The following is a 264,078-nucleotide window of genomic DNA, read 5'->3' on the forward strand; positions in this document are numbered from 1 at the left end:
TCTTACCAATCATGCTGCTCCTCACGTACAATACGTCAACCCCTTCTATCTGTCTGCTCCCATCCTTCATCAAGAGTTTTTCATAGCCTGGTAGTTCTCTGTTCCTTTGTTTGCCCCAAATCTGAACTCTGTGTCATCATTGTATCCCTAATTCCTAGCACAATGCCTGGCACATAATAGGAACCCAATAAGCATAAAGGAAGGGAAGGAAGGAAGGAAGGAAGGAAGGAAGGAAGGAAGGAAGGAAGGGAGGGAGGGAGGGAGGGAGGGAGGGAGGGGAGAGGAGGGGAGGGGAGAAGGGGAAGGGGAGGGGGAGGGAAGGGAAGGGAAGGGAAGGGAGGAGAATGGGAGAGAGGGAGGGAAGCAGGTACTTCCAGGCAGTCTTTGTTTTATTAACTGCTACTTGTATGTCTTTAATGTGACTTTTCTACCACTCTCCATGAATGTAGGCTGCTTAAAGAGATCTTAGTTTGGTCTAGGAGCCAGGCTATGAAGGGATGGAAAGTATTGTAAGAAATTTTTGTTCTTGTCCTTAGAAGGCCTAGAACTATCTCAGGATCAAGGAAGAGTCAAGATGTGGTAAGTTATTTGCAAAAAGGACCACCATAATTCCCATTCTTTGTGTTATCTTCTCAGGTGTCTTTGGGCTTGGACATGTAACTTGCTTCGGCCAATGGGACACTAGCAAATGTGACACAAGCAGAGACTTGAGAAGTTTACATATTTTGGCTTGATTTTTCTAGCTGATCTTGGGAACCCTGGACCACCATGTGAAAAAGCTAAACTTTGGGCTAGCCTATTGGAGGTTTAGAGACCAAATGGAATAGAGATAAGCTTCTCAACCAACGCCTCCTAAATCAATCATCCAGCCAAGCACCAGACATATTAGTGCCATTACCTGAGGTCATCTGGACCCCAGCCAAGCTGCCACTTGACTGAGCTCAGACCAGAAAAACCACCCACAGCTGGCAGAAAATTATATGAAATAATATACGTTTATGTTTCAAGCGACTAAGTTTTGAAGTGTTTTTTTATGCAGCAAAAGCTAACTGTACACAAGAATTTTCTGGAAAAAATGGCATGAGAAAGAATAATTTTAGATTAACCTTACATCTTGACAAAAATGCAAAAACATAAACATACATAAACATAAGCAAACTGAATCCAAAAATACACACATGCATACACACACACACACACACACACACACGGCATCATGAACAACTTGGGTTATCTTACAAATACATTATTTGAGACCAGCCTGGACAACATGGCTAAACCCCCTTTTTACAAAAAGTATAAAAATTGGCCAGGTGTGGCGGTGCATGCATACAGTCCCAGCTACTCAGGAGGCTGAGGCAGGAGGAAGAATACAGATTTGTCACATAAATCATTCTATTAACAGCAAAACGGGAAAATGTTTCTAATTCTCTTAATAGATACAGAAAAATTATTCAATGAAATTCAAAAGCAATTTCTAATACAACTATTAGCAAATAGGAACAGAAGTAAACTTTAATGTTATAATGATTATCTTCCCAAAAACTCACATCCAATATCAGAGTTAATGGTAAAACTCAGAACTTTCCCTTTGAGTAATAAGATTAGGATGTTTGTTATCACTGCTTCTATTCAATAGTATTCTGGAAGTCCTAGTCAGAGCAATAAGACCAAAAAAAGATATAAAAAATTTGACAGAAAGAAAACTTGTCATTCACAGACAATATGATTACATAATATAGAAAAATCCAAGAGCATCTAAAATCATTAAAAGTTTAAAAGATGTAAATGTGTTGGCAGGATACAAAACCAGCATATAGAAATCACTGGGATCTTCTTCAACAACAACAGTAACTAATTAGAAAAAAAAAGATGTTTTGAATATTAATTATCACAAAGCCCGGTCTACCCCACCAACCTTCCCGTGTGATCCGGATGGACTAGCTGCATATTTCTAAGTTCTATGAAGGCGAATATGATATCTGTGTTGTTCACCACTGTGACTCTAATGCCTGGCACATAGAGGATGTGCCAACAACATAGAGGATGTGCCTCTTTGTTGGCACATAGAGGACCAGCAAAGCTGATAGGGTGACCACTGTCCTGGATTTCCCTGGATGGAGGGCTTCCCAGGACATGGAAATTTCAGTGCTAAAACCAGGACAGTCCTGAGCAAACTGGGACAGTTGGTCACCCTACCTGTCAATAAAATCCAAATGGAAGGGAAAATCTGAGTGTCTGTGGTTAACCAAGGAATAAGTTGTTGCTTTCGGGGTTAACAAAGAAAGAAAGTGAACGAATTTTGGGTTAATGGGTTATTAACCAAATCAGACTAAAGTGAATGAGTGGGGTATGAAACAGTGCCTCCCTATAATAAAACTTGTATAGTGATATTTTGGAATCTATGACACCATTAAAACCACCAAGATCATGTAGAGCTTATAAATATGATTCTTCCTACACCATTCTAACACAATCTAACAGCATTCCAAAGTGAGAAGCCATAAAAGAATTGTCTTCATTAAATTGCAAGTAACTGCAGAATCTTTTCTCCCAAAAGAACCTGAAAAAAATCAAAAGGCTCTGCTACTCTGAAAATAACAGTGAAAGAGTATTTGTCTGATCAAACAACTACTCTGATGAGAAAGATAAGTAATTAATTTCCATTACATTTAATACCTGAAAATTATTTTTTCTAAAACACCTTCAAGAACAGTACAGATTTTCTATTTCAAATTAATATTCATTACATTCAAAGTGCAGAGAAGGGAAACAGTGACATAGACTATTCAATAAATAAATAATATTGCTATGGTTTGAATGTATGTGTCCCACCAAAATTTATATATTGGAACTTAAACCCCAAGATGATGATATGAAGAGGTGGCGCTATGGGAGGTGATTAGGCCGTCAGAGACTAATCCCACCCTTGTTAATGGGACTAATGCCCTAACAAAAGAGGCCTCAGAGAGCTTCCTTGCCCTTCTGTCCCTTCTGCTATCTGAGGACACAGCAACAAAGCACCATCTTGGAAGCAGAGAATGAGCCTTCACCACCAATTGAACCTATCAATGCCTTATCCTGGACTTCCCAGCCTCCAGAATTGTGGAAAATAAATATTTTTTAAGACAGGGTCTCACTATGTTGCCCAGGCTGATCTCAAACTCCTGGGCTCAAGTAACACTCCCACCTTGGCCTCCCAAAGTGCCAGGATTACTAGTGGGTGCCACTGTGCCTAGCCTGCAAAATAAAATTCTGTTGCCTACAAAGTACCCTGTCTAAAGTATTTTGTTATAGCATCAGGAACAGACTAAGACAATATCACCAGAAAATTGTCCTGTCATTTTCCATGACTTACCTATTCACAAATAAACACAAATTTCTTCAGCATCTGTGATACTGTGAAACATGTATTTGGTTTTCATCCGTGTTTCCTGACATACAGCTCCTAAAAACACTCTGGAGTGGTAAGAGTGTCTTTTGTATGCTGATGATATGACTGGTGATTGGGGCCCCTAGACAGCTTCAGGATGGAGACTAGTCATTAGAAAGATCAAGGCAGTATTACAGTGCTGGGACTTTCATCCTCAACCCCCAAACTCCAGGGAGAAGAGAGGGGATGAAGGTTAAGTCGATCATCAATGGCCAGTGATTTAATCAACCATGACTATGTTATGAAGCTTCCATAAAAACCCAAAAGAACAGGCTGAACACATGGAGGTTCCTGAGGGCAGCTCACCTGGAGAGCGCATGGAAACTCCAAATGCATTCGCATATACTTTGCCCTATGCATCTTTTCCATCTGGCTGTTCACCTATATCCTCTGTAGTATCTTTTATAATAAATGGTAAACATAAGTAAAGTGTTTCCCTGAGTTTTCGTGAGCCACTCTAGCAAATTAATTGAACCCAAGGAGGTGCTCATGGGAACTCCAACTTAGAGAGCTGGTCAGTCAGAAGCATAGGCCACAACTGTGGCTTGAAATTGGCATCTAAAGTAGGGGGCAGTCTCGTGGGACTGAGTCCTCAACTTGTGGGATCTGAGTCTATCTCCACGTCGTACATAGTGTCAGAATTGAATCGAATTGTAGGACACCCAGCTGATGTCTGCTGCAGAATTGCTTCATGTGTAGGGGAAAATCCCCACACATCTGGTCACACAAGTGTTCTGTCTTGAGTATTACATATATAACTATGTAACAGAGTAGGAAAAACAGTTCGGTTTTTCCTGTCACTGATTGCTTTGTGTATAGAGAAACAGTCCCACACCCATTTTGGTGTCAGAAGTGGCGAGTGGTTTATGAGTAGAAAAAGCACATTAGTTTTTCCTGTATCTTTACAGCATCCCCACGGGACTTATAAATTCCAGCTGAAATCTTTATTTCATATGTGGCTTCTGTCTCATTCTTCCTCTATGTTAGACACGTCTTGATGACTCTACCTTTATAATACTTTTATAATTCTTTTCTTCTGCCTATGTTGATTCTATGTCTGATATAATGGGAATGGAAATAGAAAGCAGATAAATTTAGGGTACTTTGGATGGATTAGCCAAGCAGTGACCGAAAAAGAAAAAAATAACACACACTAAGTCTCCACAATGTGCTACTAAACAAGTTGTCTTGTTTAATCTTTAAAGTAACTCTGAGAGGTAGGCATTAATGTCTCTGTTTACTTACGAGAAAACTGAGGTGCAGTAAGTTTGAACATATTGAGCAAGTTCATTCAGCTACTGAGCGGCAGAGTTCAGACTCAACTTCAGTCTACCTCCAGAGGATGTGCTCTCCTGTTATATCTCATTCCAGTGAATACTCCAAGTTGGTTTGGGTAGACTATGATAAATAAATGATGTGGACCCAGATCATTGAAAACTGAATGTTTCTGGCTTTAACAAATATACTGTATAAGAAAATTAACTTGTGTGAATGTGTAATCAATTTTAGATTTTATGTCAGACATGGTTTTTAACTTCAAATTTTTATTAACCTCAGATAACGTCATATATAATACAAATTTTGCCTGTCCCCTTCAAAAGAATAAAACTCACCACTTTGTAGATAAACCTGTTCTCTTATTGCAGCTTCAATGTATATTAGTAGCTTCAGTTTGGATTTTATCTTATTTCAAAACTTTATCTAACTTAGGTTATCTCATTTTGCATCAAATTATGTGACAGATGATGCAATGCATGAAATACAAAGCCACAACTGCTTAATGTTTCTTACATAAAAAAAAAAAAAAAAAAAACTTTTGGCCAGGCATGCTGGCTCATGCCTGTACTCCTAGCACTTTGGGAGCCGAGGCAGTTGGATCACCTGAGGTTAGGAGTTCGAGACCAGCCTGGCCAACATGGCAAAACCCTGTCTCTACTAAAAATACGAAAAGTAGCCAGGCATGGTGGTATGCGCCTGTAATCCTAGCTACTTGGGAGGCTGAGGCAGGAGAATCGCTTGAACATGGGAGGCAGAAGGTGCAGTGAGCCGAGATCATACCACTGCACTCCAGCCTGGGCAACAGAGTGAGACTCTGTCTCAAAACAAACAAACAAAACACTTTTAGCTGGGCGCAGTGGCTCACACCTGTAATCTCAGCACTTTGGTAGGCTAAGGCGGGTGGATCACCAGAGGTCAGGAGTTCAAGACCAGCCTGGCCAACATGGTGAAACCCTGTCTCTATTAAAAATACAAAAATTAGCTGGGCATGGTGGTGCATTGGTGCATGCCTGTAATCCCAGCTACTCGGGAGGCTGAGGTGGGAGAATTGCTTGAACCCAGGAGGCGGAGTTTGCAGTGAGCTGAGATGGCACAACTGCACTCCAGCCTGGGTGACACAGCGAGACTCCATCTCAAACAACAACAACAACAACTTTGCCTCAAATGCTTGACTTTATTAAAATTTACTTTACCCTGTTCAAGTGATATTGGTAACACCATATTATTTGTTAGATTACTTAATAATACTAATTTTATTTATTTAAAATTATTTTTAGACTATGAAATAAATTTATGTAATTATAACAAATCAAAAAATGTAATTGGTATAAAGAAAAATTTAATAGAACAGATGAGGTTAGAGAAATAGGCAGGTGTCAGTTTATATAGGGTCCTATAGGTCAGATTTAAATGCTTGGATTTATATTCATTGGGAAGCCAATGGAAGATTTTAAGCAGGAGAATAACATCCTCTGGTTTATGTTTTAAGAAAAGCACCCTGGCTGCTTTATGAAGGGTGGATTATAAAGGAGAGGGCAACAGTGTTATCCATGAGGCCAGTTGAGAGATGTGGTGGAACAATATCTTGGGGAAAGACAGTGGTGACTGGGAGTGGTAACGAACGGTGAAAATAAAGAGAAGGGTCATTTTTAATATCTTATTGGTGGATTGGATTAGGGGGTTGGCTGGCTAGAGAACAGAGTCAGAGGTATCTCCCGGGTTTGAGGACTGAGCAATGGATGGCAGCATTTCCTGAAATAGAGAATAAGGGAAAAACCAAATGCTCCCCTGTTGCAAAAGTTTCTCTCTGTCTCTTTCTTTCTCTTTCTCTGTGTGTGTGTGTGTGTTGGAGATGGTGTGCCTTCTAGAATGTTATCCTACTCCACTGCTCTTGTACCTTTTGTAGTTTTTGGATTGCAGTAGACAGATGCTCTGGTGGCCCCCATGATCCTAACTTCCTGGTGCTCATGCCTTGTGGATCCTCTCCCTTGAGTAGGGATGGGACCTGTGACTTGCTTCTGACAAATGGAGCAAGCTGCCATGTTGTGAGCTGGCCTACAAAGAGGGCCAAGTGGCACACAACTGAGGACAGCCTCTGGTTAGTAGCCAGTAAGAAACTGAGGCCCTTAGTGCAATAGCCTGCCAGGAACTGAATGTGGTCAACAACCACATGAGCTTGGAAGCAGATCCCTCCCCAGTCAAGCCTCAGGTCAGACAGCAGCCCCAGCCAACACCTTGATTGCATCCTTTTACTACTCTGAAGCAGCTAAGCTACCCCTGAACTCCTGATCCACAGGAACTGTGAGATAATCAACGTGCATTGTTTTAAGCCATACATTTTTGATAATAGCGCTAAGCAGCAATAGATAACTAATATACCAATTTTCTTAAAATACCTTCTTAAAAGAAATTATAGTTATAATACGATTCAGGTTTCTCACATATATAAATTCTTATTCCTGTTTTGAAAAGGTTGCTTTTTATAAATGTATAATATTTATAAAAGTGTAAGTCTATATACTGTCTCCAATTATGAATGCATAAAATTGTTGTGTATATCTGTCAATATAACACTTATGGAATTATAAGTTCTAAGGAAACTTGGATAGGTGAAGCAACTTGCTCAAGTTCCTACAGCTAGTGACAAATCCAGGAACGAAACTTACCACACTGAGATGTGGTTTTAGCATTCAAGTGACATATAACCATGGAGAAAGTCTTGACAATCTTCCATTTCTTAAAGTGTATACTATCAAAACCTTTCAAGAACTCCTAAAAGGCAACAATTTTCTCACCTAGAAAGTATACTGCCATATGTAAATGTTAGCATGATAAAACTCATCAGAGCTGAATCAAGTGGCTTTTATTTGTATTTGACTCCTTTATTCACTCTAAATTATTTAATGATAAATGAAAAAATGTTTCTTGGCTTTTCTATTTCATTCAGGTTCTTACTACATATATATGCAGCCATAGTAGATGCCAAGAAAGAAGGAAAATAGCTGCTGGACTCACAAAGCTGCTAGTTTGAAGTGGCACACATAGATTTTTCTTTGCTAAACAAAAAGCAGTCTTAAAATGTTTCCTTTGGTCGGGATAAGAAAGCATTCATGATAATGTCTGCATGGTGCCTGGCATGGAGTAAATGTATGTTATTGTTATTATTGTGCAGCAATGAAAAGGGAGGTGCACAGGGACAGTGTGTACCAAACTTTAAGCAAGTGATGAAGCAAACCACATCACCCTATTACTTTGTAATTCCCAAAATTTTACTTTCATCAGTTTGTCATCCTATTAGATAAAGGCCCTGATAAAAAGAAGAGAATGTTCAGCAGCATGCTGAGAATAACTGGAATGATTCATCAAAGTGAACAATTGCCCAACCGTCGCTAGATGAGAAAAGTGGCAGAAAGTTGCACCAACATGAACAAATACTCTTGGACTTATGCTAAAAAGCCCCAGAAATGTTAACAGATAAAACTGCAGTGTTGAGCAGACAAAACCTGTATCTCTTCTATGCTTTTTGGTAGACATTTATTGAGCACTTACTGTGGATCAGACACTACACTAGACACTGCGAATGTAAAAACGAGTAAGACACAGCCTTTGACTTCAATAAAAATAAATTATAATGGAATTCTACAGTAGAGAAATATATGAGGGCACACAAAGGAATAAAAGATTAACTCTACCAATGGGAGTTAGAGAAAGCTTCTTAGAGAAGGAGATGTCTCAGTTGAGTTTTATGGGATGAATCGGAAAATTATCAGAAAAAAAATAAGGAACAACCAAGTGCAAAAGCACGACAGATTCTTCCCAATTTGAAAACTTACCACAGTAATTAATACAGTGTGGTATAGGCATAAGGATAAACATAATAGATCAATGGAATAAAATTGAGAGTCCAGAAATAAACCCTCACATTTAGAGAATTGATTTTTTACAAGAGTGCCAAGACAATTCAATGGGAGAAAGAACAATCTTCCAACAAATGGTTCTGGGACAACCAGATGGCCACATGAAAAAAGAATGAATTGGACCCCTGCTTAACACCATATACAAAAATCAACTCAAAATGGACCAAAGACCTAAAACGTAAGAGTTAAAACTTTACAACTCTTGGATGAAAATATGGGGGTAAATCTTTGTGATTGTAGATTATGCAACACTTTCTTAGATATGAAACTGAAAGCACAATTGACCAAAAATATTTTTAAAAATTGTATTTCACCAAAATTAAAAACTGTTGTCCTTTCTCAGACACACCATTAGGCAAGTGAAAAGACAGCCTACAGAATGGGAGAAAATATTTGCAAATCATATATTTAATAACAGGCTTGTATCCAGAATATACTAACAAAAACTCTTACAACTCAATAGTTAAAAGATAATTAACAAATTAAATATGGTCAAAAAATCAGGATAGACATTTCTCCAAAGAAGATATATAAATGGTCAATAAGCACTTGAAAAGATGCTCAACATCGTTAGCCATAAGGGAATGTAAAACAAAACCACAATGAGACACCACTTCTTGCCCACTAGCATAACTCTAATAAAAAAGACAGACAATGACAAGTGTTGACAAGAATGTGGAGAAATTAGAACCCTAATACATGACTGTGAAAACGTAAAATGGTGCAATCACTTTGGAATAACAATTTGGCAGTTCCTCAAGGTTAAACATAAGAGTTACCATATGACCTAGCAATTCCACTCCTAGGTATAAGTGTACACCCAAGAGAAAACATATGTCTACACAAAAACATGTATGTAAATATTCATAACACTATTATTAATAATAACCAAAAGTGGAAACAATCCAAATGTCCACCAATTAATGAATGCATAAATATGTGATATAGCAATACAGATAAATATTATTTAGCAATAAAAAGCAATGAAGTACTGATATATGTGACAACATGGAAAAACCTTTGAAAACATGCTAAGCAAAAGAAGCCAGTCACAAAAGATCATTCGTTGTATGATTCCATTTTAAATGTCCAGAAAAGGCAAATCCATGGAGACAGAAAGTAGATTGGTGATTGCCAGGACTGGAGGGTATGGAGGGAGAAAAATGGGGGTGACTAATAATAGGTGTGGGGTTTCTTTCTGGGGTTTAAAAATATTCTAAAAAAGAGACTGTGATCTTTGTGGCACAACCTGTGAGTATAGTATAAACTACTGAACTGAACACTGCATTTTTAATTTTTTTTTTTTAGAGACAAGGTCTCACTCTGTCACCCAGGTTGGAGTACAGTACACATCATAGTTCACTACAGCCTCAAACTCCTGGGCTCAAGTGCTCATCCCAACTCAGCCTCCCTAGTAGCTAGGACTACAGGTGCGTGCCACCATGCTTGGCTAATGTTTTTTGCTGTTGTTATTGTTTTATAGAGACAGGGTTTTGCTATGTTGCCCAAGCTGGTCTTGAACTCCTCAAGTGATCCTCTCACCTCAGCTTCCCAAAGTGCTGGGATTACAAGCATAAGCCACCAGACCTGGCCTGAACTGAACAATTTAATTGGGGGAATTGTATAGTATGTGAATTATATCTCAAAGCTGTTAGAAAAAAAAAGGCACAATAGATGTGGGGTTACTGACTGTGCAAATGGCCCCAATTCTTCACTCCCTCTGTATCCATGCCCTTTGCCATGTGACTTTCTACTTTCTCTCATGGGGTGGGTTAGGCTATTCTTGCATTGCATAAAGAAATACCTGAGACTGAGTAATTTATAAGAAAAGAGGTTTAATTGGCTCATGGTTCTGTGCTGTACAAGCATGTTGTTGACATTTGTTTGGCTTCTGGGGAGGCCTCAGGGAGATTTTACTCATGGCAAAAGGTGAAGCGGGAGCAGGTATGTCACACGGCCAGAGCGAGCGAGCGAGTGAGAGAGAGAGAGAGAGAGAGTTGGGGGAGGTGCCACACACTTTTAAACAATCAGATCTCATGAGAACTCACTTATCACCAAGGGGAAGGCGCTAAGCCATTCATGAGGGATACACCCCCATGATCGAAACACCTCCCCACCTTCATCACTAGGGATTACATTTCAACATGAGATGTGGTGGAGACACAGATATCCAAACTATATCATGGAGTAATTTCCCTATTCACTGAATCTAGGTTGATGTTGTAGCTTTGTCCAGTAGAGTGCAGGGAAATGACTTGCTGTCACTTCCAGGCCTGGGACTTAAGAACTCTTGCATGTTTCCATTTGGCCTTTGCTCCTCTGCCATTGCCATGAGAACATCCCTGGATTAGTCTGATAGAGAATGAGAGACAGGACACAAAGAAGTTTTTTTTCAATTATCCCATCTAAGGTCATCCTAGATCAGCCAAGAGCCACCCAGTTCCCAAGCATGTGAATGAGCCCAGTGGTGACCAGAAAAACCACCCAGTCAAACCCTAATTGTCAAATGCTAAACTTACAGACTAATTACATGTTTGTTGTTTCAAGCCAGTGTGTTTTGGGATTGAAGTATTTGTATGAAAATAGGTAACTGACACAGTAGGATAACACAGCATTCACTGTCATCTCAGGAACTTGAAGGAAGAGAATAGAGAGGACAGGTAATGAAATTTAGCACTTCCTAGACCTCAAGTACTTTACAGAGAAGGGACTTGGAAAGTTAAATATTGTGTGTGCATGCATAAAAATATAAAAATGTGAGTCAAAAGTTATACAAGGTGACTGGAAATTCCACGGTGACATTTAAAAATATATAGCATATTCTATTTACTGCCTAGCAGTGATTACGCTAAAAAAAAAAAAAAGCGTAATTGTTTTTTGTTGTTTTTTTTTTGAGACGGAGTCTTGCTCTGTCGCCAGGCTAGAGTCAGTGGCAGGATCTCGGCTTACTGCAACCTCTGCCTCCCAGGTTCAAGCTATTCTCCTGCCTCAGCCTCCCAAGTAGCTGGGACTACAGGCACACACCACAACACCTGGCTAAATTTTTGTATTTTTAGTAGAGACAGGGTTTCACCATGTTGGCCAGGATGGTCTCAATCTCCTGACCTTGTGATCCACCCACCTTGGCCTCCCAAAGTGCTGGGATTACAGGCGTGCGCCACCGCACCTGGCCAATTTTTTAAATATACAACTTTACCCAAGCAAATCACATCTGCGAAAAATATGTAACTTCAATTTATTCGCGAGAAAATGTCAGTAGTGGGACAGTCTACTAAAAACCTGACCAGTACTCTCAAAAGTGTCAAGTTCCTGAAAGACAAAAAAGATTGAGGAACTTTCCAAGATTGGAGAAAATAAGAGAGATACAATTAAATGAAGTGTGGAATCGTTGGATTTTGGAATAGAAAAGGGACATTAGTGGAATAATTGGAAAATTTTGAATAAGATCTGTAGATTAATTAATAGTAAAAGTATTAAATCAGTGTTCATTTTCTGGTTTCAATAACACTACTACGAATAAATAAGTTGTCAACATTTGGAGAAGCTGGGCTCAGGGTTATACAAGAATCATGTACACTGTTCTGCAATGTTTTTGGAAATCTAAATTTTTTTTTAAAGTTAGGCTACATTTATAATTTTTTAAAAAGGGGGAAAGAGTATATAGAAAAATGTTTATAGCAGCTATTTTCCACAAATAATTTGTTGACATGCCAGACATTATTTTTGTACTAGGGGTACAGCGATCAATGAGACAGAAAAATCTCTGCTCTTACGCAAGGCTCTCTTCTTCATAAGGTAAACAGAATATGTGTAAGATCATTTGAGCTAGTGTTAAATACTGTGTAGAAAGTAAATCAGGGTAAGGGAGTAGGAACAGACTGTATGGGTCACTTTAGCTGACGTGGTCAGGACATCTCTCTTTGAGGGGCTGTTAATTGAACGAGACCTGAATGACCTAAGGAACTGACTTTGTATGGAAAGGACATTTTGGGCAGGTTAAAAGCAAAGGCCCTGGGGCAGAAGCAAGTATGAAATGTGTTAAGAAGAGGAAGGCCAGCCTAGTCAAAAGTGGAATGTTACTAGCTTTCCAAATCAGACTGGAGGAGTATCCATCTTCCAGAACAGGTAGCTAGTATCAGGAGTTTGCATTTTATGTACAAAAGGAAGTGATCGGGTGGTTTTAAGAGGGTGGGACATGATGTGACTGGGATTTTTTTAAATGTCATTTCATTTTTTGTGGGAAATGACCTGCAAGAGGAGGAAGGCAGCAGAAGTGAGGCCTGTTGGGAGGCCATTGCAGGAGTCTAAAGAAGGAGAGTTGGTGGCTTGACTAGGGCAGTCAGTGAAGTGGCAGAGCAGCGACTGGCCCTGGATGTATTTTGTGGGAGGTAGAGCTGAGTAAATTTTACAGATGGACTGAATGTGCTGGTACAAGGAAATAAAGGAATCTAGGATAATTCCTTGTTTTCTTGTCCAACTTGGGTAGATTTTGGTGCCAATTACCAGGGAGGAGTGATGGAGGAACAGTTTTCTGGGGGAAAAATCAAGAATTCTGTTCTGGATATATTAAATTTGAGACTTTTTAAAGACCATTATTTTATGTTTTTGCAATGATTGAGTGATAAATATATGTAAATGTATTTTTTAGGAGCTTTACATTTTGGGGAAAAAATGAAGTAGGTTTTGGGAACATTCAAAAATGTTAGGCAAACTGAGTGCTTAAATTATTTAAATAAAGACGGGGTATATCTCACCTGGAAAAGTGAATGAGAGAAGACTAATATATAGGACAAAAGGCTCCATCCTAAAAAGAAGCAGTTTTAAAATGCACAAGTGATGTATTAAATTTGTTCCTGGGTGTGAACAATGATGAGCATCCATAAGTGAACTTTTTACAACTGTCATCACCCACATAAATACAACATTTTTCAAAAGAAAAATAAAATCATCCAACTGTCCTTCAAGTTTAGAAAAGAGAACTCTGCTCAAATGTGCATGTAGGAAGAGATATAATGGTATGACAACTTCTCTTTCTTTTTCTTTAAAGGAACAGTGCGCAGGGAATCTGGAAACTATAGGAGGGTAATTATTGAGAGATTATGGTATTGCGGTCAAGGGTGTGGACCGTGGAGCCCAGTGATCTATGCTCTACTCTTATCTCCACCACTTGCTGGTTGTATAACTTTGTTCAAGTTCTGTAACCTCTCTGTGCCTCAGTTATATCATCCGTAAACCGAGATAATAATATGTGGTAGACCCTGCAATGCACCCCACACCCCCTCCTCCCAGATTCTACTTCTCAGTGGCTGGGAATATTACCAGAAGATGGCCCTTAACTGTCAGTCCTTTTTGGGGATTTTCTTGGCTGAAGAAATTCTCTCCCTCGAGGCCACACCTCCTTCCAGGGACAGCCATATCCAATGACTGATCAACATGGGGTATAAAGGCTTGGCCCCATAACTCCAATTCAGGGAAGCTAGAAGGGCCTTCCCAGCTCCAGAGTTCCAGATGGAGTTGGCTGAGGCTTCCATTGGGCCTGCATTCCAGCTCAACTGCTCACTTTGCTCAATACTGCTTTCTTCTCCTTCTTTCCCCAGGTGTTGATCCCAAGACCACTCCCTAGTAAACATCTTGTAATCTGATCTCCCTCTTGGAGTCTGCTTCCCAGGGAGCCTGACCTGCAACATAAGAGTACCTTCCTTATAGGGTGATCCTTAGGAATCAATAAGTCACCATACATAAAGCATGTGAAAGGGTGCTTGCACATAGTAAGTGGAATGTGACAGCTATTATTATTGAAGCAATCCTCTTATGAAGCTATCAACTCCTGCAATTGTCTTTATTTCTCCCTCAGTCATAAAAGGCTTGTTATAGTGGTTTGAGTTAATTTTCCATATGTTGCAAATAAATTTAACTGGCTTTAGGTGATGAGAAACAGAAGAAGAAAACAGGTTTCTGACCTATTTGTTGCTATTGGAATCCCCACATTCTTGTCAGAGAGGCTGTCTCTGTGTTTGCAACCTGACTATAAGCATCTTCTCTGTTTGCATATTGGGTTTTTATTTTAATTGAGAAAAGATAGGTGTGAATTATTGTATTTTCATTAGGCTTGGATTACATACATGTCCTGATAAAGGCACCTGCATGACAAGAATCTGCATTTGTAGGGTCTTCTCCTGAGATGAGAAGAAACCAGTATCTTCAGCTTAGTTTATTCTGTTCAGACAGAAAGAGTTCTGATAACCAGAGGGCTGGATCTAAGCTCATTTTGTCACTGCATTTTTTTTTTTTTTTGGTCTGGTTCATAAGCACTTGATCCTTGTGGACCAAAATAGAGATTGAACTTTTCCCATAAAACTGAAGCTCTAAAAAAACAAAAAAGAAAAGCCAGAGAGCTCCCATACTCAAAAGCAAGGAATACAAGACCACATAAAGCTAAATTTAAAAAATAAATGTTAACTCAAAAGTCAGATTATACATTAGATTATGCCACATTAAAACATCAGGAGAAAGAAGAATTGACAAATGCAAACTGGCTGAAAAGTAGAGGCTATGGTTGTTAAGGAAGATGTCATTGTTTGTCTTACAATTCTCCAAAGAGCAGTAGCTGTGTAAGTTAGTTTAAACCATGTATACAATATATACAGCACGTGATTATATTCTTTTTCTAACAGGAAAGCCAAAAATTCTGTGATCCCATTTCCCCATATTTGTCTATTATTATTCCCTAATACAAAGCCTTCATACAGCACAGTTTTGGAAGTAATCACCAAAGAGGTGACCCTCCCTGTCCTGTTTAGTGGGAGTTATGTGCTGTTTGCCTCTTACCCACTCTTGATCATTTGAAGGCCTTTGGCTCACATGAGACTCCAAGCTACTATCCCTGACAATCAGGATACATATCCTCACTTCAGTGGGCATCTCGTTTCTCAGCCACAAGTTGAATAAATTGGGAGTGGCTGGCATAAAGCTCAAGTTTATCATTAATGTCCACCCATTTCACTTTCTTGGCATCATCGCCAGCTTCCAGAGGAAGATGGTCCATTATTTCATCATGGTAGTTCACAGCCTCTGTCTTTATCCAGCAGTTATCTGTGTTCCGAGAATCATCCACGTAGCCTTTATAGACCACAAAATGTTCCTGGCTGAGGAGTTTGTGCAATTGTCTCTCCAACTCCTGCATTTCTTTCCTAGATTTCTGTAAAGAGTTCATGGCTTCCTCGTCAAATTATCTCTTCAATGTAGCGCTAATTTTCTCTCCTGGATCCACCATCCCCCCTGGGATTGCCTATTCTCCATGGTCCTTCCTTTAGATGGCTACAAATTGCAGGATATTTTTCCCAGAAATAGGGGGGGTAATTTCGTTTCCCCGGCTATCTCTTTTCCATCTAGTTAAGTTGGGATCTACAGCATGACTGGGGCCCCAACACCCCAAAGGCCCTTGGCCAACCAGTCCTGTCCGAGATGCAGGATTTCTAAGTCTACCCTTCTCAATTTCATACAAGCCATGCTGGTTCCTTCTCTCCACATGCCCATCCTTTTCGTTAAACTTAGGAGAGAAGTTCCTTTCACCCACTTGAGGATCTGCCCACAGGGGCCCAGGCAAGATAGAGCTGGCAGTGTACTCCACGGGCGTTACTCTCGCCACTCGGCCAGCCAGCTCACTTTCTCTTGGGGAACCAGGCTTCGCTCCACCTTGGAGCCAGGGTACAGAGGTGTCCGGGCCTTCTCGTGGAGCTTCTCAGCAGTGCGCTTCGAAACTGACATGATGAAATTTAGAGAAAACCCATGTGAGGAAAACGGGCTCCAGCTGGCCGGGATGTTGGGGCAGCTGCCGGGCCTGCCTGTCACAGAGACAAGGTCATGAAGGGAGACATGGTCGCTAAAGCCTTGGACAGGCGGCGTCCAGCCATGCAAGCAAGACCTAGCGGCCCGAGGGGATTTCGGTCGCTCTCTGCGTGGGGGCGCAGTCTCCACCGCAGATCAGCACCCGCCCGCGGGGAGGTGGCCACGTTTCTCTCCTGAACACCGGTTGATGGCCCGCCTTCCTAAAAGGCCGTGTGGCGTCTCCAATGGCTACAACGGGGCGTGCCCATGGCTCGTGCGTGGGGGTAACAGTGCCGCGGGGTGGCCAGGGGCGTACCACGACCGGGCCGCGCACTCTAGCTGCCGCCCTGGCGTTTTGGTTGTAAATTGAGAGATTTCGACCTCTGGAAAAGCTCCCAAATGTAAAGTGCTGGGGTTGAGGACATCTTCCTAACAACAATAAAATTAGCAAAGGACAACCACCAAAGTGCCATTAGCCCACTAGCCATTTACCAGTAAATTTAGTTCACTAGGTTTAGGATGCTGTCTGTTAGGGAGAGGGCAGAATGAACTTGGGTTTAGGAGTGGACAAAACTCCCTGTTTGGGATGCTTAGAAGCCGAGTGGGGGGTGGCCTCAAAAAAGAAGGGGGACTCACCTGGTATACTGAGCGTGGTGCTGATGAGAACTCCATGAGAGGGTGTGATGAGCGGAGTATGCGTTCAAAACCTGGGTCTATCATTTACTACCTGAATGGTTTTGGCAAGTTGCTTAATCTCTCTTTTCAAAGGAGTATTTGCTACAGAATGCCAAGTGCTGTGCCAAGCACAAAAGAGTGAACTGAAGGCTGGATCAGGGGCCCTTTGCTTTTAAAAGGATTCTGCTTGGACAGGCAGCACATTTTTATTTATATATATATACACACATATATATACATATACACATATATACATACACATATATATACATATATATGTGTGTGTATATATATAGAGAGAGAGAGAGAGAGAGAGAATTAGCACTGAAAGGGCAATGCCAGGTATCAGGTAAAAGTTAAACACAGGTTAAAAACCCAGCTCCAATTCCTCCACGTGCCACTTTCTTGGGGGAAGTTACATAAGCTCTCTTCAGGTTCCTCATGTGTAAAATGAAAATATTAATAACTACCTCATAGGGCTGTGGTGACAATTAAGTAGGATGTTATAACATGTGTTAGCTCGACGTCTGGTCCACAGCATAAACTCAATAAATATTAGTTGTCATCACTGTAATTATCGTTAACTTTTTTGATTCTGCACCTTGAAAACTGTAGCTTAGAACAGGACAGCTGAGATGATTATGGGAACTGAGCAGCTCACATATGAGGTCAGAGTTAAACAGCTTATGGTTAGAGAAAATCAGGATGAGAAATAACAGAAATTCAGGCTGAGAAATAACAGCATCTGTCCTGAAATGATAAATAATGAGAAGAGGCACGGTCTTAGTCATTACTCAGAAGGAAACAAGCCCTAGGGAAAGGTATCTGATCATTTGAAACAGTCCCATTAGAAAGATGTTCAATGAGTAAATGATTTTATGGTCAAATATGTTTGGGGAATTCTACATATTTTATCACCCTGTCCCCTTAGAAATTCAGGGTTCACATTAGTGTTCTAAAGATCCTGAAAATTTCTATAAACACAAATCAACATTAAATTGTTTAATTTTGTTTCATCTGGTATTTCCATTCTCTGGTTAGAAACATTTGACCAGAGAATGCTTCTTTTTTGTAATAACTGGTAACATATTAGGAACATACTTCCTCAAGTTTAGAAAGGTTTCAAAATGTATATGTGTGATTGAGGGTAGGTCCCTAACCATTTGAAGTTATTACCATCATCATAACTACGGAAGGCAGCTACAGAATACATACCCAATGCCCTCATTAAACTCCAAACAAGACGAGGCAGGTTTCTAGAAGGCTTGAAACACAGAAATAGCTGGGGCTATGGGGAACAAAATGGTAGAAAAGGACTGAGAACAGAGAAATATGAGACATAGTCATCCTTAACCATCATTGTCATCAACATTGTTGAGGGTTGGCTGTGTGCAAAGCACTGTACAAAGTACCACTGGAAAAGAAAGATGATCCTTAAGGGACACAGTCCCAGCTCTATAATTCTTGTCTTTCTATGCCTCAGTTTTTTAAATCATGGAATTCTATTCCTCCAGGTCTCCTGAAAATGTATTAAGAAAACCACTGATAGAAAAACTTAAAACATTTGGGGAAAAGACACTGTGAATTCCTCATTATTTCCAGGTATCCTACTTCAACTCATAAGAAACAAATGGAGCAGATGTCTTCGGTCTGGTTCTGGCTTCCTCCCATCATAGGCTTTGTAGCTTGCATCTGACCCTTGGCTTCTTTGGGTCTTGGTTCCTCACTAGAAAAGGAACCTGTTGGCCTCTGTTACCTATAAAATTCCTTCAAGACTTAGCATTTTATGATTCTAGGATCTATGAAAATCTCATTATTAGAAGGGCAAGTTCAATTTTTGCTATGAATCCAAAAGACTAGATGTTCAAATATAAACAGCTAGATGCTCGGGGGAAAACACACCGTTGAGGAAAGGAAAGGAACAGGGAGGGTATGGTGTGCCACATACAAGGCAGAAATATAATAATTCATGGGTACCTGGAAAGGAACTTCAAAACCAGTAATAAGGCGTTTTATTCTATTTTTAGCATCGTCAGCAGGCAGAAGATGGTTAGATAAGACCATTTGATGATTGTGGTACAAAAGATACCCTAGGGGCAAGAAATAAAATAACTACAGTAGAAACCAAAAGAATTATTTGCTGGGAAGCCACTGGGGAGATTCCCTTTCTTAAATTGTCTTCTGAGGCAGAAATGTCTGCGGTAGAACAAGCAGAGCTACACACAGAGAATTTTCTGGTTCTATCCATGAGAAAGCCCTAAAGGAACTGTAAGGGGCAATCAGAGAATAAATCTTTGGCCTGTCACTATGAACTATGCCTGAGTCAGAGATTGCCTGTGTCATTCCCATTTTATAATATTAAGGATATTATGAAAGGCAAAGTGGATATGGGGAGGACCAGGGTGATTACAAGGTCCAGGCAGTGCAAGAACCCCTAACCATCCTTCCTACCTCTCTTTGGGAAGTACAAACAAGTGGTACCCAGCACATTTAATTACCAAGAATTATCCATCTCTTCCAAAAGTGATGCTAAGGCTCAACGTCAGAAACAAATCTTGAAGGAAAGCAGAAAAATGGTTTTCTCCTCTCTTTAAAGTGGTAATAATGATAATAAATAACAAATTAACTACTATATACTAAGTTATTTCCATGTAACAGACTGGTGTACAGGTTTGTCCAGGTAAGAATGCCCAGTTTTGAATCCTGGTTTAGCCACTTCTTAGCTAGTTGACCTTAAGCAAGTTTTTAAACTTCTCTGGGCCTCAGTTTTCTCATCTAGAAATAATAGTGGTATCCATGTTATAGGGTTGATGTGACATAATTCATTTGAACAGCTTAGACTAATGTTTGGTCAATAGTAAGACCTCAACAAATAGTTATTGCAACTATTACTATTAAGTACTTTACATTTGTTATCCCATTTAATTTTCAAACAACCCTTTGAGTTAGGCACATATACTAACAATATCAACAGTTAACAGACTAAGGACATTGCAGTTCATAGAATTAAATGTGCCCAAGATCACATAGCTAGTTATTACTATATATTTCAGAACCAGAAAGGCTTGACAATATAAACTCATATTTTATTGATAGCCTGAATGCATGTTGAATTTGATTTTATATGGCAAAATGGCACCATTTTACTATACCTGTAAAATTTTTGACTTAACATTAAGTTGGTTCTTCTGCGGGGTTCACTCTATAATAGGAACAATTTGGAGACAGTGAAACCATTAGCAACCTATTGTAATAACAGTTGTAAAGAGAAAATGCCCTGATTCATGGGGCAATTCAGACAAAAAAGACAAGCAAGAGAGACATCCCAAAGTGGAAGTAGAGGCCTAAAGAGAAGGAGTCATCAAAGATCACCCATTTTAATCCTAAAGAGCCCAATGGATGGTGGTGATTGGCATAAATAGGGAAGTCAGGAGGGGAGCTGACAGTGGAAAATTCACTTTTAGCTGTGTTTTAAGGACACATGATAAGAGGATGGAGCATGGGATGAGTGCTGAGGGAACTGGAGATTCTGCCACTAACATTTTTGTTCCTCAATTTCCTCTTTCAAAAATGACAAGTTGATGTAGAATTAATCCTTTGGATTCCTTCCAACTTCCTAGAGGAAGCATGTAAATGAATTAGAGGAAGTAGAAGGTAGATTTCAGGAATTCAAGAGGCAGTGAGTGATCAAGGTATTGGATCATTAGTCTGGCCTTGAAGTGAAAGAGAGAAGTGGGACAATTACTTACTTTTTAAGATTAAGACAAATGGTGCCTTTTAAGAAATTACTTAGGCAGGATTAATTAATACACCCATATGTAGAATACAGGCTGTCGACAATTAACCTAAGAAATCTAAAGTAAAATGTGTAACAATGAAAGTCAAGTCGGCTTTATTTATAGGAGAGATAAGCTTCAGTTTGTGTGGTGTGATATGAAGGTGTTGGGAAAGTCCAGCTGCCCCAAAAATGTCTTCCTGATCTTCTTAAAATACTGCCTGGCTTTACACCATTAAAATAAACCTCTTTAAATGTACTTCATAATATAAAATGCACATTTATTTCACATTCAGCTGTTACCATGCTTTCCGGTGCATTAGGGTAGCAGGATGACAACTAGCTACAGTGAACTGAGGAGACAAAGATTTGAAGGGGGAGGAGGAAGGGATTCCTTTGGTATTTGGTGCAGCATTACTCGTCAGTCAGTTCAACAACATGTGCCTGCCTATTATACTCCAGATATTGAGCTAGGTTCTAGACATTAAAAGGCAAGTAAGTTGTGGTTCATTGCCTCAAGATGCTTATGGTCAAGAGAGAGTGGACTACATAAAGGTCATGGGGCTGGAGGAGTTTTGAAAAGTGGGACCAGTGACTAGGTAAAAAGGAAGAGGGACAAAGAAATTTGTTCTCTTCCATCACAACTTTGTTGAAGAATTAGATACCACAAACAATGCTTTTTCTTGGTCCCAGTGAATCCCCCTAAGGAACTACTAAAATTTAAGCTGGTAGAGTTGACACCCTGTAGGCTGAAGAATAACAGATAATTTGAATATCTTTAATTCAATATTTTGGCCCTTTGAAATTTAAATTAGTAAAAATTTTACTATATCAGAACTTGTAACCTAAACAGTTGACTATAAAATATAGGTTTACTGATAATTTTTCCTGCTGCCTTCCTCCCCTGGAACTTCACAGTATGCTAAGATTGCTGAGGACTGGTGGGGGGAACCAGGGCTAGCAGAAGCAGGAAGCAGGAAATGTAGAGAAATTGGAGCTAGAAAGATAACTGAGCACTTCTTTAAACAGCAGACTAGAGGAGCACCATATCGTCACAGATGGTGTTAAACAAGCATCATAAGACATAGCTTCAAATAATGCAGGGAACATACAATTAGGGCCACAAAAACTTGGGGTACCAGTTCTATTTCTGGTATTTACTAGCTGGATAGCCACGGGAAGTCATAATTTTTTTTTGCCTATATTTAATGAGTACTGTCTATATGCCAGGCACCTATAACATGTCTATAATTAACTGAAAGTTCATGGCTCCCCTCAAATTCGTATGTTGAAATCCTACCCCTCAGTGTGATGGTATTGGGAGATGGGGTCTTTGGGAAGTAATTAAGTCATGAGAGTGGAGTCCTCATTAATGGGATGACTGCCCTTATAAAAGGAACCCCAGAATGCTCCGAGGCTCAGTGTCTTTTCACTATGTAAGGATACCATGAGAAGTCAGCACTCCAGAGGAGGAAGAAAGGCCCTCAGCCAACCCCTGACTGTGCTGGCACTCTGATGTCATACTTCCAGCCTCCAGAACTGTGAGAAATGAATGTTTGCTGTTTAAGCCACCCAGTTTACGGTAGTTTGTTATGGCAGTCTGAACTGGGCAAGAGTGTTTTACATATGACGATATTTCATTCTCATGAGAACCCACTGAAGTAGATTCTATCGTTTTTCTCTATTTTATAGATGAGGAAATTTAACCACAGATAATTCAAGGTCAGATAAATTAAAATTTGTTAAAGTAGGGATTTGAATACAGGTAGTCAAACTCTAATGCCCATGTTTAATCATTATGATATTCCAGGTATTAAGTCTTTTAGGCTTCAGTTCCCCCACTTAAAACTGGACACGTTGCACCAAACAATGCTGAAAATTCTTTCTGGCTTTAAACACTATGATTCTAATTATATAAATCATACCTATATTTAATGTGCTCATGGTTAATCTGTGTTTCTGAATAGTCTCAGAGAACTGAGAGTTGAAGACAAGTTTCTGAAATATGGCTTCATTTCTTAGTTATCCCTTGTTTCAGTCAAGGTGAACCACATAATTTACTGTTCCACCAAGAATACCCTTCCTCCATTTCCATCTGTTGAAAATCTATCCATCCTTCAAGTGCCAGCTGAAATTCCACCTCCTCTAAATAGCCATGCTCAGTCTTTGGGGATTTAAAGTACGGATGTATTAGACTGTTGGGGGTTGGGATTTGGGCGAAGTATCTGTGCTAATGAAAGGAAAAGATGTAGGATAAGAAGAAAGGTTGCAGGGAACCATGTACAGGAAAGGTAAGAGAACTGTCAGCAGTGTTGTTGGTGACGGGCACAAAGCCTTCCTTGTGACAGGCAATAGCAAAGTCACCAGATTATATTAAATGTTGCCCAGCTAGTAGGAGTGAGATGAAGATTAAATGAGATAACGCGTGTAAAATATCTACTACACTGTCTGGAAGGGCAGCAACATGATAGTTCCTAATCTCTTCCTTCCATAGGCAACTGGTCATCTCCTTCATGCTGAAGAAAGCTGCCATCCTGCCCAGGGAGGAGTAGGACAAGAAGAGGGGAGAAGAGACTCTGGGGAGGAAAAGAAGTCTGGAGGAGACATATGGGAACACAAAGAAAAAACGAGAGCCAGAGTACACAAGACGAGAGAGAAAAAAGAAATGTAAGGGAGTGGCAGTGAAGAAGAGGATAGAAGGGTAATGGAAGCAAAAGGGCAAAGAGGGACAAGTAAGAAGGAGAGAATTCTAGGACTCGGGAAGAGAAAGTTCCTGCTGCACTGCGGAATCCGGCCTAAAGGAAGAGGCAACCAGGTGCAGCACCCAAGCCCAGGTGCCAGTCATTTGCCGCTGGGCTCTCAGACCCATTCTCCTTTTGCGGCTCTCACATATTCTGTAGGGATTCTGAGCCCTGCCCTCTGTCATCTTGTCCACTGGCTTCTCCTGCTTTCCACCACTGGGTGGCCTTGGAGGGTGGGAGGAAGGGAGAAGCAAGGGGGACTCTCATCCCCTACTTTGGAAGATGTCTGCCGCAGTAGATGCACTAACTTTGTGCCTCCAACTCCTATTGGACAAGCCCTCCAGGGTTCTGGCTGTCTCCTCTCTTTGCCCCTCCAGCCTCAGGGCAGAAGGCACGTCCAGCAGTTGCTAATCTCAGGATTGCCTCACCTTACCCTAGTTGAACGTCCAGTTCTTTCAACACTTGTAACTAATTTGCTGCATTAAATTATTGCTATCGAATCACTTGGGAAAGAAAACTTTACTTTCACTGGATTCACTTGCAGAGTTCAAAGACACTTTTCCTAATGGGACTGCAAGCAGTGCATCGGAGAAAAAAATCTAGCAGTCCCAGGAGTCAAAAAGGGTCAGGGTCTACTTCAGTGTTCGATCAGACAGCGACAAACCCACACTACCTAACAGGGCCGGAAGGCTCTTAGCCTAGGAATTAGCTATAAAATGACTGGGTTCATGTCTACTTTTTCATGATTTACTCTATTCTCTTTGATCACCGCCAGCCTTGGCTTAAGAAACATCTCTGTAGAATTCAATTTTATTCCTCAAGGGTTACTTAAGTGCCCATTATGAGTATGGAGGGCACATAGGTGTGGTGGGGAGGAGATACAGAGACGCAGGAAAAATGGAGGGCATGCTCAGTTTTTGGAAGTGTTTGCTTCCTGCAAGATGAGGTTTGTGGACCTATCAGGAGAGCCTCTTGATAAAGACTCTGAACTTTTCCAGTCCCACCAGAGCTGCAGACACTCGGAGGCAATATTAGTCTTACAGCTTTCATTTCTCCCATCACTAGAGCTCTGTTAAAAGCAGACTCCTCTTTAAGGAATCCACAGATCAGAGAGGGTACAGCAAAGGCACACAACTGACCCCCAAGTCAGAATGATGCCAGCCACAAGGGGGGATTCTGCTCGGGGGAGCAGGAAGACTGCACAGACATGGTAGGAGACGGCTACAGGAGCTGAGTCCAAGAAAGTTTGACAGGTGGAGGCGGCTAAGGGGTTTTCTGGCAGAGAACAGAGCAGGACCAAAATAAAGTGTCAAAGGACAGACACATTTCAGGTGTTGTCTGTAAACGGAGGCTTTGGGGTGAGGGTAGGGAAGTGGACGGGAGACTGAAAAATGGAGGCCCACCTATTGAGGACTCTGAGAATGAGGCATTAAGGCTCGAAGCCATGGTGAGTCATTGGAGGATCTTCAGCATAAGGGCGGCAAGGTCACTTCTGGTGGGGTGGCGGGGGGTGGGGGTGGGGGTGGGGGGACTTTGCGATTAGAAGTAAAGAAGCTGGAGGCAGGAAAAGAAACTGCGAGCTCTGGGGTGGGGGGCAGCTTATACGGGAAGCCTGGACTTGACCATCGCCAGGGAGGCATACTGACATTCGAGCTGCCTTCCATCTCTTCAAGGGCACGCTTCCTCCGTCTGTGGGGGGAGAAGGTGCCCCCTCAGAGGCTGTACGATTCGAAGTCTCCAGCCTGAGAAGTTTCGAATTTCTCCTTGCCAAGGTCGGGCCACTACAGGTGGGCGACTGCGAGCCCCGAGCGAACGCTTGGCTTCACGCCCGCCCGGGGCAGCCGCCGCGGCTCGTCCCCTCCAGGCCTGGGCACCGCCGTGGGCCGTGCCCGGCAGGACGCTCCGGGAGCTGCGCGGCGGCGGCTCGAGGAGGCCTGGCGGGCGGCGGCGAGAGGCTGTGCCCCAGTTTGTGTCCAATCAGGGAGTGCGGGCTGTGCCCCGAGCCGGGCAGCAATGCGTAAACAAACCCACGGTAACTCCTCCGCCCCCTCGGCGCGCTCGCCCCGCGCCCGCCGCCGCCAGCGCCGCCGCCGCCGCCGCGGGCTCTGCTCTCCTCGCGCCCGCCCGCCGGGCCGGCCCAGCCCCCGCCCCGCGCCGCTCGCACCCCCGCTGCCCCGCCCCGCCCCCGCCGGCGCGGGCTCCCTCACCTACCGCCCCACGCGCGCGCGCTCGCGCACCACGCGCCCCGCGCGGCCCGCCCGGATCGTGGCCTCTCGAGAGCAAGGTAAGGGCGATGCGCGGGGATCCAGGCGGCTTCCCCGCCCGACGCGGCCCAGGGAAGTTTCTGGCGTGGCTGTTTTCCGCGGGGCCGGGGGGAGGCCCCGGGAGCCAGGCGAGCCCAGCGGGCGGGAGGGGGCCGCCTGGCGCCCCGGGGTCACAAGTTGCCTAACCTGACCTCGGTGCGGGCCGGTGGGCGGCGCGGCCGGGCTGGCGGCGCGCGGAAAGGGGCTGGAGGCACGGCGGGGCCGGGCGGCGGGCGGGCAAGGGGAGGGCCCCGAGGAACTTTCTCTTCCCCAGAGGGGCGCCTTCCAGTCCTGGCCGCGGCCCCGCCGCGGGAGCAGCGGCTCCCTGGCTGCAGGGAGACCATGAAATGTGTTTGAAGAGGCTGACGCAGTTTGTGACGCTCGCGGCTTCCTGATGGGGACCGGCAGCAGCGGCGCCTCCGCCGAGGAGGGACGACCCGAGTCGGCGCTCGGGCCCTTCCCCCGCCGGCAGCCGCGCGCCCCGGCGCCTAGTTTGGGGGACGCTGGCTCGGGGCGCGAGCATCTGCTCCCGGCTGCGCGCGTCGCTTCCGTTTTGATTAGCTCAGGTTATTATATAAGATGTCACGGAGAGGAAAGGGGCGAACGAGAGGCGCGTTGGGGAGGGCGCGGTGGCCTTCCGCGAGTGGCAGGGAGGGGCAGGAGGCAGGACCCGGCGGGACCCACCTGTACGCCCTCCGCGCCCCCTGCGGGCGCTGCCCGCGCGCGTGCCAGGGTGGTGGGGTGGGGGGGCACGGACGGACGTGCCCGCTGCTCCCCTCCCCTCCCCGCCAACACTCGGGCAGCGGCCGAAACGTGCTATTTTTTCGCTGCCACCTCTTCTGGGTCTACAGGTTTCTGGTCCCAGGCGTTTGTACTTTGAAACATTTGTTTAATATTAAGGAAGCTGCGTGTGCGGCCGTCATAGTACACCCGGAACGTGTGGCCGTGAGCTCCAGGGCGGTGAATGAATCATCGCCCCGCGGACCGGGCCCCGATGATTCATGCGGGGTACACACACGCGCGCGTACTCGCTATGTACCTCTGACCCAGGCAGAGCGGCCCTTCTGCAGTGATGACGCCCGGAGGGGCGGGGAAGACAGTGCAAAAGGACAGCGGGGTCCCCCCCTTCCACAATAACTTGTCGGGGGGTCAGGGACGCCCGGAGGGGCGGGGGAGACTTAGTGCAAAAGGGCAGTGGGGTCTCCTCTTCCACACTAACTTTTGGGGGGTCAGGGTCCACACATTCCCCAAGGCTTGTTTCGCGTTCTTGAAAGAGTTACAAAATTCCACCTGGCTACATTAATCTGTTGAGGAGCGCTGGTTCGCGGCAGGGCTGGGTCCTGTCTCATTTGGTGTCAAGTGAGGAAGGTATCAGACTCTGAAGGAATCCACCTAGTAATTGCGTCTACCTAAGTAGCTCTGAAGTAATTAGAGAAATTTTAAAAGTGGATCTTAAAAGAAGACTCCTTAAGACTAGTTTTTTGAGGGTTTTTAAAAAGCCAGATCCTAAAAGGAACATCGGTTGCCATTCATGAATACAGAATTTTTCCCGCTGTGATCACTCTCAAAGATTAACTGGACTCATTCCCACCTCACATTAGTAAGACTGAATAAAGTTTTCTCATCATTTAAGACTCACCTCAAACGGCATCTACTCAGCCAGGCCTTCTTGATTGCCTTCATTATTTCCTGTCCCCTCCCCCCAGGAGCCACCCCATAGTACTATTTTATTTTCTTCATTGCGCTTAATCGCTATCTGATCTTACTTTGTTTAGGAGTTCTTTAAGTCTGATCTCTTCTTACTGGAATGTAAGCTCCACTATGCTAGGGATTTGGGCTGTTTTGTTCGCTGCTATAACCCTAGCACCTAGAACAGTGCCTGGCATATATGAAACACTTAATATTTGTTGAATCGTGAATGAATAAACTCTTTTCCAGATTTCTTGGTAGGACTGTTTTGGCAGTTGAAATTCAGTGCTTTTTTTTGTGGGAAAGTCACCAAGTTGGTGCAGTTCTAATTTTCTTCTTTTTCCTCCTGGTTTTCTTTTGATTGATTTTCTCCTCTGTGATGTTAACCTACAGCACAAGAAGGGTTTAAGCATCATATCCTAAGACACTTAGTATGAAAAAAGATAAAGCATGTGGAGCTCTGTCAAAAGAAAGTATGTTACTATGTAACTTCTGGATGATTGAAAATATTATCTGTGCTAGTTGAAGAAAAAGTGTAGGATATTGAAATGGAATCAGCAAAGTCAAATCCCACAGTCCTATGTTTTCACTCATTTGGAATACTAATATTTCCATATCTTTCCTCCGCACTGCCTGGAAAACAGCCTGAAGTTTAGCTGCAGTTTGGGAAGGTTCATAATAGATACCACTTAATATGAAGGTTTTTTGTTTGAGACAGGGTCTCACTCTGTTGCCCAAGCTGGAGTGCAGTGGCGCAATCATAGCCTCAACCTCCCAGGCTCAAGTGATCCAATATGAAGTATTAATTTAATCAAGTGAAAACAGGATTTATGCTGCAGAGGCCTTAACTCTGATTTGTTGTTGTTCATGTCGGTAATGCCACAGAAGAGTAGATAAAAGGAGTTATTTAAAATTATATTTTAAGCATCTTAAATGGATTCTAAAGAATTACAGCTATAAGTCAGTGATATAATGTAAAAAGGATTTGTATGTCATGTTTAATAATATCCCTTTAGAGGATAAACTTTGATAAAGTTTATATTATAAATAAACTTTGGAGCCATGTTAATTAGTCCCAGTCTCGTAGCAATATTTTCAGAACTCAGTACTTCTGAAGTTAGTGCTGAAGAAGAATGGGCTTCTAGCAGTTCCCTTTCCATAATAGTAGCTGTGATCACTTGCAGAAGCATAATCTCAAGAGTAAGCTCAGAGACGATAGAATTTTAAAGCTAAAAGAGACCTTGAAATTACTTGGCACAGTTCATTTCCTTTCAATCAATCCCTTTGCTAAAGAAACTAAGGCATAGTGAGATGACTTGCCTAAGGTACAGGGCAAGAGTCAGAACCAAGAGTCCTGACTCTCATAAAGAGCTTAAGTGGTTGGAAGTTCCTGAATTAGCCAGAGCTGCTATAGGTGGAGAAGAATGGTTTCTATCATTAGTTGATTGTCTGCCTTTTGCTTGTGAATTCTCAAGAGGGAAAAATAATGTCTTATTCACCTTTGTATCCTCCCATGTGCCTGGAACATCTAGGGGCTCAACAAATGCTTATTGAAAGCAGTTGGATAAATGGGTTTTAAGTTGAAAATATATTTAGGAAGTGAAACAGCAGGAAAACATCTCCTTTCCACATTGAAGAAGTTTTCTGACAACAGAATTATATATTGGCAGTAAATAACCTAGAATTAACCTTAGAACTTTTAAAATAATGAAACTACTGTTTAATTTTTATGCCTCCAGTTTTTTTTTTTTTAAAGGCTTAAAACTTGTAAGTGTGCCTGTTTGCTTACTTGGTATAATTATTTACTGGAGAAACAGGAGACAGGAGTCAGGACATCTGATAGGTCTTGCCTCTGTCACAGCATCCAATAGAAAAGCCTAGACTTTGCAGCCAGTCAGATTTGGGGCTAAAACACAGCTCTGCCCCTAATAAGCAGAGCTTTCCACAGCAAGTTACTTAACTTTTTGGAGCATTCTGTCATCTCTAAAGTGGAGATAATGCCATCTACCTTGAAGGATTGTGTGAGACTGAGATAATGTGTATATATAACGTGTGTGGTGTATAAAAGGCTCTTAATAAATGGTAACTGCTATAGTTTGACCACAGACTTGTGTGACCATGGGGGCAGCTTAATCTCTCAGAAGTTTCAGTTTTTTCAGTCGGAGAATTGGTGGTCAGGATGGGGGAGGGGAATTACCCATCTCTAGGATCTTGTCCAGCTCTATGGTTTCAGGAACAAATAAAGAAATATACAGTTCTCCTGCAATTTTAGTTTAAGGTAATTCATATATCCTTGATCCAACAAAAACTACAAAAATGGTTAGTTTCTAGACCTTCTTAAGAATTTGTCTAAATTAACTTTTATAAGTACATTTTCATTATTTTATATGCTATATGATGGATATGAAGTTAACTTGATTATTTCAACCTCTCATCCAGCTTACTATATATATAAAGCAATATAAGAAGAATACTGGTTAATTAGACATAGATACTCTTTCTTTAAGAGGCTTAAGAGTCACGTAGAGCACATAAGACAGATAACTAAAGGCTGTTTTACATGGGAGAACTGCTAGAGAGGCATAAAGAAAATACTTTGTGAATTCAGAGGAGGAAAAGACTATTTCTAGCCAGAAAAAAGGTAAGACTTAATTAGGGAATTTTGAGCAAGGCCTTAAAAAATTGAGACTACTTCAATCGGCAAAGATGTAGGGACCAGTCTGTGCTAAGACTTGAAGGTAAGGGTATATGAGCATGTCCAGGATTGGAGAAGAATGTGGTTAAACTGGAGGCTGAGGAGCCTGGAGGCAGTATAATGGGAGAGAATGCTGCATGGGGAGGGGAAATTAGGACTATATTGTGAAGCATCTTGAATGCTGGGCTAAGGAGACTGTTTAGTAGGCAGTAGGTAAGTATCAGAAATATTTTAAATGGGGGAATGATGTGATAAAGACTATGCTTTAAGAGATTCATCTTCATCACAGGAGCCGCAGGTAGTCCATTTAAACTGTTGAAATATTCTCCAGAAGAGAAATGATGAGAACCTAAATTAGGGTGGAGGCAGATGAGTTGGGCAAGATACTGTAGAAGTAAATGAAACAGAACTTGTTGGCAATTGGATGTAGGAGTTGAGGAAGAAATCAAAGACAGAAGCTGAGTCACTTAAGTTGATGTTGGCAAGGATTGAAATAGGAAGGGACACTAGTAAAGCACCTGCAAGTAGTCTGCAATCAATAAATATTTGTCTAATTAATGGAAGTGATTATTGGTTTGGATTTGGATGTGTTAACTTGTATGTGGCTATGGACCATCCAGATGGATGAGAGTCATTAAAAATAGAGAAAGATTTGGGGCATCCTTATGGAGGCGGATGGTGAACTGTCAGAAAGTTCAGAGTGTGGTGAGCAGAATAAAAGGCTAGGATAGAGCCTTGTAAAAGCCAGTATTTGTGGACTTGAGGGAGACAGGAGGAGGTAGACAGGATGCTGAGAAGAAAGAAGTAGGAGGGAGATGAGGAAAAGATTGGGCAAAAAAAGATGAGGAAGGAGATTTCGAAGGATCCTGATAGGGTAGAGGATGGGCTGAGTTGAAGACTGGGAAAAGGACATTAGATTTGTCAGTGAGACCATCATCAATAGCCTTCGAGGAACAGAGTCAGTTGGGCAGTGGGGATTAGTGGGGACAAGTCCGCTAGTTACCTGAAGGGTGCTGGCTTGGGAAGGAAATGGAGAAAGCAAATGTAAATTGTGACTGGATTGTGAAAATCAGAGACTAGGGATAGGGAGAAGGCAATGACTTGAGGCAAGAAAAGTGTCAATGAAACTTTCTTAAAAACAAAACCGGCAGGGCGCGGTGGCTCACACCTGTAATCCCAGCACTTTGAGAGGCGGAGGTGGGCAGATCATGAGGTCAAGAGTTCCAGACCAGTCTGGCCAACATAGTGAAACCCCGTCTCTACTAAAAATACGAAAAATTAGCTGAGTGTGGTGGTGTGTGCCTGTAATCTCAGCTACTAGGGATGCTAAGGCAGGAGAATCACATGAATCCGGGAGGCGGAGGTTGCAGTGAGCCGAGATTGCACCATTGGACTCCAGCCTGGGCGACAGTGCGAGACTCCGTCTCAGAAAAAAAAAAAAAAAAGAAAGAAGGCTTGAGAACATTTGTGCATTGTGCGTAGAGTGGTTGCAAGTGCAGAGGAAAGGAATGAAGATCGAGGGAGGATGTAGGAGGGCAATTAATACACTAGGCTGTCCTCAAGCAGGAGAGATAGGATAGGGTAACCATACATGCAATTGCCCAGGGCAGTGCCAGTTCACACCAGTTTATTTACAGTATAATATCTGGATACAGGATACAGGATAAAAGTGGATAATAATGCCCACTTTTAATCTTAAAAGAGCCTATTTTTGAATAATTGAATTGATGACCCTAATCATGATGCAAATAAAGAAGTTACTTGTGGGAAAATATGGCAAAATATAAAGAAATAAAAGGTAGACTGGTTGGAAAGGAAGAAATAAACCTTTGTTTGAAGATGACATGATTGTTTATGTAGAAAACTGAAAGACTCAACAACAACAAAAAAACCTCCTGGAACTAATAAGCAATTACAGCAGGGTTGTAAGAGGCAAGGCTAGTATATGAAAGTTCATCACTTTTCTATATACCAGGAATTAACAAGTGGAATTTGAAATTAAAAACAATCCCATTTACATTAGCACCTCAGACAAAACAAAATAGTTAGATATACATCTAACAAAATATGTATAAAATCTATGGGAGGAAAACTATCAAATTTTGATAAAAGAAATCAAAGAAGAATTAAGTAAATGGAGATATAGTCCATCTTCATGGGTAGGAAGACTCAATATTGTCAGGACTTCCCAACTGTATTCATATATTTAATGTAATCTCAATCAAAATCCCAGCAAGTTATTTTGTAGATATTGACAAACTGACTCTAAAGTTTATATGCAGAGGCAAAAGACCTAAAATAGCACAATACTGAAGGAAAAGAACAAAGTTGGAGGACTGACACTACCTAGCTTCAAGGCTTGCTATAAATCTATAGTAATCAAGACAATGGTATTGGCAAAAAAAATAAACAAATGGATCATGGAACAGAATAGAGAGCCCATAAATAGATCCCAATAAATACGGTCAAGTGATCTTTGACAAAGGAGCAAAGGTAATACAGTAGAGAAAGGATAGTCTTTTCAGCAAATGGGTGAGGCTGAAACAACTGGACATCCATATGCAAAAAAAGAAAAAAGTTAATCTAGACACAGACTTCACCCTTGTCACAAAAATTAATTCAAAATGGATCACAGACCTGAATGTAAAACTGTAAAACTCCTAGAAGATAACATAGGAGAAAATCTGGATGACCTTGGGTTTGGCGATGACTTTTTAGATATGACATCATAGGCACAGCCATGAAAGAAGTGATAAGCTGGACTTCATAAAAATTTAAAAATTTCTGCTCTGCAGAAGACATTGTCAAGAGAATAAAAAGATGGTCCACAGACTAGGAGAAAATATTTGCAAAAGACATATCAAATAAAAGTCTGTTATCTAAAATATACAAGGAACTCTTAAAACTGAACAATATGCAACCCATTTAAAAAATGGGCCAAAGACCTTAACAGACACCTCACCAGAGAAGATACAGAGATGGCAAATAAGCATATGAAAAGATACTGCACATCATATGTCATCAGGAAAATGCAAATCAAAACAACCATGATATACCACTATACACAATTGAAATGGCCAAAATTCAGAACACTGACAACAGCAAATGCTGGCAAGGAGGTGGAGCAACAGGAACCCTATTACTAGTGGGACTGTCAAACAGTACAGCTACTTTGGAAGACAGCTTGGTGGTTTCTTACAAAACGAAACATACTCTTACTGCACAATCCAGCAGTTGTGTCCTTTGGTATTTACCCAAAGGAGTTGAAAACTTGTGGCCACACAGAAACCTGCACACTGATGTTTATAGTAGCTTTCTTCATAATTGCCAAAACTTGGAAGCAACCAAGATGTCATTCAGGATAAACTGTGGTACATCCAGGTAATGGAATACTAGTGCTAAAAATAAATAGCTGTCAAGCCATGAAAAGACATAGAGGAGGCTTAAATGCATATTCCTAAGTGAAGCCAATCTGAAAAAGCTTCATACTGTGTGATTCCAACTACACAACATTCTGGGCAAGCAAAACCATAGAGAGAGTGAAAAGATCAGTGGTTGCCAGGGGTTAGGATGGAGGAGGGATGAACAGGCATAGCACAGACGATTTTTAGGGCAGTGAAACTATTCTATGATATAACGGTGCATACATGGTATTATACGTTAGTCCAAATCCATAGAATGTAGAAGAATACAAAATACAGATGTGGCATGGAGGAATAAAGAAGTTAGATGAAAGCAAAAGGAAATTTCTGAAGAGGAAAGTTGATGGCTGGGAGGTGGCTGCATTGGAAATGGGTTGGTTCTTTTATATTGATTTGCCAAAAGTAAGTGGGGAGTAAAGCGTAAAGCTGAAGTGGAGGAGAGTTGAAAAGGTTTGGTAAACTTTGGGTCTGTGCAGTGGGGAGCCAAAGGTGATGAGGGCTTGACGAGTTGCTAGAAGGCCTTAGCCTAGTGATAGGATGAATCACGCCTGTATTTCATGACTTTCTCCAGCAATGCTCAGAAAATTGGAAGTAGAGATGCTGTGAGTATCACTGAAACTGCCAACTCCATATGGGCCCTTGGTTGAGTAGGAAGGCAAGTGACACTGGAGTGTCGATGGGCTGGGAGAATAGCAGGGGATATGAGATTAGAGTGTGTAATGGCTGATTCAGCAAGAGTGAAGGAAAGGGAAAAACAGGAATGTGGAGGGAGGTTCTGAGGGTAGTGGTGAAGGGCATGAGGAACTTTCCGGGTTATTGTGGAGGGATCAGTTCTGAGTAATGACAAAAATTCAAAGTGTGGCTGAGCTTGGGAATGTTGAGTGACACAGGCCAATGGAGATAGAAGATCATTGGACTTCGGGAACTATGAGGCCAAAATATCAAAATGATTTTGTATCAGTGTCAGTGTCTGTCTTTAAAACTATGGAATACACCTCCTAAAGCCTTTCTGAGCATTTATTCCATAGAGATGGAAAGTACCTTAAAGATAAGGAAGTTGTTCCTTTATTTTAAAGATGAGGAAGCTTTAAAATCCTTTAAACATTTTTAGATATATGTGATTTGCCCAGGATTACAGACATGTGTGGCAGAGCTAGCTCTCGAAAGAACTGGGATCTCTGAATCTCAGTTAATATTGCCCACTAGGGCCAGGCGCGGTGGCTCATGCCTGTAATCCCAGCACTTTGGGAGGAGGAGGCGGGCAGATCACTTGAGGTCAGGAGTTTGAAACCAGCCTGGCCAACGTGATGAAACCCTATTAAAAATACAGAAATTAGCTGGGCGTGGTGGCATGTGCCTGTAATCTCAGCTACTCCGGAGGGTGAAGCAGAAGAATCGTTTGAACCCGTGAGGCGGAGGTTGTAGTAAGCTGGGATTGTGCCAGTGCACTCCAGCCTGTGCCACAGAATGAAACTCTACTTCAGAAAAAAAAAAAAAAAAAAAAAAAAAAAATGCCCTCTAGGGCAGAAGAAGTAATTAAAGTATCCACTGAAAAAAATCTTAGAACACTTCCTCACCATACTGAGAAGTAGACCCACGACTGTCATACACCAACCAAATAAATTACTCCACATCTGTGTGGAATAGTATGGTGTCAGATGAGAAGCCAGGAATGGATGGGTCATATCTCTCCTTTAAACACTTTCTCAATGGCAAAAAGGTGTTGGTTACCCTTGAACATAGGTTATTGAGTACTCATAACTTTTATGTTTGCACCCAAGTTAAACTAACCTTTGTGGCCGCAGACACATTGTTATGTCAACTAGAAGTGAATTAAATGACTGAAAAAGTTTGCACATAGGTCCTTAGTTTATTGCTTTCACAGCCATATTTAGTGGATCTCTCCTTCCTCACTGGGAATGTCAGGAAACTCACAAATGCCATGACAGGGACTACTAGCTTTGAGATCCTGTTTTTGAACTCAGAACTTTGAAAAGTAGAAAGTTCTTTGTCCTTATAAAATGTTAAAGGAACCCTTAATTAGATGTATGGAAGTTGGAATTAGTCCTGATTCTGTCACTATTTGTGATCTTACTAATCAATAATAAGTGCCTAAGTTTCCTCATCTGTAGTGTAGGAAAAAATTACATCTGGTCTATCTCCTAGGTATTCAATGTGAAAACTCTTTGCAAGTAAATAGTGTTATGCAAATGTAAGTTATCACTGTTACCATATGGGATGCAACACACACTGTGATGTTTAAGAGCTTAATTTTTAAGGTGTTTTGAATAAAACAACAAAGATGACTATTGAAATTTGGTGGGGGATTGGTTTAGGCCCTTGAAGTAAATTATGACAACTTTTCTCTTGTTATCCCTGTGATAGTGTATAATAATTCTGGCCAAGTGAGATTAAGGCAATGTGTTCATGACAAATGAAATTTCTGCCTTTTTCTCTTTTAACCTTAAAAAAAGTTTTTGTATTATAAAATATAACACATATACAGAAAATTTTTGAAATGTAAATACACTGTTTAATGAATTTTAAAAAGTGAACATCCATGTAACTACCACCCAGCTCAAGAAATAGACCAATTTAATTTGTTTTTCCTTCCATGGGAATCTTTTATTCTTCTGCTAGATGGAGTTGGCTGTTTTTTTGTTTTTTTTTTCCACGAAGCCATGAGTAGTAGCAGGAGGCAATTATAAGTTTTGGCAAGTCCAAAATATGCACTTCTTTCAAGTGGAGCAAGATCAAAAGTGTAATATTAGTGTTTTATTCAGTAGTTATTCTGATAATTTATTTCTTATTTCTTAAACTGTGAATTTAGTATTTAGGACAAGTGCTAGGTTTTCAGCCATAAAGATTAAATTCTTCAGGCTAAGGATCTTCAGATTTGTGTCCTTTGGAATGAAGTAAAAAAAATTGTGATACTCATATGTGAGAAAAGTCCTCATGCTTATTTGTTAAAAGTTCTGATCTTCCTTCCTTTGCCTGTCTTTAGAAGTAAAACAGCTAAGACTCCAGTATTGATGATGATTTTGGGCAGCAAAGGTCTTCTTGGAAAATGCTTGATAGTTATCAAGGTAAATACTTTTGGGCCACTGCATTTTTTTAATGCAATGAAGCTTTTTCACTGAATCCTTCATGCTACTTCATATCTAACCTACAGTGGCCCAAGTTACTTACCCAGTGATTTTGGGCAGCAAAGGTCTTCTTGGAAAATGCTTGGTAGTTATCAAGGTAAATACCTTTGGGCCACTGCATTTTTTTTAATGCAATGAAGCTTTTTCGCTGAATCCTTCATGCCACTTCATATCTAACCTACAGTGGCCCAAGTTACTACTTAACTGTAATTGGGCTACAACTTGGGCCACTATAGGTTGGATATGAAGTGGCATGAAGGATTCAGTGAAAAAGCTTCATTGCATTAAAAAAAAAATCTGTATTTTTAGGCTGGGCACCATGTCTCATGCCTGTAATCCCATCACTTTGGGAAGCTGAGGTGGGTGGATCACTTGAGGCCAGGAGTCGGAGACCAGCCTGGCCAACATGGTGAAACCCCGTCTTTACTAAAAATACATAAATTAGACAGGTGTGGTGGTGCATGCCTGTTATACCAGCCACTGGGGAGGCTGAGGCATGAGAATCCCTTGAACCCAGGAGGTGGAGATTGTAGTGAGCTGAGATCACACCACTGTACTCCAGCGTGGGCAACAGAATGAGACTGTGTCTCAAAAAACAAAAAACTGTATTTTTATTTGTTTGATTATAATCTACTCTAAGAAATCCTATCATGCTTTAAGACTAAGTTAGTGAATTAATAGATTAAAAATAGATTAAAAGTCTTGTGGCATCTAGAAGGATTCTCTTGAATATTTTTTTATGATAAAAAAGGATAATAAACATTAAAATAATTGGGAAAGTATCTTATCTAATCAGGCATGTCTGTAAAATACACAAAAATTATGGCTGTTAAAAGAAATTGATAAGGATTCATCTTTGGTGGCAATCTCTGTGGTTTTGAGATTTAGTTCATGGGACTTCAGATTAGAATTTGATGGATGGAACACATGTGTTTACTGTCAGTCTCTCCTGCAACACCATTGCAGTCATGGTAAATATGAGAAGAGGCAACAGTAGAGAAGAGGCATCAGCAAATTTTTGGAAGATGAAAAGCAAATAGACCTGTGGCAACTGCTTTAGTATAACAGGGGAAGTTGATACCTAAGTGCCTTTAACTGAGGTTGAGAGGAGATGCTGGGAAGAAACAGTCACTATATCCCTAAGAATTCCAGAAAGTTTCTGGAATTAGAGGCTTTGGAGTGGGGCATAAGCCTGAAAATGAGGGATAGGTGGAAAATCTGTAAGGGAACGAGACCCTCACTTCACTTCTCCTATGCCATACAGCAAGATGAAGTCTTTGACAGAGACTGGGCATGTTTTTTCTGAAGAAATTAAAGTAAAATAGAGGTTCTGGATTTAGGGATGCCAGACAAAACAGAAGAGAAATGTACAATGATCAACTGAAAAAGGAATTTAATGAAATTCGGCTCACTAAACAGTGAGACTCCATACTCCTCCCCAAGCCCAAACCTAGGATAGGTAATTCAGTCAGGACTGGAGGACTCTTCTCTGGGTAAAATGAGCAGCCTTAGAAGGACTTACAGAAACTGACATTTGAGGTCCGACAATGAAAAAAATGACTTACCACCCATTCTTTCTACAGTGAGCCCATCATTCAACAACCCTATAACCCTCCTCCCTCCTCCCCCTGCTCCTGTGAACACGGAACTTGCAGTTAGTTTTTTGATGCTTTGTTCTTAAATGTAAATGAATAGGAGACATTTGAAGAGGCCTTCAATAAAAAAGGCAAAACCCAAAACAAATGAACAACAATAAAAAAGTCACAGAAAGCAGAAATGCAAGGAAAAGAAAATAAAAATATCAGAGACTAGGATTGCAACCCCTGCCTTTTTTTGTTTTCCATTTGCTTGGTAGATCTTCTTCCATCCCTTTATTTTGAGCCTATGTGTGTCTCTGCACGTGAGATGGGTTTCCTGAATACAGCACACTGATGGGTCTTGATTCTTTATCCAGTTTGCCAGTCTGTGTCTTTTAATTGGAGCATTTAGCCCATTTACATTTAAGGTTAATATTGTTATGTGTGAATTTGATCCTGTCGTTATGATGTTAGCTGGTTATTTTGTTCATTAGTTATTGCAGTTTCTTCCTAGCCTCGATGGTCTTTACAATTTGCCATGATTTTGCAGTGGCTGGTACCAGTTGTTCCTTTCCATGTTTAGTGCTTCCTTCAGGAGCTCTTGTAGGGCAGGCCTGGTGGTGACAAAACCTCTCAGCATTTGCTTGTCTGTAAAGTGTTTTATTTCTCCTTCACTTAGGAAGCTTAGTTTGGCTGGATATGAAATTCTGGCTTGAAAATTCTTTTCTTTAAGAATGTTGAATATTGGCCCCCACTCTCTTCTGGCTTGTAGAGTTTCTGCCGAGAGATCAGCTGTTAGTCTGATGGGCTTCCCTTTGTGGGTAACCCAACCTTTCTCTCTGGCTGCCCTTAACATTTTTTCCTTCATTTCAACTTTGGTGAATCTGACAATTATGTGTCTTGGAGTTGCTCTTCTCAAGGAGTATCTTTGTGGCGTTCTCTGTATTTCCTGAATCTGAATGTTGGCCTGCCTTGCTAGATTGGGGAAGTTCTTCTGGATAATATCCTGCAGAGTGTTTTCCAACTTAGTTCCATTCTCCCCGTCACTTTCAGGTACACCAATCAGACGTAGATTTGGTATTTTCACATAGTCCCATATTTCTTGGAGGCCTTGTTGATTTCTTTTTATTCTTTTTTCTCTAAACTTCTCGCTTCATTTCATTCATTTGATCTTCCATCACTGATACCCTTTCTTCCAGTTGATCAAGTTGGCTACTGAAACTTGTGCATTTGTCACGTAGTTCTTGTGCCATGGTTTTCAGCTCCATCAAGTCCTTTAAGGACTTCTCTGCATTGGTTATTCTAGTTAGCCATTCGTCTAATCTTTTTTCAAGGTTTTTAACTTCTTTGCCATAGGTTTGAACTTCCTCCTTTAGCTTGGAGAAGTTTGATCGTCTGAAGCCTTCTTCTCTCAACTCGTCAAAGTCTTTCTCCATCCAGGTTTGTTCCGTTGCTGGTGAGGAGCTGCGTTCCTTTGGAGGAGGAGAGTCGCCCTGATTGTTAGAATTTTCAGTTTTTCTGCTCTGTTTTTTCCCCATCTTTGTGGTTTTTTTTTTCTTTTATTATTATTATTATTATAATACTTTAGGTTTTATGGTACATGTGCGCAATGTGCAGGTAAGTTACATATGTATACATGTGCCATGCTGGTGTGCTGCACCCACCAACTCGTCATCTAGCATTAGGTATATCTCCCAATGCTATCCCTCCCCCCTCCCCCCACCCCACAACAGTCCCCGAAGTGTGATGTTCCCCTTCCTGTGTCCATGTGTTCTCATTGTTCAATTCCCACCTATGAGTGAGAATATGCGGTGTTTGGTTTTTTGTTCTTGCGATAGTTTACTGAGAATGATGATTTCCAGTTTCATCCATGTCCCTACAAAGGACGTGAACTCATCATTTTTTATGGCTGCATAGTATTCCATGGTGAACCCCATCAAAAAGTGGGCGAAGGACATGAACAGACACTTCTCAAAAGAAGACATTTATGCAGCCAAAAAACACATGAAAAAATGCTCACCATCACTGGCCATCAGAGAAATGCAAATCAAAACCACAATGAGATACCATCTCACACCAGTTAGAATGGCAATCATTAAAAAGTCAGGAAACAACAGGTGCTGGAGAGGATGTGGAGAAATAGGAACACTTTTACACTCTTGGTGGGACTGTAAACTAGTTCAACCCTTGTGGAAGTCAGTGTGGCGATTCCTCAGGGATCTAGAACTAGAAATTCCATTCGACCCAGCCATCCCATTACTGGGTATATACCCAAAGGACTATAAATCATGCTGCTATAAAGACACATGCACACGTATGTTTATTGCCGCATTATTCACAATAGCAAAGACTTGGAACCAACCCAAATGTCCAACAATGATAGACTGGATTAAGAAAATGTGGCACATATACACCATGGAATACATCTTTGTGGTTTTATCTACCTTTGCTCTTTGATGATGGTGACGTACAGATGGGGTTTTGGTGTGGATGTCCTTTCTGTTTGTTAGTTTTCCTTCTAACAGTCAGGACCCTCAGCTACAGGTCTGTTGGAGTTTGCTGGAGGTCCACTCTAGACCCTGTTTGCCTGGGTATCAGCAGCGGAGGCTGCAGAACAGCGAATATTAGTGAACAGCAAATGTTGCTGCCTGATTGTTCCTCTGGAAGTTTTGTCTCAGAGGGGTACCCGGCTGTGTGAGGTGTCACTCTGCCCCTACTGGGGGGTGCCTCCCAGTTAGGCTACTCAGGGGTCAGGGACCCACTTGAGGAGGCAGTCTGTCCATTCTCAGATCTGAAGCTGCATGCTGGGAGAAACACTACTGTCTTCCAAGCTGTCAGACAGAGACATTTAAGTCTGCAGAGGTTTCTGCTGCCTTTTGTTTGGCTATGCCCTGCCCCCAGAGGTGGAGTCTACAGAGGCAGGCAGGCCTCCTTGAGCTGCAGTGGGCTCCACCCAGTTCAAGCTTCCTGGCCGCTTTGTTTACCTACTCAAGCCTCAGCAATGGCGGGCGCCCGTCCCCCAGCCTCGCTGCTGCCTTGCAGTTTGATCTCAGACTGCTGTGCTAGCAATGAGCGAGGCTCCGTAGGCATAGGACCCTCCAAGCCAGGCGTGGTATATAATCTCGTGGTGTGCCGTTTGCTAAGACTGTCGGAAAAGTGCAGTATTAGGGTGGGAGTGACCCAATTTTCCAGGTGCCGTCTGTCACCCCTTTCCTTGGCTAGGGAAGGGAATTCCCTGACCCCTTGTGCTTCCTGGGTGAGGCGATGCCTCTCCCTGCTTCGGCTCACACTTGGTGCACGGTGCACTGCACCCACTGTCCTGCACCCACTGTCCAACAATCCCCAATGAGATGAACCCGGTACCTCAGTTGGAAATGCAGAAATCATCCATATTCTGCGTCGCTAACACTGGGAGCTGTAGACTGGAGCTGTTCCTATTCAGTCATCTTGGAACTGTCCCTGGAAGTATTTTAATAACAATTGGTATAGCTGTACCAAAAGACAGACAAAATATTGACCCTGGCCATACCTGACTGCACGGTAGGCTGGGAAAAAACATTGACATAACTATACAGTATTATGAGATGGAAAAAAATAAGTTAGTGTACAATAGGATAGCCGTAATTATATCAATAATATCTAAAATTAATAAATCAAGACAGCAGTTTAAACATTTAAGAATATGCAATTAAATATCAGAAGAAATAGCTAAAATTTTAAGTAGTTTGCCTTTGGGAGTGACTGGAGAGGTGAGGCAGGGTATTGCTGTTTCTCTTTCTTTTCTTTTTTTTTGAGACAAGGTCTTGCTCTGTTGCCCAGGCTGGAGTGCAGTGGTGTGATTACAGCTCACAGCAGCCTTGACTTCCCAGGCTCAAGCAATACCCTCACCACAGCCTCCAAAGTAGCTGGAACCACAAGTGCAATTCACCACACCCGGCTAATTTTTTAAATTTTTGTAGAGACAGGGTTTCACCGTGTTGTCCAGGCTGGTCTCAAACCCCTGGGCCAGGCAGTCCTCCCACCTCAGCCTCCCAAAGTGCTGGGATTACAGGTGTGAGCCCCTGCACCTGGCCTGCTGTTTCTCATTTTAAATGTAGTAGTACACTTTGAGTTTAAAAATAATTTTCATGTGTCACTTTGATTAAAAATAGTAAAAAAAATGTAATGGTAATAAGTAGTTTGGAAAATGATTTACTTGTGTCTGGTGCCATTCCTTTCAATGGCAAAAACTGCAATTACTTTTGCACCAATGTAATACATGAAGCATTATTATTTGGAAGTTAGATTCATCCCCTACAACTGATTTCAGCACTCACTCTATCTCAGCATCTTTTGGGGGAGCTTTTAGAAAATTCAAATGACTCTCCTATCTCAAGATTCTGACTTACTTGGCTTTGGGTAAGCCCTAGGGAATTAGTAATTTTTAAAAGCTTGCTAGCTGCTTCTGATAAGGAGCTAGGGCTAATTCCTCTAGCCCAGGTGGATTAAACATCTTTGCTTGCTTCCTAAACGTCTTTTGTATTCTTCCCATCCTGTCTTCTCTCATTACTTTGGTTTCAAGTCAGGTCCTCTCTATCCTCAGATCTGAACTAGTGTGGTCTCTTTTAAGTCAGAGGAATAGGAGGAAAGCAAGGGAGAGACATGGGAGAGGTGAGTTACATTACCCATGAATAATCAAAGTGGCTGTCAGGGAGCCAATATTTGTTTCTTTTTTTAAAAAATAATTAATCTTTTAAAAATTTATTTTAACTTTAGGGGTACAAGTGCAAGTTTGTAACATCAGTAAACTTGTGACGTGGGTTTTGTTATACAGATTATTTCACCATCCAGCAATTAAGCCTAGTACCCATTAGTTGTTTTTCCTGATCCTCTCTCTACTTCTACCCTCCACCCTCCAAAAGGACCCAGTGTGTGTTGTTTCCCTCTGTGTGTCCATATGTTCTCATCATTTAGCTCCCACTTTAAAGTGACAACATGTGGCATTTGGTATTCTGTTCCCGTGTTAGTTTGCTAAGGATAATGGTCTCCAGCTCCAACCATGTCCCCACAAAGGACATGATCTTGTTCTTTTTTTATGGCTGCATAGTATTCCATGTTGTGTGTGTACCACATTTCGTTTATCCAGTCTATCATTGATGGGCATTTAGTTTGATTCCATGTCTTTGCTACTGTGAATAGTGCTGCGATAAATATATGCATGTATGTGTCTTTTTTGTAGAATTATTTATATTCCTTTGGGTATATACCCAGTAATGGGATTGCTGGGTCGAATGGTATTTCTATCTTTAGGTATTTGAGGAATCGCCACACTGTTTTCCATGGTGGCTGAACTAATTTACACCCCTACCAACACTATATAATGTTTCTTTTTTTCCACAAACTCACCAGCACCTATTTTTTTTCACTTTTTAATAATAGCCGTTCTGACTGGTGTGAGATGGTATCTCATTGTGGTTTTGATTTGCATTTCTTTCATGATCAGTGATGTTGAGCTTTTTTTCATTACATTATTGGTGGCATGTATGTCTTCTTTTGAAATTTGTTCATGTTCTTTGCCCACTTTTTAATGGAGCAGTTTGTTTCTTTTCTTGTAAATTTAAGTTCCTTATAGATGCTGGATATTAGACATTTGTCAGATGCATAGGTTGCAAAAATTTTCTCCCATTCTGTAGGTTGTCTGTTTATTCTGCTGGTAGTTTCTTTTGCTGTACAGAAGCTCTTTAGTTTAATTAGATTCCACTTGTCAACTTTTGCTTTTGTTGCAGTTATTTTGGTGTCTTCATTATGAAATCTTTGCCCATGCCTGTGCCCTGAATGATAGGTTGTCTTCCAGGGTTTTTATATTTTTTTTGTTTTACATTTAAGCCTTTAATCCATCTTGAGTTAATTTTTGTATATTGTGTAAGGAAGGGGTCCAGTTTCAATCTTCTGCATATGGTTAGCCAGTTATCACAGCACCATTTATTTATGCTATTTATGAATAGGGAATCCTTTCCCCATTGCTTATTTTTGTCAGTTTTGTCAAAGATTGGATAGTTGTAGGTGTGTGGTCTTATTTCTGGGTTCTCTATTATGTTCCATTGGTCGATGTGTCTGTTCTTATACCAGTACCATGCTGTTTTGGTTACTGTAGCCCTGTAGTATAGTTTGAAGTTGGGTAGCATGATGCCTCCAGCTTTGTTCTTTTTGCTTAGGATTGCCTTGGCTATTCAGGCTCTTTTTTGGTTCCATGTGAATTTTAAAATAGTTTCTTCTAGTTCTGTGAAGAATGTCAGTGGTAGTTTAATGGAAATAGCATTGAATCTATAAATTGCTTTGGACAGTATGGCCATTTTCACGATATTGATTCTTCCTATCTATGAGCATGGAATGTTTTTCAGTTTGTGTCATCTCTGATTTTTTTAAGCAGTGGTTTGTAGTTCTCCTTGTAGAGATCTTTCACCTCCCTAGTTAGCTGTATTTTTAGCTATTTTATTATTTTCATGGCAATTGTGCATGGGAGTTCATTTGTGATTTGGCTCTTGGCCTGACCCTTGTTGGTATATAGGAATTTGATTTTAGGCTAGTGATTTTTGCATATTGATTTTGTATTCTGAGGTTTGCTGAAGTTATTTGTCAGCTTGAGAAGCTTTGGGGCTGAAATGATGGGGTTTTCTAGATATACGATCCTGTCATCTAAAAACAGGGATAGTTTGACTTCCTCTTTTCCTATTTGAATGCACTTTATTTCTTTCTCTTGTCTAATTGCCCTGGCCAGAACTTTGAATACTATGTTGAATAGGAGTAGCCAGACAGGGCATCCTTGTCTTGTGCCGGTTTTCAAGGGGAATGCTTCCATCTTTTGCTCATTCAGTATGATGTTGGCTGTGGGTTTGTCATATATGGCTTTTATTATTATTTTGAGGTATGTTCCTTCAATACCTAGTTTATGGAGAGTTTTAAACATGAATGGATGTTGAATTTTATTGAAAGCCTTTTCTGCATCTATTAATTGTGGTTTTTGTCTTTAGTTTGTGTTTAGTTCTGTTTATGTGACGAATCACATTTACTGATTTGTGTATGTTGAACCAACCTTGCATCCCAGGGATGAAGCCCACTTGATGGTGGCAGATAAGCTTTCTGATGTGCTGCTGGATTTGGTTTGCCAATATTTTGTTGAGGATTTTTGCATCAATGTTCATCAAGGATATTGGCCTGAATTCCTTTTCTGTTGTATTTCTGCTGGGTTTTGGTAGCAGAATGATGCTGGCCTAATAGAATGAATTAGGGAGAAGTCCCTCCTTTTCAGTTTTTTGGAATATTTCCAGTAGGAATGGTAGCAGCTCTTCTTTGTACAATTTCAGAACTCATTATTGGTCTGTTCAGGGATTCAGTTTCTTCCTAGTTCAGTCTTTGGAGGGTGTATGTGTCCAGAAATTTATCAATTTCTTCTAGATTTTCTAGTTTATAAGCATAGAGGTGTTTATAATATTCGCTGATGATTGTTTGTATTTCTGTGAGGTCAGCAGTAATGTCCCCCTTATCATTTCTGATTGTGTTTGTTTGACCTTTTCATTTTTTTGGAATAGTTCCAGTAGGAATGGTCGCAGCTCTTCTTTGTACAATTTCAGAACTCGTTATTGGTTTGTTCAGGGATTCAGTTTCTTCCTAGTTCAGTCTTTGGAGGGTGTATGGATCCAGGAATTTATCAATTTCTTCTAGATTTTTTAGTTTATAAGCATAGATGTGTTTATAATATTCTCTGATGGTTGTTTGTATTTCTGTGAGGTCAGTGGTAATGCCCCCCTTATCATTTCTGATTGTGTTTGTTTGAATCTTCTTTTCTTTATTAGTTTAGCTAGTTGTCTATATATTTTATTATTTTTTTCAAAAGCAAGCTCCTGGATTCATTGATCTTTTCAATGGTTTTTCACGTCGCGATCTCCTTTAGTTCACCTCTGATTTTTGTTATTTCTTGTCTTCTAGCTTTGGGATTTGTTCCCTCTTGGTTCTCCAGTTCTTTTAGTTGTGATGTTAAGTTGTTAACCTGAGATCTTTCTAACTTTTTGATATGGGCATTTAGTGCTATAAATTTCCCTCTTAACACTGCCTTAGCAGTGTCCTGGAGACTCTGTTACATTGTATCTTTGCTTTCATTAGTTTCAAAGAACTTGATTTCTGCCTTTAATTTCATTATTTGAGATTCTGGTACATTGTATCTTTGCTGTCATTAGTTTCAAGTAACTTCTTGATTTCTGCCTTAATTTCATTATTTACTCCAAAGTAATTCAGGAGCAGGTTATTCAATTTCCATGCAATTGTATGGTTTTGAGTGAATTTCTTAGTCTTGAGTTCTAATTTGATTGCACTGTGGTCCAAGAGACTGTTTGTTACTACTTCAGTCCTTTTGGTTTTGCTGAAGAGTGTTTTACTTCCGATTATATGATCAATTTTAAGAGTACATGCTTTGTGGCAATGAGAAGAATGTATATTCTGTGATCCAGTGTTGCGTATATATTTGATCCAGTGCTGAGTTCAGGTCCTGAATAACTTTGTTAATTTTCTGTCTCAATGATCTGTCTAATATTGTCAGTGGGGTGTTAAAGTCTCCCACTATTATTGTGTGGGAGTCTTAAGTTTCTATGAGGGTCTCTAAGAACTTGCTTTATGAATCTGGGTGTTCCTGTGTTGGGTATATATATATTTAGAATAGTTAGATCTTGTTGAATTGAACCCTTTACCATTATGTAATGCCCTTTGTCTTTTTTAATCTTTGTTGGTTTAAAGTCTGTTTTGGCAGAAACTAGGATTGCAACCTCTGCTTTTTTTTTTTTTTTCCTCCATCCTTTTATTTTGAGTCTATGTGTGTCTCTCCATGTGAGGTAGGTCTCTTGAATATAGCACATCGATGGATTTTGACTCTTTCTCCAGCTTGCCACTCTGTGTCTTTTAATTGGGGCATTTAGCCCATTTGCATTTAAGGTTAGTATTGATATGTGAGGATCTGATCCTGTCATCATGATGTTAGCTGATTATTTTGCATACATGTTTATGTAGTTGCTTTATAGTGTCACTGGTCTATGTACTGCAGTGTGTTTTTGTAGTGGCTGGTAATAGTCCTTCTTTGCCATATGTAGTGTGTCCTTCAGGAGTCTTGTAAGGCAGGTCTGGTGGTAATGAATTCCCTTAGCATTCACTTGTCTGAAAGAATCTATTTCTCCTTTGTTTGAAGCTTAGTTTGGCTGGATATGAAATTCTGGGTTGGAATTTCTTTTCTTTAAGAATGTTGAATATTGGCCCCCCAATCTCTTCTGGCTTGTAAGGTTTCTGCTGAGAGGTCCACTATTAGTCTGATTGTCTTCCCTTTGAAAGTGACCTGGCCTTTCTTTTTTGCTGCCTTTAACATTTTTTCTTTCGTTTCGACCTTGGAGAATCTGATGATTATGTGTCTTGGGGATGTTCTTCTCATGGAGTATCTTACTGGGGTTTTCTGCATTTCCTGAATTTGAAGGTTGGCCTGTCTAACTAGGTTGGGGACATTCTCATGGATGATATCCTAAAATATGTTTTCCAAATTGGTTCCATTCTCCCCATCTCTTTCAGGTATACCAGTCAATGGTAGATTCAGTCTCTACATAATCCCGTATTTCTTGGAGGTTTTGTTCATTCCTTTTCATTCTATTTTTCTCTATTCTTCTCTGCCTGTCTTATTTCAGAAACACAGTCTTTAAGCTCTGAGATTCCTCTGCTTGGTCTATTCTGATATTAATACTTGTTATTCCATTATGAAATCCTTGTAGTGTGTATTTTGTCTCTGTCAGGTTGGTTACAGTACTCTCTACTGGCTGTTTTGTCTGTCAGCTCCTGCAATGTTTTAACATGATTTTTAGCTTCCTTGCTTGGGTTATAATGTACTCCTTTAGCTCAGAAAGTTCGATTTTATCCATATTCTGAATTCTACTTCTGTCATTTCAGCCATATTGTCCTCAGCCCTGTTCTGAACCCTTGCTGGAGAGGTGATACAGTCATTTGGAGGAAAGAGGGCACTCTGGCTTTTTGAGTTTTCAGTGTTCTTGTGTTGATTCTTTCTCATCTTTGTGGGATTATTTACCTTCAGTATTTGAGGTTGCTGACCTTATTTTTTTTTTCCTCTTTCTAAAATCTGGCTACTTTTCTGTAGTGCTGCTGTGGTTTGCTAGGGGTCTGCTCCAGTCCCTAGTGGCCTTGGATTTTTCAGTATCTGGAGGTATCACCAGTGAAGGCTGCAAAGCAACAAAGATGGCAGTGTACCTCTTCTTGTGGGAGTCCCATCCCAGGGAGGTATGGACCTGTTGCCAGCCTGAATGCAGCAGTAGGAGGTAGCTGGAGACCCCAGTTGTGAGGTCTCACCCAGTCAGGAGGAGCAAGATAGGGGACCTGTTTACAGAAGCAGTTTGGCCACATTTTTTAGAACGGCTGTACTGTGCTGGGGTACCCCCTCTGCCCCCAGTTGGCTTGGGCTCTCCAAGCATGAAGCTGGAACAGCTGAGTCACCCAGACAGCAAAGATGGTGACCTGCCCCTCCTTCTGGGAACTCTCTCCCGGGAGGTTTTCAAATCTCTGTCAGCCAGAAAACACCAGTAGGGGGTGGCTGGAGGCCTGGGTTGGGAGGTCCCGCCCAGTGAGAAGGAATGGATCCGGGATTCACTTAAAGAAGCAGTCTGGCCATGTTTTGGTAGAGCAGCTGTGCTGTGCTGGGGGATCCCTTCTGCCCCCGTGGGTTTGGACTCTCCAAAGCCCACAGGCTGGAACAGCAAAGATGGCAGCCACCCCTTCCCCCAGGAACTGTGTCACAGCTCCACGCAACACTGTTGTCCGTGCCTGGCTGTAATTCCAAGCCAGTGTGTCATCCTGTGAGGTGCCGTGGAAGTGAGGCCCGCTGACCATCACTGCTGAGCCTCCTGGATTCGGCCTCTTTCCTAGGGGTATGTATGGAGGTCTAACCTCTCTCTTTGCCTGAGTTGTAGTTACTTTTGCCAGGAAGCCCAGAGCTGGATTATGTAAAGCTCCTGGGTTTCTGTGTATGCCTGAGCGGCTGCTCTGCCAAGACTCCACATAGTTCTGTGTGTCGGACTGAAGGCCCTAGTGGAATGGTTTCATGAGGGGTTCTCCTGACCCGGGAGTTGCAAAGATTGGTGGGGCAAGTGTGGTTTCCTTGGGTCACACATTCACTCCCTGCTTCCCTGGGCAGGAGAGATTCCCTTGACTCCGTGTGGCTCCCTGGTGGGCCATCATTTTGCCTTGCTTTTCTCTGTTCTCTGTGGGTCAGGTTGTTTCCTTGATTAGTCCCAATGCAGGTACCTGGATGTTTCGATTGAAAGTGCTGTATATACTCGCCCCTTTCATTCCTGTCTTTGGGAGCCGTGCACCCTAGCTGCTTCTAGTCAGCCGTCTTGGCCACTCCCTGCTTCAATATTTATTTCTTTATGTTTTGCAGACAGTAGTTAAATTGATGACATCTTGAATTTCCTATGCAGTAATTTTAGAGCTCAAGTTCAAGTAAATTTTAACTTAAAACCATTTTGGTATTTCTTTACTTTTAACGTTACCTCTTGGCCTAAATCAGCTGTACCCTCAGGTTGCCCTCAAGTTATTTGATCTCACCTGGATTTTGCCCCAACTCTCACAGCTGTGGTCTACGAGGCATTCATTCACCAGTAGCAGCATTGCCAGGTTGCAACTGGGATCACCAGCAGTTTTCATAGCTCACTAGTTGTCTATGGCGAGAATTCTTAGAAAGGTGATTAGCAAGCAAGAGATGAAGGAATATAAAAGCTGCATGATTTCACAAGGTTAGAAGTCTCGTTGCATTGAACTTTCAATGAAAGAAATTTTGTATACCTAAAAGAAATGTTTACTGTGTAGATGAAATAAATATTTTAGACCTCAGGGAAAAACTTCATATATATATATATGTGTGTGTGTGTGTGTATATATATGTGTGTGTGTGTATGTATACACGTGACACGTATATATATATACGTGTCTATCTACACGTATATATATATGTAACAAATTAAAATGTTTAAAATGTTAAGTTACAAAGTTTCTTTTGTACCTTTCACCAGTTCCATCCGCTGCCTCCCTAGATTCAACTAGGGATATACTAGTAACTGTTTCACTTCAAGCCAATGCCCTGCTCCATATATGGATAGGACTTGCCTCTAACATTCTTTCCATGTATAGGGAGCTGTCCCAGCTGGTTTCTGGGGGATTGCTTTACATTTACATACATTTATACTGCTGGATCAAAGTGTGATCTTCAAGGTGAGGGTTTGCTTCATCTTATGATTGTCATTTAGAACTTGCCCACTCAATGCAAGACCAGTGAAAATCGCTAGGCCAGTGATTCTCATACTTGAATGTGCACAGAAATACTGGGAATGGCATTACATTGCAGATTCTGGTTTAGTTAGTCTCAGGTGGGGTCTGAGATTCTGCATTTCTAAGTTTCCCAGGAGATGCAACTGGTCTGCAGACCACATTAGAGAAGCTTCAGGCTAGTGGTTCTCAACCCTGGTTTCGTATTAGAATTATCTGGGGACTTTTTAAAAAATACTGGTATCTGGGACCTATCTGTAGTGATTCGGATTTAATTGTTCTAGGATTGGGCCTCAGCATGATATATAGATATATAAGATAGATATATAAGATTTGCCACTAATGTGCAAATCGGTTTGGGAACCACTGTTACAAGCTCAGCACACTTTTGCTGTGATAGATGAAGATTTTCATGTGCAGATTTTGTAGCCATCTGGCAGGCACCTTACTGAGCTTTTATGATGTGAATGCACCTGCTTTGTGGATACAGCCCATAGAGAAGGGATTCCTCTTCACTACTAGATTCTCAGAGATGAGGTAGAGGTTGCTATCAGAGAAGCACATCTAAGGAAAACCAAATAGTCTTTTCATTAAAAAAAAAAAAAAAACCCAACTATCGCTTGATATAGGAAAGAGATTTGAAGTGATAAATGAATGCAAAGTTGGTATCTCTTGATTCATGGGGTCCTTCTGTTTTCTACATCCTTTCAGTAAGAGATCATGGGGAAAGTGTGTTATATACACAACTTCAATGCTTCATGTTTTCTTGAAAGAAGTCTATATATTTACTTCTTACTATCTGTGTGTATGTTTACCTATAAACATATGTACCTGAAAAATGTCTGTGTAGCCAGAATTCTAGTATTTATTTTTCCTTTGCCAATTATTTAGAAAAAACTTAGAGTATTTTCTATACAGTTACTTGTCCTAAAAACTAAGTGACTTAACATCTTGATGAAAGAACTGTTGTTATTCCTAAGTTCTTTCAATACTAATGGCAGATGGATGATTCTATTGGCTCTAAAATCATAGGCTTTAGTTCAGTTCAAATGTTGTTTTATTATTATTACAAGGAAGACCCTAGAAGCAGAAAATACAATTTTATGTATATTAAAATTATGCTAATTGCAATTTCTTAGAAACAATAAACTTTAAAACCAGTGGATTAAAATTAAATATAATTTTGCTGCTAAGAAATTGAAATCTTCTCCCTTATGTACCCACTATTTCATTATAAAGTAGACTTTGATTTTATTTCCTTAACGTTATCTTGTCTACTTCGTGGCCACCGCCTTCATTTGGATTCTCATTCACGTTAATTTCCTCACTGACCCTCGCTACCTCCCCTCTTGCCCCTTAGGAATCTTCTGCCAGAGTCCTCTCTTATGGAGGTAGTAGGTCTTTGGCTCCTTGTCTGAGAAAAAAGTCCAGATCTACAGAGTGTCATTTGGAGCCTGCTGACCTACCCAACCTTTTTTCCACCCTTGTCACATGTCATTTCCCTAGATAGCAGTTTATTCATTTCTTAGCTGGGATGGAACATCAGGAAAGAAATATTGGAGGCTTGAAGAGAAAGGTAAAGAGGCATACAGAGTGGTTTGGGAGAAAGGGAGGGTAGATGGCACTAGGGAAATGAAGTGTGATTGCTGGGCAGCATTTAAGGTCTACTGAGATAGGTGATTATGGATTTAAAGTAAGATTAGCTAGCATGTGGCTGCAGGAATACAGGTGTGGAGAAGGTGGAGTCTTGCATTCTGCCAGGGCTGACTAAGACATTCCACTTCTCATCTGTGCTTTTGCATAATGGCCATGGCCTCCATCTGAAACACGTTCCTTCTCTTCTTTGCCTGGCAAAATCTTCCTTTACAACCCTGATTGATAATTTTCTCCTTTTTCCAGACATCCTCTCTTGACCCTCATGATTCTTGGTCATCTCCCTCTGTTCTGTCCCCATTTTTCCATGCCATGAAAGGTATCTGTTCATACCCGTCTCCACTAGACAGTGTACTCAGCAAAGGCAGGGAGGTGATGTTTTTTTGAAATCCTAGTTTACAACATGGTGCCTGGCACATAGTAGACACACATAATAATATATGCTAGATGAATGAATATAAGATTTCTCTGTAAAGTATTGAGAATCTACACTTGCTGTTTGACGTTCAAGATGAATTCTACTTAGTAATATATGACATAAAAATTGTATTGCTTTAATTTCTATTCTGATATACCCTTACCAAATATCCAAGTTGATAAGATCTTTCCATATATACATACATATCTACATGAAAATGGAAGAAAGTTAAAAAGAGCAAAGAATTACATAAATATTAAATATCTAGGATAACACACTTCATAGAGCCCTGCACAATGCATGGGGTTTATCTGTTCTTTTTCACTTAGGCCTTCTTGCCTGGTAGGAAACAGTTAAAATCCTAAGAAGCATCTGAGCCAGTATTGAGCACATTAATATTTTCATATTGAACACGTCTATATTTTCAAGTTGTACTAAAGTTATGAGTATAAAAATGTAGTTTTGAAAGGTTTTCCTCAACCATGTGGAAACGTGGAGATTTTAACTGCTGAAACAATTTCAAATAGTTTACAAATCAATAAAAGCCAGACAGAAATTAAAGTGTACCTTTTTTCCTGAGGTTAGTATCTTAGTTTGTTTGTGCTGCTACAACAAAGCACCACAAACTGTGTGGTTTATATACAATAGAAATTTATTTCTCACTGTTTTTAAAGTTGGAAAACCCAACATCAAGGCATAGGCAGATTGTTCTCTGGTGAGGACCCACTTCCTGGTTTCCAGGTGGCACCTGATCCCCGTGACCTCACATAGTGGAAGGGACTTGCTGGCTTTCTGACATCTCTTTTATAAGGGCACTGACCCCAATCATGTTCTCATGATCCGGTCACCTTCCAAAGGTCTGACCTTTTAATCCCATCACCTTGGGGGTTAAGATTTCAACATATGAATTTTGGGGGAATTCAAACATTCAGACCACAGCAGTAAGTGATTTCACATTTTTCCTTAGGAGTGAGGAGACTTGAGTTCTGGTTGTGATGTGCGCTAAAGGTCTGTGGTGTCAGATAATCTGCCCCACCTCTCTAAGCTTTAGTTTCCCCATGTATAAAACATGAGATTTGGTCTAAATTATTACCAAGGTCATTTTGAATCATCTGTGATTCTGGAAAGTTATGAAACACAGCCTGTAACCATGGTGAGGAAAGTTGATTGGTGGCTCCAGAAATAGACTTATTTTCTCCTTCTGTGTAACATTGATGCTCTCCCATTGAATCACTCTCTGGATGTTGCCTAAATAAACCAATTTCTTGATTTTTTTCCCCTTAATGCTAAGTGCTCAAAAGTGAATGAAAGATTGTCTTAAATACCAAACAAATGAGCTGTTGCTTTAAATGTAGATCTGGATTATTGTGCTGGTTTTCATTCCTGTTATAGGTATTCAAAAAGCAGAAGGTTGTGATGTGGTAAATTTAGAAACTGTTTCACATCAGTTCCTGCTGTCTTTTGTGTTTGTGTGAGAACCCTATTCAAAATATATCTTATTTATTCTTCCCTTAAAATATGCTTCACTTCATTTTTGCCTTTCTGCTGGCAACGAGTCCAGATCTATAAATACTTACAGGTTTTATCAAAATCCTTACGCTGACAGTTACAGTAGTTCTCCCTGATCCACAGGGAACATATTCCAAGGCCCCTAGTGGATGCCTGATACCATGGATAGTACTGAACCCTATGTATGCTATATTTTGTTCCTGTGTATACATACATATGATAAAGTTTAATTTACAAATTAGGCACAGTAACAGATTAACAACAACAACAACTACTAATAAAATAGAACTGGTATAACAATATGCGAGCATCACTACTCGTATGCTTTGGAGCCATTAAATAAAATAAGGGTTAGTTGAACACAAGCACTGTGATGCTGCAACAGTCAATCTGATAACTGAGACGGCTACTAAGTGACTAAGAATGGTGGCACAGACAGCATGGGTACACTGGACAAAGGGATGATTCATGACGGAGAGGGACCACATGAGATATCATCACACTACTCAGATGGCACACAATTTAAAACTTATGAATTGTTTATCTCTGGAACTTTCCATTTAATATTTTCAGACTGAAGTTGACCATGGGTAACTGAAACCACAGAAAGCAAACCCTAGATAAGAAGGGAGTACTGCACTTTTTCCTACTAACATGTAGGTAATCTAGTCAAACACCATTGTGTTTTACCCCGTAAGCTTTTTGGTTTCTTGGTGTGTGTTATCATAAGCTTGTCCTCAGTACAGTGATGTCCTATGTAGCCCTCTGAGAATCACTCTGATTGCAAGGTCTTTGGCCATGCTTCTTTGGGATTGTCCCCTGTCCAGAACACTCCACCCAAAATTAGACATTTTGACCTAGTTGGGACAAGTACAAGCCTGGTAGGCAAAGTCTCACTGTCTGTGAGCATTCATGTTGGATCCAGCCCTTTGAAGTAGAGAATCAGCTCATTAAGTGAATATTTTAAATGCTTAAAGGAATAACAGAAATTTAATTTTCACTCTCTCTCTCCTATAGTAATCTTTATCCAAAGTATCACATCACTGGTGAGCTGTGAGATTAGACAAGTTACTTACCCTTTCTGAGCCTCAGGTTCCTCCTCTATAAAGTTTGGATTTTATTTCTAATGTGATTTTGGCTCCAAAATTCTTTTTTTTTCTTTATAGTTTTGTCATCCTCTTTCCAGCCTTAAACTGGCTGAAGGCAATTAGTAGTCTGAAACTTAAGCAAGTCTCACTCATTTCTGATAGTACTTCCTTAAACAAAAATGGTTCAGTTTTCCATCCCAGAGGCATTTGTAGAATTTTTTTAAAAAGCATTTATGACTATTTTAGTTTATTTTTCTATACATTTGAGACAAGATTAACTCAACAACTCTATGTGTTTTGCTCGTATACCTGGATAATAGTCTAAAACTGAAGCATTTTTATTTTCATAAAAACAATAATTAAATACATTGCTGTGAGTCTTCATTAATAAGAACTAAGCTAGTCAGATGCTATTGACCACAGCCATGGGAAATATTAAGAAAGCAATTCTTTGGTATTTGTCCGTCTTGCTCATCGTCAATTAAGAATCTTTATTCTAATTAGCATTTTCAAACTGTTGAAAGTAAAAATAACCCCATGGAAAGATAAGTTCATTTATTTATTCAAGAAATGCCTATTGAGTGCCAACCAGATAGTCTTTGGAATATCAATAAACAAAACAATGATTCTTGATCTAATGGAGTCTGTTTTCTATCAGGAAACAACATACAATAAAACAGGCATAGTAAACATTTATTATATGGTTTGTTATAAGGTGGTAAGAGCAGTGGTGGAAAAATTTTAAAATAGAGCAGAGAAAGGAGAAATCAAAAGTGGGTAGGAAGTAGGGAGCTGGGTTGTAGTATAAATACCATGGTCAGGAAAGGAGATGTGGCAGGCAGAGTGACCCCTAAAAGTCCATACCCTAATCCTTGGGACCTGTAAATATTTAGGTTAAATGACATGGCAAAAGGGACTTTCCAGCCCTAATTATGGTTACAAATATTAAAATATAGAGGTTAACCTGGATTATCTGGGTGGCCCAATCTAATCAATAAGCCCTTGAAAGTCGAGAAATTATACTGGCTAGAGTTGGAGAGTTGTGGCAACAGTTGGAATGATCCAAAATGTGAGAGAGGCTCCACCCACCCATGCTGAGAGTGCATGGCAAACACAAGAAGGAAGGCATGTAGCCTTGAAGAGCAAAGAATGGCCTCCAATGAAATGGGGTGTCAGTTTTGCAGCTGCAAGAAACTTAATCCAGCCAAAGACCCAAAGGAGCTTGGAAGGAGCTCCATCCCTAGAGCCTCCAAAAGGAATACATCCCTGCTGTCACTTTGATTCTGGCCTTGTGAGACTAAGTAGAGGACCCAGCTCAGCCAAATTGTACTTAGACTTCTAACCTACACAACTGTGAGATGCTAAGTGGGTATTGTTTTTAAGCTACTTCATTAGTGGTAATTTGTCATGGCAGCAATAGAAAACTAAAAGGGATGGGGGGGTGGGATATTAAGCTGATAGTGGAGTAAGAATGTTTTCTAGACAGAGAGAACAGAGAGCCAAGTCCTAAGGGGAGGTACACCTGCGTGTTTGAGGAGTGGCGAGGGGTAGTTGGAGGGGAGACAGCAGGGGGATGAGTAGGAGATAGGGTCAGAAAGGCCCTCCCCCCTGGGTGGAGGGTGGAGACCATGAAGGGCTTTGGCTTTTGTTCCAAGTGAGCTAGGGAGTCATTGCAGCATTTTGATCACAGAAGCAATATTATTTGATGTAATTTTTTAAAGGATCATGCTTAAACTGGCTGAAGGCTGCTCAGAAAATAGACTCTAGTAGACTGTAAAGAGGAAGGGGAGAAGCAGGGAGACCAATTAGGAAGTGATAGCAGGAATCCTAATATGAGAGGGTGATGGCTTAGACCAGCAGTCGTGGAGATGGTGAGAAGTGATCAGATTCTAGATATGTGACTAGATTCTTTGTGACTTAGATTTGGGATGTAAGAGAGAGAGGAGTTTAGGATGATTCCTTGGGTTCAGGCCTGAATAGCTAGAAAAATGGAGTTGTTATCAACCAAGATGCAGGAAACTTTGGGTGGAGAGATCTGTGGTGGAGGGAGAATTGGAGGTCAGCTTGGACATACTGAGTGTGGCATGTCTGTTAAACATCCAGTTAAAGATGCAGAGTGTGGTAGGCAGAATAATGGCCTCTAAAGATGTTCATCCTAATCCCCAAAAATGTGAATATGTCACTTTAGGGAGCCAGAGGGACATTGCACATGTGATGGTTAAGATAACAACTTTGAGATGGAGAGATGATCCTAGATTATCTGGTAGGCCCAACCTAGTCACACAAGTCCTTAGAAGTAGCGTATCTTTCCCATGGTGGTCAGAGGCTGAGGTGACTACAGGAGAATGGCCAAAGAGATGCAACGTTGCTGGATTTGAAGATGGAGGAAGGGGGCCACTGGCCAAGGAATGTGGGTGGCTGCTAGAAGGTGGAAATGGCAAGGAAACAAATTCTCCCCTATAACCTCAAGAAAGGAACACAACCCTGCAAACCCTTGATTTTTGCCCAGGGAGATGGATATCTGACCTGCAGAGCTATAAGACAATACATTTGTGTTGTTTTCAGCCGCTAAGTTTGTCATAATTTGTTATCACAGCAATATAAAATGAATACACAGGGTAAGCAGTTGGATATGAGTCTGGAGGTGAGGAGAAAAAGGTCTCAAATTCAAAAGGATAGAGATGGTTTAAAGCCACAGACTGAATGAGATCACCAAGAGCATAAGTAGAGAGAGAAAAGAGAAGAGGATCAAGGTGGGGGTCAAGAGAACTTGTATTGTCTTCATTTTTAAAAAAGATAGTATTAAGGATATGTTTGTGTGCTAATGAGAGCTGTCCCTCAGAGAGCAAAAGTTGATGATATAAGGGAAAGAAAAGAGTGTCTGGGGTGTTATCCTCAAGTAGGGCAATAAAGATGAGATGCAGACCATGTGTGGGGGCATTTGTGATTCACTATGGTGAAAGCAGAGAGTATAGGGGGAGTAGATGTGGTGAGAGTGTGTGTGAGTTCTCTTCTGATGCCTCAGTTTTCTCAGTGGAATAGGAAGCAGCTGAGAGTGAGGATGGGGAAGGTGGTTTGAGGGTTTAAGAGAGAGAAAAGATGAGAAATAGTCCATCGGGAAATTGGGAGATTAGTAGAAGAAGGTCACATAGATTGCCTGCAGCATTAAAGGCCCACTTAAAGTTTGTGGTTATGAATTTAAAGGAGTAAATGCCACCATATACAGTTGAAAAAAGTGCCTCTGAACATTAGCTATCACCTCCTTCAAAAAAAAAAGTCAAATATTAAAAGAAAATTTAGGGTGGAATTAGACAGGAAAAGCCCAGTATTGTTATCCTTTCTATCCATTGTCTAGACTCCTAGAAGATCGCTTGCCTTAGAGGGTTAATAATATTCTTAAATAATTGAATATAAATCATATGTATATATATGCATGCATATATATATATAGAGAGAGAGAGAGGCAGGGTCTCTGTCACTCAGACGGGACTGCAGTGGTGCAGTCACGGCTCACTGCAGCCTTGGCCTCCTGGCCTCAAGTAATCCTCCACCTCATTTTTTAATTTTTTTGTAGAGATGAGGTTCTCACTGTGTTACCCAGGCTAGTCTCGAACTCCTGGGCTCAAGCAATCCTCCTGCTTTGGCCTCCCAAAGTGCTGGGATTACAGGCATGAGCCACCATGCCTGGCCTAAATCATATTTTTTTTAATGAAATTTAAATGCTGTCTTAGACTGGTTCTTTAAAGTAGCAGAGCCTAGACAGGGGCTTAGGGGTAATTAGTTTATTTTGAGGAATAATCCCAAAGAACAGCATTTGAGACTGGTAAGAGTTAATAGAGAACAAAGGAAACCCAATCCAAGGTTTGTTCATCAACTTGGTCACTATTGTGGGCAACTGGGACCTGTTCCCATGGGACACCCTCCAAGAATGTGCCTTAAAATTGGCTACTAGATAAAATTGGGGTGGGTGATATTCATTATTTGTCCACTTTCTCCCATCCCCTACTGGTCAAGTGTTGCCCCATGGGGTGTTAAGTCTATCATGGGACTGCACATTTGTCAGAATGGCTCACTGGTTTCCTACAGATATTCCACATGGTGGCAGAGAAGGCCCAGAGTGGAAAGCACATGTGACAGTGCAGCTGAAGTGAGATTCTGTCAGCAAGGGCTAGAATGTCAGTGCCAAGAGGAGTGATGTGGGGCAAAGATGTCCAATGCAGAAATGTACTAATTACAAAAATATCTGCTAAAATTTTGGCCAATAAACCATAAACAGACCCTAATTTCAGCTTACAAAGTTCAAATGTTTATACATGAGACTTTCTAAGTAAGAAACCTGTGCATGCACATTGAAAACACCCAAGCCCCACAGTATCATTGAAGCACAAAGCAGAGCTTTATGTCCCTTCTCACCCCAGGGCTTTTGCACTTGCTAAGCCTTCTTGTTCCTTTATTCTCTCAGATCTTTCCATGGCTTCACAGTCATGCAGGTTTGAGCAGAAATGTTGTATCTTCAGAGAAAGTTCCTTACTACCTTGACAAAATATCCCACCCCATCCCCCACCTCTGACCCACACTCGCCCAGCTCCTTTCCATTACACTGTTGTGTTTTTCCATATTTCAGAGGGTGACAAATGCTATTTATGTATTTCTTGTTGGTCCCCGTCACAGACTCTATGAGGGCAGCTTGACAATAGTATCCCCAGCACTGCATGGAAGGAGCCTTGTCTATACTTGTTGAATACCTGGTTATCATAATTCATCTTCTTTGTTTACTCCTTCCCTGTCATCTGGTTTCATCCCAGCCAGTGAAAGTCACTTACTAGATGAGGAACTGCTGAGGTACTGGGAATTCACTGGTGGACGAGATATAATCCCCACCTCGAGTCTCACAGTCTGTCAAGGAGCCTCCAGATTCTTTTTATCCTGTGCATGATGTGGAACCATTCAAATCTCTTTTTAAACACACAAACAAAAAAACATGATGTGGTTTTTATATTAGACATGGACAAGCGAGCCAGTTAATGGCATGTCCTGGTTGTCTAAAGCTGAGTGACAAACTACTCCAAAACTTAACGATTTCAAACAACAGTAATCATTTATCTCTCATAGTTTCTGTGAGTCAGGAATTTGGAATCTGGTCAGCAGCGTAGCCTGTCTCCATTCCGCTTGGCATCAGCAGGGGAGGCTCGAAGTATGGGGAAATCGTCTGAAGGCTCACGAGCTGACTCTCATGTCCTGGGTCTAGTCTGAGACTTCTGGGCTCCTCGGGCACGCCCCTCTCTCTGTGTGACTGCTCCGTGATGTATTATTTTCTAAGGATGGCTGCACAGACGTATATCTTTGGAAAATAAAATCTCCACGGGCAGTGTTATCACAACTGCTGACGTTTATTGAGGGTGAGGGCTTCCTGTGGTCCAGGCATTGTGCTAAGTGTTCTCCGTGTATTATATTATCTAACCCCTGATGAGTGGGATTTGTAAGGTAGCCCTTTTGTACAGTGAAGCAATGGGGACTCACCGAAGTTAAATGACTGGTGTGAGCTCACAAAGAACTTTTGAATTTACTGGGGAAAGGGCTAATGGTGGTAGAGAGTACGTGGGAGCCTTGCTTCCAGAGGGAAAATGGGTTTCTTTACTGACTCCTCTGTCAACCGGTACTGGACATCATCCTCTCCCACCATATTCCCCTTTTTCCTTCCTATTTTCAGTACATTTTCATTTTGTTATATTAAATTTCAATTATATTTTACCTGTGCCCTTTTCCATTGTGAACAGAAATCATTTTTGTCATGTATTGAGTCCAGATTGATCTAGAAACATAAGTATCATGAAAAGATATCTAAACTGGTTACAAAAAACTTTCTGGATCCTAAACTATAGGTATGTTGGAAACTTTTATGTGAAAAAAATGACACATTTTCTTTTACCAGTGAATCCCAAACTTTTTGCATTCGGAGTACTCTGAGAATCACCTGGTTCAGTGATTTTCAAAGGAGAGTCCTCATCCTGATAGGGAGGGAACAAGTGTACTTTGTAAATGCTCCCCTCCCCACCACATCTTTCTTCCTGCCTTGAGAATGACCTGCCTGCCCCACCCAGAAAGGCAGTAGCCCTGGAATCTGGTGCATTTTAAATCTCGGTATTGAGGATCTCTTAGATTCTGTTACTTAATATGTGTTTAATGAATGAATCCCGTAAATGTAACATCTCCCAAACTGCTCATGCTTCTGTGGTTTCCCCCTGAACCGTGGCAACCAGTTATTAGAAATTAGAAACATATTTAGTTTTAGAGCCCCTCCCAAGTACCTACAAGAGATAGTACATTTTTTTTTTGTTTCAGCCTCATAACACTTATTTAAAAACAGACGTGCCAAGGAAATAGAAACAAGATTTTCTTTGTCTGGATTCATTTTGCCATTTAGGAAAGAGTTCTCCTGGTTCTCAAGATGTTTCATTCATTCAATAGATATTGATCGTCTACTAAGTGCCAGACATTGGGGAAATGAATCCACATCAGTGAACAAAACAGACAAAAAATACATGCCCTCACAGAGCTTACATTCTAATGGGTAGAGATAAATATATAACATTTTTACTTTTCAGTCAATGAGAAATACTGTGGAGAAAAGTAAACCCAGAGAAGGGGAAGAGAAGTGTCAGATCACGTCATTTTATGTAATTATGTTTCCTTGGATTTCCGTCTTCTCTAAATTGAACCCACAGTCCTTACAGTGGCCCAGAAGAACCTGCGTGACCCATCCTGTCTCCCTGACCTCGGTCCCATCTGCTCATTCTCAACCACACTGGCCCTCTTGCTGGGGGAACCTTGGACATCAGCATCGTTCCTGCTTAGGACACTTTCCTTTCTCTCTGTGTAGTCACTCATCCTTTTGATAACTATAAGACTAACTTCCTTACCTGTTTTGTGGTCTTTACCCAGATGCCATCTTCTCAGTAATGCCTTTGCTGACACCTTGTTTTAAATTTCAGTCACCCTCCTTACCTACCCCTAGTACCCCTACTCTCCTAGAGGTCACCCCAAACCACCATTTCAGCATAACCATTGGCAAAGCAGCATCACTGGCTTTCTCTCTAGAAGGCAGACCTGCCTGCAGGCTGCAGAGTTCAAGCTTGTCTCTGTCCTTCCATCTTGTTGGGAGTTTTCTGTAAAGGCCCTGATTAGTGGCAGCACCATGGGAATCTCCCTGGCCTATTCAGTAGCATTGATTCAATCCTGAGTTTAATTAGCAGCAATCCCCAGGATGACATTTTGGCCTTGTCATACCACAGGGCAGTACCTCTTAAGGATTGGATGTAGTTTTGTGCAATGAAGAGCCCTTCTTCAGATGGGTTATTTCTACCCCATGATCTTTGGCTGAGTGTGTTTGGTATTAGTCTTCTTCCTTTTCTTGCCAGGCCATTCTTGTTCTCCTCTCTCAGATGTTCCTCTCTTTCATCACCCTCTGTGATTGCCTCATCTGAGTTCTTAGCTTTCAGTTTCACTGGCCATGCTGACCTTTTATGTATTTATTGTTTTTGTTCAGAAACTGAAACTGCATCACATACATGCTGGTTTGTATCTGTCTCTCCCATTTTATTAAAAGCCTAGTTTTTTCTTCTGTGTCTCTACCACTTTCTGGGTCTTACAGCATTCAAGGGATCATCCGTGCTTCCATAAGCAAAGTTCCAGAGTCTGTGAATTTTATGATATAATAAACAAGTTGAAAATGTACTTGTCACAGGTTGGGTTCCCTGGGAAGCTGACTCTCAGGTGTAGTTTTGTATCCAGGATGTTTATTAGGGAATGCCCGTTGAAGGATGGGAAGGCAGCAAGGGGGGCAGAAGAGGAGTTGAGCTGTAGAGCCAGCATACCAGGGAGCTCTGGAACTAGAATGACTCCTCAAGAGTTGTCTTAACTTGGGCCAAGATGGCCAGGCCTTTATACTCCAGCATCTCTCAGTCCTTGCATCCTTGGGAAAGTGACCTTGGGCAAGGAGGATCTTTGCAGCTGAAGCCATCCCTGCAAGAGGCCAACAACATCCCCATCAAGTGCAGCCCAAAGGCTTCTTTGAAGAAGGATCTGATCGCTGCTTCCCAGCATCTTCCACATTAATGTATGTGAAATTCAGCCACGGCTCCAAAATATGATGCAGTATTTTAGTTAAGAAGTAACATTCAAGGCTAGTTTTAGTTTAATATTGAAATTTGATTGAGTTCATTGAAATCCTAGGATGTTAGAGTCCAAAGAGGCCATAAAAATCCATTATGCAACCCTCTTGTTTGACAGATAGGGAAGTGGAGTAAATAAACAAGGGAGAATAAATTTTAGTGTGGTTTCCCCAGAAACAAACAGACCCAATACAAGAATTTGAGAGTAAGCGGTTCATTTGAGAGGTTCTCCCAAGAAATATCAACAGAAAATTAGAGAAGTGGGACAGGGAGGAAAAAGAAAGCAATAAAGGGTATAGTTTCAAGAGAATTACTGCTGTGGGCAACTGGAGCTCAATCCCTTTAAGGAACTCTGGGAACTAGTCTACACGCTTCAGGCTATGCTACCCAAAGGACAGGGAAATTGGGTTACTTGCCCATCAACTATCCATCCTCCTTGACTGAGGGCTGTTTCCTGGAGATGCTAACTTCCCTGCATTTTTGCCTCACTCTGGGAGAGGGCCCAGCCTGCTCTCGGAGCCAGAATAAAAGCCACAGGTGTTCAAGAATGCTGCCTTCAGCATGTAGAGATGAGCATGGAGGAGATAAGAGGGAGGAGGAGACAGTGACAGTGTCTGCTATAGGGGATTGCCTGAAACTGAACCAGAACTCTGGTATCCTAACTACTGACCACGGTTCTTTATGCTGATTATTAATATCTTCCTATTCAGTGCCCAAAATTGTTCAACTAATCTAGTTAAGAGAGAGTGAGGGTATAGAAAGAACAGGGGATGTGGCCCCTTTCTGGGAAGTGCACATATATGTTTGAAAGAAGAAGAGAAGATTTTATAAGCATTAATATCAACAGGTATGGATGAGATTGCATTGAAAGCTGTGCATTGCATTTGTCATTGTTGAGGTGCTGCTATAAGGGGCTGTGCCAGAAGGGAAGGTGCTGTTTGTTTTGTTGTTTTGTTTTTAAGATATTGAGTCTTGAACGCAGTCTCAGTGGGAAATTTGAACATAATTGACAGAGGCTGAGAGGCAGGATTGTGTACTGGTGAAGAGTTGGGGGCCTTTCTAGTGGGCAATCTAGTTTATCCTATATTCATCACTTTGTGGTCATTGGACAGTGGGCAAATTAAGCTTTGGTTTCTTCCTGTATACAGTGGGGCCAATTATAGAACCCAATTCATAAGGGTGTGGAGAGCATTCAATGAAGTAATTGATGTAAAAATATTAACCTAGAGCTTGCTGTGTAGGAGGTTGATAACATTAGCTGTGTTTGTGATTACTGTTGACAGAGGGAAGTGGAAAGGGAGGGTCAGGTGGGAGAATGGTCAGAGCTTGGGCAAGCACAAGATTCAAGAGGCAAATGGAAAAATAGTGTGAAGTGGAACTCCTGAGACACCAGGGAGGTGATGGGGAAAGTTTTATAAAAGTGAGAAGAGCTGCCCACTTAGACCACATTTTCATGGGCACTGTCTTAGTTTGTTTTCTGTTGCTACAGCTGAATACCTGAGACTGGGCAATTTATAAAGGAAAGAAATGTATTGCTTACATATCTGGAGGCTGGGACATACAAGGGTGAGGTATCTGGTGAGGGCCTTCTTGCTGGTGGAGACCCTCTGCAACGTTCTGAGCTGGGCATCACATGGTGAGGGGCTGAGTGTGTCAGCTCAGGTCTCTCTTCACATAAAGCTACCAGTCCTGTCATGGTCCCCCCAGTGAGATTACTAATCTTAATTACCTCCCAAAGCCCCACCTCTAAATGCCATCAATGTATGAATTTGAAGATTAAGTTTTCAGCACATGAAATTTGGGGAACTCATTCAAATCATAAACAGGAGCTTAGGTCCCATCAAAGTGAAAGCTTACCGGGAAGCCCAATGTGTAAAGAAAATACGTAAACAGAGTTATGTGTTTGAAGGTGGAGTGGAGAACTATCTTCTCCCCTCCTCCCTCCACCCACAGCCCCTGAGGGAATTCTGAGAAACCCCAAGGCAGCAAGAACAAAAACAATGTCTGCAGAAGGATTTTTTAACACTACTGTAACACCTCATTTGTTCTGTATTGAGTTCATTTTCCAGAAAACCTTTTTTTTTTTTTTTTTTTAAGAAACCCATCTTGGATGAAATTTTGCTTAAGTGTGTTACTTTTTTGCCTTCTTAACAAGCCTGAATGAAAACCTTTTAATCTGTTCTTGATGACTTTTGATCATAGTGATGAACATTTAGTTAAGGTTCTGTGCTTTAATGTGGTGATTTCCAACCTCAGAGTTTCTGAAGTATTAGGACTGTTTACTGGCACTGTGCTTTTGAAATCGTTAAAAGAAGCAGGATGGCATCAAGGGAGGGTCCTGGACTTGGGAGCTACACTGTCCAGGATTATATCCAAGCCTTGCATTTTATTAACATTGTGACCCGGGGTAACCCACTGTTTGCCTCAATTTCTTCTTTCGCAAATTGAGAATAATAATTGTACTCACCCCCTAGGATTATTGTGAAAAATAAATACGTTTTTATATGTTCATTGCTTAGAACCATGCCTTCATATAAAATGTGCTGTATAAGTGCTGTGATGATGATGGTCGATGTATCTGTTTTTATGGTTCTTCTGTCTTTTTTGATGTAGTATGGTGGTTAAGCCTATAGACTCTGAAGCAAAATAACCTGGATTTGAATCCACCACCATTGTGATCTGATTGTTTTAAGCTGATTAATTTTTGTGAACCTAATGATTTCAGTAAAACCCACCATTGTGACCTTGAGAGAGTTAATTTAATTCCCTGTGATTCAGTTTATTCTTCTGAAAAATGAGGCAAATAATACAAAGTAGTTAACAAGATTGTTGTGAGGATTAAATAGGATAAACTTGTAAGCTCTTAGGACAGTATTTGGCACATAGTGAGTAGTCATTGCATAGTAGTCATCATTACTGTTAATTATTAAGAGTCTAAATGAGGGATACTGTAATATAATATACAGCCAGAAGTTTTTACTATATTTGACTCCTTAGAAGCCTTAAAAACTTCCTTCTTGTACTTAATTGGTTTCAGTAGAGGTTATTAACTAATTATTGATCTTAAATAGTAGGTTATTTTCAATATGCTTCTTAATGTTGGGGCAAGGGGTAGTTAGGCGAAAAGATTGGCCATTTATGCTATATAATATGCTTACTGTCAAACTGTGACTCAACTTTTAGATGTATTTATGTTGAAGGAGTTAGATCATTCTTTGCTTAAAAGGTTGACATGATTAATGTTCAGATGAGGGGATATTTTCAAGGAAGAAAAACAGTAAAGAAATGTGTTGGTGAAAATGACTAGAAACAATACAGGGTAAGCGGCAAATTTTCTGATGCAGAATACAGGCCAAACATGATTTTAAAAAGCAAGAAAGCAAACAAACAAAAATGGTGACTTTGCAGCCTTGATGGAGGTAGGGGCAGGGGAAGTGTTCAGCCACAATCTACCAGCAAACCCCTTGGTACTAAGCATTTTAAGGGCTAATTTAGGTCTCTAGGGCATGCCGCTATCAAGACTAACCCATTCATGAGGGCTTTTTATAGCCAAGGTTTTGTTGCATATTAAAATGTTTAGAAAAATTATCCAACATTTGGGAATAAGGCAGAGGATGATGGCATGTCTTTTTAGCATTTTCTTGGAGCACTTAAGACACCAGCCAAGGATCATGTAATTCTCTAGGAAAGTGTTCCTTTTTTTAACTTACTTTTTATTAGGATCCAGATTCTATGAAGTTAGATGTTAATTGGTAGATTGATCCCTGCAAATGATTTCTGTCTGATAAAGAAGATAACCCCAAAGGTTACAGTTTTATTGCCCTATAGGATAGTAACTAGTTTTATATCTAAATTAGCAATCTTATTTCAGTATTCTGTATTTCATTGACTGTATACACTTACAGTCTTTCCTGTATTACATTGAACCAGATGTACCATCCTGCTGAGTTAAAATAAATATTTGACATATGCTTAATATATATTTGTACAAGACTCATGTTTTTAATTTCTTGAAAACTACATCCTGATAAACCAATTACCTATATTAATGGAAATTTTCTTTCCTATTGTTTTCTCCGTTCTCTTAACATTTTTCATTTCCATTGTAATTTTGAAATTGAAATAAATTTTATAGATCCTTTATTCTTTTAATATAGGAAATCTGTCAACAACAAAAACAAGTGTATATATTTAAAAGTTTTAAACCTGATTGTTTTAGGCTGTTTAATTTTTGTGAACCTAATTATTTCAGTCAGGCCCACATTTCTGAAATGAGTGTTATGTCCGTGTAAGCTAATTTAACACTTCTATGCAGTTTTCATAAGTGATTGTACAGCTATTTGCTGTTTATTGTTGAGTTTGTGAAGCATGACACCACAAAATCATAAAAATGTTCTAATATCTGTAACCAGAACTACAGATAAGGTAGTGATAAAATTTAGAGAACATGTTTTTGAATAGTGATTTGCTTTTATAAAGATTAAACTTTTAGAATTATGAATATAATGTTTAATTTGCATAAGTTTATGTCTACTCTTTACTTCTCATAAAATATTCTGACAAGCTTTGCAATAGGGAAGAGGGCTGTTAGGGATGTCTTAGATGGGATTCCAGCGTTGGATAATAAATTGAACTTATTGGATTAGGTTTTAATTAAACCTTAATCTGAATTAAGGTTTTCATTTAAAAAAATCTTACATTAGTCTTTCCTCCTTTTGTTAGATGATTGCACTCAAGTAACTGTCTTATATACTTGTAACTAATATTTATTTCATAGATATTAATTTAATTCTTCTAGAATGCAGACTCTATGATGACCAGGCCAGGTCTATTTTATTTACTGTTGTGTTCCAGGCACATTTTTACAAACAGCCTGTTTGGAAGTTACTAAATCACAGAATAAGTGGATATGAAATGGTAGAGCCATTCCTTTCCAGACAAATGTTTGGTTCTCAAGTCTTGGAAGATGATAAACATGAGAACCCAGAAAATGCAAAGAAGGAGAGCTCCGAGGATAAAAAATAGTTGTACATAGCAAAAGTTACCCACTGCCAACTCATTATTGCCATGTCCTGCCCTTTTTCTCTCTCTTCTTCAGATTCCTTCCTCCATTCGCTGCCTCACTGTCTTTTGTGAAAATGAGTACTTTGGGTATTGTTTTGATTCTGTGTAGGTCATCAAGATCAAGAAATGTAATAAATGCCTTTATCTGGGCACAATAGTGAAAGATTTCCTTGATGTTCAAGTTTTAACTTCTTTCTCATAAAATACCAGAAATAATGTTTCTTAAAATTTGGAATACATAGCTATATTTAAATTGAAATATATCTATAAACTATCTAGTAAATTTGTAATTTTTATCTACATAAACAATTTTTTAAAATTTTATGAGTAAACTAAGTTATATGTAACACAGTTTAGGATGCTAATTCTTATGGTCCAGTGAGATTAGATATGTAAATACAATTATTTTAAATGCATGAAATATATTTATCTCTCTCACTAGAGTCACTAAGCTGGGCAAAATCTTCATTTCTTTGATTTTCCCTGTCATCCAGCCTTGAGCGCAATTGTTCCCAAAAATTTTGAAAGGCTATTATGGAATGATTTTTCTTTTTTCTGGGTTTCTAAATGACTAGACATTTTAAACACACACACACACACACACACACACACACACACACACACACACACACAGCCCAGCTAACATGGAGCAAATTATCTGCCACCCTTCCCCAAGTCAGACCTAGCACTCTAAATCCTTCACAGATAATCTGTGAATAAAAACACACCCACAGACCTAGATATTAGTATTTTAAGTGACAAGGCTATATTCCAGCATTCATTCATAAACTGAGCCAAGCTCAAAGTACATTTTTCCTGAAGAAACAATGTTGTAAACATTATAAATGATGGGTTTCTCAGGCCAGGCCACACAAGTCCTATCTAATCTGTGTTTGTCCATCGAACTATTCCTCTATCCATCAAACACCTAGAGAGTTTCTACTTTATGCCAAATTCCTTGCCCTGCATCAGACCACATCAGAATCATCGACAGTATATTTACAGTTAATAAAACTGAGGCCGGGCGTGGTGGCTCACCCCTGTAATCCCAGCACTTTGGGAGGCCGAGGCGGGTGGATCACTTGTGGTCAGGAGTTCGAGACCAGCCTGGCCAACATGGCAAAACCCTATCTCTACTAAAAATACAAAAAGTAGCCAGGCGTGGTGGTGGGTGCCTGTAATCCCAGATACTTGGGAGGCTGAGGTGGGAGAATTGCTTGAACGTGGGAGGCTGAGGTGGGAGAATTGCTTGAACCCGGGAGGCAGAGGTTTCAGTGAGCTGAGATCACACCACTGCACTCCAACCTGGGTGACAGACTGCGACTCTGTCTCAAAAAACAAACAAACAAACAAAAAACTAAAAGACATGGTATACCAACATTTTGGTAAATTTTGACAACAGCCTAACAATAAATTGGCTTTTTAATCTTTTATCTATAAAATAGTGCCACAAATATTTATCGGAGAACTACTATGTGCCAAAGTCTGTGCTTGTCACTAGGAATGAAAGAATGAACAGGGTAGCTCCTGCTGTCAAGGAGCTGAACAGCAGAACTCGGAGAAAAAGCAGGTTTGATTAAAGGAGAATGGAAAGGTAGGTACAGATGTAACATTTGGAAAGGATGATGACTTCTGTGAAAACAAGCACTAGATGTTATAAATAAGACTCTTCAACATGTCAGCCATGATAAGCTGCTTTTTTTTTTTTAATCTCTCAAACCAAAGAGACAATTTTTGATGCCTTTGAATGAGGATTAAAAGAGAGTGGGAGGGAGAAAGGAATTAGGTAGAGTATGAGGAAGATATCACCTGGGATGAAACTAGCAAATAGGGAAAGCCTGCATGGAGCCTCAGTGCACTTAGGAAGTACACTTGGCTGCATTTCCCCACAGTGGTCCCTTCATTATGCAACTGCATAGTTGCCAGTCTGGAGCAAGAACATTGGGTAGGTAGAAATGGTAGGAGGCAGCAGTCAACTTAGAGTAAAGGGTGAAGTCTCAGTAACAGCCTATGGGGGACTGCATGGTCTCTGACCTCCTTTCCTGTGCTTTCTCTGTTGCTATCTGGTGCCTGAGCATGATCCTGCCTCCATGCCTTTGCCTTACATTCCGTATTCTCTGCCTGGTACACTCTTCCCCCAGTTACCTGCACAGTTTAGTCCCTTACCTCATTCAGGTCTGTGCTAAATGTCACCTAACTAAGTCCTTCTCTCACCTCCCTGTTTTAAATAGCACTGCCCCAGAGTCCCTCTTGGTTTTATTTTTCTTTACAGCACTGATCACTACATGACCTTATTTATTTGTTTATTACCTATTTCCTTCTACTAGGATGCAAGGTCCATGAGAGCAGGGGCTTTGTCTGGTTCAGTGCTGTATTTCCTGTGCTGAGAACATAGCCTGGCCCACTGTAGAAGGAATTAGGAGGTGCATTTTCTAAGAAGGGGCTTTTAGCATAGAAAGACCCTTTTCCTAAAAACCTTTTAAAGAGGAATTTTTTCAGCCTGTCGTTTACTTGTATTTAAGTTTAAGACCACTTTGGTGAGGGATGTGCAGCTGGTGGTAGTATTCTTCTGCTAGAGAGTTGTGAGATGAGCCATTTGTCATTGCATTACTTTTGATTTTTCACATTTTTTCTACTTTCAGCTTCTTGAGAAATTCAAAATCTACAGAAAAGTTGCCAAAATCTTTCAATGAACATCCGTACATCTCTCACTTAGACTCACTGTTTAACATTTTGCCCCATTTGCTTTATCTCTGTATATACATGTTACTACAGTTTTCAATGACCCATTTAAGAATAGTTGCAGATATGACCCTTTACCTTTAAATACTTCAGTTTGTATCACCTAAGAAAGGACATACAGTTACTATATTCAAGAAATATGGCATTGTTATAATAGTATCTAATGTGCAGACCTGTCCCAATGATATCCTTTATAACCATAACAATAATGAAATCCCAATTCAGTAAACAGTCTAAAATCACACATTGTATTTAGTTATCAAGTTTCTTTAATCTTTCTCAATTTTTGTCTTTCATGACATTAGTATTTTCAAAAAGTGTAGGCCATTTGTTTTGTAAAATGGCCCTCAATGTGGACTTATTTTATGTTTCCAAATGATTATAGTCAGGATAGACATTTTGGGCAGGAACATTACATAGGTGATAATGTATCCTCCTAAGAGCATCATCTCAGCAGGTACATAATGTCAGATTATCCCATTATTAGTGCTGTTAAGTGCAATCACTGTTTAGGTAGCATCCAATGGATTTCTCCATTGTAAAGCTACCTTTTCCCCTTTGTAATTCATAAATTTATTGTATCAATTTTAATTACATGAAATTAGACTATCTCTGTCGAGAGACACTGTACAACTATGTAAATATCCTGCTACCCAACAATTTTTTCTTAATAGTTTTAGGATCCCTGGAGATTCTTGCCTGAATCAATTAATAACATGGTTATAAAATAGTGATTTTATAATTCTTTCATTCCTTACATAAGTTGACATTCTCTTGAAGGATTCTTCTTTTGCTCCCATTTGTTTATTTGCTTGCTTGTTGTAAATATGGACTCATGGATTATTTTCTTTAAATTCAGTGTGTATGATCCATTCCTCTTGCTCATTTTGATGCTCAGATTGTCCTAGAGTTGGCCTAACTGCACTGATCCTTGGCATCTGGGGAGAGAAATACCTAACCCGAGGAGTAAGAAACATTTTTAATCCATTCACAGTGCCACTTCAATTTTAATTGTGTATGAATCACCTGAGGGCCCAGATTCTGCATTCCTAACAAGCTCCCTGCTGGTGCTGGCTGATCTGTGGACCCTGGCTGAGGTAGCAAAGCTGTAGGCATCTATGGGCTCATTGGGAAGAGCCAAAACACATTGCTCTCCCTGTATTAGTATGAAAAATTCACCTCATTATCATGGAAGAGAATGATCTCTTGGAAAATGTATGAACTCTGGTAGGCACAGGGGAGAGAAGATGTGTACCCCACCTGCTTGAGTCCCAGAAATCATGATAATGAGGAATGCTGGCCTCACACTCATGCTTATTTTGCATTTCTCTTGAAATCCTGACCTTTCAGGGAGCTGGCTTCAGTTCCTGGTATCTGGGACCATGGGAAATAGTGACACCTTCAGTGTTGGATGTGTCTCTACTGGTTTTCTGTCAAACCGAACTTTATTGGTACCAAGGGAAGTTAGACAGTTTAAGCTCTCCTAATCAAAAAGAAAATTCTCATTTTTCTTGCTCTACAGGAGTGTGAACTTTCTGCCATTGGTAGGTTTCAGTGGCTTTTGGTCAGATACTTTTTTTCTCTTTAGAAGTAATTTATAGGCAGATTGTTGTTGGCACTCTGGCCATTTGTAGTTTGTTACTGTTACATTCAATTCATTTATTCAGAATTCCAAATATACATAGTATTTTGTGTTGCTTAGTAACTTTGTTTAATATATTTACATTTTATCATTAATCCTTTTTTCTGACATAATTTCATTTACTCATCTGTCATCTGACTAATATTTTCCCTTAGTCTATTAATTATGTTAATTGATGGAATCTTCCTTGTAGAAGAAGAGAACTTTACAAGTGAGGGACTTCCTCTTTAGACATCTGTCAGAAGTCAGAGGATGGGGCTGGGCACAGTGGCACACACCTGTAATCTCAGAACTTTTGGGAGGCTAAGGCAGGAGGATCATTTGAGACCAGGAGTTTGAGACCAGCCTGGACAGCATAGTGAGGCTTTGTCTTTACAAAAAAATTAGATTAAAAAGAAAAAGAAATTGGAGAATATCTGCTGATAGGAGTAGAGTCTCCCAGTTTTAGTAGCTATCAATGGGCATTGGGGAATGAATGAATGAATGTGGAACCAATATGCACATGTCAACTCAATGAGATTGACATGTTGGAAATTGAGATTCCCAAATGGGTGTTTTTGTTTGTTGTTTATTTGTTCCTTTTAATCTCTGCCATTTGTGTCTTTTGCCACTTCTGGCATTTAGATAGATAGCAGATCATAGCATTAGACATCTATAAAGCTTGGGCAATTTCTAACATATAAATGATTTGCAACTTCATATGCCCCACTGCTCTCCCTTAATGCTTCCATCTTCCTAGAGGGCTGGGCCCCCACCTGTCTGCTGGGAGATTTGGATGCCCTTCCCCTTATAGCAAACAGTCCACCTGCTGCTTGAGATCCTTTTTCTGCCAAAGAGTGCTACAGCTCTTGTGCTTCCTGGTCACAGCACACACTTGTGTTCATTGAACGATGTGGAGTTAGTATGAATTTTATTCCCCATCTCTCAATTATGTATATGTTATAGAAGGGTGTTTAACATAGCCACACTGTGAAAACATTACTCATTACTTCTAAATGCTAACCTGCAAATCTAGTAAGATACACAAGTTGGTACCTTTTAAGTCATCTTTGTTAGAGGATGCCACCTGAAGATCTCTAATGTCAAACTGGATAATTGGCTTAGCTTGGTAAGAGATCATTGGCCCACAGAGGTTCAGTGGTTGCTATAGAAGCACAGGGCCAGCAGAACCTGTGGTCTGTGGAGGCCACTAACACAGTATTCAAGGGCTTTGTCATGGCTGGGTGCCAACACCTGGTGGAAAGCAGAAAGGCTGTTTCAGTGCCTCTAGTGCTAGACACCTGGTACCAATTAGACCACACCTGCTTTCTGTTGTTTGGTCTCTCCCTTTCTCTGTCCTGTGAGCTACATTTAAAAATAATCACTGAAAATCAGAGATGTTTCCAGTTCTAACTCAAATCTCTGTAACGTCTCAAAAATGTGTATGTGTTCTGCAGATAGTAGTAAGTAGGAGAGCAAGTTTCACCTATTCTCTCATTTAAATGTAGAAGAATATCTCATTTTTTTCTGACACGAAGAATTATCAGACAGTTGAGCTGCTTCACACAAAAACCCAGAAGGACTATAGTAGCATCCTTTACAGTGCCTAAAGCAGTGTTTACCATGCATTAGGTACCGGGAGGCATTTGTTAAATAAGTGGTCCAAAGCAAAAAGGAATAGTAAATGGAGTGCATTTTATTTTTATTTCCCATCTTATCAGCTTTTTGCAAGCATTATTTTGATTACAGCAAACTTAAATTCCTCATTAGATTTCCAATGCCATGTTTGAACATTGCTCAAATGTCAGTCCGTGGCTGTTTATGCACATGTATATAGTACTGACTTGGCTATATCCAGACACAGAAATGCATACTTTGTTGATGTGATTAGCTGGGGGGATTAGTTGTCAAGTTAAAGAATATTCTGGAAAGTTAGGTGGTGCCTTTAATGTCTGAAAGTCTTGAAATGATTTCTTAGAGTGTTTCTCCATGACAGTGTGCTGTGTTACTCTTACTGTATTGCTATAGAGGTTATTGTAAATTCAGCCAGCATTTGTTGAACTCCTGCCAGGTTCCCAGACCTTTGCAGGGGCCATACTTGTCCCTGCCTTCAGGTCATTTACTATCGGACCTGATCTGCATAAATGTGAAACGTCAGTACTGACACAAAACCAACTTAGGTATCAGGTTCATGGGTCTCCAGCAGTTCTTCTATCTTCATGGGAAGTGAGATTCCTATGAGGTAGAAAGGCTGGAAGAATGAACAGTTTAGGAAGATGCAGAATTGCAACTGAATAGTGAAGAAGAGGAAGAGGAGGAGGAGGGAGAGCATTCCAGTTAGTAGGGCTCAGTGTAAGCAGAAGCTAGAGATTGGCATTCACACTGTGTTCAAGGGATAGTGAGAAGCCTGGTCTAGTTGTTGAAGTAGAGGTTTTGTCTTGGAAAGAGTGGAGACAAGGTTATAGAGCTTATCTGGAACCAGGCCCCAGAGGTGTTGCAGTGCTGCAGAGCAAAGTGGTCTGGAAGGTGGTTGAGCAGCACTAGAATGGTTCAGGAGCTGCACCACAAGGTTCCACTCCTGCCTCCATTGTCAGGAGCGGTGTGATACTGGTTGTTGCACAAACTCTCTGTGCCATGGTTTCCTCATTTATAAGATGAAGACAATGATTTTATTTATCTTACAGGATTGCTACAAATAATAAATGGAACAATAATGATATAAAATGTTTAGCAAAGTACTGTGTACTTGGAAGAGCTCATTCCATTGTTAGTTATTAGGCAAGGGAGAGACATAAAGCTGATACTCAGAAATAGGTTAATTGAAGCTTGAGAAAGCTTTGTAGGTTGCTTTTTGCCTTCATGCCATTGAAAATGAGGTGTTAGAGGTGTCACCATAATTTCCACGCTGTTCAAGAAGGCACAGGAAGATACATGAAGTAATGTGTTGCATGAGGCCATTCTGTTTTCACTACATCCCCATTTCACAGATTTGATGAACATGCTTAAAAGCCATTGAGAAATAATTAGATCAGAGTAATTGGGAGTGTCCCTTAATAGTCACAGAGAACTCTTATTCTGGTCAGTTAGAGGAAATGAATTATTTGACCAGAAGTAGCTGGAAGTTTGGTTTGCTTTCTTTTCTTGATTAATATTTTATATTGTATACTCAGAGGTTACTGTACTGACAGGAATGAGATAGAGAATTGAATCTGAATAAATCAAAGTGGAAAATCACTATGAATATCCCTAGAAGAATTGTAGAGCCTAACTTCTATAACGCATGCCTGCTAATTCTGTTTGTTGTGTTCACTCTTTGGGTAGGTAAGAAAATAGAAGGCAGCTCTCTATAAAAACAAGAGTTCTGTTTTAATACCCTTGCTTAAAGTTTTTCTTTAATCTTAAGATTTTTTCTTAGCTGGAAGTAAGTTTAATTCATCTATTGGGACATTTGGATTTTTATTAAGCTTGATGTCTTCTCTCTTTGTAAAGATCTGAATAAGTTGTGCTTCAGACTCATCTTCATGGTAGAAACTATGAAAAATTGTACAGCATGTGTGTTATACTATATGAAGAAATAGCATCTTCAAAGGATAATATTACACTCACATTTTAATCACAATAAGTTATACTTCCTAAGTGCTGCTCGTCTGCATCTTATTCTGAATATTATAGATGTTTCCATATCTGGTATAGAGAGTGTTCTTATGTGCAATTTAAGTGTTTTCAAGGGTCAAAGCTTGTAAATGCTAATAGTTTCTTGTTTAGCACTCCAAGTATAATGCCATGCATTTACTGGCATGAATAGTTATTAATTAGTATTAATGCTATTTGTGTTTTAGAAAATGTAAGAGAGATGAATCAAAAGTATGACTAATATTTGAAGGAACACATCTATTTCTTAGTCTGTGCAGTCCTTAAAATATACTCTACATATGTGTGGATATATATGTATGTATTTGTATATACGTATGCATAAGTAATCTCTATTTGGCTACAAGTAGCACAAATTAGTTCTATGTCAGATATTATAAGTACGTTTCTGTACTTTGTTCATTAACTTCATTATTTTATTTTATTTAAAAAAATTTTTTTTTGAGATGAAGTTTTGCTCTTGTTGCCCAGGCTGGAGTGCAATGGCGCGATCTTGGCTCACCGCAACCTCCACCTCCCAGGTTCAAGAGATTCTCCTGCCTCAGCCTCCTGAGTAGCTGGGATTATAGGCATGCGCCACCACACCCAGCTTTTTTTTTTTTTTTTTTTTTTTTTTTTGTATTTTTAGTAGAGGTGGGGTTTCTCCATGTTGGTCAGGCTGGTCTCAAACTCCCAACCTCAGAGAGGTCCCCACCTCGGCCTCCCAAAGTGCTGGGATTACAGGCGTGAGCCACCACGCCCAGCCACTTCATTATTTTAATGTGCCACATTAAGTGTTATGTACTACATGTTAAACATTAAACAGATTTATTCTAAATGCCTGCTATGGGTTGAATTGAGTCTCTCAAAAAGAACTGGTGAATTCTTAGCCTCTGCTACCTGTGAATATGACCTTATTTGGAAAGGTCATATTCTTTGAAGGTATAATCAATTTGGGCTCTTAATTCAATAAGACTCATGTCTTTATAAGAAGAGGAAAAGGCCAGGCATGGTGGCTCATGCCTGTAATCCCAGCACCTTGGGAGGCCAAGGTGGGTGGATTGCTTGAGCCCAGAAGTTCGAGACCAGCCTGGGAAACATAGTGAAATCTTGTCACTACAAAAAATACAAAAATTATCTGAGCATGGTGGTATGTACCCATGGTCCCAGCTACTCTGGAGGTTGAGGTGGGAGGATCACTTGAGCCTGGGAGGTTGAGGCTGCAATGAGGCGTGATTGCACCACTGCATTCTGGCCTGGGAGACAGACTTTGTCTTAAAAAATATATGTTTAAAAAAAAAAAAAAAGGAGAGAGAGACAGACAAGGAGAATGTCATGTGAAGATAGATGCACAGAGAGAAGACGGCCATGGGACTACTGAAGCAGCAACACAATTGCATGTTGTAGGGGAGGGGAAATTTCCTCCAGGGAGGTTGCTACCAGAATAAGGGACTATACTTAGCTACCTCTGGGTTAGAGAATTTAAGGGAACTGATCAAATTCAAAATCATGGCTATGAGAAATAGGAGAGAATTTGTCCAGGCATATACCGGAGTAATTATAAAAACAAAGCAAAACAAAATGCAGCATTAAGAACCCAGTTGACTGGGATAGCATGTTTTTAGTAGTACTGATTTGCAGACAAGCACACTGGTAGAGGAGCAAGACAAACAGATGAACGGCCAAAAGGCTAAAGAACTGCAGATAAAATATGATAACCAGAACAGGGAGAAAGTTAATGATGATTGCATTGGGTCTGAGGAAGACAAGGAAGGAAATGGATCCAGAGAAAGGTTGATTAAACTAAACTGAAAGGAAGGAGCAGAGAATCCCCAAATGGGGATATAAGCCAGAATACAGTTATTTTAAAATCAATTTATGCTTATAAGTTCAGGTTCTAATTACAGAAAGTCTTTCCTTTTCTAGTAGAAATGAGTGTTCTACTTAAAATTTCAGACTTCACTGGTAAAAAGGATTAAAGAATCAATAGTTATGGAAATATTGTAAAGGAAATGGTGATCTATGAATTTATAATCATAAAGTTCTAATTAACTTCCTCATCAGTACTTGTAATAAGCATCACCCTCCTAACATTTTTGGGAAGTGAAATATCATTGTAAGTTGTTCAAATCAGGAACAACAGTTCTTGACAAAATTTGCTTTTTAAAAGCATAAATGAATACATGTAATTACTTCCCTTCCTTGGATTTTTCTGCAGTTTTCTTAATTTAATAAATTAAAATGGTGAATTGAAATGATCTGGTATCAAAGCCTCGTCTTTTATAATTCAGTAATATAGTTAGTGAACAGACCTCGGCCTTGGTGACTTGTGTGAAACTCCCTGTTCACAGATTCTTCTTAATATGCATATAATAGTCATCCAAAAAGGTAGAAAGGGAGAATACCCATCAGCAGCTTAAATTTCCTTGTTTAACGTCATAGAAGTAAAAACATACCTCCTTCTCCTTAGGAGGCTGTCAGGTCTGATCTAGTTCCCATAGCTGCAATATTCTTATTTTCAAATGTGCCCTCTTTTGCTGAGTTTGCTGTCTTTGAAAAGAGATGGGATGGGGAAATCTCACCACCCAGCCCTTCAGGGCCTCTTCTCAGACCACAGTCCAAGCTGCTGATACTGGCCATGGTGAGGCTGGAGTTGACAGCTAACACACTTTTTTTCTGGCCTTCTCATTTATCATTCATATGCCATTACCATTCATTTGTAACTGGAAGAGAAGGCATGTAGGACTAATTTCTTGTCCACCCATAGTGCTTCTGCTTTCAACTAGAGTTTTTGTCACTTGATCATGTTCCATTTAACACTTTATTAATAAATTTTGATATATTGCTCCATAATTGGTTCTTGTGGATAAGTCTGTACTCCCTGGTGTGATTTTAATTAATAATCCAAGAAGGCAGGGATTATGCCTTAACACATCCTTTGTAAGAATCCCTTCCTTACAAGAAACCCAAGAAAGAATACATAGGATCAGTTCTTAGAATGTGTGCTGCAAATTATTCAGTTTTTCAATAAATATTTGTTTGAATACTTGCTTTTTGCCATCCACTCTGCTGGGGATATGCATAGCCAAGCAGTGGATCCACTGGGCTTACACTCTAGTGGGAGATCCAGATGAGTAAATCAGATAATCTAAGAGTGTGATATTTGATTCGAGAGGATAAATGTGAGTTGTTAATATATGAATATGGTCTGTGTGTATACAGGAGGCTCTTTGGCAGCTTTGAGGTGCCTGAGAAGGTGACCTTTGAAATCAGCTGATACCTGAAAGGATATATAAGGGTTGGTCAGACTTAGCAGAGGTGGGGAAGGGTGAGGGGATAAAGACAGGGTGGTCATTTGGAAGAAGACCTATCTATCTAGCTAGAGAGTAAAGAGGTACATTATGGCTGGAGCACAGAGTTCAAGTGGGGGTGGGGAGGCTGTAGAAGTGACAGGGATCTGAAATGGCCTTATTAAGTGTTTGGGCATTATTCTAGAAATGAGGTTTTTTAAAGCCAGAGAGCAGCATGACCCTCATTTATATAGTTAGAAAGAGTCTTCTGGCTGTGCTGTGGAAGATGCTTTGGCAGAAAAGAGCTGTAGGAAGACTACTTAAGAGTTCATTGAGTGATAGAGAGTAGAGATGATAGTGATCTGAACAGGGTGGCTAAACGGAGGGATTTAAGAGAAATTTAGCAAGGGAAGTCCTTGAAAATTGTTGGATTGTGGGAGAGGGGTGCAGTAAGAGAAAGACATGGTCAAGGGTGATTGGAAGTTCTCTTCAATTCTGTGTTCCCCCTACCATTCCTCCATCAATGATTTTAGACAACCATAGATTTAGAGTTAAAATATTCATGGTTATAAAATAAATATATGTGGGCCTTATAGGATATTTATGTTCAATTGTAATATTTTCTGTAATCTTTATAGGAAGACCTTTATATTACAAAGAGTAGCTTATATGTTAAAGGCACTCTATGTTAAAATATTAAGCAGCATTCTTAGGTACATAATTTATAATAATGAAAATTTCACTTTTTTTTTTTTTTTTTTTTTTTTGAGACAGTCTCTCGCTCTGTCGCCCAGGATGGAGTGCAGTGGCACGATCTCAGCTCACTGCAAGTTCCACCTCCTGGGTTCACACCATTCTCCTGCCTCAGCCTCCTGAGTAGCTGGGACTACAGGCGCCTGCCACCACGCCCTGCTAATTTTTTATATTTTTAGTAGAAAAGGAGTTTCACCATGTTAGCCAGGATGGTCTCGATCTCCTGACCTTGTGACCACCCGCCTCAGCCTCCCAAAGTGCTGGGATTACAGGCATGAGCCACCGTGCCCAGCTGAAAAATTCACCTTATTTAATATTTCAGGGAGATGTAAATATATAACCACATTTTTCAATCACTTTATGCCATTAAAAGTCAGTTAATTAATGATGTATTTATTAGGCAGGAAAGGAATGTAAACTTTTAGTATAGAACTACCTACCCACCCATTGCCCAGCCATAAATGAGCTAAAAATCTAGATATAAAATATAAAGTAATGAAAACATTTGTTAGATATACAGATAGCTCCAAGTAGTTCCAGGAGTTATTAAGAGCCATTTGTGGTTCTCTGAAAGAGTCTGGGCCAATACTCAAATGCAACAGTCATCACTTTGGGATTATGCTTCTTTGTTAGGGAATCACCAGTGGCCACTTCACTCCTAAGTGCCATCTAGACAGTTATTTCCCTCCCTCTCCTCATCCATTCTTCCCTTTCTTTCTCCCTTTTTTAACAACAACAAAAAAAGTTAATCTGTGTGGTTTTTTTTAAACAGTCTCGCTCTTGTCCCCCAGACTAGAGTGCAATGGTGCGATCTTGGCTCACTGCAACCTCCACCTCCCAGGTTCAAGTGATTCTCCTGCCTCAGCCTCCCTAGTAGCTGGGATTACAGGCACCTGCCACCAAGCCTGGCTAATTTTGGTATTTTTAGTAGAGACGGGGTTTCACCATGTTGGCCAGGCTGGTCTTGAACTCCTGACCTCAGTTGATCTGCCCGCCTTGGCCTCCCAAAGTGCTGGGATTACAGGCGTGAGCCACCGTGTGCGGCCCTAATCTGTTTCTTACCAGACCTCCCTTAAGTTCTGGGACTTGAGAAGTGCTCTCAAGAGGTATTAAAGAAAACTGAAGCTGACATCTTTGTTTTGGTCTTGGCTCTAACAGAATCAGCTCGGTAATTATGAATTTGCCACGTCTCAGGATCTTAGTTTCTACATCTATAAAATGAGAAAGCTGAAGTACATTATTGATAAGGGGACTCCCAACTATGATTCCTTTATCCTGCCTTTTTTTTCCCTGGTCCTGTATATCCAGTTGCTTCCAGGCCTTTGTTTACTTGAGGGTCCCACTGGTACTTGAGATTTGTTATCAGAGCTACCCCCTCATGTTGTAGCTTCCATCGTTTGTCCTCTGCCCCCACTGGCAGTACCAAGGGACTAGACTTGGATAAGTAACTGGTAAGGAGCCCCAGGGGAGAAGGAGAGGCAGCACAGCACCTGAAAGTCCCATGTTTTAATACTTACAATCTGCATACACATCACACAGGAAAGATGCGATTTCATAACATTCCCTCTTACCATTACTTTTGTTATTATTATTATTATTGAGATGGAGCCTTGCTCTGTCTCCCAGGCTAGAATGCAGTGGTACTATCTCGGCTCACTGCAACCTCCGCCTCCTAGGTTCAAGCGATTCTCCTGCCTCCGCCTCCTGAGTAGCTGGGACTACAGGTGCATGCCACCATGCCCGGCTGATTTTTGTATTTTTAGTAGAGACGGGGTTTCACCATATTGGCCTGGCTGGTCTCAAACTCCTGACCTTGTGATCCCCCCACCTCGGCCTCCAGAAGTGCTGGGATTACAGGCATGAGCCACCGTGCGAGGCCTATTATTATTTTTTTAACCAGACAAATGTTTGAGTTTTTAAACTTGTTTTTATTTTGTGTATGTGTGCATTTTTTAAAATTGGGGTGGGAGAGATGGAATGGTTGCTGAAGAAGGCAGAGGCGAAAGCACAGAACACTTTACTGCAAACTATTGCTGCCTCTTCAGACACAAAGCACAGATTGCCTTACAAAAGTTGTAGTTCTCCCTCATCCCAAGTTCATTCTGGCAACCCCACCTCCACATTCATCCTCAGGTACTGCTCTATCACATGTTTGTGACCCCTTCCTTCATTGCTAACATATGTCATCCTAAAACCCACCTTCAAGCTCTTTTCCTTCAGGAATACTGATTAACCGCACTTGTGATTGGTCACCAATCACATTTAAGCCCCCTGGACTCCACTGTTACTCTTTTAAAACATATTTAAAATAGTTTCAGACACAAAATAGGAAAATACCAAGTCTTTTTTATATATTGTGGTATATATACAGTAATATCCTCCAATGCATATTTTAAACACACTAGAAATAGTGTGATTTTTCACATACTGTTCTGTTTAGTCTCTGAAATGAAAGATGAAGGGTAAAGAGTAATCCTACTGCCATGAAGTCATTTGACCTCACTTGTTTTCTCTTACTCATTGTGATTGCTGCGACTTATGAAGTTGATCCCAGCTTGGACATTGGCATGTATGATTTTGCAAAATGGTTCTTTAAAGGACTATAAGAATGTGGTCATTTAAAGCTGTTTCAGAAAATGTATTGCCCCTACTGTGATATTAGAAATGGCAATTTTTAAACATGTCAAAGTTTGATTGTAAAATGGATAGTTTAAAAAGCTGCCTTGGTCTACTGCTTGATGCATTTTAAATTTGAAATGGATCTTTGAACACTTGTATGGCTGCTGGACTAGCGGTTGTTAAGTTTGTTGGTTTGTCACTTAGAGTCATCTATCACTTTAGTAAGAAGTTAACGCCTATCAGTTGGAGAAAAAGCAAATACTTTGCATTGACAGTCTCCCCTACCCTCTATTATTGTCATTTTCTTAAGCCATCACTGCTCTGGCTTCTAAAATACACGTTTTTGAATGAAGGTTTTTGCAGTGAATGGTCTCTTGTAGATCTCAAAGTCCACTAGAAAGAGTACTGGGTTTTTGTTTGTTTTGAACCTTGCAAACAGTAATGCTTCTTTACCACTCACCCTCCCGCCACCCTCAACCTCCACAACGTTCCCGTTTGCTTATAGTTGTCAACGACCATGATCTCTGGACCCGCGCTACAGTAACAAGTTTGTCAGTGATTTTCAAATAAGGTGCAAATCAAGGGATGGCTTTGTCCCCACTTCGGCGCAGGTGGGACAGACTTGGGGAAGACGCAGCTGAAGAGACAAATTCTCAGGATGCGTCAGTCTCATCACTGACCGTTGCTTTTAAACCCTCCAGGAAAAATATGCCAGTCATTGTTATGATGTAAACAACGGAAGGGGTGGACGGTGAGGATAAGAAGAACCGAGATAATATTTGGCCAGAGCAACGTGTAGCACAGGGAGCCAGGGCAGCAGCTGCACCTGCGAGCAGCGCAGGCAGCGGGCGCGGCCTCCGGGCGTGGTGGTGGGCGTGGCCGGGCGGCGGGGGCGTGGCCGGGCGGCGGGGCGGACGGCGCCGCCGGTTGGAAGTGGGTGGAGTTGCCCTTGGAGGCGGCACCGGACCTGGGCCCCGAGGCCCGCCGCGCCCTATCGGGCCTGAGCCGAGTGGCCCCACAGAGCCGGCGCGCTCCCGCCTGCAGGGGGAGAGCGGACGGGGCGCGGGGACCGGCCAGGCCGCGGCGGGTGCTGTTTCTGTTTCACTTTCCTTCACTCTGAGGCCGTTGCGCTGGCGGGCGAGGAGCGGCGGCGGTGGCGGCCGCTGGGTAGGTACCGGGCGGGCTGGGGAGCTGCAGGGACGCCAGACTCCTCGCCCAAGTTTGCGCCTCAGGCGAGAGCGACACCTCCAGACACCTGCCCTGGCCGGCCCAGACTGGAGCCGGGAGGGCCCTTCGGGTGCAGGGGGCTACCGGCCCGGGCTGGGGCTTCGGAGCTGTGCCTACCTCGGCGGGGAGAGCGGCCGGCTGCGGACGCCGGCCCCGGGAAAGGCTGCTCGCTCTCCCCGGCCTGAGCAGCGCGCCCGCGGGGCCTGGGCCCGCGCACCTGCCGGGCGGGCGCGGCAGTGCTGAGACCGCACTGGGCTGTACCTCTGGGTCCTGCCGGAGAACGGAGAAAAGTTCCCCCTTGCTCCCGCCCCGTCATTGCAAGTTCTTGCTTCCCTTAACTGTCTTGGTCACAGGGCTCTGTGCCTTAGGATCTTAGCACCACCCCAGGTCGGGACCGTGCATTTCCTCTTCCAGAGGACTTTCTCTTACTTTGGAGCTTCATGGCAAACCTGTGGGAAAGGCAAGGCAGTTAATCCCAACTTATAGAGGAAGAAGCCGAGACCCAGGCACAGATATGAAACGCTTTGCTGAAGGTCATACAGGGCTAAGGGCCAGAACCCTGATTCCCTGTCTTTTAATTATGCTTGCTTTCTGTTACACCCACGAATACGACTTCCCAAGAGGATAGGATGATTACATGCAGAGCCTATTCCCTGCACATTCGCAGTGGGTATGTGTTGATGGAATGCCTTTTACCTTTCCGGTTGCTTTATATTTACCAATGAGTTAACAGCTAAGATGGGGGAAAGTTCCTGTTTATAGAATGCACTTAGGAAAATCAGCACCTTTCATGTTGTGTTTTCTGAGAGGATACATATTTTACAGTTAAAAAAAAAACAAACCTGAGACAGGAAAGTAGCATTACCCAGGTTATATATCTACTAAATATGACCAGTTTCTATTGAAGAGTTTTTGGTCTAATAAAGAAGGTAAAGAATGAATGTAACTATAAATCAAAATAAAAGGCAAATGTAACAGGAAAGAAGTAAGCATTAAAAACTAGGGAAAGATTGCACTGAGGATAGCATTGGAGAAGGGCTTGAAGGATAGGTGGCGTGCAGACAGAGGAGAGAAAGGGCGTGTTGGATAGAGTGCTTAGAACCTGCAGAGGAGACGGTGGGAGAGGAGTGATCCCTTCAGGTTGAAGAAAGTTGTTGAAGGGTATATTAAGGTTAACCTGTAGAAGGTCTTATGTGACAGAATGAGAAACATTTTTCTGTTTGTAAAGAGAAGACACTGACATTCGTTGATAAGAAGACCCAAGTGTCACAAAATAAAATGTGCCTGGTAGCAGAATATAAGATGGACTGCAGGTAGAGAGGTGATATACAAGTAGAGCAGCCGGGCATGGAATAGCAGAGGACATCAACTTGGTTTGACTCGTAACTGGATGTAGGGTTCAAAATGGAAATGGGGAACATTTTGATAGGGAGGATCATTACTTCAGTTTTTAATCTTCTAACTTGTATTGGCAGGGACTCCTAATAGAGCAGTCAAGCAGATAGTTAAAATGCATTAGTGAAGAGGTAAAGATATCAAACTGTAGTTAATAGCTTTGGGTGTCATTAGTATAGAGGTGATAGTTGAGGTTCCAGGACTGGATGAATTTGTCATTATTCTGAATTATAGCAGATTTGCAAGTTAATGATACAATGAAGGATATGTTCTATTCACCTATTCACCCAATTGGGAACATGTAACACTTGCTGTTAATAGAATGACATTAATACATTATGAGGAATTTGACCCTTTTTTCTCTCATCTTTTTGAAATGATTTTGGAAACAGACATGGGAAAGCAGAACCACCAAAAGGAGTGATGATCAACGATCTCATGATAAATCTGGATGCTAGTTCTCATGCCTCAGGACATCCTACTGGGAACAACACACCAGCTCCTGGGATCAGACTTTCATCTACTTAGGACCCCTCTTTGCCCAAACTACTAAAGCCAGTCTTCACTAGCCACGAATGGCTACCCAAAGGAAACACTTGGTGAAAGATTTTAATCCTTACATTACCTGCTATATCTGTAAAGGGTATCTGATCAAGCCAACAACAGTGACGGAATGCCTCCATACATGTAAGTATTCTTTTAGGTTATTATACCTATCAAAGTTTATATGTACATTTTGTTCTTTTAAAATTGCCATGTTTTGTTTTTATCTATGTTGTAACTTTTAAGAAATGAGTATTCTATAATTATTTTAACTTTGAATTTTCAGAATATTTGTCATTGGGATGCCAGTGGCATGAAATTTTGCTTTTGTTATTTGAATCTCAGTAGTTGACTTTTATCACATTGTAAAATATTCTTAAAATCATAAGCATATTATCAGTTATGGTTTTTTTAAGTGAACTGTTTCAGGTTTTTTTATTTTAAAAAATTATACTCAAGGAATTAATCTCAGAGATTCTTTTAGGATATGCAGACTCTAATTCACTGGTTCTCAAAGTGTGATTCCTAGACTAGCAGCACCAGTGTCATCACAAGTTCTAAGAACTTGTTAGAAATGCAGATTATCAGACCCTACCCTAGATTTAATGAACCGGAGACTCTGAGAGTGGGCCCAGCAATCTGTTTTAACAAGCCCTCCAGGTGATTCTGAAGCATGCTTAAGTTTGAGAATCACTGTTCTAGTAGTAGTATACCTGTGGAGCTCCTAGCAGATTTCATTCTCAACTGTCCCATTGGAAGAGGAAGAGGCATTTTCTACTGCCACTTATGCCAAGATTACACATACTCTTTGTGTTTCTGCCAGCATGATTTCATTTTTTATTTCAGTGAAAGTAATTCCAGTAAGTTCTAGTTTAATGCCTAGTATGTGCATCAAAATAGAGATATACTTGATTTCATCTTAGCTTTACAATGACCTGGGAGCAGTTTGGAGTAGATGTAGGGGGAGAGAGAAGGTATAGAGATTTATCTTCATTTTATGGATGTGGAAACTAACGGACAAGTAACTTGTCTCGTCTCATAGCTAATGAGTGGTGGACCTATATTCCACTCCAAAACCCATGCTCTTTAATATACCATGGTACTTTTTTTTTTTTTAGCCTCCTTTTTCAGCTATTCTTGCTCTGCTGAACTGACATAATGTTATACCACTAGTTTTAAATGAATGCTAGATGGAATAATCTGGAAATGGTTGAAATGGCAAATTTTATGTTACATTTATGTTACATTTATTTTACCACAATAAAAAATAGAATCATCTGGGAAGCTATTTAAGCATACACATGCTCAGGACCCTGCTTGGGGAGATAAAGTGGGTCTTGTGGTAAGGCCTGGGCATGTATATTTTGAAAGAGCTCCCCAAGTGATGCTGATGTATACTCCTTTGGGGTATTACTGGCACATCTTATTCGATTAGCAATTAACTATGTACTATCTTGTATTACTAGTTTGCTGTTGCCCTGTATTGTTATTTAACTTGAACAGTTAATTAACTATCATCGAACAGACATTTATTGAGTACTTTCTGTGTGTCAGGCACTGTGCTGGGGCACAAGATAATAAAGAAGGGCACAAGATAATAAGTCTCTGCTCAAGAAGTATAATTCTAATAGGAAAACTAATTTTTAAAAATGCCATATTAGTGATAAGTAGTATGAAAAAGAACAAAGCACGATTGTAGATAGGAGACATGGGGTTAATTTATAATGGGTCAGCCTCTTTGATATGATGACATTTGAACAGAAACCTGAAGGGACTGAAGGACTCTGTGGATATATGGGAAAGCAGTCTATGTAAAGGGAAAATTAAGCACAGAGGCCTTGAGATGGAAATCCACTTGGCCAGTTCAAGGAATAGCAAATCAGTTAGAAGCCTATTACTGTAGGAAAGCTAAAACATTATAGGGCCTTCAACCAAGGCTATAAGATATGAAATGGAGGTGGAGAAGGGTGGTTGTATTGTGGACATACTTTGAAGGAAGAACCAATTGGCTACCCTAGAGTTATATTCTACTTCCCTGTTTCCCGTTGCACCAAGCATGGAACCTGGACCCAGTCCACAGTGTGTTTTGTTTTGCTTCTTTGAACATTTGTTCATTGTTTTTAATTTTTGGATTCATCCGGCAAAAACTGTCAACTCTGGATGATGAGAAGAAAGCACAAACTCTCCCATTTCTATCTATATACTACAAATTTTATATATGTCCTTTGGAAGAAAATTTTCTTTGGGTCACAGTGAAATCCCAATTTAAATGTAACTTAAAAAAAGGAAAACAAAAGATTATAGAAGTATAAACAATTAGCTTATAAGCAAAGGGATATATATATATATATATACATATATATATATATACATATATATATATATGTTCTCTACAGCAATTTAAAGCCTAAAGGGGTAAATTAAATGACAGTTTAACTGCACATGTCATCCTGGCCTGAAAGATCACTTGGTGGCCATCAAGCCCCTTTACTGAGAGAAAATGAACATTGTAGAAATGTGATTTAAATATAATGGTAAGTCCCAAATGTGGCCTTTATTGTCAACAGAAAACACAGAAAGTAGAGTAAATGATGGAGTCAGGTACTCCATCGCATCTCTGAGGAGATCTGAGGATTCCGGTGGCACTAATCTTTATGTGCTCTCAGGTCCTTTGATTTCTATATTGTTTGTTTGTATTTATATTGAAGCTTATAGGTGAAAACTATCCCGCTTGCAAGGTATTCCCTTGTTAGAAATATTTATATACAAATAAATACAAATATATATTTATACAAATAAAAGAATACTTTGCAAGTGGGATAGTTTTTGCCTCTAAGCCTCAATATAAATACAAACAAATATTGATAACATAAATTGTACTGCAAAGCAGTATTCCTTAGCCTTTGGTTGGGTCTTTGATATGTGGTGATATCCTGGGTTTCAACTCTTCTACAAGGTTTTCTCATATATAATGTAGGATAGATACAGTTGTTCTGTGATTTGGGATGGGTATAAAATTAAATAACCAAATGGAAAGGCAGAAAGTGAGAAATGTTAAGTAACATTGTAGTACCATGTAATATTTTAGATCTTGACTTAGGCATATACAAAGAGTGTCTTACTTATTTTATACAAAGTCTACAATGTTATGATGCTATAAAGAATGAGTTAAGTAAAGAATGAGTAAACGCTAGTTTTTATGGAGACTCGTAAGAAAATATAAAGATTTTCGTCTTACTATTCAAGTTTGAAATACATAAATGAAGCTTTATTATTGGTATGCAAAACCAGACATAGAACCTTCCCTTCTGGACTCTCTGGTCAAGTGAAGAAAGAGTAATCAAGTTAAGAAATGTAAAAAAAAAAAATGCTGTTAAGTGCAATGAGGAAGGACAGAGGGTGATATAATAGCAGATGTGTATCAGGATACTGGAGCAGAATGATATGCAGAAGAAACTCGTGTTTTGTGAAATTCCTAAAGCTACAGATCATATGCCATCTCAGGCAGATAGTAGCCCTTGAGTAGTGGTGCAGAGGACTACTTATGGGCAGGAGGCAGGGATTATTAGTAGCTCTGTCTGCTTTGATATGGGTAAATGAAGTTACTTCAGTCTTCTTTCAGATGACTATGCAAGTGCATTTCAAATCTTTCTCCACCTCAAACCAGATAGGTTGGTGCTTCCCCATTCTCTCAGAGAGAAATTCTGGAGCCAGCAGTGCTGGGCTGCCCTGTAGATGTAGGTAGATATAGAAAGAAGGGCCCGAAAGGTGAGCTCATCAAAAGGAAATAGGAGGTAGAGATGGTGGGGCAGCCCAGGGTCCTGGCAGGAGATGCAAAAAACCACATCATCATATCACATGATCACATTTGATGACATGATCAAATCAGCATCATAAAAACCACATATTTAGACTCTTTTCACCTACTAATACCTCTTCCCTTCAGTAGGCCAGGGACATTTGATAAATAGATAAAATTTTTAAATGAGTTAAAATTTTCAAACACAAATGAGTTTTAGCTTTAAATGATCACTTAATACTAGATGAACTAAATCTGCATTAACCATGGTTTACATGGCTGTGAGATAATTTTAATAGCCTAACAAACCAAAGGAAATAAACATGTCTGCACAAATAATAATTTTATTATTTAAACTAAGTAATTACATATCAGGCACTTTGCTAGCCACTGGGGGTAGAGTGGTAAATAAGATAAATGTGAAATGTATACACTATTGAACAAACTTAAATGCCAAGAAGAAATTTCTAACACATGTATTTAGATGTATGTTTTTCTTTTTTTCCTGTGTGAACTCATGTATTCTGAGACTTCAGCTACCTATGCTGAGGCCTCTCAAATCTTTATTTTTGGCTTACACTTTTCTTCTTAGCTGCAGAATCCTACTGGATGTCCGCTTGGATGTCCTGAAGCCACCTGAAACTCAGCATATCTACGAATGATCAAATGGGATGCCAGCACTCAGTTATCCAAGCAAGAAATATGCTCCATGCTTGACTCTTTACCCTCACTAACAAAACTGGGCAAAGTCCTGCTGGTCTCTCTCTTTAATACTTCTCAAATCTGTCCCTTTAGTTTCATACCTCTGTTACTGTTCTCATTCAGATTCTTATTACATCTCACCAAAGCCACTGCAGCACATTCTTAACTGTGTCCAAGTGGTAATAATTAAAAACAGCTTACTGTCTTTATCATTATCACTCTTAACCCACCCTAAAATTTCCTAAAGGTATCCTGTTGACCTCAGGATACATTAAAGCTACTTAGTGGTGACTGGTTTCTGCCTACCACTTCCTCCCCTACCACCTAACACTCACACATACAAATACTTGGTTCAGCTGTTTGCTCTCCTTGAAATGAATGCCTCCTCTGTGCCCAGCTAGCAGTTACCCATCCTTTAGAACTCATCCCCTCTAAGATGTGCCCTACCACATGCAGATTTGGGTTAAGTGTCTCAATAAAATCTTAAATGAATAAATACATGGCTAATAAGTTATTTTATTGTGTATTTTTCCTTTCAAAGATTCAAATGCAGTGATAGGTAACTTGAAACGCATATAGGCAATGTTGGTTAGGAAGTACAAATTTAGGAAAACTGTCTCCTAGGATCTACATAGGCATCTTTGGGGTCTTAGGGAGAGGGAGAGACTCTGGACTGGGGACTAGAAATTGATGGCCCTAGATTAAAGGATGTTCTGTCTCTCACCAGGTGACCCTGGTGAAAAGAGAAACTTTAAAGCTGCTTAGAATGTATCTGCTGGGTGTGGTATAGGTTGTTGACTTAAAACAAAAGACTTTTTACTTAAACTAAGGACAAAGGAGCTATGTTCCAGCAGCTCAAATGTGACCAATACAGTGTATTGGTTCTTAATGCTTTTGTGGTCAGAGGCCCCTCTAAGAATCTAGTGATTCTTTCCTTAGAAAAAAAAGGATGTTTATAGACATAGAATTCTGTGGTACAGAAAAGGAAAGCTTTCTTTCCTCTTTCTGCTCTTCAGAGATTATGGCAGTAATCCCTAACCTAAGAATAAATTCTTTGCAAAAACACATTGTTATACTTATTTTTTAACTTCTACAAAGAAGGATTAATTGATAATATAGTTGACGTGATAAGAGACTCGGCGATTTTATGTGATAATATGTAAGAAGGAATAACTTAACCCTAAGATGACAGAATTTAAGTACTACCAACCATTTATTGTTTTTGAACAAATATCATAAATATACAAGTACTTAAGGTACAGAGAACTCATGATGCTTTGATATTCAATATTTCAAAATCTTACACTACATACACATGCTACTCAAAGTGAAACCTCTGAATTAGCTGCATCCACCATCAGCAACATCACCTGGGAACTTATTAGATAGAGGTGCACATTTTGGGGCTTCACTGTAGACTTACTGAATCAGAATCTCTGGAGAGAAGGCCAGAAATCTGTAGTAACAAGCCCTGCAGGTGATTCTCTGGTACACTAAAGTTTAAGAAGCGCTGCTTTGGATCAGACATTTATAATACTAGCATCCTTTAAAGTAGGCAGTTTGTACTTTTAATCATATAATTGTTAAATGCTAATAAAGGAATGAAATATTAGCTATTGTTTTATTGAATGTTTGTTATATGGGGCATCATGAGCTTTACATTCATTGTTTTATTTTACCCAACCAAGAACCCTTCTAGTTAGGTGGTATTATTTAAGCATCAACAAATGTTCATTAACTTTTACATGTGCCAGTCACTATTCTAGCCACTGCAACACAGCAATAAATAGAACAGGCATAGTCTGTGCCCTCCTAGAACTTAACGTTCTAATAGGACAGACAATAAGTAAGTAAAGTGGAATTTCAGGTGCTATACATGACAAATGCTATGAGTTAAAAACAGAAAGGTCTTTCTTGGGAGTGGCCATCTGAGCAGGGACTAAAATAATAGGAAGGATCAATCTATGAAAAGGTTTAAGGGAAGAGTATTTCAGATTCTTATTCCAGAGGTAAGACTGAGAAAGGTTAAGTAACAGCCAGTAAGTGCTACAGCTGAGTTCTGAATCCTGGATATGTGACTCAGGTACATCTACATAATATATGTTATGACATTTTCCTAATTTTATTTTTCTTCTTTCTGCTTAGCTTTATTTTCTAAAAATTTTTAAGCAACATGTTAATTAAAATTATAGCTAATATTTATAAAATAAACCTATGTTTTCATGACTATGTAGCTGTTATGTACCCAATACTGATCTGAATTTATTATTCTGAATGAATAGCCATTTTAATGAAAAAAAGATATAAATTGAACTTTACAATAATGTATTCTTAATAAGAATAAAAAACGTGTTTTGGAATAAAAAGGGCCAAAATAGAAATTATATTTATTGTCTCAGTAGGTGCAAATATAATGTTTTAAGATATACTAGAAATGATGTCATTGGTATACTGATGTTACATATTTCAAACAGTATTTTGGCAGAAACTAGTCATTCATTCGTGAAAGTGATTATAGTGTTCATTTTGATGACTTTTTTTAAATAAGGAATAATTATAGGTCTTAATCTCGGTGTCATCTATTGTTAGTAATAATGTTAAAGTTATGTGTATAGTTCTTTTAGCCTTTGAAACTATGTATTAGATAGCAAGGAATGTTTAAATAGTTGCGCAAAATGTCATAGTGGACACTAAAGCACAAAACCAAAGGACAACAGAAGTAAAAAAGTGAAATCTTCTATATTGACTTATGAGACTATATCTTGGTCAGAATGAGTTGGAACTGATATCAGGGTTGGGTTGAGAAAAAGTGTGTAACCTAAACTACAAAAATATTCATGGTTAGAAATCATGATCAGTATACAGGTATGTTTAAGAGTCTAGCACAAGGGTTCAATATAAGCATTATAAACAATTAGTCTAACTTTGTAAAAAAGACAAAAGATAATTTTCATTTGGATACTCTGAAGACTTCTGGTGTTTTATATGTACTGATTTTTACCAGTATTATATCAAAAATTTAAAGCCAGCAAGCAAAGCTATATTTTCTCAGAATATATATGTATTCATATATACATATATGAATATATAATGTCAGAACCACTGACATTCAATTAATAGCAAATGATCAATGTTATATTTTAGTTTATATTGAACTAACATTTATTTATTTAGAGACAGGGTCTCACTCTGTCGCCCAGGCTGGAGTGCAATGGCGAGATCTCGGCTCACTGCAACCTCCCTACCCCACTTCCATCTCCCACAGTCTCAAGCGATCTTCCTACCTCAGCTTTCTGAGTAGCTGTGTTACAGGTGTGCACCACCATGCCCAGCTAGTTTTTTTGTATTTTGTGTAGAGACGGGGTTTGGCCATGTTGCCCAGCCTGGTCTCGAACTCCTGGGCTCAAGTGATCAATCTGCCTTGACCTCCCAAAGTGCTAGGATTATAGGTGTCAGCCACCATGCCCAGCCTATTTATTTTAGAGACGGGATCTTACCATGTTGCCCAGGCTGCTCTTGAACTCCTGGACTCAAGCAGTCCTCCCACATCAGCCTCCCATAGTGCTGGAATTACAGGCAGGAGCCACCAGTGCCTGACCTAACTTACTTTAATTGTCAAAAAAATTACTAGTAAACTCAGTCGTCTCCCTTGCTTTAGTTGAAAATGTAATCTTCTTTCTGACTTGACTGCAATAGTAACACGTGTAGGGTCTACAATTTTGGTTCCCTTTAGTATTCCTAACCATTGTGTTCTCATTTATATTATAAATCATTACTAAGCACTTTGTCTTCCAGATACAATTCTGGGCACTTGAGACTCATCAAACAACCTAGTAGGCAATAAACAAATGATAGTGTATATTATATTAGGTGAGAAATACTGTAGAAAAGGGGAAAGTCAAGCTGAGTAAAGGAAATTGGCCAGTGAGGTGTTACAATTTTAAGTAAACTTGTGCTGTGAGGGTAGGCCTCATTAAGACTGACTTTTGAACAAAGACCAGGTAAAGGAGTTAGCCAGATATCTGAGGGGAGAGGTGTTGCAGGTAGAGGGAATGTTAAGATTAAAGACTCTAAAGCAGGAGTGTGACTGACTTGTTGAGAAATGAACCTGAGGCCCATATGGCTGGACAGCAGTGAGTGAAGGAGTGTTAGAGGTGATGGGGGTGGGCATGGCCGCAGGCACATGGCGCAGTTCTTGTAGAGCTGTCTTAAGGATTTTGCTTTTACTCTGAGAGAAATGAAGATCCATTTCAGGCAGGGTTTTGAGTAGAAGAATTATATGATCTGATTTATGTTTAAAAGAATCACTCAGACTACTATGTTGAAAGCAGACCTGTTAGGAGGCCATTGCAGTAATCCAGGCAGGAGATGGTAATGGCTTGCATCAAGATGGTGGTAAAAAGTGATCAGAATCTTAATAGGTTTTGAAGGTAAATTCATATTTGCTAATGAATTGTATGTGGGTCATGAAAAGAAAAAGGAGTGTAAGCTATAACATATTCAAATGGAGATGTCCATTCGGGAGTTGGACTTATGACTCCTAGAATGAGCAGCATATGCATCATTATTTAAACAATGAAAGTTTGAAGGGAAGACCAAGGACTGAGCCCTGAGGTACCACTAAAAGGAGAAATCAGTGAGATAGGAGGACAATGGGAATAGTGGGTCCTAGAAGGCAAAGTAAACACATAGTGTTGAGGAGGTGGGATCAACTGTGTTAAGTGGGTTGAGTAAGATGGGGTTGAGAATAGATTCCTAGATTTAGCAATGCATAGGTCGTGGTGGTCTTTTCAAGAGCAGTTTCAATGAAGTGGTAGGAGCAAAAGTCTGGATAATGTCAGCAGATGAAAAAATTTTATTTTCTGGTTTTGAATATTATACTATGAATACATAAGTATTTAATCTTAATAAAGTAAAGAAAAGGTGAAAAAAGAATGGGAAGAGAGGAGCTAAAGAGAATAAGTGCCACTATCTCAAGGAGTTTTACTGCAAAAGAAAACAAATAAATAGCTAATGAGGGAAGTAGGGTCAACAGAAGTGGTTTTAGGGGGTTCTTTTTGAGCTGGGGAAATATGTTTAAATGTCATTAAGAATCTTCAGTAGATGGCAAAAGATGTAAGTGAAAGGGGACAATTACTTGATCAGTGTTCTTAGGTCATGGTGACAGGATCTGGCATATAGGGCAGAGGATGGCTTTAGATAGGTACATGAAGTTCTGGAAACAGGCAAGAACACAAAATATAGATGCTAGTAGGTGAATAGGTGTGGTGGTAAAAGTTCTCTTTGTTTCAGTTATATTATTTCCTTTTGTTTTCAGTAAAATAGAAAGTGAGGTCCTCAGTGGAGAGTGAGGATGGAGGAGGATATGTTGGGGGTTTGAAGAGAGAGGAGAAGGTGTGAAATACTGGCAAGGAGCGTAGTGGACTTGGGGCATTGAGTATGACAGCCTGGCAGATGAAGGATTCACTTGAGGTTCATGGTCATGAATTTAAGGTGAGAGACCAGTCAGCATGGTTGCATGTTTTTCTTCCACAAAGTTCCACTGTAATCTTGTAGAGGCAGAGTACATAGAGAGTTAGATAGAGTTAGCCAGGATTAGAGTTTAGTTGAGCAAGTATGACCAAAGAAGAGAAGGGAAGGGGAGTCGAAGTACAAAAGAGTGACACTATCAAGGGTATGTGTGAGGAATTGATTATTTTGATTGATCATGGAATTTATATTGGTAAGACGGGGAATGGGGCCATCGCAGCACTCACTGAGCTACCAGCCTCTATGACCTTGAGGTCCCACTCGACTCTACAAGCCAGCCTACAGAAGTAGGGTAACCTTTTCTGCCTTCCTAGACCTTTCAGGCTCTGCTGGCTTGCTCAGTCTAAGATCCCCAGACCATGCTTAAACCCCCAGAGTCTTTCCTAACCCTGTTCAAGCAAGGTGTGCTTCGCTGCCTGTTGCTTTGTCTTAGCAAAAAATAAAAATAAAAAATAAAGTGTTGTACTCAGTAGAAGAAAATGCTGTCTTTAGGGTTCTCTGTGAAATTGCAACTCGTGTAGGCCTTTGAAAGAAAGAAACATGCCAATATATGGCACATTATATAATATATATACACATATACATACATAAGAGAATAATTCATTATACAAATAAAACAAGAAGATGCATGGAAGCGAATTACAACTATTCTGGATTTTTTAAATTAGTGTTAGTTTCACGTATAAGAATAGGTATAAAAAGCAGGAAACTGATGCCTCTTCTCTTTGAACATGACCACAGTTTACTTATAAACTGTTAACAGATAAGAGTTTTCAAGACAAAAATGTATATAAAATGAGCATTATCAAGAAATATGTATGAAGACTGTGAATTGCTTAAGGAAGGAAGAAAAAATATGCCTCTAAGTTGACAGATAAAACCAACACATCTAAAAGATTTTAACAAAGGAAGTCAGCCTTTGGTCAGTTTTAATAAACAGAGCATTACTAATGAATGAAGACACTTAAAGCCATGAGAGAAAAGATTATTATTGTTTTATCATCAATGATAGCAGAATTAGCACTCAAGAGCAGAAATTTGTATATTTTGACATCAAAGCTGGGAAGCTCACTCTCTGTGATACATAAGAGACCTGGGTGGACCACACATACATCTAAGATAGCAACAACAAATGACCTTGTACCTTTTGTGTAGACACCCTCAAGAACTTGAAAATAGGAAATAGGATAGCTCTATAATAGTTCAACTATGAAATCAACATGTAATAGTGCATCAGAGCGGGTATATGCAAAGTAATTGGGAAGAGGCAAAACAAAATAGCTTCTAGACCAGTGGGACTGTACTGGAATTTAAACATATGTTTATTTTTAACATAAATTAAACATAAAGCGAAGGAAAGAATGCATAATAGAAAAGCATTAGTCAATCTTGGACACACATCTCACCCTACCGCAGTAAAAGAAATGTACTACATTCAAAGATAGGCTCTTCCTATTCAGGTGAAGCAATGTGTCTTAAATTTCATACTTGAGTTGCAAGGCTATCACTAGGGTAGAAATGGCTAGGGCAGAAATGGCAGCAGGGAATTAATACCAGTGAATGATACACATTTCAAGTTCCATCAGCACGATATCTGTTATTTATGATTAGTGCATCAAACTAATCATAGTCTGATATTATTCAGTATTGTGATGCTGATTCTGCTTATCATTTTATGCTCATCCAGTGATCTAATTTATGGTAAAGCTCACATTTATTGAATACTTACAAGTTACCAGACACTGTAAACCAGTAAACTTTACATATATTATCTCCTTTAAGCCTCACAAGAATCCTGTGAGATAGGTACCTTTGTTATCTCCCTTGTACACAGAAACACAAAGTAGTTTGCCTAATGGTAGTACTGGGATTCAGATCTAGGCAGTCTGCCTCAAGATTATCTGGAACAACTATGCTATACTACCTTGGTTTTTCATGTATATCTGCATTATAGGGAGAGTACATTGATCACAAATTCTTTAATTATTTTTTGTCCTGTCATAGTGGTTTCTTAATGGTGATAATAAAGTGACTTATGATGATGGTTTAGCAGAGAGCCAAATCCTGGAATGAGCACCCTAACAATTGTACGAGTCAGTAAGATTTTTGTGACTACCTCCTAGTCTCCCTTGGCCAATGTTTCCCAGTCATCTTTTGGCTGCATCAGTGAGAGGTTTTTGTAGAGTTATAGTCCTGGTGCTAATCTCCTAGATATTCTGAATTAATTGGTCTGGGATGGAGCCTCTGAGTCAATTCTTTAAAAATTCTAATTAGTGATCGTGATGCCCATTTAAATTTTAGAACCACTGCTTTAGATGATGCAGTGGCCATTTTTCTATTAATTTTTCCAACAACCTCGTTCAAGTCTAACAAATGGTAAAAGTAGGGAATTCACTTAGTAAACATTAGGCAAAAGTTTAATGATGTTTGTGATGAGGTAAATATAAAGGGCCAGGTGTGCTGGTTAATCCCAGTACTTTGAGAGGCTGAGGCAGGGGGATCGCTTTAATGTAGGAGTTTGAGACCAGCCTGGGCAATGTGACAAGATCCTGTCTCTGCAAAAATTTTAAAAATTAGCCGAGCATGGCGGCCGATATGGTTTGACTGTGTCCCCACCCAAATCTCAAATTGAATTGTAACTCCCACAATTTCCATGTGTTGTGGGAGGAACCCAGTGGGAGGTAATTGAATCATGGGGGTGGGTCTTTCTCACACTGTTTTCTCAATAGTGAATAAGTCTCACGAGATCTGGTGGTTTTGAAAAGGGGAGTTCCCTTGCACAAACTCTTTTTGCCTGCTGCCATTCACGTAAGATGTGACTTGCTCCTCCTTGCCTTCTGCCTTGATTGTGAGGCCTCCCCAGCCATTTGGAACTGTAAGTCCAATAAACCTCTTTTGTGAATTGCAAAGTCTCAGGTATGTCTTTATCAGCAGCGTGAAAACAGACTAATACAGTGGCCCATACCTGTAGTCCCAACTACTCAGGAGGCTGAGGCAGGAGGATCACTTGAGCCTAGTAGTTTGAGGTTGCAGTGAACCATGATCATGCCACTGCACTCCAGCCTGGATGACCAGAGTAAGACCCTGTCTTAAACAAACAAATAAATAATAATAAATAAAAAAAATATGATTTTGATTTTGATGCCAGGGACCAAATGTTATTAATTCTAAGATGCATTGCATAGTAGTTTGGATTTTAGGCCTGGAGCTGCGCAGCCCAGGGATGGATACCATCTTTGCTGCACAGCTGTGCAGCTGTGAGCAGCCTACTCAGGCTCTCCAGTGCTACATTCCTCACCTGCCAAGGGAGGATAGTAACTGTCCATACTATAATCCATACAAAGTCCTGAGACCAAGCCTGATATTTGGTTAGTGCTCATTAAATATTAGCTAAGTTGTTACTTAAGTGTTCTCCCACCTGAGGACATCTTTGGTGAGCCTAATTCCCTTTCTGACCCAGGTGCTTCTTATGGCTATAGAATCTGTGTGGAGTAGCTGTGGAGAATGAAGACTCTACTTGGTCTGTATACATAGTCTTAACCTTAGACTAGGACCTTTTTAACATCATTCTTGGACCAACTGGGTTAACCACTACAGCAGTTGAGCAGTTAGAGAGTTTGGCATTAAATCTATAAGATATTTTAAAAATGTGCTGTACTGCTAGTATGGACTTCAAATTATAAACTAAGAATTAGAGGTGAGTTTTGTAGTAATGAGAAGTTTTTTAAGCATCTAAGGGAAACCAAATCCTCATTTTACTTTTTCCAGTTTCACCGAGCTTCAAGCCTGGATTTCCTCAGGTTCTAATTTATATAAGGTTGTGCTTTATTTAACAGTTTTTAAAAGCCATGTGGGAGATGTATCTTCTAGAGATTTTTTTAAAGGAACAAATAAGCTACTGAAAAGGGCTCTATACAGTTTAAAAGGAGATCTAATTGTACAACTAGACATATTTAAGGCTCCTAAAATAAGGAATAAGACATTCTTTTTCTATATATTGTAGATCTGTGTAAATAAAGTGTGAAGAAAATGTATCACACGTACATTGGTTAAGAAAATGGATTCAAATATTGGTTTTAACCACTTACTAGCTTCATAATTTTAGACAACTTGCTCAAATTCTCTACTCATTTCTTTATAAGAGGCCAAATGCTATCTAATTAATAGGAATGTAGTAAAGATTAGATTATTAAATTGTATTGAATTAAATATATGTTGATTAGGACATACATGGACATAATATGTTGGATACATGTGCATATTTAAGATAATGCGTGGTACGTAAACCCATTAAGTGTTAACTGTGATAATAACAGTAATGACAACACTACCAAATCATCCAAACGAAAAAGAAAACAAGTCAGAATATTACATTGTTCAGCATCTTAAAGTTGTCTTTTACTAAAACTATCTGAAAAAAAAAATTGTCAGGAAAAACAGTTTTTGGTATTAGCCTCTGAAAAAATGCTTTCAAAAATTCACATCAGTGCTGGACGCAGTGGCTCACGCCTGTAATTCCAGCACTTTGGGAGGCCGAGGTGGGCGGATTACTTGAGGCCGGAAGTTGGAGACCAGCCTGGCCAACATGGCGAAACCCCGTCTCTACTAAAAATACAAATAATTAGCCAGGCATGGTGATGGGCGCCTGTAATCCCAGCTACTAGGGAGGCTGAGGCAGGAGAATCACTTGAACCTGGGAGGCAGAGGTTGCAGTGAGCCGAGATTGCACCACTGCACTCTAGCTGAGGCGACAGAGTGAGAATCCATCTAAAAAAAATAAAAAAATAAAAAATTAGCATCAGAAAACCTGAATTTAGGTCTTTTTGCTGCCATTCACCAGAATAGGCAGGTGACTGGGCCTATTGAAACCTCTTTTTTACCAGCAAAAGTGGAATAAGATACTGTATCTCAGTTGTTGGTGTGAAAATAAATTCACCTCTTGATAGGAGGGATTCTGTCTCCATCTAGAATAGCACCCTTCAGTAGATATAAAATGTGAGCCATGTGTATAATTTAAAATTTTCTAGTAGCCACACTAAAAAAGAAACCAGTAAAATTAATTTTAATAATATATTTAACCCAATGTCTCTAAAATATTGTCATTTCAAAATGTAATTAATATAAAATTATTGAGATTACCTGTTCAGGTTATGTCTGAAGTCTAGTGTGTATTTTATACTTACATTACATCTGAACTTAAACTAGCCACATTTCAAATGCTTAGTAGCCACATGTGGCTAGTGACTTCTGTATTGGGCAGTCCAGATCTAGAATATAGATTAGTATTCCCTATCACAGTTCTTGGGTACTGGTGCTGCTTTGACCTTAAGCAATTAGCATAACTTTACTCTTTAATGTGTGCACCTTTGGATGCTTGAGCCCTACAACTCTTTCATGAGCAGCCTAGCTTAGTATAGCTTCTGAGAGCATAGGGTCCTACCCTTAGCCTTTTGGCTGATCCAGGTGAGGACTTGTTCTGGGCATGTCACATACCTCTCTATTTGGTCAAGCCTGGTAGACAACCAAAGATTGCCAACCCGTTGAGTACAGTAAACCTTTTGAACTACAAGGATCAGAGCTCCATGTCAGGATCAGGCTTTTAAAATCCCTCCACTCTCATTTCTTTCTTTCTTTTTTTTTTTTTTTTTTTTTTGCCTCTTTCTCAAATTTCAGAGACTTATCTATCATCCCTGGGAAAAGAGCAAATACCAGCAATCTTCTGAAGGAATTCAGCTTCTCTGTCTTCTACTTCAACTTGGCATAATAAGGCAGTCCTCTCTTGCCAAAGATTATTTTGACTTGAGAAGACATTTAGAAACCCTTTTGGGGACAAGAAATTTGGGAAGAAGGCGAAGTATTCAATTGTACATAATAGCTCTAGGCTAAGCTTTTATATCTAAGCTTTTTCTTTTTTTAAGGTTTTCTGATACTGTCTTTTACCCACATTTTGTGAGAATTGTCATGAAGGCAGTGTTATCCTAATAGCTGTGTGTAATGGTGAAAAGAGAGAGTATGGGATTCAAGTACATTCATCCAACAAAACTGCTCAAATGTCACCAACTTAGGGGTCGCTAAGGGGTCCTATCCTGATCACTTTATTTAAAATAGCTGCCGGCTCCCAGCACCCTGTCTCTATCTTATTTTTGGGGGGCGGAGGGGGAGGCAGGTAAAAATATCACTTACCACTAACTAAAATTGTTTGTTTGCCTTCCTAAATAAAGTATAAGCTCCATAAGAATTTGGGCTTTGTTTTGTTGGCCCCTGCATCCCCAACTCCTAATATAATGCCTAGCATTCAGTAAATTCCTATTGAATCAATGAATAAATAAACAAAAGGAAATGCTGCTAATCTCTGTATGTACTAAATGATTTTAAAATTAGGTACCTGGTAGAGTTCTTCCATGACCATTGTTGCTTTGGTTAGTATATGTGATATGTCACATTTTCAAACCTAATCTCATTTGTAAGAATCCTAGTGTTTAGTTTTGACCAATCATTTAGGTAAACTTTTAGATAGTGTCGATCTTGAGGAGAAAGAAGTAGCTTGAAATGCAGCTGTGAAAGGGGAGTAGGAGAGCCAGTCTATACCATGTGAAAATTTCAGGTTATACAGGGTAATAGAATGGAGGAGGAGTATTGGGATGAGGAATTGAATTAATATTTTTTAGTTCAGGTACTGTAAATATTGTCTAAGGTTTTGGGGCAAAACATTGGCATAATGTGTAGTAGAAGCTTAGGTGAAAGATGAGAGAGATTTATAGCCAGAGAGATTAGTAGTATTTGTAGGAAATGTGGGCTATATAGGCTTGTGGCCCCAAATCCACAAGTCATATTTCCATTGTCTTTGTTTAGAATCTTTATTTGAAATTTTATTTATCCCTGTCAGTTTTTCAGTCATTCTGCCAATTTACCTCTCATGCCTTTGTCCCAACTTGATACCATTATTCATACTTTGTGCTCCATGGAGTTATAGTACCTATGAGCGGAAACTCATTACACCCTGCCAAGGCCAGCAAAGTCCATTATAACTCCCAGTTTGTCCCTGGAGCACCCTGCCAATAAAAATAATGCAAACAGGTTGAAAACTCTCAAGTTGTATTGAGTTATTTATGTTGCATTTAAATAAATGTTTAGCAAAGGAAATAAATGCAGACTTAGTTTTTACCTTTTTCTGTCCTACTTCTTTAAATGAGAAAAACCTATTTTATGTAAATACACCAGCTTTTTTAGTTTAATATGATGATGGGTAGAGTAGTATTTGGTGTGTGAATGCATTTAAGAAAACAATAAGCAAGATAGCGTATGCTTTTTGTTTGTGGCAGTAGACTTTTATTTCAGTTGGGTTTTATTACAGTGTTACAATTGTAAGGTTTTTGAAGCTTAATTAAATAATGATACTCTACTTGTAGTAAGTAATCTTAAGGTCTGTTTCTAATTACACTTAGTTTAACATTAAATGAGCGTTCATATGATGCATTTTAACCTAACATCTTCTTTCTTCTTAGTCTGTAAGACTTGTATTGTTCAGCACTTTGAAGATAGCAATGATTGCCCAAGGTGTGGCAACCAAGTTCATGAGACAAATCCATTAGAAATGTTGAGGTAAGGATGTTATATTTTACAGTTCATCTAATTTACATAAATTGAATAGGCTCTTAATTTTTATTATATGTCATAATATTTCATGTTGTCTTGACTCAGTTAATATAGGACTTATGATTTTCATTTTAAAGCATTTTATTTTAAAGTATTTTATTAAGGAGTATTAAAAATAAGGTTTTACATCTTAAATATTTAAGAAATACATTTCCAAACTAAAAGTATAACTTTCTCTTAGACTGTAAGAGTGACTTTAGGTTACAGGTATTTTCAGTATTTTAATAGTCTGTGTTATGTTGAGCTACATGGTAGTAGAAAGAGGGAGAACTCATAGAAAGACTAATATTAGGACTATTAATTTTTTAATTTACCATATATTCAAAAAGTATATAAACATTTATGTAAAACCTAAATGATTTTTTTAAGACTACCACTTACCCCTCAACTTTAGCAGTATAATCATATATATATATATATATATATATAAAATATATTATTTATTTATTTATTTGTTTGTTTATTTTGAGGTGGAGTTTTACTCTTGTTGCCCAGGCTGGAGTGCAATGGTGCAGTCTCAGCTCACCGCAACCTCCACCTCCCAGGTTCAGGTGATTCTCCTGCCTCAGCCTCCTGAGTAGCTGGGATTACAGACATGTGCCACCACGTTAATTTTGTATTTTTAGTAGAGACAGGGTTTCTCCATGTTGGTCAGGCTGGTCTCAAACTCCCGACCTCAGGTGATCTGCCCGCCTCGGCCTCCCAAAGTGCTGGGATAAAGGTGTGAGCCACCACACCTGGCCTAATCATATATTTTTAAAACTGGAAGTGGTCTATGAGATTCTAATCCAAATCCCTTTATTCCTAATTAGGAAATCTAGAGAAGTGATATGGCGTGACTTAAGGTTTCACGGAATACTTCAAATGCCAGTTCCCCAGCTACAGGCCGTGTGTCCTCACCACTAGACCCATTTTCATTTCATTGTTCCCACCATAGCTCTAAGGCAGATCACCTGTGTGATCTTTAAGAAGCTACTGGTCTAGAATCCAGTGAAAAGCACAAAAGGGGTCAATTCCGGAGTTAGCTTTTTAGTACTTTTGAACTTAAAAAAAAAAAAAAAAGAAGCTACTCATCTAAAGATAGAGCTAGATAGTCTCTGGAACCTTTCATAACTCTCTCATCTGTGTGATATTTGCCATCATTCTGTAAATCTGGATTTGCAAATCTTACATTTCAGCCTTTTGTTTTTCAATTTTAATGCCTGTTTGGGATAATTTTTCTACAGGTAATGTCTAGCCCTGTGATTTTCAAAGTGTGGTCCCCAAACCATTAGTATCATGTTAGAAGTGACAGGTCTCAGACCACACATCAGACCTGCTAACTCAGAAACTTTGGGATTGGAGATCACTTCATTTAGCAAGCTCTCTAGGTGATGCTAATATATGCTAACATTTGGGAACCACTGGTCAACTCTGGTCTGTAATTCTGAGCAAGCCTTGTTCTGGCTGGATCTATATCAGTGCCTCTCAACCAGGGGTGATTTTGCCCCCAGGATACATTTAGCAATATCTGGAGACATTTTTGGTTGTCAGATCTGGGTGGGTGCTCCTGGCATCTAGTAGGCAGGGGACAGGGATGCTACTAAGCATCCTACAATGCACAGGATAGGCCCCACACAGTAAAATTTATCCAGCCTCAAATGTCCTTACTGCAGTAAGGAAACTGAACAAAGCAAACATTTTCTCTCAAATAATTCTTTTCTTAATTTTAAAGTAAAAAACTGTTAATATCCAGTTGTAATGAAAGATTATTACCAACTGTTAAAATCTATAATAACTTATTTTTATTAAATAAAAAAACTGTTAATAAAAACAGACAATTAATAATTATTACCTTCTCTGTTCTTAAAGGGCCACATCATAAGGCAATTTATCTTAATCTTTTGATTCTGACCATTAGATACCTGAAGGAATCCAGTCAGTGTTTAATCAAACCCGCTCCCTTGCCTAAGTATAACATCATATATTTTTTAACTTTTTATGTGGAAATAATTTCAAACTTAGAATCCCCCAAATAAAAGTAGTGCAAGAGCCACTTGCATTCTGTTTACCCAGATTAGCTTCTTATTAACATTTTATCTCATTTGCTTTATCATGTGCATATGTGTATTGGATGCTTTATTTTTTCTGAACTATTTGAGGGTAAGTTACATGTGTCATGGCCCCTTACTCTTAAATGCTTTAGTGTATATTTCCTAAGAATAAGGATATTATATTACATAACCACAGTATGATTGCATTGGTATAATACTTTAACCTAACTTCCATATTCCAGTTTTCTTAATTTAATGATGTCCTTTATAGAGATCTTTTCCTCCTAAAATTCCACCTAAATTACCACAAAGGAATTTTTTTAAAGACATAAACTCAGAGATAATAAAAACAAGATATCCTGTATCTTTGACAGCTAGGATAGCTCCTGAAACATGACAGGTTCTCAGTAAACACTTTTTAAAGGATAAGAAGAAATGGTAGCAGAAGAGATGTCAGCAGAAACTGATAGCTAGAAAGCAAACTGGTGATGGTGATAGCTGAGTGGACCTCAGAGGCCTGAGTATACCAGGAGACTAAGGAGGTCATAGGGAGGGGAAGCTCTTTACCAAAGTTTCCTACAACAGGCTTCTTTTTAGCCAAAACTAGGTCACATGACAGCCACTAGGTAAAGTGATGTGGTGGGTTTTGAAATGCTTTAACAAATCATGAATTATCCTTGAAGGTGGCCACATTGCAGCCAGAACATAATTGGATTTTGTTAGCCAGAAATAAGGGGAATTTAGCCTCCTTCATTAGAAGTCTAAATTGCCTGTGACACATGTAGCAAAAAATTTACCTTCTATGTACTTTTTCTCAGTAAGCTATTGGGAGATGTGCTGGAGCATAAACCAAGAAAGAATAAATGACTCTAGCATAGCAGAGAGGTGAAGGGATATGACAGTTGTGCAGCAGGCCTGGGGAACAAGCAGTCTGTATTTGTACTCTCCAGTACGGTAGCAATTAGCCACATGTGGCTCTTAAGCACTTTGGATGTTGCTAGTGCAACTGAGGAATGGGATTTCTAATTTAATTTCAATTAAAACCTGAAGCAGTGTAAATATTTTTCTACTAAATATAACTCTATTGTTCAATAAATAAAAATTACTAAATGTATTATTAAATATATTTTAATATATAGCAAAACATTAAAGTTAGTTTTATATAAAAAGTATAAAGTACTGGTGTTAATGTTCCTACTAAAAATTTAAAATTACATATTTGACTCACATTATATTTCTATTGGACATCACTGATATAGGCAATAGAAGGAAGATGGAGAGCTCCATGAGGGGAATCATTCATTCAGCAAATATTTACTGGATGCCTGCTATGTCTGGGCACTATTCTAGGTGCTTGAGGTCCATTTGCAGACAAAATAAAGATCTTTGCACTTGTAGATTTAATATTTTTGTAGTGAGAGACATTCAATAAACCATATAATAAGTAACTTGTATGTTAGAAAGTGAAAATTGCAAAGACAAGAAAGAGGAAAGTGTTGTGGGGTGAGGAGGTCAAAAGTGTGAAGGGAGGGGCAGATTGCAATTTTAAATAAGATGGTGATGATAGGCTTCTGTGGGAAAGTGAGACTTAAGCGAAGACTTGGAGACTGTGAGAGGTTAACCATGGATAGGTCTAGGAAAGCATGCCTATTCCAGGTAAAGGGAGCAGCCAGTGCAGAGTGCCTAAGTCAGGAGTGTATCTACGCCTTGTTGGACGACCAGCAAGGAGACCTGGGCGGCTGGGGAACAGTGAGTGAGGGAAAGAATACTGGGCAACAAGAGCAGAGAGATCATGAGATTCCAGATTATGAAGGGCCATGTAGGCCACTGTAAACATTTTATCTTTTACTCTGAATGAAATGGGGAGCCTCTGCAGGATTTTGGTTGGAGGATTGATCCGATATGAACATTTTGATGACTGTATTGAGAACACCCTGCATGTAACAAGGCAAGGGTAGAAGCAGGGAGAACAGTTAGAAAGTAATTGCAATGACCCTGGTGAGAGGTGGTAGCAGTGGAGGGGACAAGAAATACTCATATTCTGAATATATTTCGAAAGTAGATCCAGCAAGGTTTGCTGATGAATTGGATATAGGATATGGGATAAAGAAAAGAGTTGAACATGACTTTAAGATTTCTGACCTGAGCAACTGGAAGAATGGAGCTGCCATTAACTGAGTTGGGAAGATTAATAATAGAGCAAGGAAGGGGTAGATCAGGACTTCAATTGTGGACATTTAAGTTATCCATTTCAGAGAAGAGAGGAAGTTGGTAAGTGGATATATGTGTCTGGAACTCAAAGGGAGAGGTCTGGGCTGGAGAAAAACATTTGGTAGTCTTCAACATATAGAAGATCTTTCAAAGTGTGAGGCAGGATGAGATCACTTCAGGGAGTGAGTACAGAGAGGCATGAGTAAAGGACCAAGGATTGAGCATTAAGTGTTCAGAGAGAAGAGAAGGAGCCAGCACAGGAAACTGAGAAGGCATAACCAGTGAGGTAGAGGAAAATCCAGGAGTGTGTGGTGCCCTGGAAGTCAAGTGAAGATAATATGTATGTCAAAGGAGACGGAGTGATCCACCTGTGTCATTTGTTGTTCATGGGTACAAGTAAGGTGAAAAGTGAGAATTGATGGTTGGATTTAGCAACATGGAGGTCATCAACCTTGAAAAGAGCACTTTCTTTAGAGCTGTGAGGCCAAAAACCTAACTGGATTGTTTTAAGAGAGGAAAGGAGGGAGAGGAATTAGCAACAGTGAGTATAGTATTGACAACTCTTTCAAGGAGTTTTGCTACAAATGGGAGCAAAGAAATGGGGTGGTGGGGGTTGCTGTCAAGTGCAGCCAAGAAGGTTCTTTATTTTGTTTTGATGTAGGAGAAATAATGGCATATTTGAAGGGAATGATCCAGTAGAAAGCAGAAAGTTAATCATGTGGGAGAGTAGGGAATGCAATCTCACAGCCTAAGAGGAGACACTGGTTTTCAGTGGGAGCATTGACAAAAAAAATTGTAGCAACAGGCAGGCAGACAGAGCGAGTACATGGTGCAGATGCTATAGGTAGGTATGGTGGCCGGGGCCTGTGGAAGTTTGTTTTTCATTGCTTTGACATTTTTCATTGAGAAGAAAGTGTTTGTCAGCCAAAATTAAGGATAGAGGAAAGGGATTTGGAGAGTCAGGGCGAGAAAAAAGCGTGTTGTCCGGGGGAGTGAGAGAATCAGTGCACTTGTGAGTGTAGTATGATTCCTGGCAAACTTAAAGGCATGTTTGGGTTGTAGTTAGGAATTTGAAGGAGTATGGTTGTGTTTTTATCCAGCATGGGTGCCAGTGCAGAGTTGATGGAAAGTTGGATTTAACCTGAGTTGTACTAAATAATTTTGAGCAAGTAAGAGAGAGACAAATCAAGGGTACATGTAAGGAAGTGATTTAATGACTGACCATAGAACAGATTAGTCCTAAATTGGACTGGGAGGACAGAAAGGACATCAAAGTAGTAAGTAATGTTTCAGAGGAAACAGAAATGAAACTAAGTTGGTTCCTGGTCTGTTTGTATGTAGTAAGAAGTGCTATTTTTTATGCACTCCTACTATTAAATAGTCTGGGAAAACTTTACGAATGACCTTGTCTTGAAGAATAAGGTAGCATTGGTTTGGTCGGAGAGTACAGAGAGTATTTGAGCCAGGATGTAATACATGAGGGAGAAAAATGAATTGGAAAAGACAAGGAATTCTTGGGATAATTGAATAAGCCAGTTGGCTAGAGAAGAGAGACAGTGAGCAAATAGTACCAGTTATGGTTTGTAGGTTGAACTCAAGTTATATAAACACATGAAGTCAGGTAGTAGAGAGAAATTAGTCCTTGAGCAGGGAACTAACACAATCAGATTAGTACTTTAGGAAGATTCATTATGAGCATGCCTCTGCTCTGCTCAAAGTAGAATGGTAATTAATTGAAGGAATGGAAGAATTGTTGGGAGAATAGGTGGGACAGATATTGAGAGGGAGCTCTAAATGTGGCTTGGTGAGTAAATGTGTAAATGAAGGGAAAGAGAGAAGTTAAGATCATTCTCATATTTTGAGCTGATTTGGGAGAATTATGGTATCACTTAAAAATTTAGTTTAAAAAAAGCGAGACAATGACTGGGGTACTTAGTATTTTATTGGAGGAGGATAGATGAGACAATCTTGACATAGATTAATAAAAGGAGGTACTTGAAATGTTTAGCATCTGTTGGAAATATGGAACTTGAAATCAGCAGAGAGATGTGATATATAGGCAGATAGGTAGGTAGATAGATAGATAGATAGATAGATAGATAGATAGATAGATAGATAGATAATCTGCCTATATGTTAGTTTTGAAGCTGCAAAAGTAGATGAAATCCCCAAGGAAGACAGAACTTAGAAAAGGTCAAAGAGTTCAGAGTACAAAGCAAGGGAGAGTATCAGATTTAAAAGTAGCTGGGAGAAAGAAAAATGCTTAGTAATAAAGAACAGACTTGAACATTAAAAAAAAAAAAAGGAAATTTTCAGGGAGGCAGGCAGTGTTAGACAACACTGTCAAACTGTTGCAGAGCAATATAGAAGAAATATAAACTTAAAAAATAATTTTTAAGTTTAAATTTTAATTCTAAAAATTTTAAACCTATTCAGTATGGAAGTTATGGATGATTTGGAGAGTTCAGTAGAGTAAAAGAAGCAAAACAGAGTATGTGACAGAAATAATGTAGGTTTTATTTTCACATTTTTTTCCAGTTAGAAGGAAAGATTGAGAAACAGAATAATAGTTTGAAAAGAGTTAATGAGTTGAGAAAGGTTTTGGGTTTTTTTTAAAGATGTGAGAAACCTCTATGTGTTTGTAGTCTTGTAGAAGAGTAATGTTGTTGAGCAGGATGAAGGAGATGAGGCAGGAAGGGGGTGTTGTGGGGGCAAGAGAATGGGATTGAAGACAAAAGGCCACGAAAAAGATGAGTTATATGGCAGGAAAGAAAATAAGAAAAATGTCAAGATAAACATTTAAAGTTTTCATTTCAGAAGGTAGAACAATAAAGTGGTCTAAATTTCTCAGAAGAGAGGAATGGAGATTATTTCATTTAGAGGAAAGAGCCAGAGCTGTGGTAGAGATTTTGAGAATGGGCGTATCAGCTGTTGCTGCATAACAGACAACCCCTAAATTGATGCTTGAAAAAGCAAGCATTTATTATTCCTCCTGGTTCCGTGGGTTAGCTGGGTGGTTCATCTGATCTTGGCTGGGCTCCCTCATGCAACTGTAGTTAGCTGCGCATTGGGTAATCTGCTGTGCTGATCTTGGGGGTGGGCTGTCTGTGGACTAGTCTAAAATGGCCTCAGCAGGGCAGCCTGGCTCTCTTCTACGTTGTCTCTCATCCTCCAGCCTTGTTCTCATGGTAGCAGGATTCTGAGAGAGAGAAATAGAGACAAAAGCATTTGATGCCTCTTAAGGCTTAGGCTTAGAACCAAGCAGTCACTTGTGCCACATTCTGCTGGCCTCAACAAGTTTTAAAGCCAGACCATATTTCCAAGGCAGGGGAATAAACTCCATTCTTAGTCAAGGGAGGAATCTCAAAGTCATGCTCAAGAGTGTGGATATAGAGAGAGCTGGGGACTGGGACCATTTTTGTTATCAGTCTACTACTGAGGAAGGCTGTAAATAAGTGTGTTCCATGGACAGAAGAGTGTGGTATAGTAGATGTGCTAAAATTGTGTATGTATTTTGTAACATGTATAAGATTATACATCTCAGACTATTTACATGTCAGATCTTGGTGTCTTCATTGTTGGTATTTTCTTTCTCCCCCCTTTCGAAGGTTGGACAATACATTAGAGGAAATTATATTTAAGCTGGTGCCTGGACTACGAGAACGTAAGTGGCTCTTTAGGTTCTTGCAGACTTTTGTGTTTTATGAAATCAACATTTCTATTAAAGATTTCATGACTTTTACCTTTATACTCTTTCTTTTAAATTAGAAGAACTTGAGCGTGAATCTGAATTTTGGAAGAAAAATAAGCCTCAAGAAAATGGACAAGGTGACTTTTTCTTATGTCTGTTTCTGACAGCACCTCTTAAACTGGTCAGCTTTTCATAGTTTAGGTGAACTAGTATGTCTCTTCAGGCTCACATTTTTCCTGCACAAAATTCATGCACCCTTTTATTTACATTATGAACCTTTTTCTCTATATGAGATTTTATATAAATGAGTGTAAATCTGAAGTCACTTTAGTTGAAGGTAATTGGAAATAGAGGAAATTGGACTTTGGGAAGAGAAAAGGGAGATAAAAGAGAAAATTGGCTAGATGTTTATAGTAGTAATTTCTAGGGAGCTAAAGGAAGCTGAAGTAAGAAATAGCCACAGCTTGCAACTAAACAGTGAAGAGTTTTTTGTTTTGTTTATTTTGTATGTTTGTCTCTAAAGGAGAGGGAGCTGAGATGTGGCTGAGCCAGATCAGGAGATTTTACTATGCTCTGATATTCTGGAATGAAGTTTTTATAAGTAGAGCTCAGGTGATACAAACTTATATATCATGGAAATTTAGAAAGTATTTCTGGGTGCTTATGGGAATTTTCTCCATCACCCAGATTTCTCCTCTGGGTCCCAAGAGACTCAGCAATTAGTAATTTTTAATAATAATTTCAGCAAAGGGGCAAACATTACTGAGCAGATAAAAGGCTTTTAATGTATGTGTGTATATATATATATAATATATGTATAAAATCCACACAAAGGGATATTAAAATTATAAGAAACTAGTATCGCTCCCATTTTTTTAAGTATGAGATTTCATTTAGGATGTCCTAAAAATCATTTAAAGTTATTCAAGAATGTGTGTGTATTCTTATAGGGTCACTTGTGAGTTCAGCCTCCCAATCTTGGTTTTCCCATAAGATCATAGGATTGTCAATTATACATGATTAAGGTGAATGAGATCTCTCTTTTTTAATCTGTAAAATGGAGATTATCATTTTATTAGTTCAACTTAACTGTGCAAGGCTGTTAGAGCAGGGGAAGTTTGAGAATAGTTTTGATGACTAGAATAAGGTAGCAAGAGACTTTTTATCTGTAACAACAACAGCAAAACAGTGGCAAAGAAGCTAATCGTGGCCAAAAAAATAACTAGGGTTTGTTTTGCCCACGTGTACACTGCAATTAAACAATAACAACCAATTATAGTAGTGCTCTAGTAAAAATACAGATAAGATAAGGCTAATTAAATATTCCAGTTTTTGACTACCTATTCAAGAGGACAGGAGCCTGAGGGATTGTCATCAGAAGTTATGTGGTAGGTTTACTCTATGGTTCTACTTATCACAGTTTAACTTGTGAAGGGCTGTAGCCTACTTTGTGAATTTTATCTCCCTTTTCCTATTGTTTCTCCCATTTTAAAGTATTTCTGGTATTTGGTCTTTAGCTTGGGTGGAGAATTCGGATTTTTTGTTGGAGCTAGGAGTTTGGTTCATAGAAGGCGACTCCTATCTATGTATATTCTCTATAAATAAGGAGAAGAAAACATGTAGAAAAAAGAGAACCCACCTCCCCGCTCTATGGTATACCTGTAGTGCTTTTACTACAGTCATCGAAAAGGATCTGGCCTGTCACTTTGCAGGGAAACTTTTCTACAATGTAATGTTTGGCTGGCTAATTTTTTCAAGTGTTAGCTTAGAGGTATCTCATCTGGAAATCGTCCCTGAACCTCTGCTTCACTCCCAAAGTTTGGGTTGTCTCTTTTGTATGTGCATGCATAGTCCATTTTACCTCTCACATCCTGTATTTGTCTGGTTTTTTTCTTTTTTTTTTTTACTTGCCTTTATTTGATTCCATACCCTGACCACTGTGAGAGAGAGGATGATAGCTCTAGTTTCAGTATTGTTCCCTCAGGCCTTGTATGATGTGTATCCAACGTATAGTTAAAGCTACTCAACAGATGAACGATAAATATAGCTGCATTATTTATAGGCTACAGGTATGTAATAGGTGAAATACATTTGTATATAATATAAAGTATGGCATTCAGATTTCTTTAATGGAGTTGTAACATGTTATGTATTAATAGCTATATACATGTTAAAAAGCTAATTCATTATACTCGTTTTTTTCACTGGCTGATTTTACGAATAGTAATTTGAAATTTTGAGAACTTAATTTTATCATTTGAAAAGTATTTGGTTTTAATTTGAATATATACTTATATATAAACTTGAGTATAATTTATATATACACCTATAAATAATTTGGAAGTATTTTTATATATCTTGTCCACTTTCTAACATAGTCTAATTACTAATTGTAATCATTTTTTTGGCTAAATACAGCTAGTCCTGAATCTTTCATTTGGATGTCCCAATGAGCCTAGAAATCTTACGCTATGTTAATAAGTTTCCAATTTTTTTTTTTTTTTTTACAAAATATTTCCATTCTTGAGTTGGTTGGAACATTTTAAAGTTACTAAGTTCTTCTTCAAAAACTGTTAGGAAATTTTTTAAAGTTGATTTTTGTTTTGATTATCAATGTATGATTGCTTAACTTTAAAATCAACTTTGATTTATAGCTTAGTTTTGTTTAAATTATACAGATGATACTTCAAAAGCTGACAAACCGAAAGTAGATGAAGAAGGTGATGAAAATGAAGATGATAAAGATTATCACAGAAGTGACCCACAAATTGCTATCTGTCTAGATTGTTTACGAAATAATGGGCAATCAGGGGACAATGTAGTAAAGGTGAGTGAACAAGTACTGTGGTATTTTTATGATCAATTTATAGTAAACCCTTGATAATTTGTTGACAAATTTTCTAATGCTTCAAAATGTTTGCTTTCAAAGTTTTAATTAACATAATTAAATAAAATGCCATTCTTTGACAATCCTATGCTTACAAATGGTTACAAGTCCCACAACTGAACCGTCCTGGGCCAATGCCACCATCTAGTGGCTAATCCCCAGAATCACACCTCTGTTTCTCCTTTTATACCTTTGTTGGGAATTCATATGCATGGTTTCTGTTTTTTAGAGTGGTGACCAACTTAGACTTAGAGAATTTCATGTCACTGGTAGTTCTAGCCCTTTTATTCATTCTCTTCTAATTTTATCCTTTATTTCTCTATTTTTATTTGCAACTCAACAAGATTTCCATGTGAGAGCTAACATATTTTGTGAATAATTTAATCAATTAGTTTTGAAGTAAAATTAGATGTTGTAAAATGCCTCTGAACTTTTAAATTCCTTGAAGGCCCTCAGTTATTTCCTATAGAATCTCCATTTCTGGTACTGTTTTCCTCTGCCTCTGCTAATTGAATCTTTCCTTAGAGGATCTTTATAGAAAGTTTAAAACACTCTGCTTTTATTGATTTTCTTTGGTCTTTAAATGGTGTTACTTTAATAATGTTTTCTACCTTTTTATTACAAGCAGCTTTTATTTTTATTACAAATCTTCACTACGTTAGCTGTTAGATTTTTGTCACTTTATCCTAGCAAATGTCATCCACTGAGAATATTGTTTATCTCTCTGTATTCTGTGTTTTATTCAAATGCCTATATTCATTGTCTCTAATTCTCTTTTACTTCCTCTGTGTAAATCTATAGGCTAGTGGGTTGAATTTTTTACTAATATGTTTAATGGCATTTTCCTATTAGGAAGTGAAAAACAATTTTTCACTTCAGATTAAGTTTTCCTAGCATCTTATAACAACATATATGAGCACAGTAATTCAGTGAATATTTATCCACTACGTGAAGAGTAGACAGTGAAGATGTAAGTAGTAAGAAAAAACATCTTTCACTCAAGGAACTTGGTTAGGTCTTATACATACAAATAGTTAAAATAAGGTAATTGATTTTGTTAAGGGGAATTTATTGGACGGGGCATGTAATAAAGTGCATCCATCTTTAGAGAAATGACCACTGTACCTATTTATCCTTACAGTATTTTCAGTTGTTTTTTATGGTCTTTCCCAAAAGTCATCCCCCTTTTTGGGAAGTTCTTTTTCATAAAGTTCATGGTCATCCTTTAGCTCTCTAATACAGGAGTTAGCTCATACTGAAAGTTAAATCAATGGAAAGGCTGAATATCTTCTCATAAACAAACGTAAAGTCCACTTCTCTGCATGATTTCTCATATGAAAGTATAAAAGATTGAATTTTATAAATTTATTTGAAAAATTAACCACCCCTGCTTCTTGTTCTCCTTTTTGATATCTTTGACACTTTGCTATTCTAGTTGACCTTTTATCCATTCACTCTTTCCTTTATGGACTTGTATTCATCCTTGTACCTTCATTCTTAGTTTATAAATGACTTTTACTAAGCTACCCTGATTCTTCCTTTTTTTCCTGGGCCATTCCTGCTTTGTCTCCACTGCCTCTACTTCTTGCCTTCTACTTGATATATGTAAGTATGTCCTAATACTTTCTCTGTATCTATATTAGGAGATCTTCTCCATTTTGTGTGTGGCTTCAACTACGCAAAGGATTTTTTAACTTTTATTTTAGGTTCAGGAGTACATGTGCAGGTTTCTTACATAAGTAAATTGTGTGTCACAGGTTTGGCATAAGGTTATTTTGTCACCCAGATAATAAGCATAATACTCAATAGGTAGTTTTTCAATCCTGTCTCTCCCTCTACCATTCCACCTTCAAGTAGGGCCTCGTGTCTGTTGTTCTCTTCTTTATGCAAAGGACTTTTAAGTCCTCATTTCCAGCCCTGGTTTTTTTCCCAAGCTGAAGTGTTATGTCTCTGTTTTTAAATACACCAGTTGAGAGTTTCACTAACAATGGAAACTTGACTTGTCTAAGTTGTCTAATTCATTATACTTTCATCTAACTTTGGTCCAAACATGCAGTTTCAGTTATGACTGCTGTCTTTCAGCCAATCAAATAAGTTCAAAAGCTTGGCGTCATCTTTGACCTGTTACTCTTTTCTTTCAACCAGTCACCAAGTCCTGCAAAATTCCCCCCAGTTTAGTGTTGCTCACCCTTATATCTACATTTTTAAAGTAGTTATTAAGTGTTTTCTGTACCCTTAATTTTTCTTTTGTTATCCAGGGCTAGGGCCACTTGCCTGAGTGTGTATAAGGCCCAGAGTGAGGGCCATGACCAATCTCAGGGTCAGATGGTAAGTATTTTAGGCTCTGTAGGCCATATGGTCTCTGTTGCAATTTACTCAACTTATTCATTATAGCACTAAGGCCGCACAGACAATAGTAAATGAATGGGCATGGTTGTGTTTCAATAAAACATTACTTATAGAAATTGATGGCCAGCCAGATTTGGCCTGAGGACATGGCCATCGTACAGGCCAAAAGTTTGCCACCTTTTGGCCTGTACAATTAAGTCATAACTCCTTACATTAGTATTCAAGGCCCTTCACTAACAAGCACCTCTTTTAATAAGTTTATCTCCCATTAAACCCATTAGTAAATCGTCCTTTCAAAACAAGTGATTATTCCTTTATGTATGTATTCGTTCCCTCTCTCTGTCTCTTCCCCTCCACCTCGTGTGTGTGTGTGTGTTGGAAACCATATATCTGACAAAAGATCTGTATCTAGATTATATAAAAGCTTGTGTTACGAATATTTAAGACCTCTAAAACTTTGAACAACCCTTCCTTTTTGGCGTGTTCTTTCCTCTTCCACCATCCTATGCTTCTGTCAAGACCCAGAGATTTTTATTTTTTGTGACGCTTTTCCCAACCCAGTGAATCCCTTTTCTGAAATTCTGTAGTACTTATATTTATCTCTCAATTAGGGATTAGTTTGTTATCTATTAAGGATGCGCCTAAGAGTTCTAGGCACTGATACTATCTTTTTTTATGTGTGTGTTGTCCTTGATACTAGACTGTAACTCCCTTAGTGGCAGAGACACAATGTCTGTATTGCTTTATAGCCTTCTCAGCCATCTCATTCCTCTGCAGAAGGATGTGATTCACAAATGTGGTGGGGCAGTAGTTAGTTGCATGTATAGTTTATACAGAATACCTACTGCTTTTGTAATACAGAAGTCAAAGTCAAGAGTGGGATGTCAGTAAAAAGAGTAGAGTAAGTATCTCTGAAAATTCACTTTTCCATAAAAGTATAAAAATACTGGCAAAAATGTTCATTGTCAGCTTTTTCAGAGATCTGATATTAAACAAAGGCTTATAGATGCATATAGAGCATTTTATCAAGAAGATGACTGTCAGTATAAAGGGTGAGCTTTGTGGCATTTTAACTTGCTTTAGTTCCAGCCCCTGCTCAAATTCTGCAGTAGCCTTGAAAATAACTGCCTGCTTTCTCATTGCAGACTCTCAGGGACCAAAGGGAAAGAACAGAGGTAGAGCTCTTTCAAAGCCTCATTGCCAAAGAATGGTCATTATTTGACCTGTCTGGTTGTTTCCTCAGAGACCCCACTTACAAGATTGTCAGTATTCGACTTGACTTGGAGCTTGCCCCCATGGAAAAAGCCTTCTCTGTGGGTGGGGGAAAGGGGCATTTGTCAAAAACAATTACAGGCAAATGTTTCAACTTTACAACTGCCTGAGGTATAGATAACATTTGGAGCAAACAAGAGACTCACCAAAAAGCTTAAATGGAAAAGCTGGAGAGTGAGATGTCCCTAGGAGCTTCAAAAGGCTGTGACATATTCCTTGAAATCTAGAGTGCCAAGTGCATATATAGAGTTGTATGCATGTTCGGGAAGGACCTGAGAAGGCCCTAAGCTCTCACCTCTGCCTCACCTTGAGGTGGTCTGCATGAGTAGTAAGCGGAGACTAAGGCAGAGTTGTCAACACCTGGGTTGAATATTGGTGGTATGCCCCCAGACACATACCCAGACTCTTGGCAAAGACTGAGCAACTTAATGGCTCCAGATGTGTAAAGAAATCTCTGTTCCATTATTAGCTGACCTCTAGGCAGAAACTTTCATGACTACATATGGTAAAGAATACAGACTTTATGGAATTAGTTTAGGACTGAAGAGCAGGCAGGAATCTGATTTCCAGTATTGCAACATTATATCATTTAAAATGTCTAGTTTCAACAACAACAACAACAAAATATGAGAGATACTAACAAATACAGTGGTCCCTCAGTATATGTTGGGGATTAATTCCAGGACCCTTCATGGATAACAAAATCTGTGGATCTCGTGTCCCTTATATAAAGTGGTGTAGTATTTGCACATAACATATGCACAACCTGCTATATACTTTAAATCATCTCTAGATTACTTATAATACCTAATACAATGTAAATGCTATGTAAATAGTTGTTAATACTATATTATTGTTATTGTTGTATTGTTATTTTTATTGTTTTTAAAAATATTTTTGATCTGTGATTGCTTGAATTCACAAATGCAGGACTGCAGTTACAGAGAGCTGATCGTTTGACCCATACACAGGAAAAGAAGCAGTCAATAGAAACTGTCACTGAGGAAGCCCAGACATTGTACTTATTAGGCATAGATTTGAAATTATCTATTTAAATATGTACAAAGAACTAAAACCATGGTCCGGGCACCATATGAAAATATAAGAATGATCTCACCAAATACAGAATATTAAATATTTTTTAATATTCTGGAGTTGAAAAGTATAGCAACTGAAATGAAAATTTTGCTGGTGAGGCTCAACAGCAGACTTGAGCCAAAGAAAAAGAACCTATAAAATTGAAGTTAAATGAATTGAGATTATTCAGTCTGAGAAACAGAAAAATAGAATGAAGAAAAATGAACAGGTCCTCAGAGACCTGTAGACACCATCAAGCCTACCAGCATACACATAATGGAAGTTCCAGAAGGAGAGGAAATGGAGAAAAAAGGACAGAAAGTATATTTGAAGAAATAATGGCCCCCAAAAACCCAACTAAATTTGATGAAAAATATTAAACATTTGAGAAGCTTAACAATCTTCAGGTATGATAAATTCAAAGAAATTCATACCTAGACACGTCATAATCAAACTATTGAAAGACAAAGAGAGAATCTTGAAAGCAACAATATAAAAGTGACTCATGCACAAAGGACTCCCAGTAGGGTTAGTAGCTGATTTCTCACCAAAAGCTGTGGAGGATAGAAAGCAATAGGATAATATATGCAGAGTGCTCAAAGAAAGAAAACTGTCAACTAGTAAGTCTATATTCATCAAAAATCTATAGCCTTCCAAAAGGAAGGAGAAATTAAGTTATTCGCATGACCTTGGATTTGGCAGTGGATTCTTAGAAATGACACCAAAAGCACAAGCAACAAAAGAAAAGAAATAAATTGTAAATGTAAAACTTCATTAAAATGTAAAACTCTTGTATATCAAAGGACACTTAAAGTGAAAAAAGTTACAGAATGGGAAAAAATATTTGCAAATCACGTCTGATAAGCCTTAAATGTACAGGTATATGAAGAACTCTTATAAATTAACAATAAAAAGATGGCCCAATTTGGAAAAAATAGGCTAAAGGCTTGAATAAACATTCCTCTAAAGAAGTTATAAAAATGACCAATAAGCACAGGAAAAGTTGCTAAACATCACTAGTCATTGGGGCTCTGCAAATCAAAACCACAATGAGATATCATTTTGTACCTACTAGAATGGCCAGAAATTTTTTTTAAGGAAAATAATAAATGTTAGAGAATGTGGACAAATTGAAACCTTATACATTGCTAGTGAGAAGGTGAAAGTGCAGCTACTGTGGAAAACACTTTATCAGTTCCTCAAAGAGTTGACATGGTAATTCCACTTCTAAGTATGTGATCATATCCAGTAGTCCCCCCTTATCTGTGGAGCATATGTTCCAAGACCCCCAGGGGATGTTGCAACCACAGATAGTACCAAATAATCCTGTATATACTGGTTTTTTAAACTTGATAACTGAGATAGCTAAGTCACTAATGGACAGGTGGCCTATACAGCATGAATATGCTGGACAAAGGGAGGATTCACAACCTGGGCAGGATGGAGTAGGATGGTGCAAGATTTTAACATGCTATGCAGAATTGTATGCAGCTTAAAACTTATGAATTGTTTATTTCTAGAATTTTCCACTTTGTATTTTTGGACAGTGATATATTGACTGGGTAACTGAAATCAAGGAAAGTGAAACTGCAGATAAGGAGGGACTACTGTATAAAATAATTGAAAACATGTTCACATAAAATCTTGTATATGTATATTCATAATAGCATTATTCATAATAGCCAGAAAGTGAAAACAACCCAAATGTCTATCAACTGATGAATGGAAAAGCAGAATGAAAGGAAATGTGATACTATTCAGTCATAAACTGCAATGAAGTACTGATACATGCTACAAAATAGATGAACTTTGAAAACTTTATGCTAAGTGAAAGAAGCCAGACACAAAAGGTCACATATTATGTGATTCCATTTATACGAAATGTCCAGACAAGGATAAAGACAGAAAGTAGATTAGGGTTGTCAGGGGCTGGGAGGAGGGAAGGTTGGGGAGTGACTGTGAATAGATTTGGGTTACTTTTGAGGATGATGAAAATGTTTTGGAATTAGATCATAGTAATGGTTGTACAACTTTGTGAATAGTAAAAAACTGTTATTAATCTCTGAAAGATTGTAAGTAGTGATACCAACATCATTTCTGGAGATTCTTCCTGATTTCTTGACAGATGAAAAATACACAAATTAAGAGTCTTCCAGTACAGATTGAGTATCCCTTATCCAAAATGGTTGGGACCAGAAGTTTTTTGAGTTTTGGAATATTGGCATTGTATATACTTACAGTTGAACCTCCCAAATCTGAAATGAATGAGTGTCATGTCAGCCCTCAGTTTCAGATTTTGGGACATTTCAGATTTCAGACTGGGGATGATCAATCTACACCCTTATATTCTTCTCTGACTTAACTGGGGCTTGTAAAAATGTGCTAATGATTCTTTGTAAGCTGTTTGGGGCAAGAAGAAAATTGACAGGAAACCTTGGGATAGTTGAGAAGGTGAACAGATAACAGAGAAGATAGACTTGTACATTTAACCCTTTGTTTTCATGCTGTCTAGAATATCCGTCTTCACTTTTGAAATGGGTAGAATATGTGTTGATTTAGATGTAACTTTTAACTTCTGTCTTCTTTTAATGGATGTTTTATCATCTGTATTGTGACCAGGTTATTATTTGTTAATTTATTTCTGTTGGTCTTTGCCAGGAAATATGTTTTGTTAGGAAAACATTTGCTAGGAAATAAACATTGACTGCATAGTTGTGACTTAGTGATGCTGACCTCATTTCCTATACATAAAAATAGGAGTAATTATCTTCAAAAGAGTCTATTGCTGTTTTGTGTGTTTTAGTATTCTGATAACTTTTGAGGTTGTGGAATGTAATTTTGTTTCACATATTGGTTCATGTTTATTATGTCTACAACCTCATTTTACTTCATTTTCAGCTTGGGTATCCCTTCTGGATTGGTTCTTATATTTTAGTGATAGTCAAGCTTAAAGAGTGAATTAGTACTGCTCTACACATTTTACAAATGAGACACATCAGGCACAGAGAAGTTTGTTCTTCCATTAAAGTACTGGCACGGCCTATCAGACACTATTCTTCCCAACACAAGGTCCACACTATGCAACTTCTGATTTCTGGGGCATGCTGTGGCCTAACCAGCCTCTCTCTGTTGAACCCTATGGCTCCTCAGAGTCCCATTTGACATCACTGCTCTTTCTAAAATTATTTAAAAGCTGTGATACCATGTTTTAGAAAATGTCCCTCGTGTTTCAGAAGTTATACATTATAATATTCACAGAATTGGAAAAAACTGCTTTAAAGTTCATATGGAACCAAAAAAGAGCCCACATTGCCAAGTCAATCCTAAGCCAAAAGAACAAAGCTGGAGGCATCGCGCTACCTGCCTTCAAACTATACTACAAGGCTACAGTAATCAAAACAGCATGGTACTGGTACCAAAACAGAGATATAGACCAATGGAACAGAACAGAGCCCTCAGAAATAATGCCGCATATCTACAACTATCTGATCTTTGACAGACCTGACAAAAATAAGCAATGGGGAAAGGATTCCCTATTTAATAAATGGTGCCGGGAAAACTGGCTAGCCATAGGTAGAAAGCTGAAACTGGATCCCTTCCTTACACCTTATACAAAAATTAATTCAAGGTGGATTAAAGACTTACATGTTAGACCTAAAACCATAAAAACCCTAGAAGAAAACCTAGGCAATACCATTCAGGATATAGGCATGGGCAAGGACTTCATGTCTAAAACACCAAAAGCAATGGCAACAAAAGCCTAAATTGACAAATGGGATCTAATTAAACTAAAGAGCTTCTGCACAACAAAAGAAACCACCATCAGAGTGAACAGGCAACCTACAGAATGGGAGAAAATTTTCGCAACCTACTCATCTGACAAAGGGCTAATATCCAGAATTTACAATGAACTCAAATTTACAAGAAAAAAACAACCCCATCAAAAAATGGGCAAAGGATATGAACAGACATTTCTCAAAAGAAGACATTTATGCAGCCAACAGACACGTGAAAAAATGCTCATCATCACTAGCCATCAGAGAAATGCAAATCAAAACCACAATGAGATACCATCTCACACCAGTTAGAATGCCGATCATTAAAAAGTCAGGAAACAACAGGTGCTGAAGAGGATGTGAAGAAATAGGAACACTTTTACACTGTTGGTGGGACTGTAAACTAGTTCAACCATTGTGGAAGTCAGTGTGGCGATTCCTCAGGGATCTAGAACTAGAAATACCAGTTGACCCAGCCATCCCATTACTGGGTATATACCCAAAGGATTATAAATCATGCTGCTATAAAGACACATGCACACGTATGTTTATTGTGGCACTATTCACAATAGCAAAGACTTGGAACCAACCCAAATGTCCAACAACAATAGACTGGATTAAGAAAATGTGGCACGTATACACCATGGAATACTATGCAGCCATAAAAAATGATGAGTTCATGTCCTTTGTAGGGACATGGATGAAGCTGGAAACCATCGTTCTCAGCAAACTATCGCAAGGACAAAAAACCAAACACCACATGTTCTCACTCATAGGTGGGAATTGAACAATGAGAACACATGGACACAGGAAAGGGAACATCACACACCAGGGACTGTTGTGGGGTGGGGGGATGGGGGAGGGATAGCATTAGGAGATATACCTAATGCTAAATGACGAGTTAAGGGGTGCAGCACACCAACATGGCACATGTATACATATGTAACAAACCTGCACATTGTGCACATGTACCCTAAAACTTAAAGTATAATAATAATAAAAAAAGAAAGAGAAAAACTTAAATAATAAAAAATATATATATTTTTGTGCTTTTTGTGACCTTTTTTTCTTTTTAATTTAAACTCATGTTTTCTTTACTAAGATGTCTAGAGGTAAGCAGATTGCCTATTTGCCAGGATTTTCCTAGTACACATGATAATATATTCTTGAAGAATGTCATGTAAGTATCCAATAATTAGGAATATTTTTACTCGCAAATACTAAAAAGCTATAAATTGAAATGTTTTCACAATACATTTTAAAAATACTCAAAATGATAGTGGAACTGGTAGCTATGGTTTCACCAGAAGCAAGATAGAACATTTTAACTGGTAATCTTTATTTCCTTTAGGGTTTAATGAAGAAATTCATTCGATGTTCTACACGTGTGACTGTGGGAACTATTAAAAAATTTCTAAGTTTAAAACTAAAACTTCCAAGTTCTTATGAGGTAAGTTAAATAATATCTAAGCTTGATCATTTTGATAATTCTGATTTGAAGTAAAATTCTAACAAAAGTGAAAACAGAATATATTCAAATTAATTTTTGTGGAAACTGATTATTTTTGTGTTAAAAATTTAATTTTCAGAATGTATTATTCTACTTAGGTAATATGTATATTCTAATTGAACATATCCTGAATGAACTATGATACTAATACATTTAGTGTTTTATAATTAGAGGAGATATTTAAAGAACTTAACATTAAGTACTCCCAAAATAAATATACCAGCTAAATGTATTCATGCCTTAGGGTATGTCATTTTTTATCTGAGATCTTTGAGATCCATTATTACCAATTCTTTATAGACTTCTTCAGAATGTAAAACATTGTCTTTTTATCACAAGGAATTTCATAAGTAATCACATTTCTGTGAAATGCAGAAGTGGTTTTGTTTAGCACTAGACATAACCAACATATTATAGCTGCATAAATGTAATTTACCAGTTTATTTACAGAAGAGGTAAACTGCCCTGATATTGTTCACAGCATAGCTTTTCATGTGTTCCATGTTTAGAGAACGTTTTTAATCCTAGAGTTATGACTAAAACATAGTAAGGAAATATTTCTCACCTGCCTAAATGATGATCTTACAATTCATTAATTTCCCCTTCTTCCCTTTCGAGTTCTGATAGTAGCACCTAGAAAATTAAAGACCAGGCCGGGCGTGGTGGCTCATGCCTGTAATCCCAGCACTTGGGGAGGCTGAGGCTAGTGGGGTCACTCAAGGTCAGGAGTTTGAGACCAACCTGGCCAACATGGTAAAACCCTGTCTGTTCTAAAAATATAAAAATTAGCTGGGTGTGGTGGCGGGCGCCTGTAATCTCAGCTACTCAGGAGGACAAGGCAAGAATCACTTACTTGAACCTGGGAGGCAGAGGTTGCAGTGACCCGAGATCACGCCACTGCACTCCAGCCTGGGCGACAGAGTGAGACTCCATCTCAAAAAAAGAAAAGAAAAGAAAATTAAAGACCAGGACTAGTTTCCTGTATAAACAAAGACATCAAAGGAAAGGCAGCATAGTTTTTCTGGCTTATCTGCAGTAATATGAATATCATGAAGAGTCATCATAGGAGAAATAAAACGTGATAGACATTGATAGGTATTATGTCCATGTTTTGAGGAAGTCGCTGATCCTGAGCTTATTTGAAAATTTCTCTCAGATGACTAGTCTGTGGGTTGAAAATTGTTGTTATGGTATGGTTCTACAAATATTTTTTAAAATTCTAGAGACATCAACGTTTGTATTAGGAAGAAATTATGGAAGTTAACTATAAAGCCCAATGTACTTGGTAAAAATAAATGATAGTAACAATCTATGGATACAACTACAGTGAAAAATAGACAATAAATTGTTTTTATGATTTGGTTTGCACTTTATTTTCTTCACGCAAAATAGCATGTATGGTTTTATTTCCTTTTAAGTCTGATTCATTGAGTTAACATTTTCTAATTTTTAGAAAGCTGTTATTACTAAGAGAACTGTTACTCTTACATAGTCTTACTTCTGGCATGTATATATTTCGCTATAAACAAAGATGGAAGGGGGAGAGATTCAGTACGCTGACACCTCCTTATGTATCCCAATGCAAAGGACTTTTCCTATGACTTTTGGGAATCTTTTTCAGTTCCCCCCTTATTTTGCTGCCTAGCATGCAGGGGGATTATTTAATGAAATACCTGACAGCTGAAGCTTTTGTAACAGCATTGCTAACTGGGGCAAGATAGTTTAGTTGTTAAACGACATTAACAGATGCAGTATACCTGATGAGCAAAATGCATCCTAAGTAAGACCCTTTACTTTGCTTATGAATTAATTTACAAAAAACATAAAGAAAAATGAAATTATCTCCTTTATTCTTTCAAAAGTTAATAAAATGATGCCTGAAAAACATTTTGAGGTCCATGTAAGTCATCATAAATCATCAAAAAATCAATAATTTTGCTTCACATGTCTAATACAATTAACTGAAACTATACTCATCTTAAAGTTCAAAACTGTAGCCTCTGTCTAGCCAGATGCAGAATTATTTAAAACTCATTCTTCTTCCCCTCCCACACTTCAAATGAAATCTTTCCAGTTTGTTTTTAATAGCTAGAGAACTAAAATGTTATATTACTTATAGGGATCGATGATAAACATTTGCTTAATTATGCTTTCTTGAATTAGTGAATTATAGTCACAGTTCCTGTAGCCTTCTTAAAGATTTAGGGGTTGTTCGGTTCTTGCAACTTGGAGCAAAAGTTAACGCTGATAAGTACGCTTTTTTGAAGCTTTGTGCAAAGTGGGAAGAGGATCCTGTAAGTATTGTGCAAATTACCAACCAGGCAAACCAGAGAAGCCAGAGAGCCCTAAGAGACAGACCTGTGGCACAGTCATAACTTTTGTATCAAATTAGCTATTGGTAATTACTGAAAATTCTCATACACCTTTAAGGCCCCATAAATCACTGTATCCACATTCATTAATTTCCCTCTTCAACCCCAAACTAATAAGAAGAAAGTAACCCCTTCAAATCTCAGGAAGGTGAAAGAATTCTGAGGGAGGAATTGAGAAGCCAAAGGAGCTGAGAGGAACTGTGAGGTTTCTGCAGGTCTTGTTCAGAAAGGGGCAGTCACAGAACTATGCCTTAAACCTCTAAGAGACATGACAGAGATTTGGACTAAGAAAGGTTACATTGCATTTGTAAATTATGTGTATGAACTTGAGATATGGGTATATGGGACAAGATAAACAGTATCTTGTATATAGTATACAGCATAGTAACAGTATATAAGTAACATATCCAAATTGTTAATGCTTTAGGAGAATAAATGCTTCTTATTTAAAATAATGGATAATACTTTTGTTCCAACTATTTGAATATTTTTTGAAATTTCAAAAAATATGCAAAATACTTTTGAATTCAACATTATGTTAATAGATCTATAATGATTCTTTTTAAAGTTGGATGTGCTGTGCAATGGTGAAATTATGGGGAAGGATCATACTATGGAATTCATCTACATGACAAGATGGCGACTAAGAGGCGAAAACGTAAATTGCTTTTATATTTACCTATGTGTTTATTTAGTTACATACCATTACGTTACTCAAATTTAACAATATTAGAAACTAAAAAAGACAAACTAGCTTGGGAAGGGAAGAAACTGCTTTTTCTTGATACTGTTTCTCCTAGCACTCTGAAAATTGGTCTTATGTATAAAATCAAGGTCTGTGGTAAATGTGATTGTATTAGATTTAAAGTGAGATTAAAACCCTATCTAAATACGTTCAGGACTCTACTAACCAAGACAGAGAAAATGACATATTTTTTAAACCCAATAAGTTGTTGGAACATTTATGTATATGGAATGGGAGTGGGGGAAACTTAAGTTCTCCCCTGACTAATATGATTAATGGTTGATAAGGGTGTTTATTTTTGGTTGTGGTAGAGGGGACACATAGGGTAGAATCTAAATAATCTTCTTTCAGGTACCTCCTTTTCGTTGAAAATATAAACTCGGACTTAAGGGTAAGTGAGTTTGCAGTGCTTTCTGATGCCCGAATTAGATTATTGTGCCTTAGGCCCTAAGCATATGGGAGAAATGATTCAAAGGAGAAAACCAAAGAAAACCCAAAAAACCCAAAAGGCGAATTTTGTATTTTGAACTATATCTTTGATTCTGGTTAATTCTGTAGGACTGCTATGTGAGACTGAGATACGAGACTAAGGAGTACAGTAGTAACTTAGGTTCTACTAAGTTCTATAGTAGTAACTATAACTTAGGTTCAAGCATGGGATATTAGGCAAATTTGAGGTACTAGGGATTGTAGGACTGATATATGACACTAAGGAATACAGCAGTAATGCTATCAGAAATTATCTTCATAATCTGAGTGCATAAATAAACATGAATTAAGATTGACTATAAAGTTGGAGTAGATAACATCTAAGATTATCTTTTGGACATTAAGATTCTGTGTTTATGATACAATATGCCATACTCTGTGTAATTTATTCTGTAAACTAGATTTATTATATTTTCTCATGAAAATGTAAATCATAAAAAAAACACAAAATTAAGAAATTTGACCTCACACAAGAATAAGAAATAAGAATCCCGATATAATGAGGGTTGCCATGTTACAATATTTCCAAAACATATTTATATTGAATGTAAACATTTGTGGAATTATTATAAAACAAGCCTCAAAAACTCATTGTCTTATGGGTAAGATATTTGGCTCTTTTGCAGAAGAAATGTCTTGATATTATATAATAATAAATGAAGCACCTACATTTGTAAATCAGAAGTTTTTTTCCTGCTTGAGATGTAGTAAAAGCCCTGGTTAAAGCCTTCTTTGTGAGACTGAACGCTTTCGCTAGCAGCAGGAAGAAAAAATTACATTCTAATACCAGCCACCAAATAGTGTGTGCCCTTGAAGAACTCATCATACATGTTTGTGGCTCACATTTTTAAAAATCTATTTGCTTTTGTATTTGGTAAATTATGACCTGCCTTTCTGTAACATTTTATAATGTTTTAAATGATTGTACATACATCAACCACCCTCAGTTAATCCTTACAACCAAAATGTTCCAGGTACCAGGTACAGATTGCACAGGTAGTAAATTCTTTCTTACCCAACACTGTTGGGGAATGGATATTATGATATTACACATAATATTGTATTGAATGTAACTTCAGCTTTCTTTGACAGTTTAGCGGGCATTGCAGTGTGTTTTAGTGACTGAAATCATCGTGATGAATAGACTTGCCTTAAGGTTAAAGAGATGTTAGTGGTCATCCACTGCATGACCTCTACAAGTGGCTCACTTGTTCTTTACAAGAACTCCTCCCAAAGTTGCCCCAGCTGCCATTATTTTAATGTCAAAGTATGAAAGAGCTAATTTATAGACATTTTTAGTAAGAGACTATGATTTAAATCAGTCCTTACTGTTACATTTCTGATTACATATTTGTGAATAGTTTAAATTTTTTGTTGTTTCAGGCATATTTTAATAAAAGTTCAAAAAGTGGTTTAGTAGCTATGGTTCATCATTCAGGTGGAAACTAAACCAATAAACAGAAAAATTACTACCTTTTACATTTAGTGCAACAGTAAAGTAATATATTAGCCCTTTTCATTTCTTGGTGTGACAAACCTGTTTTTTAGTTGCTTTCCTTCTCCAAACCTGTTTCACCCTCAGTCGCCACAATCTCAATAGTTCTAAGATTGGTAGCTCCATTTTTGCAGTTGCTCAGACCAAAATCCCTGATGTCAGCACTGATTGCTGCCTTTTTCTTTCATCCATCCTTTCTTAGCAAATTCTGTAACCTTCACCATCAAAATATACATTCAGAATCCAGCTATGTCTCACTATGTCCACTTCACTACTAGTCCAACCCACCATCGCCATTCTCCTAGCAAGGCTCTGTGCCACCGCCCTTGCCCCACCTCTATCTTCACCTCACACAGCAGCCAGCGTGATCCTCTTAAGACAGGTTAGAACATGCCCACTCTGTTCTCTGATTCCTCCAATAATGTTTAATTTAGGTAAAATCCAGAATCTTTCTAGAGACCTACATATGTGGCCCCCATACAGTCTTCCCCAGATACTCTGTCTCCTCATTTATTCTGTCTCCCTGGCCTCACAGCACTCCAGCCACACTGGCCTGTTTTCTCAACCACACCCCACTTGCCCTCACCTCCCCTGGTATCCACCTAACTCATTTCCTTTACCCCCTTCACTTAAAGAATTTTGCTTCTACGTCACCTTCTCAGTGAGGCCTCTGACCTCCTCTAAAACTACAAACCCCTCTCCCGATGGCATTCTTACTCCCTTTTCATGCCTTATTGTTTTCCATAATATTTCATACCACCTCTGACATATTATGCCTCTTATTTATGTTTATTGTTTGTCCTCCAAGTAAAATATAATCTGAGGACAGGGATTTTTGTTTGTTCACTGCTAAATCTCCAGCACCTAGGGCAGTGCCCAGCATATATACTCAACCAATACTTGTTCAAAGAGTAAATTGAATGAAAATGTTACCTTTTATAAGGTAATGGTTATGCAAAATATATCCTACAGATAATTTTTATTTATCTGAATCTCAGCTTCCTTTTTTTCTGTTAAATTTTCAATTTTTGTTCAGCTTCCAATTATGAATTATTATAATATTAATAGATGAATTCTGACAGTTGAGTGACATGGACAAATGCAGCAGTATCACTAAAACAGTCATTTCTTGATTAAGCTCCTGTAGCATATTGTTGTGATCACATCCCTTATTTCATCATCCACTACCAGCAAGATGCCAGGATGTCTGAAGAGCTCTTACTAGTCTACCTATTGGCTAACTAGCTCTGCCTCGGGCTGGAGTCAGCTTATTTCCTAAACTAATGACTTCTATGTGGTTCTTTTACTTGTTTCTCTCGCTTTTTTGTATTAAACATTTTAAGCTACCCAGGATTAATTTATTTATACAAAAACACAAGGTTAAGATTCTAATTTATTTCAAATTATTTTTAAATCAGAAATACAATGTATTGAATATTGAATAATCCATATTTAACCTTATTGTTTTGAGATGTCACCATGTCTGTGCATATGTGTGTATGCATATGTGTGTGTGTGTGTGTTCCTAGACATTGTTTTGTTCTTGTGAGCAGGTCTTATTCTGTACCAGCATTACACATCATCTACCTTTTATAAAGATCTGGCCACATAACACTCCTATCTAAAACCCTCCAGTTGTCTACTTTCTTTGGGATAAATTTGGATGAAGTTTAAACATGTTTTATAAGGCAAATAGTTGGGCCTTCTAGGTTGCTTTATGATGTGTATTAGTACCTATTAGGGAAAAATCCCCAATTATGCTTTTGAAAATTGTGTTGACTAGTTTTACCCATTTATTCTTCCAAATGAGCTTTAGAATAGGATTGCGACTGGCATTGGGTTATATTTCTAGATTGATTTGGCTGGAATTGGCATCTTTGCAGGTTTTTTATTCTATTTGGTACTATGGGATGTCTCCTCATCTATTCTACACACTGTGAGTAGATCTGTCATTTTCTTTCCTCCTCATATTGGATACCACTCTCTGCCCCCTGGAGTCTTTCATCTCTGACAAGGATACTCCATATTCAGATTACCCCTTTACCTTGCTCTGCTTCTAGCCTCTTAGGAAGAATCTCAGGATAATTGATTTTGCCTCAATTTCTCAAGTATAGTGGAGTATTTCACCTGCACCATACATATTCTGTGCCACTGCTCTCCTTTGTCTTGGGGTAGTTCCACCTCAGGCTAAGCCTGCTTTCTATGGTCCCTGCCCTCTCTAGACCCTTGTCTCCATTGTGATGCATTTTTGAAAGATTTTTATCTTTAGGAATCAAAACAAACAGCTGGTCAGACTTAGCTCTTAACATTTTTTCAGTTCATATCAGTATCACCACCTCAAGTTTCTATACTCAAGCTTGGCATTAATCTTTTTCTTATTAGTGGGAGAAAAAAGGAAAAAAAAAACATGCTTCTTGATCTTTAATGCAAATTCAAATCATCTGAGGATCTTGGTAAAATACAGATTCTGACTCAGTAGGTCTGGGAATAAGACTCAAGATACTGTATTTCCAGCAAACTCCCAGGAGATGCTAATGCATCTGATCTTCGGACCATCCTTTGAGTAATAGTGTTTCAGGAGATGTGATCTGTGACTACTGACTTTCCCTGTAGTTTCCACATCTATAAATTGAGGATGCAGAATTACAGAATCAGATCTCAGTTTGGAAGGGACTTATGTCATATCATCTGATCTGCCATCCATCTAATACTTGGACTTTCTTCACAATATTCATACCCAGGGGTCATCACATTTTTTGAAACATAAATGGAATCATATGTATTGTTTTACAACTTATTTAAAATTTGATAATGTGTCTTGTGCAGAATCAGTAAACTTTGAAACAATTTTTAATACATTAATAGTATTCCTTTTGTGGCTGTAGCATAATTTGATTAACACACTCCTTTGATGGACATTTAGATTTTTTTCAAATTTTTTGACATTACAAGCAAGGTGTTCCAGTACCTACTACACATATGCAAGCATATCCATTGGCTAGATTCTTAGAAGCAGATTTTCAACAGAGTATGCATGTTTTAAATTTTGATAGATACAAATTGTCCTCTGAAAAGGTTTTAGTGGATATTATTTGAGATTTATAATCATACCAATAATGGATGAGAGTGCCCATTTTCTGACATCCTCCCCAACACTGCATATCATCTATTTTATATTTCTTCTGTTAACTTACCTATCATAGTCATTCCCTTGGTTCTTTTTCATCATGTTTGTCTTTTTGTTAATGACTTCTAGGATCTCTTTAAGTGTTCTGAATATGAATCTTTTGCTGTTATGTGTTACAGCTATTTTCTTCCAGTTGTGTCCTGCTTCCTAGTTTTGCCTCAGTTTTTTGATTCTTTCAAATTTGGGTAAAACTAAGAATTAATGAAATATTATATACTGAAGTGTTTAGCAGAGTGTCTGACATGATAAATGTTATTTTATTAATAGCTTATGCACATTAACGTTTATTATGTTTATAATTCTCTCCTCCTTCACTTAGTTTCATCTCTGAGAGCTTATTGTCAATATCTCTATCCAGCCTTTGCTTTCATCGTGTACTCACGTTCTTCCTGCTCACCTTTTCTTGGGTAGTTCTCAGTACAGCCCCCTTTTCCCAGCTCATCCTGATTTAGTTTTATCTCTTCCAGCAACCTCTGCCAGTCCAGCACCTAAAGTTACTACACCATGCTTGTCTTCCTTTGCTTTATTTGCATTAGTAGGCAATTGTAAGAAAAGCAAGTATATACATCTTGACTGATACCAAAAAGATCAATAGAAAAAAAAAAAAGAATCACTTAGTGAAATTTCCACTTTCCAGCTTACTCTTGTTGACCCTGTTTAGAATTTTCAATGTTACACAAAGTCTGATGGACCAGAGCTTGGGGACTCTTCGGAGAGAAAGGAGAAGGTTGCTAAAGGAGAGCCGAGCTGAGCCCGCCTTACAGCATGTTGATGCACACTGTACCCAAAATCAAGGACTGACTGCTAGAGAAAAAAATTACTGAAGTATTTTGGGAAAATAGAAAATTCCTTAAATTTTATTTAAAAGGCTACAAATATATTTGTTTTAATCAATGCTTATTTAAATCTTTCAAAGTATATCTTTTAAAAACCTACTTTGCTATGTTAGAAATATCCTGGTTAATTTGTACCTTATATTTTTTATGTATTTAATTTTTTCCATTTTGAAAAGTATGCAATGTTGAATTCATATATGCATAATTTTAAAGTATACATTTTATGTTTTATAGTCCAATTACAATTAAAATTATATTTAATAAGAGTTTAGCATAGTATTTAAGAATTAGGATTTGGGAATGATTTTTTTAAATGTGAATAAACTGTTTTAAAGTAGTAGGTTTATAAATGAATCTACTCAATAGTTTTAAAGTGTGTTCACTCATTGCTTTACTCATAAAACATCTGATGGCTGATGTATGCCAGTTCTGGGCCTTAGCTATTAAGACCACAAATGTGACTAAAATATAGATCTAATGCCATATATATATAATCTAATATATATATATAATCTAATGCTAATATAATCAGCAATATAAAGCAATATAAAGAACCTACTATAAAACAGAAAATAGATGCCTTATAGGTTGAGCAAAGTTCCGTGTCCCTCCCAGAGCTCTGATTTCCTTGAACAGTATTATTTTCAGGGGAAGTTGAAGAAGAGATCTAGGAGAGAGTGATCAGAGGAAGGGATGGAAGAAAGAGGATGTCCCTCGTGTATGCAAGAAGTGAGGTTTTCCCAGGAAATAGTATTTGTAAAGGATATGGAAAGGAGAGGCCACCATTTTTGCATTTGCAGAATATTAAACAAAACTCATATCTAGATGCTAAAATTACTTCAAGCTAAATTTTACCAGTTACTAAGTTATTAAAATCTTTTTTTCAAAAACAACCACCATTTTTTTGGAAAGTGTTTATTTACCATTAATCATGTTGACTCTTGTGTTTGACGTTAAACTATTTTAAATAATCAGTTTTAAATATGTGTCCAGTTGTGGATGCCTCTTATCTGATGAGTTCATCTCCTCCGCAGTTTCGGTGTCTGAACTGCTCAGCTTCGCAAGTCTGCTCTCAGGATGGCCCTTTGTATCAGGTAAGAGGCACTCACGACTGTACATATGACCATCATGACACCATGGCGGTGAGCACGTTCATCCCAAACTCAATTCCTAAGACATTTAACTTTGTAAAACTGTTACTGGAGCTACAAAAACTTATCTTTTCAACTTATATACCCAAGATTTCCCATTATTTTAGTTATCCTGAATTATCTATTTAATTTTACTGAACTAAAAAATTAGAAATGTTAAGGCTATTACTTATGAATCAGGAATTTTTAATAATTACTATTTTCAGTCCTTGAGAAATCTCTACTCCATATCGGATTTTGAGATGTTACTTTCTTTGTATGAATGTTATTTTTCAGTGAATCATTCAACCACAAGTGAAATATAAAATGCCAAATTAGGTGAAGCTAAATAACAGCAACAGCTGATTCTAATTATGAGCTTGCTTATTAGCCCTTCCCTAGTACTTTACTTGGGTTACCTCTTTAAAAATGATAGTGAGCTAATTTAGTAATGCACTAAGAGAAGTTGAACATGTGTCTGAGGAAAGTTTATCTGATAAAGATACATTTTAAAAATTGGGGAAACAGACAAGGGTATAGTAAAGATTATTGTTGGGTACAGACGTGATTGATGATCAGCCTTAACCCTGTGAATTAATCATACCATTTCTTCAAAATATCCATTGTTGGGCCAGGCATGGTGGCTCATGCCTGTAATCCCAGTGCTTTGGGAGGCTGAGGATGTAGGATTGCTTGAGGCCAGGAGTTTGAGACCAGTCTGGGCAATATAGCAAGACAAAAAAAAAATTTTTTTTTAATAAATTTTAGGCCAGACACAGTGGCCCACCTCTGTAATCTCAGCATTTTGGGAGGCTGAGGCGGGGAGATCTCTAGAGTCCAGGAGTTTGAGACCGGCCTTGACAACATGGTGAAACCCTATCTCTACAAAAAATACAAAAATTAGCTGGGTGTGGTGGCACACCCCTGTAGTCCCAGCTACTAAGGAGGTTGAGGCGGGAGGGTCGCTTGAGCCCAGGAAATGGAGGTTGCAGTGAACTGTGATTGTGCCACTGCACTGCAGCCTGGGTGACAGAGCAAGACCCTGTCTCAGACAAACAAATAATAAAATAATAAAATCCATCGTTCTTTTATTTCAATAATTAAAGTAGTCTTCATCTTTATTTCCTTGGAGCCAGGGAGAAAGGATAATTGTAATTATATAACAAACTTAACTGGCATACTTACCTCCAGTGTTACAGTTTTGGAGTTGGGACAGATGAATGTATGTTAAGCATTAAAAGAATCACTTGAAATTGCTAATTGAAAATGTTTAATTAGCAGTTATCTAGAATTTTCTTCAGCCTTTTGTCAGTGCTATGATATGGGAATTCTCATGCCTTCATTAAAATGTGTGCTTTTTGATACATACTCTGTAAGTCCTAGCTTTTCAGCAATCTAGTAAGTAAATTTAACATCTCTGAAGGCCAAGCCTGAGGGAGAAAGATCATTCTTCTCTTTATGCAGATAAGGGTCTGGGGTAAATAATTTAACTGAGCTGGTGAGATTTGTGTATATCCGAGGTGTATAGATGTTTCAGCTGCTTTAGCCTCATGGCTGATTTGGGAATGCTGAATTGTAACAATAACACTGCCTGTAGCTATATAACCTGTGCAATATGTGGCTTTCTGCTTTTACTCTTGGTATTGATGCCTATGTATTTCCTTAGAAATGAAGATGTCCTTAAACCATGATCCAAAGTATTAGAGAAAAACTGGAGTGAGACCAAATTTCTAAATCCATACAAATTTCCTTTTCTTCCTTCAACACCTCATTAATGGCTCATTAATAGTCTTCATTAATAGTCATGTAAGGAAATTGAACTTGTAGCTAATAGGATGCACCCTTAACTTCCTGAAAGGATACCTAAATGGTTTTATGTTCCGAATTCTCTCTAATTTTCAAGGAATATATCATTCCTATGCTGTATCTATTGTTAATCATTAGAAAAGGTGGAATCCTTCCACTTTGCCATTCTTAATAGCAAAAACTGACAGAGAACCCACAATTAGAAAACTGGTACCAAATCTTATTTTGAATATAAGTAGATGATAAATAATACACTAATATCGTAATATAATAGTAAACCAAGGCAGTATCATTTTTTTGTCAGAAATGAAGGAATGACTTAATATTGGGAGAAGGGGATTAAATATATATATAATATACATATATTTTATACATATATACTCTAGGTTAAAAATCATCAGTAGATACTGAAAAGGTGTTTGATAAAATTCAGTGTGAAGTCCTGATGTTTTCCTATTGAAAAATTTTTCAAAACAACAGAAAATTGAAATAATTATACAAAGGAATATTCTTTATGATTACCTCGATTCATCAATTAACATTTTGCCACATTTTTTGCCTCCTCTTCCCCTCTCTTTCTCTTCTCATCTCCTTATTAATTAATCAATCTGTGTATGTATATATATATTTAATAGTACATTACATTTTATAGAGATGCCAGTTCACCCCACAATTAAATTATAAAGTTAAATGTAATTCCAAACACACTTTTACCAGATCTTTGTTTAACTTGACAAAGTCAGTCATTCTAAAGCTCATAAGGAAATATCAACAGGTGCTTCTGATCAGTCATGTTTTTACAAAGAGTAATGAGAGGGAATGTGTACTACCACATACTAAAACATATTTTAAAGCTGAAGTAATTAAAATAAGGTCTTGCCTTAAACATAGACATATGAATAAAAATAATAGCTCAGGAACAGACCCTAGTATGTATGAGTCTGTAAAGAGGGTATTTCAAATTAATGCAGTAAAATGATTAATTTAACAAATATCTTTTGAGTATTAGGCATTGGGCAGTCTTCTAGGCCTTTGAGGTTACAGAAGTAAAAATGAGCACAAATCTTTTCTTTCATGGAACTTACACTAATGATGGTAACAGACAAAAAATAAACAGGTTAAAATTTGTAGTGTTGGAAGAAAAAGTAAAATAAATAAATAGAATAGTTTTTATAAGATAGCCAAGAGAAACCCTCTTTGAGGTGGTGGATTGTTGATCAAAAGAAATTGAGAGACGTTGCCATGTGAATATCTGAGGTAGAGCACTGAAGGCTGAGGCAACACACTGCAAAGGCCCTGAGAATTGATTATGTCTGGTTATTTGAGAATTGCAAGGAGGCCAGTGGGGCTGGAGCACGACAGTGCGGAAGGGGCCGATTGGTAATAGTGCACTCAGGAATGTAATGTAGGGTGCAGATCTAGTAGGGCTTTTTTTCAATTAATTATACTGAGACTGGGTGGAGAATTCAATTCTACCTCACATTTTATATCAGTATAGGTTTATGATGGCTCAAAATGGTAAATATTTTAAATGATACTATAAAAGATCAAGAAGAAAATATAGTTGAAGAACTGATCTCAGAGTGGGGATGGCCTTTCACATTGTACCTAAAAAAATTGAATTGACTATTAATATTAAAAGCACATGGCAGAAATATCATAAAATATATTTGCAATGTATGATAGAAAAAGGTTTAATGTTATTAATACATAAAGAATTCATACAAATATGTAAGAAAAAGCTCAGCTTTTCATAAAAATGAGCAAAGGACATGATCAGGCAAGATACACAAGAAGGAAACACAATGGGCTAATAAACTTATAAAAATGATTAACTTTCTTAGAAGTCAAGAAATGAAAAAAAATACTATCTTATGCTTATTAAATTGCCAAATTAAGAGGTGGGAAAAGATAGTACTCATTATTGATGAGGCTATAGAGGAATGGGCATTCAAATTTCTTTTAAAAATGTAGAAAAATAAAACATTTTTTTTTTTTTTTGAGATGGAGTCTCACTCTGTTGTCAGGCCGGAATGCAGTGGCGCTATCTTGGCTCACTGCAGCCTCCATCTCCCAGGTTCAAGTGATTCTCCTGCCTGCCTCAGCCTCCTTAGTAGCTGGGATTACAGGCATGCTGCGCCACCATGCCCGGCTAATTTTTTTTTTTTTTTTTGTATTTTTAGTAGAGGTGGGGTTTCACCATGTTAGCCAGGATGTTCTTGATCTCTTGACCTCGTGATCCGCCCGCCTCGGCCTCCCAAAGTGCTGGGATTACAGGCGTGAGCCACTGCGCCCAGCCAGAACTACCTTCTTGAAGACCAGTGTAAAAATATTTATCAAAAAGCTCTTTAAAATATGTATGCTGTTTGAACTAGCAGTTCCACTTTTAGGAATCTATCCTGGGGCAAAAGAAATAGATCAGTGGGTTAAGATTAAGTTATAATAGCAAAGGAAAAAAGGACTAAACTCAAATGTATAGCAAAAGGAGACTTACTGATAACTCACAGTTCATTTGTATAACAGCATAATATACAGCTGTTAAAAATTATGTAGGACCGTACCAAATGGTGTGGAAGTAGGTTTGTGGAATTGCTAAATGGATAAAAAATTTAAATGATACTAAATAATATGTTTAGCATGATTCCAGTTTTGAAAAAAAAAAAACGAATGTAGATAAAATGAGTAGAGGAATATACACTAAAATTATTATGGTAGTTATCTTTGGATGGTAGGATTTAAATATTTTTCCTTTTTTCTTGATACCATTCTGTATTTTCCAAATCTACACTAAAAACAAGTTTTGACAAAAATAATTCATTCTTTAAGGAAAAAAGTACATCAAAGACAGTTTTATCATTTTCTAAAATTATTTGAAATGTATTCTCTGAAAGTATCTGTTCTTTATTTTTATTACATAATGAGCCTTGAGGACTAGAAACTGAAATGTAGGTCTATTTAGTGCAGTCACTTAACACTAAGAGGTAATTATATGCCATATTTCATTATTGTTAGTGTGCCATTTTATTTCAGAAAACAAACCAAAACACAAATAGAACTTAAAATATATCTTTACAATTTTCAGTGTTGTGACACATTTCAATAAAGTTATTAAACTTCATATGTTCTTATAGAACACACAACAAATGGCTACTTGGAGGAGAAAACAAAATCATTTTCAGCCCAAAACTGAGAAAATCCCAAGCATTGCCAGTCAAGCCATTTTACTTCCCTCTGTACCTTTATCCCTAGTAGAATTAATGGATCCTTCCATATATGATGAATGCATTCTAAAATGAGTGGCTTATGTATTTGCAGAAAGTGTGCAGATTCAATAGAATCAGGAATCAAACGCAAAACTAGAGCAGTTATTGTAGTGAAGGGCAAGCTGTGGGTTAGGTGAGGTAGAATAGAAAGGCTTTTGGTCGTCTCAGAATCTCGCTGGGCTTCAGAAACATCCAGAGTTTAGTAAAATGGAGATAATCTTTGTCTTGCTCCCTCCCAGGTATTCTGATTCAGGAACTAAATAAAGTTTAAAATAAAAACAAGTAAAACCAGAACAGTTTTAGAAGTTTTAGACCCTGGAAACCCTGAGAGACTGTCTGAAACTTTTACTCCAGCCCTTAGACAGCTATAGTAGCATCTGCTGTACTTCGCCTGGGAGAGCAAGACCTAGGGCATTTGTATTCCTGCCCTCTAGTTCCATCCTGAGCTGAATGGTTACAGATTCCAACATTGAGTCTTCCCAGTGTGTAGCATAGCTATAGTAAGCACTGAAATGGTCATTTTCAGGATTGTTAAATCTCAGGCTAGCCCTTTTATCTATATGAAAGAATACAAAGTTCTCTATACCGTATTTTTATATTCATGTATACCAAGATGGAGAAACATTAGTCAGTGACCATCTCAGCCCCTTCTTGATTCCATAAAAGTAGCTCCTCAAATTTCATTTTAAGAGGGGCTATCTGCAGCTTTAAGAAAAGGAAAACCACTGATGTTTTGGTTCTATAAGATATGGTACAGGGTAAAAACAAACACAGAGCGTGGCATATGCCATATGCCTTTATCCCAAAGAAGCTGTTTCCTCTCTAGTTCTGTATGATAGCCAGATAATATGATACCTTTTCTACATAGTAACATGAAAAACAATATGAACCATTCAGTTATTTTATGTAATAGTCAAATCCAAATGTTTATTAGTATCAACTGTTGAAAGGAGATAGTGACCTAAATGTTTCATGTAACAATCAGCTACTTTTTCAATATTTTTAAAGGATCATTAAAATAAATTTTAAATTTAAAAAATGTTTCAAACTTGTAAGAAATATGATTTGTGAACACTACTCCAGTTTTACAGATTCCTAGCAGAGGGGGTCTCTTCGTTGATTTGTGATTTAGTGGGCTCTCCCAGCCTAAGCTTTAGTGGAATCCAGGCTGCTGATTTGTCTTGTTCGCCTCATAGGGTTACTAATTGAATGCCTATAAGCAGGGTATGTAACTTTCAGTCCTTCCCAGTTCTTGCCTCTCCTAAGTGTTGTGCTAGCACTAGTCATATATACAACCTGTATGATGTCTGTAGGCCTTTGAACTTGACCTCTGCTGCATATTATTGAAAACTTGACTGATTCTAGAAAAATAATGGCAATCAAAAGAAATAGAGTTTTAATGGTAACTCAAATTTTAACTGTTGTAATCACTAGTACCAGGAAATATTGTAAATTATAACTCCAAATTCTTAAAGTCTTTCATATATAAACTGTATTGTTTTTATCCAAATACAGTCGTATTCATTATCTGTCTTTATTTTGTAGTCATACCCTATGGTATTGCAGTATCGACCAAGAATTGATTTCGGTTAGACCAAGGGGCCCAGACCTCACTGAGATGAATCCTGCACTATTTGTTTACTCGTCAACAGATTGCACAGTTAACGGTGTGTGGACTAGAGGAACACAACCAGATTTTCAGCATGCAAATAAGGCCATTGTCTATCTCTAAATTGTCAGTTGCATTCATGTTGTTTCTATTAGGAGCAAACCAAGTGCCATTCTGCTACTGAACCATCTGCATAAGGTATTTGTGTTGTCTCAAAGTGTGCAAGTCATGGTAAAAATCAGTTAGCTGTGCCGCCATGATTCAGCCTTCTGAATATTTTGCTTGCCTGTTCCAAGATTGTTCTAATGTTTAATTACACTAGTAAAATGGCTCAATTTTTGTGGTGTTGCAGTTTTCACATACTTACTCTTTTATTCTTGTTTAAATAGCGTACTGTACAAGAAACTAATAATTATATCTTGAAATTATTTTGTATGGAAATATATTTAGAAAAGTGGTTTTTGAGCCACTGTCTTGTTCTTGGTAAGCTTTTTGTGTGAAAAAAGTTCATTCTTGAGTGTGCAAGTCCTTTTGCCAAGAATTCCAATTATTCTGTAACATTAGAGCACAACATAATTGTAGACATTCTAAGCATCTGTCCGTGTAGTCTACCAATTGCACAAGGAAGGCATGTTAGCCCTCCAGATTGAAAATGTATGTGACCTCTTGAACTGAAGTTAGATTCCCAACCATTCAAAATGTCGGCAGCTGATCACATTTACTTCTGATAAAATTAATGTGTAAGTAAGGTTAATCTTCTTCATAATGCCTTATGACAAGCAGGTGCTGCTTCATGAAACGTCATTGTATAGCCCATTTCATGTATCATTACATTGTTGCTGTCATTTAATGAGTGCATTATTTCTCTTTTTAAGTTGGCCTTAGGTATATGTTATTGTGGCATGCAGAGGGTTATGATGAATTTAAATATTAGGATTTTTAGAGCACATAACAGCTATTTTATGGATTTCAAAAGTCTCAAAACAGTTGTAGATTAAAACTGTTAGTTACCTTTCACATTTCCAAACTATGTGCATAAAATAGAATAAATGCAGTATAGAACTATGCTAACCAAAATTAATAGGTTAAGGGTATTTTATTTTAAATCCTGTAGTAATTGGGGAAATGGGAAGATTATTATTTTATACATGAGTTCATTAAGATCAGAAATACAAAATGTCTTGTATTTTGCAGTTTTGTTAAGTCTTCCATTCGTTTTAGGATTAGTCTGCAAGTCAAAGAAAGTCTTGTTACCTTAAATTATATGAAAACTGTCATTTTAAATCTTTTAATATTTATAGTTTTCAAAAACCTTACTTGGAAATTGCTTTGAAACAAACAAGCTAACCTTTGAAACTTAGGAAAAATCTTGAAAGTTAGGAAAAATATTTGAGAAATATGACATGAGCACAATCTGTGTGTTACACACATTTAGTTTTTATACTGCATATGTGGTAAATGTGTCACATTTTCCAGTAAAATGTATCAGAAATCAATGCCTTCTGAATTTCAAAATGATTCTTAGAAATAAGATATTGTACAACTCTAGCAAACATACAAAATACAGCTAAATCTTAATATATTTCACTATGTAAAAGGCTGAAACTTCATAATTATCTTTTCCTTCTATCTTTTTTTGAGTCAAAAAGTCTATTAAATTTTTCTGTTGTTCTAACTTTGGTGAAAAAAGTTATGGCAATACTTTAACTTTGTTTTGTTAGATTGTTTTTGTTCTTGGAATGGCTCACAAGCAGAATTTAAAAGGCAGATTTTCATTAACTATAAATGGCTGAAAAAACTGAATTTACTATCTAGCTACAGAAATTATTTTTCTATTCTGTGAAACTCAGTTCCCAGACATCCCTAAGAACTTTTACAAATTATTATAAATTTGTCACACCTAGGTCAGTGATTGAAATAGTGTTTTGCAAATAGAATTTTAATTAACTCAAAATGAATTAAGAGTGCATTTTAAAAATCACAAGTGAGACTTTGATGTTTTGGCCCCCCAGCCAAAACTTAATGGCCATAAATGAATTTTATCTACAAAATCTCTTTAAATTTGGCTGGTTGCCTTGTCATATGTAATTTCACTATTTTCCAAGGAAATATATAGGAAGCAATTATGAAACTGAGAATAGTTTTATATAGAATTCTTTTATTTACTGATAATGCATTAACATTTTTATTGAAATGCAATGGAATATGTGCCAAAACACGTGAAAAGCTTACATAAAGAAAGGCATCAATTGTCGTTTGGAGAAAGGTACACATTTTTTTGATGGTCCTAAGTGATATGGTATTACTACTAGAATCACAGATTTCTTCAACTGACTTATTTTGGTATATTCAACTACAGCTTTCTAAGGATAGGACTACTTTCATGTCTAGTAATACACTGTATTCCCCATTAATTATCCCTTAAGTCAGATTGTAGAATTTGCAAGAAACTAGGTATAGAAAAAATGTACAGGCAACTTTTGTGGTTAGCTTTATAAATTTAGGGTGCTTATAAAATGAATTCTTTATATAAATAACCTATAGGAATCATCTGAATCTGTAACATCAGAGACTAAAGCTAAAAGTTTTCTTTAATCTGTTGTTTCTTAAGCAATAAACTGAAAGACCTTTACTTCCATAAAAGATTTTGTTATCTCTTTTATCTGCCTTAGAAATTATAAGTATAAAAGGGTCAAGGGAACTTAGATATAAAGAATGACTGTGGTTTATAAACATTACTTTAATTGAAGTAATCACATCAGTTAATACAGAAATCAAAATATGTATGGCCTTTTCTCTAGATTAGCAAAACACCTTTACAAAGTATGAAAAAATAAACTAAAATGCTCATTGATGAGGTGATACTCAGTCTGGAGTACAGGTAACTTGGGTAATGCCTTTTAACTACTCTTAGAGGAGTATATTATTTCTTTATACATTAAACATCTATCCCATAGTAATGTGCCACATTTTATAAACGTAATGACTTTGCTCAACTACATTACACACTCAAATGTAATCTAAATTTAAACTGATTCTTTAAGGAAAAAAAGTGTGTTATATAATATTGTGAACTGTTTAGCTTTACTGAAATATTTAAGAGAAAGTGCCTCATTACTAAAGTGCATTTCTGTTTTAAATTTACTGCATAAAGTTTGAGTTATCTGTACCTGTCTCTTATGAATGGTTTCATATCTAAATAGGCTCTTGTAAGTTAATTTTTTGGAAGATTTTCATAAGAATATAGATATCACCAAAGACATTTTACAGTAAATTAATAACCATGTTGGAGAGACGGTTTTAACAGTTTGGAGGTTGGAAATTTTTAGATTGCAATTTAATTTTATATAGTTAGGCAATAACCTTGATTAATTGCTAAAATATCACCAAAGAAAGGCTTTAAACTGAATTTTCTTGGTGAGATCAGTCAAATGCAGGCTTTTCTTGCAATAATCAGAACACACTTCCTTTCAAATATGTGTTCATTGTTTTTCAGCATCATCTAACAGATCTTAGGAAATCCTCAAAGATGAGAAAGAGGTAAACACAACAAATAGCCTTCCTCTGCATGAAAAGTGAGAGAAATACATACTTTGAAAAGAAAGTTCAGATTTTCAATTTGAGAGGCTTTTTATTTCATGGAGGCAGTGTAAACTAAAATTAAGCTTAGATTTAGCTCCTGTATTCTTCATAATATGAGAAATTTTATTAAAGGCAGACTTTGGTAAAAGTGCCAACACACTTACTTGTGTAGAAAAGAGTTCATTCTATGGGATTTATATAAGTAAGTGCTTTCTCTATATTCAAAATATTTCATAAGGGCCTGTGGTTTTTTTCCCCTTAAAAAGCAACTCTAGGCCGGGCACAGTGGCTCATGCCTGTAATCCCAGCACTTTGGGAGGCCAAGGCAGGTGGATCACTTGAGGTCAGGAGTTTGAGACCAGCTGGTCAACATGGTGAAACCCCGTCTCTACTAAAAATACAAAAATTAGCCAGGTGTGGTGGCACGCGCCTGTAATCCCAGCTACATGGGAGGCTGAGGCAGGAGAATCTCTTGAACCCAGGAGGCAGAGGTTGCAGTGAGCCGCAATTATACTACTGCACTCCAGCCTGGGTGACAGAGCGAGTCTCCATCTCCAAAAAAAAATGCAACTCTTGGTCTTGTTTCTCAGCACTTAGTTTATTGTTATTAGAATTTAGCCATACAGCCAACATTGACAAAATGGGTCACAGAACAAGCATGTACATCAAGAGGAAGTTCCATATCCCCCTTGTACCATTTCTCCTTGGGAATTCATGCTATGGGCTACCTTAAAGGTAAAACTCATCTTATGGAGTCTTTCTGATAAGTCACTAGGTAAATCTCCTTGGATAGGGTGAAAATGGATGCACACTCTATTACATACTCTGGTTTATCATAAGGAATTTTCCAGAAAGCTAAGCTTTATACTAATAAGATATTGGTTGGTAGTAGGAACTTCAAAAATGAATGAGTTTGCCATAACTTTAATTTTCTGGATTAGAAACACAAAACTTGAAATGCAATTATCAATGTTTTGTAATATATATTCCTACAGTTTGGGTAAAAATAAGGAACATGTCTGCTAGATCTGGTTTATGAAAAAGTGAAAAATATTAAATACACCAGAGACTCAAACCCTTTCAAGGCACACAATAACTGTTTCTGGATTTACCTGACAAACCTAGTTGCGTAGCATTTTGACGGAAAACATCAGACTGAAAGTTCATTCAAATGTACTTAAATGTACAATACAGTGTTCAATAGTTTTTAACTGCAGTGATGTTTTTCCAATAATTTAAGTAATTCTCTTCCTAGTGTAATACAGTTTTCATAAATAATGTTTACTTGCTTTCTTTATATTTTCAAATAAAATTAAAATGCTTGAGCACTTCCTTTCAGAAAGTTATAAAATTAAAAATTATTTTAAATGCTCATTCAAATGTGTCTGTATACTCGCTATGCCCCTTATTCTATAATTCCAAACTGAGACTGATTTTTCAGAGATTTTTAATTGTAATAATTTTAAATCTAGAATCAAGTGAAACAGATATGTTAAATACTGAATCTAGTTTTCTTCCATCTTATGGAGCTTCATGGAATAAGAAACTAATCTAGTGCAAATGAAGATTAAATATTTCTGGGTGATGGAGAGATAGTCAACAAATTTATTTATCCATCCTCTGCACATCAGTCCACTGGAGCAGGAGTTCTACACATTAAAAATGTAATGGGATCAGCCTAGCATTGTTTGGGGTCGGTTTTCTTTTGTTGTATTTTTTAGAATGGGGGTGGGGGCCTAAGTGTCCTTATGAAGCTGTGGTCCACAACAGGAGCTTGTTGGGGGAGTACCAGGGTTCTGCTGCTTTCCTGCATCTGAGCAACACAACAGAGATCATCAGTTTTAAATAGAGTAGCCCTCACAATCAAAATATCATAGAATATATTGTAAAGTTATGTTGCTAATTTTCCTTTGAAATATAAAATATTTTAAGCTTTTTGTCAAAAGTGGTAACATCTTAATACAAATAAAAACCTTTTTGTGGTTGTAAGATTTAGCTTATAAATCATTCAAATTGAAGTGAAAGAATTACCAGGTCATTGTTAATGACTTAGTCTATTAAGAATATATGTATTTTTGTAAAGGAAAAGCACTTGTAGATATTTAATCAGTACAAGATATGTCTTTTGCAGAAATAAAATGCTGCTTAGAGATTCTCTTTAAATATTTTTTATTTTTGTGCTCAAATGTATTTTCTGTTGATCTATGGAATGTTCTGTACAAAGCTGTATGATTGTACTGTTGGGCTAGATACTTTTTTTTTTTAATCTGGACTTAGCCAAGTATATTTCACCATGTTAAAATACAGTATCTTTGTTATTAAAAATTAAATTGCATAATTTATTATTGTTTGTCATCTTTAATATTAGTCGCTGTAGATTGCAGCCTTCATTAAAAATAGCTCCTTTAAGTACTAGTCCTGTAGCAAATTTTATTGAAATTTATTGAGTATTTGAGATCATAAATATTTTCTAAGGATTCTTCAGCTATTTATTTTAAAATGGCATGCTGTCCCTCAAATACTACTTAAGGTGTATACACACACACACCCTTGAAGAATTTTTTGTTTTGTTAGATTAATCAAATCCAAAAAAACCTTTTGAAAGTAATTAGGAATCAAAGGCAGGCCCAAGTGAATTGAAAGAAAGACTGTTTCCTTCAGCCAGTTAGATAGCTAAGCTTTGTTCTATTAATACTTTCCATGTACACTTGCCTCAGGAATTCATTAGGCCAAAGCAAGACATTTATGTCAGGAACACTGTGATGGTTTCTAGCTTGGCCCCATTGTGATTTTGATGCCTGAAGCTTTGTCTTAACGTTAGTGAAACGTTGGAGGTAGCTAGAAACCCCAGTCCTTTGGTGAGATAGGGAAAGCAGCTTTCCTCTGAGCAGAATTTGGCTTCCTTCTGTATTTGAGCTCCACTCTCTTCAAGGCTGCTGCACAATGGGAAAGAATGTGGAGGACTGTGCATGGGAAGTGCTGAAACATGTAGCACACATTGCTTTCATCACGTCACTGGCCAGAACATGGCCTCACCTAACAGCAAGCAAGGCTGGAGGACCTAGTGAAGTCACATCCCAAGGAGGAAGAGGAAAGTTTTGTGACCTGCTAATGTCTGCCACACCCTACATTAGCAGAAAGAGGTCACAGTTGCCTTAGGTCTTAGAAGTGTGTTGTCCACACAGGCTCAGCACTTACCTTTTCACTAGTTTGGAAACAGAAAGAAGGGTCTTGCACTCAGGCCAGGTGTGAGAAGCTTGGGAGTCACTCTGCCCCTCATGTTGCTGGGGAACGTGCAGGTAGTATTTTGCTGGAAGCCATGTACACCCCCACTTGGCACCCCAACCCTTGCCGTGGACTTTGCAGTGCCAGGATTTGCCACTAGCAATCAAATAGAGAATAATGCCTGGAAAGGACAAATGTGCAGCGATGACTACCAGTAGAAACCAGCAAAACCCTGTTCCTCCTTACAAAGCCCAGCCTTCCTTACACAGCTCTCCTTCTAGGAAGCCCTGCTCCTCCTTACGAAGCCCCACTCATCCCTACAGAGCCTGCTCCCTCTTCAAAGCCCAGCTGCTCCTCAGGAAGCACCTCAACTACAAAAGCCTCTCCTCCCTAAAAAGACCTGTTCCTGCAAAGAACTTTGGTCCTGGTAGGAAGCCCTGCTCCTCCTACAAGTCCTGTTTCTGCATACAGTGCCTTGCTCCTCCTCAAAAGCTCTCCTTATCCTTATCCTGCTCCTCCTACAAACCCTGCTCTTCTTAGGAATCCCAGCTCCTCCAAAGAATCTCTAGTCCTCCCCAGGAAACCTTGGAAGTCTTGCTCCTCCTACAAAGTCCTGTTCCTTCTTACAGTGCCCTGCTCCTCTCTGCAGATCCTGCTGCTCCTACAAAGCCCTGCTCCATCTTACAAAACCTTGTTTCTACAGATACCTCTTCTTCCTCACAAAGGCCTCTTTCTCCTTAGAAAGGCCTTTTCCTCCTCCACGACTTTGCTGTCATACAAAGTCCTGCTCCTTGAGCAAACCCTACTCTTCCTGTGAAGTTATGCTCCTCCTACAAAGCCCTGATCTTCCTTAAAAAGCTTTGCTTCCCCTACAAAGCCCCAGTCTACCTACAAAGCCCTGCTTCTCCTGCAAAGCAATGTTCTTCATACAAAGCATTCCTCCTACTACAAATCACTTTTCCTCAGACAGAGCCTTGCTCATCCTTACAAAGTCCTACTTCTTCAATAGTCCCAGCTTATCTTTAGAAAGCCCTGCTCCTCCTAACAATGTCCTGTTTCTCCTACAAAGCACTGCTTCCCCTCACAAAGCACCACTCCTCCTCACAAAGCACCACTCCTACAAATTACACTTTATCCTTACAAAGCCCCGCTCCTCCTGCAAACCGTGCTCTTACTTAAAAAGTCCTCCTTTTTAAAGAGAGCCTCTCCTTTTTCCAATGTCCTGTTGCTCCTAGAAATCCCCGCTTCTTCAAAGTCCAACTCCTCTTTACAAAGTCCTGCTCTTCCTTCAAAGCCCCAATCCCCCTACAAATCCTGCTCCTTTACAGAGCCCTGCTTCTCCCTATAGAGCCTTGCCCTTCCTACAGATCCCTGCTCCTCCTTACAAAGTCCTGATGCTGCTACAAGCACTGTATCTCCTTACAAATATGTGCTCCTCTTCACAAAGACCTGCTCCTACTTACACAGCCCTGCTCCTCCTACAAAGCCCAGCCTCTCCTTGCAAAGCCCCACCCATCATACAAACCCTGTTTCTTATTTAAAAGCCCTGCTCTTCCTACAAAGCCCACTCCTTACAAAGCCCTATTCCTTCTAGAAAAGCCCTGCTCCTCCTAAATCCCTGTGCCTCCTACAAAGCCCGCATGCCTCATTACAAAGTGCAACTCCTCTTACAAATCTCAGCACCATAACACCCCTTCTCATTAGAAATTGTGCTCCTCCTACCAAGCCTGCTCCACCTTCCAAAAGCTTGTTCTTCCTACCAATGCCTGTTTCTCTTTACAAAGCCCTGTTCATGCTACATAGACCAATTTATAGTCCATCATGTCAAGCTTATCCAGACTTCTTCCCCCTTCTATAACACTTAGCTCTCTTACCACAACCACAGTCATTGATGTTTGTTTGCCCTGCCATTAGATTGTGAGCTTTGGAAGAAATGCTGACTTAGTTATTGTGGTATATCCCCACCCTCACAGACACACACACTTGCATAGTTACTGGCACCAGTGTACAGTGGGGAAAGAAACTGAATTTCAGAAAGACAAGCATTTCTGATATAGACTTCAGCACTTTCCCAGACCGTCTTCTGTCCCCCGACTGGCTCCATCTCCGACTTCAGAACTTTGGTATAGTAAGTATGTGAAAGATGGCAAGATTCCAGGTGGCCATCTCTTCACTTTAAAAATAGACACCCTGATCCTCTTGTGTAAGATCCCAGTATCTCGTACTGACGAGTTAGTGGGTGCAGCGCACCAGCATGGCACATTTATACATATGTAACTTACTTGCACATTGCGCACATGTACCATAAAACCTAAAGTATAATAATAATAATAAAAAAAAAAATCCCAGTATCAAGATTTGTTCCTTTGGGTGGACAACGTCTCCTCTTACAATAAAAGCTTCTAGAGGAAGGCTCTGTGGCATCAGATCATTTGTCCCACCTGCTTTGGTAAGCCTCAAATGACGTGACAAGCTAAAGTTGGCTTAGTGATCATTAGTCAGTAGACAGGCATGAAACCAGTGGCCCAAGTGGAACCCCTGGGCAAGCAGGAAGTAGTGCCCTAGAAAGGAAGCCAATTCCGTGAAGCGTTATCTGCCAAGGAAAACAGGATCTCAGCAGTCACCTGTTAGATCATGAGCTCTTAGACATACTGTGTACCTCCTCCCCTTGCAAACGTGCTTCCCTCTTCACCACTGGCTTATTAAGTACTAGGAAGGCAGGAAATGTCCTCCTTTTCTCACCATATTCCCAGATTCATACGCTAGACAATACTGGAATGAATGGGTGAAGAAACAAATTCCCATCCCTTGGGCTCTGGCATGGAGCTGTGGTCCCCGGGGATCTCGTACTGGTCATTGCTCACATCATGGTGTCAGCCAGTCCCCAGCCAGCCTCTCCTTTTCCCTGTCTTTTTCTCTCCCTTCCTTTTCCTCTTCACTGAAATTAGCTTACTGAAATTCTTAGCACATGGGACCTACTGGGAGCAAAGTTAGGCATTCATGCTAGACCACAGAGGCCTGAAGAGCAGGGGCCCAGGCAAGGGCTGTTGCCCAGTAGCCTGTGGCTTCCTCCCCTTCCACACGTCCAGCTCTGTGTTCTTAACTCCAGGCAACTGGCCCACAACTGCATGGCACTGACTTCAGTGGGAGGAGGGAGAGGCTGAGCAGAGGAGACACAGCAGCACATGCCAGCCAGCTCTCGGGGAAAGCAGAGCCTGTTATTTCTGTCTTCTTTTCTCTCCCTCCTTTCTGCATTTTTTCATCCTCACTATCATCTCCTACCTCTCTTCTTCTGTTTTCCCTCTTCTTCCCTCTTTACCTTGCACTTTTGTTTTACCTGTTTCCCTCCTCTATTGGTCTCTTCTCTATCCTCAGCCACTTCCAACAATCTCCCTTCCTTTTCCCATGTGTTTCTTCCTTGCCTCTCCCTTTTCCAGTTCGTTTCTGTCATTTCATGTACTCCTGTTTATAGCTTCATTTCATTCTCTTTATCCTTTTTCTTTCTCTTCTCCCTCCTCTTCCAGATCCAATTGTTCTTTCCTTTTGGTCTTCTGCCCCACTCCAGGAGTCACTCTCCTTTGTAAACCAGATTTCCACTCACTTCACACACACATACAGTGGGAATGGAAACAGCAGAGAGCATCTTGGAGGAGCAGTTGAGCTTGGATCCTTCAGTAAATGCTGCCAACCTCCAGCCAGACCTCTCTAATAAGGCCCAAGGGCCAGCAAGATAACAGCATTTCTCAGAAGGTAAGATCAGTTTGTTAGGACTGACATAACAAAATACCACAGGCTAGGTAGCTTAAACACAGAAAATTATTTTTCTCAGAGTTCTAAAGGCTGGAAGTCCAAAGTCAAGGTGTTGTCGGGTTCAGTTCTTCCTAAGGCCTCTCCCCTGGGCTTGCAGATGCCTGCTTTCTCCCTGTGTCCGCACATGGCCCTGCCTGTGTTCACAGGCACCCCAATATCTCTTCTTCTTTTAAGGCCACAAGTCATATTGCACTGAGGCCCCACCCTTATAACCTCATTCAACCTAAACCACATTTTTAAAGGCCTTGTGTCCAAATATAGTCACATTCTAAGGCTCTAGGGGTTAGAGCTTTAACATACAAATTTGCGGAGGACACAAATTCAGTCCAAAACAGAGCTATGCAGTGCCCTACAGACCTGGCTCCAAATGCAGGGTCATTCTGTTGTATAACTGGGCATTTTACCTAATCTCACTGAGCTTCTGTTTCCTCATTTATGAAGCAGAAATCATTATAATGTATCCCATAGGTTTGTGGAGGAATGAAATGTGTTATAAAGCATCCAGAGCAATGCCAGAGGACGCACTAAAAGACAGCACTGTTGTTTTCAGTCTCTTTCTGTCTGATCATCTGCAGATGGCTACCCTTAGTTATATCAATGTTCTGTATTTGATTTGCTTTAAGACCTAAAATTCTGCCAAGTAACCAAAATCCTGCTTGCCTAGAGGTTTTCCATTCACGTGATGGTTCATAAAAGTCATTCCCACTGAATGTCCCAATACATAAAGGACCTATTAATAGCACAGGGTCTAGTGCATAGTAAGCACTTTAGAAATGTCCTCCCTTTCTCTCACACTCATTTACTCATCAGAACAGACTTACAAGGCAGGCATTCTTAACTCAATCTCATTGATGTGAATCTGAATCTAAGTAACTAGCAAACAATCACCAGGGATGTATTTGTGTCTCCACCATGGGTCTGTCTTTTTCCAAGGGTAGCCCTGTCCTCAGGGGCACTGGCTCTTTGGGTTTGAAAGCTGAGAGATCTAGAGAAGACTGTACTTAGGCCCTCCTGGCCACTGGAAGAGGGACAGTGTGGAGGACAGACACTTGGGGGCCAACGTGTGTCAAAGACAACATGTACATCATTCATGTGGTCACACTGTGTTGAGTACCCACAACATACCAGGCATTGTGCTAGGCTCTGGGACTCGGTGGTGAGCTGAGCAGGTTCCATGTTTACAAAAGCAGAGCTTGTAGTATTGTATGGGAAACACATACAATAAACACATAATAAAAAGACTGGTGGTGACTGTTCAGAAGAGAATAAGCATGATGAGAAAGAATGAGAGGACCTTTCTAAGAAAATGGCATTGAAGCTGAGACCCAAAAGATAAGCTGGAGCTAGCCAGACAAAGGGCAGGGGGAAGAATATTCCTGAGAAAAAGTTATCATTCCGATGACTGCTCCAGCAGCCCAGCGACCTGCAGAAGGCCAGTGTGGCCAGAGCGGGAAGCAGGAGGAGGGCTGGGAGAGGACTCTGCAGAAAGAGGCAGGGCCGGGTCGCGGAGACACTTTCAGGCCATATTTAAAAGCTGGTATTTTATTCCGAGCACAGTAAGAGGATTTTTAAACAGGGAACTGACATCATCTTATTTATATTTTTAAATGATCACGCTGGGAGCTTGGTGGAAAATAGACTGTCAGGGGGTAGGGGTAGGCTAGAAATGGAAACAGATAAAAAGCCTAGTGCAGTAGTCCAGGTGAAAAGAAAACAATGCAAGGAGCCCAGGGCGGTGCCGGTGCTGCTCAAGATGAACATAAATGCTGATGGAGAAGAGTGGGGTCCTCTGCGCTTCAGCCCGGTGCACGGGACCTCAGTTCAATGTAACCTGAGTTTTTAGGTCATGGGTGAAGCTCTAGATGAGAGTGGAGGGAAGGAGAGAAAGGATTCTGAAAAGCCTTTTCCACTAGCCCTATCCAGGGGCTCCCCACAGAACCAGCTGCCCTGCCAAGCACCCCAGCTCAGCCCCTCACCCCTCCAGCGAGGCCCAGCCCCAGCACCTGCCCTGCCATGCCTTCTTCAGTGCCACCCACTCTCCACCCTTCCCGGTGGTTCTCACCTGCTCCCCTCCAGAGCCCTTTGCACATCCTGCCCTGTCACCGGCACTGGAGTGGCATAGCCATGAATTCCAGTTTGGGTTCCACCACTGACCTGCTGCAGGATGGGTAAATCCCATAATCTCTCCCAAGTAGCCAATGTGCCACAAATGTAAATGCAACACTGAACTAACGGAACCCAAAAGACGTAATTAAAACTTTTGCTTATTTTATCTGTGCCTCTCACAGACCCTCTCCACTGATAAAACTTCAGCAGTCCCTGGACGTTTTCTGCTGCCCTCCCTCTCCTCTCCTTCCTAGTTGTGGTACATGGTTGGGGAGGAAGGTGAATGGAAAGCAGAGGAGGTTGTAAACCAGCTCCAGGCCATCTGGGCCTGCCTGATATTTAAAGCTCTCAGAAATCTTTCTTGGTTTTCTGGAGGGTCATCTCCCTGACTCTCAGCTGCCACTCACCTTGCCAGGGGCCATGCCTCCATCTCAGTGGGCAGTTTCCCATTACCCTCACCTATTCCAGGGTTAGAGCCCACAGCCTCTTTCTACAGGGATGTGCTCTTCCCATAGGCCCCCATCTTGGGCAGGATTCCTCTTAAGTGGCTCCTGACTGATATTCCTACTGCAAGTCCTCACACCATTCCCAAGAGTCAAGCAACACTGACCCACTCTCAAAGAACAGTCTGTGTTTATCCACGCAGCAGCCATGCTCTCTCTCCCTTCTTCGGCCCCATGCCTCTGGCTGAGGGCACAGCCTCTAGTCTTCAGATCCCTCTGGGTCCGTTGATTCCAGGCAAGGCGTCCCTTAACTGCAGTCACACATGTCAAGCCTTCCTAAGGTGCTGCTGAAGCCCCACTCCCACTGGATTGGGAGAAGGGAACAGCACCCTCCACCCCTCTGCCTGGAGGAACGGTGTTCACAGCACAGCTCACACCGCACAAAGCCTCTGCCTAAGTTTTCTCTCCTTAGTTCCTGGACTATGTCTTTGAAAACTGGAAAGAGAGTCCCAGCCATCCAGGCAACCAGAGCCCCTGGACACCTTATCATCACTAGATCTGAGTAGACTCTCCCTCTGCATTTCTTCTGCCTTCATGGCCAGGGGAACAGAGGTTGTCCAGGCTCCCAGGAAAACATGGCTCTCTCTATGGTTACCTCGTCCAGATGCAAGAGGACATACAGCCCTTCAAGCATAATCCAGCTCCTGATGGCAAAAGCAGATGAAGAGAGAGCCACTCATGCTCTGCTTTGCGGTGTCCAGTCCAGGGTCTTTCAGAACAGCCACCCCTGAGAGCCGAGGGCTGGCCCGTAGAGAGGGAGAGGGAAGCCCTGTCCGACGCACCATGGGCCAAATCTGCTGCTGATCTAAATTCAGAGGGCTCTGCCCCTGACCACGGAGTCGGTGCCAGCTGTTCTGGGCTGGTCAGTACTCCCTACCGGCATCAAACGCCCTTCCTTTCTCAAGCTCCCCACATGGAAGCAGTTGGAGAGCACTTGCTGAAGGGGCAGGATGTGTTTAGGGAAGTTTTCCCCCTTGGGCTGACCCAGAAGTGAGATGGAAAGAGCCCGAGGATGGTGTCTGTGATTCTTCAAGATGTGCTCACTGAGGGGCATCCGGGAGCTGCCACTGGAGTTCCCCTCCAAGGTGGCCCCATAGCTCCGGGTTGAACAGTGCAGTGATGGGGAGGTGAGAAAGGATCCAGGAGTCCAACCAAGGTGGGCTTCATTCATAGTTCGGCTGCTCACTAGACTAGCCGTGCGGCCATGGTTAGGTCGCTTCCCCTCTTCTTCACCCTGGACTTCCCTTCTCATGACACTCATCTCAATTGCAACTGCTTGTGTAGAATCTGTCATCCCAGCCACAGTGCAAGCTCCCTGAGCACACAGACCAGGACTTGGTGTTCAACCCTATTGTCCCGGATGGGCCTGGCCCATGGGAGGTCTCCAGAAAAAAGAAACACCTGAGTGAATAATATGAGCAGTAACTGTCCTACACTATAAACTCAATGATGCTATTATTAATCCAGAAACAGTTTCAGTATCAACACCACCCCTAGACTGGGGCAAGAAAACATGCCATCCAATTGGGCCTCTCAGGCCACAGGAGGTTGTAGGGAGGGGAAGTGAAGGATTATGGTTTTTGCCCTGGGAAATGTACAAGGGCTGCCGTTTGGTTCAAGTCACATACCCCAAATCACCCCAAGTGGACGTCCAGGCAGACAGATCACTGTGCCTTCTAATTCACCTCTGCTTGGATGACAATTTCAGGAAACCCTGGCTTCCTGGGCAGCTTGATAAGTCAGTCTCTATCCCAGGTCCAGTGGGTCCAGGTGGGTCCAGGTAACCTGGGAGCCTGGGCCACCTTCTGCCCACCTGCCTTGACAGGGCCATGAAATCACTCAAGTTCACAGGCAGCAGGACTGCCCAGGGGAAGAACACCAGTGTCATTCTCTGGGGATCACACTGCAGGGCACTGGGTAAGAACAGAGGATGGCTGTGGATGTGGCATTATATACAACTTTAAAATATTTAGGCACATGCTGTGTGGGCTTCATTTGTACATTTGCTTCAAGCCCTGCAAATTCAGGGGTGTATCTGCCTGGTTGCTCAATGCTCAGGCTTAATTAGTCATGAGCTATCATTCCTTTGTGCTTTTAATCAATCTTTTTAAAGTTCCTACTATGTGCTGGATATTGTGCTAGTGTCAGGTTCTTTAAGGATCTCATTGTCCTCATCAGCTTCTCCAGTGAAGCTGACATTGTTCCACAAAGTCTCATGCTTAGTCATGAACATCAAGTTCCATCCAGACCCACCTGGCTTTCTTTCACCCCATCCTTGCCAATTTTATCCCAATACTGAGGCTTGGATCAGGTCCCCTCCTACGTCCCTCTTAATCTACGTAACTAAGTAAATCCAAGCAGCCCTTCCTGTCTTAGCCTACACATCATTACCTAATAAGCAAACCTTTCCCAGCTCAACTCAGTAGAACTTTCTTCAGAGAAAACTTTCCTGGCCTTCACAATTGGATCAAGCCTGTCCTCAGATGCTCTTGTAAATATCAGATATCTTCTTAGCATGTCACACTGGCAACTTTATGCTCCGGGATTGGATTGATAACTCTCTCCCACACTAGGCTGTTGAGTTTGATGGGCTCTACTGGATTCACTGCTGAATCTCTAGGGCTCAGCACAGTGTCTGACACATAGCAGGCACTCCAGGAATATTTACTGATTGAATTAAATAAATACAATGTAATGTATGAATAAATTCAATACATATTTCATGGCTTGAATTTGACCAACACTTATTGGGTTTCCATAAAACATAGTATGAGTTAAGGCAAATAGTACCAAATGAGAACCATTGACATGTATTTTTGTGGAGCTCAAATGAAATAACTGTCCAGCTATGGAATTTATGGGGAACTCATGAGAGGCTGATGAAGAGATGGTATAATTACATTCTGTGGTCAGTTCTGCTCCAATCCTGCTCTGCTTGCACTCGTTACTAAGCACTGCTTTTCCTGATACTTTGTTTTTATGAGTCCTCATCTCTTCTTCTCTTTTTCCCTCCTAAGTGTTTTTCAAATGCGTTCATCATCAGCAAAATCAATCTAATATGCATGCCCTTTGACCCAGATCTTTCAGCTGAAGGATTGTAGCTCCTAGAAATACTGCTATCATTGCAAATGACATAATAAAAAGAGTGTTCACAGCAGCAGTGTTTGTAATGACAAGGAAATGGAAACAAGATGCCTGCCAATAGAGGAATGGATTCATACATTCACACTATGACCTTGCGAAGAATGTGGTGGATCTATGTTCTGATGAGGAAAGCTGCATCTAATACCTGGCCAAGGAGGAAAATGGCAAGTTGCCATGTAATATGTACATTATGATCCCTCCCCCACAATCAACATATATGTTTGCATACACGTGGTAGAAATTACACATTAAATCACAACAATGGTTACCTTTCAGGAAGGACTTGGAGAGAGCTTGGGAAGGTCACTGTTACTTCTTGCTTTATACTTCTCTGTATTATCCAAATTTATGACAAAAATATGTTATATTTCTAGCTTAAAAACTCCAGTAATGTAAGTGATTAATTTGCTTGTTTATGATCTGTCTCTCCTCTCTAGGATATAAACTCCATATAAGCAGAGACTTTGTCCACCTTTTCTCACCATCATCTCCACTGTGCTTACAACAGTGCCTGGAATACAGGAAGTGCTCATGCACATTTTTTGAGTGACAGATCAATTTTTTAAAAAGAAAATTCCATTTTGACAAAATCTATCTTTCATATCCCCCTCCCCAACCCCTCCAAGTTTTTATTGGTGAAGTGACTGGGTGCTGAGGAATCTGAAATTCTCTGTCTCCACATGGGGCCTTGAATTAAGGTTGACCTCTTCCCTGTATCATTGGTTCCCATTATAAACGGGTTGAAAACCCATAAGGCCTCCTACATACAAATGTGAAAAAGACTCAAAGTTCTTAAGTGATAGAGTTTCAAGTAACAAAGAATGGGTTGTTTTAAAAGAGAAACCTTGATAATGGTTTAAAGTTAATCCCTTCAAAAGTAAGAGCTGAAAAAGAACATAGTAAGTTAGAGACAAGGAACAAAAGCATGTGCTGTCTATCCAATCATTGAAAGGTCACAACTGTTTAACCACCAGATAATTCGACCTATTTAAAAGAGTCCAACAAAACCACAAGAATATAATAGATTATAGGTTAGGAAAAGATCTGCAAAAATATGCACTAAATTATATTCTGTGGTTACTGCTTCTCTTTAACTTTCCCTTTGCTTTACTGCAGAACCAACACACAGCCGCTCAGGAATGCACATACTCTCAAAGACCCGTGGGCTGTCTTGCCTTTTCTTCGCGAGTGGAATTCTAGAGTTTGGGGACTATGATGCAGAGAGAGAAACTGGTCAGGTCCAAAGATCTCAGAACTTAGGGGTTTCATGTTGTGGACAAACAAGGAAGAGAAAAGAGGGGGTATGTCAGTCATATCGCCTGGACCAGATGGTTCTGGGTTTGGGAATCCTCATTTCTTGCATCTTACAGTTACTTAATCTATTACTTCTGTGCTTTTGGTTTTCTCTTTACTGTATCAACAAGCTACTGCAGGGGTCATAGCCTGGACATGGCCAACCAGAAAGATACTCAAGGAATGCTCAATGAAAGAAAGCAGGTACACTTGATCCCTGCATAGAGCCACAGAAAAATGTCATTTGTGAATTTAACTGCTAGAGGCTAATGGAAATAAAATGCAAACAGCCTAAAGAATTTCCAGCTTAATCAACGATTCTTTTTTATCTGTAATCTTTATTTGTAAAAGAGAAACCTATTGTTTTTCCCTTAAGTTGTGATGCCAGCATAATGTGATCTCATGCAATGTGGGTGAAAGTTAAATGATTTTTTAAAATAAATGTATAAGAGTAAGTTTAATAAGTAGAAAATGTTGTGATTGAATTTTATTTTCAAGGTAACATTTACAGAAAAATAAAATGAAGCATGTGGTTTGAGGTGAGGAGAAAGTAACAAGACCCTTTCACTTTTAGCTTCATTCTGTTCCATATCATCAAATTTGTTCCCCATATCAGGAAGTAACAAACATAAAGAGATAAAAAGTGATCTCAGAAAGGGCAAAATCGATGGTTTACTCCAAATGCTGTATAAGTCCCTTGGGTTTCTTTCTCAGGAAGACAATTCCCTGTCCCATGACTGCCAGCTAGGGCTTGTGGCTTCTTGCCAATGTTCTCCCATAAAAATCAGCTCAAGGTGTGACTGCAGCTCAAGTCTGATCTCTCCTGGTCAACTGGGAAATTTACAGGGGATACTCGCCCTTTACCAGGGAACAAAATTCTAAGCCCCAGGAAAGAAACTGGAGGGGGATTAATTGCAGGCTGGAAAGACTATTGGGATGACAGTGGAGGGAGATGCTTATAAAATGTTAAGCAATGTGTTATTTTTATAAGGTAAGATACCATATACAAAACAAATCTAATATGTGTGGTTTAGAGCACAGGCTTTGTGGTCAGAGACCTGAATGCAAATATTTCTCTGCCATTTACTTTGGGCAAGTCACCTGCCACTCTAAGGCTCAGTTTCCTCATCCATCATTTGTGTATGATAAAAAGACAGTGCGGTTCTGAGTAGTCAAGTGCTCAATAAAAAGTAGCCATTCACAGAAAGACAAACTTTACATATTCTCACTCATTTGTGGGAACTAAAAATTAGAACAGTTGAGTTCATGGAGATAGAGAACACAATGATGATTACCATGGGCTGGGAGGGGCAGTAGGGAGCAGAGGACATTGGGGATGGTTAATGGGTACAAAAATATAGTTAGATAGAATAAATAAGAATGTTTGATAGCACAGCAGGGTAACTGCAGTCAACAGTCATTTATTGTACATTTAAAAATAACTAAAAGAGTATAATCGGAATGTTTGTGACACAAAGAAATGATAAATGCTTGAGGTGATAGATACTCCATTTACCCTGATGTGATTATAATGCACTGTATGCCTGTATCAAAACATCTCACATACCCCATAAATATATACTCTGACTATGTACCCAGAAAAATAAAAAATAAAATTTAAAAGTAGCTATTACTTTTTAGCTTTTATGAGATGCATAAGCTTTTTAACTAGAGTAATAAGAAATTACGCAAACATGCGTAAATGGAAATTATTAATGTTTCTTCGACAAAAATGTGGGATTGCTTTTATTTAAGGGACATTGTTAGTATGAATGCTTCAAAAACGATATCAATAGTCATCCTACATTAAATCCAAATCGGTGTACTGTATACATCTGCCTACATGTCTGCGTGAGCATGGGTGCTCCCCAAATGCCTGTAATTTATAAGAGCTATTTAATACTTACTTTCAATTTTCCTTCCCCACTCAGTTCTTTCATTTCTCCAGCCTGAATCACGGAGAAATCTCCCAGGAAGGCGAAACCTCTGGACCACCAAGTCCTCGAAGTAGGGCGACCCACTGCCACAGGTTTAATGGGAGTGTCCCAATTTTAGCACTTAATAATCTCATGACCTGGGAGCTCCACTAGTCTTCTGCAAACTGGGATGGTGGTTTCCTCTACCTGGGAGCCTGGCACCCCCGCCAGGCCCTACAGGATTACATCTGTTGACTGTACTCAGTTTTACTTCAGTGCAGGCGGTGTTTCTTTTCCTTGGTAGAGTTCTTTCCCTAACACCCCTGTGAGTCTTGTCAGATGTGATTAAACTCTGGGCAACACAAATGTAATGAAAAGAGGGAGGTGGAATTGTTTTTTTTTTTTTTTTAACGTGAGATAACTGACAAGACTTGAAATGAACCGGGGGGTTAAAGAAAGTTATGCGTGCCTCTGAGTGCTTTGCTATCTATGCGCTCACACATAGGAAGAGTGTGTGTAATGTACTGGGGAAGAGACCGTGGGAAGCCCGACCTGGGCAGAAGACCCTGGAAAGTGGGGGAGGGGAAGGCAGCCGTGGCTGCAAAATTGAGGCACACAGTTTCCCATCACGGCCTCCAGAGGGCGCCATCAGCCCGCAGTGGTTCTTTGCCTTTTGAGGGCGGGCAAAAGGAAGAGGATCCACCTGGAGGGTGGGTAAGGAGAGCTGCAACCCACTGCCTTCAGGGCTGGGGCATGCAAGAAGGAGGAGTGGACCACTCGCAGTGCTTGAATGTCCTCCTTGTTAACCCCAGCTGGGATAAGCACCTCCGCCTCATAAGATCAAAGCTCTTTCATTCCTGCTTTAACTTTGCCAGTTTCCTTTACTTCCGAAAGAATGAGAAACCTTATCCTAGCGATCCCAGGGATCTGTGCCCTCCAGAGGAAGATCTCTGCAAAGCTGTTTACAGCGGGTTGTGTGGAGGCCAGCTTCTCTGGCACGGCGCGGTGTCCCAGTGGAGCGTTTCCAGGGCGCGCAGGCCCTGGTCACCGGCTCAAATGAATAGTGAGCTGATTGCCGCTCCACGCTGATGGATGTATATTTGTTACATTTGAAGTGTTCTGAGAAAAGAACTCCTTCTGAAAAGAAGAGCTTTGTGTTAGCACAGCGAACATGAAGGGCGAGATTCCAAAACCTTTAGGAGGGTTTTCTTTCTATGCAAGAATGAGCCACAGAAAGCTGTTCCCAGCATCCTCTGCTAATCTAGGAACACCTATGGAAAAGCGTTGCCCCGGTCTCAATCCCAGGGGTGGGAATCAGGAAGTACAGAAGCTGCCATCAGAGCCCAGGGCTGGCTCTGTCACTGCCCCTTGGGTGACCTCCTGGCAAACCGCTAGAGAGCCGGGCCTCAGTTTTCTCATCTGTAAAATGAGGAGCCCGGCTGTAGGGTACCCAAGTTCCCTCCCAGGTCTGGCACTTCCTGAGTGTCCTATTGTTCACCAAAGAGCTAATAATGCTAGTTCTCAAATTTTTTGCACTTGGGACCCGTTCACAAATCTTAAAAGTACTGAGCCTCCCCCCACACCATGGATCTGTGGGGGCTTCTTTTGCTATTTGGCAGTCAGTACTAATCAAACTGACATAGAAGAATTTTAGCTTATACTTCATGTGTCTAAGGCTCTCTCCAAGGGCCTTCTCTCTGCCCTGTCATGTTTACATTTGTCTTGGTTGATGTAAGGCACTGATTATGGCCTCTGGATGCACATTGGAATCACCTGTAGAGCTGAGCTGTAACCTCAGACCAATTCCCAGAGATTGTCATCTAGTTGGTCTCTGCTAGGGTAGGGGGGAGGGGGCTACCAGCTGATTTTTAATGTGTAGCCAGGCTTGAGAAGGGCCACTCTGATAGCTCTGTGGTTCTCAAAGTCAGCCGGCAGCATCAGTATTACCTGGGAACTTGTTAGAAATGCAAATTCTCAGGCCTGCCATGGACCTACTAGGGCGGAGCCCAGGAATCTGTTTTAACAAGCCTTCCAGGTGATTTGAATACATGCTACAGTTTGAGACCCAGTGTTCTCAATTGCCACACCTCCACAGCTTCCACTCCCACCTTCACCATCACCTCCATCAACTAAGTAAGCCCATGAAAATGTTTCAGGTTCCCATCTTCCAAGGTGCAGCTGTCCGTGTTTGCAGTGGTGACAGAGGCTTGGGTGACTGTGGCATCATTTGCATGTGAGGAACTGCTGAGCTCTTCAGTGAGAATGAACCAAAGGTCACTAAATGCCACACACAAATTCCATTCAGCAAATATTTATTGCATAAGTATTTATTGAGGTACCAGCCTACTGCTGAGGGCATCACCTTACAGAATGCTTGCTGCATAGGAGATGCTTCAGAAATGCTGGCTGAGTGAAACCTCAAGGCATTTTTGCAGCCATTCATGCTGCCTAAGAATTATGCATCCTGCTTACTCTGTCCTTACCTTTGACACGTGGAAGCTCTAATCCTTGGGAATCCTGAAAAGCAAGGGTCCCTCTGGCACAGCAACCAAAAAGAAAATCACAACCACACCTAGCCTGTGCTAGCCTTGCCAACAATATTGCTTTTGCAAAGAATGGAAAATATTTGCAAATGGTTGAATGTTGAATCATGGGTTCTATAATATTAATCCTTATAGAAATTCCATTTTACTATGGAAACAATAGGCTAATTGTTAGAGTGGATGGAGATCTATAGGATTGTCTCCTCCACACTCACATACTTGTTTTTCTAGAAACTGCCACCTATCCCATCCATATTTCTCATAGGAGCTCTCTCTCTCTCTCTCTCTCTCTCTCTTTTTCTCTCTCTCTGTATATAGTACATGACCCACCAACCTAACTGGCACTCAATCCAAGGTGGGCTACTGACTCTTGACTCCTTTGGTTAGAATTTTTTGGACTTGACACTGAGCAATCCCCCTATGGTGACTGAAGCTGGAAGGTTCAGTATTAGGGTTCTTCATAGATATGGGACCAATTGTGTGTGTGTGTGTGTGTGTGTGTGTGTGTGTGTGTGTCTACAGAGAGACAGAGACAGAGAGAGAGAGAAGATAGATAGAAGATAGATAGATAGATAGATATAGATGAAAAGGAATGTATTACGGGAATTGGCTAAGACAGGTTGTCTGCGAGCTGGAGACCCTGGGATGCTGGTAGCATGGCTCAGTCTAAGTTCAAAGGCCTTCGAACTAGGGAAGCAGGTGGTGTAATTCTCAGTCTGAGGCTGAAGGCCTGAGAACTTGGGGTGGGGCGGAGGACTGTGGTAAGTTTTAGAGCCTAAAAGTTGGAGCTTGGAGTTCTGATGTCCAAGGGACAGAAGAAAAGTATGCCCCAAATCCAGGAGAGAGAGAGAGAGGAACTCACCTTTTTCTTCTATTCGGATGCCCAGCTGATTGGATGGTGCCTGCCCACATTGAGGGCAGATCTTCCCCACTCAGTTCGTTGACTCACACGGCAATCTCCTCTGGAAACAGCCTCCATAATCATTTATTTACCTGTTCTTTATTTCACTCGTGTCCATGTGAAGAGACCACCAAACAGGCTTTGTGTGAGCAATAAAGCTTTTAATCACCTGGGTGCAGGCGGGCTGAGTCTGAAAACAGAGTCAGCAAAGGGAGATAGGGGTGGGGCCGTTTTATAAGATTTGGGTAGGTAAAGGAAAATTACAAAGGGGGTTGTTCTCTGGCGGGCAGGTGTGGGGGTCACAAGGTGCTCAGTAGGGGAGCTTTTGAGCCAGGATGAGCCAGGAGAAGGAATTTCACAAGGTAATGTCATCAGTTAAGGCAGGAACAGGCCATCTGGATGTGTACGTGCGGATCACAGGGGATATGATGGCTTAGCTTGGGCTCAGAGGCCTGCCATTCCTGTCTTCTTACATTAATAAGAAAAATAAAATGAAATAGTGGTAAAGTGTTGGAATGGCAAAAATTTGGGGGGATGGTATGGAGAGATATTTCTCAGGGCTGCTTCTAGCGGGATTAGGGGTAGCGTGGGAACCTAGAGTGGGAGAGATTAAGCTGAAGGAAGATTTTGTGGTAAGGGGTGATATTGTGGGACTGTTAGAAGAAATATTTGTCATTTAGAATTATTGGTGATGGCCTGGATATGGTTTTGTATGAACTGAAAAACTAAACGGAATAAGAGAAGGAGAAAACAGGTATTAAAGGTCTAAGAATTGGGAGGACCTAGGACATCTTATTAGAGAGTGCCTAAGGAGGTTCAGCATAGTCCTGCCAGCAAAGATTATTTATTTACTTTAAGAGTTAAGAGTGGCAGTTTGGGGATAGCACCAGGAGATATCAGCTGTGATGACTTGGAGAAACAGTGTAAACCGGCAGTATAAACAAGAGCAGGTCATGTATGAGTAGTTGAGAATGGTGAATAGGAGTATGACTAGACAGAAGATAGTAGGGATGACAAGTTTTTTGGGGCACAGTCCAAGTTGGTCTAGTGTCTGGAATGAGACTGGGGCCTAATAAAAAGGAGTATCCATACAGGAGCTCAAATGGGCTGTACCTGTAGCATTCCGAGGACAGGCCTGAATTCTGAGAAAAGAAAGAGGTAAAAGTATTGTCCAGTCCTTTTTAAGTTGGTGGCTGCCTGAAGACTGAGGACTGTAAGGGATATAAAGGTTTCACTGAATACCAAGAGCCTGAAAAACTGCTTGGCTGATTTGACTAATAAAGGCCGGTCCACTATTGGACTGTGTAGAGGTGGGAAGGCCAAACCGAGTAATTATGTCTGACAGAAGGGAAGAAATGAATGCGGTGTCCTTCTCAGACCCTGTAGGAAAGGCCATCCAGTGAAAGTGTCTACCCAGACGAAGAGATTTTAGTTTCCTGACTCAGGGCATGTTGAGTAAAGTCAATTTGCCAGTCCTGGGCGGGGCAAATCCCTGAGCTTGATGTGTGGGAAAGGGAGGAGGCCTGAACAATCCCTAAGGGGCAGTAGAATAGCAGATGGAACACTGAGAAGTGATTTCCTTGAGGATAGATTTCCATGATGGAAAGGAAATGAGAGGTTCTAAGAGACGGGCTAGTGGCTTGTAACCTACATGGAAGAGGTTATGAAATGACGACAGAATAGAATGGGCCTGTGAGGCTGGAAGGAGATATTTTCCTTGGTCTAAGAACCATTTGCCTTGTGTGGGAAGAGATTGATAGGTGGAAGTTTCAGTGGGGGAGTAGGTGGGAGTGGCCAGATGAGAAGGAGAAAAACTGAAAGTGAGGGATATAAGTTGGAATGCTATCTGCTTTTTTAGCTATCTCATCAGCATAAGCATTGTCCTGAGGGATGGGATCTGATGCCCTTTGATGGCCTTTGCAGTGAATGACTCCAGCTTCCTCTGGAGTAAAGCAGCTTTAAGAAGCATTTTTATGAAAGAGGCATTAATGATAGAGGACCTTTGTGTAGTGAGGAAAACTCTTGCATGGTGGTGCAGGATATGCAAGGCATATTTAAAGTCAGTATAAATATTGACATTTAGTCCTTTTGCAAGAGTGAGGGCTTGACTTAAGGCAATGAGTTCGGCTTGCTGAGAGGTAGTGGAGGGGGGCAGAGCAGTAGCCTCAATGATTGATAGATGTGGAAGATACTGTAGCATAGACTGCCTTTGCTGGTGAGTGGTGATTAGGCCTGGTGGAACTGCCATCAATAAACTAAATGTGATCAGGGTGAGGGACAGGAAATAAGGAAATACGGGGAAATGGGGTGAATGTGAGGTGGATCAGAGAGATACAGTCATGAGGGTCAGGTGTGGTATCCAGAATAATGTGGGAGGCCGGATTGAAGTCCGTGCCAGGAACAATGGTAATTGTGGGAGCCTCAACAAAGAGTAAGTATAGCTGAAGGAACCAGGAAGCAGAAACTATATGCGTCAGGTATGAGGAAGAAAATAGATTTTGGAAGTTATGAGAACTGTAGAGAGTGAGTTGAGCATAGTTTGTGATTTTTAGGGCCTCTACAAGTATTAAAGCAGTGGCAGCCACTGCACACAGACATGAGGCCTAGGCTAAAACAGTAAGGTCAAGTTCTTTGGACAGAAAGGCTACAGGGTGCGGTCTCGGCTCTTGTGTAAGAATTCTGACCACACTAACCATGCCTAGGAAGGAAAGGAGTTGTTGTTTTGTAGAAGGGATTGAGGTTTGGGAGATTAGTCAAACACGATCAGCAGGGAGAGCACGTGTGTTTTTATGAGAATTATGCTGAGATAGGTAACAGATGAGGAAGAAATTTGGGCTTGACTGAAGTAATGGGGGATGTCTGTGAAGCCTTGCAGCAGTACAGTCCAGGTAATTTGCTGAGCCTGATGGGTGTCAGGGTCAGTCCAAGTGAAAGCGAAGACAGGCTGAGTATGAAGGGTGTAAAAGAAATAGTAAAGAAAGCATGTTTGAGATCCAGAACAGAATAATGGGTTGTAGATGGAGGTATTGAGGATAGGAGAGTATATGGGGTTGGTACCACGGGGTGGATAGGCAAAACAATTTGATTGATAAGGCACAGATCCTGAACTAACTTGTAAGGCTTGTACGCAAAGGAGGCTTTGGGTTGGGAGAAGGGCAGCAATGAGATGTGGCTGTAGTCTAGGAATAGTCAGGGAAGCAGATAATTTAGTTAAAGTATCTCGGCCTAATAAGGGAACTGGGCAGGTGGGGATAACTAAAAAGGAGTGCTTAAAATAATATTGTCTAAGTTAGCACCAGAGTTGGGGAGTTTTAAGAGGTTTAGAAGCCTGGCCATCAATACCCACAACAGTTATGGAGGCAAGGGAAACAGGCCCTTGAAAAGAAGGTAATGTGGAGTGGGTAGCCTCCGTATTGATTAAGAAGGGGGCGGACTTACCCTCCACTGTGAGAGTTACCTAAAGCATCTGTGATGGTCCTGTAGGCTTCTGAGGCGATCGGGCAGTGTCAGTCTTCAGCTGCTAAGCCGAGAAGATCTGGGAAAGACCAGTCAGAGAGCCTTGGGCCAGAGTTCCAGGGGCTCTGGAAGTGGCTGCCAGGTGAGTTGAACAGTCCGATTTTCAGTGGGGTCCTGCACAGATGGGACATGGCTTAGGAGGAATCCCAGGCTGTGGGCATTCCTTGGCCCAGTGGCCAGATTTCCGGCACTTGTAGCAAGCTCCTGGGGGAGGAGGTTCTGGAGGAACTCCTGGCAGCTGCAGTTCAGGCATTTGGAGTTCTCATGTGCTGGAGATGTGGCTGGGGTTTGTCTCACAGTGGAGGCAAGGAATTGCAACTCAGAAATACATTGCTACTTGGCTGCCTCTACTCTATTATTGTACACCTTGAAGGCCAGGTTAATTAAGTCCTGTTGTGGGGTTTGAGGGACGGAATTTAATTTTTGGAGATTTATATCATGTCAGGAGCAGATTGGGTAATAAAATAAAATGCATATTGAGAATAAGATGGCCCTCTGACCTTTCAGGGTCTAGGACTGTAAAGCATCTCAGGGTTGCTGCCAAATGAGCCATGAACTGGGCTGGGTTTTTCATATTTGATGAAAAAGAGCCTAAACACTAACTGATTTTGGGAGAGGTCAGATAAAGAAAAAGGAGCATTAACCTTGACTATGCCTTTAGCTCCAGCCACCTTTTTAAGAGGAAATTGCTGGGCAGGTCGGGGAGGGATAGTCGAGGAACAAAACTGTAAGCTGGACAGAGTGTGAGGAGGGGAGGTGATAAAAGGATTATAGAGTGGGGGAGCAGAGGCTGAGGAAGAACTGGGATCTGGCTGGGCCTGGCGAGGAGGGGAGAAGTCAGATGGGTCTGTAGAAAGGAAGATTAGAAAGACTCAGCGATGCTTGGGGTTGGGCCTGAGGGGACAGGCGGGAGGGAAAGAAGGAGGACTTGGGACGAGTAGCATTGGGAACAGAGACTAGGGAGGGAACAATGTGTAAAAGAATGCCTGGACATCAGGCACCTCAGACCATTCACCTATTTTACAACAAGAATTATTTAGAACTTGTAGGATGGAAAAATTGAAAGTGCTATTTTCTGGCTATTTGGAACCACTGTCGAGTTTGTATTGGGGTCAAGCAGCATTGCAGAAGAAAATAAGGCATTTAGGTTTTAGGTCAGGTGTGAGTTGAAGAGGTTTTAAGTTCTTGAGAACACAGGCTAAGGGAGAAGAAGGAAGAATGGAGGGTGGAAGGTTGCCTATAGTGAAGGAAGCAAGCCCAGAGAAAAGAGAGAGTAGAGACATGGAGGGAAGGGGTTCAGGGGTTCTTACCCTCCAGAAAAGCAGGAAAGGGGTCAGGGCATGGAAATAAGGGGTTGGGGTGCAGAGATAAGAGGTCGGAGCACAGAAATAAGGGATTGGGGCACCAAGATAAGAGGTCGGAGCATGGCAATAAGGGATCAGGGCGCAGAGATAAGAGGTCAGGGCATGGAAATAAGGGATCGGGGTGCAGAGATAAGTGGTAGGGGCACGGAAATCAGGGATCGGGGTGCAGAGATAAGAGGTCGGGGTGTGGAAATAAGGGATCGGGGGATTCTTGTCCCCAGAAAAGCAGAGAAAGGGTAGAGACATGGAGAGAAGGGGTTGGGGGGTTCTTGCCCCCTAGAAAAGCACTACTTGCCGCTAAGGGTGAAGGAGAAGGGATTGGGGGGTTCTTGCCCCCCAGAAAAGCAGAGAATGGGTAGAGACACAGAGAGAAGGGGTTGGGGGGTTCTTGCCCTCCAGAAAAGTGGTACTTTCTGCTAAGGGTCAAGGACCAAGGCAGGCGTCCCCCCGTGGCCAGACACCTCTGAAACGTGGGTGAATAATCAGGCAGGTGTCCCCGCGTGATTAAACACCAAGGGAAGACTGTCTTCCCAAGTCCATGACCGGCGCCGGAGTTTTGGGTCCATGGATAAAGTGCGTCTCCTGTCTCTACCAGAAAAGGAAAGGAACTGAAATTAAGAGAAGGGAGAGATTGAAGGGTGGCGCCAAGATTGAAAGGAGAAAGTGGTTGAGGGATAGTGAGAGAGGTTGGAGAAGAGAGTAAGAAGAGGCCGCTTACCCAATTTAAAATTGGTAAGATGTTCCTTGGGCTGGTGGGTCTGAGGACCCAAGGTCGTAGGTGGATCTTTTTCATGGAGCAAAGAGCAGGAGGACAGGGGACTGATCTCCCAAGGGAGGTCCCCCGATCCGAGTCACGGCACCAAATGTCACTCGCGTCGGTGTGAAGAGACCACCAAACAGGCTTTGTGTGAGCAATAAAGCTTTTAATCACCTGGGTGCAGGCGGGCTGAGTCTGAAAACAGAGTCAGCAAAGGGAGATAGGGGTGGGGTCATTTTATAAGATTTGGGTAGGTAAAGGAAAATTATGGTCAAAGGGGGTTGTTCTCTGGCGGGCAGGTGTGGGGGTCACAAGGTGCTCAGTAGGGGAGCTTTTGAGCCAGGATGAGCCAGGAGAAGGAATTTCACAGGATAGTGTCATCAGTTAAGGCAGGAACAGGCCATTTTCACTTCTTTGTGGTGGAATGTCATCAGTTAAGGCAGGAACAGGCCATTTGCACTTCTTTGTGGTGGAATGTCATCAGTTAAGGCAGGAACCGGCCATCTGGATGTGTACGTGCTGGTCACAGGGGATATGATGACTTAGCTTGGGCTCAGAGGCCTGACACTTTAGGGAATCCTTAATCCAGTCAAGTTTACATCTAAAGTGAATCATGACAACAGACAATGATGAAGTTGGTGGATATGTTTCCACTGACATGAAGTGACCCAGTCTGCAAGGAAGGAGAAGGAAGCTGGCAACACACACACAGCACAGGAGGAATGAAGGGAGGCTCCTCATGCACCTCAGTAACTTGGCTCTAGTTATTCCTGAAGCCCATCTGCATCCCCACTCTTTCCCACACTTGGTTTTTCAACATTTTCTTTTAGATTTTTGTGGCTCAAGTCAATTCCCCTTTGAGATGAAGCTAATTGGGATTTGATTCTGTCACTTGTAACCATGGCCCTAACCAAAACAGGTGTTTGAACAGCTTTAGGGTGACTAAAATGAATACAAAGGGAGAAGTCCACCAATAGCTCTGACATTTTGGTTTCTGTCACCTCATGTCTTTCTTAAACACATGAATTTTACCAGATACCCTTTAAGGGTCAGTTTTGTAGTTTTTTGGCAAACTTTTAATTGAGTGATAACATACATACTAAAAAAAATGCACAATCATAACTTTTCACAAAATACACATACCTGTAAAACCAACACCCAGATTAAGAATCAGAACAGGCTGGGCATGATGGCTTATACCTGTAAGCACAGCATTTTGGGAAGCCAAGGTGGGAGGATCACTTAAGCCCACCCAGGAGTTCAAGATCAGCCTGGACAACATAGCAGGACCTCGTCTCTACTAAAAATAAAAATGAAAACTAGCTGGGCATGGTGGTGCATGCCAGTAGTCCCAGCTACTCAGGAGGCTTAGGCAGGAGGATCACTTGAGCCCAGGAGGTTGAGGCTGCAGTGAGCCGTGGTCATGCCACTCCACTCCAGCCTGGGTAACAGAGCAAGACCCTGTCTCAAAACAAAACAAAAAAACATAAAAGAATCAGAAGATATCTAGCAACCCTCCCAGTCAGTATCCCCTCACCTCAAGGTAGCCATGCTCCTGAGTTCTGACATCATAGAACATTTTGCCTGTTTCTGAACTTTAAGGAATCATACAGGATGTTCTCTTTCGTGTCTGGCTTCTTTCTCATTGGTATGATGCATCCATGTTGTTGCATGGGGCTGTAGTCCATCCTTATTGCTGAGTAGTATCCCCAGCTTTGTATTTAAATGTTATTTTTCTTAAAGTAGGCTAGAAATCAGTAATAGAAACATAGTAGAAGTAGCTATTTGTTCTCCTGATGATCTATTGATCCTGATGGTAAAATATCTAAATCAGACAAGCTGCCTGGAACTTTGCAGAAGAGAGAAACTGCTCTTATTAAGTTGGAGGCTTCATTGAGATTCTTCTTATGCTGCTCAGCTCAAGTGAGGGCACGGGCTGCTTCCTCCTTATGAAGTAGGAAAAACAACAAATGACCCACCTCCTGCCCTTGCGCAGAACAGAGCTTCTGAAAGAAAAGCATGCTGCAGCTGTCCTTAAAAGTGACCCTTTCAAAAAACCTAATCAGACTGCATATTGTTTATTTCAGCCAATAGCGTTCAATGACTCTAAAGACAAATAATGCCTTACTGCAATTTGTACATAATTTTTGGAAAACAATACTATTCTAATTTTTACCAAGCAAGCAAACAGTAATTTATTCCCAGGGCTGTTCTAGTAGACCTTTCTTCACTTGCCTTGAGATACAGATTCTGAATATAAATTCCATCAACACCTGTAGTTTTTCTTCTTTACCCTCTGTAAGAATTAGAATGCAAATCACGAACCCCAATTCTTAGAAACCTACCACTTCTTATCAGCCAGAATTATATCCAGGTCTGTTGGAAAAATCAACCGCTGGCAAAGGGAATGAGATTACCATACTTGGCATATAACAACAGTGTTTATCCCTAAAATGAGGAATACAGTCCCCTTGCCTGAGTGACTTTCAAACAAAACCATGGCTCTTCTGGCAAGGGAGACAGGGAGAAAGATTATTGGGCTAACAACTACCCAACCATTATTTTCCACAGTCTACTTCTTTGACTTCTTAGCTCCCATACATTGTTCAAAAAATGCTCATACTTCCACAAAATGCACATAGTCCTTCCAAGAGTGAAAAGAACCTAAAGTCTCATCAAGAAAAAAACAAGATAAACCCAATAAAACCTTTCATTGAGAAAAGTGACTGTCATCACTGATCCATAGCACATGTTATTTCCTGAAGGACATCAATAGCAAATACTAGTTCCATGACCCAGGAATCGAGTGAGTTTCTCTGTCAGCCCCATGGACGTCCCTAGTTCCACTCCACTGGAGCCTCCCTTGCCCATTGTCTTCCATGGCCGTTTCTGGGGTAAGCGTTGAAGATGCCCTCCTGGATGCTGCCAGATTTAACAGCTCACTTCCAGTAGCTACAGATTCTATGGCCTCAGGACATAGGGCTTGAATGATTCCAGACTTTTATCAGTTTGAAATTCACTTCTGGTCAGGTCCAGGCACTGATAATGGCCAGTCATCTTGTCTGAATGAGGCCTGTGAGAGCCACAATCCCTCCTCCTCCCCACGTGTCTCTGTGATTTTCCCACCTTCAGGCACAAAGTTTAATGGCTTCCATCTTGAGGCAACTGGTAACAAAACCATGTGGTGGAAGATGGTGTGAAGCAGGGGAGGGGTGATGTCACCTGTGATCCCAGCCCTCCTGGGTGCACCTAAGCTAGATGGTGCCTCCTGTCTTACAAAGGATGTGTGGTGAGGGATATTAAGGAGAGGCATGGGGAATCAGATTTGCTTTTGTCCCAATTTTATCAGTCATACCTTCTGAGAAATTTCTTTTTTCTCTACCTTTTAGGAGGTGATAGGAGAAGGACATCAATTTTGTACAAAATTGGGATTTGCAAGCTTGAAAATCTCCAAGTTATGGCCTTTAAATCAATTTAGATTCTAGGTTATGGGCAGGAAGAGTCTGTATTAGCAAAACTCAACTGTCTTCCCTGTCTGCATTCAGGCATGTCACTTTTCACCTAAACTTGCCTCTTAGACTATCCCTTTCTCAAATGCTTCAAAGAATAACGAGCATGTGCCAATACCCCCAATTTTCCTACCAATACCTCTAACCCTACAATGTCTATAGGTATACGATCAGAGTCCCAAAGTCTAACTTGTGACAAAATGACCAAAAGCTACAGACTCAGAAATTTTGAAATATGGCTTTTACTGTTATAAAATACATAAGAGCTACATTTAGAGAGAAATGAAGGAGTTGACCACCAGCTGAAGTCAGGAACTATCACACCCAGTTTCACATTTTCTCTGTTATATACGTGTGTAAACTCCAGTTTCCCTCTGCCTATACCACCTTTCCAGAAATTGTTTTAGGATCTACAGGAAAGGGAGGCTCTTTTCCTCATAAGTAAACACACTTTTAAAAAGAGATTTGAATATGTATTTTGAAAACAAGATGAATCACAGCAAACAATATAAAATATAAATCTGAAAACAGATCAGGATATACTGCTTACACAGGGGGAGGATCATATCATTTTGATGAGAAGAACTAAAGGGAATATAGCATTGAAAATGTCTTTGTCTGGCTGGGCATGGTGGCTCATGCCTGTAATCCTAGCACTTTGGGAGACCAAGGTGGATCACCTGAGGTCAGGGTTTCGAGACCAGCCTGGCCAACATGGCAAAACCCCGTATCTACTAAAAATACAAAAATTAGCTGGGCATGGTGGCACATGCTTGTAATCCCAGCTACTCAGGAGGCTGAGGCAGGAGAATCGCTTGAACCTGGGAGGCAGAGGTTGCAGTGAGCTGAAACCATTCCACTGCATTCCAGCCTGAGTGACAGAGTGAGACTCCATCTCCAAAAAAAAAAAAGAGAGAGAGAATGTCTTTGTTCATTGAGATTTTTAACTTTTAGAAAACATAATATGAAGTTCTGTTCATTAAGGACAGTGCCAGTTAAAGTTTGGTTTGCTTTAAGGCAGAAGCTCGTCTTCAGTTTTCCATTAATAGCCAAGTGATTTTCCTCTATGACACTGGGAGAGAATATGAGGAAGGGTTCACCATTGATCCTTCTGACCTCTGCACTCTTATTCAAAGTCAAAATTCTAATCTGGCAACATGCCGCACAAACACCAGCACTAACACCAGCATCTAGGGCTTCACTATGTGGTTCTGATGGTATAATTCTCACCATGTGTAGGTTTGATATCTAAGCCACATCAACTTCCCTCCCAGAAAGGAGTACTCCTGTTTAGTTTTGAGTTGAATGTTAATCAATTCCCTTTATTACAAGTTCAGCATAGTTGAACAAAACAGAACCATGTTCCAAAACCAACGTTGATGCAATATATCATGCTCACCAATTTATCCCTATTAGTACATTCCTGACACATGGCCAGTGCTCAATAACTACTTACTGCATAGATGAACACATGAAAAAGACATAGCCACTGAGCAGCTCAGACAGCCTTGGCTTTGAATATTTTGCTGGTCACATTAAGTTATTTGCAGTTTACTAACAACAAAGACATGGGGAAGCCAGATGTTTGTAATTTTGAAATAGTTTATAGTTCCATTAGACTTTGAGTCTTGCTTGTCAAATAGTATTTATTAATATCCACTTTCTCCCAGGCAGAGCTCTAGGCACAAGGCAGAAAGTTAAAAATTCCAGAATAAATCTCTTTCTACATTTTTCTTCCTCCACTACAAATACCTGATTCTAAGCCAGGTGTCTGTGAGATCCAGCCCCAAAACACTGCAATGATTGACTCCGATGAGGCTCCTTAAAATCTGCCTTTCCTTTCTCCTTCCTCCAATCTCAGAAATAACCACTGCCTTCCAATTCCTATAACACTGTTCTTAGCACTCATATAGTCACTATTATTGCAAGTTGCACACACAGACGTAGAATTACTAAAAACACACGGCTCTCTGTCTTGCTGTGCTGCATCATGAGTTTGTTGGAGGCAGACACCCATTTATAAATAACACATTTGTCAAATCAATGAATAAACAGCAGAGATGCATTTTTTCTTCTCTTTAACTGGAATTTAAAGGTAAAAAATGAATACTGGATAAAGTTCCTTTCTTCAGTACTGGACAAAGAAAGGAACAGACAGGGAAAATCTATTTAGCTAGAAAATCAGCAAAGGGGAAAAGTCTTATCCCTGGGCTCAGTCATCTGGGAGAATGCACATAGTAAGTGAAATTATTTGATACACTTCTCATCGAGACAGGTCAACTATATGTTTTCCCCTTGACTTCTGGGCTATCTTGTGACTCAGCTGTAGCCAATAGAAAGCAATGGAAGTGATGTGGCATAACTTCTGAGGCTGTCAGCAAAGGCCATGCTGCTTCTACCTGATTCTCTTAGGGTGCTCAATCTAGGAGAGCCTGCCCCTGCCACCATGTAAGAACTCGGACTATCCTGGGACCATGAGATTGCTGTGCTGGAGGTGCCACGTATCTGTGGGCCTCTGGTCAACAGTCCCAGCTGAGCCAGTCAACAGCCAGTGTCGGGCACAGTGGCTCACACTGTGATACCAACACTCTGGGAGGCTGCCATGGTGGATATCACTTGAGATCAGGAGTTTAAGACTGACCTGGTCAACATGGCAGAACCCCATCTCTATAAAAAATTAAAGTTAAAAAGCAAAAAAAAAAAAAAAAAAAAAACCCAGCCAGTGTCAACTATCAGCCATGTGCATGAGCCACCTTGGGCATCCGGCTGAGTCAAACCTTCAGGTGACTGCAACCCCAGCCAATATCTGACTGCAACTACAAGAGAGACAGTGAGAACTGTCAAACTGTTTCTAAACCTGACTCTCAAAATACAATAATTGTCTTAAGCTGCTAAATAATGGAGACATTCACTACACATTAATAATAACTGGACCAATTGCCTCTGGGTATTACCACTGTAGAAAAACCCTGAATTTTTCTTCTCTACTCTTGAATGGGGCTGCTGAGCCCTTTGTCAATTTTCAGACCAAACATATACAAAGACATACAAGCATACGACCATTCATCGGTGAGTGTCTTACTCCATAAATGAAAACAGGCTGGGCGCGGTGGCTCACACCTATAATCCCAGCACTTTGGGAGGCCGAGGTGGATGGATCACCTGAGGTCAGGAGTTCAAGACCAGCCTGGCCAACATGGGGAACACTGTCTCTACTAAAAATACAAAATTAGCTGGGCATGGTGGCACATGCCAGTAATCCCAGCTACTTGGGGGGCTGAGGCAGGAGAATCACTTGCACCTGGGAGGTAGAAGTTGCAGTGAACTGAGATCACGCCATTGAACTCCAGCCTGGACAACAAGGGCGAGATTCCATCTCAGAAAAAGAAAAAAAAAAAGAACAAAAAATCTTCAGAGCCTGCACATGTAGAATCCATCAGAATGTAAATTAAAATCGTAAAAGCTTTCTGGAATGAAAGCAGCCTCTGCTTAATTAAAGCAAGCAGTGTAACACCTGTTAAGACGAGCGTCATGAGGATAATTATTAAAGGCTTCTACAAAGTGATGTTTCTTAGTTACTGAACAAAGACTTGGTTACTAGAAAGGCTCAGAAATTATTCTCCTCTGAGAGGAAATGAGGGGAGTAAACATTCACCGAAACATCTTGTGATTGAAGCTAGCTCTGCCCCCATGTAGGGGAGCAAGGCTGACTTCATGTTGTACATCCCCGTGACTAATATCTGACAATCAGTCTAAACTACAAATATTCTCCAGCCAAGGCAACAGTAGGAAACCTTTCCATATGGCCAAATCTTTCCATAGTCAGTATGGTTTGCAAGATTTGTAAATTAGACCTTTCACTTGCACAAAAGGAAATAATTGTACGTGTGACCATTTGTTCTTCCTTTCTTTGTACTCCTTTCTATTGGAAATGTGCCCCATCCACCTGTGGCTGTCCTTCAGCTAATGAAGAGCCTTCTAGAGGCTGTCTCCTTCCTTGCAGACCCTGCTCTTTTCTGTTCAGCCCTCAGCACTCCCCACATGTGGGAAGGAGTGGCCTGGCCTTGGGGGTAGTTCAAAGAGCTGAGTTGCATCATGTCTTATCTTTCCTCACAGCCTGGCAGGCCAGGACCAGGGCAGCTCATGTCTAAGCACACACAGGCAAGGATCTAGTTATTAGGAGTGACTTCTTCTCAGTATACCTCTGGCTCTACTTGGGACTGAGAACTGAGAACTGTACACCAATTCTTGGAAGCCCTCTGCTTGAGCGATCTTGTTGCAAAGATCCCTTAGAAATCCAGAAAGGCAGTGTCTTGCAAACTATGCTTAGAAAAGCCATAGGAACACAACTCAGGGTTGCCACAGAGAAGGAAGGACAGGGGAATGAGATGAGTGGAACTCTGAGACCCCACCCACACAACAACCCAAAGCATCTTATCTGTTTCCTGTTTCTCATGATGGATTTGAAATCTTTTATTTGTAGAAATTGTTTGGAAACTGCTGCAAAGTAAACAGAGGATGAATTTTGAAATCAGAAGGCTGTGCGCTTAAATTCCAGCTCCGCCCCTTATTGATATGCACTGAATGTCCCTGGCCCCAAATCTTCTGCAAAATGGGGATAACAATGTAAAACTCACAGGCATAGTGAAGATTAAATGAGATGATGTGATCAGAGAGCCTGGCACATAGTAGTTGCTCAATAAATGATAAAGGTTGGGGATTTAAAGGTTCAGTAATGTGGCTCTCTTTTCCTCTGCCCAAGTTCAGAATTGGTTAAGAAAGAGACTCAGAAATAACACAGATAAAGCCCTAAAGGAGCAATCTAGTTGGAGAATGGGGTTTAGCTATATGGCAACAGAGGGCTTTCTAATATTGCACCCCAGAATTAAACTCACTTGCTCAATCACAAGCAGAACTGGAAATCTGTAGGCCTCCAGAAGAGATGGGGACTCCCTTGTAAAATTTACAACATGGAAAATGTCCCTGCAGAAAGGCAGATACCAAATAAATAAGGATGAAGAGAATGAGTTACACCTACTCAGTTACTCAAACTCACTAACAGATAAGTCACTCATGCAACTTATGAGCCATCATTTACAATTGCACATGTTCACTGTATAATTATAGATAGTGCCATTTATTATGTGCTTTGACTTGCCTTCTAACAATAAATCTAGAAGTTTCCACAGGTCACAGCCAGCAACTCCATTGCTTTCTCAAAGTTTTGTTATCTAGCAAGGGAAAAGCAAAGCATCTATTGGAAAAGGATTCCAGGAGGAATATTCACCACATTTAGTCTTGGCCATCCCTTTACAAAGAATTTTCAAGAAGATAAATACATGTGAAATGACAAATGGGTTAATTAATCTCATTATACTGAAAATGGACAACATGATTCATTGCCTGAGAAACACGAATATATAAAAGCTACAGGTTATCATTTGTTTCTTCAACTGGGATGGCTGCTCCAGGGCTTGACAACATGCTGTGTCATGTGACATAAGCCCTGTCACGTATCTGTGTAATCTTTGGTATAATTTTCCCAGGGTGCTTATTCGTTATTGTTAGTGATATCAGTTGGTGCATTTAACTTCTGTAGTCATACAAAGACTTGCTCTCTGCCCCCTGACTCAGAGTATTTCTATCCACCCCCCGGGTGTAACTTGCTTGGAATCTATGCAGATAAAAGAGGCATTTTCGATAACTCCACAGCTTCTTTCAACATAAACTATCTTGGGAGAATACCAACAACTCAACCTAATGTCACAGTGCTTCATATAGATATACATATATATGTATATATATACATATATATGTATATATGTATATATATACACATATATACATATATACGTATATATACACACATATATGTATATATACGTATATACGTCTATACGTATATATACATATAGACGTATATATACGTATATACGTATATATACGTGTATATATACATATACACGTATATACATATATACGTGTATATATATACGTATATATACATATACGTGTGTGTGTATATATATATATATCTCCTACTGAGATGAAAATGTCAACTCTGTGTGAAGATAGGCATTTACCCGTATCTCTGAAAATACTCAGTTTAACTAATATTGACACTAACTGCAAGTTGCCAGAAATACTTGGAAAAGGGACAACGAGTGTTTAGTTAATTTTGTTCTGGTTCTGTTTCACTCCCTTTTCCTAGCTTTCTGTTGGAGAGGTTTTGCCATATTTGGTTATAAGAAATGGAGAAGGGAATGGTATTATTCGTGGGATACCAGTGATAGGAAACAACTGTAAGTTAGCTGGCAAAATATCAAGGCCTCAATAGAAATATGAGTTATTTCTGGGAGCAAAGGTTTGAAAGATTTGATGGTGGTTCTCTGTAACTATGGAATTTCTCTGAATTTCTGTCTCTAAAAACTCCATGGATTTGAATAAAAAGCCCAATACAGTGGAAATAACAATAGCTAACATTTGTTGAGCTTTTACTGAGTGGAGTGTGCTAAGCACTCTAATTTTGTTCTTTCACTTAATCCTTATTACACCGCTGTGAAATCAGTACTATTATAATCCTCATTTTGTAGAGGAGGAAACAAAAGAGATTAAGCAATCTGCCACAAGGACACACAGCTGGTGAGTACCAGAGATATGCTTGGATTCAGGAATCTTGACTCCTGAGGTTGTGAGAATATGAAGAAAGTATTGTTGCTCTTGAAAGGATTCAAACAAATACAACTTGTGTTTATGTTCTCTATAGAAAAGCCCTTCTGGGTTCAACTGATATTGAGGGGTTTAACCAAAAACAGAACTCTTCAGAAAACTATCTTCTTATTACTATAAGCAAAGGCCTCCCCAATTTATAAAATAAAGCATATTAGGAATGTATATCCTCGGGAGGCTGAGGCACATTCATCACTTGAATCTGGAAGGCAGAGGTTGGAGTGAGCTGAGCTGAGATTGCACCACTGCACTCCAGCTTGGGCAACAGAGCGAGACACAGTCTCAAAAACAAACAAACAAACAAAAAATTGGAAATGTGTATCCAGGTAAGGAGCTCTGTGAAAGAAAATTGCTTCTGCCTAGGGGGCATGTAATGGATTATGAACAACAGCAAAAGAGCCTCTGCATTGCTGTAATGAAAATGGCTCATTCCTGGGCATCTTTCACAATTCAAAGTTGAGAAGACATTTTACACAATCAAGACTGGAGTAAACCCCTGGTCTCCATTAAAAATTAAAATGCCCATGGGTCATGGTGATAATCCAATTCTTAATAGTCTTCATACTGTTATAAATGAAGAATTTAATAACAGATAAATAAAATAGGGCTTTGAGTAAATTTTTATGAAAAGTAAACCAAAAATGAGGAATGCTCTTGAGAAGCTCAAGACAAAAATTTCTTAACACATTTTAATTAGGGCTGTTTATCTTCCAAAGAAACTGGGATGCTGTGATGAGAAAGCCTATTGGAATCATTGTAAATTGCACTGCATTGATTTTCTGGCTCAGTTTGAAAGGCAATAATACCTTTTTAAAAATCAAACAAGATTTGGGATCATCATTATCCAGAGGTTCAACTGATTGGCAGCTTTTGGTACCCTGGATACAGGCTTTGGTACCCTGGATACAAAGCCTCAAGGGTTTGGAAATTGCCCATTACTTCATCAGAAACAATCTTCCATATGAGGTTAGGGGATGATGGGAAATTGGCATTGTAAACAACATAAGAAGTATTTTGTGGTCAACTCAAACCTATGGTATTGCCCCATGTGCTGGAACAGAATGAAATTCTGTTCATTAAGACAAAAAACAATCCTAGGGCTAAAAGGAACTTAGAAAGAATTCTCTCTTTGACTCAACTAAAATCAAGACTGGGCAACCCAAGGGCTACCTATGGAGCTAATTCTATATATTATGCATCAATGCCAGTCATACCATTATCACTCAAAACTCATTGAACTGTGCAGCACAATGCTAAGGAGTGGGGGTATAAAGAGGAACATACTTGGTTCCCACATCAAGGAGCTCACAGTACAATTGAGGACACAGGGCACATCCATATCAAGATAGATCATGATTCAAACTATCATTTGACAGCTGATACATAATGGTACACAAAAAAATACTTTAGTGCTTTAGATGAGAGAAATCCTGGGGCTAGAGAAGCAACTAGGTCTCTAAGCGCATGTAAGGATTCTGGGAAAGAGGAGAGAAAAAAATCTTTCACAGTCTAGATGCTCCATCTTGAATTTGGTTAAAAGTGCATTCATGATTCAAGATTCATTCATGAGAATTTATTGGGCTTTATACTAATGATTTCTGCATATATGTTATACTTCAATAAAACTTCAATTAAAAAAATTTTAAGAAATATACATTTGTAAAATAGTTTAAACAGATAGATACAGATCAACATAGAGATCTTATGTATTACACGTAATATATGTGTATATAATATATGATATGTGTATATATTACATAAATGAGATCAAAACTAGTTATTTTTAGTTGACATTATACTTTTCCTAACACTGAATGAACGTGGGGCTTTGGCTGGGGCTCATAACCAACCCACATTCATGGGATCTTCTTCAAAAATACAATATAGAGTCCATGTCATATGTGGGAGCTAAAACAGTTGAAATCATAGAAGTAGAGAATGGAGTTATGGTTAGAGGCTGGGAAGAGGAAGGGAGGGAAGGATAGTAATAAGTTGGTTAAAAAATTACAGCTAGGTGGGGAGGCGCGGCCGCCACGGGACGCCTGGCTGGGCCTGCACCGGAGAGCCGTCTCGGTACCTGGCAGGCGGCCTGCTACTCGGAGCCCGCTGCGGGGCGGCGGCGGCGGCATGCGCGTGAGATGCGGCAGCGGGCGGCGCGGACGCGAGCAGCGGCGGAGGCGGCGGCGGCGGCGGGAGCGGCCTCCTGGGCGCGGGGCGCGCGGTGCCTGAGGGCGGGCGCGCGGGCGCTGGGCAGCTGCCGGCCGCGCTGCTTGCGCAGGCGCTGGTTCAGGACTCACTCGCCCCGCTGAGGCCCCCGGGCCTGTCATGGAGCCGCCTACCGTGGAGACGCCCCCCGACCCCTCGGCCCCGGCCCCGGCCCTGGCCCTGGCCCTGGCCACGGTTCCGCTGCGCGCCCCGGATGTGGCGCGGCTGCGCGAGGAGCAGGAAAAGGTGGTCACTAACTGCCAAGAGAGAATCCAGCATTGGAAGAAGGTAGATAATGACTATAATGCCCTTCGAGAAAGACTCAGCACCTTGCCTGATAAATTGTCTTATAATATAATGGTACCATTTGGCCCTTTTGCCTTCATGCCAGGAAAACTTGTCCATACTAATGAAGTCACTGTTTTACTGGGGGACAACTGGTTTGCAAAGTGCTCAGCAAAGCAGGCTGTAGGTTTAGTTGAGCACCGAAAAGAACATGTAAGAAAAACAATAGATGACTTAAAAAAAGTGATGAAAACTTTTGAATCCAGAGTTGAATTCACGGAAGATTTGCAGAAAATGAGTGATGCTGCAGGTGATATTGTTGACATAAGAGAAGAAATTAAATGTGACTTCGAATTTAAAGCAAAACACCGAATTGCTCATAAACTGCATTCCAAACCAAAAACTTCAGATATTTTTGAAGCAGATATTGCAAATGATGTGAAATCCAAGGATTTGCTAGCTGATAAAGAACTGTGGGCTCGACTTGAAGAACTAGAAGGACAAGAAGAATTGCTGGGTGAACTTGATAGTAAGCCTGATACTGTGATTGCAAATGGAGAAGATACGACATCTTCTGAAGAGGAAAAGGAAGATCATAACACAAATGTGAATGCGATGCATCAAGTAACAGACTCTCATACTCCTTGTTATAAGGATGTTGCAAGTTCAGAACCATTCAGTGGTCAAGTGAATAGTCAGTTGAACTGTTCAGTGAATGGTTCCAGTTCTTACCACAGTGATGATGATGATGATGATGATGATGATGATGATGATGACGACAACAACATTGACAACGATGATGGTGATAACGACCATGAGGCTTTAGGGGTTGGAGATAATTCTATACCAACAATATATTTTTCACATACTGTTGAGCCTAAGAGGGTCCGAATAAATACTGGAAAGAATACCACTTTAAAATTCAGTGAAAAGAAAGAAGAAGCCAAACGTAAACGAAAGAACAGCACTGGCAGTGGCCACTCTGCCCAGGAGCTGCCGACCATCAGGACGCCTGCAGACATTTACAGAGCCTTTGTTGATGTTGTGAATGGAGAATATGTCCCTCGCAAATCCATCCTGAAGTCTCGAAGTAGAGAGAATAGTGTGTGTAGTGACACCAGTGAAAGCAGTGCTGCTGAATTTGATGATAGGCGGGGAGTTTTGAGGAGTATCAGCTGCGAAGAAGCCACTTGCAGTGACACCAGTGAGAGCATTTTGGAAGAGGAACCACAAGAAAATCAACAAAAGAAACTTTTGCCCTTATCAGTAACACCTGAGGCTTTTTCTGGAACTGTTATAGAAAAAGAATTTGTATCACCTTCCTTAACACCACACCCAGCCATTGCTCATCCTGCACTACCCACTATTCCAGAACGAAAGGAAGTTCTGTCGGAAGCATCAGAAGAAACTGGAAAGAGGGTTTCAAAGTTTAAAGCTGCCAGATTGCAACAGAAAAACTAGGCCCCGTCTAGGAAACGGGAATTTACATCCTAACACCTAGTTGTTCATTTGTTTAGAATATCTATAGCAAAATAGGTTACATATAGTTTGAAATAAGGTATCCTGAGTTACTTTGGCAACAAGTTCTTTTACCCTTATCAGTGGTATTTGAAAAAATCAAAGTAACTGTCTGAATACTTTAATATTCAGCTTGTTTTGTTAATTCTCTGAATACTGTCAACACTCTTGTCTAAATTTGCCTTTATGATGCAGTGGCAGCATTTTGAATTACTTTTCAAAGAATACTGTTCATATGCATTGTTTTTGTGTTTCAAACTAAATAGAGGCAGTTTTGTGCCAGCTGTGATATTGTGCATACCATATGGACCATTTTAAAGAAAATTTTAAAATTTCAAATAGATTCAACAATTATATTACTTGCTTTCACATTTTAAAGGCACTTTAAAAAAATCTACTTCTCTTGTAGGTTTTGCGGCTAGTTGGCTATTCAAGAAACCTCGCCCCTCTGAATGTCATACTGTAATCTTTAAGGAAGAAAGCTACATGAATTAATTGTACTCTATGGGAAAATTTCTTTGGAAAGATATTTTGTAAAACTTTTTTTTCCAAGTAAAAACTTTATGAAACTTGGTCTCAAAAAAAAAAAAAAAATTACAGCTAGATTGGAAGACTGTGGTGGATGGATCACCTGAGGTCAGGAGTTCAAGACCAGTCTGGCCGACATGGTAAAACCCCATCTCTACTAAAAATACAAAAATTAGCCAGGTGTGGTGGCAGGCACCTGTAATCTCAGCTACTTAGGAGGCTGACACAGGAGAATCGCTTGAACCCAGGAGGCAGAGGTTGCAGTAAGCCAAGATCGTGCCACTGCACTCCAGCCTGGGTGACAGAGCAAGACTCCATCTCAAAAAAAAAAAAAAAATTACAGCTAGATAGCAGGAATAAGTTCTAGTGTTCTACAGCAGTGTGGAATGAATACAGTTAACATTAATTTATTGTATATTTTTATATAGCTGGAAGAGGATTTTCAATATTCTCAACACAAAGAAATAATAAATGTTTGAAGTGATAGATATCCTAATTACCTTGTTTTGATCATTACACATGTAGATATGTATCAAAATATCACTGTACCCCATAAATATTTACAATTAAGTGCCAATTAAAAATAAAAGTTAAAAAAAGGGCAAAAAAAATATGTAGAATCCAAGGGCACACCTGAAAACAGCAGAAGTTTGAGAAACAGGCAAAGAGGAGGTGGACCTCTGGAATCTTGGAGAATGTGGTTTTCCTAGCAAGGGGCTTTCCCAGGAAAGATGCCCAGGCTGGAGTTCTGTTTGGGGTGTGAATGGATGCTGGGAGCATGAAGGCTGAAGAATCAGAGCTTCACAACACAGCTGGCTTGCATTGTTCCTCTCCTCACCCACAGTGGGGAAACTCATCTGCCCTCAGGCCAATGTACAATCAGTAGCTTCTTTACCTCCATCATGGCTTCCACTGACGGCTGAGAAGTGCTCTGCAAGCCTTCCCAGAGGCCCACACATGGGAGGGGAAGGCCTTCCTGTTTCTTGCAGTGCCAGAACTTGTATTGTTTGTGGGTAGGGTCGCAAGATTTAGCAAAGACAAACAAACAACAACAACAACATAAACCTAGAATGCCCCAATTAATTTGAATTACAGATAAATAACAAAATTTTAGTATAAGCATATTCCATCAAATATTGGGGACATACATACACTAGAATATTATTTGCTTTTATCTGAAATTCCATTTTAACTGGGTATTTTGCCTGAAACTCCTACATGTGGTATACTTGGGTCTACACATACCTCTCCAGGGATTAGAGTTTGCTTCCTACCCCCAAGTTATACAGAAAGAGCAATTGTGTTCTCAAAGTACCAAAACTTAACCAAATTTTGGAACTTGCTTTATGTTTTTTTCTCATTTATTTTATGTATTATTTGTTTTATTCTAAAATCTATACACGATCATGGATTTAAAACAATTAAACACTACAGAGGACAACATTGGCAGGAATGATGGAGTAAAGACCTCCAAAATTTGCTCTTCTATAAAAACAACAAGAACACTGGCAAAAGTTGTCAAAATTACTAATTCCAAAACTCTAGAAATTAACCAAATACTTACAATAATCCAAGAAGTGTTCATTAAAATAAATGGCTGAATCTTAGTAAGAACAGCAAGATTTGTGGTGTTTTGATTTGCCCTATTCCCTCCCCCTTCTGCTTAGCACCACAGCAGTCTTAAAAAGGGCCCTCTAAACTCAGTTAAAAACCAGCAGCCTAACAACCATTGGAGATGGCAGAATGGATTTTAAGTTCCCCCAAAACACCTTTCTTGGAGAATTGTCGTCATTTGACTCATATGGCAGCTACCTAAAAATGGTGAATTGTGGGGCTTATCTTTATTTGACATGACTCAGAACTCTTTCATTTCAAACAGCCTTTTCCCTAGGAGTATTTGCTGAAAACAATCAGTGACAATTGCTTAACATCACAGTTGTCTAGGGTAGCAAAAACAGTTGCGGCTAATTAGAAACTAATGAAAAACTTAAAAGGGAAAAATAGGGAATGAGATTTCCATGGGGGACAGGCAGTGATTAAAAGGCTCTGAGATATTCCTGGGCATTCAGAAAACTATGTTCATATGTAAAGTTGTACATATGCCCAGGGCTGTGTGTATGCCCAAGAAAGAACTGAAAAGGCCTCACTCTAAGCTCTCACCACTAACTAATCTTGAGGCTCTCTATAAACAGGAAGAACAGGAAATGAAGGCTAAGACAGAGTTTAAAAACTGCCTGCCTTACTTTTTAACAGTGTTCTCCAAATCACACACAGACCCAGTGAGCAAAGGTTGGGAGACTTACTGGTTCCAGGCATTCAAGATAATTTTTGTTCAATCATTAGCTAACCACTAAGCTAGCCAAAGAAAGACTTTATTGGCCAAAACTTAAAAGAATACAAACTTTACAAAATTAGTTCAAGAAAGTTACTAAACAAGACAAAATTAGTTCAAGAAAGTTACTAAACAAGCATGCAGAAACAACAATTTCAAACCTTACAGAAGGGACAATATTATTTCAAATGTTACAGCATTATACTTTTTAAATGTCCAGTTCTTAACAAAAAGTCACCAGACATACAAAGAAACAATTAAGTTTGGCTCATACACAGAAGCAAAAAGCATTCAATGTAAGCTATTGCTGAACCAGCCCAGATATTGGAATCAGTAAGCAAAGAATATAAATCAGCTGTTTAAAATACTTTCAAAGAATGAAAGTATGAGAATGATGTCTCACTAAATAGAGACTATCAATGAAGGGATAGAGACTATTAAAAAGAAATATGTAGAAATTTTGGAGTTTAAAAGTTCAATAATTAAAATGAAAAGGTCAGAAGTGAGGCTTAATTACAGATTTGAGCTTGTAGAAGAATAAGCCAGCAAACTTGAAAAGAAGACTATTGAGATGACCCAGTCTGAGGAACAGAAAGAAAAGACGTAAAAAGACAGAGAGACAGACAGCCTCAGAAACCTATGGGACATCCTCAACCATATCAACATATGTATAATGAAAGTCTCAGAAGGAGAGGTGAGAAGAAAGAGGCAGAAAAAATATTTGAAGGAAAAATGGCCAAAACCTCCCAAATTTAATTTAAAATATTAACCTATGTATCCAAGAAGCTAAACACAATGAAATTGGATAAAGTCAAAGAGATGTAAATACGTGGATACATCATAATCAAACTATTAAAAGACAGGGACAGGCCAGGTGCGGTAGCTAATGCATGTAATCCCAGCATTTTGGGAGGCCGAGGAGGGTGGATCACCTGAGGTCAGGAGTTCAAGACCAGCCTGGCGAACATGGTGAAACCCCATCTCTACTGAAAATACAAAAATTACCCAGGCATGGTGGCGTGCACCTGTAGTCCCAACTACTCAGGAGGCTGAGGCGGGAGAATCGCTTGAACCTGGGAAGCAGAGGTTGCAGTGATGCTGGCAAGGCTGTGGGGAAATAGGAATGCTTTTACACTCTTGGTGGGAATGTAAATTAGTTCAACCATTGTGGAAGACAGTATGGCGATTCCTCAAGGATCCAGAACCAGAAATCCCATTACTGGGTATATACCCAAAGGAATATAAATCATTCTGCTATAAAGACACATGTACACATATGTTTACTGCAGCACTATTTACAATAGCAAAGACATGGAACCAACCCAAATGCCCATCAATGATAGACTGGTTAAAGAAAATGTGGTACATATACACCATGGAATACTATGCAGCCATAAAAAGGAATGAGATCATGTTTTTTATAGGGACATGGATGAAGCTGGAAGCCATCATCCACAGCAAAACAACACAGGAACAGAAAACCAAACACCACATGTTCTCACTCATAAGTGGAAGTTGAACAATGAGGACACATGGAGACAGACAGGATAACAACATACAAACGTACAACACAGCCTGCTGGTGGGATGACGGGAGGGAACTTAGAGGAACGGTCAACAAGTGCGCCAAACCGCTATGGCACACGTACACCTATATTACAAACTTGCACATTCTGCACATGTATCCCTTTTATCAGAAGAAAAAATAAATAAAATAAAAGTTCAACCTAGAGTTATTATATGACCCAGTAATTCCATTTCTGTATATACCCAAGAGAATTAAAAATGCCTGTCCACACAAAAACTTGTAAATGCATGTTCACAGCAGCATTTTTATAATAGACAAGGAGTACAGACAACCTAAATATCCATCTACGATAAATGAATAAATAAAATGTGCTATACACATACATTGAACCATAAAAAGAATAAAGTACTAATAATACTACATGAGTGAATCTTGAAAACATTATACTAAGTGAAAGAAGCCAGATATTATGATTCAATTTATATGAAATGTCCAGAATAGGCAATCCTTAGATATTAAAAAGTAGATCAGTAGTTGCCAGGATTGGGGAAATGAAGGAACAGGGAGTGATAGATAATAGGTATGAGGGTTTCTTTTTGATGATGAAGATGTTCTGGAATTAGTGGAGTGGTAACAGTTTCACAACCATTCTAAACATGCTAAGACCAATAGCACTGTGTACTGTAAGGGCATGAGTTTTATGCTATGTTAATTATATCTCAAAAAAAGAAAAAGAGGGGAAAAACACTAGAGAAATGTTTGAAGTGTAGAAATTCAATATGCCCTGATCACTACTCCTTCGAACACCTAGTGGTAACCATAAGTTTTAAAAAATATTTTTATAGAAATGTTCTAAGTATATATGAATAGATACTTTTGAAATATGCCCAAACAGGAACACAGTCTACACTGTGTCCTGTCACATGCTTTTTTACTTTATCTTATTTTGTTCCCATTTGATATGCAGATAATTGGTCCTCATTTTAAAAAAATGCCACAAAGCATTCTATTCTTCATATGTGTCATAAATTTATTTCATGATGCCCTGTTGAAGGAAATTTGGGTTTCTTTGATTTTTTCCACTAAAAATATGCTATAGCAGTTATCTTTCTAGATGTATCTTTGTGCACTAATGAGGATAGATGGCTAAATTCCTAACAGTGGCAGTGCTGGGCTACACACAAGCATTTAGAAGTTGACAAGAGGCAGAGTGTGATGGAAAGAGAAGAACTTGGTTGTCAACTAGACCTTGATTCCTGGTTCTGCCATTTATTAAATGTCTGATCTTGGCCAAATCATTTAACATTTCTGAGCTTCATTTTCATTATGTGTAAAATCAAACTATGTTGAGGAAAGAGTTCCCCACTTTTGAAGTTTCCTTTCTAGTAGGAGAGGTTCAAATAGGGATGTGCTTATAGCCTTTCTCCATCCTATAATTTGTCTATCACAGGGGAGGTGAAATGATTTATCTGATTGGTACATTTGGTAAAAATAAATGTTCTTGGCTCAGATTATCCATTTGGGAGTGAACTATTTTTCTGTGTTTTCAGTCTTCCCTTGACAGCTTCCACAATGAGAAGTCCATATTGGTACAGCATTCAAGTGACTAGGTAAGTTCAGTGCAGGAGCATTTGGCTCTTGTGCTAATCTAAGTCATCTAACTTAGTCTTTTTCAGTAATAAAGGTGATATTTTGCTTCTCTCTTCTCCACTGTCTTATTTCTCAGGTTACTTAGAAGTTAGGTAAAGAAACAGGGTGCTATTTATTTGATCTTCTCAAGATCTTGACCAACTATTATTATCTTCCTTGAAGTACAGTTTTGAAGATTGAAAAAGATATGTTTGAGAAGTAGTTGGCATACTAGGTGCCTTAAAAATGATGCCTATTACTATTATTTCAGGAAAAAAACACAATAGTTTACATTACCCTCTCACTCTGTATTATGTGTATCGCCACTAGCCAAAAATTTTTAGCTTTTTGTGTTTTGCATTATAAATAATGCACATTTATTGAATATATCATTTCAAATTACACAGGCCTATTTTATATTCTTGCCAAGACACTTGTTCAAACTCTATGTTGGTAATATTCTTTCACATGCAAGGGACAGAAACAACATTCAAGCTAACTTTAGCAAAGAGAAAAATCACATAGCCTTACTTAACTGTGAAAGGCAGAATGGATGTGTTCTCAGGTGAGACTAGATATAAGATTCCAGTCAATGTCACCTGGACTTCCTTTTCAATCATCATCAAGTATGCCTCTCTTTCTGCCTGTTTGCCACTGCTCCCAACATCTTGACCAGTAACTGACACATAGTAAGGATGCAATAAAATGCATACGCAATAAGATGAGTGAATGTGTAAGTTCTTTCTTAATGCCCTCAGGTTTCTTCCATATAGGTACCCACAATCAATATCTTGGGTTTTAAAACCCAGATATTCACCCCAAAGGCAAGAAAAGTCTTCTTTCATTTGTCTTCAGTAAACCTCTAGATCTCTGTATATCTTTATCCATGTCCAGAATTATATTCATATATATATTTTTATATGTCTTCCAGGATGAGATTTTGTTTTGTTCATGTTTTGTTTTGTTTTGTTTTGTTTTGTTTGAGACAGAGTCTCCCTCTGTTGTGCAGGCTGGAGTCAGTGGCATGATCTCGGCTCATTGCAACCTCTGCCTCCCGGCTCACTGCCTCAGCCACCTGAGTAGCTGGGATTACAGGTGTGCATCACCATGCCCAGCTAATTTTTGTATTTTTAGTAGAGATGGGGTTTTGCCATGTTGGTCAGGCTGGTCTTGAACTCCTGACCTCAAGTGATCCGCCCATCTCAGCCTCTCGACAGGAATGGGTTTTCGTTGCCTGAGTCTTGTGCCAACCCACTGGACCACTAACCATTGAAAGGGGACAGGGCACCATTACCTCTTTTGCTAAGGCAATGTGACTGGCAGTCTCACTGTAATCACATAGATGGGTAACCATAAAGAGAAAGATTCTTGAAAGGAGTAGGGATGCTGTTAATAGAAGAAAGAAGGAAAGCTGAACAAACAAAAACAATTGAGATTCACTACATACTCCATTCCAAGGGTCTGTGTCCTGCTGAAAGTCACTACAGCCTAAATTAAATTCTATAACTGAGAGTATAGAGACTTGATAGAAGGAATCAATCCCAATGATTCCCTTTTTTACATCTACAGAAGTCTAGTATTTCTGCAAATACTATGACATTTTTAATGGGTATAACTGACACACAACAAACAACACGTTTAAAATGTAAAATTTGGCCAAGCAAAGGTGGCACATGCCTGTAGTCCCAGCTATTCAGGAGGCTGAGGCAGGAGGACTGCTTGAGCCCAGGAGTTTGAGGCTGTAGTGGGCTGCGATCATGCCAGTGAATAGCCACTGCACTCCAGCCTGGACAACATAGCAGGAACCCATCATTTTTTAAACAATGTAAAATTTGATAATTTTTAAAATATGTGTGTTGTGAAACCATCACTACAATTAAAAAAAATACCCATTATGCCCCAAAATGTTACCCAAAATCAAAGATATTTACTATATGGCCTTTTACAGAAAAAAAAATTCCTTGCCCTTGATCTAGATCTCTCTTTTCACAACTTTGTTCTTTAAAGTGGAGCAGTTCAACAAGGGTGCTCTGCGACTTCCATGGGGAGTAAAGGAAAGGGGCTAGCACTCACCACTACCACAACCCAAACCTCCACTTTCAATACAGCAACTGTCTTTTTATGTTTTGGGTTGCCTTTTAAAATTTCTTTGGAAGATAGCATCTTAGAACATCTAAATCTACTATTCTGTTTCAACTCTTTTGTTTCCAGATATGAACATAAAGAATGAGGTGGGAAAGTGAATTACTTGCTCAGTGTTATATAGCTCCCTCTAACCCAAATCTCATGATTCTCAGGTCTGAGAGTTCTTTCCACCACCCAAAATTAAAACCAATCAGGGCAGTGCTCTCCCAAAGAACCCCCAACCTAAAAAATAAAACAAAAAATTGAAAGCTAAGTGAAACGAGTGCCCAGTACACAGACAGTGGCTAGAGAAAACCTGACTCCGGCTAGAATTCCTAGGGGCACATTATCCACTCCTTGGCAATTCTACCGTCTTGATTTACAGAACTATCATGAAGTTGTACCACTCAGGAAAAGAGTTGTTAGTTGTTGGTCAGTCGGCCACATGTGTAGGGTGAGAAAAAGGGGTAATAGGAACCTGAAAGGGCTGAGATCCAGAAACAAATATTAGTGGAGAATAAAAACTAGAAAACTAAATATGGACATAATAAACAGATTATCTGGGAGACGCAAGGAAGGGCCTGTGCCAGGAGAAATTTACCGTCAAACAGGCCTGGATGGAAATATGTGGATTCTCTACCCAGGCTGGGAAAACATGATGCCACGTCAGACTCTACTTTCATTTAGAAGGAAGGCAGAGTGAAATATGGGGAAAGACCACCAGGGTAGTTCATAGTCTCCCTTAAGCTCTGGCCCCAAACCTGCATATTCTACCCAGCAAACAAGGTATCTGTGAAGGCCTGCCCCACTTACAAGACAGGTTAGTGTGTATTTATTCTTCCTCAAGCAAGAACTCTGAGTTCTAATACTCTTCACTCCAAGTGATATAGCAAAGTATTTCTTTCATATCTGTTCATTTCATTATTTTCATTTCTTCCCCTCATATTAGTTCACCTTACTTACTAGCACCCAAAACTTCAGTTGAGGAACTAATTTGTTTTTATCTCTTATTCACTGACATGGCTTGTTTCTGTGTCCCCACCCAAATCTCATGTCCAATTGTAATCCTCAATGTTAGTCACCTGGTGGGAGGTGACTGAATTATGGAGGTGGGTCCTTCCTGAATGGTTTAACATCACCCCCTGGGTGCTGTTCTTGTGACAGTGAGTGAGTTGTCATGAGATCTAGCTGTTTAAAAATGTGTAGCACCTCCCCACTCTCTCTTTTCCTCCTTCTCCACCATGTAAGACATAGCTGCTTTCCCTTCACCTTCTGCCATGATTATAAGCTTCTGAGACCTCCCCAGAAGCAGAAGCTTCCATGCTTTCTACAGAGCCTGCAGAACCACAAGCAAATTAAACTTCCTTTCTTTATAAATTACCCAGTCTCAGGTCTTTCTTTCTTTCTTTCTTTCTTTCTGTCTTTTTTTTTTTTTTTTTTTTCCAAGACAGGATCTCACTCTCTAACCCAGACTGGCGTACAGCAGCATAATCTCAGCTCACCGCAACCTCCGCTTCCTGGGCTCAGATGATCCTCCCACTTCAGCCTCCCAAGTATGTGCCACCACCATGACACGTTAATTATTGTATTTTTTGTAGAGACAGGGTTTCACCATCTTGTCCCCACTGGTCTCAAACTCCTGAACTCAAGCAAACCACCTGCCTCGACCTCCCAAAGTGCTGGGATTACAGGTGTGAGCCACCACTCCTGGCCAGGTACTTCTTTATGGAAGTGCAAGAAGGGACTAATGCAGATGAAATGTGTTAACCAATTGTGTTTTCTACTTAAAACTGGCACTTGGAAAGCTTATAGACAAACTTATACCCTATCAATAGCAAGTATGTAAAAACTTCTTAGTACATTTCCTTGTAATAGCCTCATTTCTAGCTCTGTTTTATGTCCCTGACTTCTTCGTTCTTCCCTATTTTAAGTGAAGAAACTGGATCCACATGGGGCTTACAGAGACACATAGGGAATAGTAGCCACCCTCTAAGTCAGCATGGTGATAGCAACAGTAACTTGCAAAGGGAAGGAGACTCTCTTGGGACTCTAATTATAAGGTCCCAAATTTCCTTCCCATATGGGTGTTCTTCCTCCACTGCTTAGCATTTGAAAATCTGAATTTGACTGCTCTTGCCATTGCTGACTACAACTGAGTCAGCATCTCCCAAAACTTTCTTAATGGAAGAGAGTTTTATAATGGAGGTCAATGTTGGGAAGAAAACAGACACTCTATCTGTATGATCCAATTCAATATTATGGTAACAGGAAAGGTGTGGAAATTGTATAGAGATCCACGGGAGATTCTTGTTGAATTAAGACTTACGTATCTATAACAGATCAGTTTTGTTTGTTTGTTTTTATTGAGGGATAATTTTAAAAGCCTATGTGTGTAAGCAGCTCACATGAAGAGGGAACTGGAACTATGTCTCTGGCAAAAAAAAAAAAAAAAAACCTGGGAATTTTGGAAAGCTATCCTATCTATGAAAATGGGACTAGGAAAACCCCCATCTACCAGCCTGGGAAAGTGTCAATAGATCTTGAAGTTAACCAGGAACCTGGGTGGAAAATATATAACTCATAGGAAATCAAAGCCCATGCCATATAAGGTTATAGGGTCCAAATTTTCATTACCTTTCTCTTGCAGGAAACCAAAGTGATAAATTAACATTAAAGTTTGTCTAGGATTAGCCAGGCACAGTAGTTCATGCCTATAGTCCCAGCTACTAGAGAGGCTAAGGCAGGAGGATCACTTGAGCACAAGAGATCAAGGCTCCAGTGAGCTATGATGGCACCATTGCACTCCAGCCTCAGCGACAGAGGAGGAACCTGTCTCTAAAAAAGAAATTAAGGCATGGCGCGGTGGCTCACATCTGTAATCCCAGCATTTTGGGAGGCCAAGTGGGGTGGATCACTTAAGGCCAGGAGTTTGAGATCACCTGTGCAACATGGTGAGACCCCATCTCTACTAAAAATACAAAAATTAGCTGGGTATGGTGGTGCATGCCTGTAATCCCAGCTACTCAGGAGGCTGAGGCAGGAGAATCACTTGAACCCAGGAGGAGGAGGTTGCAGTGAGCTGAGATTGCGCCACTGCACTCCAGCCTGGGTGACAGAGCGAGACTCTGTCTCAAAAAAAATAAATAAAAATAGGCCAGGTGCAATGGCTCATGCCTGTAATCCCAGCCCTTTGGAAGGCCAAGGCACATGGATCATTTGAGGTCAGGAGTTCAAGACCACCTGGCCAACATGGTGAGACCCTGTCTCTAATAAAAATACAAAAATTAGCTGGGCATGGCAGCACATGCCTGTAATCTCAGCTACTCAGGAGGCTGAGGCACAAGAATTGCTTGAACCCAGGAGGTGGAAATTGCAGTGAGCCTAGATTGCACCACTGCACTCTAGCCTGGACAACACAGTGAGACTCTGTCTCAAAAATAAATAAATAAATAAATAAATAAAATAAAACATAAATTAACTAAAAAAAAAAAATTGGGCCGGGCACGGTAGCTCACGTCTGTAATCTCAGCACTTTGGGAGGCCTAGGCAGATGATCACTTGAGCCCAGGAGTTCAAGACCAGCCTGGGCAAAATGGTGAAACCCTGTCTCCACAAAAAAAAAATACAAAAAATTAGCCAGGTATGGTAGTGCACCCCTGTAGTCCCAGCTACTCAGGGGGCTGAGGTGGGAAGATCACTTAGGCCCGGGAGATGGAGGCTGCAGTGAGCGAGATTGCGCTACTGCACTCCAGCCTAGGTGTCAGAGTGTCTCAAAAAAAAAAAAAAAAAAAAAAATGTGGATTTGTGAGACTCTAGGACTGAAGTAGAAGCAAACTCAAAATAGTTTTGTAGTGATACTTTGACAATTCAGAGCACAGAGGAGTCACCACCTTCACCTTCCAAAAAAAATGAAACACTAAGGTAACTTTACAATAAGAAATTATGGACTACACGAGGAAACAATTTATCTTGAGGGAGAACTGGCGATGCAACCAACAGGAGAAGCAATATTTTCATGGTCTGGAGAAAAAATAGCAATCTATCAGATTAAAATAGAAGTATGTTTAAAATAATTAAAGATATTGAGACAGCCAGGTGGGAGAGGGTCCCTGGCAAAACTCCAACTGGCCTGCACCCTGGGGCAGAGCCACAGAAGTTCACCCCGTTTTCAGGTGGGAGGAGCCTAGCCCCTCCTCTTCCTGTGTGTGGAAACTAGGATTCAAGCTGTGAGGCGAGAAGCACACGAGAGGAAGTCTGGCCTTGTGAAGGGTCTCTGTTTCCCCCTTTATTTCCTTTTCACCAAATAAAACCCTATCTCACTCACCCTTCAAACTATCTGCAAGTCTGAACTTTCATGGCCATGGGACAAGGACCCTGTCTTTAGCTGAACTAAGGAAAAGTCCTGCAATCATATCATCATGAAAGAACAATGGGACGTGAAAAGAATAGGCAGAGAGGGAGAAAGAACAAATATAACTTTTAGAAATGAAAACCTGTTTAAATATCAGATTCAACACTGAATAGAGAATTATCAAGCTGGTGGATAAATTAGAACAAAGTACTCACAATATAACACAGAGATAAAGAGGTGGAGATTCAACATGAAATAGAAGCAGCAACAAGGAGAAATGGGTGAGAAGGTTAATGCTATATGTATCTAGCGTGTCTAACATATCAAAGACAAAGTGCACCAAGAAATTAAGGAGATGATTTTATTCAGTCTATAGCAATAGATGAATGTTCATTAACGAGGAATGTCTCAGCGAAAAGGAAGGGAACCTGGGTTTTCAGAGGCAGGTAAACAAGAGAGTTGTCGAGAGTCTAACGGAGTCATGAGGAAGGATAGAAATGTGTCTTATATCAGACTATACAAGGGCAGGGTGCTCTTTGAAGTTAGCTGTTTCCAGAATACAAAAGCACGGGGAGATTTCTGAACCATCCCTGCTTTCCAAAAGCACAGATTTCAGATAAAGTTCAACATTACCAAATAGGAGTTCCAGAATGACAAAGTAGGAAGAATAGAGGGTACCTGAAAAAGATAAAATCAGAACAATTTTTAGAATTAAAGAGAACATAAGTCCTCAGAATGATGAAGTACATTGGGTCTCAAATAAAGTTAAGCAAAACAAGACCCATACCTAGACACGATAGAAAAACTACAAATATAAAGAAATATTAAAATGTCATTAATTAGGAATATTTTTCTTGCTCTTTTTAAAAAATCTTCCCACAATTTGATTACTGGTTTTATACAGTTAAGGTTATACTTTTTATTGAAATTAAGAACTTAAGCAAAATCAGAATCAGTTATTAAAATAAGCCTTGGAACTCACATCGCTGGTAAATGGTTGAGTTGGGACTTCAAGCCACATCTTCTGATTCAAAATACTATTTATACCATTTTATTCTAGTGACACCATGAAGCCTATAGCACCTCCTTCTCAATTTAGTATGTTCCATTTAGCCTAAGGAAAAGACTGAAGGTTGTTGCAACTACATATATTTTATATTTCTTCCTAAGTGTCACAATTGAGTACAATTAGAGTTCAATTTCTCTTTATAATGGATGTTCCCAGAGGGTAAACAGAGAAAGAATGTATGCACTCTTTAAGCAAAGCTTTATTTTTCTCTATAAATCAGCATGCAATATCCCCTAGCAACATTTGACTTTAATACTTATGGAAATCAGATTTGTCTCCCTTGATAGAGTGGGCATCTTGATGGCCAGTGTTATTTCCTCTATATGGGGTTCCAGCTGTGTTGTCAGCCAGCTTTCTAATGTGCCCTGTGAACCCTGGGCAAAGGGACAAAAAACATTATTTTAGACTTCAGTTCAGTTGGGGATCAGAAGTTGTATGGAGCCATTAAGTGGAGGCATTCAACGTATTCACACAATAAATGTTTGAACACCTATTATGTGCTCACATTGTGCTAGGCACTGGGGATCTGCTAACAAGAGACACAATCCCTATCCTAATGTAGCTCACAGATTAGGCTGGCAAACTGACATTTGAAAAATACTGTAACTACACAAGTAACTCAGCCTCTCTTTTCATCTCTTGCTAACCTTGATGCAGGACACAGCATCTCTCTCCTTTCCAGTAAATAAATAGACAATCTGTTCTGCACCAAAAGCGTTAATGAACTGCATAGGTGTTGACCAAGATTTTGTGTAGGAGTTTCCTACACAAAATCTTATAAAATCTCCCATACAAATCCTATGGGAAACTCCCACACAAAATCTTACAAAATCTCCTATACAAATTCTATGGAAAACTCCTACACAAAATCTTACAAAATCTCCCATACAAATCCTATAAGAAGCTCCTACACAAAATCTCCTATACAAATCCTGTAGGAGACTCCTATGCAAAATCTCAGCCTGACATCCTCAGTTCCCTTTGGAAGTATCTGGTCTCCAAGCTGGTTTCTTCTTTGCCCTGGACCTGTTTCCCGACCTTGTGGTCTTGTGTCTCCCGCCCCTGTTTTTTCACCCTGGAAACTTTGTTTTCCTGTAGCGCCACCCTGTCCCGTTCCTGGTGAGCAGTTCAGCTCTGCCTGGGAGTTCACCTCCAGCCTTGCACACTTCGGGGGCCCTCCAGCAGCTGGAACCCACCTCCTCATTAGATGGTGTGTGTGTTTTGGGGGTGCAGAGTATAAATAACATGGAAATCAGGTTGTGCTGCACTTAAAGAGGGAGCAATTATAATTGTGTTCATTTGATAGAGGGAGGCGCAGGTGCCAGGAGACTGAGTAAGAAGTGAGCCTGTGAGACAGCTGCTCGCCAGCCGCATCAGGCCCTGGCCCCTGAGTCAGCCTGTGTCTAATTAGGAGCAGGCTGCAATCGCCATCTGAATAATTCTCTGGGATTGAGTTTCTTCCTGAATGACTCGATTCACATGGGATGAGAAACTGTCTCTCTCCACTAGGAAGTGGAATAAAACAACTGACTCACATTTCACGCTTCCGTTTTTGCCAAGTGGAGATGATAATGTCTCAGTTACTCAGATGTGGGCTAGAGCTGAACCTGCTTTTTATAACTGACTGATTTAGCAAGGAAGTGAAAATCCAGGTACTGGGATGGAGCAGGGACCCCTTTTAGGGGTCTGTGGGACCCCAAGCATGGAAATAAAGGAAAACTTGAGCTCCTTCAAGGGAAATTCCAGATGCCTAGCTAGCCCTGAAAGTGAATAAGCAGCTTGATAAACAAGAAGGTAATGGTAGCCTGAAACAATAGCCAAGGAACTGAGAGTCCCAAGATGTTTGGTTCCCTATAGAAACTAAAGATAACATCTTAACATATGTACCCGAGTTATTTTTCAGAAACCTGGACCTCCAACAAATGGATACACTGGCACGTAGACCTCAGATAAGGTAGAACTGAGGACTGAATTCTGACAACCATTCTTTGTTCTAAATTTCTTCCTGAGTGTCCTGGAGGAAGTCACACCCATGAGCCAGAGCTAACATTCTTTCTGCTGACCTTAAATTTTTAAACAAAGCTTCTCTTCCTTAACCAATTGCAAATGAGAAAATCTTTGAAACTGCCTATGACCTGTAAGCTCCTGCTTCAAGATATCCCACCCTTTCAGGCCAAAACCCATGTGTAGCCTCCACGTATTGATTTATGATCTTGCCTGTAAATTCTGCTTTCCTGAAATTTACCCCTGCTTTTTCAAAACCCTTACTTGCAAGCCATTGGGGAAGTCAGGATATAAGCATTAGCTGTCAATTCTCCTTTCTTGGTGCCCTGCAAATAAATACCTTCCTTTCTTGCCACTTCAAACCTCAGTGTGGATGTCTGGCCTTACTGTGCCGGGCCAGTGGACCCCAGTTTGGTTCTATAACAGTATCACAAAGCCAAGGGAGCCATAATGAGTCAAGTTCTGGGTCCTAGACTCCACATCAAGTCTTGGAGTGTGATTATTCCTCAACCAGGTGGTCTGGTCTCACTCTAGACAAGGCCTATGGAGGTTCTGTGGATTCAGAAGACCCCTCCCACCAAGGCCAACCCTCCCTGGATGTCTCCTGGAGGAGGTAAAAATTCTAGGTATCCTTTAAACACCTATGATGTCGTAGACCTGGACACAGAGTATGATGCTTTAGAGACCATTGGTGGATGCCACTTGTAGACCCTGGGAAAGAGAGTTTGAGAACATATAGCAAAAACTAAACTCAAAGACTAAGCTGGGAACAAACCTGACCACCATGGCCAGAAGCAGGAACAGTCCCCAGATCTACAGAACTGGGCACTTCCAGTGCCCAGGACCTGTGGTATTTGTGGACAGGCGAGGACTTTGACCTGAATTTATGTGTGTATTAGTTCATTTTCACACTGTTATAAAGAACTTCCCTGAGACTAGGTGATTTATAAAGGAAAAAGGTTTAATTCACTCATAGTTCCACATGGCTGGGGAGGCCACAGGAAACTTACAATCACGGGGAATGAGGAAGCAGGCACCTTCTTTCACAGGGTGGCAGCAGGGAGAAGTGTGAGCGTGTGAAGGAGGAACTGTCAAATACTTATAAAACCATCAGATCTTGTGAGAACTCACTCACATCACGACAACAGCATAGGGGAAACCACCTCCATGATCCAATCACCCCCCTCCCTCCACACATGGGGATTACAATTTGAGATGAGATTTGCGTGGGGACACAGAGCCAAACTATTTCAATGTGTCTTTGAATTACCAATAGTGATTGAGAAAGGCAGCTGGTAGGATCCTGCTTTTTATTCTCTTAATATTATTTCATGTATAGTTCCCCATGTCATTTCATATTGGAAACATGGTAGTTCTACCAACGATTACAAAAAAAAAGAAGAAATCCATGATTTATATGCACACAATTGTGCCACAGTATTACTCTCTGTGTCCTGGAATGTGTCCACAAGATATTTAGCATCATGGTAAGTACATTGTAGCACACCGAGGTGACAAATTTTATTCAGCTGCATCATGATCATCAATAGGAAGTTCACACATTCTCCCCACCCACGTGGTTGGTTGCAGGACATGATCCTGTTGTTTTAAAGAGCAACCTGCCAATGAAAAAATGATCACTTTTGACCCTTTCCCTCAAGAGTCAACAAAACTAAGAATTGACAAATTGAAGTCTTTACTGGGTAAAATCTGTAAAATTACAGTGAACTGACATTTGCTGAGCTTGGAATACATATTAAGAAATACTCACAACAACCAGGCAATATAAGCACCTTTATTATCCCTATTTTATAGAGCAGGAAACCAAACCTTTAAAAAGGTTAAGTAACTGGGCCAGAGTCATTCAGTAAACAAATAGTGGTACCAGGACTCAAACCAAATCTTTCTGGGGTCAAGCCCACATGTATAGCCATTCTGCTCTTTCCTGGAAATGCAGGTCGGATATCCTCAGGAATCTTTTCTGATGTTTAGGTTCATAGTGTGTTGGTACTGCACCCTGGTTTTCCTCTCTTCCACAGTGTGCTCTGAGCAAAACAATTCTTCCCATAATCAAGAGACTCTTCATCAGAATAATTGTATCATGACTACTCTGTTCCCTGGCCCTTCTGTCCTTCATCAAGTCTAGCTAGATAACCATATCAAATAGTGGATTCTGATTTTAAATTTACCACCCTCAGGAAATGGAAAGCCACCAATCTGTTTAGATCAGTGGTCTCTAAACTTTTTGGCACCAGGGACTGGTTTCGTGGAAGAAAATTTTTCCACAGAGGGGTGGGGATGTGGGGATGGTTTTGGGATAAAATTGTTCCACCTCAGATTATCAGGGATTAGTTAGATTCTCATAAGGAGCACACAACCTAGATCTCTCAAACACACAGTTTACAATAGGGTTCGCGCTCCTATGAGAAACTAATTCTACTGCTGATCTGATAGGAGGTGGAGCTCAGGCGGTAATGCTCGTCCCCCCACCACCCCTCACCTCCTGCTGTACAGCCTAGTTCCTAACAGGCCACAGACCAGTACCAGTACACAGCCTGGGGGTTGGGAACCCCTGATTTAGATGATCTTATAGAAAAATCAGTTCTGCCCAAGCCTGACCCAGCTTGAAACCTGAAGTGGATGAAAGTGCAGCCCTGAGGCAACATACCATTTAGAGTCACTAAGACATCATTAGAACCCACCAGAAGTTTCTCACTGAAGTCAAAAGCGTCCTCATGTGGAATAAAGAAAAACGCTTACCATGGAAGAAGCCCTTCTGTGATGTTCATTGGAACTGTAAGGTCCTCCGAGCTGGCCACACCACAGTCAAGCCATCGTGACATTCCCCCACCCTTGTGATAATGTGCTTTATATTCCCCATCCTTGTGAATGTACTTTGTAACATCCTCCCAGCCTTTGTGACAATACACCCTCCCTGCCCTTGTGAATGTACTTTGTAACATCCTCCCTGCCCTTGAGAATGTGCTTTGTAACATCCATCCCCTGCCCACAAAAAATTGCTCCTGTCTCCACCGCCTATCCCAAACCTATAAGAACCAATGATAATCCCACCACCCTTCGCTGACTCCTTTCTCAGACTCAGCCCACTTGCGCCCAAGTGAATAAACAGTCTTGTTGCTCACACTAAGCCTGCTCGGGTGGTCTCTTATACGGATGCGAGTAACAGGAACTTGAATAACCATAGCTGCGCCACCAACCCTGGGGCATTCTGGGTAATAATGCCTTAGGTCAGTTGAAATTCTTAAACTAAAGAGTAATTTATTTTATTATCTAAGTTGTAAACCTTTTATATATCTTCCAATAAATTTTCTCTCCCCTCCCCATCCCCAAAAAAATCACAAAATAAAACTGAAATGAACATTGTAGAAAAGTAACAATGTTTTGGCAACATGAAAGTTCCAAAAAGAACCTTTAAAAATAATTTGAACAAGATGTTATAATTAAATGCACATACATTTTCTCTATTCATAGGGACTATAAGTAGTAAATAATGGGAAAACAGTGGCATGAAAAATCACTTCAGACAGGTTAAAATATCATATTATATAATGGAAGCCATGTGTCTCAATGTCAAAAGGAGTTAACAAATAGAAATCGGGAAAGGAGAGAATCAACACTGTGGTTGGTGGAGTTGAGAAGGTAATTTCAAAGTATTCTGCCTACAAATTACTCACTAATTACAAAGGGGGAATATTAATAGCAATTTTACATCATCAGTAATGCATTAACATCATCAATAATGGAACAAGCTGATGTTGTGTGCCTCCTGATATGATGCACAGACTAGGACACAATATCTGCCAAACATGTATAACCTGAATCTAATTATGCAGAAACTTCAAAGTAAAATTTAAAAATATCTTATAAAATAACCAGCCTTTACTCCACAATTTTCAAAAACATGAAAGACAAGGAGAGATAAAGAAGCTCTTACAGACTGACTATAAGAGACTAAAGAGACATGACAACTAAATTCACAAGATGCTCCTGGATTGGGTCCTGGGCTAGGAAAAATAACAACCACAAAAAAACATTACTGGGACAATTAGAGCAATTCAAATCTGAATTTTAGGTTATAGTATTATATCAAAGTTATGGTTTATGATGTTGATCATTGTAGTGTGGTTCCATAAGAAAAGTCCCTGCTTTCAAGATATACACACTATAAAGAATTTGTAGCTAGCAGATTATAATATGTGAAAATTACATTCAAATGGTTTAGGAAAACAGAGTGAGTGAGAGCAAATGATAAAGCATATGGAATGAAACACTAACAATTGGTGAATCAGAATAAAGGGAACACAAGTGTTTCTTATATTATTCTTGTGACTTTTTTGAAGGTCTGAAATTGTATTAAAATAAAAATGTTCATATGTCCTATCTCACAGCATTCAATACATCTCTTTTAAGAACATAAATAAAGAGTGTATACTTTCTTATTGCTGCGGTCACAAACGCATTAGCTTAAAACAACACAAATTTATTATCTTATATGACTTTTTCAGCTTCTAGAGGCTATCTGCACTTCTTGGCTCATGCCCCCTTCCTTACATCACTCTACCTCTACCTCCACATCACATCTCCTTCCCTGATCCTGACTCTTGCCTCCTGCTTATAAGGACTTTTGTGAACACTTGTGTGTAAGTCACAGACTGGTTGGCTTAAACCAGGGGTCCCCAACCCCTGGGCCACAGACCGGTACAAGTCCATGGCCTGTTAGGAACCAGGCTAAACAGCATGAAGTGAGTGGCGGGCCAGCCAGCATTGCTGCCTGAGCTCCACCTCCTGTTAGATCAGCAGCAGTGTGAGATTCTAATAGGAGAACGAACCCTGTTGGGAACTGTGCATGCAAGGTATCTAGGTTGTGCGCTCCTTATGAGAATCTAAGTAATACCTAATGATCTGAGGTGGAAAAGTTTCATCCCAAAACCATCCCTGCCTCCCATCCATGGAAAAAATTGTCTTTCAGGAAACCAGTCCCTGGTGCCAAAAAGGTTGAGGACCAATGACTTAAACAACAGAAATTTATTTTCTCACATTTCTGGAGACTGGAACTAATCAAGGGCTGGTTTCCTCTGCGGCCTCTCTGGTTTGCTTTAGATGGTCATCCTTGTGGGCATGCATGCAAGGTATCTCTTTTTATGTCCATATTTCCCGTTCTTACAAAGAAACCAGTCAGGTTGAATTAGGGTCCACCTTGATGGTCTCATTTTAACTTAATAACCTCATTTAAGGCCCTATTTCCAAATATAGTCACAACCCGAGGTACACGAAGTTAGGACTTCAATATACAAATTTTAGGGGAATGCAGTTCATCCCACAACAGTCACATAAATATAAAGACACATGTCTTTCTTATTCTTCCTCCTTCTCACTCCAACCACAGAAGAGGGAAGGCAGGAGAAGTGAAAAGGTGAGCCATGCCCTTCTTTACCTCAAGCCCCTTCCTGAAGCTTAGCCTGGCCTGGTGGTTTGAGAAAGAGAATGAACATCATACTGGATATAAGATTTAGTTTTTAAACTACTCTAGATAGGAAAGCGCATTTTAATAATAAAAAGTAACCAGAAAGCTACGAGATCTGCCCAAGATATTCTTAAGGTCAGGAAAGAGAGATTTCATGGAATATGGTTGAAATAAATGATTAGAGAAAAAAACTAAAACAGTTCATATTTCTGTGCTATTGAGTGTAGACTGTTGAATAGATCGAGCATAATATATGTTCATATGTAAAGAAGCCTGTGATGGAAGGGGAACATCACACTTCGGGGACTGTTGTGGGGTGGGGGGAGGGGGGAGGGATAGCATTGGGAGATATACCTAATGCTAGATGACGAGTTGGTGGGTGCAGCGCACCAGCATGGCACATGTATACATATGTAACTTACCTGCACGTTGTGCACATGTACCATAGAGCCTAAAGTATAATAATAATAATAATAATAAAAAAAAAAAAAAAAAGAAGCCTGTGATATGTAATTTACTTATTAAAACAAATTGAGACTAATGATGCACATCATAATACTTGGATAAAAGATTGTGATAGGTGCCTATTGTTATTGGCTGCCAAGCACTCCTTCCCCTACTTTGTCTAGTAACCTTCTCCAGCAATAGATTAGACATGTGACTCCAGCTGAGCTTGTCATAATACCTCACACCCTTGACTGGAGTGGTTAATCAACAGGCTAAACCAATCAGAAACATTCCCTGGGATTTTTCAAGCTGGGAGACCAACACCCCTTTTTACTTCAGTCATAAAGTTGTAAGAGACTCAGAGCCAGGAGGTGCTGGCCACATCCTTGACTCATGGAAAACCCAATGTGGGAGAATGAAGCCAACACATCTTGAGACGTAGAGATGAGAGACAAAAAGAATGATTCCTGGGGATGTTCTACTCCTGGCTTCAATCATCTCTAAGGTAGGTAACTCTACTCATATGCTTCCAGAATTTTGGTTATCCAAGCCAAATAAATCTTTCTGCTTAAGCCAGTTTGCTTTGGTTTCTATCCCTTGAAACCAAAGACTCTTGAAAAAAAAATAGATATTTATGTGGCATAATTGTGTTTCATGGAAAATATCTGGAAAGATACATATTAAATTGTTAACAATGGTTAATTCTCATAAAAATTCTGCTTTCCCCCACTGTTTCAATTTCTTTATATTAATTATTTGTTACATTTATAATAAAACATGTTTAGGAAAATGAGAACACAAACTAGTATAGCACTGATGATAGCCAAGAAAAATGTATTCATATATAGTGAATAAGAGGATAAAATTAATTTAGAATAAGAGACATTTCGTTTAACATTTTTAAATGGTAAACCACAGCCCTACAAAGATAAAGGGGATGTTTCAATAAGTCATATACAGAAAGAGCACTAAATATATATGGGACCACCAAACAATACTGATGCAAGAATGTAAATATCCTCCCCACCCAATACCACGGAACCTCAGGATCTGCCTGTAGGGTCACCTCTGAGATCTCTTACGTGCATAGACTCCATCTGACTCATCTGCTTCCCATGTAACACTGATATATTACTTGATCATTGTTGGTCCTTGTCTTAGTTACCTATGGCTGCATTACAAATGACCCCAAAACTTAGCAGCTTAAAAGAATAAGCATTTATTATCTCAGAGTTTCTGTGGGTCAGGAGCGGGGGCATGGCTTAGCTGAGTGCCTCTGACTCGGGATCTGTCAAAGGCTGTAATCAGTGCATCATCTAGGGCTGCAGTCATCTCAGGGCTCAACCGAGGAAGGGTCCTTTTCCAAAGTCACTAACTTGGCTGCAGGCAAGCCTCAGGTGCTTGCTAGCTATTTGCTTAGGGCATTAGTTACTTCTGATCTGGGCTGTTCATAACACGACAGTTCGCTTTCCCAAAACTCAGAGACAGAGAGAGAGAGAGAGAAAGGAAAGCAAGATGGAAGTCATAGTCAACCAGGCCTGATTTTGCCCTCAGGGGATCTTTGGCAATATCTAGAGGCATTCTTGGTTGTCACAACTGTGGCGAGGAGAGGGAAGGTACTACTAGTATCCTGTTTGTAGAGATCAGGGATGCTGTTACACATCCTACAATGAACAAGACAGCTCCCTACAACAAAGAATGACCTGGCCAAATTGTTAAACTACAAAGTTGAGTAGCCCTGACCTTGAGTGTTGAATGTTTGCAGAGCACATTATGTACATTCTCCCAATCCTCATACGACTCTATAAGGTAAGTGTTATTATCTCTTCCTTGTTACTGAGGAAACTGAGGCTTACAGGAGTCCAGTGATTTGCTCTAAGCAAGCAAGTAGGGAGGCTGGATTTGAATGAAGGTTTGGTCTCATTTCATTGCCAGGCTCTTTCAGTGTGAAACAGGAACAGAGAGAGGTAAGAAAAGGAACAAGCTCTGGGAGAGGGGAGGGGAAAAATGCCCTGTCTGCCAGGAAATGTTCCAGATGTCATTCTTGTCACCTCATTTGAAACTTGCAATGAGGCAAGAACATAAGCCTGAGCAGACTCTGTTCTCTGGGAGAAGACAGCTTGGCAAGGTCCTGGTTTGCATCATTGTTGAGCTGGAGCTGTGGTTTGCTATGGTTCCTGGAAACCCACAGTGTCCACACTACTGCACCCTCTCCCTTCCTCTTGGGGCCCCAGCTGGGCCTGTATGAATCACTTGTGACTGCTCAGAGGAGCCATGCTGAGCTCCCCTCCATTCTGCTTTCAATATGGTGGACCTGGCCTCCTTGGTGCCCAGGGACGCACAACCAATAAGAGCACATTGTGAAGCCATCTGATAAGTACATTTCACATTTCTTGTGATTTCACTCCAATTGTGTTCCCCACCCTACCTTCCCCTTTTAAGACTTTCAGACTTATTCCCTTCTGACCCCCTTGGTCAGAATTTGAACATTTCATTTCCCAAATGTCATTTTGAGATAGATTCTCTATCACAATTATGCCCTCCCACAGTACCATCCAGATGGGGATTCAGGATTCACCTCTTGAATTAAAGGGTTTGTTGTTTTTGGTTTTGGTTTTGGTTTTTGTTATGAGATGGATTCTTGCTCTGTCACCCAGGCTGGAGTACAGGGGTGCAATCTCGGCTCACTGTAGCCTCCGCCTTCTGGGTTCAAGCAATTCTCCTGCCTCAGCCTCCCAAGTAGGTGGGATTACAGCTGCCCGCCACCATGCCTGGCTAATTTTTGTTTTTTTAGTAGAAATGAGGTTTCACCATGTTGGCCAGGCTGGTCTCAAACTCCTAATCTCAAGTGATCCGCCCACCTCAGCCTCCCAAAGTGCTGGGATTACAGGCATGAGCTACCATGCCCAGCTTTGATTTAAAGGGTTTGAATAACCTACTCCTTCTAGAAGGGGAATATGCAAGTCCATTTTGAGGAGGCTCTAAGAAAAAAAAAAAACCAGCAAGAAGCTGTAAGTGACACAAACTTTTAGAGGATTTGTATTAAAAACTTCCAGGTTTGCAGACACTATGAAAGTTCTTAGTTCTTATTTAAAGTTTTACATAAAAGGAAAATTTGGCAAGAGGGAAATTGTTTTCTCCACCCTGGAGCTGTAAAAATGAATGAACATTTCCTTAGCTGAGAATTTGTATGTCTATGCCTGCTGGGATTTCAAAGGGCATATATTCTTTGGCCAAATATGACTTTGGCATATAGCCAGTCTCATAGGAGCATTAGTTGTTGCAGCTTGAGTCTGTGTTTGACTGACTAATGTCATCTTACCTTGTTCTTACCATGACCTAAACTTTGGAGCAGTTCTTCATCTGGATTTGTGGTGGACCTTGCACAAAATTATACAACCTTCCTCAGTCCTTCCACTGTCAGCTGGTGTCCTGCAGGCTGCATCTAGAAACAGACAAAAGCTAGTCTGAAAATGGCAGTTACCAAGTAACAAAAATGAGTGGGGCCTTTTAAATTCAACAGGAAAACATAGTCAGCAAAACCACACAAAAAGAACAAATCAGATGACATCTAGTAGCCTGTTCCTTCTGCCAGGTTATTTATGGTTTCTGACTGGTTGGCATGGATTAGTTCTCTGATTCGGGTAACAAGTCAGTTATTGAATTACCAGGATTTTGTTTTGACAGAAATTTTCCTTCAGAGTTACCTTTTTTGCCCCCTGAATCCTTTTGGTTTTTTGCTATCATATATAGAAATTCATTACATAAGGATTTTCAAATATTTTTGGAAATGGCCACAGTAAGAAATTGATTTTATACTGTGACAACACACACACACACACACACACACACACACACACACTTGCTAAACTAAAACAAAGGTTCTACAGAAAGTATATTCACTCTTACTATGTATGATTCACTTTAATATTTTCCATTTATTTCCTTCCAGACCAGTCTAGTCTAGTCTGTTAAAAATGTTTTTGGCTGCCTATTAAATTAATTTCGCAACCCATGAAAGGAACATGTACTGCAGTTTGAAAAATATTATATTACTTGAACTGTGGTTTTAAAATGACAATTTATAGCATTCTGATGAAATTCAAAGTATAGCTAGAAAGTGAATTTAATCAGTTTCCAGGATTGTTCCTGTGGTATCTGTAATTCTGCTTATCCAACTCCTCAGTGAAATTGTAATGCACCTATAGTGTCACTCTTTTCTCTTTCAATTCTGATGGTTAGATGTGAAAACTATGTATTTACATCAGTCTCCTTTATACGTCATCAAACAGACAGGTTCTTTGGAGCTTCTTCCAGTGTTATACCCAGGAGGTTGGGAACATCGGAGAACATCGTGCCACTTAGCTGTGGTTAGGGTGTATGCAGCGATAAAGGAGTCCATGCTGGAAACAGCATACCAAGGAAGTGCCAAGGCTTTAATCAGAGCCATCAACCTGGAATCAGCACCAGGAAAGACAGGGTAGCCAGCTGTAAGCCAAGAAAGATGGAGACTGTGAATGTCATGGGCAAAAGGAAAAGGCAGTGGAGCATAAGGCAGTTCTGAACCAAAGAATAAAAAGCTATGAGGGCCGTTGATACTGTTCTATGGCTCTGGTTAGAAGCAGGCTTCAAATGCTTGAAGAGGAAACACCAAAGCTGTTTCCCAGAGCATCACACTAGAATAAACTTTCACACTTACCCATAATAATTAATTCCATGAGCTATTTTCCCTTAAGAATCTGATATTAAGTCAAAGTTTTATAGTCCTCCTCACCCATATTATATAGTAGCAAATGCCACACATTACATTACTTCATCTATAAATATGTCAGTATGCACACAAAAACGATTTTTTAAAAACAAAACCCCAAATCCATCATCACACCTAAACATTTTTAACAATGATTTCTGAATACTATTCAATGTTCACTTAGTAGTATTCACATGTCCCTATACATTTTTTGTTTGCTTTTACATTTTATTTACTCTAATAAGGCTTTAAATTATTAGGGCCATATATTTTAATACATTTAATGCATTTTAATACATTTTAATTAGTTGATTGTCTCATTTGTCTTTTTTCATTTGTAACTTTCTTCCTTTTTTTTTTGAGTGGTTAAAAGGTAAAATCCAAAACTTTTTTAAATGATGGGATTTTTTCCAAGGAAATGCAAATTGTTTATTTTGTTTACCAAAATAAATGTGTTTACCAGATGAGAAAAATACCTCCTGGCCTCTGCAAATAGGGAGAAAAGCTTGCTTGTGGTGATATGAGATCCAGGGTGATGAAAACTAGGCCCACCTCACTGGGCTCCATTGTTCCTGAAATCTCCTCCACTGGATTCACTTTTTTATACTTCAGAATAGCCCCTTTTTAAACACAACTGCATTAAACTCCGTTGCTGCCCACCTTCTACTAGGAGGATATCTGTTAATCTCTGTATGAATCTCTTCAGTTCTTTGCCAGCACAATGTCTATAAATGATGGGCCAAGGGATGACAAGCGTGGTGAGTCATTCAAAAGCCAGTTCTATTCAGCAGAGTTTTAATGTTGAGTGCATTTAGCGCTCTTCTAATTCATATAAAGTTGATAATCATGGATTTATTGCTTTCTATGTGATGGTACACACCAGGATAGGATGCCAGTTTTTCTATTTCCAGAAGGTGTTTCCCACATTCACTTGAATAAACTAATTCTGATATGGTTTGGCTGTGTCCCCACCCAATCTCATCTGAAATTGTTCCCCACATGTCTTGGGAGGGACCGGGTGGGAGGTAATTGAATCATGGGGGCAGTTACCCTCATGCTGTTCTCATGATAGTGAGTGAGTTCTCATGAGATCTACTGATTTTATAAGGGGATTTTCCCCCTTTTGTTCAGCACTTCTCTTTCCTGCTGCCATGTGAAGAAGGACGTGTTTGCCGTTCTCCTTCTGCCGTGATTGTAAGTTTCCTGAGGCCTCCCTAACCATGCTGAACTGTGAGTCAGTTAAACCTCTTTCCTTTAGAGATTACCCATTCTCAAGTATTTCTTCATAGCAGCATGAGAGTGAGAATGAATTAATACACTTTCCCATCACCATTCAACAGCCATTTCCTGCCCTTCAAAGATTATATAGCATGTCATTGGATATATATATATACACACAATGTGTATGTATATATATGGATATCCATATACATATGGATATCCATATATATACATATATATCCATATATATATACATATATATCCATATATATATATATTTTTTTTTGAGACAGAGTCTCACTCTGTTGCCCAGGCTAGAGTTCAGTGGCATAATCTCGGCTCACTACAACCTCCGCCTCCCAGGTTCAAGCAATTCTCTTGCCTCAGCCTCCCGAATAGCCAGGATTACAGGCACATGCCACCACACCTGGCTAATTTTTGTATTTTTAGTAGAGACAGGGTTTCACCATGTTAGTCAGACTGGTCTTGAACTTCTGACCTCAAGTGATCCACCTACCTCAGCCTCCCAAAGTTCTGGGATTAGAGGCGTGAGACACTGCGCCTGGCCTGTCATTGTATTTCTAAGCTAACAAGTATTTAGAAACTATAAACTGTAGTTCTTATTTTCTCTTTTTCCTTTGTCATGTTATTATTCCTTTATCTTCACCTGGATTTCTGGGTGACATGAGTATCTAGAGCTATGTCCAAAAGTATAAATGCCATGTGACGGCAACCCACAATGTTGTGACCATGTCAATTTTTAAACCATCTTTGTTGAGGTATAACTCACATAATGTAAACCGTACCCATTTTAAGGGTACAGTTCAATGATTTTTGACAAATGTATAATTTGTGAAACCTCCACCCTAGTAAAGACAAATATAGAACATTTCATCACCCAAAAAGTTCCCTTATGTCTCTCTGCAGGCATCCACCCACGCCTGGCTCCAGGCAACCACCCACGCCTGGCTCCAGGCAACCATTGATCTGTTTTCTATCAATAGAGATTAATTGTGCCTGTTCTGAAGTTTGATATAAATGGAATCATATGGTATATACTCTTTTGTGCCTGGCTTCTTTAGCTCAGCATAAGCCTTTGACATTTATCCATCTTGTTGTGTATGTTGATACTTGTTCCTTTTTATTGCTGAAAATCATTCAGTGGCTGCACCATAATTTGTTTATCCATTCCCCCTTTTGATGAACATTTGGATTATTTTCAGTTTTTGACTATTTTAAGCAAAGCTGCCAAAACAAATGTATACAAGCCTGTGAGGACATACGCTTTCAGTTCTCTGGGCAAATACCTAGAAGAGGAATTGATGGTAAGTGTATGCATAACTTTATAGGAAACTACCAAAGTGTTCCCCAAAAAGATTGTATCATTTTACATCAATTCTTATTGCTCTAGATCTTCACCAACATTTGCTGTTGTCAATCTTTTTAATTATAGTCATTCTAGTGGGTTCATCAGAGAATGTCCCTCTTGTTTTAAATTGCATTTCCCTAATGATGAAAGATGTTGAGCATGTGTTCATGTGCTTGTTGGCTTATCTGTATGTCTTCTGTAGTGTCCAAATCTGCTCTTTTTTATTGGGTTGTTTGACTTCTTACTATTGAGCTATAAGAATTATTTATATATTCTGGATATAATCCTGTGTCAGATTATGTATTATAAATTTTTGTCTCCAGTCTGTAATCAACTTCCAACGGTATAATTCTGTTTCCTCCTGCTATCATTGCCATATCTTTTATTTCCATAAACGTTGTAAAATCCAACTACAACATTATTAATTTTGCTTTAGTAGTCAGCTCACTTTTAAGAAAATTATGAGAACAAATAATATTTTCTTGTAAATATACCCTCTTATTTACCATTTCTGGAGTTTGTCTTTCCTCCCTTAAATATGACTTTCCTTCTGTATCCTTTCCTATTAGCCTAAAGAATTTAGCCTGTCTCATGTTGCAGGTGTGTTAGTGATAAATTCTTTAAGCTTTTACTTATCTGAAAATGTCTTTATTTCACCCTAGTTATTGAAATATATTTTCACTGGATATAGAATTGTGGGCTAACAAGGTTTTTCTTTGTTTCTTCTTTGCTTTTGTTCCTCACTTTAAACATGCCATTCTTAAGCTCTACTTATTTTTATTCAAATTAGTTTATCTCTGTGTTTCACATTAGAGAAGACTTTCAGTTCTAGAGTGAACTGAATGTGGAGTTCAATGTGGAGATTTTCCTAGGCAGAAAGACAACAATGTGAGGTATACTTCATGAGTTTCTCTTAGGGATCATGATTTGTGTTGCCTTTTTCCCAATGTTTGATAATAACTGCTTCATATTATATATATATTTCCATTTCTCTGCTGAAATTCCCTATCTACTCACTCATTAAGATATAGTTTCATTGATTTCTTTTGTATGGATCACATTTTCCTGTTTCTTTACATATCTAGTAATCTTTTTGTATATTGGGTAATGTTCATAATACATGGTAGAAACTCTGCATTCTGTTATCTTCTGAGAAAGAATCTTGTTTTTGTTCTCACAGGCAGATCAATTTCTGGCTGACCACCTTGAACTTGTGTAGGTTTGGCTTTATACTTTGTTGGGGTGGATGTGTGGAAAGCTCCTCAACTGTGCATCTTGTGAAAGATTGATATTAGGCTTTTGTAGAGAAGATTGAGAAAGCAGGCTTTACCCTAAGGCATGGTGCATTACTCTTAGGGTGTGGCGCTTGTGGTGTCAAAGCTGGATTCTTGAGGTGGTAACAAGATGTTAATGATGTCCCTCCACTGTAGCTGCAGAGGATCTCCAGCATTACTTAGTTCTTCTCAACCTTTACTTTCTCTGTTCTTATTCACAGTTGTGTGGTAAGCCTTGTTCAGTCTTTCCCTGAATACATGATTGCAATCCTCAGCCAAAAACTTAGGAAGAAGTCCCTTCAAGTCCTCCCCACTATTCTGTGCTGCTTCTCGACTCTGGTGCCCTACTTTGCAGACTCCAGGCACTTCAGATACCCCAAACTCTGACCTAGGTTTCCTCAGCTCAGCAGGACTACTACACTTTGCTTAGATCACAGCTCCCTGCACCGTGGCTGGGAAAATGTCCCTAGGCAGAAAGCTGCACCAGCGTGGGACTTACCTCATGAGTTTCTCTCAGGGATCATGATTTGTACCACCTATTTTCCAGTGTTTGACAATAGTTCCTTTACACATTTTGTCCAGTCTTATGATTGCTTACCACAGGAGGAACAATCCAATACCAGTTATTCCATCATAGCCAAAAGCAGAAGTTCACCAGGATTTGAAACAAAAATAAAAACAGGCCAGGCATAGTGGCTCATCCCTGTAATCCCAGCACTTTGGGAGGCCGAGGCAGGCAGATTGCTTGAGGCCAGAAGTTCAAGACCAGCCTGGCCAACATGGCGAAACACCATCTCTACTAAAAAAAAAAAAAAATACAAAAAATTAGCTGGGCATAGTGGTGCATTCCTATAGTCCCAGCTACTCGGGAGGCTGAAGCACAAGAATAGCTTGAACCCAGAAGGCGTAGATTGCAGTGAGCCAAGATCACACCACTGCATTCCAGCCTGGGTGACAGAGTCAGACTCTATCTCAATAATAATAATAACGACGTTTCCTGAATCTCTTCCATATTCTACCTCCAGTTTCCAAACCCTATAAAATTCATACTTATGGACCATAATAATAATGTAAATGCATTAATTCAGTAAGGAGTTTAATATACTAAACTTTCAAACTAAGCCAATTAGACCACTTGGCTATTTGCAAACACTCTACTGTTCTGAGATTGGTCATTCAGCCTGAATGTTTAGTCAGTAAGCTTTTCTCTACTACCCCTGCCCATACAGTCTATTTGAACTGAGCTGTAGCTTCTTGGACCACTTATTGGGTCTGTTTTCAACTTTAATGAAAGGGGAGTCTAGATAGAAAAAGTGTTTGAACAGCCCACTATTTTTGTAGAGCAGGACAGTTAAAGTTCTATCAAAATGTCAGGGAGAATCAGCAAAAGAATGACTCTATCTCATATTTGAATAGTGAATATCTTATTTGGGCCTCTCACTAACCCTCTGAAAAAGGCAATAAGCTGTTATTGCTCCCATTTTGCAAGTGACGAAACTCAGAATCAATTCAGTTAATTGAGTCATCCAACATCAACACAGGTAGATGATGATAGAACTCAGAAAGGCAAAGTCACTGTGAATAAATGTAACAGTTAATTCCCTGTACATGGACACCACAGGCCAGCTCTGTGAATAGGCAGAATACATAGCCAAGTATGAGGTACAATTTGAGAGATGCCAAATCACTCATTCCTTGCTAATCACAGGGCCTAAAATTTCAGCATTAGTCATTCATTTTAGGTTGAGCCATCAATGACCTGTTAAAATGGAAATCTAATTACCTTCCATTTGTACAGCAATTCACAATTTTCCAAGAGTGTTTTACATTTAATAATAATAATACCAAATGTTCATTATCGGAACTTTTATGTGGCAGGGACTGTTTTAAGTGTTTTGCATATATCGACTATTTTTTTCTACGCCATAATTCCATGGGAGGGGTACTATAATTATCTCCATTTCACATATGTGGAAACTAAAGCTTATAAAGATTAAATAATTTGCCTAAGGTCATACAATTAGAAAGTGAAGAAGGTAGGATTTGAGTCTGGATCCAGAGTTCTTGCTTTTAATCATTAAACTTTTTGTTTGCTATGCCATTTGAGCCAATTCAAAATCCTACAACATAAAGGCATCGTTAAACCACCTTTTACAGGTGAACAAACGAAGACCCAGAAAATTTACATGACTTTCCCAATGTTCCTCCAGCTAATTATTGATTAATGCTGAAAATCATAACTCCTAATTGACTCTTTCCGATATACTAAACCAAAAGAACTAATAGTTAAGTCATTACCAGCAAAAAGAGAGACTGGAGCAAAGAGAGTTTCATTTTGATGAGATATAATACGATGTTCTGAGAAGCCAAAAGGCAGCTTGAGAATTTTCCAGCCTTTAGATGGTAACAGGAAATATTAATTTTATTTTACAAATATGTGCTGATTCCCTATGTTCCAGGCACCATTCTCAGTGCAGGAATACATCTATGAACAAAGAAACAAAAAATCCCTGCCTTTATGGAATTTACATTCAAATGGAATATTAAAAAATTACCGGTGGTACAGAAGAATTACACTGAAAATAAAGAGGTACAATGTGAAGCAGAATTGACAGTGAATCCAGCTGGAAATATTTTTTCAAATCTACTCCTTCAGTAACTCACTTGTTTTACACATGCTTCTTCTAGGAAACAACCCACTGATACGTAAAACGTAGGTAACATTTCAAATTACAATACCAAATTTGTTGGTGATGGTATAAGTTAAGAACTATTAAAGGGAGAGATGAGTTTTCCCAAATAAGATAGGATTAGTTGGAGCCGTAAAGGCACAAATTTTATGACATGTTTGAGTACATAAGATCTTTGAGAAAGTTGCCCAGCCAGAAACAACAGAAGGTTTTAATGTATCAATAAAATCTTCTAAGATTCTTCCTTTTTAAAGTCCTCTTTTAGGTTATCAAAGGTTCTTACCAGTAAAAAGTGGAATACTGGCAGGTAGAACAGCTGGGATCATTGATGGGAAAGAAGACTAATGAACTATCTTTAGTTCTATGCCATCTTTAGTTCACCATCCTCATTTTAACAGAGGTCTGGCTTCTCCAGCTCTCTACTTGGATTTATTCTAACCAGTTGGTTGCAGTTGACCAGGGACAGAATCTTAGTTCAGGATAGAAAAATCTCTGCTTTGATTCTTTAGCCTGAGTTGCTAGACAGCAGCAGTTACCGCTCTGAGGGATCCAGCTCTTGCTTTTGTCAGCAGTTGTCAATCATGCCTGGCAGGCAAGAACCTCCACAAAAAGATTATTTTTCTCCTTTCTCTTGCTGGCCCCATCCACACCAATTTTTATAAGCTCTCTGCAGGACCACACTTAACTTTCCAAGGGAATGATGGCTCCATATACCACTTCATTCTTAAGATTCAGGAAAGTGTTCCCCTCACCCAAGACAGCCTGAAATTGCAAAGGGTTTCACTCTTTTAGCCTAAGACTCTGTTTTAAATTGAAATGCAAATCCGGTCCTGTCATTGACAAGTTTGGGTGAATGAAATTATCCAATTATTTCCACTGGAAAGGTGTGTATGGTAGAGGTAGGGGGAGGTGAGAAGAAGTGCACCGGGCAAGGAAGGGACAAGCAGGAAAAGGAAAAAGTATTGCAAGGGGAGAAAGGAGTCTGGGAAGGGAAGCCAGGACCACTGATGGCAGATCTCTCAGCTCCTTGATTTCCCCAAGGGCTGGTCTTGTACTTGGCAACTAAACCATTGTCTTTCACTAAACAGATCCTTAGTAGTAGCCTCTTGCTGCTCAGCCATGTAAATCAGAAATGGGAACTGGAGGTCAAGAGGGAGGCCAGTGTGGGGGTCAGTGGGATATGCTGCCAAGGTCTGTCTTGGAGAACGAAGGGCCAATTACCCCCCAGATATTGGGACTGCTACTGGCACTCCATCTTTAGCCCTTTGTGGGGATTGCCTCTGCTGAAGGAAATTACCTTACCAAGATCACATCTCCTTCACAAGGGGCCTCACATCTAATGACTGATTAACATGGTGAATAAAGTTTCTCCTGAGACACCTCTGTACTTTTACTCTGTCTTCATAACTCCCTGTATAGTTGGCTAAGTCATCTGTTGAGACTGCATTACAGCTCAGCTTCTCCCTCTGCCCAATCCTGCTTACTTTCCCTTCCTTCCATAGGCATTGACATCAAAAGGTCCTAAAAAATCTCCTGAATGTCAATCTCCATCACCGGATCTGCTTCCTGGGAACCCTGAATTGTAATAACCAAACTGTGAATCTCCCATTTCCCAAATGAACAAACTCCATCCTACACCATTAAATACATGAGAGGACTGGGATGTCTTGGGCTGCAGTACATGGCAGCCTACTGCACTGGGAAACTTGATTCAATGACAAAGGGAGTCTAAACAGGTCCAGAAAAGTCTTCCTTTTTTCCTGAGGGAGGTCCTGGAAGCTTAGCTTCTGAGATATTAGGAAATATGAAAAAAAATGACCCATATCATTCAACAGGCATTCACAAAGTATGAATTCTTTATCAAGCACAAACTTATGTGCTGTCATCATTGTTGTCATTGTCATCATCGTCATCATTGTCATTGTTGTTACTAGTAGCATTTCAAGTGGTATCTGGTATTCCAGGAATTGGGAAACAAATCATTATCCATATTTAATGTTTCTCTAACAGATTCATAGACAAAGATAATATCTCTTTTTAGTGTTCAGATATCCAAATCAGAGTACAGTTTTCAAACTGTCCAGATATTTCGCCATCTGCTGGATTTTTCCAATTGCCTTTCTTTGGACCTGCTTCAGTTCTATTGATTTTTGTTGTCATAATGATCATTTATGTTTCCTTTTTTCTAGATACAGATGAATCGGGGTTTTGAAACCAGGCGAGATCATATTCTTTTCAGTTTGCTTCCAGAGGTCTTCCCAAAGATGACCAGCCAGACTTCATTAGTAAATAGTAAAACTATTTACTAGGTCAGGGTGACTTTAGGACTTCTGTGAGCATATCTGATAGTTTAATGTTCATGCTCATAATCAAAATTTGAATCATTATATTTCTTTACACTCCACTTTACATTCACCCTCACTGATACTCTGCTGCTAATTTTCTTGTGAGGCTTGTGATTATCTTCACTGGTTGACATTTCATTCCCTCAAACAAGTTAATATCTCCTACAAACTTAGAAGGTTGACTACAGATGTCCTTTCCCAGTCTGTTCCTGATCATAAGGAATAACAAGTTGTGCTCTAATCCCTCGAGATTCCATTATTTAGAACTCCATTAACTGCTCATATTCCTACCTTTTGTTTTTTGTCTTTAATTTATATGACTTTTTTCCTTTGCAAAGTAACCCCACAATTTCCATGATGATGCATATTTGTAACTGATATAATGTGGTGGTAACATTTTGAATGCGTTTGCTCTTGCTTCTCTGGTTCTTTTAATTGTGATGTTAAGGTGTCAATTTTAGATCTTTCCTGCTTTCTCTTGTGGGCATTTAGTGCTATAAATTTCCCTCTACACACTACTTTAAATGTGTCCCAGAGATTCTGGTATGTTGTGTCTTTGTTCTCGTTGGTTTCAAAGAACATCTTTATTTCTGCCTTCATTTCGTTATTTACCCAGTAGTCATTCAGGAGCAGGTTGTTCAGTTTCCATGTAGTTGAGCGGTTTTGAATGAGTTTCTTAATCCTGAGTTCTAGTTTGATTGCACTGTGGTCTGAGAGACAGTTTGTTATAATTTCTGTTCTTTTACATTTGCTGAGGAGTGCTTTACTTCCAACTATGTGGTCAATTTTGGAATAAGTGTGATGTGGTGCTGAGAAGAATGTATATTCTGTTGATTTGGGGTGGAGAGTTCTGTAGATGTCTACTAGGTCTGCTTGGTGCAGAGCTGAGTTCAATTCCTGGATATCCTTGTTAACCTTCTGTCTCACTGATCTGTCTAATGTTGACAGTGGGGTGTTAAAGTCTCCTATTATTATTGTGTGGGAGTCTAAGTCTCTTTGTAGGTCTCTAAGGACTTGCTTTATGAATCTGGGTGCTCCTGTGTTGGGTGCATATATATTTAGGATGGTTAGCTCTTCTTGTTGAATTGATCCCTTTACCATTATGTAATGGCCACCCTTGTCTCTTTTGATCTTTGTTGGTTTAAAGTCTGTTTTATCAGAGATTACGATTGTAACCCCTGCCTTTTTTTGTTTTCCATTTGCTTGGTAGATCTTCCTCCATCCCTTTATTTTGAGCCTATGTGTGTCTCTGCACATGAGATGGTTCTCCTGAATACAGCACACTGATGGGTCTTGACTCTTTATCCAATTTGCCAGTCTGTGTCTTTTAATTGGGGCATTTAACCCATTTATATTTAAGGTTAATATTGTTATGTGTGAATTTGATCCTATCATTATGATGTTAGCTGGTTATCTTGCTCGTTAATTGATGCAGTTTCTTCATACTGTCAATGGTCTTTACAATTTGGTATGTTTTTGCAGTGGCTGGTGCCAGTTTTTCCTTTCCATATTTAGTGCTTCCTTCAGGAGCTCTTGTAAGGCAGGCCTGGTGGTGACAGAATCTCTCAGCATTTGCTTGTCTGTAAAGGGTTTTATTTGTCCTTTGCTTAGGAAGCTTAGTTTGGCTGGATATGAAATTCTGGGCTGAAAATTCTTTTCTTTAAGAATGTTGAATATTGACCCCCACTCTCTTCTGGCTTGTAGGGTTTCTGCAGAGAGATATGCTGTTAGTCTGATGGGCTTCCCTATGGGGGTAACCTGACCTTTCTCTCTGGCTGCCCTTAACATTTTTTGCTTCATTTCAACCTTGGTGAACCTGACAATTATGTGTCTTGGGGTTGCTCTTCTCAAGGAGTATCTTTGTGGTGTTCTCTGTATTTCCTGAATTTGAATGTTAGCCTGCCTTGCTAGGTTGGGGAAGTTCTCCTGGATAATATCCTGCAGAGTGTTTTCCAACTTGGTTCCATTCTGCCCGTCACTTTCAGGTACACCAATCAGATGTAGATTTTGTATTTTCACATAGTCCCACATTTCTTGGAGGCTTTGTTCATTTCTTTTTACTCTTTTTTCTCTAAACTTCTCTTCTCACTTCATTTCTTTCATTTAATCTTCAATCACTGATACCCTTTCTTCCAGCTGATTGAATCAGTTACTGAAGCTTGTGCATTCATCACGTAGTTCTCGTGCCATAGTTTTCAGCTCCATCAGGTCATTTAAGGACTCCTCTACACTGGTTATTCTGGTTAGCCATTCGTCTAATCTTTGTTCAAGGATTTTATTCAAAAGCTAGCAGAAGGCAAGAAACATCAGAGCAGAACTGAAGGAGACAGAGACACAAAAAACCCTTCAAAAAAATCAGTGAATCCAGGAACTGCTTGTTTTGAAAAGATCAACAAAATTGATAGAGCGCTAGCAAGACTAATAAAGAAGAAGAGAGAGAAGAATCAAATAGATGCAACAAAAAATGATAAAGGGGATATCACCACTGATCCCACAGAAATACAAACTACCATCAGAGAATACTATAAACACCTTATAAACACCTCTACGCAAATAAACTAGAAAATCTAGAAGAAATGGATAAATTCCTGGACACATACACCCTCCCAAGACTAAACCAGGAAGGAGTTGAATCCCTGAATAGACGAATAACAGGCTCTGAAATTGAGGCAATAATTAATAGCCTACCAACCAAAAAAAGTCCAGGACCAGACTGATTCACAGCCGAATTCTACCAGAGGTACAAGGAGGAGCTGGTACCATTCCTTCTGAAACTGTTCCAATCAATAAAAAAGAGGCAATCCTCACTAACTCATTTTATGAGCCCAGCATCATCCTGATACCAAAGCCTAGCAGAGACACACACACAGAAAAAGAGAATTTTATACCAATATCCCTGATGAACATCGATGCAAAAATCCTCAATAAAATACTGGCAAACCAAATCCAGCAGCACATCAAAAAGCTTATCCACCATGATCAAGTGGGCTTCATCCCTGGGATGCAAGGCTGGTTCAACATACGCAAATCAATAAACGTAATCTATTATATAAACAGAACCAAAGACAAAAACCACATGATTATCTCAATGGATGCAGAAGAGGCCTTTGACAAAATTCAACAGCCATTCATGCTAAAAACTCTCAATAAATTAGGTATTGATGGGACATATCTCAAAATAATAAGAGCTATTTATGACAAACCCACAGCCAATATCATACTGAATGGCCAAAAACTGGAAGCATTCCCCTTGAAAACTGGCACAAGACAGGGATGCCCTCTCTCACCACTCCTATTCAACATAGTGTTGGAAGTTCTGGCCAGGGCAATCAGGCAGGAGAAGGAAATAAAGGGTATTCAATTAGGAAAAGAAGAAGTCAAATTGTCCCTGTTTGCAGATGACATGATTGCATATTTAGAAAACCCCATCATCTCAGCCCAAAATCTCCTTAAGCTGAGAAGCAACTTCAGCAAAGTCTCAGGACACAAAATCAATGTGCAAAAATCACAAGCATTCTTATACACTAATAACAGACAAACAGAGAGCCAAATCATGAGTGAACTCCCATTCACAATTGCTTCAAAGAGAATAAAATGCCTAGGAATTCAACTTGCAAGGAATGTGAAGGACTTCTACAAGGAGAACCACAAACCACTGCTCAACGAAATAAAGGAGGACGTAAACAAATGGAAGAACATTCCATGCTCATGGATAGGAAGAATCAATATTGTGAAAATGGCCATACTGCCCAAGGTAATTTATAGATTCGATGCCATCCCCCATCAAGCTACCAATGACTTTCTTCACAGAATTGGAAAAAACTACTTTAAAGTTCATATGGAACCAAAAAACAGCCCGCATCGCCAAGTCAATCCTAAGCCAAAAGAACAAAGCTGGAGGCATCACGCTACCTGACTTCAAACTATACTACAAGGCTACAGTAACCAAAACAGCATAGTACTGGTACCAAAACAGAGATATAGACCAACGGAACAGAACAGAGCCCTCAGAAATAATACCACACATCTACAACCGTCTGATATTTGACAAAGCTGACAAAAACAAGAAATGGGGAAAGGATTCCCTATTTAATGAATGGTGCTGGGAAAACTGGCTAGCCATATGTAGAAAGCTGAAACTGGATCCCTTCCTTTCACCTTATACAAAAACTAATTCAAGATGGATTAAAGACTTAAATGTTAGACCTAAAACCATAAAAACCTTAGAAGAAAACATAGGCAATACCATTCAGGACATAGGCATGGGCAAGGACTTCATGTCTAAAATACCAAAAGCAATGGCAACAAAAGCCAAAATTGACAAATGGGATCTAATTAAACTAAAGAGCTTCTGCACAGCAAAAGAAACTACCATCAGAGTGAACAGGCAACCTACAGAATGGGAGAACATTTTTGCAATCTACTCATCTGACAAAGGGCTCATATCCAGAATCTACAAAGAACTCAAACACATTTACAAGAAAAAAACAACCCCATCAACAAATGGGTGAAGGATATGAACAGACACTTCTCAAAAGAAGACATTTATGCAGCCAACAGACACATGAAAAAATGCTCATCATCACTGGCCATCAGAGAAATGCAAATCAAAACCATAATGAGATACCATCTCACATCCAGTTAGAATGGTGATCATTAAAAAGTCAGGAAACAACAGGTGCTGGAGAGGCTGTGGAGAAATAGGAACACTTTTACACTGTTGGTGGGACTGTAAACTAGTTCAACCATTGTGGAAGACAGTGTGGTGATTCCTCAAGGATCTAGAACTAGAAATACCATTTGACCCAACCATCCCATTACTGGGTATATACCCAAAGGATTATAAATCATGCTGCTATAAAGACACATGCACACGTATGTTTATTGTGGCACTATTCACAATAGCAAAGACTTGGAACCAACCCAAATGTCCATCAATGATAGACTGGATTAAGAATATGTGGTACATATACACCATGGAATACTATGCAGCCATAAGAAAGGATGAGTTCATGTCCTTTGTAGGGACATGGATGAAGCTGGAAACCATCATTTTCAGCAAACTATCGCAAGGACAAAAAACCAAACACCGCATGTTCTCACTCACAGGTGGGAATTGAACAATGGGAACACTTGGATGCAGGAAGGGGAACATCACACACCGGGGCCTGTCATGGGATGGGTGGAGGGGGAAGCATAATATCAGGAGATATATCTAATGTAAATGACAAGTTAATGGGTGCAGCACACCAACATGGCACATGTATACATATGTAACAAACCTGCACATTGTACCCTAGAACTTAAAGTATAATTTAAAAAAGAACTCATAATAATAATAATAATAATAATAATAATAGTGTGGTGGTAACCATAGGGCTATCCTGAGATACACACTGATTTAGAGATTTCATGGGTGTATAAGCCAGTCACTGGTTGATTGGTTCTTGGCCAAAAGAACCTGAGAAGGCATGGGTAACAATATGCCTAAAGCAGAATCCAGGGCTTTTTTAAGTCCAGGCTAAGTTCAATCCAGTCTTTTGCCTTAGTCAGCTCTGCAGTGAGTTCTGAACTCCTTCATGGGCCCTAAATATGCTCCACTTTTTAGTTATGACCTAAACAAGTCCAGTGTCCTGGGTATGGCCTCTTTGGCTTTCCTTAGGTTGAATTCATTCCCTACAGATTCCAAACAGACTCAGAATGAGAACCATTCACAAAGGATCTGGTGAAATTAACACCTTCGGGATACGGATGAGTCATCTTAGGAAAATAAAATCAATAGCAGACTTCCAATGTAGACAGGAACTTCTACATTGTAAGATGTCAATGTGTAAAACATCATTGTTGCATTCAAGATGTGATGCATTTGTAAATCCAGAGTTACTTTATGAATGTACTTTGGACAGAATCTTGAGATTCTGTAACTTACTAGAGGCTGTGAAGAATAATGTTGGCATAATTTATAACATCACAAGGAACAAAGCACCGAGTTTCTCATATTGATACATGAAGAACTGGAAAAGAAGGCATCTTATAAGGTATGAATTTAAAGTCTCTATTCTTCCTGGCTGTGAATCATATCTCTAAATATAGATTTGCATATGTGTAAATTCACACAATTGTAGCATCTTCCCTGTTGACTCAAAGGATTTTATTTCAAGTTTTTATTTCTAAGAAGTCACTGTTCTTTCCTATTCCTGTATGCTTGAGTCACCCCACCCCCACCCACTTTGCTCCCTGTAATATAACAGGGACAGATTTACACAACTCAAGTACAGGGTACTTTTAGAAACAAGCTGCTACTGAAATTTAGCCCTCCTGATGAGAATCAAAACACCATGTCGTATTTGAAGACAAAGCTTCTCATCTAGTGACTACTGATAAGGCAGCATGCTATTTACACATCATGAATTATGGGTGTTAAAAACTTAAGTGGGATCCAATAGTTTGTTGTTGAAACTTTCTAGACCCACTATAAACCTATTCAGGTCATTGGTAACAACAGATTAGATAGACAGATTTAGTTTATATGTTTGGATATTTTCTTGGTAATCTACCTGTGCTTAAAATAGACTGAGTGTCATCTATTTATATTTACGTGTCAATATCACTCCATAGGACACCCAGTCCTCCAACACTCAGCCATGTGACTGAGTGTTGGGAAGTTGGCAATCCAACTACTGTACTGGGGACATGGCAATGTATATGGTAGTATTGTAACAGTAAAGTTAGACCGGCCAAAGGAAGCATTCCGTGTTGAATTTAAACAAGTCTATAGACAGGAAATTTTCAGAATTGTGAGTACCAAGGACATCCTGCTGGTCTATGAGATTAACTTCACCACTAAGCCTAAGTCATGAATACTCACAAGAACCAGGCATTAACATCTTTTTAGATGTTAGCACTAACATGTCACCACTCTAGGCAAATCCAGCCCCTACCCTACCCCTGTCCTAGTGAAATAATAAAAAATCTGGACTCATAAGGTTATATAGGTTAATGGCAGGATAAAGAACAGAATTTAATTCTGGGATTCTTACTTTTGGCTAAAGCACGAGTGTCATGAGGATTTCTTTCTTGCTCCTTCCCAGGAAGTAAGGTTACAAAAAAAAAAAAAAAAAAAAGCCAAAGAACTACGAATTAATCTGTGACTGTTCATTATTAATAAAATTACAGTGGGATTTGTGATTCACATTTTATTCCACTTCTCGCCATTTAGAAGCTTTCAACAATCATTTCTGGTATTTTCCAGTGTCTTATATGCTAAATGATGATAGTTATTATTTTCTTTCTTTCCTTCCATCCTTCTGTTACTAGTACTTACATGATTTTTATATGATTTCTAATTGCCAATTCTATTTAGGAAAAGATTCACACAGAAAACTTTGTTCAAATATGAATGTTATTGTTACACTCAGCTGTGTGTTTTTCTGTCGTTTTCTGAATATAGCTGAAGAGACTGAGTGTCTATCAGCATCTGGTCCGCGCAGACTGCCAAACTATAGTGTTATTACAAGGGTCTGGAGATCAGAGTAAATGAAAACATTTTCCCTTTTCAGTTGCATTTATTACCCTAATTATTCAAAAAGAAGGAAGGAGGTCCACATTCTTCACATTTTAAGAGTACAAAATAGAATATTTATAAAATTAACTAGTTCCTTGAAGTAGGTCTTTATCAAAAGTTAGTTCTTTTCAGCCTCTAGAGTGTTGTTACCATCTTTCAAGCTAGGAAACATTTGTGTGTTGTGTTTAAGTTCACTCATGTCAAAAAAAAAGAAAGTTCTATTGAGTCCTAGCATTTGTCCGCAAAAAGGGAAACATAGTTTCTCCTTGTTTCCCTTACCATTCACATTGTTACCATCAAAATCCTCCTCTTTGTTCAGAACCTAGAAGGCTATGTCCTAGGTAACTTTCTGAATTTTTATGCCTTTTACTTGGTATAAATTTGCAGTCCTTGGGAGATGTCTTTTGATCTTTTTGCCTGATTATCTTTCCATGAGAAGTGGACTATATTCCGGAATTCTTTGAAACCCTCTATATTTCTTTCCCTTCCAGAATCACTTCTTTCAGATTCAGTCCCTTGCAACTACCAACTTCACATGCCAAATATAAGTGCTCCCAGCCATCTCACAGTATCAGAAACTGCAGCTCTATGTGGGGAGAAGGGAGAATGTACATGAGTCTGCTAGCCTGAAAGTAGTTCTTGTATAATAGGGGTGATGTCTCCCTCTCTCTCTCTCTCTCCCCACAGTCACCCACCCATCCTCACACCCCCATTCCCCCCCAACACTCTTGTCCCAGGGTCAAATGCTCCTGTCTATGAAGTAAGGGGTGTAGCCCCATGCTTCTGCCTCTTAGCGTCATTCCAAATAATATTAGTTGATAAACTGATAGTGTTAGTAACTTACGAGAGTCACTTTTTGAATTTTCTTGGTGGTGAATAACCCAGAAATCCCTATTAAGCATTTTCGGCAGGGGACTAACTTGACCAGTTTCATATTTTCAAAAGACTACTTAGACAACAGCGTGGGAAATTAGTTTGAAGTGGGTTAAGAATGAAAGCAGGAAGCCAAATGAGGAGGATGTGTATGAATCCAGGAGAGCAATAGTAAGAGTTGGACTGGGAATCAGCAGTAGAGATGGTGAGGAGGTGACAGATTTATGAGACGTTTGTGAGGTAGAATGGACCTGGAAAACTCTTCCTGTGGTAAGTAGGCCAGTTCAAGGTAAACACCTGTAACTGTGCTAAATGGGGAAATTGGATGATTCTATGTGACTTCTAAGAGTAATCTGAATGTTAAACTGTTTAATTTACTGCAAAAAGGATGCCACTGTAGAAGACAAACCAACATTCCTTCCTAAATGTGTTTACAAGCATTTTTTCTGTTTGTTATAAATCCTTGAACATCATATTTATTTAATTCTGTCACAGCCAGGTAAATTTTCAGGCAATTTCTTTATTTTATGCAAACAAAGAGTGAATAGTATTAGCTTGCTTTAAACGGATATTCAAACTGGAGAAATCATAGGATCTGGTGGTGCTGTCATCTGGATTGCCACCTAGTGACCAATATTTTGCACAGCAGACAAGGTACCCTGAGGATGTCACAACCAAGAGTCATTTTGCTACTAGAAATTCATGTGCATCTATTGAGATAATCATGTGGTTTTTGTCGTTGGTTCCAGTTATATGCTGGATTACGTTTATTGATTTGCGTATGTTAAACCAGCCTTGCATCCCAGGGATGAAGCCCACTTGATCATGGTGGATAAGCTTTTTGATGTGCTGATGGATTCGGTTTGCCAGTATTTTATTGAGGATTTTTGCATCGATGTTCATCAGGGATATTGGTCTAAAATTCTCTTTTTTTGTTGTGTCTCTGCTAGGCTTTGGTATCAGGATGATGCTGGCCTCATAAAATGAGTTAGGTAGGATTCCCTCTTTTTCTATTGATTGGAATAGCTTCAGAAGGAATGGTACCAGCTCCTCCTTGTACCTCTGGTAGAATTCGGCTGTGAATCCATCTGGTCCTGGACTCTTTTTGGTTGGTAAGCTATTAATTATTGCCTTAATTTCAGAGCCTGTTACTGGTCTATTCAGAGATTCAACTTCTTCCTGGTTTAGTCTTGGGAGGGTGTATGTGTCCAGGAATTCATCCATTTCTTCTAGATTTTCTAGTTTATTTGCGTAGAGGTGTTTATAGTATTCTCTGATGGTAGTTTGTATTTCTGTGGGATCGGTGGTGATATCCCCTTTATTATTTTTTATTGCATCTATTTGATTCTTCTCTCTTTTCTTCTTTATTAGTCTTGCTAGCAGTCTATCAATTTTGTTGATCTTTTCAAAAAATCAGCTCCTGGATTCACTGATTTTTTGAAAGTCCTTTGACAAAATTCAACAGCCATTCATGCTAAAAACTCTCAATAAATTAGGTATTGATGGGACATATCTCAAAATAATAAGAGCTATTTATGACAAACCCACAGCCAATATCATACTGAATGGCCAAAAACTGGAAGCATTCCCCTTGAAAACTGGCACAAGACAGGGATGCCCTCTCTCACCACTCCTATTCAACATAGTGTTGGAAGTTCTGGCCAGGGCAATCAGGCAGGAGAAGGAAATAACGGGTATCCAATTAGGAAAAGAGGAAGTCAAATTGTCCCTGTTTGCAGATGACATGATTGTATATCTAGAAAACCCCATCATCTCAGCCCAAAATCTCCTTAAGCTGAGAAGCAACTTCAGCAAAGTCTCAGGACACAAAATCAATGTGCAAAAATCACAAGCATTCTTATACACTAATAACAGACAAACAGAGAGCCAAATCATGAGTGAACTCCCATTCACAATTGCTTCAAAGAGAATAAATGCCTAGGAATTCAACTTGCAAGGAATGTGAAGGACTTCTACAAGGAGAACTACAAGCCACTGCTCAATGAAATAAAGGAGGACGTAAACAAATGGAAGAACATTCCATGCTCATGGATAGGAAGAATCGATATTGTGAAAATGGCCATACTGCCCAAGGTAATTTATAGATTCAATGCCATCCCCATCAAGCTACCAATGACTTTCTTCACAGAATTGGAAAAAACTACTTTAAAGTTCATATGGAACCAAAAAACAGCCCGCATCACCAAGTCAATCCTAAGCCAAAAGAACAAAGCTGGAGGCATCACGCTACCTGACTTCAAACTATGCTACAAGGCTACAGTAACCAAAACAGCATAGTACTGGTACCAAAACAGAGATATAGACCAATGGAACAGAACAGAGCCCTCAGAAATAATACCACACATCTACAACCATCTGATATTTGACAAAGCTGATGAAAACAAGAAATGGGGAAAGGATTCCCTATTTAATAAATGGTGCTGGGAAAACTGGTTAGCCATATGTAGAAAGCTGAAACTGGATCTCTTCCTTTCACCTTATACAAAAACTAATTCAAGATGGATTAAAGACTTACATGTTAGACCTAAAACCATGAAAACCCTAGAAGAAAATCTAGGCAATACCATTCAGGACATAGGCATGGGAAGGACTTCATGTCTAAAATACCAAAAGCAATGGCAACAAAAGCCAAAATTGACAAATGGGATCTAATTAAACTAAAGAGCTTCTGCACAGCAAAAGAAACTACCATCAGAGTGAACAGGCAACCTACAGAATGGGAGAACATTTTTGCAATCTACTCATCTGACAAAGGGCTCATATCCAGAATCTACAAAGAACTCAAACATGTTTACAAGAAAAAAACAACCCCATCAACAAGTGGGCGAAGGATATGAACAGACACTTCTCAAAAGAAGACATTTATGCAGCCAACAGACACATGAAAAAATGCTCATCATCACTGGCCATCAGAGAAATGCAAATGAAAACCACAATGAGACATCATCTCATACCAGTTAGAATGGTGATCATTAAAAAGTCAGGAAACAACAGGTGCTGGAGAGGATGTGGAGAAATAGGAACACTTTTACACTGTTGGTGGGACTGTAAACTAGTTCAACCATTGTGGAAGTCAGTGTGGCGATTCCTCAGGGATCTAGAACTAGAAATACCATTTGACCCAACCATCCCATTACTGGGTATATACCCAAAGGAGTATAAATCATGCTGCTATAAAGACACATGCACACGTATGTTTATTGTGGCACTATTCACAATAGCAAAGACTTGGAACCAACCCAAATGTCCATCAATGATAGACTGGATTAAGAAAATGTGGCACATATACATCATGCAATACTATGCAGCTATAAAAAAGGATGAGTTCATGTCCTTTGTAGGGACATGGATGGAGCTGGAAACCATCATTCATAGCAAACTATCGCAAGGACAAAAATCCAAACACGACATGTTCTCACTCATAGGTGAGAATTGAACAATGGGAACACTTGGACACAGGAAGGGGAACATCACACACTGGGGCTTGTGGGATGGGGGAGGAGGAGGGATAGCATCAGGAGATATACCTAATGTAAATGATGAGTTAATGGGTGCAGCACACCAACATGGCACATGTATACATATGTAACAAACCTGCACATTGTGCACATGTACCCTAAAACTTAAAGTATAATAAAAAAAAAAGAAATTCATGTGTGTCAGTGTCCTCACAGACTACTACGTAAGGTAAATGATTGCCAACTGCTATCCCATTAAATGACAGTGTGATTTTAGGCAAGTAACTTCATCTTAGTGGGCTTCAGTTTCCAAATCCATAAAGTTAGCACTAGTTCATTTCTAAGGTGGTTAAAAATCCTCAATAGTTCAAAGGCTTATCTTTGTTGTGGACAATCAGAAACAATTATCCAGGATAAGACACATGTCTTTTTGCTTTACTTTGTCACCAAAATCAAATATTGTATAGCCAGCTTAAGCTTCTTGAATGACCTCAGATTTTGAGAGCTCACATTCAGCACAACAGTTTAATCTCATTTCAAGTTCCCCAATATATAGACAATTTCAAGTAATTGTCTATACTGTTAACCCCAGTGATTTTTTTCTAAGAGCCAAATTAAACAATAAAATAATATTATGTCACTATTCAAGACATTCCTATTGTCTTTATAGGCCACAGCAGTCATCTCCAAGACTTTGATTATTTGTCTGATTATTTATCCTTGTCAGAAAAAAGATAAACATGCAATTCCTGTGTTTTTCCTGCTGATAAATAATGTGCATGGATAACCAGAATGAAATAGTGATACATAATAAAACATAAAAACAGAAATGTTTAAAGAATGAGCTAATCATGAAATAAAATAATGTTATCTTATTAAGTGATTTTGAAAAAAGAAGCATTTGGCTCATAAAATGATATCTTGATCTTTTAAAAGAGATTTTAAAATAAGAAAAACGCCTTTTGCACTATCCACATAATTACCATTTTAGGTGCTCTTTGTCTTTTGTGTAGATCTAGGCTTCCATCTGGTTTTATTTTCCTTCTACCTTGAAAGAATTCTTTTAAGGTTTCTTGTAGCGCTGGTCTACTGATGGTAATTTTTTTCAGGTTTTCTTATGTCTGCAAAAAGTCTTTATTTTGCTTTCACTTTTAAAATCTTTTTACTGAGTATAGAATTCTAAGTTGACAGAGATTTCTTCTTTCAGTACTTTAAAGATGTTATTCCATTGCCTTTTTTTTACTTGCATTATTTCCAACAAGAAATCTGCTGTCATTCTTGCTTTTGTTCTTCTTTATTTAATGTGTGTTTTTACTCTTGCTCTTTGTTTTAAGACTTTTCTCTTTATCACTTGTTTTAATTGACTGGATTAGAATGTCTCTTGGTGTGGTATTTTTCATCTTTCATTTGCTTATGGTTCATTGAGATTCTTGGATCTCTAGATATTTAGTTTTCATCAAATCTGGAAAATTTTCAGCCATTATTTCTTCAAAAATGTTTACCCTCAGCCTTTCTTCTTCTTCAAAACTTTAATCATGTATATGGTAAGTCAGTTGAAGCTGTTCCAAAACTCTCTGATACTCTTTAATGTTTTTGTTGTTTGTTTGTTTGAGACGGAGTCTCGTTCTGTCACCAGGCTGGAGTCAGTGGCGTGATCTCAGCTTACTGCAACCTCAGACTCCCTGGTTCAAGCAATTCTCCTGCCTCAGCCCCTCAAGTAGCTGGTATTACAGGCACGTGCCACCACACTCAGCTAATTTTTGTATTTTTAATAGAGACAGGGTTTCACCATGTTGGCCAGGATGGTCTCGATCTCCTAACCTCATGATCCACCCACCTTGGCCTCCCAAAGTGCTGGGATTACAAGCATGAGCCACTGCGCCTGGCCAATACTCTTCAATGTTTTAATGGTATGGTTTTCATTCTAAAATTTCAAGTTCATTATTTTTTTTCTTCTGAAGCATCTAATCTGCTATTAATCCCATCTAGTGTACTTGTCATGTTAGGTATTGTATTTTTCATCTTTACAAGTTCACTGTGCATCATTTTCATATCATCTATGTGTCTCTTACAACTGCTCATATTACTATTTACTTGAACAAATAGAATGTATTAATCATGTATATTTTAACATCCTTCTCTCTTAATCTAATCATCTATGTTATTTCTGAGTCTGTTTCTAATTAATTGATTTTCCTCCTCATTGTAGATTGTCTTTTCTGCTTCTTGCATGTAAGGAATTTTTTTATTGGATGTCAAGTATGGTGAATTTTATATTTTGGCATGCTAGATTATTTTGTGTTCTTTTCTAAACTTTTTTCTGGGATGCTGTTGAGTTTCTTAGAAACAGTTTAATCCTTTTGTGCCTTGCTTTTAAGCTCTATTAGGTAGAACTAGAGCAGGCTTTAGTCTCAGTAATTAATCTCAACCAGAGGCAACATTTTGCAGTGTATGGAGACACTTTCAGATGTTACAACTGGTGGGAGGTAAGGGGAGTGCTACTGGCATCTAATGGGTGGAGGCTAAAGATACTGCTACACACCCTATAATGCACAGGACAGCACCCCACAACAAATAATTATTGGCCCAAAATGTCAATAGTGCCAAGAATGAGAAACCATGGTCTACAGCTATTTTGGTTCCACTACTGAGACAACACCCTTCTGAGTGCTCTACCTGATGCTCTGTGTACTCAGAGATTTCTCTATCCCAGTGTGGGGGAAAGAAAACTATTTCAAGCCCTATGGGAGGTCCAAGAATTGTTTTCTCTTCTTTCTGGTGGCCTCTGGTAGTTTCCTCACACACATGTCCTGATCAATTCTTAGTCAAAGGTGAAAGGACTCCTCTACAGATTTTCAGAGGTCTGATTCTGTAAAAGCTCTTCTTCAGGACTTTGCCCTGTGAAATCTAGCCACATTGATCTTTCTGGAATCTCAACTATGTCTCCAGAACGCAGGGTGTCTGCAGGCTCTATTTGGGATGTCCTTTCCGTTCAGTGGCCCAAAAACTGTCTCTAAGCCGGGCTCGCCTTATTTGTTTCTCTTCTTCTAGGGATGACTGTCTTGCAATTGCCTGTTGTTCAGTGTTTATATATTTTGCCTGTTTTTTGGTCATTTCACTCAGGAGAATAAGTTCAATCCCTGGCCCTCCATCATGGCCAGGGATAGAAGTGCTTGAATAGTTTTAGAGTTTTAGTTTTTAATATGCTTTTAATCAGTAAGTTGTCATATTATTATTAGCTAATGTCTTAAGACACAATTGCAGGGTTCATCCTTAAAAATATTTCAAATGCTCTTGTTAATTTAGATGATTTCCTCTAGCTTTGTTTCACCTCTAATTAAGCTATAGTCTTTATCTTGTTAGATGGCTGACAAATAGCTTATATAAGAGTACATATGTCAGCTCTGTCATTTTCTTGTTCTTGGTATTTGTGTTATTTTACTATCTTCAATCTGTGTTTTGTTTGCAGAAATCTATTTTAATTATAGGAAAATTCATTTGCACACAGAAGTAGAGATCACATGATCAACCTGAGGTGCCCTTTACTCATTTTCAATAATTGTCAGTTCACAGTCAATTTTGTCTTATCTATACTCCCACCCACTTCTCACAGTGCCCTCTCTCACCTTGGATTATCCTGAAGTGAATCCCAGGTATTATATTATTTCATCTATAATTCTTTCAGTGTGTATATCCATAAAACAAACTACTGCTTCATTATCCCAACCAAAAACATAACAATAACTTCTTAATACCATGAATATGCAATCAGTCCTCAAACTTTTTTGATTAATTCCAACTTTTTGGTTTTTGTGTTTATTTGAATCATTGATATGGTACCTTTCAAAACTCATGTTAATTGCCACTGTGATAGTATTAAGAGATGAGACTTTTAAGAGGTAAATTGTCATGAAGGCTCCACTCTCATGAATGGATTAATGCCTTTACTGCAGAAATGTGCTGCTTATCATGGGAGTGGCTCCTGATAAAAGAATGGAGTTCAGCTCACTTACTGTCTCTGTTTTGCATGCTTGTTTGCCTTTCCATCTTCTGCCATGAGATGACTGTTGCCAGATGCTAGTGCAATGCTCTTGGACTTCCCAGCCTCCAGAACCATGAGCCAAATAAACTTCTGTTCTTTATAAATTATGCAGTCTGTGATATTCTATTATAGCAGCAGAAAATGGACTAAGACAATCAGCATCCAAATAATGTGCATATATTGTGGTTGGTCATGTGTTTCTTAAGTATCTTTTAATTTGTAGGCTCCTCTAGCTCTCTCTTTCTCTGCAATTTATGTGTTAAGGAAACAACTATTTATCCTATTGAGTTTTTCACCACTTGCATTTTGCTCAGGGGTTAGGTGTCATTTAACAGATTCCTCTGTCACCTATGTTTCCCATGAACTGGTAATCATATATAGACATTTGATCAAATTCAAGTTCTTTCTTTTTAATCAAACTACTTCATGGGTAGTGTGTAACTCTACCAGTATGCACATTTGGTGATACTAGTAGCCTTGGATGATCATTGCATAAATTCACTGATTCATTATGATGTTTAATTCTGTAATCCGTGTTTAATTCTATCATTTTTTTCTTCATTTCTTAGCTAGAATACATGTAAAAAGACAACCTTCTCTTCATTGTTATGTTATAATTCTATCATGCCTTCTTCACTTAGTAGACTAAATATTCTATAAACATACTTCTTAATTGCAAGTATTTTTTTGCAAGGAATAGGAATTTTATAAGAAAAGGGGGATAACTGCTTATTTTTCCCTTTCATTTACCAGTTTTCAAAATAGCGATTTTCCCCTATCATTCTCCAAATGTAACCAAAGTTTTTTTGTATCACTATGAACTCATGGATTTAAACATATTTCATGTATTTCAATCCATTGCACTTATGATTCTTGTTAATGTTTGATTTGTCCCATCTCTGATCAGTGGAGCTTATTCAAGATGACTCCTCCACCCTTTTGACATGGCACCAGTAGTCTTTGATAGTTTCCTTTCTATCTGGTTTGACAAAATATTTCAGGTTTATCTGCTTATACTAGATAATATAAAATCCTCTCCATAGAGACGGTACATTTTTTCATTTCCCCCTGCAATGTATGAGTGCTGGCTTCCCCCACAATGTTACCAACAGAGTATTGAGTCAAACTGCTGGATTTTTGCCAATCTGATAGGTGGGAAGTGGTATCTTTGTGTGGTTTTAATTTGCATTTATTTCTGTGAGCCAGACTGAATATCTTTTCATATAGTTAAAAGCTATTTGCTGTGAGCTATTTGTATCTCAGCCCATTTTGCAAAAAAAAAAAAAAAGCTTTTTAGTAATCTGTAATTTCTTTGCAACATTATATTAAGCCATGTACCCATTTTTTAAAGTTAGTTTAGACAAAATATAATCAGTAAGTCCACTTAACCAGGCAATATAAATTTTAATATGTGCTATATGCTGAAAGCAAACGAAGACCAAAGGAACTAATGAGAGCTTCTCTGGGTTACGGAGCTCCAACTCTCACTGTTCACTCATGATACTTCTTGGTCTATACGTGACATATTGGACAGATGGACTAAGTGAGAGGGCCATGGCCAATCTATACATTTTAGTTTAGGAATATTTCTTTTATTTCTACTTTTTTAAGATGAAACAGATAACACAAGTTACCCCAGTAAAATTGATTTCGTTCAAGTGAATGTAATTGCATTTAGATTTTCTTTCCACACCCCAGTAGTTCACCTTGCACATCCCCAGTGAGGGTTGGACAGAACCACTTTGGAGACCACTGACCACAGGATGAAACCCAAACTTTCTAGCTTGGGATAACAGAATATCCATCAGAATGCAAGCCCTGTCCACATTTTGGCTTTGACTCACACCACCTGTTTCCTGGCTTTTGCTCTATCTAAATCTTTGCAGTTTCCTAAACATGCCCTTCTATTTCAGGCACACTGCATCCTTCTCCCCACTGACCAGCGAGTTCCTACAGTGGGCTGCCCCACAAGCTGCACAAGCACACTGGGCAGCTCTGCTCCTACTCCATCATGAAGAGCATCTGTGGAGAACAATCCTGACCCTTTTACGCTGATTTAGGCCCTGTGTTCCTGAGGCTCACTTTGAATGTTGCAGCAAAACCACTGACAGAGCTTTTTGGAGAGTCTAGGGAACAAGTACAAGTCGCCCTCTTCCCTTGACTGAAGAATTGTTCTCCAACTCTCCATCATCAGGAAGGTAGCTTCAGAAGGAGGCCTAAGAAGAGGTGACTGAGAACAGGGTCCAGCCTGTGCCCAGCTCCCCACTGCCCCCCAATCCCCCACCCCCCACCAACCATTACTAGTGGTCTTCCTAGAGGAGTGGCTGAAGGGTCAGAGCCTGAGTATACTTCCTTGATGGCAGAAGAGAAACAGGAGTCCTCACTCGAGACAATGGGAGAAACTGAGCTGGAGGAAAGAGCTAAGCCAAAAACTGGGCTGGAGAAGCGAGGTCTTGTATTAGGCTATTCTTGCATTGCTAAAGAAAAACCTGAGACTGGGCAATTAAAAAAAAAAAAGCGGTTTCATTGACTTACGGTTCTGCAGGCTTTACAGGAAGCATGGTGCTGGCATTTGCTCAACTTCTGGTGAAGCCTCAGAGAGCTTTTTATCACGGCAGAAGGCAAAGCACAAGCAGGAAATTCACATGGTGAAAGCAGGGGCAAGTGAGAGGAAGGGGAGAGGTGCCAAAACCTTTAAATGACCAGATCGCACAAGAACTCACTTGCTATCATGAAGACAGCACCAAACCATGAGGGATCCACAACCCATGATCCAAACACCTCCTACCAGGCCCCAATTCCAGCACTGGGGATTACAGCTTAACATGAGATTGTGGCAGGGACAAATATCCAAACTATGTAAGGTCTAAAATTAATGGAGAAGTCAAGTGGAATCCAATTTAGAGTAGCTCCAGGAAGCAGAATTTCCATGGGATTCTACAGGGGAACTCTGTCAGCACTGGCCCCTCTTGGGGACAGCAAAGAAGGAAGAGAAAGTCACAAGGTCACACCTGTCTACAAGGCAGTGTTTCCACATTCCACCATAGCTTTGGCATTTTATCTCTCTCTTCCTCTGGACCTATGCATAGGTAACTGGCCCTATCTCCACTCTCTGTGCAAAAAATCCCCCCTGGCAGGGCCTCTCTACCATTCTCCAGCTTCAGGCCTGCAAAAGCCCCAAGATCTAACTCCTAACAGAGAGCTGAGAGGCCTCAGCCCATTTTTCAATCTAAGCATGACCAGTGACTACTAAATAAAACTGACACTTAGGCCAGGCACAATGGCTCACACCTGTAATCCCAGTACTTTGATAAGGCTGAGGCAGGAGAAGACCTTGAGCCCAGGAGTTCAAGACCAGCCTGGGCAACATAGTAAGACCCCATCTCAACCAAAACACTAAACGAACAAACAAACAAACAAACAACTGACACTTAGATTCTCATTTACCTTTTAGTATTTATCATTTAATGGATTAGAACCAAAGAGAAGAAGGAATGAGCTATTATCTCCCCAGTCCTCATAGAGTTAGTTCAACTGGACAAAACTCATGAATCAAATGTACTCCACTTCAGGAAAGACTGAAAAGAAAGTGAATGGTTAGCCTAAAACTACAGTTAGCCTTCATAAATTCTGTAGAGTTTATGAAAAATGTAGATTCCAGGGCTCCTCCCTTGAGATTTTGATTCCGAAAAGTTTGGAATGATACCTTGGAATCTGAATATTTAAATTCCCCAGTAAATTTAGATGCAGGTAGTTTTCAGTGGCCTAGACAATAAAAAGGGAAAATTTAAAGTTGCAAAGTTGCTGGGGTCACCTAAATACTGTCCAGAAGATAGTTGATTTCTGTGCAGTTTGCATCCCTGCCGTGAATTATGTAGCTGCTGCCCTTGTTCTGGTTCTGGGCTTATCTACAACCTTCTGGCCATAATTTGACATCCCTTGTGGCTTGCCTGCAGGGAGATAATTGACAGATCTGCTGACATGAGCACTCTGCTCTGTTGACAGCTCTTTCTCATTACAAAATCAATACATTGGCATTACGCTTACATTTTTATTTCTGTGGCTTTTGTTACTACAGGTCTCTCCTGAAAAGCAGTTTCTCACGGTGCAAATGAAAGCGGAGCTGATCAGTCTCACATACAGAAGAATGTTCAGAACAGTAACTTCCTGCTCTGATCCCAACAGTGTCTACCCTCCCTAGAGCTCCACCCCTGCCTGGCCTTTGTCTGCAATTTCCAGGGCCACCCACACCGTCCCCCCTCTCCCAGTGCCCTGAGGAGCCGCTCTCATTTATCAAATGCTCCTTGTTCCCTACCACCTCTCAGCCTATTAAACCGCTCTGTTCCCAGTCTCTGATCTTTTCCCCTCCTTGGCTTGAAGTTGTTGTCAATCATGCCACTCCATCTGCTTTTCTTTTCTTCCCCCACCACCCCCCACCAGCCCCCTGTGATAGAGCTACAGACAGTTTACAGCTCTTTTGGTCTGGCATGACAAAAAGATCCCTTTCTGTTATCCTCACTTAGTGCATGCCTGACCCCAGGGGGCAGTTGGGTGTGTGCCATGCTCCTGGGAAAGGAAATGGGGAGAGAGAAAAACTCATCTTGCCAACAGGGTTAAAGCCAGACCCATTGCTGTGTCCAATTCACCACAAATGAATGTCACTCTGTACTGTGTGTTGGCAGCCAGCAGGCTTCTTGGGCGAAACCTCTGTGAATTGCCTGAACCACATGCCTCAGCATTCATACTGCATCACATTCAAGTTAAAGAACAGAAGAAAAGGCACACTAGATTAGACCCATCTTTCTTCCCAGGCAGACCTGGGATCTTAACAGCGGCAGTGTCTGTCAGGTTGCCCTTCAAGGTATTCACCCCAATAGATTAGAGACAGCCCCACACAGTTTCTTTTCTTTTGTAACCTATTATTTAATCGTCTCCTTTATTCTCACTATCAAATTTGTCATCATGTTCTGCCAATTTCTCTTGTCACCGTCATCATTGTAACCCTCATTATCTCACATCCCAGCTATGGAGAGGCTCCGATTTTTGTGTTGGGTCTACTAAAGTGATCTTCATGAAACACTTTCATCATCTCACTGGTTGGCTCTGGGTCCTACTAGGGCAGTCAGATCCAGGCTCCCCTTCCCAGATCTCAATGGATCTCAGTAACCAGCTCCACCTGAACTGATCTCATCTCAGACTCTTATCTGCATTCAGGCCCTTCTTGGTACAGTGCCCCAAAACTTCAGCCCCATAGCTTCCTGAAGTAGCCTCACCTATGCTCTCTTCAGAATTCTGCCTTGTTTTAAAATGCCAACTTCAAACCTTGCAATGCTTCAAGTGGGCAGCTGGGATAGAGAGAGCACCGGGCATGGTGTCACAGGCAAAACCAGCTATTGGTTAGAAAAGAAAGGCAGCGTACACACAAAATACCAGAAAAACTCAGTCCACACTCTGAGCAGCCCCTACTGTGCCCTACTTGTTCACCAGGCCAAAGCCCTGCACCTAACTTCCCTGCCCATTGCATCTCCAAGGCCCCAAATTGCACAGAGCAGGGCAGCCCCCAATTCTTGACATCCTCCTGGATGGAGGCTTGGGAATCCCGGAGATATTTTGGGTTGTCAGAACTGGGGTAGGGTTGTGGGGAGAGGCTGGCATCTAGTGGGCAGAGACCCGTGATTCTGCTAAAGCAACCTGCAATCATAGGACACACCTCTCCCAACAACAAATTATCTTGCCCAAAATGTTTATAGTGTCAAGGTCGAGAACCTTGGCCAAGAAAGAGACAAAGGAGAAAGTTAGCCTTAAAAAGACACTCATTTGAACTAGCACAAGTGAAAATTGGAAGATACTGACATAATTTAAGTAATTTTCCAGAAGCCAAGTTTGGAGATGCAGCCTCACAGGACCTGGACAGTGCTTTGGAAGCCATTTCCACCATCTTGTTCACTCTGGGGCCACAGACTGCCTTTTTCTGGTCTCTGCTTCCCTGCTTCATCCTCCTTCTACTCTCTGCTTCCCTAGCGTGTGGCCCAGATGGTCAGTCACAATCCTGACTCCACAGCAGTTTTGGGGTCAAGCCTGTAGACAGGAGTTACTTATCATCTTTGAGTTTATTTAATTTTCCAATGGGAGAATTAGATCGTCCAGTCTGGATTTGAGTCATATTGTAATCATCTGTGGCTCAAAGGCAAGATCCTGCCCACTGTCCACTCGGCAGGGCTGTGGTGGGCACCACAAGGAGGAGTATTTCTTCTTCAAGGATGAAAAGAAGGAGAAGGAGAAGGAGAAGAAGGAGAAGAAGAAGAAAGAAGAAGAAGAAGAAGAGGAAGAGGAAGAGGAAGAGGAAGAGGAAGAAGAAGAAGAAGAAAAAGAAGAAGAAGAAGAAGAAGATTTGAGACAAAGGAAAGAGAAATCTAAGAAGGTGAAACCATTTGGCCTAAAATCTTGATAAAATAGATGGCCAGGTCATCTATCAAGAGAGGGGCATTGGAGTAAAGCTTAGGAAACTGCAGATATAGGGAAGGTGGAGAAGAGCAGCTCTGGAGAATTTGATATGGGAGATACCTAGGAGGCAAAGGACCAGCAAGTGGCTCTGAGGATCTCCAGTGTGCCTGAGAAGGTACCTGCTCTATCCCAAGGAGGAAAAGAGAGTCTTGCCGGGGCTCAGGTTCCTAGGGCCCCACAGATCACAAGCATTGGAGAGTCACTTTTTGTTTTCTTTCCACCTTGTGGAAAGTTTTTTGAAAGTTTGGTAAGTGACTGAGCAAATGGGAATTGTGAGAGAGATATTCCAGACAAATTAGGCTTCCAAGGCTAGATAATGAGGGGCTAAGAGTTCTCAGGGACTCAGAGCCTCTGCCCTGGGAAACCAGAGAAAGGAAGCCTGCTTCTGTGTGAAACTGGCCTTCCTCAAGTCATCCAAAGTCAGTGTCTGGGCAGGCTTCCTTCCTCCCTCCCTTCTGCTTGGGTGGTAGACCAGTTATCAATTTATTGCCCCTCACCTCCAAATACACTCCTCATTACCTGCTCTGGGATAACACAGCTGGACCCTTTAAGAATTTTTCCTTTGCAGCAAACACATTGTTAAGCTTTATCAATGCAGGTACTGGGGGATGCTGTCAGAGGGGGAGGCTTTTCTTCCTAGTTCCAGTGTACTTCCATTCGCTTCTTTTTGCTCCTGCTTTAAAGCTGTGGGCTGTGAAGTGTAGAACACGCAGTGGTGCTCCACTCCAGCCAAGTGCGCCAGAACACACAGTGCTTGGGCAAACTTGCAGTCTTGGCCTGGAGACCACCTCACCACGGCCCTCCCAAGGTCATGCATGTGATGTGTGCATATGGTAGTCATCTCCATGCTGTGGGACTGTAGGTCATTTTTATTTTACTATTATGTATATGTCTGGAACTGAGGTCAAAGAAAAAAGGTGTGAATTCTCAAACTGTAAGACAGAGTCTACTTTCTCCTGTCATTTAGAAATGAAATTTCCCCAATTTAAACTGGTATGTATTAGTAGATTAACTCTCATTATGTAAGTGCATAGAACTATTAAATTGAGATCTTACGTTGTTTTGGACTCTGCAAAATATACCGAAATAGAGCAGTCACTTCAGGTCTACTGTTTTACTTGCTACCAAGGACAATGGCAGCCCACCTGGGAAGATATTGTACATAAAAACTACATCTTGTATTCTTTTCTCAAAACTTGGGAGGTAGGAGGAAAAAAATGAAAAAGAGAAGAATGAGGAATGCAAGAAAATATGAGTAATAATTTCTGCAAATTAGATGTGTACTTATTCTTTCGGGGTGTTTCATTTTGCCCTTACAAATGTATATTCTGCAACCACACAAGATAATTGGTATATACCCTGAATCTCTACCTTACTTGCCCTATTGATATTTTGGTGTTCCACGAGGGAAAGCCCCAGGAAAGAAGGGGGTGGTATATTGGGGAAAGATGTTGCATTTGCAACAGTAATTCTGCTATAATACTTTGTAAGCCCAAACTCTATGCCTTCTTTTCTGTGGATTAGAACTGTTTGTCTATAATGCCGAAGTAAATTTATTCCTTGGCATTTAAAAGAAACACCCAAGTAACATAATCTCAATGTGCTAAAATTAATTTCAATTTTCTGGGAAATGAGAGTGCATATGTGTGTGTGTGATTGTGTACGTGTGTATGTACACTTTTTCCAAACCTCTTGGATTGTACTGACACCATTGTTATTTCCTGAGAATGAATAAATCCTCTTCCTTACTCACCCACTCATATTTTGAAACTTGTCAGGATATGAAATAATTTGGTGCACTTTTCATGCTAAAATTATCCTTGGAGGAAGAGTTCTACACACCAAACATTCACCCAAAAAAAGACTCTAAAAATGTAAATGTTTGGTTGTTCATGCCAGTAATCAAGGCTAGAGAATTCAACCCTTCCCAAGTTAGGGAGAGAGAAAATCTGCTGTGCATCTTGCAGCACAACTGTCACCATCCGGGCTTGGAAGCTCTGTGTTCCTTTATCTCACTACAGTAATCCCCCCTTATCCATGGGGCATACGTTCCAAGACTGCCAGTGGATGCCTAAAACCGCAGACAGTCCAGAAACTTATGTGTACTATGTTTGTTCCTGTACATACATATCTGTGATAAAGTTTAGTTTATAACTTAGACACAGTAAGAGATTAACAACAATAGCTAATAATAAAGTAGAACAACTCTAACAATATATACCATTAAACAGTTATGCGGATGAGGTCTCTCGCTGTCTTTCAAAATACCTTATTGTGCTGCACTCACCTTCTTGTGATGACATGGGATGATAAAATGTGTTGTGCGTGATGCAATGAGATGAAGTGAGGTAAACGACGTAGGCATTGTGACTTAGCATTAGGCTACTACTGACCTTGAACACAAGCACTGTGATTCAGCAACAATCGAGGTAACTACTAAGTGGCTAACAGGTAGGTAGCATAGACAGGGTGGATATGCTGGACAAAGGGAGGATTCCCATCAAAGCAGGACAGAACAGGATGGCACAAGATTTTGTCACGCTACTCAGAATGGCACAGTTAAAAACTTATGAATTGGTTATTTCTGAAGTTTTCTATTTAGTATTTTCAGACTAGAGTCGACTTCAGGTCACCGAAACCACATAAAGCAAAGCCAAGGATAGAGGGTGGGGGTATTGTACTGGCATTCTGATTTTTAAGAGCTGTCTTTTCAGCTGAGAAAATGGGGAGTAAGTCCAAGACAGCCTCATCTGCCGAAGAGCAGGTTGCATGGATGGAATGGGCAAAGACAGAGTGAATAAGTAAATCATATGATTAGCTAAGAAACTTTCCCCACTTTTTAAAGGCAGTTTTAATAGTCTGGAACATGTATGGTTTTCTTTAGGAAAAAAAATCACAGGAATATCTGCAAATATGAAATAATTGTATAGGCACCATAACTCCAAAAACAATTATCGCTTGTCTGATTAGAATTAGAAATGCTGCTGATTTAACTCATGATTTTGATTCAGGCCTTAACTGGAGCATGGCTAAGTTACTTCAGTTAGAAGTAACTTAGTTTTTCTAAGAAGCTCCAGTTGCCTGGGCTACAAAGCCCATTCCATAACACTACGTCCACTATACACATAAATAAATGACCAAAGTGTGATGACCTAGAGACTCATTTGATCACAAATGTGGACTTTTTGTCTTCAGGCCTCTATAAGTTGGGATTTCTCTTCATAGAAAGGTCGACTCCATCCGTTGTCTGCACAGCTCTCTCCCTCACTTGCTCACTTTCATCACCCCCAAAACGTGCACCCTTCCTCTCTTCTCCCACCAGAGAAACTCTTACTTATTCTGCCTGATTCCGTTTACCTGCCCACTTTACCTCAAGAGCAGCTTTAATTAGTTGTCCTTGCTCCGTGCCGCATTAGTATCTTCTGTTTAGCTGTTCCATGGCATTTATTAAGCTGAATTGTAGCTAGTTTTATCATCTGCCTCTTCCTACCTGACTAGGGGTGAGTGGGGATGTCTGGAGGGCATCTATTGGGTGCTTTAATCCCAGCATTTTATTTGGCACAGAGCAGACTCTCAGTAAGTGGTGGGTGAAAGATGTTAAGATACCCTCCCTCCCATGGTTGTGTGAGGATCCAATGAGATGAGACATATGAGATCAAGTCTCAGATCGTAAGACCCTTCCTAGATGTTAGGTAGTTTTGGCAAAATGGAACACATACAAAATTTGTTTCATTGTACCTATATTTAAGTGGACGTTTGGTATAGCTTAAGCTTGTTTCAGTGACTAAGGGGAGTTAGGAAGGTAATTAATCTTTACAGATTACATTCTCTGTGCCAGGTGCTTTTTATATACTTTTATTAATCCCTCCAGCAATCCTGGAGATAGGTATTGTTATCTCCTTTTTACAGATAAGAAAATTGGAATTCAGATAAACCAAAACACTTTCCAATATCACACAGTGAGTGGCAGAGCCAGGATTTGACCTAAGCTTTGTCTGCCTCCAGAACCCATGTTTGCTTCCCTACAGGATGCTGCCTTTGCAGAGGGAAGGATCTTAAGTCATAGACGATTATTCCGCTCACCCTTTCATTCATCCTCTATTCCACACACCTGAAAAATATTTATATATCAGAAGAAACTGCCTAAGGTATGCAGCTGAATGGTGGCTGAGCTCAGGATAGTCCAAGAGTCTGCACAGGTGTTGACTGGACTCCCAGAACCCAGAAATAGTCTCAAGCTTCTTCACAGCAAAAAGAAAAGACACTCACCCACAATGTAAGCAAATACAACAAATCAAATGGATTGTGATAGTTAAATAGGTTGTGTCTCTGTGAGGTTTTGGTATCAGAATGATGCTGGCCTCATAGAATGAGTTAGGAAGGAATCCTTCCTTTTTGATTTTTTGTAATGGTTTCAGTAGGATTTGGTACCAGCTCTTTATACATCTGGTAGAATTTAGCTGTGAATCCATCTGGTCCAGCAGTTTTTCTGTTTGGTAGGGTTTTTTTTACTTACTGATTGAATTTCAGAACTCATTATTGGTCTGTTCAGGGATTCAGCTTCTTCCTGGTTCTATCTTGGGGCGGCGGGGGGTGGGTATTGTATGTTTCCAGGAATTTATCCATTTCTTCTAGCTTTTCTAGTTTGTGTGCATAGAGGTATTCATAATAGTCTCTGAGGATTTTTTTTATTTCTGTGGGGTCAATGGTAATGTCACCTTTGTCATTTATAACTGTGTTTATTTGGATCTTTTCTCTTATTAGTCTAGCCAGTGGTCTATCAATCTTATTTATTCTTTCAAAAACCCAACTTTTGGTTTCACTGATCTTTTGTATGGTTTTTCACATCTGAATTTTGTTTAGTTCAGCTCTGATTTTGGCTTTTTTCTTCTGCTAGCTTTGGGGTTAGTTTGCTCTTGCTTTTCTAGTTCCTCTAGTTGTGATATTAGGTTGTTAATTTGATATCTTTCTAACTTTTTGATGCAGGCATTTAGTGATAAAGGCACTGTACTTCCCTCTCAACACTGCTTTAGCTGTGTCCCAGAGATTCTGATATGTTATATCTCTGTTTTCATTCATTTCAAATAATTTCTTGATTGCTGCCTTAATTTAATTGTTTACGTAAAAGTCATTCAGGAGCAGATTGTTTAATTTCCATGTAATTGTGTGGTTTTCAGCAGTTTCTTAATATTGATTTCTATTTTTATTGTGCTGTGGTCTGAGAGTATGGTTGGTATGATTTCAGCTAGAATTTATTGAGAATTGCTTTGTGGCCAAGTGTGCGGTCTGTGCCATGTGCGGATGAGAACAATGTATGTTCTGTTGTTGGGGGTAGTGTTCTGCAAATGTCTGTTAGGTCCATTTGGTCCAGTGTTGAGTTTCGGTCCCAGATATCTTTTTTAGTTTCCTGCCTCAGTGATCTGTCTGATGCTGTCAGTGGGGTGTTAAAGTCTCCCACACTTATTGTGTAGTTATCTAAGTCCCTTCACAGGTCCCTAAGAAATTGTTTATGAATATGGGTGCTCCAATGTCAGGTGCATGTATATTTAGGATAGTCAAGTCTTCTTGTTTAATTGAACCCTTTGCCATTATGTAATTCCCTTCTTTGTCTTTTTGATCATTGTTGCTTTAAAGTCTGTTTTGTCTGAAATAAGAAAAGCAACACTGGCTTTCTTTCTTTTTTTTTTTTTTTCCTGTTTACTTGAGAGATCTTTCTCCATCCCTTTACTTTGAGCCTATGGATGCCATTGCATGTGAGATGGGTCTCTTGAAGACAGAATACCTGAAACACTCCTATGCACTTTCCAAGGTGCTGCTGAAGTGTAATGTGTTTGAAAAGCCCTTCTGGATGCACTTAGAATTAATTATTCCTTCCCCAGAGCACTCATAGACCTTTGTACGTACTCCTGCTATAGTTCCTTTTCACACTGTGCTATGCTGAAATGCATCTTCTGCTAGAATGAGAAATCAACAAGAGTAGGAACTGTTTCTTAATTGTCTCAATATCCTCAGAGCCTACCTACACAACAGATATTCAATAAATGTTAATAAGATGACTACTGAAAAGGAAATGCTTCTTGCACATTATACCGTACTACCACCACTTGAAGGCAATGTAACCAAGATTACTATACACCACAGATGCAGTTCCAGATGAAGCACGAAAGTAACTTTTTTAAAAATATCATATTTCTCACATATTCTTTGTATTTTTTCCATGCATTTTAGTCAATTCGGTATTTAAGTTTGAGGAAACATTCAAAAAATGTAAAAAGAACACTTGAAACAGAGGCTAACTGCCAGAGTGCTAAGGAGCATAAGGATTAATTGCCTGGCCTGGAGAGAAAAAACTACAAGCTACAAATGGGATTGGAGATGGGATTCATCTCAGACAGAAAGCAGCTATCCTAATAAATTAGTGCTGTATGTTCTCACATTCTCAAAATGCTCCATCCTCCTCGTTAACCACAAGGTGGAATTAAGCATCATTGTATCTAACAAGGAAATGAATTACAAGGAAATAAACATTTATGAGTGCTTGTAATTGTAATTCAGTAGAATACAAATCTAGTGTAACTTTCAGTTTAAGAAGTTTCTGTATATTTATTTCTGGAACATAGCAATTTTACAGCTGGATTTCCTTCTGTTTAGATTTCAGACCAGTGATGAAACAAGAATTCAAAGAGCAAGTTTCCTTCTTTTTTTTTTGAGACTGAGTCTCACTCTGTCACTCAGGGTGAAGTGCAGTGGGCAATCCTGGCTCCCTGCAAACTGCCTCCCAGGTTCAAGCAATTGTCCTGCCTCAGCCTCCTGAGTAGCTGGGATTACGGTGCGTGCCACCATGCCCAGTTAATTTTTGTATTTTTTAGTAGAAACAGGATTTCACCACGTTATCCAGGCTGGTCTCAAACTCCTGACCTCAAGTGATCCGCCCGCCTCAGCCCCTCAAAGTGCTGGGATTACAGGCGTGAGCCATCATGCCTGGCCTCAAGGGACAAGTTTCTGATGTAACATTTCTTCTGTACAATGTAAATAAACTTTAGAGGAAACTCTACTCAGTGCCATTGCCAGGGCAACAGATGACACCTCCTCTGTGAAACTTTTCCCCACCTTTCCAGCCACAAAAAAGCTCTCCACCAGTTTTGCTCCCATAGTTCTTTATTTGTAACCCCCAGTAGTACCCTTCACATTCTACCTTGTATTGCATTTACCTGGGTTCATGCCTTAGCTCCCTTCCTAGACTGGAAATCCTGGAGGATCTGGGATGTCTGTTCATTCTCATAACCCAGAGTGTCTATTAATATCTCACATCATAGATGTTTGCTAAGTTTGGTTTAATTAAACTAAATGGAATGGAGTTTGTGTTCCAGTAACTGTGGCTCTGAAGCCTGCTTTTTTTAGTCTGTTTTCACTTTTTCTTCCCACAGTTGATTTTGCAGCAGCACCCATCAGTTTCGAATATGGACAGATTCATTTTGATTAAATGGCTTTCTATCACAAACATTTAGAACCAGTACCACAATTTAGCTAACAGTTACATATTTATTACTTAACCTCACTTGGCTTCAGTTTCCTCATCTGGATTTTTAGAAGGGGGAATGGACAAAATGTTTTTCAAAAAAAAACACAAATTAATAACTAATGTCCCTTTTGTTATTTTTTTCCTACCCATGAAGCCTATGTTTTGAATGATTTGGCCAATCTAACTGCATTTACACATTCAAAGAAGTTTATTATTATCTCTTTAATGAATTCAAGCAGAAGTAATTGTTAACAGTTGAATAATGTGTTATCATACTGATGATATAATTTTGGCCCTAATTATGTATTTGTTTATTGAATGCCTACTGAGTATCAGGTTCTGTTCTTGACATTAAGGATAACTGTGAACAGAAGAGTCAACATCCCTGCCCAAGTGGTGCTTACATTCTAGTGAGGGTAAAAACAAAGAAATTTGATTATCTATCAAGGTTAAGTAGGTCTATACAGCACTATTTGATTAATAATTGTGTGACTTAATTTAGGCTTTTTAGAGCTTTGAAATAGCTTGGGTTTCACACTGTCTGTGTCTAGGGACCTTCTTTGTCAAGGACACCAGTGGTTAGAAGCTCTCTGAGATTCCTTCTACCGCGAATGTTTTGCTCATAATTTTCCTGACTATATTAGTTTTCTATTATGGTGTCAAAAATCACAAATTAAGTAGATTAATTTTTAAAAAATTTCATGATCTCATAGTTCTGTGGGTCAGAAGTAGGCTTGACCGGTTTCTCTACTTAGGTGCTCACAAGGCTGAGGCCCAGGTGTGGGCCATCTGGGCTTTTATCTGAAGGCTCTAGCGAGAACCCACTTATAAGCTCATTCAGGTTGTTGCCAGAATCCAGTTCCTTGCAGTTGTGGGGCTGAGATCCCTGTTTCCTGACTGGCAGTCAGCCAGGGGCCTCTCTTTTAGCTCCTTAGGGCCGCTTACATTCTCAGGTAGCTCTCTCTGTCATCAAAGCCAGCAATGGCACAGGGAGCCCTTCTCACACTAAGAATCTCTCTGACTTCTGCTGGCAGCATGAGAAAGCATTCCCGTTTTCAGGGCCTACCTGATTAGACGAGGCCCACCTGGATAGTCTCCCTATCTTAAGCTTAACTATGCCATATAATACAACACCATCACAGGACTGAATCTCATCACATGCAGAGGGTCTGGGTAGTTGGATATAACATCTTGGGGGATGATTTTAGAAATTCTGCCTACTGTACTGACCAGTGGAATTTTTCCCTCAAACAGTCATTAAGAGACTCATTGCCACAGATAAGGGTTTTAGAATCATATAACATTTTATTTAATGGAATGAAGGTCTTTTAAAAGTGCAGGTTGGGGCGGTGCATGGTGGCTCATGCCTGTAATCCCATCTCTTTGGGAGGCCGAGGCAGGCGGATCACTTGAGATCGGGAGTTTAAGACCAGACTGGCCAACAGGGCGAAACCCCGTCTCTACTAAAAATACCAAAATTAGCCGGGCATGGTGGCAGGTGCCTGTAATTCTAGCTACTTAGGAGGCTGAGGCAGTAGAATTACTTGAACCTGGGAAGCAGAGGTTGCAGTGAGCCAAGATCACACCACTGTACTTCAGCCTGGACAGATGAGACTCTGTCTCGAAAAAAATTAAAATAAAAAAAAATGCAGGTTGGAATTTTATGAGACTTTTTTTTTGAGATGGAGTCTCCCTCTGTAGCCCAGACTGGAGTGCAATGGTGCAATCTCGGCTCACTGCAACCTCTGCCTCCCGGGTTCAAGCGATTCTCCTGCTTCAGCCTCCCTAGTAGCGAAGATTACAGGCACCCACAACCATACCCAGCTAATTTTTGTATTTTTAGTAGAAACGGGGTTTCGCCATGTTGGTCAGGCCAGTCTCGAACTCCTGACCTCAGTTATCCACCCACCTCGGCCTCCCAAAGTGCTGGGATTACAGGTGTGAGCCACCACACCCAGCCCTTTATGAGACTATTTTAAGATTATTTTAATCTCTTTCCCTTTATGTCTTTTCCTTATAAAACATCATCTCTTTAGGAAGGTAAAAGGTTAATCACAGATATAATGAGCAGCTTCAAGTAAATGAATATTAATTCAATTCACATTAAGAATATTCATGAACTGTCATTTATAAAATCTTTTTATGCCTAATCCTTTAAGATACAGGTTAATAAACAATACATTTTGGGGGGGTCCATTCTTAACTGGCATTCATTAAATTTTAATATTCAACTATTACATCAACAGAATATAGATCAATAGAATGAGCTGACATCTGAAAGGGTAAAATGATGATAATTGTGCCTATCAAATTTTATGCAGCATTTTCACTTGTGTGGAGTTGAAGAGTAAAGGAACTTAGTTTTGTTTACATTTTCTAATCTGAGTATTGACAATTTGAGATGACAGTTCAATTTTCACTAAGTAATGATTACTTAAAGCCCATTTTCTCCACTTCAACAGATAAAAAATATATAATTGGTGTCACTGTGGCTGCAATCAAATCATGTCTTATGAGAAAAGCAGAAAATGTAGGATTTTTTTCAAAAGCATTTATCTCTGGCAGATGTACTATGGACAAATGACTCAATCCATCAAAATACAATTCATTAAATATAATTTAGTTAAATGTTTTAACTAACTTATGTGTTCTCCTTAAAAGGCTTCAAAACTAAGATTATGAAGTAAACACCACTACTCTCTGAAAATAATTCTGGCCAAATATATTAGACTAGATCTACCACTGTCTACTTCAGAATCACCTGGAGTAGACTATTAAAAATTAGGATTTCTGGGCCCACTCCCAAAGTTGCCATACCAACTAGGGCTTATTTTGTTGCAAGTAACAACAACAATAATAACAAAACTCAAACTCTTTCTTCAAAGAAAGAGGACTTAATGAGTCAAAGGGGTTCAGGAGCTCATCAATATCATCAAACATCTGGTTCCTTTTGTTTCTTCCTCTCTGCCCTCCATGGCATCAGCTTCATTCTGAAGAGAACTATCCCCAATTCCCTGGGAACTTACTTCCTCCACCACATCTTGGAAGAGAGAAGAGCTCGTTCCTCCAAGTTTTCTATGTAAGGAAGCAACCTGCCTTAAAAGTTCCAGGAAAAACACTTCACATCTTGCTAACCTGAATCAGGTCAAGTTCCCATTCCTGAGCGAATCACTCAAGAGACGTACTTGCACAGATTTACTTTGAGCCATGTGCCCTCTTAAAAGCAGACATGGAGACATCTTCTCCTAAAGCACATTGGGTGGGAATGGGGGGATGTATATGCACCAAGAGATGGAGAAATTGATGATGGGAAGACATCACAAAGCCCATATTTCTCAGACTCTACATTCACACAAACAGTACATGACATTTCAGGGAGCACCCTTCTCTTAGAATACAATGTGAAGGCCACCCTCTCCCTTATCCTCCCTTGGTAATTTCTCAACTTGACAGCCCTAGTCTCTGGGTGAAGTCTAAAAGTAGAAATTTTAATAAGCTACCCAAGTGAGTCTGCTGCACACAAAAGTTTGAGGACTACTGCACTGTACTGTAACACTTCTTAAGGATAGTTTCAATAATTCTCATATCCTAGGAACCAAGTCAAATATGTGGCCTAATATACAGTAAGTGATCAATAATGTCAGTCAATTAGTGATTAATTTATTGCTTTTGCCCATTAGAAAAAGTTGGTCAGGAAAACCTTCTAAAATTAAAACTTTCAGTGGCACAATATCTACAGTGGGAAATAGCAGAGGGCACTGACCTTCAGCCTGGCTTTTCTGGGCTTATAGAAAAATGTCTCATCAGCAGCAATGAACAAAAGAATCTAACAATATAAATTGTTATGGACATCACCAAGAATTCAGATTTCTCCTTAGAAATGTGTTTCCAAAAGAGGTTTATAATCAGTATAAATTACAAAAGCATCTAAGTTTCAAGATCATCATGGAACTTCTGGACTTTCACTATGAGCTTCTTTACTAATACATTAATACCTCTATATTGGTAGCAATTTTTTAAAAGTAGGTATTTTAGTGCCATTTAGCATTCTGTGACTAAGAAAATTTCCTTCACAGTGAACGGAAGGGTCAAAGATAGGAAATAGCGGTCCATGATCATTAGAATGCATTAGTATAGACCATGAAGCCAGGAACTCCTTGACATCCTGGAAGGTGTCCTCATGTGGGCAATCCTCTACCACAGGATCCTGTTATCCTGTGGCTGATGAAATAACTCAGTACATCAGCCTCCTTTGAAGAAAAATATAATAGAAATGGAGTAGCCCCAGAAAGGCTTAAAGTGCTTCCTTTTTTTGTGGAGATTTACCATGTGAGTGCATCTCATGAATATCAATGCCTTTGCCTAAATAGTGATACTGTAAATCAATCTCATATTTGCCCGCTCTTTAAAAAGTAAACTCCAGAGTTGCATCAGTAAGATGGTGGAATAGGAGCTTCCGTCACTAGTTTCTTCACAGAAACATCAATTTGAACAACCATCCATACATGAGAATACCTTCACAGTAGCTGCAAAATCTAGTTGAGAGATTATGGCACCTGGTGGAGCACAGAGATGGGGAAGGATGCATTGGAAAGAGTAGAAAGGACAGTTTCACGTTACCTATATCACTCCACCCCCAAGTAGTAGTAGCCTGAGTAGTGTAGTGCGGATAGAAAGGCCCTCTGTGAGTGGGGAAGGAGAGTGCAATGAGCATCAAATGTCACTGCAAACCCCAGCACCAGGCCTGCCCCAGTGAACACTAGGGCTACACTGGCCCCCTGAGACTCTGAGGACCCAGGCTCCAAGCCCACCCCAGCCACAGGCCAGCCTCTACAGACTCAGAATCAAGGCCTGCCTCAGTGTCAGTTCAGCCTCCATTAACATAGGCTTCAGGCCAGCCCCTACAAGCCTAGACTCCAGGCCTGCCCTCCTGGACCCAAGCTCTAGGCCCATCCTCCCAGATCTAGTCACTAGGTTCTCTCCAGTAGACTCCAGTACCAGTACCAGTACCAGTACCAGGCCAGTCTCCATGGATTGAGGCACCAGGCCCATCCACCCATGGAAACTGTCACCAATTCAGACCACTCAGGGACTCTAGTATGAAGCCCATCAATAGAGTCAGGGACTCTAGTATGAAGCCCACCAATAGACCTTTTCAGTCAGCCCACCCAGAATCTGTGGATGGGCTGACTGGTGAAGTACTTTCCTTGCTGAAGCCAGTCTGTAAAGACTGAAAGACATGCCTACTTCTTCAAATGCCAGACACCAAAGCAAGGCCAAAAAGATCAAGAAAACATACAACACTAAAGGAACAAAATAAAGCATCAGTTACTGATCCTAAACAAATAGAAATCTACAAACTGCCTGACAATTAATTCAAAATAATTGTCTTAAAGAGACTCAGTGAGCTGCAAAAAATGCAGATAGATAACGAAACAAAATCAGGAAAACAATTCATGAACAAAATTAGAAGTTCAACAAAGAGATTGAAGCCACACCAAAATAAACCCAACAGAAAATCTGGAGCTGAGAAACATTATCCAATTGAAAAATTATATAGAAAGTTTCAACAAGCTGGCAAAATCAAGCATAAGAAAGAATCAGTGAGCTCAACAACAGGCTACTTGCAATTATCCAGTCAGAGGAACAACAACAAAAGAATGAAAAGAGTCTACAGGACTTATGGGACACCATCAAGCAAACCAATATATGCACTATGAGAGACTCAAATAGAAGCAGAGAAAGAGAGAAGAAAGCTTAAAGAAATAATGACAGAAAACTTCCCAATATGTAGATGAAATGAACCTCCAGCTTTACAAAGCCCAAAGAACTTTAAATAGATTAAACATAAAGAGATAATCATTGAGACACCTTATAATCAAATTGTCAAGAATCAAAGAGAAAGAATTTTGAAAGCAGCAAAAGAAAAGCAATTTGTCACATAAAAGGGATTTCAGTGGATCAGGCTAATAGTGGATTTCTCAGCAGAGACCTCATATGCCAGAAGAGAGTGAGATCATATTTCTAAGTACTGAAAGAATAAGATGAGTAAGATTTCCAACCGGAAATACTACTCCTGGCAAAGCTGTCCTTCAGAAATGAAGGAGAGATAAAGACAAACAAAAGCTGAGGGATTTTCTTCCTACTACACTTGCCTTATAAGTGATGCTAAAGAAAATCTTCAAACAGAAATGAAAGGATGTTCATTAGTAACATTAAAATATACAAAAGTAAAAAATTCATTGTAAAGATAATAATATAGTCAAATTCAGAATACTGTAATACTGTAATGGGGTGGTGTATAAATCACTTTTAACTCTAGTATAAAAGTCAAAAGTATTAAAAATAAATATAGCTACAATAATTTGCTAACAGACATACAATGTAAAAAAGATGTAAATTGTGGCATCAGTAACAAATTATGAGCAGGGAAGAGAGAAGTTAAAGTGTAGAGTTTTTGCATGCAAAGTTAAGCTCTTACTGGCTTAAAGTAGACTGTTATAACTATAATATGTCTTGTGCAAGCTTCATGGTAATCACAAGGAGAAAAACCTGTAGTAGTTGCACAAAAGAGAAAGATATTAAAGCATATCACTATACAAAACCATCAAATCACAAAACGAGACAGCAAGAGAGAAGGAAAAAAAACAAAGGAACTAAAAAACAGAAAAGAATTCACGAAATGGCAGTATAGGCTGAGTATCCCTTATGTGAAATTCTTGGGACTAGAGGTACTTTAGATTTTTTTTTTTTTTTTTTTTTTTTGGATTTTAGAATATTTGCATTATACATACCAGCTCAGAATCTTTAATTTGAAAATCCCAAATCCAAAATGCTCCACTGAGCATTTCCTTGGAGCATCATGTCATCTTTCAAAAAGTTTCAAGTTTTGGAGTATTCTGGATCTTGAATTTTCAGATTAGGGATACTCAACCTGTAGTAAGTCCTTATCTATCAATAATTCTTTAATTTTAAATGGATTAAATTCTCCAACCAAAAGACATAGATGGCTGAATGAAGAATTTTATAAAACAAACACAAGATCCAACTATATGCTGCCCACAATAGACTCACATTAGGTTTACAGACAACACATATACTGAAAGTGAAGAGATGGAAAAAGATATACCATGCAAATAGTAACTTAAAGGGAGCCAGGGTAGCTATACTTATGTCTGACAAAATAAACTATAGGTCAAAAACTGTCACAAGACAAACAAGGTCATTATATAATGAAAAAGGAGTCAATTCATCAAGAGAATATAACAATTATAAACATATAAGTGATTAGCATCAGAGCATCTAAATATAAATAAAGCAAAATATTAATACACTTGAAGGAAGAAACATATAACAATTTGATAATAGTAGATTATTTCAATACCCCACTTTCAACAATGCATAGATCATCTGTACAGAAAATCACTAAGGAAACAGAGGGCTTGAACAACACTATAGACCAAATGGGCCTAACAGACATACACAGAATATTCCATCCAACAGCAATAGAATGCATATTCTTTGCAAGTGCATGTTCTGTGAACATTCTCCAAAATAGATAAGTAAGTCTTAACAAATATAAGATTTAAATTATCTTTTGCAACCACAATGGTATAAAACTAAAAATCAATAGCAGGAAAACAACTGAAAAATTCATAAATATGTGGAAATTAACATATTCTGAAACAACCAATGATTCAAAGAAGAAATTCTTTAAAATGTTAGAAGTAAATCTTGAGATGAAAATAGAAACACAATATACCAAACTTATAATGAAAGCAGTTCTAAGAGGGAAGTTTGCGGTGCTGACTGCCTATATTAAGAAAAAAAAAAAGATCTCAAACACTTTAACCTTAAACTTCAAGGAACTAGAAAGAAGAACAAACTATACAAAAGTTAACAGAAGGAAAGAAATAATGAAGATACAAACAAATAAATAAAATAGAGACAAGAAACTTTTTTTTAAATAATGAAATTAAGAGTTGGCTTTTTGAAAAGATAAAATTGACAAATCTAATGAAGAAGAGACTCAAATAAATAAAATCACAAATGAAAGAGTAAACATTACACCGATAGTACAGAAATACAAAGGATCATAAGAGACTAAAATGAACAATTCTATACCAACAAATTGGGTAACCTAGAAGAAATGAATAAATTTCTAGAAACATACAACCTAATAAGACTGAAGACATGAAGAAGTAGGAAATGCGAACAGGAGACTGAATCGGCAACCAAAAACCTCCCAACAAAAAAAGCCCCAGAACCTGATGGCTTCATTGGTAAATTCTATCAAATTTTTACAGAATAATTAACATCAATTTTTCTCAAACTTTTCTGAAAAATTGAAGAGGAGGGAACACTTCCAGATTCATTTTATGGTCTTCATTACCCTGAAACCAAAGCCAGACAAGGATTCTACAAGAAAAATATAGACCAATATCCCTGATGAACATAGATACAAAAATTCCTCAACAAAATACCAGCAAATGAATTTCAACAGCATATTAATGGTACCATACATCATGATCAAATGGGATTTATCCCTGGGATGCAAGGATCATTCAACATATGCAAATCAATAAATGTGATATACCACATTAATAGAATGAAGAATAGAAATCATATGATCATCTCAATAGATGCAGAAAAAGCATTTGACCAAATTCAAATCCTTTTATGATAAGAACTCTCAACAAATTAGGTATAGAAAGAATGTACCTCAACCTAATAAAGGCCATATTACACACCCACAGCTAACATCATACTTAATGGTGAAAAGCTAAAAGCTTTTCCTCTAAGATCAGGAACAAGACAGAGATGCCCACCGTCACCATTTCTATTCAACATAGTACTGGAAGTCCTGATCAGAGCAATTACACAAGATGAAGACAAAATTCATCAAATAGGAAAGGAAGAAGTAAAATTTTCTCTGTTTGGAGGTAGCATGATCTTATATACAGATGCTCCTAAACTTATAACATGGTTACATCCCAATAAACCCATGGTAAGTTGAAAATATTCTAAGTTGGAATGCATCAAGTTATGTGCCAATAAATCAAAAGACTGAAAAATCATAAGGTGAACCATCATAATTCAGAAACTCCTCTATTTACAATGGGATTATATCTTAATAAACTCATTGTAAAGTCAAAAATTAATAAGTAATATGATCACAAGGGATGGTGTGTATAGTAAACTCTAAAGACTCCACAGAAAATCTTAGAACTAATAAATTTAGTAAAGTTGCAGGATACAAAATAAACATACAAAATTATTAGTCTGTAGACTAACAATTAACTATTTAAAAAATAAATTTAGAAAACAATACCATTTACAATACCATTCAAAAACAACAAAATTCTTTTATTATTATTATTATTATTATTATTATACTTCAGGTTTTAGGGTACATGTGCGCAATGTGCAGGTTAGTTACATATGTATACATGTGCCATGCTGGTGCGCTGCACCCACTAACTCGTCATCTAGCATTAGGTATATCTCCCAGTGCTGTCCCTCCCGCCCCCCCACCCCACAACAGTCCCCAGAGTGTGATGTTCCCCTTCCTGCGTCCATGTGTTCTTATTGTTCAATTCCCACCTATGAGTGAGAATATGCGGTGTTTGGTTTTTTGTTCTTGCGATAGTTTACACAACAAAATTCTTAGGAAGAAATTTAACCAAGGAGGTGAAAATTTTGTACAGTCAAAACTATAAAACACTGATAAAAGAAATTGAAGAAGACACACATAAATGAAAAGATATCCTATGTTGATGAATTGGAAGAATTAACATTGTTAAAATGTCCACACTATCCATGGCAATCTACAGATTCAATATAATTTCTATCAAAATTCCAATGGCATTTTTTATATAAATAGAAAAAGCAATCCTAAAATTCACATGAAATCACAAAAGACCAAAATAGCCAGTGATCTTGATCAAGGAGAGCAAAGCTGGAGGAATCACACTACCTGATTTCAAAATATACTACAAAGCTATAGTAAATTAAAACAGTATGATACTGGCATAAAAACATTCATATACACCAATCAAACAGAATAGACACTTCAGAAATAATTCCACTCATTTAAAGTCCATTGTTCTTTGACAAAGGTGCCAGGGACACACAATGAGAAAAGGTTAATCTATTCAATAAATGGTGCTGAGAAAGCTGTATATTCACATGCAGAAGAATAAAATTAGGCCGGGCGCAGTGGCTCACGCCTATAATCCCAGCACATTGGGAGGCCGAGGTGGGCAGATCACCTAAGGTCAGGAGTTCAAGACCAGCCCGACCAACATGGCAAGCCCCATCTCTACTAAAAATACAAAATTATCCAGGAGTGGTGGCACATGCCTGTAATCTCAGTTACTGCGAGGCTGAGGCAGGAGAATTGCTTGAACCCAGGAGGCAGAGATTGCAATGTCACGCCATTGCACTCCAGCTGGGGAAACAAAAGCAAAACTCCATCTCAGAAAAAAAAAAAAAGAGAATAAAATTAGACCCTAACCTCACACCATCTACAAAAATCAGGTCAGAATGGATTAAAGACTTAAATGTGAGACCTGAAATTGTAAAACTACTAGAAGAAAATACAGGGGAAAATCTTCTTGAAATAGGTCTTGGAAATGAATTTTTTGGATATTACTCCAAAAGTATAAGAAACAAAAGCAAGTATAGATAAATGAGATTGCATCAAACTAAAAAGCTTCTGCATAGCAAAGGAAACAATCAACAGAGTGAAGAGACAACCTATGGAGTAGGAAAAATTATTTATAAGCCATACATCTAATAAGGGGTTAATATACAAAATACATAAGGAATTCAAACAACTCAATAGCAAGAAGACAAATAACCTGATTTAAAAATGGGAAAAGGATCTGAAAAAACATTTCTCAAAACAAGACACACAAATGTCCAGTTATATTTAAAAATGCTCAGCATCTCTAATCATCAGAGAAATGCAAATCAAAACCACAATGAGATATTGGCTCACACCCATTAGAACGGCTATCATTGGCCAGGCATGGTGCCTCACGCCTGTAATCCCAGCATTTTGGGAGGCTGAGGCGGACAGATCACGAAGTGAAGAGATTGAGGCCATCCTGGCCAATATGGTGAAACCCAGTCTCTACTAAAAATACAAAAATTAGCTGAGTGTGGTGGTGTGCGCCTGTAGTCCCAGCCACTTGGGAGACTGAGGCAGGAGAATCGCTTGAACCCAGGAGGTGGAGGTTGCAGTGAGCCAAGATCGCGCCACTGCACTCCAGCCTGGAGACAAAGTGAGACTCTGTCTCAAAAAAAAAAAAAAAGAGAATGGCTATTATCAAAAAGATAAAGGATAACAAGTGTTGGTGAGGATATGGAGAAAAGTGAACCCTTATGCACTGTTGGTGGGAATGGAAATTGGTACAACTATTATTCAAATTAATATAGAAGTTCCTCACTACCATATAATCCAACAATCCCATTTCTATTAATAGATACATATGCAAAGGAAATGAAATCAGTATCTTGAAGAGATATCTGCATTTTCACATTCATGGCAGCATTATTTACAATAGCCAAGATATGCAATCAACCTATGTGTCCAGGGATGAATGAATGTATAAAGACAAGCTCTCACACACACACACAGGAATGTCATTCAGCCTTTAAAAAGAAGGAAATCCTGTCAGCTGGGACAACACGGATGAACCTAAAGGATATTATGCTAAGTAAAATAAGCTAAGCACACAAAGACAAATACTGCATGATCCTCACTTACATATGGAATCTAAAAATGTTAAACTCAGAGAAGCAGAGAGTAGAAAGGGTGGTTTCCGTGGCCTGGGAGGCAGGAAAAATGGGGAGATATTCATTAAAAAGTAGAAAGTTTCAGTTATGCAGGACAAATAATGCATATAATACATACCCACTACAGACTGGGTAATTTATAAAGAACAGAAATGTATTGGCTAAAAGTTCTGGTGCCAGCATCTGGTGAGAGTTTTCTTGCTGAGTCACTCCATTACAGAAGACAGATGGGTGAGAAAGAGTGAGAGAGAGGCAAAAGAAGCCTAAACTGAATCTTCCATAAGGAAACGCACTCTCGTGATAGCAAACCCACTCCTGCAATAACAAATACACTCTTGTGATAACAGCATCAATCCATACATGAAGACAGAGCCCTCATGGCCTACTCACCTCTTGAAAGTCTCATTGCTACAATGGTGAGTAAGTTTCTAGCATATGAACTCCTAGGGACACATTCGAACCATAGCGGATAGGTTCTGGAGATCTAATGAACAGCATGGTGACTATAGTTAATAATACTATATTGTATACTCGAAATTTGCTAAGAGAGTACGTCTTAAATGCTCTCACCACACACACAAAAAGGTAATTATGTAAGATGATGGAAATAATAGCTTGATTGTGGTAACTATTTCACAAGATATACATATATCAAAACACTGCATTGTATACCTCAAATCTATACAATTTTTGTCAATTATACCTCAATAAAGCTAGAAAAAACTAAAAAGTAAATAAACTCCAATACCTGATGTGTTTAAAGAATACAAGATTTATTAAAATCTTTCCAGAATGCACCCTACTGACCACAGCATGATTATAATAATATTAATAGTTGCAGGGTCCCCAAAAGCAGTATCTGTGAAGCATTTAACATCTACCCATTCAACAATATTTGTTGAGCCTGAAGGCTAGGAAGTGTGCTAAAGACTAGGGATCCTTTGTATATGTCCTCAAAACCCTCTGTAGGCAAGAGAAGTTATTAGCCAAAGATGCTTAGACTGGATTTTCACCTCAATAAAAGCTGATTATTTCAGTATCTCTAGTAGAAAATGTTCTGTTAGGATGCTGGACAACAGGGAAGTGCTGAGTAGGCCTCCAATAGAAGTCCTTTATTATGTGGCCAAATCTACTATGGGTTTATAATACCCTAAATGGTATGCAATTATAGGATAGCAAAATAAATCAACATTTATTCTTCCCATAAACATTTATCGAACAGCTAAGTCTATGCTTTCTGGCGAGTATGGAGATGAATCTGAACAGTTTACTAGGTATACTTCCTTAATTTGCCCATCTACGAAATGGGAATGACTCCCTACTCTGTAGTAATACTATAGAGTATTAGTATAAAAATACTCTACAGAGTATTTTATAGAGTATTACTATAAAAATACTCTATAAAAAAAGCAGGTTTCTGAGGAGACATGAACAAATCCATGGAAAGTGCTTAGCACAGTTTCTAGTAACCAACAGTGCTCATTAAGTTGGATTTATTAAAATGCAGCATAGTTCACGAAGCACTTTTGCATATTTTTTCACTTTTTTCCACAACACTCATGCAACGTTAAGCAAATTAATTCAAATACAGTGATTTTGCCAAAGCCACATAATTAGTTAAAAGTTGGAAGAGCCAGGACTAAAGCCAATTTTCAGAATTCCTAATTTTATTCTTTCTAATACTTTGAGTTGAAGTGTAGAGGCATCTTTTCCAACTCTGAAGAAGAAAATTCATGTTTTTATAAAGGTTATTGTAATTCCTGAACTACTATTAACCATAGAATGGAGACAAGAAGATAGCTATTCTACTTGATTAAAGCTGTGCCTGAAACAACAGGTTAAACCAGTAGAATTTTAACCAACTGACTAGTTTGGGGATGAACTAAGACAAAAAAACTATGGGTTTGTATGTGTGTGGGTGCACTCATGCATGTGCACGTATGCGTGTGCATTAAGTGTGACAGGAATTTGTTTAGCTGCAAATGACAGAAGAACTAATATGGATTTAAACAAGATAGGAATTCATTTGTCTCACAAAAAACAAATCCAGATATAGGCAGTCCAAGCTGGTGTTGCAGTTCTACAATTTCAGGACTGTTCCAGATTCCTTTTCTCTCTCCATCACCCTGTCCTTAGTGTTTTGACATTCATCCTTATGCTTGCAGCTTCCTGTTACAAGATTGTAACACCACGTTGACATATCATATCTTGATTTCAGGCAGAATAAAGGTAGCAAATACTTTCCCTAAAATGTCAGCATACACCTCATTGGCTAGA

At 39.6% G+C, this 264,078-nt stretch overlaps 2 protein-coding genes, 1 long non-coding RNA gene and 1 pseudogene across 12 annotated transcripts; 2 read left to right on the forward strand and 2 right to left on the reverse strand.

Annotated features, from left to right (window-relative positions):
- Positions 1–15,505: 15,505 nt before the first annotated feature.
- On the reverse strand, positions 15,506–25,126 carry LOC134761984 (ADP-ribose pyrophosphatase, mitochondrial-like; annotated as a pseudogene).
- A 600-nt stretch (positions 25,127–25,726) lies between these two features.
- Positions 25,727–144,607, forward strand: PCGF5 (polycomb group ring finger 5). Of its 9 annotated transcripts, none has more exons than XM_024253884.3 (10): positions 25,811–25,930; positions 86,390–86,684; positions 104,076–104,172; positions 112,079–112,134; positions 112,239–112,298; positions 114,840–114,988; positions 124,874–124,972; positions 127,973–128,062; positions 135,191–135,250; positions 141,901–144,607. In XM_024253884.3, the coding sequence occupies exons 2-10, from the start codon at positions 86,573–86,575 to the stop codon at positions 141,946–141,948; spliced, it is 771 nt and encodes a 256-aa protein (XP_024109652.1). In that variant the 5' UTR covers positions 25,811–25,930; positions 86,390–86,572; the 3' UTR covers positions 141,949–144,607. The 9 variants fall into 9 exon arrangements, with proteins under 9 accessions (XP_054378595.1, XP_024109652.1, XP_063583728.1 ...); XM_063727658.1 differs by having other exon boundaries at positions 112,242–112,298; XM_024253885.3 differs by lacking the exon at positions 25,811–25,930 and adding an exon at positions 84,288–84,542 and having other exon boundaries at positions 112,242–112,298.
- Positions 111,430–132,336, reverse strand: LOC129048315 (uncharacterized). The gene is made up of 3 exons (XR_008510548.1): positions 132,178–132,336; positions 125,886–125,965; positions 111,430–111,669 (listed from the first exon to the last, which is right to left on the reverse strand). It is a non-coding gene; the product is annotated as an uncharacterized LOC129048315 (long non-coding RNA).
- Positions 144,608–183,066: 38,459 nt separating the features above from the next.
- LOC100460784 (unconventional prefoldin RPB5 interactor 1) lies at positions 183,067–185,443 on the forward strand. Of its 2 annotated transcripts, XM_009245620.3 has the most exons (2): positions 183,067–184,630; positions 185,280–185,415. In XM_009245620.3, exons 1-2 carry the CDS (start codon positions 183,188–183,190, stop codon positions 185,334–185,336), a joined length of 1,500 nt encoding a protein of 499 aa, XP_009243895.2. In that variant the 5' UTR covers positions 183,067–183,187; the 3' UTR covers positions 185,337–185,415. The 2 variants fall into 2 exon arrangements, with proteins under 2 accessions (XP_009243895.2, XP_002821016.3); XM_002820970.6 differs by having other exon boundaries at positions 183,069–185,443.
- Positions 185,444–264,078: the final 78,635 nt, after the last annotated feature.

This window comes from Pongo abelii, chromosome 8, assembly GCF_028885655.2.
Source record: "Pongo abelii isolate AG06213 chromosome 8, NHGRI_mPonAbe1-v2.0_pri, whole genome shotgun sequence".
Classification (NCBI taxonomy): domain Eukaryota; kingdom Metazoa; phylum Chordata; class Mammalia; order Primates; family Hominidae; genus Pongo; species Pongo abelii.

Bases quoted from the DNA above. Each gene is read 5' to 3' on its own strand.
- PCGF5 (XM_024253884.3), top strand. From the start codon at position 86,573: ATGGCTACCCAAAGGAAACACTTGGTGAAAGATTTTAATCCTTACATT. The intron at 112,135-112,238 runs GTAAGTGGCTCT...CTTTTAAATTAG, and splicing joins GGTGCCTGGACTACGAGAAC to AAGAACTTGAGCGTGAATCT. The intron at 128,063-135,190 runs GTAAATTGCTTT...TCTCCTCCGCAG, and splicing joins GGCGACTAAGAGGCGAAAAC to TTTCGGTGTCTGAACTGCTC.
- LOC100460784 (XM_002820970.6), top strand. From the start codon at position 183,188: ATGGAGCCGCCTACCGTGGAGACGCCCCCCGACCCCTCGGCCCCGGCC.